Raw genomic sequence first — 288,358 nt, 5'->3', positions numbered from 1 at the left:
GTTTTCTATGTCATTTAAAGAATTTGCAATTATTCTTATTTTAAGTAGTCTTTAGCCAGTGTTTGCTTTTAATTCTGGACCATGTCTTATTGGAGAATGACTTTTTTAAATTTCCCACATAGATAGGTTTTAATTTGTAGGGAAAATGTATAAGCTTTTATTCATTTCAAATTGTAGCACATTTTCTGTTTTTTTTGATAGGAGCCATCCTAATGGATATGAGATGATTAAGTTCTAGGAATTCTTTAGGTATTAACTCCTTATCAGATATATAATTTGCAAATATTTCCTCCCATTATTATGCATTGCCTTATTAATCTGATAATATGCCCTTTCATACACAAAAGTTTTTAAGCAGATACAGCCCTGTTTGTCTCTTTTTGCTTTTGTTTTTCAGCATAGTGACAGCATCATGGAGTATGGGCCAAAGAAGCAAAGGCCAAATACCTGTCTCATCAAACACCTAGCCACTATCTAATGACAGGCTTTCTCATTTTAAGTATTTCAGAAACATATGAAAACATCAAAATAGTGTCGATTAATTACATCTTTATCATCTAGAAGCAGCGGATGTTAACATTTATATTTGCTTTACATCTTAAAAAAAATTTAAATTTAAAAAAGTATAGCTAGACCACCTAGTCAACAACAAGCCTTATAATCTTCAAATGACCAGAAGATTGTTTATGAAGTATGTTAGTAGAGATGCAAAGCGTCATTGTGGAGAATTGGTATCTCAACACTTTGTGTGAAGTTTCCAATATTTTTCTGTTCACAACACCCTTAGTATCTTGTGAAAAAACAGCACTCCCTAAGCCAATAGAAACAACTGTTTCAAAATAAATAGTTCTGTTTATTAAGCAATCTGATGTTAATAGGCTCTGGAACAAGTGTACTAGGAAGGTAGCATCTTATAGAATATAACAATCACAGGCACAACATCCCATTACCTTTGCCATATTCTATTAGCTAGAAGCAAGGCACAGATTCCGCCCACACTCAAGGGGCAGAGATTGTGAAAAGTATATGAACCCCAAGAGTTGGGGGTCATGGTGGCTAACTTAAAGTCTATTCACCATGATAGTTAATAGCAAAAGAAATATATACTTAATTAGTATTAATATTTGATATTCAATGATGTAAGCATGGTTTAAAAAAAATCTTGAAGAAAAACTAATGCTACCAGCTTATTGAGCATTAGTTATTATTGCATTTACTTAAATGTTAATTTTGACAAAAACATGACAGAAACTCACAGGTAATTTCAAAAAAGTGAAAATATTTTCAGCAATGATTTTGTTTTTCATCACCACTCAGCAGTCAGGAGAATGATTATCTTCATGGAGGCATTATTTTGTCTCTGTTAAGTATATCACATGCAGGAAGGTGTTAAACTGTAAATGGGCAAATACTATCAAGCAAAGGGGATGAGCCTATGCAGACTCTACAGATGGATAAATGTATGACAAGGTATAGTGGTGTGGTTCCTAAAACTTCCCTTATTTATTCAGTAAATATTTATTGTTCATTTACTATGTGCCAGATATTGTGCTAGTTATTAAACATAAACAGAGACTAAGTACTTATTTTCAGACCTGTTTTTGTATTTGTCTCTAAATATTTTCCTAGCATCTTAATCAATCTAGTGACTTATTTAAGGTCCAGATTTCCTACAAATTACATTTTCTACTTCTATTAATGGCTTGGCAAGATCTTCATTACTCTTTAATCAGCCACTTTTCTTTTTTTTTCTCCCCTACTGATGAGCAATGGACTCCTCATTGCTCCCATTTTAGAGTCATCCATTTTACACTCTTCATTTCTTGGAATAATAGAATCGAATGACAGAAAGGAACTTCAAATGCCGCTTTATGTAAAAATCCATCTGACTCCTCAATCTTTTAGACAGTCTTGGCCAAGCATACATCCAGTCCATATTAAGTACCTTCCATGATGGGCAATTCCATCCCTCAAAAGGCAACATTTTAAGTATATTGGTCCAGCAAATGCCTATTAAGCCACTTACCACAAGGTATTATACTCTATGCTGGGATACAACGGTGAGTAAAACACACAGGGTCCTTGTCCCTCAGGGAAAGGCAGACAATAAACAAGAGAGAAATAAAGGAATGCATAACTATGAATAGTTACGGATGTTCAAAAGGAAGGGGGTGTGATAGAGAAGAGCAGAGGATAGTCAGGAAAAGACTCTCTGAGGAAGTGAGACTTAAACTGAGATATGAGGGATAATGAAAGCCCAGCCATGCCAGTCGTGAAGCAGTAGGAAGGCTCTTGGTACCTGCGATAAACTCAAAGGAAGCTAGGGTGGTTCTGGCATGGAAGGCTAGGGGAAAGTGGCATCAGAGGAGGCACAGATCTAGTTTTGAATTGAAATCACTCTCCCCATCATTGCCACTCCACAAGTCCCAGTTTTTCTCGCTTTGAGCCATTCAGAACAGATGGACCTGCTCTGCCCTTCTGGTGTTTCCTTGAAGAGTCTCTCTTGTACATCTGCAGCTTCCCTTCACTTGGCTAAGCTTCCTCACCCCTTCACCCTTCCTTCCTATGACTGACAGGCCACATTCTCAGCGTCAAATTCCTTTATGTGTCACAATAGAAAGAGTGTAGGCTTGACTTGGTCTTCAAAGGATGTAGTTATCAGTAAAAACATAATTATTACAAATTACCTAATAAAGAAGCAAATACTTTACTACTTTCTGCTTCATTTCCTGGTGTTAAGATTTTAGTTTTCCTTCAAAGAACCTCTTTAGACCTAGTGATTTCCCAACTCTATCCTTGCCAAACCTATGCCTCTAGCACTAGCTTCTGTAAAAAGTGCCACCCTATCTCTGGAATCTGAAGCTCTCCCTCCTGACTTTGTATTATCTTACACCCAGTCTGCACCACAAATTGTCTCTGGTCTATGACTCTCTGCTGCCCTCTTTTGGCCGTAATCAATGTGAGCTGATGGCAAGCCACTCAACCCCTCTGTTCCACACATTCCCCTAGATGCTGAAGGCCGGAAAAACTCCACCATAATGTAAAATGCCTCCCCTGAGCACAAACAGATACTAGCTCCTCAGATGGAAGGACGTATTAGCCCCACTCACTATATCTTCATGTGTTGTGTATGCCTATGTGTGTGTCAGGGGGGTGTTTAGGGAATACTTCACACACTATGCCAGTTTCTGGAACCAGATCAGTAGATCAGAAATGTCTTCCTTTAAGGAGCATAGCTTAATAGGGGATATAGCTATATAAACTGGCAGCAATATGTTTTGGCCACTACTCTGATAGGGAAATTATATAACGTTATAGGAGCATTTAAAAGGGAGCTCCTAACTATGACTCAGAGCACAAAGAAGTCTTCAGATCTCATACTGTGATCGGAAAAAGAGAGTAGGGGTGTCCCACACAGTACCAATGTTGGCAGATAGAACTCAACATGCTTGGCCAACCTGCAGACAAGTGACTCATTCACATAGCACATGCCATTAATCCAGGCTTTGGTCACTTATTCTTTGGTCACTTACTCATCTACCAAAAATCAGGATTCTAATGGCCAAACATGACTCCTAAGATACCTAAGAACTCTACCACATATAGGTGATTAGCAATTTTATTGAGAGTTAAACCTGCCCCCCTCAAATCCCTGCAATCTTTAGCTTCATGTTGGCTATCATCTGCCATATCACCACCATAAAATGCTCTGTGCTGCTTTCCCCTTAACACACCATCTATTGCCCATCTCTACCCAAACCTTTTCACTGTACGTTCAAGAATCCTAAGTCCTGAATTACATACAAATCCCTCTATGTGCAGTCCTGTAAAATTGTTTCCTTTATCCTTTTCATGCCTTAAGTCAAGCTGGCCTCGGTCATTTTGAGCTGATATAACAGAATATCATAAACAAGGTAGTTAATTAACAACAGAAACTTATCTCTCCCAATTCCAGAAGCTATGAAGTCCAAGATCAAGATGTTGGTTCACAGACACACCTTTTCTCACTGAGTCTCACATAACACAAGAGCGGGGGGAACTGTCTTGTGCCTTTTATGAGTGCTAATGTCATTCAAGAGGGCTTCACCCTCACGACCCAATCACTTCCCAGTACCATCACATTGGGGATTAGGAGTCAACATGAATTGGGGGGACATAAACACTCAGTCTTTTAACACTCCTCTAAAAATCTTGTTTTTCCTGCAAACTTCGCTAAGGAAGATTTCTCATTCTCTCACATCCCCAACTATTTGCAATCCCTGGGAGGCCTGTGACATCTAGTCATCCAGTCACACTCTCTCACCTAGTCACCATCAGTCACCGTCACTAAGTACCATCTAATCATTCTCCTCCTGCATTAAAGACCCTGGCAATAACTCTCTTCCACTCCACTCTTTTCCTGTCCTTGGGAACTTCAAGATCCATTTAGATGATGAAAGCTATAATGGGTCCACTGCTTATGAGTATGATGTCCTTCTTTCTCTTTGACAACTCCATCTCAGTATTATTTACAGAATTCTCTTCTGTATATGTCCCTGTACTAGTAATCACAGTGCTGGTTTCTCTTCTTCTCCCTCCACACCCTTTTCCTGGTAAATCTCATCTACAACTACATCTTCAAGTAACATCTATGTACTAATAAATACCAAATATTGACATCCATCCAAGTATCTCTCTTGAGCTCCAGAGACACAAACCTAATGGCCTAAATAGATGATATTTTTGATTGCCGACAAATAGCTCAAGTCTGTAAGCTCATAGATGAATTGAGCATCTGTTACCCAAAAGAACTACTTGTCCTGAGAGTGAACCCTAAATATTAAAACCAGATATATAGGTTTCATCTTCTGTTCCCTCTCTGGTTCCTCTGCACACCCACCTCAAGGCAATCTCTATGCTTCTTCCTTTTCCATTGTCATTTTTCTAATTCAAGTCATCACCATCCCTCAAGTAGATTATCCTGCCTGTCATCCTGCCACCCTACCAATACACTCTTCACAGTGCAGCCATAGTGATCTTCCAAATACGTAATGCTGGTTATATTATTCCTCCGTCTTAAAAATAAAATATTTAAATAGAACACTTCTGCCTTCAGGATGATGTTTAAAATCCCCAGTGTAGAATAATATTCTCTTTTAAGCTGGCTCCTCCTAACTCTCCAGCCTCATCCTGCATTGCTCTCCTTCTGTAGTTTCATTTTTCTCACAATGCTGAACCTCTTGGGTGCCATGCTTCAGGATGAGGCAACATTAACAAGTTTTTTTGAACCATCAAAATTCTACTTGCCTCTAAGACTAGAAGACATCCTTATTATGTCTAATGAAACCCATGTCAGCAAACCCCAGATCTGTGAATAAAGATAAACAGTTACACATAGATTTGATTTCCACAGAGACTTCTGGTAAATCCTAAAGGGGTCACTAGAGAGGCACGGGGAGGGGGACGTATTAACAGAAAACGTTAGCTCCACCAGTCTCCTTAAATTATAACAATATTTAGACATGTTTGGCCCAGAATTTAGGCTACAGTGAACCATCTCTAATAGCTCAATTCCAAGGATAATAGAGCCAAGCAACTAACTCCTTGAAGATCCTGTGTCCTCTTATTTTTAAATTCCCACACACTGGAGTTCCCGTCGTGGCGCAGTGGTTAACGAATCCGACTAGAAACCATGAGGTTGCGGGTTCGGTCCCTGCCCTTGCTCAGTGGGTTAACGATCCGGCGTTGCCCTGAGCTGTGGTGTAGGTCGCAGACTCGGCTCGGATCCCGCGTTGCTGTGGCTCTGGCGTAGACCGGTGGCTACAGCTCCAATTAGACCCCTAGCCTGGGAACCTCCATATGCCGCGAGAGCGGCCCAAGAAATAGCAAAAAGACAAAAAATAAATAAATAAATAAATAAATAAATTCCCACACACTGGTACATCAATATTTAACTATATGCTGAGGATCTCTCACAGGAGTTGTGCCCATGCAATCTAACTTCTCCAGGACAAATATGATGTCAATGGTTCTCTGTAAACTGCAGAAAAATTCTACTAATAAGTTCCAATTTTTATTAAAACAGTCATGGAGAAGATCAATTAAGCACTGCAAGGAAATTACGCACATTAAAAGACTAAGAACCGAAAAAGATTTGAGAAGTCAGAGGCCAAGGAACTACTTCAATACATCATGAACACAATGCATACTAACCCATGTTGCACGTGTCTAGGTATATGATGTTAAATGTGTATAAATCAGATAATAATCAATTTCATTAAAGCAACATTGTACAGAGAAACCGCTTTCCTGATCAGCAGAAGCCAAGTATCAGAATTGAAATGGAGAGTAAGAGGGCTTGCTTGTTTTTTGTGGGTTTCTTTTTTAATAATTCTTAGGACTTAATGAACAAATCAGTTGAGAAACCTAAAAAACTTGAATTTTATGAAAACATACGTTTTACAATGGAGTTGTCAAGTATAGTAATTTATCACTGTTTTGACCACTGTTAAGATGTTTCGATAGATTCTCATAGCCCCATTTATTCCCTTATTTAACAAATACTGAGCACCTCTGATGTGTCAGGTACTGTTTCAGGTACCTGGGATATGAACACAATTATCAAGAAAAACCAGAAGTCCCTGCCTTTAAGAAACTTACATTCAAGCAGCACAGACGTAGTACCAAGAAACATGTCAAGTAGTAAATCCCATCATATGTTAAGAGATGATAAATTCTAGGGGGAGAAAGTCTAGGGCAAAGGGCCAATAAAGGGAGCTGGGTTGGATCCAATATTAATAGGATAATCAAGGTAGCCTTCATTGGGAAAACATTTAAGCAACGACCTGGAAAGAGCAAGGGAAATAGACAGCTCAGACAAACGTGTTCCCAGGCAGAGACGAGAGGACAGACAGCATGACAGAGAGCCCTAGGATGGGAGGACATTACACAGTTCTGATTTCACACTTACACTTTGGATGTTTTATTTATCTGCCCTCTTCATGAGACTGCCATCTCCAAAAACAGAAGAACCATATCTCCTTTGCTCTATTGTCTCTCCAGCAGTCAGTCCTGAGACTGGCACAGAATAGATGCTCAGAAAATATTTGTTGAATGATTAAATAAATGAAGAGGATTAACTTGTACATTTTACCTAATGAACTCAAAAAACTCTTCACCTGGTCTGGCTAAGACAATGTTTTCTATTCTGTCTACTCTAGATCATGTCTTTATTCACTTTCAGCTCATTCTGACCTTTGTGTCCTACCCCATTACTGACCCATCATCCTAGTCTGTAATGGGATAATTGCTTCCTTGCATCAAATACCTATTACTAATTGCAGAAAATCCTCAGCCTCATTCCCTATCTGATAACTTTAAGTATAAGAGTCCTTATAAACCTTCCAAAATTATCTAATAAATGCCTGAAACCAATTTCTTTTTCCACAGGAGTTATTTCTGCTTTTTCTCTTGTATGGCTGAATAGGTTCTTTTCAGTTTCTTTATTCTCTGGCTAGCTGCCCGTATTCTACAGAATCAGTATTCTGCATTGTGATATGATGCACAGGGGTTATCCCACTTCTTTTTGGCAGGAAGAGGGACTTCAAGTTTGGCGGTGAGTTGAAGAAGGGTAACATACTGAGAAGAAATGAGGTCACCACTATTCCTCCTGTATAACTCACTATTAAACATTTTCTTTGCATAAATTAGCTCAGGAATTTTTCTGTTTGGCTATTCGGGGCCAAATTCCTTAAAAGATAATGACATTATATTGATTAAGCTCCACAAATTCCAAAGCACATATGAAAACCTGATCAACTATGGGTGGGTGACAGAAAAACAAAATTACAGTCTTATAATTCATATTTCTATGAAATAAATTTGAAAATCTTTTAGTATTTACTTTATTCAAATAAATACAAAGAAAAAATCAAACAAAACAAAATAGAGTCCATCAACAGACAAATTAATAAAGAAATTGTGAGATGTATATATGTATACACGATGAAGTATTATTATCCTTAAAAAAGGTGAGTCTGTCATTTGCAACATGGATGAACCTAGAGGATATTGTACTAAGTGAAACTACCCAGACACAAAAAGTGAAAAACTGAATCATCTCACTTATATATCCTGTCTAAAAAAGTCAAATACATGAAAACAGAGAATGTAATGGTGGGTTACTGGTGGCATGGAGGTGAGGGAATTAGAGACATGTTGGGCAAAGTGTAGAAACTTAGTTTTGTAGGACAAATATGATCTAATATAGGATAAACAAAGATCCAATTTACAGAATGATGACTATAGTTAATCATAATTTCTTAAATACTGGAAATTTGGCTATGGAATAGTTTTCAGACGCTCTCATCACCAAAAAAAAAAAAAAAAAAAAAAAAAGGAAGCTTGCCCATAGTTTTCATTTAAATTTGTATGTATGTATACACACACACATATAATCACCATATTGTACACCTTAAATATGTGCAATTTTTACTGATAGAATAAATCTTTCAGTACAATGTCAAAAAATATTTTTCCTAAATAATATGACCATTTACTCATAAACATTTATTCTAATACATAATGTTATAATGGAAATAAAGTTTATAGAGCATCTACTATTTTCTAAGATTAAATAATATATGCAAAATGTGTCTGTTCATAACAGAGGCATAATGAGTGTACAATACTTTTATCATAATGAATTCACCATTATGCTGCACTTATCCATGGGCTAAACAAAGACTCATACTCAAGTAAACCTCAGAGTAGAATAATCTGAGCTCTTAACAAATTTAATCTAAGGTATACCAGTTAGCCCTCAAATGTGTAATATACAGACATTCAATGAAGGGGTCTACATATTATCTAAAAGAGGATTTTGGTCAAATAGAGTCTATATCGAAGGAGGAGATAATTCTATATAGCAACATGCAATATTTACATTTAGCAGTTTAATATATTAAGAGGATATTTTCCAGAGGCAGCCTCTGATTTTTTTTTTTTTTTTTTTTTTTTGCTTTTTATGGCCACACCTGTGGCATATGGAAATTCTTAGACTAGGGGTTGAATTGGAGTTGCAGCTGCCAGCCTAGACCATAGCCATGTGGGATCCAAGTCATGCCCACAACCTGCACCACAGCTCATGACAATGCCAGATCCTTAACCCACTGAAGAGAGGCCAGGAATTGAACCCACATCCTCACGGCTACCAGTTGGGTTCATTACCGTTGTGTGACAACAGGAACTCCAGCCTCCATGAATTTGAATCTCAGTTCTGCTATTTACTAGTCATGTGTCCATGAGCAAGTTATCTAATCATTCTAAGCCTTAGCTTATTTCATCTAAAAAATTAGGCTAAAATGTGACCTACCTCTGATAGTTAATTTCATGTGTAAACTTGACTAGGCTGTGGTAATCAGTTGTCTGGTTAAACATCAGTCTAGATATTGCTGTGAGGTATTTTTTTAGATATGACAGATTACCCTTTATTATGGGTGTGAACTTCATCTGTTCAGTTGAAAACCTTACGAGAAAAGACACATCCCCCTGAAAAGAAATTCTGCCTCCAGACTGCCTTCAGATTCAAGAGTACATCAACTCTTGGGTCTATAGCCTGCCAGCCTGCCCTGTACATTGTGTAATTGCCAACCCCCACTTCCTTAAAATCTCCCTCCATCTCTCCTGCTAGCGAAACTAATATATTACCCTCATAGGAGCATTGTCAGCCTCTTTGCTCTGAAATCTACTTTGACTAACATTAATACATCCACTTGAGCTTTCTTGTGATTATTGTTATCAGATTTTCCACCATTTTTAATCCATTTGTGTCTTTAAAGTACATTTTATGCAGGTAACATATAGTTGGATCCTGCCTTTTCATTTAGTTTGACAATTTCTGCTCTTGACTGGAGTGTTTAAAATATTCCTCTATATTTATATACGGTAAGATTTTTCTTATGCCTGAAGGACTTTCTTTAATATTCTTGTAATACAATAGTCCATTTTCCACCATCTTTATTCTTAAAAGATATTTGCACTGGGTATAGAATTCTAGGTAGGCAGACTTTTTTTTTTCTTTTTAGGGCCACACCTGTGGCAGATGGAAGTTCCCAGGCTACAGGGTTGAATCACAGCTGCAGCTGCCAGCCTACACCACAGCCAGAGCAACACAGGATCTGAGCCACATTTGTGACCTACACCACAGCTTGTGCCAATGCCGATCCTTAATCTACTGAACAAGGCCAGGGATTGAACCCACATCATCATGCATACTAATCAGGTTCTTAACTCACTGAGCTACAACAGGAAGATCTTTTCTTTCAGTATATTAAAGATATTACTCCACTATCTTCTCACTTTCATCATTTGCAGAGACAAATCTACTGTAACCCTTAACTGTTACTCTATATGTAATGTATCCTTATTTGGCAGCATTTAAGATTTTCTCATTTCTTCATATCGAGCTTCTTCCATTTGTGGTTTTACACAATTGGAAGATTTTCATTCTATCTTCAAATATTTTTCTGCCCCTCCTCTTTCAGGAACTCCAATTACGCATATTTAAAGCAGTCACACAGCTCACTAACACACTCCTAAATTATTATTATTTTAATTATTTTTTCCTTTTTCCCCTGTGTCTCATTTGGATATTTTCTACATCTGTCTGTGAATTTTATCTTGTCTGCTGCTAGATTTTTTTATGTAAATAAATATTCTTGTACTTTTTCCAGAATGCACTTGGAAACAGTGCATTTAGGAGCATGCTTTTAACATTTGTCAAAGAGAACCAAAGCAGCATTTAAACTAGGGTTAACAATTTCTCACTACTGGAGCAGGACCTTTCTGAGTGCTCTATCGAATGCCTCATGAATGAGGTCCAACTAGTGGAAATGGGTACACTTGATGCTTTGGGTAAGTGCCAACTACCATTCCCTCTAATTCTTTCAGGTTGTTCTTTGTCCCCATGTGTCAGTAGTTTCTTTCATGCGTGTGCTAATCAGTATTCTGTTAAGATCTTATTGGGGATTTGCTGCAGATCTCCAGCATTCCCCATACATCTTCCTCCTTTGTGATACTTTGCCCCGTGAACTCCAGCCACCTTGATTTCAACAGACTCTCATCTTTGTTTTCTCAGCTCAGGACATCTCTTAGGATACACCTGGACTTCCCTTTCCCTGAAGCATGGCATGGAGATGCTGCCAAGTTAGTAAGCTAGGCTCGGCTCAACTGTTTCCTATCTCTTATGGTTATCTCTCCTCCTCATGTACAATGCCTTCAAAACTGCTTTATACTACATCTGGGTTTATTTAGTTACTTCAGACATAAGTCTAAATCTCATCATTGTGATTCTATCTTGGCCAGAAGAAGTCCAATGCTGTGAAAAATCTAATTAATAAAGTGACAAAAAAGTGCATGGAAACAGAGTTCAATGAATGTTAGCTATTATTATTATTATTAGAGTTTTAATTATTTAGATTATATTTTTAGTCTAACTTCCTTATTATATGAATTGTTTCATAAATATGAGGAAAGTATGAAGCAAAAAAATTAATAGTAGTAATAATTAAGTGCTGAGTGCCTTAAATTAATTGTCCATTTAATTTCAGTTCAACACTATAAAATAAGGTAATATTATCTGCATTTTATAGATGAGGAATCTGAGGTTCACAAAGGTTAAATAGATTTTTCAAGGTTAAGAGGCTACCAAGTGGTAAACAGAACATCCAAGGTCAGTCAAACCTGAAAGCCCAATCTCTTAACCTTCATGTATCACTGCCAGATCACTTCTAAGCAACTATAAAAACATTCTTTATAGCCTCAAAGACTGTTGAAAAGAATTTAATAAAATCAGCTTAGGAGTTCCCATCATGGCTCAGAGGTTAACAAACCCAACTAGGGTCCAAGAGGATGTGGGTTCAATCCCTGGCCTCACTCAGTGGGTTAGGACTCCGGCGTTGCTGTGAGCTGTGGTGTAGTTCACAGATGAGGCTCGGATCTGGCATTGGGGCAGCTGTGGCATAGGTCAGCAGCTGTAGCTCCAACTGGACTCCTAGCCTGGGAACTTCCATATGCCATGGGTGTGGCCCTAACAAAGCAAAAAAAAAAGCTTAGTGTTATCATAGGTTTTTCTAACTATGAATATCAGAAAGTCATTTCCCTGTTATAATGGTATTTAACTTTAAAATGGTGTGTACTTTTTTTTTTTTTTTTGTCTGTGCCCACAAGCATACAGAAGGCAGAAGTTCCCAGGCCAGAGACTGAACCCACACCACAGCAGCAACCCAAGCCACTACCATGACAAGGCTGGATCCTTAACCCATTTCATCACAGGAGAACTCCTCAGAGTGATGTTCTTAAGCCTGAAGTTCTGACACATGGGCAAATAACAAATTTAATAATGATGTTTACTCTTCTCAGAGAAAAGCAGATTTGCTGATAAGACTGTTAACACTACAAAGGATGACTCCAGTTCAAGCTTCAGTAGAGCAAAACAAAGGTAACAAGAATGATTTAATGAAGTTGTCAGTTAACTGCAACAAAATAAGATTAGGACTAAGGGGCAAGGGCCATGTATTCAATTATTGTGCCAAATAACTGGATGTTTGGATGTTTCTACAGTTGATATAGTAGTTGCTGTAAAATATTCCATTGTTTCCACAGATACACTGTAAAAAAAAATTAAACTTAATATATTCTATGCATTTATATAAGTTCAGACAGATTTTGTCACATGCAAATATAAGATTTCTTTTTTTTTTGTCTTTTTGCCATTTCTTGGGCCACACCCTCAACATATGGAGGTTCCCAGAATAGGGGGTCTAATTGGAGCTATAGACGCCGGCCTATGCCAGAGCCACAGCAATGCAGGATCCGAGCCGCTTCTGCAACCTACACCACAGCTCAAGGCAACGCCAGATCCTTAACCTGCTGAGCAAGGGCAGGGATCGAACCCGCAACCTCATGGTTCTTAGGTGGATTCATTAGCCACTGCGGCACAACGGGAACTCCCAGCAAATGTAAGATTTCTAAAGCCTATGTTTAACCCTGAAAGAATATCAATATAATACTTAATATTTATTGGTAAAGAAAAGTTTAAAGAGGCCCCCAGATTTCTAATGCCCTTAACTTAAAAAAATTAACCCATAAATTTGGAAAAAAATATTTATCAATAAATGTTGAAAGAAATTTAAACATTTCCTCTATTTTTCTCATCCAAAAACATTTATCTACCCCTTCAGTATGTCCCCCTAACAGTAATTATAGTTTTTTGTCTTCACTTTCTAATATATTTTTCTTAAAATCTATTAAAATTACTTTCATTATTTTAAGACATTTTTGAAAAGATATCACCACATATGTTCTAATTCTACCACTAATTTAATCTATTTCAATTTTTTGCCATGATAATATTTCCAGGATGTGCAGGCAATGTGTATCAGCTCTGGAAGCCAAATACAAATATCTGAGCTTACACTAAAATTTAAACTGCTGGTAAAAGTATGATAATGGATGCTGCACATGGGTTCAGTGGTAATCACTACAGCTGGACCTAGTGAAGGAGGCATAGAGAAGCTCTGTGGTATTTACATGCACTGTTCAAATCATTTTTAAAAAGCACCATCTTACCAGTTTTCCTGATTATGTTACTAAAAGAGTAAAGAGATAATCTATGAAAATTTGGAATCTTATCTTTTTTTATTCTTATCAGCTTGTTTCTCTGTGGTTTCTGCCAAGTTTCTTTCATTTGGGGTTGGCTTGGGGATTTTTGTGAGACTATTACTGTCTTTCCTTTGTTTTGTGACATCCAATTAATGAACTATAATCATAATGAGATATAATTATCTACTTGGCAATCACCTTTTAGTCATCTTGACTTACTCTCAAGACTTAGATTAATTTGATTACAGATATTAAACTTATAAACCTACCTGAACTAATTCTAACATTTGCAAAAATTAGGAAAAAGTGGAACTTTGATTGGACATGGGTTTAATTGTCATAATTTCATAAATATTCTTTCCCTTTGAGAATAATATTTTGTGGAGAGAAAGGAAAAATGATGGAAGAGCTCTAACTTTCTTAAGAATAATATTGTAAGAAAGTGGATGTCAAAGATTTCTGCTGAATTATCTAAAAAATAAGTCAAGAAAAATTCTAGAAAAACTTGGTCCCAGTAATATTTGGAGTCTATAACTTATTAAGAATGTAATTTTGAAATGTCTTTGATTCCCATATTCATTTCCATTTTTTCCAGTATACTAGCCTACAGTGATCAGCAGTAGAAAATCCAAATAAACAGTATTCATGTAAAAATGTATTCCATGCAAATGTAAATCCAAAGAAAGCTGGAGTAGCAATATTCATGAGACAAAATAGATTTTAATGTAAAGACTATTACAAGAGACAAGGAAGGACATTCCATAATTATCAACACATCAATCCAAGGAGATATAACTATTGTAAATACATATGTATCCAATAAAAGAGTACCTCAATAGACAAGGCAAATGCTAACAGTCATAAAAGGAAAAACAATAATAACACAATGATAGTGGGAGACTTTAACACCCCACTTACATAAATTGACAGATCATCTAGATGGAAAATCACTACAAAAACACAGGCCTTAAAGGACACATTAGACCAGATCATTTTAATTGATATTTATAGAACATTCTATCAGAGCAGCAGACTACACATTCTTAAGGGCACATGTAACATCCTCTAGGATAGATCACATGTTGGGTAACAAAGCAAGCCTCTGTAAATTGAAGAAAACTGAAATCTCATCAAACACCTTTTCTGATCACAACACTCTTAAATTAGAACTCGATTATAAGAAAAACAACTCCAAATTACATGGAGGCTAGAAAATGATTTCTTCAGTGATGTAGTATTACAAAGAGTAAATCAAAAGATGCCTAGAGACAAATGAAACAAAAATACAACAATCCAAAACCTATTGGACACTACAAAAGCAATACTAAGAGGGAAGTTAATAGCCACACAATCTTAACTCAGGAAATAAAAAATCTCAATCTAATTTTATACCTAAGGCAATTAGAGAAAGAACAAAACCCAAAATTAGTAGAAGAAATGATCAACAGCAGAGCAGAAATAAATGAAATAGAGATGAAGAAAACAGAAAAGAAGAATGACACTAATAGCTGTTTTTTTGAAAAGATAAACCTTTAGACTCATCAAGAAAAAAAAGAGGGGGGAGGTTCAAATGAATAAAATTAGAAATTAAAAAGGCTAAGTTACAACTGACATTACAGAAATATAATGAGGATCTTAAGAGACTACTACAAACAACTATATGCCAATAAAATGGACAAGAAGAAGAAATGGACAAGTTCTTAGAAAGGTACAATCTTCTAAGATTGAACCAGCAAGAAATAGAAAATATGAACAAACTAAATTGCAGTTACTGAAATTGAAACTGTGATTAAAACACTTCCAACAAATAAAAGTTAAGGACCAGATGGCTTCACATGAAAATTCTATCAAACATTTAGATGTGATAAACACCTAATATTCTGAAACTTTTCCAAAAAATTAAAGAGGGAGGGACACTCCCAAACTCAATCTATGAGGCCACCATCATTCTGATACAAAAGTCAAAGATACCACGAAAGAAGAAAATTATAGACCAATGTCACTGATGACATTGTCACTGATGACACAGAACTCCTCAACAAAATACTAGCTACTGGAATCCAACAATACATTGGATTTAACCCAAAGATGCAAGGATTCTTCAGTATCTGCAAATCTATTAGTGTGACACATCACATTAACAAACAAAAATAAAAAACATATGATCTCAATAGATCACAAAAAACTTTTAAAAAATTCAATAACCATTTATGATATTAAAAAAAAAACTCTAAAAAGTGGGCATAGAGGCAATAAACTTCAACATAATAAAGACCATATATTACAAACCCATAGCTAACATGATTCTCAATGGTGAAAAGCTGAAAACATTTCTTCTAAGATCAAAGAATAAGACAAGGATGTCCACCCTCACCACTTCTTTTCAATACAGTTTGGAGGTCCTAGCCACTGCAATCAGAGAAAAGTAATGTAAGGAATCCAAAATAGAAATGAAGAAGTAAAACTGTCACTGTTCACAGATCACATGATATCACACATAGAAAATCCTAGAAGATGCTCTCAGAAAACTACTAGTGTTCATAAATGAATTTGGTAAAGTTGCAGGATAAAAAATTAATACCCAGAAATCTCCTGCATTTCTATGTAATAACAAGGAGAGATCACAAAGAGAAATTAAGGAAAAAAATCCCATTTGCCATCATATCAGAAAGAGTAAAATACCCAAGAATCAACTTATGTAAGGAGGCAAAAGACCTATACTCTGAAAACTGAAAGATGATGATGAAAGAAATCAAAGATGACACAAACAAATGGAAAGATGTATCATGCTCTTGGATTGCAAGAATTAATATTGTCAAAATGACTATACTGCTCAAGGCAATCTACAGATTCAGTGCAGTGCCTATTAAATTAAACGTCATTTTTCACAGAACTACAACAAAAACATTTTAAATTTGTAGCGGAACACAAAAGATCCTGAATAACCATAGCAATCTGAGAAAGAAAAATGGAGCTGGAGCATCAGGATCCCTGACTTCAAACTATTCTACAAAGCTACAGTCATCAAAACAATATGGTACTGGCATAAAAACAAACATATTAAGGGAACAGGATAGAAAGCCCCAGAAATAAAGCCATACACATATGGTCAAATAATCCATGACAAAGAAGACAAGATATACAATGGAGAAAAAAACAGCCTGTTCAATAACTGGTGTGGGAAAACAGGACACCTACATGTAAAAGCATGAAATTAGTATATTTTCTAACACCATACACAAAAATAAAATCAAAATGGATTAAAGACCTATATGTAAGACTAGATACAATAAAACTCATAGAGGGAAATATATGCAGAACTCTCTCTGACATAAACTGCAGCAGTATCTTTTTGGACCCACCTCCTAGAGTAATAAAATTAAAACCAAAAATAAACAAATGGGACCTAATCAAACTTAAAAGCTTTCACACAGAAAAGGAAACCATAAACAAAATGGAAAGACAACCTACAGAATGGGATAAAATGTTTGCAGATGAAGGCATCAACAAGGGATTAGTTTCCAACACATACAAACAACTCATGCAGCTCAATAGCAAAAAAAAAAAAAAAAAAAAAATCAAAAAAATCAGCACGTCTAAATAAACATTTCTCCTAAGAAGACAGATAGATGGCTAAAAAGCCATCAAAAGATGCTCAATATTGCTAATTACTGAGAAATATAAATCAAAACTACAGTAAAGTATCACCTCACACTGGTCAGAATGGCCATCATCAAAAAGTCTACAAATAATAAATGCCAGAGAGGGTGTGGAGAAAAGGGAATCCTACACTGTTCATGGGAATGTAAATTGGTGCAACCACTATGGAGAAGAGTATGGAGGTTTGTTACCAAACTAGTAACAGAGTTACCATATGATCCAGCAATCTCACTCCTGGGCATACAATCAGAGAGAACCATAATTGGAAAAGATACACAGCACCCCAACCGATAATATTTACAATAGCTAAGACACAGAACCAACCTAAATGTCCATCAACAGAAGAATGGATAAAGATGTCTTACATATATGCAATGGAATATTACTTAGCCATAAAAAATGAAATAATACCACTTTAGCAACATGGATGGACCTAGAGATTATCATACTAAATGAAGTAAGTCAGAGAAAGATAATTATATGATATCATTTATATGTGGAATCTTAAAAATATGATAAAAATGAATTTATTTACAAAACATAAACAAACTCATAGGCTTTGAAAACAAGCTTATGGTTACCAAATGGGAAGGGAGGGATGAGTAGGGAGTTTGGGATTGACATTTGCACATATTGTATAAGGAATGGATGGTCAATGAGGAACTGCTGTGTAGGACAGGAAACTCTACTCAGTATTCTGCTATAACCTATATGGGGAAAAAAAATCTGAAAAGAATAAGTGTACACTTAAAATTGAATCACTGCTATACAGTAGAAATTAACACAACATTGTAAACTATCTATACTTCAATAAAATCTTTTAAATGAAAAAAAAAAGTGTTCATGTGCCTTTTTACTGAAAACTTAAAGATATTACCTAGTATCTCAGTTTCTCACCCAAGTGGTTGCATAAGTTCAATATCTGACCTTGTGACTTAGTCCTTATCTTCAGACAAGTAACTTTCTTCCTCTAAGTTTTAGTTTCCTCAGGTGTAAAAATAAGGTAATAATACAAAACTCACACAACCATTGTGTGGATTAAAGGAGAAAAAAATGTAACCTAGAACAGTTAGTACTTCATAAAAAGGAAAAAGAGAAAGGGAAGAATCTGGTATTTATGTCAACTAGTGCCAGACATAAAAATAAAATATTTTTATGTTTCTTATATGTGTGATTTCTAACTATCACATATAATAGCCATGATGTTTTCATCTCAAATATTAGGAAACAGAAGCTCAAAATGAATACCTGACCAAGAACAAACATTTAACAATTGATGTAATTAGGATTCAAATCCAGGTCTAACTTAAAAGTTTTCTTTATACCGTATGTCTCCCAAACAGGGGAAAGTGGTTATAAATATAGACATAGTTCTTTTTTTTTTTTTTTTATCTTTTTTTCTATTTCTTTGGGCCACTCCCGCGGCATATGGAGGTTCCCAGGCTAGGGGTCAAATCGGAGCTGTAGCCACCGGCCTATGCCAGAGCCACAGCAACGCGGGATCTGAGCCGCGTCTGCAACCTACACCACAACTCACAGCAACGCCGGATCGTTAACCCACTGAGCAAGGGCAGGGACCAAACCCGCAACCTCATGGTTCCTAGTCGGATTCGTTAACCACTGCGCCATGAGGGGAACTCCTAGACATAGTTCTTATCAAGAGATGGTATTAATCTACATAGAACTGTTTGTGAATGTTTAAAAAAAAAAAATGAAGAGTTTAGGTCAGCACTCGACACATACTTTTCAACATTATTACCATGTCCCATTTTGCTTCCTAAAACCCTTGTGAAGTGTGGGATTCTATCTTCCATCCCCATTTATCAGTCATTCTCTGCTGAACTCTCTAATTAAGGTTATCAGTTGATCACTTGATTCATGGGTTAGATAACTAGGAATTCTTGTTCTGTATTAGTTATACATACACATATAACACTAAGGAAAATAGAATGCATGATGTAAATTTTAATATTAATTTTTCCTAAATACATACATACATATCCTAGGATACTCTGTTACTTCAAATGAGCCAAGCCTATTTGGATTATCTTCGAGTGAAAGAACCATATTTGTGGATTAATACAGATTAATATAAAAGTATGAGAAAAAATGTGCAGTCTATGTTATCCATACTATTCAATGTACCTGGATATGTTTCCAGCTTTATTGAGGTAGAATTGGCATGTAACATTGTGTAATCTAAGGTGTACAATGTAATGATTTGATGCACATAATACATTGTGAGATGATTATCCCTATGAGACTAGTTAACACATCTGTCACCTGATATAGTTTCCATTTGTATGTGTGTGGGTGTGTGTAGTGAGAATACGTAAAATCCATTATCTTAGAACTTTCAAATATGTAATATAGTATTGGCTTTTTTTTTTTTTTCGGGGGCAGGTTTGGAGTTTTATTTGAGGTGACTTGTCTCCACGATGAGCTCATACAGCTTTGTTGGGTTTGCCCTAAGGTCACTCAGACTCCTGAAGAAACTTTTAATTGCCACAATTTAAAGGGAAAGAGAGTGCTACTGGCACCTAGTGGGGAGGCCAGGGATGCTACTAAACATCCTATGATGCACGGGACAGTCCCACAACAAGAATGACCTACACAAAATGTAGCTAGAATGGAGTTGAACAAACACTTGTCTGGATCAACATTACTCAACATTGGCCACACATTAGAATTTCCCAGGGAGCTTTTAAAATTGGAAATGCTGCTTGAATCCCCCCTGCACCTAGTTCAGACCTAATTGGTCTGAGATAGACCTTGTTATGTATTATTTATATATATTATAGGTGACTCTTAAGTTCCTGCATGACTAGAATTGTGAACCACTGGTCTAGATGAAGATAAGTAAAGAAATGGATGAGATAGTTTTTAAATGAGAGGAGATCCTTCCTAGAATTTTGCCAGAGGGATTCCTGCCCTCTCTCTACCCTTTCAGTTGTGCCAAGAGAGTCCTAACTTTTACCAGAGATCTCATAAGAATTCACTTTTTGTTAGGGCATTTTCTTTTCTTTTCAGGGCCACACCTGTGGCATATGGAATTTCCTGGGCTAGGGGTTGAATCAGAGCTGCAGTTGCTGGCCTACGCCACAGCCATAAGCAATGCCAGATCCAAGCTGTGTCTGTGACCTATACCGTGGCTCACAGCAATGCCGGATCCTTAAACCACTGAGCAGGGCCAGGGATCACACCCATGTCCTTATGGATACTAGTCAGGTTCATTACCACTAAGCCACAATGGGAACTCCCTGTTACTAAGCATACTGTTTCAGAAAATTCCCTAATAGGAAGAAAACTTTTAAATTAGCCACTCAAAAAGCAAAAGCAGAACACTGACCTTGGCCCTACAAAAAATATTCACTATCAATAGCACCCGATATAGAGATTTTACCCACAATCCTTTCTGTGAACTGCCATTTTTTTTGGTCCCTGAAATGTCTTTGTTTATCTCTCTTAAGTTGGCTCTACAAGGTTGCTATTTTCCTTGAAAATTCATCCTGTCCTTGACTCTTCCTTCTGAGGCTCTCTTTGGCCCATTGTTTAATTACCTCCAACTCATCCCTGACACGAGCCTCTTCTAGCTAAATTTTCTCATGTGACCCTATGTATGGAAGAATGTTGGAGTCCTATTAAATATTCGTGGATCACAGTCTTTCCAGGGTCTCTTCTTTATATAAGAAATAGCTTATTAAACTACTACTATTATTGTTTAATAAAAACTCAAAATGTGGGGGGGGGATAAAAGAGGTTATTTAATTTCTCTAAGTTTCTCCACACCAAATGACTTAAAAATCTTCCTAGGCTAAGTAAAAGATATAAAAACATACTATGGAAGGTGATTTCAGGCACATTTATAACAGGACTGATGATCGTGAATGTTTTCCAATAAATGTACAGATCATTCCCTCCTCCAGATAACAGCTTTACCATCAGCTGTGGGAAGTCCAATTTCTGCCAAAGAAGTAAGCTTATTTTAAGTTATTTGACAAAATGCTTTTAGCTCCCAGAAATAAAGGAAGCTACTTTAATGTATATCAGCTGTAGATTTTATTTCCTCCTCCTGTAACATGCTTCTGCAGAGTAAATGGAGAACTCCTACACTATAGGGAACGTGAACATTTTCTGTTTTTAAAAACAGCAAATGTAAGTGGAAGAAGCAACATAGAAATTTCAGAGCTCTATTCGTTGCTGTATGGCAAAGGTAATCTCAGTAACACATATCGAGGAGAGCAGAGCATTAAAAATAATGTGTTTTATATCATGAAATTATTGATCATCAGTGCCAAAGTGTCAAAGAGAACCTGAGGAGTGTTTGAACAAGAAACAACTTGGAGTAAATAAACACCTACCCTCATGAATTACAAAGAACTATCCCCTTCATAGCAATTTTCTCTCTCAGCTCCCTGTATTGGGTAAACATGAAAGGTGTTGCTTTACAGCAGAGGTCTATCAAATTTTTTCTGTAAAAGGCCAAACAGTAAATATTTTAGGCTTTCAGGGCCATACTGTGTCTGCCACAAACCAGCTCTACCACTGTAGTGTTAAACGGGCTTAAATGTACTCCAGTAAAACTTTATGGAAACCGAAATCTGAATTTCATGTAAATTTCATGTCACAAAATACTATTCTTCCTTATTTTTCACCGTTTTAAAATGTTAAACTTAGTTCATAGGCTGTACAAAAAGAGTCAGTGGACTTAATTTGGCCCAAGGGCCATATCTTGCAGAACCTTAGTCTTACAGTATTAGTATTTCTTTTCTATTATTAAATTTGGGAGATTTTTGCGAAGAATTAATGGTTGTGAAGAATTTATGGGACTTCCATTGCTATCAATAGGGCAGAGTAGAATGATGAAACATTCAGACACTAACATATGAAAATGCTTGCCAAAATTTGAAAAAGGGTGGGGTGGGAGGGAAGAAGTGTTTCAAATAGTGAAATAAGCCTACAAGAAAGTGAGGGAATCTGATGAAGTTAGGAACAGTGTGAACACATATGATGGAAAAGCAAGCCACAAAGTCACAAGGATACCCTGGGGAAAAAAAATACAGACTCCTGGGCTGGAGGGCATTGTACTTTTCAAAAAGAAATAAAATTTTTAACAAATTGAAATGTAAAACTAAGTAAAGAATTAAGCAGCAGATTAGAAAACAGGCAAAGAATTTGTGAACCATAAGACAGATTTTGCCTAGAATGTTGTACATAGACAAAAAGAAAAGTGTTGAATTATCACTAAATGAGTGAAGGAAAAAAGGATAAATTGTAGTAATCACCCAAACAAAGTTCCATGCTGTCTGGATAATGGATATTTTCTATGGATCCAAGAGATAACAGAAGTATTTTCCCAGGATTTACTGAAAGATGTCATCTATAGACCCAATACAAGGAAAAGAAATCTGAAGATAAATTTTTTAATCCACAAATAGACAAAAAATGAAAACTCCTCTAAAAGAGAAACTATAAAACAATTAGAAATGGGCAATCAATGGAATGTGCAACTAGAAAGGCTGGACTTATTTTGAGGGGTTCGGAAAATTCAGTTTTTGTACCAGAGAAGAAAGCCAAGTATATGAGTATAAATGTTGACAAGTGAGCAGATGTGGTAAAGTAAGCTTGAAGAACTTATTCTCCATGAAATAGAACAGCAAGGTCATCAAGTGAAAGTAAGGTGGAAATTGGTGGGAAAATTTGGGAATTTGAGAAAGTATCAAATAATTTATAGAAGAGTAAATGAAGTAGGAAAAGACAGAATGACTGCTAGAAACATTCATTGTCTTCTTGAGGTTTGTGGTCATGAAATTTAAGTGAGACAATTCAGAATGACAGGAATATAATAGGCAGAGAAGTCTGGGTTTTAACCAAATGGGAAAAAAAATAATCAGATAAAAATAAGGAAGACAAAGTTGTATGGAAAGGGGTGACAGTGATTTGGCTCAGTAAAAAGTTAGAACATGAATTGGGTGAGAAATAAGACACGATAGACAGCACCTGAAATTAATACAACAGTGTACATCAACTATACTCCAATAAATTAAAAAAAAATATGATAGAAAATAACTTAGGACCCCATGGAATTACATAAATGCAATCAGCACAAGAGAGTAAATTGCCTGGGAAGATGGAAGGCAGTCGTCAGAGTGTAGCCGGCCCACAACAGTTTATAAGGACTTGTGGTGATGGGAGCAACAAAGACCTTTGAGGAGAGGACTGTGAAGTGATGAGCTAAACAACAAGCACACTCAAAGGAGGATTCAAAGATCCGAGAGGTCAAGACTGTTGCAAGAATTTCCTCCGTAGATGTTGAAATCGTAAAGAATTTAGATGGCACAAATGTACCTATCTACAGAAAAGAAACAGATTCATGGACATGGAGAACAGACTTGTGGTTGCCAAGGGGAGGGGGAGGGCCTGGGATGGACCAGGAGTTTGAGGTTGATAGATGCAAAGTATTTCATTTGGAGTGGTAAGTAATGAGATCCTGCTGTATAGCCTGGGAACTATACCTAGTCACTTGTGTTGGAATATGATGGAGGATAATGCGGAAAAAAAAAAACATATACATGTGTAACTGGCTCACTTTGCTGTACAGCAGAAATTGACAAAACTTTGTAAATCGACTATAATAAACATTTTTTAAAAAATTAAAATTACCTGGGCAATTAAAACACACAAAGAATTTAGATGGGAACTGTTCAGTAGAGCAAGAGTGAACAAAGTTAAAATTTTCTAAAATGAAAGGTAGTGACCTAGAGGATATTAGGTAACTACAGCAAAAAGAGAGTGGGTTTGAGAGCTGACAATAGTTTCAAAGCTATGTTCTAGTGAGGAACAATGTATGCATCAGTGAAGGATGCCCTATGCATTGTAAGATGTTTACCAGCATTCCTGTCCCCTGTCACCTAGTTGCCAGTAGCACTACTTGGCCCCAGTTGTGGGTTTTTTTTTTTTTTTCTTTCGTTGTTGTTGTTGTTTTGCTACACCACAGCCACAGCCATACAGGATCCGACCCGCGCCAGCCATCTACACAACAGCTCACAACAATCCTGGATCCTTAACCCACTCACTAAGACCAGGGATCAAACCCGCATCCTTCATAGATCCTGGTTGGTTCATTAACCGCTGAGCCATTAAGGGAAATCCCCCAGTTTTGATTATTTAAAACATCTCCAGATATGACCAAATGTCCTCTAAGAGTAACAGCCTCAATTGTTAACCATTGCTTTATTTCAAAATTTCATACCAAATTCCCCATTCCATTCAATTCCTCTTATCCTGTTTTCTCATGGCTTTCCTATCTGGCATTCACTCCCACCTCTCAACTAAATCTGATTTTATTGAAGTCACCGATGGCATCCCCATTGCTAACCCAGTGTTTGGTCTCCTTCGTGTTCCTCCCAGCATTCGACAGGATAGATAAACTCTCGAAACACTTGAAACACTTTCTTCACTGTATAACAGGACACCACTCTTCTGATTTATATCTTCCCTCGCCAGCTGCTCCTTTTTGTATTCTTTCTGATCTCTGATCTTGTTGAAGTGGCCTAAGATTCAGTCTTTGGGCCTCTTTTCTATATTCACTCCTTGGGTGAGTTCATCCAATCTCATAGATTTAAATACCATCTATATATTGATAACTCTCAGTTTTATGTCTTAGTTTTCTTCACAGCACTGAAACATAATAATCAATTGCCTAATTTCCTTATTTCTTTGGCATCTGAAATTACATCAAAAATGGATCATGCAGGATTTTCCCTAAACTTGTCCTGCCTCATAGCCTTCTCATCGTTGTTCAATGGAAGCTCCTTTCTTTCAGTGGCTGAGGTAAGAAATCTTGAGTAGTCTTTACTCCTCTGTCTCCAATCCATCAGAATATCCTGTTGGCTCTACTTTCAAAACATACAGAACATAACCACTTTCCATTCCCTTGATCTCATGCCATCCAAAACATGGTATTCTGGCATCTGAATTATTTTGGTAATAATGAGACTCAATAGCTTCCCAACTAGTCTCCCCTCTTCCAGCTCTGCCCACTATAGTCTATTTTAACTGCAGCAGCCAGAGTTATCCTTTTAAAACAGATCCTATCACTTCTGGGCTCAAAATTCTTTTCCCTTTCCCTTGGAGTAAAAGCCAAACATGCTACTATAGCTTACAGAGACCTAAATGATTTTGGCCCTTGTTATTTCTTCTAGTGGGTTTTGTAGTATACCCCTCCCAAATCATGTCCACCTAGAACCTCAGAATCTGACTTTGTTTGGAAATACAGTCTTTGCAAATGTGATTAGTTACGATGAGATCATACTGCATTAGGGTGGGCCTTAATTGAAGACTGATATCCTTTCAAAAATAGAAAAAGAAAACAGAGACACCAACACACAAGAGGTGGGGGTGGGGAAGAAGCAGACACACAAGAGAACACAGTGGAGGCAGAAAATGGGGTGACCCATCTCCAAACTAAGGAATGCCAAGAACTGTCAGCAACCACCAGAACCTAGGAGGGCAAAAAACAAATTTTCCCTCAGACCACCAGAAGCAAACAACCTGGCAACACCAGTATTTTAGACTTCTAACCTCAGAACTATGAGAGAGTAAATATATTTTAAGTCACCCTTAAAATAACTCTGCCATGGGGAGTAACCAAGATGGTGAAGTAGGAAGACTCTGAGCTCACTTCCTCCCATCAACATCACAAATATTTACAGAGAAACGACTGATGAGAAAAAACTTGAAGACAGCAGGAAAGATCTACAACTGAAGATATGAAGATGGAAACACAAGCAGGCAGGTAGGAGGGGTGGAGAAGCGGTATAGTCAAGACTCAGCTGTGGTGTAGGTCAAAGACGTGGCTCAGATCCTGCGTTGCTGTGGCTCTGGCATAGGCCGAGCGGCTACAGTCCGATTAGACCTCTAGCCTGGGAATCTCCACATGCCGTGGGAAGGGGCCCTAGAAAAAGCAAAAAGACAAAAAGACAAAAAAAAAAAAAAAAAAGGCTCAAACTCTGGATGGGTGACCCACAAAGGGAAGGATAATTATAACTACAACAGGCTCTCCCCAAGAAGCAAGTGGTCCAAGCCCCATATGGGCTTCCCAGCCTGGAGGTCATGCACTGGGAAGAGGATCCCCTAGAAGGTTTGGCTTTGAAAGCCAGCACGGTTTAAACTGGGGAGGCCTAGAGGGCTGTGAGAAATAGAGACCATGCTCTTAAATGGCACACACAAAACACTCTGGGGTCCAGACAGAAGCAATAATTTGAAAGGAGCCTAAGTCAAACCCACTGCTCACCATTTTTTTTTTTCTTTTTCCTTTTATAGCTGCACCTGTAGCATATGGAAATTCCTGGGCTAGGGGTGGAATCAGAGCTGCAACTGCAGTCCTAAACCATGGCAACATTGATCCAAGCCACAATGCAACTTGTGGATACATAAACCACTAAGTGAGGCCAGAGAGTGAATCTCAGTCCTTATGGACACTGTATCAGGTTTTTAACCCACTGAGCCACAAAGTAAACTCCCAGCTTCTCATCTAGAAGTGCCTCCCAGGGAGACAGAAGGCAACAGGGGCTGGCCCTGGGGATACATACACTAGTGAGAGCCACCTGGGGGAGGTCCTTCTACCATGTTGACACAGGTGCTGGCAAATACCATTTTGGAATCCTTGCTCTAGCTTATTAGCACAGGAATCTAGTTCTGCCCATTAGCCTATCAGCACTAGTACTGGGACACATCGAGCAAAGCAGACACCCAAGCCCACCCACCAGCAGGCCTGAGCCCACAGATGCCCCAGGACTGAGTTCTGCCCACCAGAGGGCCCAAGACCCAGCCCCAAGTATCAGTATACTGGCACTAACACTGAGACATCCAGGGCCCTGCAGCCAGAGACCATGGAACCCAGCTCCAATGTCCAGTGGGCTGATATAAGCCCAGGACCAGTTTCAACTAGCAGTAGTGGGTAGGTACCAGCACCAGGGTCCCCTGTGTCCTGGCCAACTTACCAGTAGCCCAAAATACCAACACAGGACCACCAGGGCCCTGCAGCCAGAGGTCCTGGGAGCCAGACACATCCTCCAGTAGGCTGGCACTAGTCCCAGGACCTGACCTCACCTACCAGTGTGTGGGTACCAGCCCCTTAGCATCAATCTGGGATTCAGCCCCACCTGTTAGCAGGTCAACACAAGATCCAGGATCCCAAGGAAACTTAGCTAAAGACCCAAGAACCTGGTTCACCTCACCAGTGAGCCAGCACTAGTCCCAGGACCTCCTAGGGCTGGCCCGATACACCAGCAGGGCAACACCAGCCCTGGAACACCCCAGATCCTATAGTCAGCTGTGTTAAGAACTTGCCACACCCACCAACAATGCAACATTAGATTTGGGATCGTCAGCCCTGGGACTCCCAGCCTAGCAATCTCCTACTGCAGAATTTGGCTCTGCCCACCAGCAGGCCAGTACTAGCCCTGAAAGCCCTGGGTGCCCAGATGACCTCTGCCAGAAGCCTCATGACCTGGCCCCACCCACTAGAAGCTGGTTGCCTTCACACAAGACAGGGCCTGGCAACCATCTAACAAAACAGGGGGGGGCAACCACACCTACCAGACAGTCCATTGTAGTCAGACTGTCACACAGAAGTACTCACACAGCCCAAATAGGGTGTATCCCTAGAGCATATAGCTCTAGGGACAAGAGGGGAGTGCACTGATGAGACACATAGGACACCTCCTGCATAAGACCACTTTTCCAAGGTTGGAAAATGTAAACAAATTATCAAATACATAGGGAAAAAAAATACATGAGATTTCCTACTGTGGCTCAGTGGAAATGACTCTGACTAGTTAGTAGCCATGAGGATGCAGGTTCAACCCCTGGCCTCCCTCAGTGGTTTAACAATCAGACAATGTGGTGAGCTGTGGTGCAGGTCGCAGACTCGGCTTGGATCTGGCATTGCTGTGGCTGTGGTGTAGGCCAGCAGCTGTAGCTCTGATTCAACCCCTAACCCGGGAACTTCCATATGCCACAGGTGCGGCCCTAAAAGAAAAAACGAGAAATAAAAAGATCAAATTGGGTAAAATAGGGCAACACAGGAGTATATTGTGGCTTGGGCAACAGAGGCAAAAGAGAAATAAAAAGAGCAAATTGGGTAAAATGGGGCAACAGAATAAGGTAAAACCCCAGGAGAACAAATGAGTAAAGTGGAAATAGACAATCTACCTGATAAAGAGTTCAAAGTAGTGATCAAAGAACATGGGAGAAGAATAGATGAACACAATGAGAAGTGATTAGAGTTAAAAAAACATAAAGAAGAACCAAACAGCTGAAAATACAATAATTGAAATAAAACTATATTAGATGGAATCAACAGTAGATTCAATGATACAGAGGAACAGATCAAAGAGCTGGAAAACAGAGTATTGGACATCACTGAAGCTGAGCAGAAAAGTAAAAGGAAGTGAGGACAGTTTAAAAGACCTCTAGGACAGTGTCAAGCATGCTAATGTTCACAATGTAAGGGCCCTAGGAGAAGAAGAGAGAAAGGGGCAGAGAATATATTTGAAGACATAATAGCTTAAAACTTCCCTAATCCAAGAAATAGACATTCAAGATATGGAAGCAACTAAGAGCCTATTGATAGATGAATAGATAAAGAAAATATATATATATACATACATGTGTATATATGTATTATATATATTCTATTATATATATGTATTATATACATAGATATTATATATATATATAGGTAAATATTTACCTGGATATATAATGGAATATTACTCAGGCATAAAGATATCTATTTATATATGTATTATATACATATAAAGAAAATATGATATCTTGCTATTTTTAGATGTATCGTATATATAAAGAAAATGATATATATACATATTTTTAGATGTATTATATGCTATTTTAGATGTATTATATATATAAAGAAAATGTGATATCTTGCTATTTTTAGATGTATTATATATAAGGAAAATATGATATATATATACACATGTGTATGTATGCATTATATATATTCTATTATATATATGTATTATATATATAGACATTATATATGTATATCTAGGTAAATATTTACCTAGACATATAATGGAATATTACTCAGGCATAAAAAATGGTATCTTGCTATTTTTAGATATATAAATATATATGCCTGTGTATATATATTATATATTCTATTTATATATATTAGATATATATACATGTGTATATGTGTATTATATATATTCTATTATACATGTATTATTATAATAATGGAGTATTACTAAGGCATAAAAAGAAATATCTTAATATTTGTGATAACATACATAGACCCACGTAATATTATGCTAAGTGAATTAAGACAGAAAAAGACAAATGCTGCATGATTTCATTTATATCTAGATTTTTTTTTAAATGAATAAACCTAACAAAACAAAGAGAACAAACAAGTGGTTGCCAAAGGAGGGGGGTGTTGGGGGGGGGAGAAATACATTATGGAGATTAAGAGGTATTTTCAGTTGCAAAATAAGTTATGAGTATGAAATGTACAGTGTGGAGAATAAAGTCAATAATTAAAATCTTTGTATGGTGTCGTATCACAAGACTTACTGATCATTTTTAAATGTATAGGAAAAAAAACTCACTGTATTGTATAACAGGAACTAACTTGGTGTTGTAGGTCAATTATACTTTAAAAGCAAATAAACTCATAGAAAAAAAGACAATCAGGTATGTGGTTACCAGAGACAAGAGAAGAGGCAAGAGGAAATTGGATGAAGGCAGTCAAAAGATACAAATTTTCAGTTATAAGATAAATAAGTACTAGGTATGTAATATACAACAACATGATCAACAGTTAACACTCCTATATGTTATATCTGAAAAGCATTAAAAGGTCTACAAGTTCTCATCACACAAAAAAAATTTTCTTATTTCTTTAATTTTGTATCCATATGAGATAATGAACACTAAATTTATTTTTATAATAATTTCATGCTGTAAGTGAACTCATTATGATGTACACCTTAAACTTAGTGCTATATGTCAATTATATCTCAATAAAAGCTGGATGAAAAAAACTTTGTGGTACTTTTATACAGCAGCCCTAGGAAATTAATATTCTTTAATCTTATCTCCTTCTACTATTTCCTTTGTTCATTCTACCCAAGCTACAACATACTTGCTAGTCTTTGAATAACTAGGCATGGTCCTGCTTCAAATCCTTTTGATTTTCTATTTTTTTTTCCCCCTGGAACACCCTTACCCTAGATGTTTGCATAACTCTTCCACTCCTTCCCTGTGTCTGCTAAAAAGTTACTTTTGCATGATGTCTGATGTATTTAAAACTGCAATAGTACTCCTTTCCCTCTTCCCAGTTTTACTTATAAACTTAGAATCTTTCACCTTGCAAAAGTCTATGAAATTTACTTATTTTTAAAACTGTGTTTTTCCTTGTACCAGGATAAAAACACAATGAAGGCAAGAATTTTTGCTGATTTTTTCTGACACATCCCCAATGCCCATGTGCTTAGCACACCATAAGATTGAAATAAGTAAGCAGTGTAGGAAAAACTGGTCACTTATTTGTATTAGTTCATGCTTTAACTTTTCTTTCACTGAATTTTTTTTTGCTAAAAATGTTCTGGTTTGGGCCCTTGGGATCTCTTTTGGGTGGATTCCTGTACCCCATTAACATACCTCCATCCTCCTGTTTGTTTTTTGGGTTTTTTTTTTTTTAAGAACTTCCTTACTCTCTGGCACTAAGATGTTCCATGTTTGTGCAGTATTTTCCTTGTCCCAGCCATGTATCTAAGCATGGTGGGAAACTTTATTATGTCTATCAACAATGGAAAAGAAATACAAAAATTAGTAAGAATACAGAAGATATGAATGGCAAAATAAAGGAGCTTGTTCTGAATGACATATATACAAGATTGCAACCAACAACTGTGGCCTTCACAACTACTGCTTTATCAACTACTACACCACATGTACAGCTTCAATAAAATTCAGATATTTGTATCAGACATATTTGCTGAACCCAATGCAATAAAGTATTTAAAATGTTTTATTATAGTTCATTTACAATGTTCTGTCAATTACTGCTGTACAGCAAAGTGACCCAATTATATATATACATTCTCTTCCTCACATTAATCCTCCATCATGTTTCATTGCACATGATTGGATATAGTTCCCTGTGCTGTACAGCAGGATCTCATTGTTTAGCCACTCCAAATGCAATAGTTTGCACCTACTAATCCCAAACTCCAGGCCCATCCCACTCCAATGCAATAAAATTTTTTAATTAATTAGAAAAATATGACTATGCAATCTTACACAGTCATAGAAATTTAAAAGCATTCCTCTAAATGACTAATAGGTTAAATAAAATCACAATGGAAATCTGAAAATATTTGTAATTGAATAATGAAAATATGACATATTACAGTTTGTAGAATGCAACTAAGTAGGACTTAGAAATATGAAGGCTTAACTACTTTCATTTGGAAAAAATCAAATTAATTATCTAACATGCAAAATAACACATTAGAAAAAAAATCATCAGAATAAAGCCAAAGCAAGCAGAGAAAAAGAAATAAAGTTTAGAGCAGAAAATAATGAAATGGCAACCAAACATGAATAAAGAGATCAACAGAAAAAAAAGTTTGTTTTTTAAAAGATAAAGAGAGAAGCAAGATTAATAAAGAGAAAATGAGAGCAAGTCAGAGAAAATGCAGTGAATATATTACTAGTAATGAAAAGGGAGATAAATCACATGTAGCAGAGACTAAATAGATTAGATATTATGAACAATTGTTTTCAAAATATGTAAAATGAACAAATTCCTAAAAAACATATCAAGACTGATCTCAGAAGAAGCAGAACATCCCAACAGACCTACATCCATTAAAGAAACTGAACCAGCTTAAATCTTATCAGGAAAACAGGAAGTTCAGATAGAAATTTAGATAAATTTTCCCAAACATTCAAAGACAGGAATTCCAATCTTCTAAAAATTAATCCAGAGAAAACAAAGAAAATCCTCAATTCACTTAATGAGGTAATTATAATCTAATGAAGACAGAACCAGAAGATTAAAAAACAGTGAATTTTATGCATGTACATAGGCAAATAATTTTCAACTTTAGTAAGCCAAACCCAATAATGTTTTAAAAGTGTTAAATTGTATTATATTCAAGACTGCAAGTTAGTTTTAAGTTAGAAATAAAAAACAATGCTTCATGAATTAATTAAAGCAGAAAATGATAATTTCAAAAGATGAGAAAATCATTTTATAACATGTATTATCCTTTCATTATATGAAAAAAAAAAAAAAACACCCCAGAAGACAAGGCTAGAAATAATATTCCTTAACCTGATCAAGGACAGTTGCCAAAAATCTACCATGAACAGCAAACATAATGGTGAAAGGTTGAAAGCATTCCTTAAATTATAAAATTAAAACAATATCTACTATTACTAATTCTATGCAGCACTGTATTAGAAATTCTGCGACGTAAGGCTTAAAGGGAATAAACAAAAGTATAAGGATAAGAAATTAATAAACCAAAATGCTAACATTTGGAATACTATAATTGGCTCTGTAGAAACCCTAAAAAGCAACTCAAGACAGATGTTTGGAAATTCTCAGAGCTTAACAATGTTGCTGCATGTGAAATCAATACACAAAAAATAACGGCATTTCAGGACATCAGTGACAATTTGAAAATGTAGCTTTAAAAATATAACCATTTATCATAGCAAAAAAAAAATGTAAGGTATCTAGGAAAAAATCTAACAAAAGATGTGCAGGACCTTTATACATAAAACTCTAAAGCTTTATTGAAAGCTATTAAATACAACCCAAATAGAGTGGTAAGCCATGTTCTTGGATAGAAAGATTCAAAATCATAAAGCTGTCAATTCTCCCAACTTGGCCTATAGATTCAATGCAATTCCAATCAGAATCCCAACAGGACCCTTTTTTTTTTTTTTTTTTTTTTTTTTGCTTTTTAGGGCCACACCTGTGGCATGTGGAGTTTTCTCAGGCTAGTGGTCCAATCGGAGCTACAGCAGCCAACATATACCACAGGCACAGCAACACAGGATCCGAGCTGCATCCATGATCTACACCACAGCTCACAGGAACGCCAGATCCTTAACTCACTGAGCAAGGCCAGGGATTGAACCCACAACCTCATGGTTACTAGTTGGATTTGTTTCCACTGTGCCCCAACAGGGAACTCCGATTTTGTTTTTAATCATGGTACTTGACAAGCTTATTCTAAAATTCATGTGAAAAGTCAAAGAGCCGATTACACAAAGTATTACTATATAAGAAAACAAGGTTGGAGGATTTGCCCTACTGACTACCAATACTTTATTTTAAAGGTAAAGGTATGACATCAGTTTGGACTAGTAAAATGAACCTATGGACTATGGAGCCCCAAAACAGACCCACGTGTACAATGGAAAGTGATTTATCGCAAAGATAGCATTAAAGAGCAGTGTGGAAAGGATAGAATATGTATCAAATAGTGCTAGTACAATTGCTTATTCATAAGAAAAAAAATAAAAATGGATCTCTACCACACTCCATATATAAAAATCAATTCATAGATAATTAAAAATAAAGGTGAAAAATAAATTCATAAAATATTTAGAAACAATCTAGGAGACTATATTTATAAATGTATAACAGGGAAACATTTCATTAAAAAAAAAACACGAAGGAGTTCCCATCATCACACAGTGGAAATGAATCCAACTAGGAACACCATGAGGTTGCGGGTTTGATCCCTAGCCTAACTCAGTGGGTTAAGGATCCAGCATTGCCATAAGCTGTGGTGTAGTTCACAGACGTGGCTCAGATCTGGCATTGCTATGGCTCTGGCGTAGGCTGGCAACAGCAGCTCTGATTAGACCCCTAGCCTGGGAACCTCCATATGCTGCAGGTGCAGCCCTAAAAAGACAAACAAACAAACAAAAAACTCGAAAAGCACACAACCATTAAGGAAAAGATGGGTAAATCTGACAACATTAACACTAAAATTAAAGAACTAAAATAAAGTCTCGTATACACTGGGACCCAGGGGAAAAGCAGTGACTTCATAGGAACCTGGCCTACCCCTTACTGCTGGTCTTGGAGGGTCTCCTAGGGAGGAGGGGGGCTGCTGTGGCTCACTGTGGGGACAAGGACACTGGTGGTAGATATACCAGGGAGTTTTCATTGGCATGAGCTCTCTTGAAGCCCACCATTTTGACACTAAAACCTGGCTCAACCCAACAGCCTATAGACTCCAGTGCTGGGATGCCTCAGGTCAAACAATCAACAAAATGGGACTACAGACCCATCCATCAATATACAGGCTGCCTAAAGTCTTTCTGAGCCCACAGCCACTTCTAAACACAACTATTGACACAGCCATGCCCACTAGGAAAACACAGGCACAATACTCTTAGATATAAATCACAACAGTATCTTTTTGGATCCACCTCCTAGAGTAATAAAATTAAAAACAACATTAAATTAACAGGACCTATTCAATACTAAAAGCTTTTTCACAGCAAAGAAAACTATAAACAAAATGAAAAGACAATATCCCAGAATGGGAGAAAATATTTGTAAACATTATGACTAATAAGGGATTAATAGCCAACATATACAAACAACTCGCACAGATAATTACCAAAAAAAAAAAAAATCAAAAAATGGGCAGAAGACCTAAATAGACACTTTTCCAAAGATGACAGATGGCCACAAGCACATGAAAATATGCTCAACATCGTTAATTATTAGAGCAATGCAAATCAGATCTACAATGAGATAGCCCTTCAGAATGGCCATCATCAAAAAGTCTATAAATAATAAATACTGGAGAGTGTATAGAGAAAAGGGAACCCTCTTAATCTGTTAGTGGGAATGTAAACTGGTACAGCAACTGTGGAAAATAGTATGGAGTTTCCTTGACAAACTAAAAAATATAGCTACCATATGATCCAGCATTCCCACACCTGGGCATGTATCTGGAAAAAAAAAAAAAACCTAATTCTAAAAAATACACACACCCCAATGTTCAATGCAGCAATATTTACAATAGCCAAGACATAGAAACAACCTAAATATCAACAGAGGAATGGATAAAGCAAATGTGGTAACCATATGATCATCTGAATAAATGCAGAAAAAGCATTTGACAAAGTCTAACATCCATTCATGATCAAAACTCTTGCCAAAGTGGGTACAAGAAGAACATACCTTAACATAATCAAAGCCATTTATGACAAACCCGCAGCAAATATAAGACTGAATGGAGAAAAACTGAAAGCCTCCTCACTCTATTCTGGAAGAAGACAGGGATGCCCACTGTCACCACTGCTATTCAACATAGTTTTGGAAGTCCTAGCCACAGCCATTAGACAAACAAAAGAAACTAAAGGCATCCAAACAGGAAAAGAAGAGATAAAACTGTCACTGTACGCAGATGACATGGTACTATACAGAGAAAACTCTAAGGACTCAACCCAAAAACTACTTGAACTGATTAATAAATTCAGCAAAGTAGCAGGCTATAAGATTAACATTCAGAAATCAGTCGCATTTCTGTATACCAACAATGAAATATTAGAAAAGGAATACAAAAATACAATCTTTTAAATTTGCACATCGAAAAATCAAATACTTCGGAATACACCTGACCAAGGAGGTAAAGGACTTATACGCCGGGAACTGTTAAACTTTAATCAAAGAAATTAAAGAAGATATAAAGAAAAGGAAAGATATTCCATGTTCACGGATTGGAAAAATCAATATTGTAAAAATAGCCATGCTCCCCAAAGCAATCCACAGATTCAAAGCAATCCCTATCGAATTACCCAGGACCTTTTTCAAAGAACAATCCAAAGATTTATATGGAACCACAAAAGACCCAGAACTGCCAAAGCAATCCTGAGGAACAAAAACCAAGCAGGGGGCGCAACTCTCCCAGACTTCAGGCAATATTACAAAGACACAGTCATCAAGAAAGTGTGGTACTGGTATCAAAACAGACAGACCAATGGAACAGAATAGAGAACCCAGAAATAAACCCTGACACCTATGGTCAGTTAATCTTTGACAAGGGAGGCAAGAACATAAAATGGGAAAAAGACAGTCTATTCAGCAAACATTGCTGGGAAACCTGGACAGCTGCATGCAAAGCAATGAAATTAGAACACACCCTCACACCATGCACAAAAATAAACTCAAAATGGCTGAAAGACTTAAATATACAAGACACCATCAAACTCCTAGAACATAGGCAAAACACTCTCTGACATCAATCTTATGAATATTTTCTCAGATCAGTCTCCCAAGGCAACAGAAATAAAAGCAAAAATAAACCAATAGGACCTAATCAAACTGAAAAGCTTTTGCATGGCAAAGGAAACCCAAAAGAAAACAAAAAGAGAACTTACAGAATGGGAGAAAATAGTTTCAAATGATACAATGGATAAGGGCTTAATCTCTAGAATATATAAACAACTTATATAACTCAACAACAAAAAAGCCAATCACCCAATGGAAAAATAGGCAAAAGACCTGAATAGACATTTCTCCAAAGAAGATATACAGATGGCCAGCAAACACATGAAAAAATGCTCAACATCCCTGATTATAAGAGAAATACAAATCAAAACTACCATGAGATAATCACCTCACACCAGTCAGAATGGCCATCATTAATAAGTCCACAAATAACAAGTGCTGGAGGGGTTGTGGAGAAAAGGGAACCCTCCTGCACTGCTGGTGGGAATGTAAACTGGTACAGCCACTATGGACAACAGTTTGGAGATACCTTAGAAATCTATACATAGAACTACCATATGACCCAGAAATCCCACTCTTGGGCATATATCCAGATAAGAGTTTCCTTGAAAAAAAACACATTCACCCACATGTTCATTGCAGCACTATTCAAAATCGCCAAGACATGGAAACAACCCAAATGTCCATCAACAGATGATTGGATTAGGAAGAGGTGGTATATATACACAAGGGAATACTACTCAGCCGTAAAAAGAATGACATAATGCCATTTGCAGCAACATGGATGGAACTAGAGACTCTCTTACTGAGTGAAATAAGTCAGACAAAGACAAATACCATATCACTTATAACTGGAATCTAATATAGAGCACAAATGAACATTTCCACAGAAAAGAAAATCATGGACTTGGAGAATAGACTTGTGGTTGCCTGGGCGGGAGAGGGAGGAAGTGGGAGGGATTGGGAGCTTTGGGTTATGGGATACAACTTGGAAAGGATTTACAATGAGATCCTGCTGAGTAGCATTGAGAACTATGTCTAGATACTTACATTGCAACAGAACAAAGGGTGGGGAAAAAATGCATACATGTAAGTGTAACTTGGCCCCCATGCTGTACAGCAGAGAAAAAAATTAAATACAAATAAATAAAAATTAAAAATAAATAAAATGGGTTTCCCACAAAAAAATACAAAATAAAATGCTTCCAGTTCCAACCAAAAAAAAAAAAAAAAAAAAAAAAAAAAAGATGTAGTACTTGTATACAATGGAATATTACTCTGCCATAAAAAAGAATGAACTAATGCCATTGCAGCAACATGGACGGACCTAGTGATTATCACACTAAGTGACGTTAGACCAAGACAAATATCATATTATATCATTATATGTGGAATCTAAAAATATGATATGAATGAACCTATTTACAAAATAGAAACAGACTCACAGACTTAGACATCAAATTTATGGTTACCAACGGGGAAAGGTGAAGTGAGGGATAAATTAGGAGATTGGGATTAACATATACACACTACTATTTATAAAACTGATAATCCACAAGGGCCTACTATATAACACAGGAAATTCTATTCAATATTCTCTCATAACCTATGTGGGAGAAGAATCTGAAAAAGAATAGATATATGTATATCTATAACTGAATCGCTTTGCTGTACACCTGAAACTAATGCAACATTATACATCAACTGCACTCCAATATAAAAGAAATATATAAAATGGAATAAATTAAGAACTTCTAATCAGAGGAAACACATGTATTTATTTATGTGCTTTGAGGGGAGAAGTTTACACACATGCATACAAGAATCAAAGGGTTAGTCAGTATAGACTATAAAAATATTCAGATCATTATGGAAAACACAACTAAACTGACCAAAAAAGAGGGGGGGAGACTTGAGCAAACATTTCATGGAAAAGAAAACACAAACAGCTTCTAATTATAAGAAAAGATGCTTTTCTTCATTGGTAATTTTAAAATTCAAATTAAATTTAAGCTTCATATTTTATATACACCATGATATGTATAATGAAGTTCACAAAAACTTATTTAAAAAAAAAATCACTCTAGTAACAAGGTGAAGAACTGATTGTAAAAAAGGTGGAAATCAATAGATTCAGAATGTTACAGCCATAAGCAAGAAATTCTTAAGGTAATACTAATGAGAGAAAATAGAATGTTCTAATGAGTGGGATTAAGGAAGACCTTGTGTATCTTTTCCACCATTTGTCCTTAGTTCCTAGAGTAGCATCTATCTCACAGTATATATTTAATGAATATTTTCTAAATTAGTTAATAAATTTCACAATTGACTACATACGAGAAATATGAGAAATGAAATAATCGAAGGACTCTATTATGATTGGCAAGATAGTTTTTCATTTTATTATTTTTCATTTTATTATTTTCATAGGTGTAAAATTGTAACTCCAAACATTTTTATTTTAACTTTATACCTGGATAAACAGATTGAACACCCTTGAATATGTTTCATCACTAATGAGGAAGAAATCTTCCATATGCTTACTTGTAGTGGCATTTTTTCCCCCACTTTTGTCATTTGCCAATTTATTTATTAAACTTTTCATATTTTATAGAAGAATGTTGATTTGAGTCATTTTGATTTGAGTCCTTTATCTCTCATTTTACTAATGTTTCTAAATGTGTCAATATTTTTAAAATGTAAACATTCTTAAATATTTAAATTTTCTATATATTTATCAATTTGTTGACTTTCATTTTTGCTTTGGTTTATTTTCATTTTACAAATAGTTGAAATATCTAATTGAATATATTTTTTCATGTAATATATAGCAAAGTATCAACTCTCCAAAACTTAGTAATTCTACTCAATGTTAAAACTAGGTGTATAATAGAGGTATTTTTGTTTGACTTTTATACTTATTTAATCTATTTACTTACACAAATACTTATGATGTTAGATATGAAATTAAATTATATTTTCCTAGATTCCTACAATTTTCCCAACTCCACTGTAATATCACACAAAAAAAAGAAAAATTGTACAAACCAAGGCCATTTCCTGAGTTTTCTATGTTATTGCATGGATCTACATTTCTCTTCTTGAATTTATTATAGCTTTCCAATCAATGATCTCTAATCTGTTCTATCCTTTGCTTACTCCTCCTCCACTGCACCCTAAAAATTACTCTTCTCTGCAGCTCTCTCCATTCTCCTGCTCTTCTTGTGCATTTTCATCCATTCCCATGGCTTGCACTCAGAATTTGATGACACCTACCTCACATTTTCTGATCTCCAGATCCAGGGATCAAATGACCAACAAGGTATTTATTCAAGATGTCTTAGAGGGGTCTCAAAAGTATGTCCAAACAAAACCCATTCTTCTTCCCTTTTTCTTCAAACAGAGCCTTCTCCTGTGTTCTTTTGTCTGTGGAAGGTAGCACCCTTGCCTTGGTTACTTAAGACTGGGTGATCAAAAACCTAGGACTACATACATCCTTCCTTCTGTTTTATTACAGACAGCCAGGCAATCACAAAATTCTATCTAATTCTCTCTAAAATTGCCTTTCAAATAATGAAAAAGAACAAAAGGGGATTAGGACTAAAGTGTGTCAATTCAGATCCCCAAGAAGTAGGCATCAAGACAGGATTAGCCACGATTTATTGGGGAAAACGGGGGTTGAAACCAGAGAAGGTTGGGGAAGGGCTCTGACCTAGATGCAGGTCTAATCTATGTGAGGGAGGAAGGGAAGGAAGAAAGGTTGAGCAGGAAATGCTTCGACTATAGTGCAGTCCTAAAAATCTTTTGAAAAGCAGAGAGCCCTCAACATATACGCACTGTTCAGAGGAGTCCCACATCTCCCAGGAATGGACCCGCCTTAGCATCCCCACCATGCTCAGTGTCCAGCCAGCAGCAAACCAGGGAAATGTGGCCTTGGTGGAAACACAGTGATAAGATTTCGGAGCACAGCAGCCGGTGCCATTACTGTCCCTACAGTGGAAGATCTGAAAGGCTCGTTTTCTTAAGTGCTTTAGACAATGTATGAGTAATTTGCCACAATTTCACAGAAGAAAAACAAACAAAAAAAGAAATCCATTATTCAAACCCCTGCAGGTGATGTCACAACTCACACACCTGATTACCATGCAATGCTTCCTTCCTCTAGCACCCCTACTTCGAAGGGTATCTAGAACATACATATACCTCGTCCTTACTTCTAACTTCATTCATCTATCCTTCCACAAGAAGCCAAATGCCATTTTTAAGTAGGAATTATGAATGCTACCCACCTTCTCAAAATTATTCAATGCCCTTTACACTCTTCCAGAATAAAGTTTAAAGTTCCTAACACAGCATACAGCCTTTATCATCTGGTGTCTATCTACCTTTCAAGATTAATTGTCTGTGACTTGATTTTTCAACTTTACAAAAATATTCATTCTTTCATTCTTCACCCATCTATTCAATAAGCATTTGTAGAGCACCTACCACGTGTGTGACAATTCTGTCCTAACAGCAAGAAATTTAGCAAAGCTAAATGATGATGTCCCTAATCTCATGGTGATTATGTCCTCTTCAGTGAGACAGTAGGTAGAAAAATTAATAAAGTCAGAGAGGGATGTTATGCATAAATCAGAAAAATGTTATTGGAGCGACAAGATTGGGAAGGTGTCCAGGACAGGCTTAAATAAGAAGAAGCTGACTTTTGAAAATCTGGAGGGACAACTTTCCTAACAAAGGGAACAAGGGTAAAAACTGAGGAGAAAGGAAGTTGGAAAGTTCAAGAAACAAAGAAAACCAGTGTGTCTGAAGAGTCATGAGCAGGAGGAGAATGGGCCAGGAGAAATAAGAGCTTTCTCATTGTGAACGGAAGGAGGGTACCAGGCAAGGGAGTGATGTCAGTGGATTTTTTATGTTTTAAAAGGAACACTTTGGCTATGTTTTTACTTTTTTGGTAAAAAGTGAATTACAAAGAACAAAGAAAGGAGCAAAATTTGTAGGTATCTGAGCATATTGCCTGCCTCTTTCTATTTTATACCTTCAGCAAACTTTTCTTCATCCTTTAGATCTCAGCCAAAATAGGAGTTCTGTGAAGATTTCCCTCATTCACCCAGGAAGATCTGAGTGCTCTTTCTCCAGCATCCCATTGCATCAGAGGAGATCAGAGCGAACTGTCACAGTCCACAATCCTTTGGAAGGATCAGAGAACAATTTACATTTCTTTGTCTGTGTTATTGTTCTTTCTGTATTGGAGAAAATACTGGTACTGTTACTTTGTCTCAATTTACTTCAGCTCCTCAAGCTGAAGCGGGGATGAAATTAGTTGCACTTTTAAAGAGGTCATAGTCATTTCTACATCAAGCCAGTAACCTAGAGCAAACTTCTCCTAACACTTAGCACATAGAAATCAAAAGGAGAGCTTTAAAATATCAAGTGCTACAAGAAATGGCTATGTAATAATACTTTGTTTATTTTTTGTTGTTGCTTTTAATGATGATCTCAGCATGTAACAGACACTGTCTAGGACAGTTGCAGATTTCTTATTAGACCCTCCCAATGGTCCTGAGAGAAATGCTTCCCCACTACTCTAATTACCAAACAGATTTCTTTCATCAGAATCTTGCCCATTTATAAAGTTTGCTTCCCAGCTTTCAATATTAGTCAGAAGTGAAGTATATATTTGATGGTTTCTTGCAGTAGAAATATTTTTTCTGCCTTTCCTAACAAGTTTATTTTTCTTTTTTGTTTCCAGAAAACTCTTGGTGATTTTCTCATCTCCTAGTCATTGTCAAACCTTAATCCTTCTTACAGTCATCACTATCTAGATGCCAAATCCACAGCTGAAAAGTAATTTCCTCCTGAAGTTTCCTGCTGGGAATTGCAGTGGACTTACAGGAACCCACACTGGGAAATATTATGGAAACTTACAGGGCATTACACCATTTTCTCCAAGTCTTTGGAATGTCTGAAAACAGATCAACACATGGTAAGTGCCTAAGTGCCCCTTCTGCCATCCAGTTTCTGTGGGGTTAAAGAGATTCTGCAACCCTCTCTTAAAACTCAAGTGAAAAGCTGCACTGAAACTCTAACTGTCTAATTTAGAAATGCATGACCCTGGAAACTCAGGTTCCTTGATTAATATGATGCTTCCCCTTCACTTCCCTCCTAATGAATGGGCCATCTATAGCCTTTTTGTCCAATCATTGTAACTTTGAGTTGCTAAAAACAAGAAGGCCTTTGCACGAATGCAGCTTCCTGCATGGGAAAAATGGCATTGACTCACTGAGTTGTTTGGGGCCAACTGTCAAATCAGAGATGAAAGTACTGATTTTTAGGAGTTCACAGAGCACATGAGGAAAACACTTTTAAAGTGCTGTCAAGGTGCAGCTGTCCTTGAAGAAATGGCTTCCTGACAGCTGCTGGTGCCTTCCTTCCTGCCAATGTTTAATTTCTCTCAGAGAGGCAGGGTTTTAATTAGGTTCCTAGGGCAGCCAGCTCTGTATCTTTGACCTTATCAAGGATGCAGGATTTCAAAGACTAGGCTTAGATAGGTCTCCCTTCATTACTGATCAAAAGGCCCCCCAGTAACACTCCTGGGCTCAGACTTCAGTTTCTTCGATACCAAAGCTGCCTTTTCGTCTTCCTTCTGGTAGTCTTACACCAGCGTCCTATCATTGCCAGGTCCTTCAAGGGAGACAGGTATGTTCAGTAGGCAGAAACTAGATACAATTCATGTAAGAAACTTCATATTGGAAGCTACCTGCATACATCACTGGGAAGTCCTTATAATATTGGAAGAGGTATTCGTCTGGTTTATTAACCTGATTTTCAAACATGTACCATTCTGAGTCACAAAATTCCTATAATTGAATACTAGAGCTTACTTTCAACCTGGTTGAGAGTGAGTCATTCCTCTAAGACGACAGATGTTGAATTTTAATAATAGAATTTTTTGGCATGTAAAATTAAGCATAAAGCATCTGCTTTTACAATGCCAACATCTGTTTCTTTGACATCTCTGCTTTCCCTTCTACTAGATCCAACTATGAATTTGCTTTAGAATCCGATATGAAAAACAGATAAAATTGTTTTCTACATGTGAAATTCTACAGGGCCATCATAAACTAGGCTATCAGGGTTAAACTCTCTCTAAAAGAAGAAAAATGTCATGATATTCAGACTTACAATTGAAATTTAAAAATGCAGAATTTTTCAAGGAAAGGGTGACATCACTTACAAATGACAATGTGTGTTCTGTGACTTTCTTTTGGAAAGATTTTTTAAAAATTCTTTAAAAGGCAACTATTTAAGGCTGTCATTAATAGTATTACTCAACATATGTCTGTCATATAACACTAAGAAATTCACCCAGGAAATTTCATTGATTAGATTATTTTTTAAAAAATGCATTCAGAGAGACTGAAGTCACTAAAACTGCAATACAGTTTTTTGCAGCAAGAACAACATTATCATTAGGTAACCAGAATGATCTTGTATTGAAGGAAAGTAAACACTTGGTTCAATAATGGATCTCCCAACTCCCCAACTCTACACTGCTTTAATTCTCATTGTATTTACTTATTCATTTATCAGATGTTATTAAATCTGTGTCATGTATTAGATATAAAGAAGCTACTAAGGCAAGCATAGGCCCTGCCCTTGTGAAATATAGATCTAATATAGGGAATATACATGTAACATATAAACCTGCAAGTCAATATGTAATTATAAATTTTATTGAGGGCCTTGGGAAAAAAGTACAAGTTGTTCTGAGATAAAGAAGAGGGATAATATACAATTACTTCAGAATATTTAGACTTATTAGTCAAGGAAGGCATTTCAGAGGAAGAGACATTTAACCCCAAACTAAAGGAATTGAGTAGACATTACTAATGAGGAGACAGTAAGGTCTTCAGGGGAAAAAATTGCAACACGTAAGAAAAACAAGGCCAATGTGGCTAGAAAGTTTAATGAGTAAGGACAGAGAAGGATGAGACTGAAGAGTCTGGATCTGTGTAGATCCCAGCAATTATCTCCATCCTGGCCTAGGGTTAGAAGCCATTGTTGTTCTTATCCTGGAGGCCTCAAAGCAGAGATTCACTGACTGGTGGTTTGACTTTTCCGCTATACTCCCTCTGCTCACATGCCTATGGTTGCAACTCCAAACTTACATCCCAGTCTGAACAATGGGCCACTGACATTTTACTCCCCACCTGAGTCTTACGCTGGACTCCCATCAAGGTACCCAGTTCTGCTGTCTGGGGTCAGCCTGGTACTGGCAATACCTATGACCTGATCAAACCCTGGCACCATAGTTTAACACTATTCTCCTATGCTCTAAGCTTATGAAAACAGTAATTCATTCAACTTCCTGCAAGCTATGGGAGTGACATATGAAAACCTCAACATTCAGGCTTCAGGAACAGCATAAACTGGAGACTTATTTTGGGTTCATTGCAGCTCTAGGTATCTCACTTCTCTTGCCTCAAAATCTCATCCATTTACGTGACTCAGCTATTGTTTTCCTACACATGTCCCTCCTTCTCTACCAGCTTTGTCACACATCTTTTATCTATTACCCTCTGACCAGTAATTCTATACCCTAACTCTGGCTTTACATTTTCTCTCAGTATTTTCCAGAGACAGACTCAGATAGGCTCAGTCTGTCTTTCTCAATCATACTGGCTTACAGATCGATTGACCTTGAATCACTGTCATCCCTTAATTCCATCAGCTACATCCAAAGGGCAGAGAGACTGATATCAAAAAACACTGCTGTCCCTCAACATTTCTAATTATACTACACAGCTATAGTAACTAAAACTGTATGGTATTAGCATTAAAATCCAGTAGTCCCCTCCTATCCATGAATTATACATTCCAAGACCTCCAGTGAATGCCTGAAACCATTACATCTATGTTTTTTCCTACATATATGTATTGTTTTTTCCTACATATACATGCCTATGATAAAGTTTAATTTATAAATTAGGCACAGTAAGAAATTATTTGAATTGCCCACTTGATTACTCTTGCACTTCTGGGCCATTATGAAGTAAGATAAGGTCACTTGAATATAAAAACTCTGATACTAGACAGTTGATCTATTAGCTGAGAGGACTACTAAGTGAGTAACTGGCAAGATACATTGGACAAAGGAATAATTCACATCCTGGACAGGATGGAGTGGGATGGCATGAGATTTAATCACATTACTCAGAAGGATGTGAAATTTAAAACTTATGAATTGTTTAGAATTTTCCATTTAATGTTTTCTGACTATAGGTAATTAAAAGCCTGAAAAACAAAGCTGTGGATAAGGGGAGTACCTTAAAGAATGAAATTGGACTCCTATCTTACACCATTCACATAAATTAACTTGAAATGGATTGAAATTACTAAAATAAGACCTGAAACCACAAACTCCTAGAAGAAACTATAAGGAAAAATTCCTTGACATTGGTCTTGGCAACAGTTTTCTGGATATGACACCAAAAACACAATCAATAAAGGGAAAAATTAGTAAGTGGAACTTCATCCAACTAAAAAGCTCTGCACAGAGTTCCTATTGTGGCTTGGTGGATTAAGAACCTAACTAGTATCCATGAGGATGAGGGTTCTATCTCTGGCCTCACTCAGTAGGTTAAGAATCCAGCATTGCTGCAAGCTGCAGCATAGGTAGCCGATGCAGCTCAGAGCTGGCATTGCTGTGGCTGTGGTGTAGGCTGGCAACTATGGCTCTGATTCAACCCCCAGCCTGGGAACTTCCATATGCTGTGGGTGTGGCCCTAAAAAGATCCCCCCCCCCCGCCAAAAAAAAAATCTCTGCATGGCAGAATAAACTATCAGCAAAATGAAAGATCTACAGAATCAGAGAAAATATTTGCAAATCATCTATCTAATAAGGGCTTAATATCTGAAATATATAAGAAATTCATACACTCAATAGTAAAAAAAAAAAAAAATGCATTTGAAAATGGGCAGAGCTGGAGTTCCCTGGTAGCCTAGTAGTTAAGGATCCAGTGTTCTCACTGCTGTGACTTGGATCACCACTGTGGCACACTTTCGATCATGCCACAGGCACAGCCAAAAATGGGGGGGGGAAGATGACCTAAACAGATATTTTTCATAAAAAGGCATGCAAATGTCCAACAGGTACAAGAAAGAAAATGTTAAACAACACTAGTCATCAGGAAAATGCAAATGAAAACCATAGTGCAATAAACTCACACCTGTTAGAATGATTATCATCAAGAAGGTTAAGAAATAGGTGTTAGTGAGGATGTAAAAAGAAAAAAGGGAATCCTTTTGGACTGTTGGTGTGAATGTACATTGATACAGCTACCACAAAAAAAAAAGTGTAGAAGTCTCTCAAAAACTTAAAAACAAAATTTACCATAAAACAGAAAACCAGCATTCCCATTTCTGGTTATTTATCTGAAGAAAATGAAATCACTATATCAAAAAGAGAATACTCTGCACCCCCATGTTCATTGCAGCATTATTTACAATAGCCAAGATATGGAAACACACAACTGTCCATCAGTGGATGAATGGATAAAGAAAATGTGATATATACATAATGAAATATTATGTAGCCATAAGAAAGAAGGAAACCCTGTCATCTGCAGCAATACAGACAATATAGATTGACCTTGAGGGCATTATGCTAAGTGAAATACATCGAATAAAAACAAATACTATATGATCTCACTTATATGTGGAATCTAAAAAAGCCAAACTCAGAGACAGACACTAGAATGTTGGTTTCTATAGGCTGAGAGATGGGGAAAATGGGCAGACGTTGGTCAAAGGGATACAAACTTCTAGATATTAGACGAGTAAGTTCTGGAATCTAAAGTATAACATGGTGATTATAGTTAACAATATTGTGTTATATATTTTAAAGTTTCTAGGTAGAAAATTTATGTCCTAAGCATAAAAAAGAAATAGTAACTATGAGATGATGGAGGTGTTAACAAAAGATACTAATCATTTCACAATGCACAGTATATCAGATCAACACGCTGTATGTACACTTTGAAGTTGCACAATGTTATATGTCAATTACATCTTAAAAAGCTGGAAAAATTAATAGTTTGAAATATGACTTCCATGGGGGTTGTCTATTCAGTATAGATTACACCTGTAGCAGAGCTGCTTAGAAAACAGAGCATTAGTTAAAACTTTTTACCTCAAAATCCTCATTCACAAAATGAGGGCAATAACACTTTTCACACCAAAAATATGTTCCAATTACATTGATTATGTGAGACTACATCAAACTAAAATACTTTCCATAGTAAAACAAACAATCAACAAAATGAAAAGGCAAACCTATAGAATGGGAGAAAATATGTTTTCTTGGGGTGTCACCTAAAAACATTTGAACTGTAGATATTCTTATAACTAAAACACTATTATTTTCATTATCAAATTAAAGATATAATAGAATTCCACCATATTGCTCTAATATGTTGAAGTATAATATTTGTTATCTTCAGTCTCTGCTTTCAACACTACCTCATTTCTTGTTTCTGTATCATTTATTGTAATATTTTTATCTACCTCTAACTCCTCCACTAGACCATTAACTCAGCAAACATTTTTTGAGCCAGGTACCATGCTAGGAATTGGATATGCAATACAAGACAACATAGATTGCTCTCTATCAAGGAGGTTATTGTTTAACCAGAAAGACATTCAACTAAAAAGCCATACCTCTAAGCAGTATTAAGCATATAACAAACAGCTTTTTATGTCCTCCTTAATGTTACAGAACCTATAAGTATTTGTGGAAGGTAGTGACCATGTGTCTTTAGTTTCTGGGACCCAATCCCATTTTGGGGGTGGTAGTTATACACATGAAAAAGCCATTTTCTGGACACAAGTTGTGTGTCCAGCAATTCGACTCAATTTTGACATCATCTACTAGAAGATAGCACCAGATTCCATAGTTAAGGGTTCAGCTCCAGAAGATGGACCCCCGCTCCCCTGCCAACTTCAGAGGCCAGTTTTAAGCCCAGTTTATCACCTGTGCTTCTGATGGACCAGCTGTAGATGGGTGGTTCCCATGACTTGCTCCTCAAACTTTCCAACATCAACCATAAGTCCAGGCTGTTATCTGTACTTCTGACCAACTGGCTGTAAACAAGAGATTGCCACAACCCCCTCTTTCATTGGGTTTGATTCATTTGCTACAATGACTCAGAACTCAGGGAACTATTTTACTTACTAGATCACTGGTTTATTATAAAAGGATATAACTCAGGAAAAGCTGGATGGAAGAGAAGCAAGGGCAAGATATGGGGAAAGGGCACCATTCTCCCAAGATCTCCAGCAATATGTAAGTACTGTGAACCCATCCTTTTGGGTTTGAATGGAGGCTTCATTACATGGACAAGACTGATTAAATCATTGGCCACTGAAGAGTGATTCAGCCTCCAGCCCTTCTCCCCTCCCTGGAGACCAGAGATGTACAATCGAAAGCTTTAGCCCTCCAGTCATAGAGTTAGTTCTCCTAGCAACTAGCCCCCATCCTTAAGTTATGAGGCAATTTTTGGAACTCATCTAACAAGACAACTTTTTACTCACATTGTATAGGAAATTACAAGGATTTTAGGAGCACTGTGCCAGCAAAAGGAGACGAAGACTAAATATATAATTCTATTATAAATCAGAATGTGTATTTGTTACTATCATGCTTCTCAATGAATATTGTAAGGCCTATCATCTACCAGAGGCTGACTACATATTTAATGAGTTCAACTTTACTGAACCCAGGAAGAAGATATGTTCCAATTTGGAAATAAGGGAAGCAATTCTCAGGAAGAAAACCTTTGCCAACTACTACAAAGCCTACCAAGAGAGGATACTACCAAAGCATCAGTTGCTGAAATATGTCTTTTTTATATATATAATGTATATGCTATAAATGGGATTAAAATCATATAGTAAGCACTCAATAAATGCTAGCTGCTATTATTATTGTTGTTGTTATTACTATTACTACTACTATTGTCTCTGGATGGAAAATATGCCATTATAGTGAAGAACCAAGCCAAGAATTTAGAGGCTTTATACACTGTATTAAAAATCTGCACATACATTACACACAAAGAGTAAATTATTTGACTCGTGTTACAATCAAATCAGTGCTAAAAGCAAGTGTCTCCTAGTGAGGCCTCCAAAATCATTTTTATTTCTTTGATTGTCTTTGAAAATGACCCTGTAAATGTATGATAGAAACAATAAGGACAAAGAGGGAATTTTAAAAGGAATTATATTTTGTGAGAACAATGAATGCTCATTGTGTTCAAATTTCTAGGAATGTGATATATTGCATAACTGTTGTTTCACTACCATTGCATTCATTAGGTTTAGAAGATTGTTGGTTGGTTATGCTGAGTATTTCTTTTCATTGTTCTTAGAGCGCAAACAATAAGCTGATTTTCAAACTGCAAATGCTTTCTTTTTAATCAAGCTTTTGCCAGAGTGGAGCTTAAGTTCAAGAGTTATTATTTAAAAATCTGTTTTAACGACATACATCACGATGGTTTCTAAGCACGCTATTGCTTCTAAATTGTGTTAACATGTGCACTCAGAGACTTAGGTGTTGGGCCAAACCTTAGAAATCTAAATGAGGAAAATTTTTTTAACAAAGTTCAAATGACTGTAGATAGAAAAACAAGTATTGTGAATGCCCTGGATTTAAATACTTCTGATTATTCTAAAGATCATATAGACAGAAAAAGTGAAAATATTTTCTACATTTGTTCTTACATTACTAATCTGGAAGTTACAAATAATGTCTTCATTGGATTTCTGCAAGTATGTTGATTAAAAAACTCCTATAAAAACAAGATCTTCACAATTAAGTAAATACCATCTGAATAAATGCTTGCCTCTACTGACTTTGTTTTTAGGGTATTGTTTAGCCAAATAAATGATTATCCTAAGACCCACTACAAAATTAGTCTACCTACTGCATTTCTTTTTCCAAATAAATGATTATCCTAAGACCCACTACAAAATTAGTCTACCTACTGCATTTCTTTTTCCACAAGTCCAATATAAACCATTTGATGACTCCATATGATGTTTGGCCAACACCAAGAATTCAGGAATTCTACATTCTAAGATTTCAAATGCCCTGTGGTATCTATCATCTAGGGTTTCTATGTTGCCTGCTTTCCTGATCTTCTTGATAGCCAAAAAATGACCCGATAGAAACACTATCTAGAGGAGCAGTCATCCTACCTATCTGAGCATCCCTAATGGCAAGGAAATTACTACTGCTAAAGATAATCAAAATCCTTTCCTGAACTAATAAGCCCAGAACCTTAAAATATACCTCCAAATAAGACCAGGAGATGACAACTATGTTCTCCTTCTTGAATTTCACCCATGGACTTTGTTGCATCCACCCTGACATCAGTCTTTACAAGCTGTACTATTCTCTCATTAAGGCTCTGGCTCAGGAATAGAGGATAACCCTTCTCTTCCATTTCTTTGTAATAGTTAAGGAGGCTGAGAGATTTCAAAATACCCCAAGTATAAAGAGAAAAGCATAGAGTCTATAGAGGCTGCAGTTTGGCTCCTGTTAGAGCCAGTACTCTTCCTGCTCATTTTACACCAAGCTCAACAAGATGTTTCCATCACTTGGCCTCAAAATGCTAGAGCCCTAGGAGCACATGGGCAGATTACAGTGTTGACAGAACTGAAGACCTGGATTATTGGTTTACAATTCCTCCAGCACAACAACCCTGCTCTCACCAAAGCCAAACATCACCCATCTTTGTGAAATAAGGCAGGGGGCAGGGGAGAGCATATAATGGAGAACTTAATGGAGCAGCAATGGAAGATTCTAGGCAATGTCTCTAAGTAATGCACCACAACCACACCTGGTTTGAGAAACATGCGTGTCATTTAGCAGAATTAGGGACTTTAAAAATAGGAATATGGGATACAGTTGCTAATCACCATACATGTTTCTTGTGTTTCCCTCATCCAGTCTTTGCCATCACCCTTACCAAAGTCCTAATTGCTTTTCCCCAGGAAACTTCTGGCCTGTGGCCTGGGAAGCACAACTCACATTCTAAGTTTGCCTCTAGGACAGGGGATCAAGTGCAATGGTTGCTTCTTACGTAATGACTTCCCAGGTCTCTTCATTTCAAGCAGCTAAAGTCCTTCATAACAGCCATTGGAAGTCCACAGAACTCAGAAGCCTGCCTAGGCCATTTTAGGATCATGGTTTGGCCTGAGGCAATATCACAGGCCCTCAGAAGGACTATAAGGGCTCATTAGAAAATGTATTGAGAGCCAAACATATCACAGAAACAGTTGAAACCCAAGGGTTAAGTCTATACGGCATCCAGGTGAGGTAGACACCTAAAGAGAAAAGAGTAGCCCCAACATTTAGAGGGCCAAGCTAAGCTGCAATGTTGGGCAACCGAGGAATATAGGCAGGAACAGTAGGGTCTAAGGCTTGGGAAATTCAAATGAATTGTGCTAAATGGTTGCTATCCCCCTGTCATTTAAGTGCACTTTGCCTTGAAGGTAATATACAAATACTAGGAAACCTTTGATGTTAACCTGCCTTTATTATAGAGTATCCTCCTATGAAGAGATAGAAAATGATCAAAGAATAGCCCTCTTCTGCAGTCCTCTTCAAGAAAGCAAAATAGGAAGGAACTGTATGGAAGACAAAAACTCTGTAAAAAAGACATACATTTTTTAAGTGAACACACAAAAAGAAAGCCATGAATGAATGTATGTGCATCTTTATATAAACTTCAAACAATAGTGCCTCCACTTTCCAAATGCTGTTCTGAAGATAGCCTTGACTCTATTTGGTTTATATGCATTTGGCATACATGTTCATATAGAGGTGTGTAATTTTTTCTTTTTTAGGTTAGTTGGTACCTTTATTTTTCTAAAAGCTGCTTTTTGTATAGTAACAGATCTTGGAGGTTTTCAAATGTCATTACATATATATTTACCTGACTTTTTGGAACTGCTACATATATGGTGCTGTATGAATGAAAGTACCACAAGTTATTTAACCAATTATTAGCTTATGGATTTTGCTTTTATTAATAATTCTGTGGTATATATCTTTCCTCTTATTATGTCCACATCTGAAGAGATTTCTAAGAGAGATACCTAGAAGTAGAATTGGTATCTTGAAGATCTCACATAGTTAAGTCTTCATCAGATGCTGCCAACTTGCCATCCAAAAAAAGGTATACCAATCTATACATCCATCAGCAAGGTATACCTGGGACTTCGCATGACTTTGTGATTATCATGGTTAAAATTTTGCCAATGCGTTAGGTAAAAATACTTTTTTATTAGCATTTTCCAAAGTATTAGTGTTTTTATTAGCATTTTCCAAAGTATTAGTAAGATTGAACCTCTTTTTCCTGTTTATTGAGGATGTACATTTCTTCTTCTTCTGAGTCACATTACTTTTTACTATACCTCCTCTATTATGGTTGCTTTTCTCCTAATAAGACAATTAAAAGAATGAGAGGCTTTGAGGGGAAGGATCATACTTTAAAAGGTAAATGAAAAACACCATAGAAAAATGTATCTTACACTGTTACTGAATAGTATAACCCAGAACCCCTTAGGGATAAAGAGTCAATACTGTCAGTAATCAAATAGATTTAACGTACAACATAAGATAGAATGTTTAAGTTTCATTGAGTAGTATTTCAGCTAGCCTTTGATGAATTACTTACCTTCTCCACAGCTCAGTTATCTCATCTGTAAAACAAATAATATTACCTACGCAACAGAGTTGTTTGAGAATTAAATGAGTTTAATGTATATAAAGTGCTTGGAATAGTACCTGGAACATAGTACGTGCTATGAAAGTGTTAATTATTATCATCATTTCCAGGAGGAAAAGTGTGAATGTAACTCACTATATATGTGCAGTTGAGCAGAGTTTATACAAAAAATGGTGATTTACAAAGCAATTTAAGAATTGTGTATGTGTATAAATAAATATATGCATGGATGAATTTATCATGCGAGTTGGGTGATGGGGTGGAACAAGTATCTGAAGAAGTCTGCATGATGCTGCCAACCAGCCTTTTGGGTTGTATTATCTTCCTAGAGTGTAGGTAGGTGAATGAATTGGGGACAAGAAAGCAAACTAGAGCAGAGTATCCTACCAGAGGACATTTAAAGCAGTAAAACATATAAGTCGAAATCTCCAAGGGCAGCAATGAGGTCCTACTGTATGGTGCAGGGAGCTATATCCAGTCTCTTAGAATATACCATGATGGAAAAGAAGAAAGGGTATGTATACATATGTATGACTAGGTCACTTTGCTGTACAGCAGAAATTGCTACAACATTGTGAATCAACTATACTTTATTTTTTTAAATCTGAGGGTGCCATGAAAGTTAAGAGCTCCTCAGACACCATGTAAAGAGTTGGAGAGACTCAGCCCAGTGCCAGGAATTGCACAGAAGTTGCATCAGAATGAGAACAGACAACAGTAAGACCAATAGAAGAAGAGGAATAAACAAGAAAATTGTATCAGTTTTGTTGAAACCATAGGCCTCACTGTAGTGAGTCAGCAGATGTTAGGCAGGCTTAAATGCAAAGGATAGAAGAATTCAACACCTAAGCCAAGTGGGGAACCACTGTGGTTCAGATTGACTAGGCCTTGAATTTGTACACCATTCCTTCATGCCACAGATATGATATGCAGCAGGAACTATGAATCCAGTGACCTAATGTCCCTGAATATGATGCTAAGGATCTGCTCATTATATTGGATTCCAGGATTCAAAGACATAGATCAGGTTTTTTTTGGTATTGAACCAATGGACATCCAACATCTACTTTCTTTCTGTTCATGCAAATGCTCCACTCTCACTTGATTAAAATCAAGACATAAAGTGTTGTATTTAAGATATAAATATTAAGAGCCTTCTGCAACAAAAAAAAACAGACTTTAATGAGGCAACAAGAGACTATATTTGTTTTTCTAAACCATGAAGTACCAACCATGAAGTGCAATTATCATGAATTCTTCCTAAACTAAAACAACCACAATGAAAAGTTTATTTCCTTGCTCTTCCCCTGCCACTTCCAGCTTATGCTTTTCATTCACAGAATGTTATCTTTAATTTTCTTTCTAAAATTCTATCTGATGATTAGGCTTGACAAAACCTCTCAATTATTTCTGGACATTCATCTGGTATTGCAGCCTTCTACAGTTCAACCTAGTCCTATGCTCTTGAAACCTTGCTGTGATTTTCTATCAGTTTTAGTTATAGGATTAATTTTGAGTATTGGTTTTATGCTATTATACAGTTACATCAGAAGCATAAAATACAATAGCATCTCCCCATATTTTTTGGGGGAAGGGTAGAGACAAGAGATGGGGTGAGGGGGAACAGGAATATGGGGAAGGAAAGGGAGTATGGACAACGGGAAACAGCTTGTGGAAAAAACTCTGAACTTGGTTGTCAAAAGATCCATGATTGGTGGACAAATGAATGGATTAAGATGTGGTACATATATACAATGGAATACTACTCAGCCATAAAATTAAGAAAATAAGCCATTTTGCAGCAACATGGAGGCAACTACAGATTCTCATACTAAGTGAAATCAGAGAGAGAAACACAAATACTATGTTATCACTTATACATGGAATCTAAAATTGCCTCAGAATGAGAACCTATCTACAGATAGGCACAGATGAACCTATCTACAGAAGAGAAACAGACTCACAGACATGGAGAAAAGTCTTGTAGTTGCCAAGGAAAGGGGAAGGGAGTGGGAAAGACTGGAAGTTTGGGGTTAGTAGAGTCAAACTATTACATTTAGAAGGAATAAGCAATGAGGTCCTACTGTATAGCACATGGAACTGTATCTAATCACTTGTGATAGAATACGATAGAATATGACAAAAACAATGTGTGTGTGTATATATATATGTATAACTGGGTCACATTTCTGTGCAGCAGAAATTGACAGAACATTGTAAATCAACTGTACTTAATAAAAAAATTTTTAAAGGATCCATAACTGAGACAAATATCACCACTCAACAGCTAGACATATCACTTCCTTTCTTGTATTTGTAAAATAAATAACTGGGAGTTAAAAAGCTAATGTGTATGAAAACTTTCCATAATAATAGCTAACACATTTGACTGCATACTATGTGCCAGGAACTCAGCTGTCTCATATGGATCATTTCATTTAATTCTCACAACAACACTGTCAGTTAGGAATTATTAGTTGCATCATTTTACAGATGAACAGCTTAGAGAAGTCATATAATTTGCCCAAAGTTACTAAAATTTTAAGTGTAGTAAGTGGGGTTTCAAGCTCAGCACTCACTCCAAAATTAATTACTGTTTTATACACTGCTTTCTTCCATGTTTTATTGGCTCCTAATACACATATTAGCACAAAGTAACTTTTCACTGTTGTGCCAACTCCAACTTTCTAGGGTTCTACGTTTCACAAGGATTTTTTAATATGCCTCTCACTGCTCAATACAATACTGTGATAAGGATTTCACACGTTCTCATTTAATCCTCAGAACAATCCAAAACCTAAGATGATTCCTATTTAAAGAGGAGGAAAATGAAGCTTAAGAAGTTAATTGAATTCCCCAACATCACAAATGTTATGTGGGAACTGTGATTTGAACCCAAGTTTACCTGGTTGGAGGATTCATTTACTTAAACACAATACTAGATGGAGTCACGTCAAATTCAGGGATTAAGTTCTAAAGTCAGTATATAAGGGGCAAGTTGCATATAATCAAAACTACCTCTGAAAATTCCTTTAATCACAGACCAACTACCATACATGGGCACATTTTATATTATGTTGGAGATCAGTTAGTTCAACACCAGAAATTTTTCCTGCAGGATTGGAACAGATTGCTATTTCTTCAATTCAGCACAGATGAAATAGTTTATGTTTAGAGGCCATGTTTTTGAAAAGTGTCTTTAACATAAGAATCATGCCCAGCTTGATAAAGTGTTCATATTATAGGATATAAATGGAAACAAACCAACTGACTGAATAGCAAAATAATGTTTCCCATTTCGTGCTCTCTCCAGGGCATATAGCTGTTGAATGAAATGACTCACCAGTACTACTAAAATTTCACTTTTTTATTTTCCTTTTGAGCACATGTAATGTGCTTCTACTGCCTGCTGTGAGGCCACATCAAGGGTCAGGGGAAAATAGGGTGATCACAAGTGATTCGTTTAAGTTATGGGTATGAGAGTGGCAGTTTTTGCCTAACTGTAGGAAATCCTTAAGTATTAACAAAACATGAAGGTCTCTCTTCCTTTCATATCCATGTAACTTATCTTTTATAAAATTTAGCACACTATTATTTGACAAAAATCCTCGAAGGGAGGAACAATGGCAGTCCTGCTAACCACTTTAATCCCAGAGTTCAGCACAATAGCTGGAACACAATGGCCCAACTCAAAACAACTTTTTTGAATAATGAATGAATAAACAAATAAATGACTATCTTATCTTGCTGCAAGGAAGACCCATGTCAGAAGGACCCATACTATTTTATGGAGTTCATCTTCATGCAGTTTGACCCTCTTATCCAAAAGGCATGCAAAACATAATCTATTAGACTTCCTGCACCTAAACATATCACCCTGGCTTAGTATTTTATTGCAAAAAATGTTCAATATAGAGGAAAATGGACTCAGTAGTCAAATTGCCTGAGTTCATGTGCCTTAGCATTTATCTAACCACACCAAGGCTCCGTTTCATCATCTGTAAAATGGGAAAAACAGTAATTATACCTAAAATTTCTAAAAAAAGAACAAAACAATGCCATTTGCAGCAACATGGATGGAACTAGAGATTATCATACTAAGTAAGACAGAAGGAGAAAGACAAATACCATGATATCACATATCTGGAATCTAATATATGGCACAAATGAACGTTTCCAAAAAAAAAGAAAAGAAAAGAAAATCATGGCCATGGAGAACAGATTTGTGGTTGCCAAGGGAGAAGGGGAGGGAGTGGGATGGACTGGGAATTTGTGGTTAATAGTTGCAAACTATTGCCTTTGGAGTGGATAACCAATGAGATACTGCTGTAAAGCACTGGGAACTATATCTAGTTACTTATGATGGAGCATGATAATGTGAGGAAAAACAATGTATAATGTATGTGTGACTGGGTCACCTTGCTGTACAGTAAATAATTGACAGAACACTGTAAACCAACTATAATGGAAAAGAATAAAAATCATTTTAAAAAATAACTAAAATTTCTTAATTATATAACAGCACTCTCTTAAATACATCATACAATTAAGCTCCTTTAATATTTCAAAGTGCTCTGAGATAGCATCTATAATTTTAAGGATCTTACTCTGGGTTGCACAGCTGAAAAAGCAGAAAACTAAGCTAGCATTTTACTCACACTTTGAACTGCAAAGCTTGAGCAACAAGTGCTTTATATAGCTTTACAACATGGTTACACTGAAAGTGACCAGCCTCACTAAGCACAGTGCCCAATGCAAAAAGAAGTCTCAATAAATGTTAGTTCTGATCAATAACAATAATAATGTAATTATTGCAGGCTTTACATTCAACAGGGCCTGGTAACCATAAAGAATGCTGTGCTCACCCTAATCGCCCTTCACAAGAGAGACATTATCCCAGCTACCAGGAGTATTGATAATTGATAACTCATTATCAAGACACTATTTGGGAAATGCCCAATAAAAAGAGAACCACCTCACCCAAGGTTCATTCCCTCTTAAGGCAGCCCTCTTCCAACACCTGGTTGATAAAGGAAAGTTGGAGGAGACAGAGCAAGAGCCCTGCCCTCTTGCCTCCATTTGGGACAGCTCAGAGGCCAGCCCTGCTCCAGGACTCCCTGTGGGTCTGTTGAGGACTCTGTTGCCAACTGCATCACCTTCTCCCTCTTCCCAATCCCTCACTCCCTACAGAGGCTGTTCCCAAGCACATTCTCCAATCAACACTCAACTCTTCATGTTGAAGAGGGCCTGGCCTAGAGATAATAAACAATGGACTCTACCATGATGGACCCACTCTTTCTGGCATCATCATTTGGACTGTTACATTCCTACGGAAACACTTTTCTTGATACATATCTTTCACTACCTTCCTATTTCCACACTGAGTCTGTCATTCTTTTTAAATTGAAAACCCAGTGATAAATTACTTAACAAGAATGGGGTCAATTCATCTGCTACAATGAAAATAAACAAAAACATTACAAGACGCCAAAATTAGAGTTGCCAAGGACATCTAAAATTGTATCCAATTTAAAACGTCCTAATTTGGGTGCCTAGACTGGAGTGTCATCCTCGACATAATCCTGATTTGACCTATTCACAAATGATTAGCTCTTATGTCTGTAACTTAAAAATTCAAGTTATTAACAGAAAGTTGATAGTAATCTTACAACTTCCCTAAATTTTATTGTAAAAACAAAATCTCCATCTCAGATTACTCCCTGATGGAATCCAAGTAAGGCTGCAATTTTATTTACACTGGGTTTCCTGGGTTGAGCTTCTCTGATCATCGTTTCTGTATGCAAAGAATTATATATAGGTTAATGGTGTGAACTGGAGTTTGTCACTTGCCATTTGCTTGTACATGAAATAAAACATGAGCCACTGCAGCTGCAGATCCTCAGCTCCCCCGGAGCTGAGCTAAGGGTGGAGACCAGGAGGGAGGCACTCTGTGCTCTGGGAAAACTGGAAGAACAGGTCTTCAGATAGTTAGATATTTTTAGGGGAAGATTTTATGAGCCCAATTCTTACATCTCCTCATATTTAGAAAAACACTAAAATGCTTCATGGTGAGGTCTGTTTCTCATGACTAGTAATTACTTCTGACAGTTGATCAAGTCTGACTGGAATATTAATATTTGAGTGGCCCTGCATTGACATTATTTTGAAAACAAAAAGCCTGTGTGTTTTTATCCATATCCAAACACTTCCACATATGACAATAATTTTACACTAATTGGCTAACCGAACATGTGATGTGCTAAAATGATACTAACAAAGCACAAACATCAGAGAAAGAAAAGAGCAAACACAAGCTGTCATCCCAAGACTGCAAACCTCAGAGGAGGAAACGCAGAATTTGCCCATGAAGAAATGTCCACAGTTTTCCATTTGCAAAGCCCTCAGCCTGGAAGTTCCCATTGTGGCTCAGTGGTAATGAATCCAACTAGTATCCAGGAAGATGTGGGTTCAGTTCCTGGTCTCATAACTAGCGTTGCTGTGGCTGTGGCGTAGGCTGGCAGCTATAGCTCTGATTCTGCCCCTAGCCTGGAAACTTCCACATGCCACAGGTATGGTCTTAAAAAGCAAAAACAAAAAAGAAAAGCCCTCAGCCTATTTTTAGTACTGGTATAAATTTAAATTGAAGGACACAGGGTCTTTTGCAGAAAGGTTTGCTATGGTCTGAATGTGTCCCCATCCATATGCATATGTTTAAATCCCAGGCCTCAAAGGTAATGCTATCAGTAGGAGGGGGCTTTGGGAGGTGATCAGGTCATGAAGGTAGAGCCCTCATAAATGAGATTAGTATTCTTGCAAAAGAGACCTCCACAGGGCTCCCGAGCCCCATTGCTTTGTGAGGATATAAGTCTGAACCCAGAATACCATGTTGGCACCCTGAAATTGGACTTTCAGTCTAGAAATGTGAGGAATGTTTCTGTTGTTTATAAGCTACTCAGCCTGTGGTATTTTATTATGGGAGCCTGTATGCACTAAGACAGCATTCTCACATCAAAAGAAATGTTGTCCAGTCACCCCCAGCTACTCTACCCCACAGAGGGTATACTTTAAGTTTACCCCAAGTAAAGAAGTGGAGCTTCTCTCCTTTTCGCTGTTAGGGAAAAGGGATGTCACAATGGTTTGCACACGACTCAAGTTTTCTTAGAAGGAAATATTTCCCCCAGACAGTGCCTCTGAAGAGGCTCATTGAATCAGGATAAGTGATGATTCTCAGGGCAGAACTCTACCATGGTAACTAATGGGAAACCCTTCTCTCAACACAGTCCAGCATCCGTAGCTGTGACTACCCATTCCCACACAGAACCAACCATGGATAGCAGTTTTATTTTCATTGGCTGCTCATTTATGATTCAGATGTCCCCAGTTCCTCAGTTAAATTTTCCAGGGTTCCTAAACAACCTTTCCATATATTCTGCAACATACAGAAGTTTGGTGGGGGTGGGATGAACAATACTGATTGAAACTTTGGTTATTCATTACAGCTTAAGGTATATAGGTCCCCATGTTTGGGATTAACTATTTACCAAGTTTCTACGTTTTTTAAACTTAGAACATTTTGAGCTCAGGCCCCAATTTAAATAACAAAATAAAAGTTTTTCAGAGCTTAGAAAAAATTACAAAAGCACAAATTAGATTTTATTTTTAGATGGAAGGTAAATCCTAACCTACCAGTATTTAGGTGAATGTATATAATAATTCAGAAATAAGTGGTTTGAATGAGCCTTAGGACATTTATAAATGTATAAATTATGATACAAATAAAACGGATGAAAATATTTTCACTTTTAGTTAAAATTATTTGATACGCTGTAATATACATTATTGAGCAGTCCTACTTTAAATGAGTGCATTTTTAACACGTTTACTTATCACACAATTAAAAAATGAAAGAAATGTACACCAATCTTTACAAAATCTTCAGAAAATGTCAATGAAAATGCAAAAGCTAAGAGATGAAAAGTGTAACAAGGTGACCCCAAAGTCCTTTCAGTCCTAAAGGTCTAACATCTAGAAGTTCTTCGTTTGCATTTTGAGTATTTCCCTCATTAAATTTAATAAATTTAGAAAAATTAATAATGTGCCATTTTTAAATGTGTGTGTCATTTGAACACTTCTGTCATTAATTCAAACAAAACACAATGGAATTGATTGAGTGCATGATTAATTCTGATCTATTTTCCATGAAGGATTTGAGACAACAGGAAAAAAAAAGCATGAAAATGTAGTAGTAGAATATACATGGTATATTAAAAAAGGGCCAAAAAATGTCAACGTACTTGCTTTACCTAAATTTATAAGATGGTACAACTAAGCTTCCTGGTAAAGACAGTGAAAAAGGTAATTAGAACACATTATATTTCTAAGACGTATCACAGTTCTTAAAGGGAAATAAAGCTTTTTCTGTAAATTATTTTTAAAGGAATTGCTCAGTGAGAATTTTATGTAAGCCTAACTAAATCAGGTAGTAAGAGAAAATCTTCAATCTTCTTTCAATCAAATGCTTTAGCAAATCTTGACATAGCAATTAAAAGTGCATAATATTAAATAATATGTATTATATGCAGTTCTTCAAAGGAATAAACTAGTGAAATCCCAGTGTACAGGTTTGTGAAGATTCAATCTAGTTGAAAGGGAGACTAAACTGACCTGCTGTTTACAGCACTGTACTGAAATGCAGCAAAGCTCTCAAAGACTAACACAGTTTGCCTATAAATTAAAGCCCTATGTTTTTCAGTTGTTCTTGTTGGGGTTTTCTAGAGTTTGTTTTCAGTCAATAAGAATAATAGTTAATACTGAGTTCACATTATGTGCCAATGTGACAATTCAGAAGTCCAGGAAGATTTCTCCATTCAAAATCTGACCCTTCATTCCTCCTCAGATGCTAGGTCCTCTTGCTGATATTCAACCCATTCCTTTCTTTCCACACACTTCAGTTAACTTTTTCCTGAATTTTCCAAAATCACCAGTAACACTCCCCAACCTTGTCAATGTGTATTAGAACATTTCAATCTAAGATCAGGTCCCAACTGTGTCTTAGTCTATCTGGGCATAGTTGTAAGCTCAAATTTATCCCAAAAAGGAAGACACAGATGGGCATTTTAGAGAGACTGTCTCCATCTGTAGCCCCTGATCTCAGTAGCTTCTACCAGATGCTTCTCTGTTTTAGTTGTTTGTGGGTGAGGATTTTTAGGGTTTTTTTTTACTGTTTTGTATTTCAAAAGCGTTTATGAATCAATCACCTTTAAATTCTTGCAGACTAAGGGTGGAGGGTGGGAAGGAGGGCCAGAGCTGAAACCTCCAGTGTCCTTACCACTTATTTATTCATCAGTCTAAGTATATGCTATATTTATTCTTCTGATTGCTAGGAGGCAAGTAAAGTATGGTTAATTCAGCTAGCATTCTGCTCAGCTGGAAGTAGGAAAGTCTGAATTTACCACTAGTTACTGCACATTTATTTGGTACCATAAGCAAATTTGGAAAAGTACCTAAGAGTTAGCACATATACATCACCCAAGGAAGAGTGAATTCCATTATCTTTTTACACACACAATTTGGACTGCTTCCCTGGGTTCAAAGGTTTACTTATTAAAACAAAGATATGACAGAAATGCAATACAGTGCATTTAAGACAGTCAATGCCAAGAATCTGTGGTGGGGGTGTGTGTATTGAAAAAATAACTAGCACCAAAACTATTTTCCTGTCAATCCTTTTAAGGATCCAAGACAATCTAGGAATCACCAATTAAGCTGGCCAGAGGACTTAAAAAAATATTAAGTATTGCATGAGACTGAAGGACAGCATGAGAAAGAGTAACATGATACCTCAAGCTCATTTCAAAGAAGTACCATTGACTCAGATTTCTATAGATCACAGAAGTCTTTGCTCACAATGGAAGCTTTTGATGTCCATTTTTTCAGGGCCTTGTCTTCTTTCTGAAAATCCACTATGTAAAGTAGCATCAAGTAGAATTCTACTGATCTCCAGTCATTAAGATGCTCTGGAATCAAAACTGTCACCTACATTTGAACAAGTGCAGCGTTCCTAAGTTTTTTTAATTTCATGATTAGAATGAAAAGCATGGAAGCAAGACAACTGTGAAGACTGCAAGTGACAAGGGTACTCTAAAAGAAACCAAACTTGGAGTTCCCGTCGTGGCTCAGTGGTTAACAAATCCAAATAGGAACCATGAGGTTGCGGGTTCGAACCCTGGCCTTACTCAGTGGGTTAAGGATCCAGCATTGCCTTGAGCTGTGATGTAGGTTGCAGACGTGGCTCAGATCCCATGTTGCTGTGGCTCTGGCGTAGGCAGGTGGCTACAGCTCTGATTAGACCCCTAGGCTGGGAACCTCCATGTGCCGCAGGAGCGGCCCTAGAAAAGGCAGAAAGACAAAAAATAAAAATAAAAATAAATAAAAAATAAAAGAAACCAACCTCTACACAAATGTGGCCACCGAAGCTATTTTGCCTGAAAATGTCAAATTCCAAAAAGAGTGGATAGTAGTCTATTCAATTTCTTCCACTTGTTTTAACTTGACATACACATTTACTGGAGTGATTTAAAACTTGCCGCATTACTAGGTAGACTCTACGCCAAGCACTTTACCTGCATTTTCTCATTTACTTGCATTTTTTCATTTACTTATAACAGCACTACAAATATTTTCTCTTTTATAAATCAAGAAACCGAGGCTAAGGATTGTCACAAAGCTGGTAAGCCAGGTGGCAAAAACAAGTCTGACTGATCCAAAACCCACATGCTAACAAGCTGGCAGACAGTCAGATGTCATGTTTCACAATTGCAAGACAGAGGATGCAGCGAGGATAAAGAGATTCTAAATTTAGAAAAGAATTTGAATTTAGAACACCTAAGTTTAAACAGCACCATCTTGGGCAAACACATTATTTAAGTCTCAATGTCCTCTTCTGTAACATGGACCCAATGAGAAAATAATATCACAAAGGTTTTGTATGAATCAAATGCAATATATGTGGATGCATTTTATAAGTAGTTCAGGATATTGGGTGGATTTTATTATCACTAATTTTCTGAAGTTTGTTCCCTATCTTCTGACTATCTCTTCAAATTGTTGTAATATGGGAATCAGGCTGGTTTAAATGCTCTGAGTAACAGCTGGAAGTATTTTTCTGTCAAAATTATGAAATTTAGAGCATCAGCACTCCAATTTTTTGGCTCCTTGGATATGTTTTTGCTTATTTTCTGGTTCCTAAATATGCTTTAAATATGAGAGGTAACTGGGTAATGACTTGCTAGGTTAATTATAACTCTATTTTGCATATTACTTTTTCACTTTAAAATGTGTAAACGAGGCACTACTAATGTAAAATAGCCACTATTTTATACAATATTTCTGATATTCTCCAATTTTTATCAATGTGTAAATGAAGGTTTTGTGTATAAACTTGTAGGCAGACCATATGCAACCCATACTCAATTCTCCTTTCATATTTGTGATTTATCAAAAGCTCTAATTTCCATGTTCAGTGTTTTTACTGACTGAAGTAACAGAATACACTATAAATAACTTAATCACTCCTCTATTGTTAAATATTTATTTTGTTTTCTAGTTTTCCACAATGTTTCAATCATACTGCAAAATACCTTTCTATATATACTTTTCAATTTTTCCTCCTTTCTCCCTTTTTTTGATTATATCTCCATTAATCAGATAATTTTATAAAAAAATGTGTGCAGCCCTCCATATATTTTGATAGCTTGATTTTATAATCAGACTACTCCTATTTCTTCAAAGCATTGACAATGTAGCCTAAAGTACTTTGACCTATATGTTTAATTTTCCAATGTGGTTATACTTAACTCTTTAATCCAACTGAATTACATTAGGTAAAAAGTGAGTTTTCTCAGCGTTGATATGCAAGCTTCCAAGCGATCATTTAATAATAGCATTCACCACTATTTTTATGCCTATGGACAAGAATTTTGTTTTGAAATATCACCTGATCCATCTCTGCTTGATAATTATTTTTAATTTTGGATCTATCCCATCATTTAAGCCAGATGGAGAAAATGGGTTTACTGCATAATTTAAGGGAGAACAGAAAATATAAGAATCTTATTTTGCCTTTTCAGATCCTGAGTAGATTTTGCAAAATTATAGCACAGATGATCATTTTTGAAGCTCCCATTTCAAGGCTTGAGAGATAAAATTGTTTTGGAATTCTAAAAACTTGAGAGACCTAAAGACCAATTGATAGGTCATAAATTGATTAGAAAACGGTACATGATGATGTAAGAGTTGAGGAAAACTAAAATGTTACCAGCTGACAGGAAAAAGTAGAAGGGATGTGACTAGAACTTCTCTGTACTGAGCCTCTGAAGGTGCCTAACTCTCCACATCATCATGGGGTCTGTGATGAGCAGATCTCAGGGTGGCCCTGGTAATCCCACCTCCTTGTGTCCACATCCTTAGTAAATTGCCATGTTGGAGAAGCCCACATTGAAAGGAACTGCAAGCAACTTCTAAGAATTTGTGGTGTTCTCTAGGATCTGAGGGCAGCCAACAACCAACAGGCAGTCTAATGCCATGGTTCTCAGTCCTACAACATCAAAGAACGGAATTCTGCCAGCAACCTGAACAAGGATGGAAATAGAGTCTTCCCCAGTTGCATCTTCAGATAACATAGCCTGGCCAGCACCTTGTTTGCCATCTGGTGAAACTTTGATAAGAGGACCCAGCTGACCCAGGCCTGGCCTCCTGACCCACAGAAACTTTGACATATGTGCTAATTTAAGTACTTAAATGTATGATCATTTGTTATTACCACCAACAAAAAACCAACACAGGGTTGAAATCCTCAAGGATTTGAAACCCGAATAGGTTAAGAAGATCCCAGAGAGGAAGGATCTATTCTCTAGCAACTTGGGAGGCTGGAAGCCTTGTAGAGAAGCCCCTCAGCATTGAAGTAGTAGCTAAGGGGAGTACCTAGATGGAGGCCTCAGAGTAGCCTCCCCACATTCCCCATTTTGCAGTGTAGTATAGACAAGTGTCAGAAAATTCTCACAGCTGCTCAAGAGAGGTTCCTAAGTGGCTGAAAAAGCAAATGGCTCACAGAATCCTGGAGTTAGAACAAGGAAGACACAAAAGGGCACGTCCCTTGAGGCTAAAACAGAAGATGCAGCCCTTATCAGGAGAGCCCAGTAGAAGTCTGAACAGAGAGAACAGGGCCCACAATGCTAATGCCCCTTGTCGAACACCAGGAACAGTTCATGAGCCCACTTCCACACCAGGAAAGCGAACAAATGGGAATGGGAGGGAAAAATCTCTAAGGGATTATGTTAAACGAGTTTTCACCAGTAGTAGAAATGGAAATGTAAAAGCTAAATTAAATTTTCATTATAGAATGGGTAAGTGACATTTTTACAACCTAAAATGACATTGATTTGGAGACCATCAATGGGAAACCCCTGTACTTACTATAACATATATATATGTGCATATGTGTGTACCTACATATATTAAAACTTCATTTTATCATATTAGCTCCACTTTCTGATTTCTGGCATATATTTTCTGTTGTATAACATTTTTATGTTGATTCCTTTATGTTTGATATCCTTATAAAGGACCCAGTTGTAATTCAGGAAATACCTTCCATTTCAAGCTTTACTCCATCTTTTAAATGTTTCGTTGGAATGACAAAATTCTCCAGTAGTAGTGAGATCTCGAAGCAGGGACATTTTATTTGCGTCTGCATTCTATACCAACATCTATCATGTTCCTAACACGGAGCTGATTTTATTTCCACAAGTGATGTGTCAACAGTTATTAAATTATGAGTGTTCCCAGCCTTTACCCAAACTCTGGGCATTAAAAAAGATTCTGGCTTGAAGTCCTCAATCTCCTGACAGCTGGATTGGGCTCAGTTCTCGCAGGGTTTGTTAGGCAGAACCAGGAAGAAAGCTAGAGGCAGAGAAAGAAAAAACAGGCTGTGGCTGAGAAAATTTTCAAATAGGAAAAGGTTTCAAGGTTTTAGGGACAATTTAGGATGAAGGAAATGTGGAAACAGTTGCCATGAAGCAGTTGAATGAATAAAGGAAATGAACAGGAAAGATAAGACATTTTTTAAAATATTACTACAGTGTATGTATCCCTTTCCATGCTATTTGAAAAGTGTAAATAAATTATTTTAAGATTATTTTGTGACTGGATATGTTGATTTTAACCTTCACACCACTCATTCTAGCCACTATATGAATTTATGTAGTTGTTTTCCCTAAGGACATGCTGAATATGTTCAATTTCATGATGGTTCAGTATCTTTATTGTGTTGGGTCATGCAAAGAGCGTGAATATTCACTGTGTGAGGTTGAAGAAGTAAATGTAAGAGCTTGGACTGAATATAAGCTAACTGCAAGGTAGACTATGGAGATGTTTGAAGGTTTTTTTTCTTAACCCATTAATCTCTGGCTTATCTTTGGCATGCTTATCCTAAAAGTGAAGGAGATGCATCCAATTAATTTTCCCCACAGATTTATACATGTGTATCAATCACTTTCCTGCATAAGAGTTAACAAAAAAGAAAAAATCTGCATAAAACACATTTATTTCTCACTCACCAGATTGTTTTTCACTGGAATTCAACTGATCTACATCACTTGGAGATGGCTCTAAGCTGCAGTTGGTTCCATATCTGTTTTTTCCATACCTCTCATGGTTTTTGGAACAGTAGATATTCCAAGAATGTTCTTTGGGTGAAAAGTGGAAGCTCAAGAAAATGAGTCCAACCGTGCAAGCACATGTCAAGAACTTGTTTGCATCATGTCCACTAAAATTCCATTTTTTCAAAGCAGTGGGTTAGCCAAGCACCAAGTCAAGGGCTAGGCATGCATACTCCACCTAAGATGAGGCCATTTTACTACTACAGGGGATGTAGAATTGATATTAATTCAAATTGCACCTATTGCTAAATTATATACTTTACATTACATATGAAGATATTACTAAAGCCTTTCCTAATATACATAGGATTCAGTGTGATTTATCATCTTTATTGTGATATTGTTAAAAATATAATCAAAGATTGCATTGGCTAGTTTCATTTCTTTAAACCATAGCCTCTGCCTATATAGCCAAATAAAACTTGCTGGCATTACAGGATCAGACCAAAAAATATACAGGCAACCTAAAGACACTGTAGTCACTTGGAAATTGTGTATCACTTTTTTGCTTTTGCATCCACCATCCCCCCTACCCATCCCACACGCAGACACACGCCTGCACCACTAACTATGGACACTGCCAGGCCACCCACTTTGGGAGTGAAGATGATATATTTTGGCATTGGAGACGATACCAGTAAAAAAATATATATCTCCATGATGGAGAGGTTGATAAACCAGGAAAATAACAGCCTGATTTAGAAAGCAACAAAGAGCTAGTATGAAGTCTTAAAGAGGAAGATTGAATAGCTTGTGCAACAGCAAAGGAAGATTGCTTTTGCTGAAGACCATTTTCAAAACTCCACAGAAACATGACTATGCTGCCAGCCAGATGGACTTCAGGAGAAAGCCATCCTAAGGCTAGAGGAAACTGCAAATCTCTCAGTTAAAAAATATAAATGAAGATTAAGGCAGATACAGCCATTATAAACAAATGGGCTGCAAGAGTTTTCATTACCAGAAAAGCTCAGCCCTCACCTTAGTGGCATCAAGTAACAGAACCAAATAGAAGTCTCTCCCTGGGAGCAGATCAGAGGAGAAACACCAGCCTACACAGCATGAGCTCCCCCATCTGTGGTCATAGTAGTAAATGCTGCCTCCCATTTTTACTGCTATAATAGAAATGAGATTTTAATTCGGCTGTGGAACCATGCATGGGCTATTCATTTGCTGACTTTCTGCTTCCAGTATTAGCCATTTATAATTGATTTAAAACTATATAAATATATTAATGTCTACCTTCTTTAGAATTTAAAATTCTGCAAAAATGCATTAAGCTCTTGAAAAAAGGAGGGGTCATTCCATTCCAGAATGCAGTATTTATTATTTTCATCCTGCATCATTCTAATTGGTCTCATTATTCCAGTATTTTTAATGGACAAAATTGTTCCCATTGAGCTCTTGGTGGAGTTTCATGTGATCATAATCTAATCACTGCTGTTACTGTCTCGGTCTTCCTCAGTCTGCTCTCCATAGTGTATACTGCACTGACAGAACTGTTGGAAGAGGGAAGCAACTGATTTTTTTTAACCCAGTGATGGCACCCCAAAAGAAAAAGTGTTTTGGGGGGGATTCTGAATTCAGGGAAATTATTATTTTATAGTAATTTCTAGATGACTACCTCTCATTTCAAAGAGAGATTCAGTTTCAAGTAGGTTCTGCTTCAGCACAATTAATTTTCTTGCTTTAATCAATTATAAGACTTGTAAATGGCACAGAGGATAACTCTGTTTAGCCAAAACTCATGTATCACAATAGGAAGTATATCCGAACTCATTTTTGAGTGAGCTAGCTTATACCACACAACCACTTCCATCACAACCACTTACATCTTTTTATCAAGATAGAAGTCTTGTGGAGTTCCCGTCGTGGCTCAGTGGTTAATGAATCCGACTAGGAACCAGGAGGTTGCGAGATCTATCCCTGGCCTTGCTCAGTGGGTTAAGGATCTGGTGTTGCCGTGAGCTGTGGTGTAGGTCGCAGACGTGGCTCAGATCCTGCGTTGCTGTGGCTTTGTTGTAGGCCGGCGGCTACAGCTCCGATTCAACCCCTAGCCTGGGAACCTCCATGTGCCAAGGGAGCGGCCCAAGAAAAAGGCAAAAAGAAAAAAAAAAAAAAGATAGGAGTCTTGTGAATTACAGTTAATGAAGAAAAGACTCTGGTCTGCCTTATGGAGAATAAAGGTTCCCCTTGAATTGAACTTATACCAGCAAGAACATTCCAAAATCTCCATCCCAAATCACCTAAATTTTCACATATTGAAATATTTCTTGATATCCTGAGTATGTGGTTGCTAAACAGTGATCCTAAGGGAGATAATGAGTTGTAATATTTCCAACAATACTTAAAACTGCAGCCAAGGTACAGTCATTTCAGAGCTGAAATAGACAAAAGATATCTACTAGACATTTTGTGGCCCCATAAGAGAGTGGAAACATTGCAATCTTCATTCCTATTTACATGTAGAAATAAGTAGTAAAAAAAACCATCCCCGAAGACTTCCTTAAATGTTGAACTTGTAGAGTTTTCATTTATATATTCTGACTAGTAATAGTCAACTAACTCTGCAATTACATTCATCCCTGTACATTAGTTATACAATGGTTCAGAGTCAGCCAGGCCTGAAGTGGAAATTAAAAGAGCATGGACTTTAGAATCAGAGAATCAAATCCAGGTTTGCCTCCCAGTCCTTAGCAAATGACTCAGCCTGACCAAGCACCACTTTCATCATCTATAAAATATTAAGAGATGTAGTGTCTGGCATGGAAAAGTCATTCAAGATAATAAACTCTAAAATAATGAAGATTTAATAATTCTTGTACATGTTCTGAAAACTTTTTCAGGCACTGTTTTGTTTAATTTTGGACAGAAATTCTATAACAGGCATCAGTAAATTTTTTCTTCATTTTTAAAAATTTTATTGTAGTAGATTTACCATGTGTTAATTTCTGCTCTATAGCAAACCAATTCAGTTATACATTTATCCACTGTTTTTCAGATTCTTTTCCCATTTAGGTTATTACAATCTCTCTAAGGAAACAAAAACTATTTTTCACCAAAATACTTTTTACAGATATAAGACTGTACTCTATCAAGGTAAATTGCCTTTAGAAAATTCCCAGTCTTTTGGCCACAATTATAAAATTCATGCTACAAACTGGGGGAAAAAAATCCTTAAAAATGTCTCAGTATGTGATGGGCCAAGTTTTATTCATTTGGATAAATATTAAATTGGAATGATTATATTGGCCTCTCCAAGACCTATTTGAGTTCCCTGTAGTGCATGGATTAGGACAAGAATTGGGAAATCCAGACACTCAGCTAATAATCCTGGTGCATGTTGAAAAAGCCATGCACTTGTCACATCTGATAACTTACTCCCCTGTCAACAATTAGTCTGAGGTACCACAGTGTTCTTTTTCATAGCTGAAAAACAAACGATTGGCAGTTCCTAATTTATAGATCAGTAATTGCCTTGCACCAAATTTGGTCTTTTGGTGGTAGGTGATCATGTGGTACAACAGAGAAGCCAGTTTCTTTGTATTCTTTGAAGCCAGTTTCTTTGTATTTCCAGCAGAAGGGGAAGGCTTAAGCACTATTTCAAATAGACGAGATGGACTAATATTTTCATTACCCCATTTTCTTGGTTCCTAATGCTCTTTTTCTCCATTTTCCAGTCCCTCAGATTGCCCAGAAGTTTTTAAGCGAGAGCCCACTGGTTCTTTTCCAAATCCCAATTATTTTATAATACAAAATGAATTCCTTCTCCCTCTGAAAAAAAAATCCCAATAGGATATTCATTTTATAACCATCAGGGTAAAATAATTTATATTAAAGTGTGAAGGATAGACCCATAATCATTGTTATTTGCATTTTTAAAGGAGGATGAAAACTATTGCCAACATTAATGCATAATTAGTAGAATATAGGACTCTGTTACAAGATATCAAGTCGATAAAGGCTTTTTTTTTTTTTTTTAAATGGCCTCACCTGTGGCATATGGAAGTTCCTGGGCCAGGGATTGAATCTGCTCCTTCTCAGCAACCCAAACAGCTGCAGTCAGGTTCTTAACCCACTGTGCCACAGTGAGAACTCAGGATTTTTTTTTTCCTTACTTTTTAGGCCACACCTGTGGCATATGGAAGTTCCCAGGCTAGAGGTCAAATCAGAATCTGAGCTGCAACTGCCAGTCTGCACCACAGCAACATGGGATCTGAGCTGCATCTGCTACCTACACTACAGCTCACCACAATGCTAGATCCTTAACCCAGTGAGGGAGGCCAGGAATTTTACCTGGATCCTCATGGATACTAGTTGGGTTCATAAAGCTCTAAGCCACAACAGGAACGCTTTTTTTTTTTTTAATTGGGGAAATGAGTAAAGAAAAATTAGGCTTCCAATGGATAACTCTCAGGGTCTGCTCCTCTAAACTAACTTCATCTTTCCTAGATTCACTCCCTCATCAAATTTGGCTACCATAACTTTAACAATGCCACATATTTTTTTGCTTTATTTTTACCCAGAAAGCTTCTTATGACAACAGGGTCTCTGGCAATAGAGACAAAAAATTAATGTGGAAGAGGGCACAATTGGGCTTGTGGGTATTATTGGTTACAGGTGAGAACATTTTTCATCTGAAGATTGATTTTAAAAACCACATTACTACTATTGCATAAAAGACTGACCCAGAGATAGAAACATGCTTTTTAAAATTGTTGCCATATATAAAAACAAAGCTAGATATGGGTAGAACTTGAGATATGTCAGGGTACAAGCAAAAAAATTAAAGATAGTTTTCTAAACCTTTATAAATAATGTGACTAAACTGATAGCCCTAAGAGTCTCCCCATCCTGTGGAATTTGAAAAGGTTCACCAGGGTCCATTTCATGTCATGCAGACTACTGCCAAGAACTGTCACCACAACCCTATTACAAAGGTGAAAGCTTCAGCTCCCAGAGGTTAAATGTGACACCCATAGGGAAATGGTATAGAATTGCACCCAAGCTCCTGAGTCACACAGAACCCTTTACTGCAGCCTTTCCTAGGCTACCTCCAGTATATCTCAACTTTCAGTCTACCCCCTTCCTGGTACCAGAAAGCACAGATGTGCACAAAAGCACATTTTAAATTGTGAGCATTTAGACTTGTTTTTCTTTATTTGACTCTCCAACATGGGTTCTTGGATTAGTAGTTCTCATTTCAAACCCCGTAATACAAAAGAGCTTCATCTTCTTTTGGTGAGCCAATTGTGAATTTGGCCGGTTCTTATTACCAACAATGTAGCTACAATGAACTTAAAATTTTGAATTCACACTGCCACTCACCATGTGATGACTTCATGCAGACAACTCAGCTTTACTCAGATATGATTGTCCCTTCTCTAAGAATGGGAATAATAAACACTAATGTGATAGAGTTGTTTCATGATTTGACAGCAATTTTATCTCTTGTGGATTACTGCAGAAGCCTCATACTTGGTCTCCCAACTTCCAGGCTTGCCTACCTTTCCTCTAATTATCAATAGAGCAGATAAAGTGGTCCTAGTAAAAAATAAGTTCGTTAAGTCATCCTTCCTGCTTAACTCTTTTCTGCCCAATGCCTTCTCATTCCTTTCAAAGTTATTGAGTGACTGACATTTTATCTGCCACCTCCTCCTTGCCTCTCTGACCTCACCAGCCACCACTCTCCCACTTGATCATGTTTCTCCAGCAACTCACTATTCTTCAAACATATTGGAAACACTTCTGAATCAGGGCCTTTGCATTTGCTGTTTCTTCTGCTTGGAAATTCTTGCTTTAAGTATTTTAAGAATAACTCCCTCTCCTCCCTTTAGGTCTTCATTCAAATGTAATCTGAGGGGTTTACCCTGGCTCCTCTACCTAAAATTACTACCCATTCACACCTGTAATACTCGCTTTATCCTGCTCTATTTTTCTCCTTAGCACCAACTAATACAGCCACACAACCTACACTTACTTGTGTGTTTTATTGTCTGTCTCTCCCACCAAAATATAAGATCAATGTTAGCATTTTGTTCTCTCATTAACTACATGACTCTTGTACAAAAAAAAAAAAAGTATATATATATATCTTCAACTTCTCTGAAGTAGAGCTTATTTCTCTCTTCCCAAGACAATCCTATAGCAATGCCTGCACATAGTAGGAATTTAATAAATGGTTGTTAAACTGATGGCTGAATATTTTAAACGCTTTCAAATTTATGACCACCAAAGCAAGGGAAAAGAAAAAGGAAGAGCTAAGGGAAAGACAGAAAAGAATCATTCAGAGATGCTCAGATTAGAGTGATATGGAAAAAGAGGACCAAGCAACAGGAGAAAACAGAAAGGAAATCAGTGTGGCATAACTGAAAAACCCAGGAAAGAAACAAAAGGAAGGACAGCAAGGAAGGGCTGGTCTTCACATTCAATCAGTGTTCACAAGATTTAGCTACAGTTTTCTCAAAAGCCAGGTCAGCAGTGTCCTCAGAACCGTGGGAAACATCATCATCTGTCCTATGAATAACCAGTTCAGCCATTCCCTCAAGTAGTCCTGGCCTGAGAGGCCTAAAGCACACATAGCTATTACTGGCAATTCCCATTAACAACTCCCAGGAAATAAAAATAGAATCTGGATAATAAAGTCTAACCTTTTTTTCCCTTCGAATTAGTTCAGTTTCACTTGCTCACAAAGTGTCCCGTGCAGAGGCCTCAAATCCAACACTTCAGAGCAGAGTTTCTGGTAAGAAATGGCTGTGCAGAAGCCGCGCAGGACATGCAATTCAAAATGGTGGGAGCGGGTCATGCGCAGACTCTGAGCCCTAGAAATGGAGCGGGAGCAGCACAGCTGCACCAGCTCTGCAAGGATTCCACTCCCTCCCCACTGATGAGCGCCTTATAAAGCAGCCCCACCTGTAGCCTGTTGGGAAAGTGAAAATGCTAGAGCGGCATGACCTTGCATTTCTCCATTTTCTCTTCAAAGAATAAAATTTACTTTGCTTCTAAGCTGAACTTGGTCTGTTCTATTGGCTTCAAGGACACAGGGCAATAGGACCCTTCCTGGGGCCTGAGTGGAAAGGGTCAGCAACACAGAGACTCTAGGGTGCCATTAGCAATTAGATTAAATCCAGCTGTTCTTCATCACCTACTCTTTCTTGGAAAACTGGTTTGAACATATCTGTGATGCCAAGTACTAAGATAATCACTCTAGGGCATAGTCATAATCTGGAATGTTATACCCCTCAGGGCATAAACACTCTTCCAAAGACAAACACACCTCCGTACTACACAGTTAATTGATTCCCGGTCTTCCTGTAAGGCAATGACCCCAAAATTATGTAACGTTTCTTATTCAGATCCCAATCAATGGAAACATCTGGAGCAAGAGGAAAGTTCCAACATCCCATGCAAGGAAGACTCTTTAGGGCCTCAGGAAGAATCCTTCCCTTCTGGTTCAGACTCTACTATAATTTCCACTTTTCCCTCATGGGAGAAAAGTCTCTGGCACCCCAGTTTTGCAAAAATTATTTTGAATGGCAGGTTAAAGTTAGCTCTGAGATGACTTTCAAGATCTATGCTGAGGGAAACAGCATTTGATTTGCAAACTTCTTGGGAATTTTCTTTAGCTAGAGACTCTTCTTCCCAAGGATTTAAAGCAAGATGGAAACTTTAGCTTCTGAATCAAAACAACTCCCCAGAGTTAAAAGCTAGCTGTATTTGCATAATGATTTAGCAGATCCAAACAGCATGGCAAGGTCAGATAAAATTGCCAAGGTCATGGTTCTCTGGAAGTGTTATTGAAATTCAGAACCCCTGATCTGGTGTGTGCTCTGCCCCATGGATATCTCTTCTATTATCCTTCTAATTGATACTATGCATAAAAGAAAATAAATCTACTGTATGCCTGGAAACCACAATCCTACTCTTCACCCCCTTCTTCCAACTTCAGATTGTTCAGATCATGGAGAAAAGGATCAAATCAGAACCCACTGACCTCACTGTATTACCATACAAATGAAAGAACTTGCTAGCAACTGTCATCTGGGCACTCCTGGTCTAAACTAAAAACCGCTGTTGACTGTGCTTGAAAGTATACTTTCAAAGCATTTTAAATCTCTTTCATTTCTTGATGAAATAATTGCTTCGAAATCACTGTTTTAATTTTGAGAATCCCAAAATAGGGATGCTTAAAAAACAAAACAAAAAACCCATGGCCCACGTGCCAGAGAGCAGGTAGCTAAGGAGATTAAACGTGTCAACGATTCTTGCTTTATTGCTCTCAACTAGAAAAACCTTTAAAGACATAGAAGGGAAGCTTCCTTAAAGTCACAGCCTCTTTGAACCTATCCCAGTGAGCCGCCGGATTTCAGATTCCTCAGGCGCAACTCCGAATTGAGAATTCTCCGCGGCTCAGAGTGATGGCCCTCTTAGGTCGCAAGAAATTTTGCCAACTACCACTCCTAGCCTTTGAGAGGAGAGGACTTGCCAGGGGCTCGAGAAGCGCCACCCGGGAATCTCTCCATCAGTGGGCGTTTAGCGCAGCCAAGCGACAGCCTGGCGCCAGGGCTCAGCAACAGGGAGGCGCCAGCTGAGGCGGGGGGAACTTTGCGCTCGGAGCAGAACCACCCTTTGCTGGCCAGTCGCGTCGCTCCTCTGAGGAAGCCAGCGGCGGCGACTGGGTGGAAAGAGGATGAAAGAAAGGAAGAGAGGAAGTAGCGAAGGAAGAAGAAAAATGAAGACAGCGCTGGGGGAGCCCGCGAGAAGGTGACCGACGGTGGAACAAGGATTTGGCTGCTTTTCCGCACCCCTGGCGTGAACGCTTTCTCCTGAGCGACCCCAAAGAAAGAAGTGGGTGAAAAAGAAAGAGACAAGAATCCAAGTGAGCGCCTTGCCTCCTCGGTCATTGTTGCCCCCTAGAAATCCCAGCTGCTTCTCTGCCCAACCTCCCAGAGGAGCCGGACGCAGTGCCCGAGCAGCCAGCCCTGCGTATGGGGCGGAAAGGGAACGGGCGCCCAAGCCGCGGGTGACCACCGCCGCCCGCCCGCCCTGCTCCGCAAGGGGACCGGGCGGGCAGGGGATGCGAGGCGGAGGGACGTGGGACTGGGTTCCGAGACTGCCGAGGGCGCGCTAGGCTCCAACTTGGATGGCCCTGAGTAAGCTCTAGCTCTTGGGACCGCTTCGCCGCGCGGAGTGAGCTGCACGCGGGACCTGGGGGCGGAGACCTTAGGCAGCTGCTGCAGGGGGGCGAGCCAGGCGCAGGAGGGGGCGCGCTTTCTCCCTGCGGGTCTCAGTAATGAGGAGACTGAGTTTGTGGTGGTTGCTGAGCAGGGTCTGTCTGCTGCTGCCGCCGCCCTGCGCACTGGTGCTGGCCGGGGTGCCCGGCTCCTCCTCGCACCCACAACCCTGCCAGATCCTCAAGCGCATCGGACACGCGGTAAGGGTGGGCGCCGTGCACTTGCAGCCCTGGACCACGGCCCCCCGCGCAGCCAGACGCATCCCCGACAGTAGCCGGACAGGCGCCCAGAGAGATGAACCCCAGCCAGGGACTTGGCGGCCCCCAGCGCCCTCGCCGGGCGCACGCTGGTTGGGGAGCGCCCTGCATGGTCGGGGGCCACCGGGCGCCCGAAAGCTCGGAGGGGGCGCCGGGGCCGAGACCCTGTGGCCTCGGGACGCCCTCCTCTTCGCTGTGGACAACCTGAACCGAGTGGAAGGGCTCCTGCCCTACAACCTGTCTTTGGAAGTAGTGATGGCCATCGAGGCGGGCCTGGGCGATTTGCCGCTCTTGCCCTTCTCTTCCCCTAGCTCGCCGTGGAGCAGTGACCCTTTCTCCTTTCTGCAGAGCGTGTGCCACACCGTGGTGGTGCAAGGGGTATCCGCGCTGCTCGCCTTCCCTCAGAGCCTGGGCGAGATGATGGAGCTCGACTTGGTCAGCTCCGTTCTACACATTCCAGTTATAAGCATCGTGCGCCAGGAGTTTCCGCGGGAGAGTCAGGTGAGAGGAGTCTGGCGCGCAGAGGGGAGCTGGGCGCCGCTGGGGGCGGGGAGGGTAGAGCGAGGGAGGGCGAGCATCGGTGAAGACTTGAAGGACGCTGGACATCACAACTTAGGTATTGTTTAAGGATCGGATCGGGCCACATCCGTTGGTGATAGGTAGAAGGATCTCAGTAGAAATGAAATAAAACAATTTAAAGAGCAGATGGAAATAAAATGAGAGGTAGAGGTATCAGATGGAAGGAAGGAAGTGGGGAGAATAAGCGAAAAAACTCTTCACGTTTTGACCAGCAGAGAGAAACCTATTGGTTACCCGACGGAAGTAGAAGTCTGCAGGAGGTTCTAATGACTAGCGCGGGGGATGGGCAAAGAAGGTCCCAGATTATTGGAGTCTTTGCAGTGAGGAGCTCTCAAAACACCTGTTGGAAAGAGCACCTGACCTCTCTGACTTATTTAGAAGGTGTCCCTGAGCTTTAGGCGATAGCATAAGAAAGAAAATAATTCTCTTTGAATTCCTTTGAGTAAACAGGCAATGTGCAGTTAGAACAGAAGTAATAGGTAGAGTGGTTAATTAGTCTTGGATATTGGAATGCCTTAGAAATTTTATCTGATACCTTATAAATGGATGGGAGGACTCGGGATTTTTCTTTGTCCCTACTTTCTCTATGTGATGTGGGTTCAGAGACTGGCTATATTTAGTTGAGTCAGCCCATTTCTGCTCCAACTGTACAGGAATAAAGAAAAAAGACTAATGATTTAGCTTCCTATGGGTTAAAAAAATGTATGTATTTTATGTATATGTATGTAATGATAAATATTTAAGAGGGCGGGATCCTTTTAGGAATATGGGTTTTCTGCATTTTGTACATTATTTTTTATCAAAATATCAAGCTTAATTAAGCTTTCTACAAAGTATTTATGAAACAAATAGGTAATTGGTATTGCTCTCATTTTAGAGCTGAGAAACTAAGGGAAGTTCTGGGGTTTGGTCAACATTGGTCTGTATACTTGTAGAAGAGTCCAAAGAATTTCTAACTCTATATTACTTTCACTATCACTTCAGCTGGAAAAAAATACTTCTAATCTCTTATTGCAATTTTAGTACAAATAGAGATAAAAATAAAATGAGTAAGAGCAAATACATGAGAAAAGTTTGATCAAATCTATGCATATGAAGAGAGTACTAAAGGCTTCTTTTTCTAGAAAAAAAAAAATCTTACATTTTTAATCTTAGGAAGGGCAGACTCAGGCCACTTCCACCAGTTTCCCAGAAGATTCCTATTTAATTCTGAACTGTAGAGATTTGATCTGCAGAGTGCAGGCTAATTAACTTTTATCTAAAATATTTCCGTCACCTGAATCTGAATGACTGCAGGCAGCAGATGGGAAGGCATGGAAAACACAGGTGCACAATACTGCCAGTGGCCAGGGTGTTATAAACATGAAATTGCATCCATAGGGTGCATCATTATTAATATATATGCAGAATTGGATCTAACAAATGCAAGAGTCAGCATCACTTGTTTCTCATCATTGCTTCCTTATTACCTAATACTTCATACCTGCCAATAGTGTTCACAGTCTCCAGACTCCTTTCCATTTGTAGATTGTTTGGCAAGAGAATTAGCAAGAATCCACCCCCCTCCCCCATTAGTGACCTTAGTTAGAAGTGAAATTGTCTATGTTCCATGATGAATTTTTGTTGTATACAGCACATTACAACAAGGGGACCAGAGAAGCCATGAAGTAGCATAAAGAATCAGTGGACCTCATAGTTTTAGGACCCCTGGAGGGAAAAGAGTTCTCTAGGGACAACCCGTGCAAGCTGACAATAAAATACTCTACCAAGCATAGTTACTTCTATATTTCATTCAGAAGTTATTTTACTTTATTTTTGTCCACGCCCACTGCACAAAGAAGTTCCCGAGTCATGGATCAAATCCAAGCCACAGCAGTGACCCCAGGCATAGCAATGACAATGCCAGAGCCTTAGCTGCTAGGCCACCAGGGAACTCTCAGAAGTGTATTTTAAATCATCGTTGTCAATACTACTTTCATGGCACACATCTTGAAAGGAAGAGATTATTAACTCAGGTCTGGTTTGGCCACCTGAGGACATTTTCTTTCATTTATCTTCATATTTTAAATTCAAACACATCTAACCTGTCTTTGCTTTAGTATATAATTTAAATGTCATTCTATAATGTTCTTTATTAAAAATGTCCAGCTCAATGCCAAGTCACTGTAATATGTAATTTTAGCATATAACCACCCTCTGCTTTCAGCAAAAATAATAACTGATCTTTCCCTGGCTTCCCCCTGAAAAGTGGACCTTTATCTAATACAATGATGTGATTTTTTTTTAACTTTCTAAATATAAAAGAATGACAAAGTCGTTTTACACATTAAGTAAAATTGACTTCATTTAGCCACTGTCCTCATTGGAGTCTACTGCCCAGTGACCTAATTTGTTGATTGCACCAGTGCCTGAATAAAGGATTCTAGAAGAGAGTGAACTTGTCCACACAATCAGACAAATCAAAATTAATTTTAGAGAAGGAGCAGCAATAATGTTTTCTCCCACTTTCTTTTGGGCGACTGATTTCTTTCATATGAAACCTTTAATATCTAAAGAATGGTTTTGATAGCACTCTGCTACAACTCCTGAATGGAAAGAAATACCAGTGAAATGGCCAAACCCCTGAGAATAGCATAGCTTTATTTCAGGATACTATTTATTCCTGAGAATAGCATAGCTTTATTTCAGGATACTATTCATTCCTGAGAATAGCATAGCTTTATTTCAGGATACTATTCATTCCTGAGAATAGCATAGCTTTATTTCAGGATACTATTTATTCTAAACATAAGCACATAGGTTCATCAGCTTGGAAGAAACCAGCTTCCTTAAAACAGGGAGATGCATTAAAAGTAAGAGTTAGCTACCTACTTTTGGAAACCATATGTGTATTATCACTACCTAATAAATGCTTAATGCCACATAACACATAGGAAAAGGTCAAAGCATGCTTCCACCCCCACAATTCTGACTTTATCACACCCAAACCCCCACACTTGAGGCCAACTCATTTTATCAAAATGATCCCTTCATAGTTCTAAATTCTTTTCCCATGATCTTCAAATAATGATGCTGCACATGGAATTAGTTACATTTAAGTTACAATAAGTTCTTACAGCTCTTTGTTTCTCTTCACATACTTTTTCAATTTTAGCACCTCAAAATTTACCTGCTGAGGTAATGACAGATATATATTTCTTTTTAAAATATATATCTCATGTTAATTCCATATCCATTTCATTAGGCAGAATTAATGGAGTAATATAATTGGCTTAGAATCAAACCTATGCAATTAAAAACTGCACTACTATTTTCATCTCTTGTTGAATGTACCATCCACAGTTTGCCTGTCTCGTGAGCCATATATGCTACCTAATTAATAGATGTTTATTTCCTTGGAATTGTGTTTTAGATGGTCCATTTTTATAATATAGGGCTAAGTACTGAATTCTGTTTATTAGAATTTGGCTAGCATGGTGCCACTTTTGCATGGTCCAGGGGGGCAAAACAATGTCATACATAACTTACGTGCCTCATGAGGGAACAAGTAAAGGACACTTGTTTCTAAAACATCTGCTCTCAACTGTGTTAGTTTTCCTTGACTTACTCCATGCAAGGCACCATTCTCTCTTCTCTAGGGGAAATGTATTCTTCTTCAGTTCATAATGAATGGCTGGTAGTAGCACCTAATTGTGGCTGACTTGAAGATAAATTATTTCAAATTAAATGTCAAGTGATGCAAAGCTTTCCTTAGCAGTGATCTTTTATAGGTTTCTCTGGAAGAACAGGGACCTGGGATTAAGTTGGAAGTTTTTATTTTTAATTCAGGGATTTTGTTGTAACAGCCCTTACTTTTCTAGATAAATAGAATAGAAGAGACTAAGAGACACCATTCATGGGGCAGTTAATCAGTTTCACCCCTCTTTCTATGTGTCTGCTGTAGAGCAGTCATAGAGAATCTTGGATCTTGATCATGGCTCTTACATCTTGGAGTTAACTTATGATGGAATCATTTGAAGATGAGTTTCACTGTCTAATTCCTTAGTGTTTTATCTTCTGGTGTGGCAGAAGGACTTTGGGTTTTGTACCATTAGTTTTTGGGTTTTTTTGTTTTTTGTTTTTTGGTTTTTTGGTTTTTGGTTTTTTTTACTATGTTGATCATTTTTAAAAACATTTTTTTGGAGTATAGCTGACTTATGTATTAGTTTTAGGTGTACAGGAAAGTGAATCAGTTGTACATATAAATATATCCATTCTTTTTTTCCATATTTTCCTGTGCTATACAGTAGTTTCTTGTTGATCATCTATTTTATACAGGAGGGTGTATATGTTATTCCTACCCTCCCAAAAGCTCCCTCCCCCAATGGTTTCACCTGGGAATACCATTCGATTTTATTTCCTGAATACCTCCTGTCAAATTCCAATCATGTCGGTTAAACAAGCAGAATATAATAGAAGGCATATTAAATTGTACTCAAAAGACAATATACCTCTACCTCTCACTGGCCATGGAATTTTAGGGAAGTTCCTCTATCTCTGAGCATCTATGCTTGTCGGTCAAAGGAAAGTTATTTTACCAATTTGACAGAGTTGTTGTGTGAATCAAATAAGAAAGTGAAGTTCTTTGGAAAAATTGATAGCCAAATAACTTGTAGAGAGGTGCTGGTTTTGATCAGATAAGAATCATCCAAGTCCTAATTCACCATTAACTCTTCATTGGTTGTTACTAATCAAAGTAGGATGTGATTCACAGTATAACTTGCCTTCATCTTCCACCTTACTCATTATCCAATCCTTCATTTTCTTTCTCTTAAAAAAAAAAAAGGAAAGTAGGTTTAACACCACCACCCCCAAAAGACTTATGTTCCTAAGTAGCTTGTACCCTTGCTTAGGATTAGAAGATATGCCACTGTTGCTATACCAATGGCAAAGTTTTTTTCCTTTTTTGTGACTGCACCTGTGGCATATGTTCCCAGGCTAGGGATTGCATCTGAGCTGCAGCTGCAGCCTACACCACAGCTGGGCAATGCTGGATCCTTTAACCCACAGTGTACAGCTCAAAAGTGACCCAGGCTGCTGCAGCTGGAATCTTAACCCACTGCACCACAGCAGGAATTTCCAATAGCAAATTTTTATCAATGCACATGATCAATACAGTTTCTAGAGCCTTCAGTATTGCCATAGAAGCTTCAATAAGATGTGTAAGGTTTTTCAGAAATGTTGGTTTCTCACATTGGTTTTAAGTTTCTCCTATAGGCAAACTTTAGATCCCTCATGAGACTCCCGTCACACAGTCTAACCCCTCTACCCCAGCTCCACCTACCACACCACTAAGCACACTGGCTTATCTGACGTTATTTTCACTGTCAAGTCTTTCTTGATGAAGAAAGCAGTGTGTCGATTCATACTGGCCCAAGATCCTTATCTTGGAAAGATAAGAGTTTGCAGACCAGCTACTTTGAGTATCAGTGCCTAGGCAACTATGCAGGGCTCTCATACCAAGACATTGTACACTTGAGTGGCCATACTAAGTGTAGAGATGAGAATCTCATTGTCTTTTCTCCTGCCTTCTCTAGCTTCCACCACTCACATACACAAAAGAGTAGAGAAGCAGTACAGCACTAGAAATGAGATGTGGAATCTATAAAAGTAGGCAAGAAGAAAGAGCATCTCAGAATCTGCCGCATAGCTTTTTGAGCGAATGCATGGATAACAAACTGATGGAAGTCTTTAGCCACTCATTTCTTTCTCTGATCTTTCTTATATGGGATGGTGGGAGAAGAGAGCAATGAGGGAAGGTAGGCAAGGAGTAAACCAGCTGTCTACTCCCATCCCCCATTCTAACACCTCAGCTAGACTTTCAGATCTCCTGAATCTGAAGATTCAGACACTTTCAGGGGAAATAGAGTTTGATCTCCTGCACTAAGGGAGCAGGATGGTTGTACTGAACTGAGTTGGTACTGTATCAGCTGGAATAAACCCTGACACTAGAAGGCTAGTATCTAGTCTGTGGAGATGAGCCTTCAGGGGTTCAAGTGGTAGAGAATTAAGCAAGCTGAATTATCCCTCATTGTTATTCATTCAAGACATAAATTTAAGAAAAAACTAAGTCATGCATATTTTTGTAGTATTTATGCTCTTCAGGGCTTCTTCACAAATGTGCTCGTAGTATCGCTTTAACAGTCCTGTGAGGTAAATAACAGTGTGTAGACAACACACAAAGTAGTAAAAGAGCTGTGCATTGTAGAAAGTGAGAAGTCACCAAGAGGGGAAAAAATTAACAACTCCTTCTGAATTTAGTGTATTTGTCAACCTACAATCCAACAACAGACTGGATCCATCACTGTTTTTGAATTATTGCAGGAAAAAAAGATAAAAGCGATATCTACTTACAGGTTTGATAAGTAAAATATTTCACACTAAATATCAAATAATAGAAATTTAATTAAATGAATCATGGTCTATCTTTACAATGGAATACCATGTACCCATTCAAAATGAAAATATATTTACTGACACAGAGATAAAAAATGTATACAGTGTATATAATGTGTGATCTTTTGTAAAATATAAAATCTAGAACTATGTTTATACCAGTGTTAAATGTGGGAGTTCCTGTTGTGGCTCAGTGGGTTAAGAACCTGATGTTGTCTCTGTGAGGAGGTGAGTTGTATCCCTGGCCTTACTCAGGGGATTAAGGATCCGGTGTTGCTGTGGCTCTAGCACAGGCCTCAGCTGCAGCTCTGATTCAGCCCCTAGCCCCCAGGAACTTCCATATGCTGCAGGTGTGGCTGTTAAGGAAAAAAAAGTTAAATGTGATTGTAAGTAAATTATAGAAGTCCATATTTTATCCTGTGTTTCCATTTTTCTCAAGTATGTATTACCTACAAAATTAAAAATAAGGGAGGAAAACACAAGTTGCCTTCACGTTTTCTCACCCGTGCTTTCAGTTCTTCATTATAAAGTATAGATTTCAGGAACAAACTGTAGAGTATGTTTAAATTTATCCTTTCACATCCATATTTTCAGTTTGATCCTCACAGTTACTTCGTGAAGTTAGGATAATTAGTATACTTGTATTCTGCAAATGAGACAATGGTAACATATAGATGGAAGAAATACAGGTAGGAGTGAAGAGAATAGGTTTTTGAGAAGCACACATCTGTGTTTGAATCTTAGCTCTACCACTGTCTAGACATTTTACCTTGAGAATGTCTCCATGCCTCAAATTTTGATCCACAAAATGTGACTACCTTATAAAGTTACGGTGAGGGTGATAGCATGTATGCGAAGTTCTAAGAACTGTCCCTGGAGCACTGTGTATCCTTATGCTAATGATCATTCTTTTAGTACATAGTGTTGACATGGCTTAATTAAAAACTGAAATAATAAGAACGAGAACTCAAATATTCTAGCTTGCTCTCCAGACTCTTTATACATGCATTTTCCATATGCATTTGATATTCAGACTTAAGAGATCTGATTCCAGTAGATCAACCCTAAGAAAAAATAAGATTCTGCTGTTTTGAAACTCCCCTTAGAGGTCTAATTCACTGAGTTGCACCCTCAAGTTAGGCATGTGTAAATTTGGTCAGCAATGAAATGAACTTTGAGGTCCAGTTTCAACCAGTTGCTTTTTTTAGTGGGTTCTGAATGCCTGGATCTTTGGAACAGTTAAATCAGAGGTAAAAAATAATGTTCTGTTTCTATTTGTCAGTATTAGTGAGGAGTTCACAAGTCTTGCCTTATCTACTACCCCAATTTCTCATAGGAGGCTCCCAGAAACTAAAATTAAGGAACAGTAGAAACATGACCCAGTTTTTGGTTTAGGCTTCTTGGGGGAGACTGGGAGAAGAGGGATTTTAGAAAGGGCAGAGTCTAACTTGATGTGGATTAAAGGTTCAGAAGTTTCCCTTTTCTCATGCAGGCTTTATCCATACCAATTGGACTGACTTGTGCATCTATTAGCTCAAAGTTTGGGAACAGTAGCACTGTTATATACTAAGAATTGTAAAAAAGGATATCCATATGGCAAATTTGGTGTTTGATTGAATCATCACTATATCAAAATTGATGCATACAACGTATAGGGACTTTTAAAATGTGTATTGCTTTTCTGATTATAAAAGTAATTCATATGCCCTGCTACCCCCGGGTGTCCTCCAATAACCTTAAATAACATTTTGATGTTATGCTATTCTGTCAAGGATACTGGTTTAAAATTTGTAGAAATACTTGGGTACAAGTGGAGAAAGCTTTATTGTCACTCCAAATGGGCATTGTCATCAAAGAATAGAAGAAAGGAATTCTTTTTTTAAAAAACTTTCTGAAAAGTCAGAGCTGGCATGATTTTCGAAGCATAGGCATTCTGAGTTGATGGTATTTCTGTATTAAAAGGTGGTATTTTCCTTTGTATTTGCAGTCTAGCTTTATATTTTCATCACTCTGCAGGTGCTGAGTCTATACAGTTCCAGACAATGGCTCCGTCTGGATCTTTCAGTAGCATTCTTAGGGATGACTTAGACATGGGTTGTCACTACTCTCTTCTCAGTTAGGGGTGATCATTAGCTGAACTTTCAGTATCAAGTGCTTTGATGGCTGCACAGCCTGCATACAAACTATTGGTGTTTTTTGGTACTGAAAGCCTCAACCCAAAGCCAAACAAAAATTGGGTGAGTACTCTTCAGCTTGAAAAGTAAAAACAGCTTATTTCCATAATCCAAGTTAGATGCTCAGCGTGTTTTTATCTAATAGAATTACATTCTGGCTCAGTTGTGGAACTGTACTTGTTCAGTCCCAACCAGAGGTACTTAAACAGGGATTCTGTTAAACAAAGAATTTGCTTCTGTATGTTGTAAATTTAATAGGTCCAAATACAGAGCTGCTATGCTTTTGATGATATCCAGGAAATTAATTTGAGTCACATCACACAATGTGTTATACACATAAGGAAACGCTTCAGTGTATAGCTGAAAATGAGTGATAAATCCAAGCCTGAGTTAATCCAGTATGCCGTCACCTGGTTGCAGGCACAAAGCGCCACCTACTGGTCTCTAAACAATAGCTTTAAGTTAAAACATCCTAAGAATCCAGCCTTTTAAGGCAAAAAAAAAAGGAATCCAAGCAGCTTTTAGTCCATTTCCTGGTCTTTTGACTATGGGAAATGTAGGTTAATCCATCTAAGAAAATATATTTTTCTGCCTTCTGAGAAAATCCAACAGTCTTGGCTGTTCTGCAACCATAATGGCAGTTATAAACCTGATAGTAAGATATCTCTTTAGAAATGTAAGATGGTTAATTATTTTAGTAGCTGTATTTATTATTGCTTTAGCCATTTTATTGTGTTACGCTTGTAATTTGTTTCTTTATGATTTTAAAAAATATATGTTCTTTGTGGATAATTGTGAAAGTTAATAAAAATGCCAAAAGAATAAAAATCACCCATTAGCCCACAACCCAGAGATCTAGACATATGTATGTGCTATAAAACTGGGATCATGCTATTTTATGAAATTGTTTAACTTATAAACATTTTTCCCATATCATCAATATTTTTCCATTTTTTTAATGGCCAGATAGTTTGCCTTTGAGTGGATTATTTCACCAACTCTTATAGTTTGGACCAGGTTTTTCCCATAAAATGATAAATAATACCACTAGTAATGGAACTTTACCAGACTCATCCTCTTTGATATTCTTACAGTTTTTTGATGTTGTGGAACAACCTCTACTTGAGTTCTATGAAATCATCATGGTGTTGTGGTTTTTTTGTTTTTTTTTCTTTTTGGCTCTTTCATTGTCTTTTACTGATGGTGAGTCTTGTATTTAACCCTTTGTAGTAATAACCATAATACTCTGCTGTCCAATATTGATAGCTGCTAGCCCTATTTGAATGCTTAAGTTTAAATTAAAACAACGTAAAATTTAGAAGTCAGTTTGTCAGGCACTCTAAACACATTTCAAGTGCTCAATAATGGCCACATGTGGGTAGGAGCTCCTGTATTTGACAGCACAGATATGCCATATTTTTCAGTCTTCACACAAGTTCTATTACTGTCTGAGGGCTTTGTAATTTCAAGGAACAGAAATATTACTCCCATGAGCCCAGAAACAAGGAGTTTGTGATGAAAAAGCACAGGAAAATGACAAGGAGTTGAATTGCTCAAGGTGCATCTGGGCTGCACTGCTGGGAAGTGCTTGAGCAGCTTTCTTCTTTCCTTCCTCTGGGGCCCAAAAGCTCTTCTCTTGGCTGTCACTTCCCATCTGTTCCATCCTTCTTTCTGGATACCAGCTTCTTCCTCAGCTCTGCTGTAACTTCTGCATGGCTGTGGTTCTGATTTACCAGGACAGGACTTAGCCTGGACTCCATAGACTTTATAACTCTAATCATTTGACTGGTTCCTTAAATCTCTTAGCCCACCTTCCCCAGATTTTTGATTGGCTCAACCCATATGGATTGGTTTCCCCTCCATTCCACATTATATAGTCCTCTCTTACTCCAAATAGCAGTGGCCAGACAGCAGGAAATAAAATAGCAAAGGCCCTGCTCTCAAAGAACTTACATTCTACTGGAGTAGGCAGACAATAAGACATACAAACATAAATATATGATATAGCATTATTAAGTAAAGTCAAGCACAATGGAGGAAAATAAATCAGGGTAAAGGATTAGAGAATGACTATGTTTAGTCACCAAGACCTGTCTGAAGAAGTGACGGTTTTGAGCAGAGATTGAAATAAGGAATGAACCATGCAAATTTCTGAGGGGGAAGCATTACAAGCAAAGAGAAGAAAAATGCAAAGGCCCTTAGGTAGTGAGAAGCATAGCAGTAAGTATTTGTCAAATAAATGGATTGTCCTTAGTACCATCCATAATCCTATTTGCTAACAAGTTCACACAATTTCAAAGAAAGAGGTATAAATAGTGAGACAATACCCAGGTCTGGTACACTGCTACACAACTGTGTATGGGCATTGCCCAAGGTTTAGATTGCTGAATTTATCTCTTTGCATGTGGCAATACCATGAATGTCTAACTGGAATCTCCAGTTATCTTTTTTTTTTTTTTTGCTTTTTAGGGCCATACCTGTGGCATATGGAAGTTCCCAGGCTAGGGCTCTAATCAGAGCTGCAGCTGCTGGCTACAGCCATGCCAGATCCGAGACACATCTGTGACCTACAACACAAATCACAGCAATGCTGAGTCCTTAACTTACTAAGCGAGTCCAGGGATCAAACCCACATCCTCATGGTTACTAGTCAGGTTCATTATTGCTGAACCACAACAGGAACTCCTCCAGTTATATCTTTCATTTTCACCTTAAACTCGATGATTAGAAACATCCTAAGATGGTGTCCTTTCCCACCTATAACAAGATTTCTCATAACTTCTTTGACTTCTCCCTTTTCTTGTTATCAGGTTCTGTTCCCTTCCTCAGTATGTTTTATTTATCCTTATTCTTCCTTATTTTCACAAGGCATTAGCTTCTCCCACCAATACTCTTGAATAGCTCCTGAAGTCTCTAGTTCCTTTCCTCCAAACCATTCTGCACATTGCTGCTAGATAAATCTCTCAAAGCAAAGCTGCTTCCATTTATTCGTTCATTCCTTCAACAAACACCAGGTGTAATGAACCGAGTCTAATGCCTCCCTACTGCTTAAAAGACACTTTATTATGACAATATTACCATTCTTTGTCCACTCCCCAACATTCCTGATGGATGAAACCCACACCTTAATGACAATTACTCTAAGAATGATTCATGAAGTGAGGGCAAGGTCCACCACGCTTGTGAGGATTATATTATATTCTCTAGATTTTGTGACTACAGGTCAAAAAAGCATTCCATCCCCAACTCCCAAGATTCTGACATGCTTCCCCTAGAGCCAGAGAAACACAGGTCACTTACCATCAGCAGTCTTACAGAACCTGGTTTTCAAGGCCTTCCACAAACATGTACAGATAATTCTTTCCAGTGTATGACAGTCCGTTAAGATGCAGGTGCCCAGAAAGCGTAAGCACTTTAGGAACTGAAATGTGTCTGTATAATTTTTTAAATCAATGAATGTAAATCATTATATTAAAAAGCCTTTCTCTGTTATATATCTATATAGAAAGACAGATATATCTCATGTTGCTGTGATTTGCAGATGAATTAATCTCCAATTGAGAATTGATTTTTCCATGGAAACAATCTTATCTGTGGCTGTTAAGACCTCAGGCCAGGCCACAAAAGCCTGTTTGATCCGTAATATAGCAGAACTCTGATTTTAATGCTCCGACACTAAACATTATCTGTAACAGGCTTTTGTTTGAGATCAAGGGGATGCTAAGTGAAGATGAGAACCAGAAAACCTGTCTTCAAGTTACAGCACTGGAATCACCTGTATGGCCTTGGAAACCTTTCTGAGCCTCAATTTTCATTCGTTATAAAGTATCCATAGTTGGTCATTAAACAGGTATCTAATGAGTGTCTTGCTTGCAATTTAAAAGAATCGATAGGGGTTTCAGTGAGCAATATACATAAAAAACACCTTGTACATTCAAATTTAAAAAACAGATGAGAAGCATTTTTATTGAAACATCTTTTTCTTTGGGAAAACACACCTAATTTCAGTTTGAGAAAGCCAGGACCCATCTTCCTGGGTACTCATTTGGCAGTAGGACCAGCCTACCCATGTTCTGTCACCTTGCATTGAAGTGGAGGGGTGGTGTTGTTACCCCTAAATGGTCAGCAGCAGCTGGAAAGGGAGGAAAGAAAGCAGGGTTTCCCTCTTCCTAAATAGAGAACTAAAAAAGTGCTTATTCAACTGCCCCCAGAGTCAGCTGCCTGTCCTCAAAGCAAAGACCTGGAGGTGGGGGAAGAGAAGGGAATTAAGATGCTGACAGAAAAAGAGACCCACAGCCAGGACACAGCTTAACATGAGAGGCACTTTGGAAATCAAATACTAAAGCTAAGGTTGCCCGCTTATATTCATAAAAACACATTAGTTAAGAGTTCTGAGATTACATCAGTTTCTAAATAATACTCCAGCAGGGGTTGGAATACTGGAAGATAATTCAATCTCATTCTGACCTTGGTTCCAAGTCTGCCTTTAACATTTGCTGGGCAGCAGCCACTTAAAGATCTTTGCATCTTCATCAAGAATTAACCGCAGCCCAGGCCAGGAGAATGCTTAGGGATTCCCTTCACGTGGAAAGATCAGGAATAAATAGACAGGCTTAATATTGGCTATACCACCTCTGCCCATCGTACTTCAATGACCTTCAAATTGACTTCTCACCTCTAGCCTTGGCTCCTCCATTACATTCCGCAAGCTGCTGTCAGAAGAGAAATAGTTCACTATTCTGTTTAAACCCCATCCCTACTTCCTAAAAACAGCAGCATTGTTTCCAAACTTGAGGCATTAATGTACTGCCCTCATCATTTTGCTATGTCTCTCCATAATCTATTGCTATTAATTTTTAAAGTTATTGTACAGTTTTACTTAAATTTATTTTAAAAATCTTTTCCTCATGACACTTAATGAAAAACCAGTACCCCTTGCCATAAATAGTTGTTAGCTATGAAAATAAATACACAGCAAAAACAAAACAATTCTAGCTAGGTGGAATTGCCTGAGCCCTTTTTTAAAAGGGAGCATTTCCAGGTGTTAGAGAAGTGTTACAGACATACTGACACCAAACCGAGGCTTTCTCCTTGATTTAACAGAAGGATAAAATGTTTAATTGAAAAGGGATTAACTTTCTCACTATGCAGTTCAGAGTTTTTTTAATGTCAAGCCCCTGAGCAACCTAAAATCCTCTCAGGAACCACTTGTACACTCTGCCAAGCTCTAACCTATAGGATGAATTCTAAGCAGCTTTCAGTGGCATTCAAGACATTTCATCATCTGTCTGGCCTAACTCTCCATATTTCTTCTAGATACTGACCCTTATCCCTTGCACTCTGCTCGGCCATGCCTATGTGCACAATGCTGCTCTCATTGCTTAGAATGCCCTTTCACCTCAAATCTGCCTGAAACTCCTATTCTTCCTTCAAAATGCTGCTCAGCTATTACCTGTGCACAGTCCGATGCCCACCTTCTCCTTACAGCAGTTAATCACTTTCACTTCTGGGTGACATTTCTACCTTGAACATTCTTTTCTAGAGCTGTTGCGTACCATGTGACTAATTATGACATACATGTCTCCCTCCTCCACTAAATTGAATCCTAAACTCCTAACACCGTGAGTGTCTCATAATAGATGCTCAGCACTATTGATCAATCAGTGGTCCACTTCTATCCTTTCCAGTGTAACAGAATTAAGTAACACCCGTGAGAAACCCACCGTATGTCAGGGTGGAGTGATATGAACTTAAAGTATCCCAGTTTATGAAAAAGAGTTCTCAGTCACTGAGTGGATAGAGTTCACTTTATGAAAAAGTGTTCTCATTCATTGAGTGGATAGAGTTCACGACCACCCAGAATTTACTGTGTTACATAGAACGAAACTGGAAGAGGAAGTCCTTGAGAAAATTGATTTTGTAAGAAATAGAATAAAGTGTTTCTAATACCCTATTAAACTTTTCATATGTCCCCAGATTGGTTTTCAGTTTCCTGGAGACCACAAGGGACAGAAAAGTGATGCTGTCCCCATGCCTTTGCGTCATTGCTTTCCCAAGTTCTCACCCCCATCCATTAGCCAATGTCTCTCTATTGTGTAGTCAGAGATTCTTGACATGTAAAAGTAGAAAGAAAGTCAGAGTTGATGAAAAGTAAAGTTCCTGGAAATAATCAGTGAAAAAGAGAAGCCTGGAATTGTATTTTATCCTGTCATTTCTTGTCAAACAAAATCTCAGGGAATCAGAGAAGAGTTCAGATCTGGCTAAGATTGGCCAGTTCTATTCTTAGCTTCCCATTGTACCCACTGCTTTTCTGTCAGTAAGTGTAATTCCTTAGGCTTTCAGCCCCCCCTCTCCCCCCGAGTGGTGCCCATCTGTGTTGTTAGCACATCCAGATAATTTTTCAAAATATAGATTCTCAGACTTATCAAATCAGAATCCCTAGGGTTGGAGCTTAGAAATCTATCTAAAAATCAAACAACTTTGCAGGTGATTCTGCGTATCATATTTTGGGAACCATATTATCTTAAGAGTCTGCCCTCATGTGATTTTCAAACTATGACTGGGTACCACTTGAAACAAAATCTTTGTAGGTGATTTTTTTTTTTTAAGTGTAGATTCTCAGACACCCTGAATTCCACAAGTTACATGCTGTGGTCTGATATCTACTTTTTTTTTTTTTTTTTTTTTGAAGAAACTCCCCCAGGTGATTTTTATCTAAGTACAGAGTACAGAACCATGTGAGAATCAGTCACCAGGGGCAGAGGTCTCAAACTCAGATGCCATGTAGGAGCCGGGAAGGTAATGGAAGTATGACAAACAATCCCAAATACTACAGTAGGGAGTAGTAAAAATTTTAGGTAACTGAAAAGTGCCTAATCTTTCTGAAGGAGGCAGCTAGCCACCACTTTACCTCCAACCAGCTGTTACTCATGGGGATGTGGCCAAATATTCTGAATTTTCAAAGGAAGCCAGATTGTTCGTATTTTTTTAATGTAAAATTGTGCTTAATTGTTGACAACTAACTCACTTATTTTTTTAGCTTTACTGAGGTATAGTTAACAAAATTGTTAAGATATTTAAAGCATGGAACATGATGACTTGGTATACATGTACATCAAGTGAACCAAGTAACTCATGTTTTAAAAGATAATCTGCAGGCTTGCTGAAGCTTGAGGGTTAGCCTTCTGGATTGGAAATGTCAACATATCTGAGTAGGTGGGTATTAACCAGAAATGCCTCCAGAACTGGCTAAGCAGGAGGAGGTGACATAGGCCTGTAACCATAATAAGTACAGTAGCTTTAAGGAGCAGTTAGAAAAACTAGAATATGTACCAACTGTAAAGGAGAAGTGGCCACCTCATTTGAAAGCAAGAGAACAAGATGGGAAAAAAGGTGCTAAAAGATAATGAATGTAATCCATTCCAGGTGTACCCATAAATGAATCTTAGAAACCTTACTCATAAAACAGAGATAATGAGATGATGGTAACTACTCACAGTGTTAGAGGTCTGATTAAATAAGTAGAATAATTTATCTCAAGTGGATTAGCAACATCCTCTGATCTATAGTAGGTACTCAATTTTTTTAAAAAAAGTGTGCTAGTTCCATTGTTTTCCTTTTCCCTAAGCCTGTTTCTTAACACTAAAATTCAGTGGGCATTACAGAAAAGCAAGCTTACGGCAAAAATCTGACAAACTCTCTTGATTTTGTGGGGTTTTTTTTTAAAAAGAAAACTGATAACTTTTCTATGATGAGGCAATTGACAAGATAGTGATGACAGAGTGATTCAAGTCCCTCATAAGAAATGTCATTTCAAAATACAAAAGCACACTTGCATCAAATCACTGGCGTTCTTTACTGTGGGTTCAATGATTCTAAATTCTTTACAAAGGAAGTTGCTAAGCAAATGGTCTGGAGAATTTGTCTGTATAATTCTGAAAAAGCTGATGGAACTCTGGGTCAGAGTGATCTAAGAAAGTTGCTTTTATTTTATTATGTGTACGTATTTACTTATATTTATGTAAGTATATAAATATATATATTTACATAATAGATGATATATGTGTCTAATATGTACATATTATGTATATTTCACAAGCATTTATATATATCTACTTATTTATATACACATATTTATTGCACTTTTATTCATTGACTCAAAAATAATCATTTTATATGAAAAACAATGCAATGACGGTGTTGAAAAATGTCTTTACAGTTTAAAAGAGTAATGACTTCACCATTTTAAGGTACTTTCCCTTCAGCATTTGTCCTCTTGATATGAGTTTTTATCTCTCTGAGGTCAGTGTTTTCTGCTTTACTTGACATTATATCCAAGGGCCTCTTATAGTGCTTTACACATAGTAGTCATTCAGATATTTGGTTAAAGTATGAATACATGAACTTCTGAAATTATAAATGTAGTCAACTTTGTGTTCTGCTTTGCTCACTTCCATCATGTTTATAAGTCACCACAGACTTTGAACAAATCATATTTCTGTTTTGTCTACCTTTTTCTAATTATAAAATCAGAAAAATACAGAAGCCTGGCAAAAAGTTCTTCACACTATCCAAAAACAATCACTCTTAACTTGCTGAGGTATTTCTCTTAATATTTGTTACATAAAATTTTTTCTTTAAAAGCATAGAGAATTTTTATTCAGATTCTTTCATTTGATGTGATGTTGCTGATGTTTTCCTGTCATGGGAAACCCATAGCCACCATTATTTTATTAACCGCATATGATCCCAAGCTTTCAGATATGCCTGGAATGTTGACATGTAAGTTTTTGCATTTTTTTGTCACAAAAATTGACAATTTTTGTGGCATAAAATGTTCCACAATAAAGATCTTTGTTCATAGACTCTGTCCACTTTGTAGATTTTTGCCTTAGCATAAATTCCTGGAAAGGGAAATTAAGTGCTAGTTAATTGGAATATTTCCAAGGATGTTTTTCACAGGGGGTATATGAATGGCCTATTTTCTATACCATATTTATCCCAGCACATGTTTTTCATTTTTTCTTACAAATAGAGGACAACTGACAAGGCATAAAATTCTTTCCCAAATTCAGTTTTGTATCACTTTATTGTCTTTGTGCTTTTAGTATATCAGTAATGAGAAACCCATGGTACTTATATTTATCCCTTTGAAGGTTACTTACTTCCTTTTCTTTCTTCCTAAACCCTTAACAGTTTTATTCAAACATTTTTGCCAGATAGGTCTAGGTACAGCTTGTTTTTATTGATTTTGTGAAGAATGAGATGGGTCCATTGAATTGAGAGTTAAAAAAAAAAAAAAAACAGAACAAAACAAAACATTTTCCTCCAGATATGTCTTTGCTTAGTCCTTTTATTGCTGTGTTTATGGTTTCTTTCTTAGGTACACCATAATTCTTAGGCTTATCATCTATAGTTAGGTGACCAAATAGTTTATATTCAAACCAGGACAATTATGAAAGTGAAAAGGAGGAGTGGTTAATAATTACATAGGACAATAGGCATAAAACAGGAAGTGAATGAGTACAAACTGAGATACATAATCACCTTCTTCATCCTTTTTCATTATTTACAGTTCTTGATCCTTTTGTTCTGTATCCTGAAAGGTTTCCTAAATTTTTTTCTTCCATGTCATTAATTCAGTGCTTTGCAATATCTGTCTTGCCCTTTATGCTTCCACAGCATATTTGAAATATGTTATCGGATTTTAATTTCCCCGTTTCTTTCCATTTAACAGTATTCTTTTTTCATTCCATGCTGTTACTGTTCATCTCACCCTTTCTCCTTTTGTGAACTACTCATGTTTCATAAAAGTCATGTTATCCTGTTTATTGTTTAAATGTCAGGGTTTTGTGAGTTTTTTTAAATTTCTAATTTTCCCTTGGCTTTTAAAATCATTTTCATAATATGTTTTTCCTTTCCTTTGTCTGTCCTACAGTATTTTTATAGGGCCCATATTGTTTTGCTTTTTTAATTGGGTGGGAGGAGGAGTTCTTACTCTAGAACAGTAAGAAATCTGTCTATACCCTCTGCCAACAAACAGGCTACATAGATTGCTAATTGCCTTACTTTAAATTCACTTATGTTCTGGCTGAATCCGCTTCCAATAAATAAAGCTAGACACGAAGTTGCTGTGCCCATTGCTTAAACCAGTCGTTAAGCAGGTGGTGTGACTCTGCTGAACCAGCCTGGAATCTACTTCTCCAAGCTGAGTCACTTTCTAATGCTCTTATCCGTTCCTTAACTAGGCAGCCTTTACAAAATACACACCTAGGCTCCATTCTAGACCTCTTGGCTCAAAATCTTGGGAAACAAAGGCTTGCCTATGTAAAAAATTTCCCAGATGCTTCTGATGTCCCCTCTTGGTTGAGAATCACTGATCTGAATCAAGAAGGATATGAAAACCAAAAAACCCACCAGAGCAGTTGGTTTTGCATCTTTTCTGGAGTAATTTCTGATCCTGCTACTTTGTATGGTGCTTTGCTTGTAGGAATGAAACCTTTCCCATACACACGCCTCTTGAAGATGCAATTTCTCTTTTATCTAGATTTAGGAATAAAAATACTAATCAGAGGAGAGAAGTGATTGAATGTCATTCTAACTCCCTCAAAAAGCACACCCCATGCAGTAGAGGGGCCTGGTGACTCTTCTAACTGAGCTAAGTGATAGAGCTGAAAATCATTTTAAGGAGTTAAAAGGCGGAGGACCCAGATTACCTGAGTTTTAATCCTATCTCTGTCATTGACTAGCTAAAGGCAACTAGGTAAGTACAACCTTTCTGTGCCTTTTATTTACTCATTTATAAAATAGAGATAGTAGAAACTATTTCATTGAATTTTAAGGAAGATTAAATGAAATAACTTATAAGAAGTATAAAGAAATGCCTGGTATTAAGTATCCAATATATTAGCTATTATTATTTTCAGAGGCAGTGTCTTATTTCATATTTTTTTCTTCTGGTTTCACTAGCTTTCTGTTTGTGCAACATCTTTCCATGCTAGCAATGAGTTGGTTGTTGTTAATAGAAGTCTTTAGACTTGTGAGTTCTCATATTTTTATGTCTTATTTGATATTTTAATAGGGAGTTGAGGAGTATTGCATCAAATCGGTTCCTGAATTTTATTGGAATTTTATGGATACATACTAGAATGATGATCCATCACTGTGATTTTGGTTTGAACAAGCAATCAGTCATTTCATTTCTACCCATGCCTTTATGCCATTTCCTGCTGGCTGCCTTGTCTACCTTGTAACTCTTACCCAGTTCTATGACTTTGAAGCAGTAGCCTTGTTTGAAACATGTCAATACTGGATAAACTGGTAAAAGTCAGAAAGCAAGTTGTTCTGTGTGGCTCAAAAGGCCCCTCTTCTCAAAATCAAGATCTTTCTAAGCTGTCCAAATGATTAAATAAACTGTCAGATAGTGAGTGTATCAGTGAGGGCTTCTCAGGAAATAGAAACCACACCGCTTATTTGAAGACAGGAAATTTAATGAGTCATTAGGTACAACGTTGTCAGTCTGGTAACTGGAAGAATCATAAGAGAACTCAGTGGTGTGGAGATAGCAAATCCTGAAAGCAGTTACCATCCCTGGAGCTGAAGAGACAATAGGAAGAGGCTGGAAATATTAACTCTTAGAAACTTAGAGGAAGAGCCCTGTGAAGCTGAAACTCAAACGTCTGAGAACAGGTAGTGCTGCTCATCTGGTGGTGGTGTCTCTGCTGGTGCTGGTCCATCTGGGCTGAGATCCAGGCCTCTGTCTGGTTGTGAATGTGCAGGATAAAGTGGTTCTGCAAATGTTGGAGAGGCTGCACTGGATTTAGCTGCTGACCTGGAAAGGAACTGTTGAAAGAGTGAAGAACCATTGCCGAAGCAGTGCTTAAGGGAACCAGGTGCAGGCAGAAAACCCACCCATAGAAAGAAACAACTCCCTCCTCTTCCTCCAGCCCTGTAGTCTCCCTCTAGAGTCTCCCAGGATCCTCAGGCAGAGCAGAAATGTGTTTTGTGGTGCACTAGCTCTAATATCCCAAAGCAGAGAAGAGAAAGGTGGTTTGGAGCTGTGAGTCACAGACACAGTGGTCACTCAAAGAAATAGTAGAAATGATTGCTAGCATGCAATGCACCATTATCATGTGCTATTGTCATATTTCATTCTCATGAAACTACTCACATAGCTAACATTTTTCTCCTTACATAATTGGCAAAGAGATGAGGGATTACTTACTTAAGGACCTTACTTGCTTAGGGTAACTCAACTAGTAAGAGGCATAGCCAGGAATCATGTTCATTCTTGTAGCTCCAAAGCCTCTGCACAGCTCTGCCTAGGCCTATGGTGGATGCCATGGATGCTCTGGTTTCTTCTAACTCTGAGATGCATTTGGGAGTAATTAATGTCTCTTTGCTCAATATTGTTTGATATTGTTTTATTCTCAATTAAATTTTTTTTCACAACATTTAACTTAGTATGTTAGGCATATGTGCCTAAGTGCTGAGAGCTATGGAGACTGGGCAATTTTCCAGTTCATCTGAACTAAACAGATAGTTGAATCAGATAATATGAAGTTTAGAAAAAAAATACATTAATGTGAATTATTTGCTTTGGCCATTTAGTTTGTCTTTCAGATTGCCCAGAACAGCGCCTCGTTGCCAGCTGACTCTGTGCCACATAATGTCACTGTAATTGTTTGGCAGATTTCCTCCCTTGGGTTCCTCATCACCAGAGGTTGACTGTCTTTAGTAGCCTCTCCATTGGGAAAGCAATCTGATTAAACTGACTATACAATTTTGACATAAGTAGAAGTATCTGAGTTATGATACAGACCTATGGGACAAGGTAGAAATTGGAAAGTATCCACCCACGACAGATCTCTAGACTAGTAGAAATCTCTTTTTAGATAATACATTCTTGCTGTTGAGATTAGACTTGGGACATCAGTCATCTGCAAGACTTAATATTCCCTGATATCTGCAAAAGATCACTAATATTTGCACATATTTTGACATTTTCAATGCAACAATAAATGAATTTTTGTCTTAATTTGTATTCTTGATGCTCAAAAAAAAAAAACAAGAATTCTCTGCCATAGAGAATTTGGTTAAACACAAAATCGCTATTATCTGTCATTTGAGACTTTTTGATAATCAAAACTTATATCCTTAATGATCTTAGCTCTGTTGTTTCCACTCACCCACTCCTGCTCTGCCCAGAGTCTCAATTATCATTTACCTACAGATAGCTCTTTAGTTTTTAAAAGACTGGATTGTACCACCAGTGTTTCAAATGTAATCTCTTTATAGTTCCTTCCAGCTTTCCAGATTACTGAGCTTCACTCAGGAGTACTGTAAAACAAAAGATTTCCATGAAAAAGAATGTCGATGACTAATAGCAAATAAAAAAAGACAGGTTGCATATAAAATAAGTTTCTTTGGCATATTCAAACACTTCCTCAAAGGCCTTTTACCCTGTCATAGTGATAGACCATAAAAATACCATTCCTACTTTCTCCAGTAGACTTTTTTTTTTTTGCTATTTATTGGGCCGCTCCCTGGGCATATGGAGGTTCCCAGGCTAGGGGTCGAATCGAAGCTGTAGCTGCCGGCCTACTCCAGAGCCACAGCAATACAGGATCCAAGCCACGTCTGCAACCTACACCACAGCTCACGGCACCGCTGGATCGTTAACTCACTGAGCAAGGGCAGGGACCGAACCCACAACCTCATGGTTCCTAGTCGGATTTGTTAACCACTACGCCATGATGGGAACTCCTCCAGTAGACTTTTTTAATGACTGAAGAAGGAATGAGTACAGTGTGAAGTTATGATAGAGTGTCTCAGTTGCTTTAGGTCTTGGGGATAGGATATGAGCCTTTTTTTGGTATCTGTATAATAAAAATAATCACTTTGATGGAGATTTTACAATTTACAAAATAATGTTAGTTCACATAGCATACTACAGCGCTGGGGGGAAAGTGTAAATCCATCAGATTACAAATGAAATTATAGAGAAACTGAGCCTCAGGTGGACAATTTTTCCAAGCAAGTATTAAAATTAATTTTTTGGGTTTTTTAGGTTCAGTCCTCTGTTTTCTAAATCGCTGCCAATTCAGAGATGCTCCTTCTGAGAGCTCGGATAGTGAGTGTATGAGCTGCTCTGGCACCAACATCCAAATCCAAGATCCCAACTCCTCTCTTGAGACTTTAATCCCCAGCTTCTGCTGCCTCAAAAAGACCAGAGATACTCTACCAAAGATCCCATAAACAGAAAGTTGTACTGTTTCAGTAAATGGTATTTTATTTAAAATTTCCTTTAGATGGTGCCTTTGTCATCTTAAAATGTTACTTATTATCATCTGAAGCTGTTGAGATGGACACATAATGACTCTTATTTCTTGCTAGCAAAGATTGTTTGAATTTTCTGAGATCTATTTGACCTTAAATACACATTGATGTATTTACCATTGACTTTCCTTACTCATGTCCAACCTGTAGATATATTAAGCATCTCATCTTCCTAGGAGAAATCATTTCAAAAGAGAAAAAAAAAACTTAAAGAATCGAGATAAAGGTTATGGCTGGGAAAATATAAGCATGCTGTTAAAAGAGTAAGTCCCTGCCAAGGGTCACTGGGGCATTTTGAAATTGCCTTTGTGTTGTGATCATTTCAAATCCTTTCCAGAGCTTTTTGAAAACATTCATAACAGTTAAAATTTTAACTCTGAGCTTTCTACTATTATGTGGGATTCATAAAATATTTCCTGTGACATATTCATATATTGGGGAATTTGCTGCAAATTTTTATGTGAGAGTCTGCAAAGTTACTTTGAGGACTTTTAATAAACATCTGAGAGACTAGTGTAGACTTTATAATTTTGGAGCTAAATGCTCACTCATCTGTTATAAAAATCTCAGGCTAGCCATAGAAATGCATAAGACAAATTATTATCTCATTATTTGATTTATGCCTTGAACAGATGATAAATTTAATTCTAGATCTCTAAACCAAAATGACTCATTCATGATTAATTACAATTATATAAATAGAACCTTGTCATGGTAAGTGTCATATGGATTACTCCCAGGCCACATTAATTCTTTTTTTTTTTTCTTTTTTTTTTTTTTCTTTTTTTGCTATTTCTTGGGCAGCTCTCACAGCATATGGAGGGTCCCAGGATAGGGGTCAAATCGGAGCTGTAGCCGCTGGCCTAGGCCAGAGCCACAGCAACGCGGGATCTGAGCTACGTCTGCAACCTACACCACAGTTCACGGCAACGCCGGATAGTTAACCCACTAGCAAGGGCAGGGATCGAACCCACAACCTCATGGTTCCTAGGGATTTGTTAACCACTGTGCCACGATGGGAACTCCCAGGCCACATTAATTCTATAACCTTGAGCTCATTGGGGACTGAGCCACAGTAACCCATCTCTCCTTTCCTACAGGGCATTCTACTTCCCCTTTAGTTTAGCAGTACTGTCACATAGTCCCCTTGTGCCACTGGGGCAAAATATGCTTTAATTGGCTCTATCTACAAAGCCATCACAAAAACCACATTATCTTGTTTGAAAAGATATTTAAAAGGCACATGATGCCGATCTTCCCACCACTGGACAACCCCATTGCCCATAGTAAATAATGTTAAATCCCTGAAAATCATAAAATCCAATTAGCTATTCAAGTCCTAAAATAGGATTGCATTATCACTTAGTGATCTTTCCACTACTATTAGCACTCAATCACTGACATGGCCTTGGGACCCTTTGGAATGACAAATATTTTACTCTCATCAGCTAACTGTTTTAGGCTCTTCATCCAAATGGTGGGACTGTTCTCATTCTCTATCTTTAACACATTTAGCACCTCTGACCACCACCCCCATCCTAACCTTTTACATTGAAGAACTCCATCTTTTTCTCACCAGATAATCAGCAGAATGCAGTTGGTTAACATTAAGGGGAAAGCCTTGCCAAAGAGCTATCAGAAGCATACTGAGCAACTTCTGACTTCATGCTCCCTTTCATTGTCCTCTTCAGCAGAAACATTAAGCATGAAAAAAGAGTAGGGAATTCCCATTGTGGCTCAGCAGTAATGAACCCAACTAGTATCCATGAGGATGCAGGTTCGATCCCTGGCCGTGCTCAGTGGGTTAAGGACCCAGCGTTGTTGTGAGCTGTGGTGTAGGTTGCAGAAGTAGCTCAGATCTGGTGTTGCTGTGGCTGTGGTGTAGGCTGGCAGCTATAGCTCTGATTCTACCCCTAGCCTGGGAATTTCCATATGCCATGGGTGTGGTCCTAAAAAAAAAAAAAAAAAAGAGAGAGTAGAACATTACACTAGCCTTCCAGGAAGGGAGTCAAAATTCTCTATCTACTTATCCTAAATTCTTAGGATGGGTTGTTTGCCACAGTTAAGAATTTTAAAAAATTACCTTGATATTAACCTGAAAACTCTAGGCATATCATATAGTGTTAGAGATGTCTCTTAATATTGAGAGTGATTGTGAAAAGCTAAATCAAAACAAAAACGGTGCTCACTTAAACTGGAGAGCTAGGTGTATCAATAATCAGTTTGCTTTTTAAGTAATATGACTCCCATCAATAGCCATTTCTTATTTCCAAGGAACTGCCTATCTGGGATATTTTAAAAGACATATGAAGAAGGCATCACCAGGGCAACCAAAAGGGAGGCCTTTCTTGCCTGTTCCAGAGATATGCAGGATCAGACAATAAACTAACCTTGAAGAACAACAGTCAAATGAGTGTAAATAGGATTTGGGTTTGAATTTCAGCTTTTAACCTTACTAGACTTAAACAGTTAGTGGTGATAATAAATTAAGCTAGCTAGTGTGTCCCCAGTTGAGTTCATTAGTGATTGCCATGGACAGAGAAGTAAAGAAATTTCTGCTGATGCAGCTACAACCCTGGGGCTACACAGGGAGTGTTGTGCATAATGCTACACTCCATAAGACAAAATATACTGCTGGGAAATTTTGCATTGCATTTTGAACATACTCTTTCCACAGTTGACATTTTAACATCATGATTGTTTACTCTCCTGTGAGATACTGGCATCTTTTGCAAATTTCAGTGGCTGTTGAATAATTGCTGTTGGGATGTTTCTTGCTTCTCATTTGCTGATTTAGTCTCTCTGCCTCATTACAAGTCTATGGTTTCTTTTCTAAAATCTGTAAGTTTCATCTGCAAGTGAATTAAAAAAAAGGAAGATCAATCCTCTTGGATTTGAGAGGCTATAAAACTTGGTCATTTGGCAATACATTCATTCTCCTTTCTCTTGGTCTCCCTTGTGTGCAGCGTTCTACATTTTTAGATAAGTACTGGGGTGAGGAATGAAATCTGTATCCAAGGAACAAATTGAAGCATCCTGGCTCATGTGGGAATTAAATGAGCTGTTGCTTAAAAAGAACTATGATGACCTCCTCTGGCAGCACATTCTAAGTGCTCTGTCACATAGACAGTGAGGAGTGTTTTCCTAATGACCTGCGTTAAAAGGAGAGGCACCATTTCCCTGAAATGATTTACTATATAGTGTGTCATAAATTAAATGCAGTGGTGTCAGTCCTTCCAGGGCCTTAATTACATAACCTGATTATAATCCTCTTAAATAATTCCTTTCCAAATTTTAGCTTTATCTACAGGTAGCTAGAATGGGTCACCAAAGAATCAGACTTAATATTGTTCACTTGTTAGGGATATTATTGAATGTGCTACATTCATCTCAGGACAGACCATGGCCACCCAGGGAGTTTTTATGAGCGTCCAACCCATATTCATTTGTTCTGACTTTGCACCATGTTAAGCAACAGCAGAGATTGATTACATTGCAGGAAGTGGAAAGGTCAGAGCATGAATTAACTACCAAATTGTCACTGAGGAGCTTCTGTATTGCTTTGAAAAGAAGGTTCTTGTAGTATTAATAGGGCAGTGTAGGGCTGGAGAGAATGAAATCTAAATTAATTAAAACCTTCCCATCTCTTCCCCAAGAAGATCTTCCTTGATTCCCCAGATTAGGTCACTCTGGAATATACTCTCTTTAAAAAAAAAAATTATTGAAATATAGTTGATTTATAATGTGCTCGTTTCATATGCACAGCGACATGATTCTCTTCCATTACAGGTTATTATAAGATACTGAGTTTAGTTCCTTGTGCTATACAGTAGGTCCTTGTTGGTTATCTATCTACTTATATATCTATCTGTATTTTAATCCCAAACTCCTAATTTATCCTCCCCCCTCATTCCCCTTTCTTAACTATAAGTTTGTTTTCTATGTCTGTGAGTCCATTTCTGTTTTATAAATAAGTTCATTTGTATCATTTTTTTAGATTCCACATATAAGCAATATTATGTATTTGTCTTTGCCTTCCTTCACTTGTATGATAATCTCTAGGCCCATCCAAATAGCATTTTTTCCTTCCTTTTTATGACTGAGCGATAATGGAATGTGCTCTCTTTATACTCTTCACTTTAGGTTCATAGAGCTCACTGTTATAATTATGAATGTACTTGGAATAATTCTTGCCTTTCACTTTTTTCAGCAAGCTTCACCAGATAGGAAAATGTAGTGATTAAAAGTATGGCTTAGGTTCCTGTCGTTGCACAGCAGAAACAAATCCAACTAGAAACCATGAATGAGGTTGCAGGTTAGATCCCTGGCCTTGCTCAGGGGTTAAGGATCCAGCATTGCTGTGAGCTGCAGTGTAGGTCGCAGACTTGGCTTGGGTCTGGTGTTGCTGTGGCTGTGGCGTAGACTGGAAGCTACAGCTCTGATTAGACCCCTGGCCTGGGAACCTCCATATGATGCGGGTGCGGCCCTAAAAAGACAAAAAAAAAAAAAAAAAGAAGGTATGGCTTCCAGAGAGTGATTTTGAACCTCATCTTAGTTTCTTACCAGTTATGTGAGCTTAGTTCCTTCCTCTTTATAATAATAGCCATGTTAGTAGTTCCTCCATGTTCTTGTAATGATGAAATGAATTCATAATTGTAAGGCACTTAAAACATTGACTGGCACACAGTGAGCATTCATTTAATCAGTGTTACTCATTTTTTATTTTATTATGTATTATTTTATTAATATCTGCCTCCCCCTAAGATTCAAAGCACCATAAAGGCAGAGGATATATCTGTTTTGTTCATTTCAATCACATTTCCAATATGTGTTAGTGTCTGATGTGTAGTAGTGATTCAACCAATATTTTCTGAATAAAAATATATCTAAAATAAATTGTCTAGAATCATGAGTTACTCTGAAGGTGAATATGGCCTGAAACACCAGAGTTAAAATGAGCCTCTCTGCAACATTACATTAAGATATTTAATGCACTCACTAGCCCTATTCTGTCGAGAAATCCTTTATGAGAATATTTTAGGAAACATGATTTGATCCAGAGATAACCGATTTTGCAGTAAAGAGCTGTGCCATAATGAAGTTTTTAAATAATAGCTAAAATGTCTCATCTTTTTAAGACAATAGCCAAAACAGCAAGCTGTTTAAATATGATGATAATGGTTTCTAATGCTTAGTAGATACAGTCACTTGCCATTATGATGTTCTTTTTAAAGGAAGCCCTTTGCCTTATGTTTAAACAAAAGAGAAAACTAGAAATAGGGCCACAAAGAAGGCAAATGCTTAGATAAACATTTAGAAATCAAGAAAGAGTTCAAGATCAAGACGCAAAGGGAGTACTGGGCACTCATGGATGGAGACAGAGGTAGTAAAGAAGACACATTTCTATTGGTCAACCACCCCAAAATAATTTTACTGGGGCAGTTTCTGGGATACGTCTCATAGGTCAAAAAATGAGCTTGTGAAGTTTGGGGTAGAAAGTTAAACTTTATATGTGAAAGGGACATCTTGGGTCCATCAGTCAACATGCACCATGCAGCATTATTCTAGGCCTGGGGGAGATAAGAAGGATCAAGTGTCTGGGCCCTTCTAGACACTTTCATCTTAGTAGTGAGAAAACATTCAACAAGTTCATCAATGAATGAGTAAGGTAACTTCTGTTATTGACCAGTGCTGTAAAGAAGATAAAGTCATGTTCTGTGAAGCATATGATGGATTTGATGGGTGATCCAGGGGGAAGCTGCTCACATGAGATAGAAAAGCCCAGAAATTTGAGCTGAGGCCTGAATGTTGAGAAAGAACCATCCACATGGGGGAAGAGTGTTGTCACTTTTCATGAAAAAGAAGGAACACCAAATACAAGGGTTGAACAGCAGAGCTTTGAGACCTGATGGGGTGGGGAGCTTAGAAGAACAGGCAGAGCCAGATCAGTTAGGGCATTGGGTGCAGAGGTCACATTTTGGTTTAATTGCAGTGGGAAATTATTAAAGTGTTCTAAGCAAAGGAATCATGTGAATTTAGGTTTCTTTAAAAGACCACTTCACCTGCTAGGTATGGAACTGATTGTCAGACCAACAGTGGTGGAGGCAGGGAGACTCAGTGAAGGGGCTGTCCCATTAGTCTAAGTGACAGATGGAAGCTTGCTTTAGAAGCGATGAGATGATGAAAGTGATTGAATTCAAAGTACATTTTGGAGCAAGTGAGACTTACTGATGTGAAGATTTCTTAGTTTTTGGCCTGAGCAGTTGGTGTAGATGACGGTGCAATCCTGGTGACCTGGGGAATGCTTTAAGGGGAATGGATTTGGCAGGGGTGGTGGTAGAGTCAGGGTAAGAGGAAAGAACACAGTGTATCTCTATGGACTTCTTAGGTTTCAGATGCCCAACAGGAATCCAAAAAGAGATATCAAGAAGACAGTTGAATAAACAAGGTCTAGGTTAGAGATCGAAGGGTATAAGTGGTACTTAAATTTAGTAGGAGCGTGGGTAAGAAAACAGGAGGCAAGGAGAGAGGCTGGAGGCGCATCAAATTTAGAAAAATGATAGACTGATAAACTGGTGGGATAAGAAGAAAACAAGGCCTATGGAATTCAAGAGGAAGTGAACAACTGTGTTGAATGGTATTTAGAGGTGAATCACCTGTAGAATGAAAATCACCCTTTCACTTCAGCAGTATTTGGTCATTGTCTGCTTGAATAAAGGTTGTTAGGGAGTTCCTGCTGTGGCACAGCAGGTTAAGAATCCGACTGTAGCAGCTCCCATCATGGCAGAGGTGCAGGTTCAGTCCCAGTCCGGTGCAGTGGGTTAATGAATCTGGCATTGCCACAGCTGCAGTGTAGGTTGTAGTTGTGGCTTGGATTCAGTCCCTGGCCTAGGAACTTCCATATGCTGCGGGTACAGCCATAAAATAAAAAAATTAAAGTTTGTTATGGTGAATGCAAAAGCTCGATTGGATGAGAAAAATAGAAAATGAGGAAGTAGAAATTTTAAGCATCAATGCATCTTTAGACTTGGGCTGCAGGAAAGGAGTGAAGTGGATGATGTCGAGGATATTTGTAAGCTCGAGGGAGAGAGAAAAACTGCTGGAGCGAATTCCAGAACAAGGCCTGGAGGTGAGAGAGAGGAAGGAAAAATCTCTCTGTCATTTCCCTAGTTGAAAATTGCAAGACATTTCAGGAACTAATTCTGGACCCCCTTACTCTAGCTCACTTTATTTCCTTGAGGAAGAAATAAGCATCTTCACTCTTCTGTCATACATACAACGTGGCAAACTAGACCAATTCAGGGCAAGGAGGGGGACAATTCAGACTAGTGTAGTTGTCTGTATTCCCTTCTCCCCATCCTCCAAGCCATGTGTAGTTGTGTGTCTGAATTCAAGTAAACAGAAGCCTAATTACTTTCTCTTTTATGAAAATGTCAAGATACTTTCTGTTACACACAGTAATGATAGGTTGTTATTTTAAAGTTTAAAATCCTGATAAGATCTCTGTCATCTTCCTTTGTCCTCTTCTTTCCCTTAACATCATCGTCTTTATTTATTATCATTTCTAGTTACCTTGTTATAATCCCATTCAAGATTTGTCACAGAGATTTCAAAGTCATTTTGCCACTTCTGTAGCAGTACCTCACTATAGATAGCAGAAGAGTCACTGAGAGGTTGCCTCACTAGTGATACGTTTGTGCATTGAAGTATGTTCTAAATGCATCACTGTTGAGCATTTAAACAAATTCAAATACAAATAAATTATAAAGCACAATAAATATTTCCTCCCAACCATCTTTTGTGTAAAGAAAAAGACTGACACAGTTTGAATCTGGCCATGTATTTCTAAACAGTGCCTGGGGTGTATATGCACTTGAGCAATTCTGTCAATCCTCTGGGTATTCAGGTGCCACTTTTCTGATTGACATCAGAGAAGATTTGTGTCATCTGGGAGGATAAGATTTTATGGGAAAGCAGCTAATAATCATTCCTGGCTCTCAAGAGGTACCGTATTAGTCCAATAGGAAGGAAAATGACTCATAAAAAATAGACGCGCATCTCAGGTAAAGGTCAGACTTCTCTGTCTAAATCCAAACTATACATCACCATTTATTCATTCCACCACCACTTCTTCTCTGTAAGTCTCTTATTTTCTAGGCAATGTTACTCAGGATTTCACTCTGCAAGGCAACATCTCTAGCCTCCAAATAGTCCAGGAAGGAGAGAGATGAGTAAACTAATGACTGTGCCATGTGATAAATGAATGGCAGATGTGCAGTGTATGGTGGGGCTTGCAGGTAAAAGAGAGGCAGGTTGTACAACTTGAGGGCAAGGCAAGTCAGGAATGTTTAAGTGGAGAAAATAGAGCCTGAGCACAACCTTGAAAGATGACTAGGACTTAGTGATGCAGAAAGAGAGATAAAGAGTGTTCTGGGCAGAAAAAATGATCTACCCTTGGATGAATAGACAAGAGAGCTGGAGCACTCAGGGAATCCCAAGATTTTTGAAATGGCTTCCAAGATAAAAGGAAACTAAGATATATTTAGATAACTTAATAAATAGGACAAGATGACACCACAGTTGCCCTTCAGAGGAAGTACGGATGAGAGCTAGAAAACAGAGATGTAACAGTGGGCTCTGATGGAGCTTGAATGATCTGGAAAGGGAGGAGAGGGACAGGATAACAGAACCCTCCAGGATCATCCAGGACACAGACAGAGAACAGTAAGTAATTCCAGAAAGAGATCATTCCAGGGCTTCTACAGTAAGTTGGATAGAAACCCAGAAAATCCATTTTATTGATTTGATTTGTTTTAGCACTAGATATGTTAGTAATTAATGTTTCTGTTTCAAGATAGGATGTGATTGTTTGTGTTTGTCACAGTGGAGAAGAAAAATTAGGGAATTAATAAATCAGTTCACTATACCTGTCTTCTAAAGAGTAATTATTTGTGGTTTAAGGACTGCAGAGAGAGTGTGAAGGTTGAATCTTTCCTTTAAAAATCAGGAAGTAAAATTAAACACAAGTAGCTATTCATAAATATTAAAATTTAGTCATATTTACAGAAGACTGTCATGAAGACAGACCACCTCAATTAAATTATTAACTTTCCCAATAGAAAGAGAAAGACCTATAACTCACTCTTACCCCTTAATTCATGGCATTCCATAAATTGTACAGGAGTTGGGGTAAAGGGAGCTTTTAAAGTCCCTTATAAACAAAATAACAAAATCGTAATTACACCAGCTGGCTTTTGGTAGATCATTCAAACTTAATATTTCTGCCTTCTCTGATTATTACTGGGCTTTAATAGATATGGGTAATGATGTGACCAGTGAGTTCACAACAGAGCCAGATGCAATTCAAACCTTAAATTTGAAAATTAACCAACTAGGTCATTTTTCATTTCAGAATTGGTGACAATGCTCACCTAGACCATTGTGAATGAACATAAGCCAGTTCACTCAGGATTCACCATTCTGGGCCTGAGATTGCCAAAACTGCTTAAAGAACCATTAAGAATTAAATTACTCATTCATGAGAAAGTATTGCCTCTGTGACCAGAGACTTTGAGAACTAAATTCAGTATTTCCAGTGTCTTCTTACTTTGAACCAGAATTTGAAAGGTACAAAGCATTGATTAAACTAATGCAGTCCTAATAATGCAGGTGAAATAAAATGTATTGCAGCAAAACTTAATCATAATTAGTAGACCACAAGTTTTAAAAAGTGCTAAAGTGAAAATTTACTTAGATGCTGCTTAATGGCATGCTGATATTATTTCTAGTGTTAAACTGGTCACGGCCAGGTAGTAAACAATGAATATGAGTCCATGTAATTTTTAAAAATCTCCAAATCAAATAAGCCATTATGCAATTAAATTGATTTTATAAATGTATGATACTATCAAATTAATCTGGAATGCTAAACCAGTATATACAAAAGTCACATTACATCACAGTTGAACCATGGTTTACGTATACAAAACATGTATTAATAAAAAAAAAACGGCAAATGGAATTGAGAAAAAAAGTTTATGTCTACTGTAGTGTCAGTTCTGGAGGGTATTTAAAAACAGAAATAATTTGCATTTAGCTGAGTTTTCATTCTTAGTATAATAAAGCAAATTAGCATCTGACATAAGTGATCTCTTTCTTATTAATAGTTTCAAGCTGCATTGACATAAAATAATAAAATTCCCATAGGAAATTTAGCTTGCATGCTAGACAGTGTAATTATCTGGTGCATTTTTCAATAGTTCCTATTATAAGAAAACATGCTGCAGTTTGCCACCAAGAGAGTATCTATAGCAATAGTTTGAATACTTTGATAAATTTTAATTATCTTGTGGATCATCTGCCTGCTGGTATGTATAAATGTGGAGGTTCATTCAAATGTGGGGTTCCTGTCATGGCTCAGTGGGAACAAATCTGACTAGTATCCATGAGGACCCAGGTTCGATCCCTAGCCTCACTCAGTGGGTTAAGGATCCGGCGTTGCCGTGAGCTGTTGGGTAGGTTGCAGACGTGTCTCAGGTCCCAAGGGGATGTGGCTATGGCTGTGACTGGCAACTGTAGCTGTGATTCAACCCCTACCCTGGGAACCTCCATATACTTTGAGTGCATACGGAGGCTCCCAGGCTAGGGGTCTAATCGGAGCTCTAGCCACCAGCCTATGCCGTAGCCACAGCAATGCCAGATCTGAGCCTCGTAAGAAATCTACACCACAGCGTACAGCAACGACAGATCTGTAACCTACTGAGTGAGGCCAGGAATCGAACCCAAAACCTCATGGTTTCTAGTCGGATTCGTTTCTGCTGCGCCATGACGGGAACTCCAAAATCAGCCTTAAACCAAAGTCTTTATTCCAAAAGTTCTTGAAATGTGACAAATAATCTTGTCCTTTGTAATATGAAGATGAAAAAGTTGGTATAGAATATGAAAATTTTATCTAACTTGAATATTCTACTCTACAAATGCCTCCTTTACCTCTCTCCAGCTTATGGTTCCCACCAGCCTCCTACTGTCTACAAAACAGATAGGCAAATGCATTATGTATTCTGTTTTATAGTGCTTTCTACTTCATAAGTCACTTCCCCATGCATGCCATCGTGTCCTCTCCACCTTGTCCTGAGGTAGTTCGATGACCATTATTCTCTTGCTACAGTTGAAGAAAGTGGAAGTCAGTTTCCCCAGAACAGTCCTGATCTCAAATCCAGCACACAGCCTCCTCAGTATTTGCTTGTAACATGGTCTTTCTGTATTTTATTCCTTATTTTTTATTTTTTTGTCTTTTTGTCTATTTTTCTAGGGCCACACCCAAGGCATATGGAGGTTCTCAGGCTAGGAGTCAAATAGGAGCTGTAGCCGCCGGCCTATGCCAGAGCCACAGCAATGCGAGATCCAAACTGCATCTGCAACCTACACCACAGTTCTCGGCAATGCCGGATCATTAACCCACTGAGCAAGGCCAGGGATTGAACCTGCAGCCTCATGGTTCCTTGTCAGATTCCTTTCCACTGAGCCACGATGGGAACTCCCTGTATTTTATTCTTACTTTAGACAAAATTGTGACATGAGAGTTATACTCTTTTTTAGCTCAAAGTATATTTAAAGAGGCTGCAAGGAGGCCAGAAATGTGGGCACACTAACACAACAAAAGGGAAAGTAGGTAACCCAACACCATTGCAGGAAAGAGAAAATCCACTTTCTAGAGAGATTCAAGAGCTCTGGTATTGCCATATGCTCATCCTTTCTTGGTGCAGTCAAATGGAAACCAGCTGGCTCCATGGCCCCTGAGTACATCATGGTGCTGCAGTCAGGCACAGTGACTGATGTTGACATCAGAATGCTCTGAGTCGTGAAGGAAGATCAGTTACACCAGCCCAAGGAGGTGGGCTGATTTTGTTAACAATACCAATGATGATAATAGTAATAAGGCTAATATTTATGAAACACTTATACATGTTGGGCATGTGATGAAGATTCTGCCTCTTCTAGCCTCTTCCTCCCTTCTCTTTCATCCATGACCTTTGTCTGTAGATTTGATCTTACCTCAGTGCCCAGGGTTTGTCTGAAATGCAGGAAAGAGGGTGTCAAGGTATTTGCCTCATAATCTAAAACCAAAAAACCAAATCATTATTCCTTTCAGTCTGGCTCAAACATTGGGCACTCTTTCTTGCTACTGGTCTGTTGGTATACTTCTAAACTATTCTTGAGTTTGTGTCTTGATGCTGATAACAGCACCCTCTAGACTTTAAAGTTCATCAAAGAAAAGACAGTATTGGCCTATTCGTTACTATAGTCCTAGTGTCAGTTCCCAATAGCAGATGCAAAATAGATGCTTAAAACAGATACTCAACTGTTTGTTAAATAAAATGAGCATACCACCAGTCTACCTCTTATACTTCAGTTCTCCTAGTATAATATTCCTAATCTCAGCAGCAGCAGCAGCAGCATTCTGAGCTATCTGCTGTGTCCTGATGCTTTATATATATATATTTTCTTTTTTTTAATCCTTACAAACCTTGCAAGGTAAGTGGTATCATTTTCATTGTACATAAAAGTAAAATTAAGCTCCATAGGCTAAATGATTTTCACGAAGTCTGTCATGCACAACTGGTAAATGACAGAGCCCCAATTCAAACAAAGTTATGAGTTACTCCAAGTAGAGCCAAAGGGCTCTCTCCTCCAGGCTCCCCTGGGAGCTGCAGTGACCTTCCGGACCCCAGACCAGGGTTTTGGACCTTATTGCCACCTACTAGCTTTCCTGACATTGAATGCCCACATTTCCAATGACTCCCTGTCCCTGGTTCACCTTTTCCTGCTTTGGGACATTTTGCCTGAGCCAGTTGCTCTCTTGAGCATCTTATGACTACATATTTTCTGTAGCCATATCCTTTTAACCAAAGTCCCCCCTCCCCCAAGTATACTGGTAACCGTTTTAAGCCCTAAAAATTGTACCTGGGCAAGGTCTATCTTGTATGAGAGAGTGAGTGGCAGCTAAAGGCTCTCAAGATTACCAGGAGTCGGGTGAGAGAAAGTATAACCACCCACAACAAAAGTGAAAGTGGGTGGACTCTAGATGAAAGAGTTGAGTATCAAGAGATGGCACTAGAGTTGAGTATCATCTAGATGGCACTAGAATGGGGAAAAACACATGATCAGAAGCCTACCACAGGCAGCTTGAGTGACTGCCACAAGCTGACCTACTATGCCTCTGACCCCTTTCTGCAAAGTGGCCTATGGTGAAAAAGGATTGAACTGGTTCAAAGAGTACCTGCTGTATGTATATGTCTGCTCTTCCCCCTGCCTGAAGGCATACATCACCGTATCCATGGCTTTCAACACTTGTTTTTGTTGGATCAATCAGCCAGTTGTTTGTGAAGACTGTGTATGTGTGCCAGCACTTCCTCATAAGACTGAGCCAGTCTACCAGCATCTGTTCTGTTTCCATGAGGGAAGACCAACTTTCCTCTAACTGCTGCAATGAAATGCATGACATCCAACGTGACTGACAACATTATGCCAACTGCACCATGTATCCATAACCCTGTCTTCTGAAGCGCTCATTGTTTTTTACTCCTCTTATATACTGCTTGTATATGGCTCAAAAATCCCAAAGGATATGTCCTAAGATCCTTGGTGAAACTCCCATACATACTAGTTGAACACCATTGTAGATTATAGTTTCATCCATGAGATTCAGCAGAGTCTAAGTGAAAAATTTAAGTGACATTTTCCAAACTTTTTTATTTTACCAAACGTAAAACTGACATCATTAATTATGCCACTGGCTTTCTTTGTTAAATTGCTATTTATGAAACAACACAAGTCTTCTCATTTCACAGGAGTTGCTACAAATAGGAGGGTGAGTGAAGAGAATGGCTGAGGCGTGTGCATGCTGGGCAGCAGGCTCAGCCCCCTCACTGACTCCCATGTGCCATCCACACAGGGCATGTCATTCTAACCCATACCATGACCTGTCTTAAAAGTGACTTGATTCCATGGGCCTTTAGGATTACTTGCAAATAATGGGAGCTATAAATATTGATCCTACAAATGTCAAGTCTCTACTGCACATTTGTTCTTATTAAGTGGAGGGAACAGTATAAAGTCCTGGCTAAAAGCATAAGACTTTCAAGTCTTCCAAACTTGGATTTTGGATCGAGGCTCTATTTCTTAGTAGCTGTGCAACTTTGGGAAAATTACTCACTCTTTCTGAGCCTGATTTTTGTCATCTTTTAAAGGAGGCTAATCATTGGAATCACTTCATGAGGCCATTTTGAAAATAAAATAATATGCGAAAAGCACTAGGAGCATTGTTAGGTATTAGCTTTTCATTTGTATAATTATTATTATTAGATTACACTTTCTGGGCAGGGACTATGCCTTATGTTTGCCTGAATCCCTAATGCAGCCGTAAAAATAGTTAATTTATTTTAATTTATTTAAAAGCCTGGGCTTCCAAGGGAATAAACTTTAATTTTCAGAAGGAAAAAGACTTCTGTATGATATGGGTCAAATGAGGTGTGAGGTAATGAGAAACAGCAAGTCTCCCGCAGCCTCTTTGGCTGAGGAGCAGCGATAGCAGCGTGAAGCAGTTCTGAGCCCTTGAACACCTTTAGCAATTAGCAGACTTAGGAATGGAACAGAATTTCATCTTTCTTAAAAGTGGGGGAAATATTATGCTTACTTGAGCTTTCTAAGCTTTGGCCTACAAGGCAGAACTAAATAGGTTTGCCCAAGAAAGAGCTAAAGGAATTTCATCTTTTCTCTACCCTTAAAGCAAACCTGGCTTTGTTACCTCTATTCTTCTGAGGGAGTATCTCAAAGCCCTTGGCAAGCTCTTTACTGCAGCCTATTGTGTTTTTGAAACTTTTACTGATCTCTAAAATAGGTGAATCTCTGCTCCTAGGAAGAACAAAGATTGACAGGGGATCTCCAGCAGCTGGCACCATAAGTTTCCTAACTTGTGAAGTGACTTTGGAGCTAGTTACCAAAGAAAGAAATTTTTTTGTTTGTTTGTTTTTGGAAGTAGGGTGGTTGGAGCAGGGAAGGGTGTGCTCTGCTGTGAATGTGATGTCTTCCAAATAAATAGCCTCTCCCATCCTGAGATAGAGTTGCTCTTTTCCTGCTAAGGAGTTGGTATAATTGGTATTTGTAAAAGATATCTCCTGTAGCAAACCGTTGTAGACACTGCAGAAAAGGAAAGTAAAGAATCAAATGGGAATATCAAAGCAGGTAGTGGCTCCACCTGTTTACCTGGGTGGGGCTAGGAAGATGGTACCTAGTCAGAAAATGGATGGTCAGAATGAGACCCCATTTTTAGTTAAATGTGTGTTTTTTAAAGTCATTATATATGTTTACCTATATGTAGTGATTAATCATTTTTCTGTACACCGTTTATTTTTTTCTGAAGTTCCAATTAGAGAATGCTTATACAGTGCAAATACTTGTATCCGCCTACCGTACTAATCATTATTATTAACAGTTTTCCTGGAACACTCTTTCCCTAGTCTTGCCACACCCTATTTCCATAATTTATAATTATATCAAGTGTTTATTTATCTGCTTATCTGTATATTGTCTCTCATCAGCAATATAGTCAACAGAAATTTTTTGCAGAGAGTATGGCTCATAGTACTCTGGCTCAAGAGCTTAAAATGAATTTTCTTGATTGAATGAATGCCCAGTCAATGTCTATTTCCTGATTTTGTTGTAAATATTCTCTTCTTTCTCATGTTCCTTTAAATTTTGTTTTTTTTTTTGTTTATGAGAGGTGTTTAATGCTAAAAATAAAGTATACTGTAGTATTTTTGCTTAATATCTTTGTCTTGCACATGGTGATCTCTGAGATGTATTTACCTATTTGGTCTTTTAATGATTTGACATTGTACTTTTAACTCTTAAATGGTCTGGAATTTATTTTTAATATGTGGTGGAATTAGGTCTTTAAATGGTATTTACTTTAAAAAAATCTATTTTATCAGCTCCTAACTTCATATGTGTTTCTTCTATATTCCTTTTTAATCTCAGTGTATACCATATTAATATAGTATATTAAATCAGTGTACTTCTTAACATATATTAACATCTGTTCAATTTATTTACCTGTTAATCTTTTTGTTAGTACTTACTGTTTTAATTCATTTTTTTTTCTCCCTCTACCTCCTTCTACTGAGCCTGTATATTTTAATTTATATAAACGGTGAGGCAATTTATGAGGCAGTCTTCACTATCTTTCAGCATGGTGGAGAACTTTCCTGATTCTTAGATTGTTTTGTTATTGGAGCTCTGATTTAGGAAATAAAGAATTTGGAATTTTTTTTCTAAATTATACCTTCTTTCAGGCCATGGGTTATTGTTTTGCCAACAGCAATCTATAGCTAAGCTATAGATTTTGACTCTCAATTTCATTGCTTAATTTTTGTCCCAGGTTTCAATGAAAGTTTTACAATTAGGCTTGAATTGTATTGTTACACGTTTTCATATGTCTGTGGGTGTGTGTGTGCATGCACGCCTTTCCCCTTATTATTGTATGGAAAGAAGTTAGGAGATGCTGCATCTGAGGCTGCTAGATAAATGCAGTATCACTACATGTTTCTAAACTATTATTTAATAAATATTTATATGAAGAATTGTGTCCTTTAAGTTTATATAACAATTAAGTGCCACATCTGGAATTTCTCGGTAGAATCGTTTGTAGGGCTGGGGAATTTCTGCATGCTGCGGGCACAGCTAAAAATAAACAACTAATTAATTGGGAAAAAAAGAATTGTTTGCAGGGATGAGTGTGATTATCATTATCCATGAAGAGAGGTCTTTGTTTTACTACTCTGTCACTCTTTCATGCCAATGCCTTCATTTCTAAGGTGCTGAATGCTCAATATGATTAGCTAACTTTACTTCCCTGTTCAGCAAGATGAAAACATTTTCATCCCTGCCTCCATTAGAGCCTGATCCTCATATCTGGGTTTAATGAATCCCTATGTGCCAAGGGCACAGAAGGGCCTTTGTTCCAACTAGGGGCAAAATATTGTTTCTTAAACCTCTGCAGGAAATGGTCTTCTGTTTTTCCTTGACAAGCTTATGATCATAGCCTGGATCATAGCCTGTTTGTTGAGGTAAACAAAAGTAAAATCCCAGTTGATAAATACTATCTCTGATATGGGGAAAAAAGAATGGATATATTTCTATGTATGACTGACTCACTTTGCTGTACATTTGAAACTAATGGCAACATTGCAAGTCAACTATGCTCCAATAAAATTAAATTTAAAAAGTAAACAAATGAGGAAAAAATACTACCTCTGGTTAACTAAGAACTGTGCTAGAAGAGATGGTTGAGATATGGTCCTTATCCTAAAGAAGATTCCAATCTAGTGTGAGAGATAAACACCTAACTAAATAGCTAACTTACAGTGTGCAGAGTGCTATAGGGATGAACAACATGACACCATGACACAGGCATGAGATGATTAATTCTACTCGGGCAACAGTCAGAGGAGCAGTCAAACAAACAAAAACCAGCTCACCACTGCAGGAAATCAATGGGGTAAAAATAATGTGAGAGAAAAAAAAAAAAACAGCAACAGAAAATATTAGTAAATAGAACATAAACAGAATTCTGGAAATCTGCATGGAAGATCTGAGTTCTGAAGGATGAATATGAATGCAGGCAAATACATTCCCAGGTGGAGAGATCAGCATATCAAATAGGTGTAGGTGGGAATAGCTTGCTCTGATAGAAGGAAGATAAATTGTCCACTGTGACTCGTCTTGGTGTGCATGTTTGGAGTGTTGGAGGTATAGTAAAAGACTAGGGATACTCTTAAGCCATACTCTTGATTTTTGAAATTTGTCCTACGAATGATTCAGAGGTTGTGGTGCAGAAGAATGATACGGTCATGTTTCTGTTTTAGAGAGAAAACTGGCAACAGAATAGGGAGCTGAGGCCAAGAAAACAGTTGGGAATAATGTGTTCCTGCCAGCAAAATGTAAAGTTTGCCTTCCATTGGTCTTTGCTTCTGGAAGAGGGTTAAGGCAGAGGTGGAAATAAAAAGGAAGAAGGAAAGGAAGAAAGGCAAAAGAGGGCAGAAAGAACTCTCTGAGCAAGTTATATTCATCAGTATAGTAGGAGTGAAAAAATGGAGATTCCATTCCTCCTATCTTGCATGGCATCTCAAGCCTGAGGAACAAGGACGGGATACCTGGCTCCTGGTTTTTTGACATCTTTATCTCTTTGCCTCTTACATCTGATCTTGTCACTAAATTTTAATTTTAATGAAAATCTTTTCATCGCTCTTCCCTATCATTACTAACACTGGTTCCAGTTTAAACCTTTAGCACCTAATCAAAATCCTGGAGGGCTTATTTTCCCTCTCCCTTTTGAATGCCACTTATAGATGATCCTCCTGAAGTTTTGCTTATATTATTGCAAGTTCTGCTCAAAAGCTTGCTTTGGAAGGACAGAAGTCACATTCTCAGAACAAATGTTAAGATTCCATCCTTCCTACCACCATGATTACTCTCACTCACTGCTTTTGGTCATAGTTTTTCTCCCATAAATCCCTTTTGAATCCTCATTCCTTATGCTACACGTATCAGAAGGCTTTTAACCCTTCAAAGAATTCAAAGTTCAGCTCAAACCCCACTTCTTGTTACACTTTTTTTTTGTTTGTTTGTTTGTTTTTTAGTTGGTAAGGAAAGGCCATACTTCTTTCCTTTTGTACAATAGCATGAAACTTTACTGAGAAAGCCTTCTTCATTTCTCTACTTGTGTTATTGAACTGAATGTTTGGCAAGTTCTCAAAAATTGTCTAGTAGTCGGACAGCTTCAAAACGGGAACATTTAGTTCACTTTGGCCCGTATCTATTGTATACCTAACATGTGAATCAGAGTGCTAACCGTCTTCCAAATATCAATATTAAAGGATAGATATGTCAAATACCTTCTCTCAGGAGAGCAGTTAAGAGTTTTATTTATTAGAGGCCTATTTCTACTTTATGATTAATAACTTGTGAGTTTTCAAACACGTTGTTCTTCTTTCACTGTGTTGGTGAGTTTCTATCCATAGATGCAATTTCGGTGGAAATTACATAGATGTGTTTAAATGGCGCAGATTTCACATTTCACAGCAGGAATCCTATCACAGTCAGTATAGAAATGCAATCAAACCTTCAGTATCAAACTATGTATTAAATTTTGATGAGTATATTGTTAATGATTCCATATGTCTTAGTGTATGTAGACTGCTATAACACAGATTAGGGAGCTTTAACAACGGAATTCCATTTCCCACAGTTCCGAGGCTGGAAGTTTGAGATTAGAGTCCCAGCATGGTTGGGGTCCTCTCTGAGGTTGCAGCCTGCCCGCTTCTCACTGGATTCTCACATAGTGGAAGAGACAGGGAATTCTCTTGAGCCTCTAGGGCATTAATCTCATTCATGAGGGTTCTGCCCTCATGACCTAATTACTTCCCAAAGACCCCCCTCCTCTGGGAATTAGGGTTTCACTATACGTGTTTTGACATAAACATTTAGACCTTAGCACCATATATATTATGAGAAGTGCCTTCCTTACAGGCTGGAGGCTTGGGAAACTATGATGCGTCCTTTTTCCACACTATCCTTATGCAAGCTCTTGCACTGTTATATGATTTTTCTGCTATTCATTTTAAAGGAAAGTGAAAGAAATTTCTTCCAATTATTTCACCTGACAGGAAAATTTAACAAATGAGTTAAGAACAGGGATAGTTAGAAATGGGATGCCTCGAGGGGGACTGTCTGTGAGGAAGTAGACAAGCCTAACAATTTAAGACTAAATGTATGGTTGTGTCACCCCTGACATTTATACCAAGAACCATCTGCCTTCTGGTACTTTGAGCAAAAATTATAAAGAAATCTGTTGTAAGGAATCAATTCCATTAGACAGGAAACATAGTTTTCCAAGTCATGGGAATTTTTTCCCAGAGGCATTTGAATATCACAGGGAACAATAAATGAGTAAACCTCATAAGAAAGAAAAGTACCCTATGTTATAATCTTTGGCCAATACATTCTAATTCTTCTTTTTCATATCTTTAAATACAGAATCCCCTTCACCTCCAACTGAGTTTAGAAAATTCATTAAGTTCTGATGCTGATGTCACTGTCTCAATCCTGACCATGAACAACTGGTACAATTTTAGCTTGTTGCTGTGCCACGAAGACTGGAACATCACCGACTTCCTCTTCCTTACCCAGAATAATTCCAAGTTCCACCTGGGCTCGATCATCAACATCACCACCAATCTCTCCTCTACTGAGGACCTCTTGAGCTTCCTGCAAGCCCAGCTTGAGAGCATTAAGAACAGCACGCCCACCATGGTGATGTTTGGCTGTGACATGGAAAGTATCCGGCAGATTTTCAAAATTACCACCCAGTTTGGAGTTACGCCCTCTGAGCTTCATTGGGTGCTAGGGGATTCCCAGAATGTCGAGGAACTGAGGACAGAAGGCCTGCCCTTAGGGCTCATTGCTCATGGAAAAACAACACAGTCTGTCTTTGAGTACTATGTACAAGATGCCATGGAACTGGTTGCAAGAGCTGTAGCCACAGCCACCATGATCCAGCCAGAACTTGCTCTCATTCCTAGCACGATGAACTGCATGGATGTGGAGACTGAAAATCTTACTTCGGGACAATATTTGTCAAGGTAGGATGCAAAGCCCGAGTTATATCCCCATACATTGGACTGGGACAGGAAGTAAAATTTCCCTGTCTATTCCCTTTTGCAGGAAGCACATGGTGTATAGTGGGGAACACTCAGTCCTGATTTTAAACCCATAGTCCCATACTAGCTGTGTGTTCTTGGCAAGTTATTTAAAAACTCTGAGCCTCAGTTTTCTAATTAGTAAACTAGGATGGTATCGAATATATATATATATTTGGTCTTTTTTGTCTTTTTTAGGGCCACACTCACAGCATATGGAGGTTCCCAGGCTAGGGGTCTAACCAGAGCTGTTGCTGCCAGCCTACACCAGAGCCACAGCAACTCGGGATCCAAGCCACATCTGCAACCTACACCATAGCTCATGGCAACGCCAGATTGTTAACCCACTGAGCAAGGCCAGGGATCAAACCTGCAACCTCATGGTTCCTAGTTGGATTCATTTCCACTGTGCCACGACCAGGAACTCCAGATAGCTTAATATATTATTAACAAAGTGACCACAAAATTTTATATGAAAAGTACCTAACACTGTGCTCAGCTTATAAAAAATACACAACAAAGGTTTCTGTTCCTGCCCACTCTTTCCCATATCAGCAGATTCGAACAAATCTCTCTAAATCTATGTGGAGAAAAAAAATTAGTCAAGCAGGAGATAGGCTTTCTCTCTCCTTCCAGACAATGATGCTTAAGGCACTATAGAGCAGTGGTTGAAGACATACACCCTGGAGCCAGACTCTCTGAACTTGAATTTTAGCTCTTGTAACCTGCTATTTGCATCACTTGGTCAAGTGATTTAACTTCTCTGAACCTTAGTTTCCTATGTCCTATACCCATTTATGTAGAAAGGATATAATAGTGGTTCCTACTATGCATGGAAGAGTTGTGACAGAAATATAGATCAATTGATAGATAGAAGATGATAGATATTTTATACATTATGCGTGTATATACATGTAATATATATTTTATACATTTTATATAAATAATGTAATATATATGTTTTTTTCATTTAGTTACCTTTCCACCTTCTCAATCTGGTTCAGAAGCTGGAATGAAAAAGCTTATTTAAGTTAAAGAATAATCCATCCTATAGATATCATTTTCATGATCCCTGGAGAAAGGAGAATATCCTTAAAGAATATTTTACTGGGACTAAGATTTTTTTTTCTAAAAAGGACCACCTATAGTTAGAGAGGCCAAACCAGAGAATTATTGCTGTTTCAGAAGTGAGGGCTACAGTCTGGCCCCATTTTCAGGATGTGCTCTTAGAACAAGGGGAACACAGGGCAACCTCATGGTGTCTTGCCTTTTAAAAAGACATGAACATTTGAGGAAAAGTCAGAAGGTCCAGAGCATTAATTTCACATATATGGATTGAGCACCTACAACGTACAAGGCAACATGCTAAATGCCATATGTATGGCAGAGTTGAAGCACAGGCTACACATTCCTTACAGAATGTTGTTAATAAAATAATTCAAAATTCATTTATTAATATATTAATGGTAAAATTAGATATTCTATCATCATCTAATTTTCCTATATTGTACTTTCAACATTTTTTCCTACATTGTATTTGAATTTCCTCAGGATTAAAGCCTATGCATGCTTTATGCTATAGCCACTATCTGTTTTTGAACTAGCACAAAATTGAAGCTCAGGATTTTAATCTGAGATAGAAAACATTCTCCTTCAAATCAAAAATATAAACAAAGCCTTAAGTTATCATTTTGAATAGTCATTATTTTAGAAGGGCAATCTTAAACAGCACACAGGAAAAAACCACTTGTGAAAACTATATTATTTGATGTCTTTCTGTCCATATAAAATGGAGAGCACACAAAAAATAATTCTGTTTGAATCCTAAAAATGTTTAGAAACTACAGGGAGAAATATTTGTTGACTTGGATTGTATATACTTTAGGGGTTCATTTTTTCAAGACCAAGCTGATTTTTCTGGCTCCTCAGAATTTAATATATGTTAAAGATATGTGCCTCCTTCTATAAAAATCCCATGGCCCTTTGTACATGAAATTATATGATGGTACTTAGCCTGTTCCATCATCATTATTTGTCTATGCATCTGACTTCTGAACTAAAACATAAATTCTGCTAAGTGGAGACACTATTATTCAGCCTAGTTTAATGCCTAGCAGATAGCTGCTACTTAATAGACATTTATTGAAATTAATATAGAAAGGAGACAAGGACATTTTATATTTATGTCCTATACCATCTATGACTCTAGAAGAATAATACATGGTTGGTAGAGAAATAAAATTTGGTCTAAATTAAAAACAAGTTTTTTTAACGTAACCTAGATACAATTTTTTTTTGGATGGAATGTTAGGTTAGTGGATAACCTTTGCCCTTGTGGCTCTTTCCACAAGTTTATTCCTTAGACTTTGATAGTTGTAAAAGAAGAGTATGTGGTTTGGAGCCTGGCAGCAACTCACAATGTGTAGAGGTCAGTAACAATATTTTCATCTCCATGGATGTGTTTGAGAATGAACTCAAAGAACTTTCAGGAAATATGCCTAGGACTTCTTAAACTCCCTGAGGAATACAGTCAAAGAGAAAGTTTCAAAGTGTTCAGGAAAAGGTCAAGGGAAGTAGGCAAAACCCTGGAAAGATTCTTTATAATAAATAACTGAAAAGCTGCCTTAAGCTATAAAACATCTGTGGGGTTTTCATCATCCTTATTTATTTTGTTGAATACAGTCTTTTAGCAAGGTCATTATTCTCAGTCCATAAGTCACATCTGCATATAGTAATTTTCTTAATTGTTCCTAAATTTTGTGGCCCTGACCCTACTTCCTCATTGCAGAATGAAAGTCATGAGGATAATGAGCCATGAATAGCGAGTGTCAGAGTTATGCAAGCTTTCATTTCTCACACAGTCATTTTCAGTTTAGGCTGACAGAATTGTTAACATTTTAAAATGTTAATGAAATCCCCCAAAACATGGCTCTTTCAGCATAAGCCTTTAGACTAGAAAATCATTTCTCATGGCAGACTATATAGACATACTTACAGGTAAACAGGATTTTATTCTTCCTGGGCTTCAACATGTTAGAGCAAACATCTATCATAACTAAATGTAGACAGAGCCACTTGGGGGCCAAGTTCAGACCATGACCATCAACAGTATATCTGTGAGATGTTTTATTAAATGTTAATTGCTTAAAGCAATGATATCTAATCTAGCATTTGGCGATAACTTCACAAATATACGTTCAAGGGTGTTTCTGTGCAGTCTGTGTCTATTTCTTGAACTTGGCTGAGGTAGAGCTGATGAAGAGTTGCATCCTGCCATTTTGGAGCTGGCAGCCTTAGTGCATGAGGTTGAAAAATAAGTCAATAGTTTTAAAACAAAGGGATATGTGATTCCTCAAACACAGGGGAGGAAATAACAAACTCTTCTTGGAGAGTTGATGATGAGGGAGAAACACTGGAATTGGATCTTGATCAATGAATAGGAGTTTTCAGGTTTGAAGCAGGAAATAGCATATGCACATTCGCCAAGATCTGAAAGAGAAATTTAGTACAGTTGGCACTCAGGTTGCCTATGAAGAGGATCTGACATGATTCTGAAAAAGTTATTAATTTGATAGCATGCCACACAGGGCTTTTATGCTAGGCTAAGGAGTTTGCAATTTATACGCATATTGCATGTCACTTGAATGGCAGAACATCAGCTATGACATATTTATAAAATCATAATCCTATAACAAATTAACTAAGTAAAGTAATATAGCTAAAATTCTTGCAAGTAATTTTTTAAACTATTAAGATATAAAAATTGTTATTTCTCAAAACTGGTCTGAGCTTTGCCCACATTTACTCCCTTATCTCATTCTAACCACCAGACTCTTGTGAAAATGAATGTGGGGTTTAAGGACTTGCTTGCTGTTCTTAGGATAAGCATTTGCCCATGCTTATCTAAGGCCCTGGGTGGTAATGACCCTATTTTCCCTGAGCTCCTGAGTTACCCATTGCCTGGTCAAAGGCAGTTATCCTTCTTTTAAGAACTCCAAGAGTAGGAGTTCCCATTTAATGCTAGTCGGTAACAAACCCAACTAGTATCCATGAGGATGCAGGTTTGATCCCTAGCCCCTCCTTGGTGGGTTAAGGATCTGGCATTGCCTTGAACTGTGATGCAGGTAGCATATGTGGCTCAGATCTGGTGTGGCTGAGGCCGTGGCTGACAGCTGCAGCTCCAATTCAACCCCTAGCCTGGAAACTTCCACATGCTGTAAGTGTGGCCCTTAAAAAAAAAAAGAAAAAAAAAAGAATTCCAAGAGTATAGACAATGATTGACACCTTGTTCCCTTTGGCCTAGGAAGTCCCTGATCCTTTAGCTGTTTAATCATAGTCCTGATAATAATTGTTACTCTAGCTTCTCAGCAGGCTATGGAATTTCTTCTCTGAATAGCTTCTGCAGTTCATTTCTGTATCAATTAGACAGTGATTAATTCACTTATTCATCCACAAACATATGTTGAAGCTTACTAATATTAGGCTAGGCCCTTGGCTCTTTCTGGAGACACAAAAAATAGAAAACAGGGGTCCTTTTTCCCAGGAATCTTACAATGCCCTTTCTTTTGTTCGTGTACTCCTCTGATTATTTTTTATCCATTTTCTCTAACCTAGCTATTTGTTTATCATTCATCATTGAGACAACATCCATTCTACTAGTGATTATCTTCTGGCATTAGCTGGCATTATTAAGCCCCCTCTACTGTTGTCTTTAAAGAATGGTACAGTGAGCTGGAGACTCTTTCCTCTCCTAAATAGGAGTTTTCAAGCTCCAGTCATCTTCACTCTTACATAGTCAAGCAATACCAAGATTCACTGGTTTTTCATTAATAGTAAATGTTGCTTTACTTATTGATGCTGCATGTACTGTTTAGAATCTGTTACATGCCAGGTATTATGAGGCACTGGGAAGCTTTAGAAAAAAAGACTAAAACAAGATGCAAACTATTATATTTAGAATGGATAAGCATTGAGGTCCTACTCTATAGCATAGGAAACTATATCCAGTCTCTTGGGATAGAACATGATGAAAGACAATATAAGAAAGGGAATATTGGAGTTCCTCTCGTGGTGCAACAGAAACAAATCTGACTAGGAACGATGAGGTTGCGGGTTCAATCCCTGACCTTACTCAGTGGGTTAAGGATCTAGCATTGCTGTGAGCTGTGGTTTAGGTCACAGACGCAGCTTGGATCTTGCATTGCTGTGGTGGTGGCATAGGCCAGTAACTGTAGTTCCAATTGGACCCCTAGCCTGGGAACCTCCATATGCCACGGGTGCGGCCCAAAAAAAAAAAGTAAAGGGAATGTGTGTGTGTGTGTGTGTGTGTGTGTGTGTGTGTGTGTATCATTTTGCTGTATAGCAGAAATTGGCACAATATTATAAATCAACATACTTTAATAAAATTTTTAAAAATAATTTTAGGTGAAAAGAAAAAAAAAAGACTAAAATACCCATTCACAAGTCCTATGGTATCAATTGATGATTGTTCCTAGTTCATGCATATTAAAAGAGTGCCAGAAGAACTTGAGGTGGCATGATATAATTCTAATTTCAGATATTCCCATTTGCCTTTACAACAATTTACTGGCATTGTGACCCTGGCAAAATTATTTAATCTCTGGAAGTTTTAATTTCCTTGATTATAAGGGATTCATTCCTGCCTTAAAAAGTTAAGTGGTATGCCTGAGGTCATTCAGTTAGTACTTTACAGGGGAAGATTTAAACTATCTAAATCCAAGTTCCATGCTCCTTCAGAATTAATATAAACATTCCTTAATTGGGATTCTGTGACTTTGTAATTCATATTCTTGCAGCCAAAAACTATTTAAATCAAGAGACATAATTACCCATGTATAAATGTTCTTATTCTAAAGACCTCTACCAAGCCAAATGAGCTAGCCTGTTATATTTCAAAATGTTCTCAAAAGAAATGCAGTTGCATTGAACATGGAAGCCAGGGGTTGGATCATGTCAACACTGGTTCCTGGGATACACAAGGAGAACCTTTTGCTGTGGGGTGACCTAGTGTGTCCACTTGCTCTTCCTCCATTAACTTTTTCTGCAAGGCTAACAAGGAGTCCATACTTCTGGACAACACATGCTTTGGAGTCATGAATCTAAGGGACCAACAGTTAACATCTCTGTTCCCAGTTTCCAATAGGAACCTCTGTCACTGGACTATTTTAGCTAAATTCTTTGAATTTGTCCCTCCCTCTGTGTCACTTAAGTCATGCCAAGGGCTGAGTCTAAAATTTTCTCTTAGTCATGGGGCTATCAAATAAGATGTATTCAAAAATGTATATTCCCTCAGGATCTGGTTTTGGTGAATACTATCTTCTAGCAGGTTTTAAACTGTGGAAAATTCATTCCACAGTTAGGGATTAAGAAAGGGATACATGTATGATTTGAGTGATGACGTGGGAAGGGAGGGTTTGTTCATTCCTCACAGCATCTCTGTAGAAAAGATTCTGTTGGACATTCTGTTGGAATGTCCATGCCTCTGAGGGTCTCATGGTCTAGAAAAGATGGGGTTAATCAGCTGTAAATAACTTATACTTTACGGTGCTAAGGAGGATTTGAGAGGACAGTTAAGGAAGCATTTTGTAGAGAGCTCAAGAAATCATCTACATTTAATGTCACATTTGGAGAGTCATCTCATCTGTGGAGAACAAAAGCAAAGAAATGTTCTCTCACTGAATTGGACCAAGGGTAAGCTCTGTGGGTAAGATGGCAAATTCATGTTATTATGTAGGGGAGGCAGATACCACAGGGGTCTGCTCTGGCGAAAGAGGTCGCAAAATGAAAGCTGTACTACAAACAGCTGACTATACAAATAGATGTTCTCCAGGGCTATAAAAAAGGGGAAGAGATGGTTAAAAAACAAATGGAAATAAATAGATGAATTTCAGAGGGTAGTTGATGTAAACCAAGATCTCTTCCTCACACAATGGAATATTGCTATTTCCTTTATATAAAGTCCACCAAAAGGAAGCGCGAGAGGGAGAGAAAAAGAAGGAAAGACAAAATTCAGAGAAAATAAAATAGAGACCATTAAAGGAATAATGAGAGAACCATAGACCAACCTACATGCCAGAAACTGTGTGAATACTGGAGGAAGGGGAAAAAATCTAGAGCTTGAGGAAGAGATGCAAATGAGAATAATTTAGAGAATAAGAAGGCTTAGGGGAAAGTCTTAAAAAATTAAGAAAAAGCATACACATGGATTAAAATACAAACATAGCATACATAAATAGTTAATAATGTAGAGAACTGCAGGTCTGTGGAAGTTCTGAAAAATCAGAATTGGGTGTAAGTTTTCTAAAAAACAGAAGACTAGCCAAAGAAAGAATAGTCTGGAGACTCTTTAGTGATAAAGAGCAGGGGGAAAACTATATAAGTGTGAGCTTGTGACAATGCAAAAGTGTAGAATTTAGGAGAATTTTTTGATTAGAAGACTTATTGCATGACTGTAGATACGGATCATATGAACAAAAGATGAAATTTCTTTATTTTTTAGGGCCATACCCACAGCATATGAAGGTTCCCAGGCCAGGGGTCAAATTGGAGCTGTAGCCTGTGCCACAGCCACAGCAACGCAGGATCTGAGCTGTGTCTGCAACTTACACCACAGCTCATGGCAACTTTGGATCCTTAACCCACTGATAAAGGCCAGGGAACAAACCAGCATCCTCATGGATACTAGTCAGATTAGTTTCTGCTGTGCCATAGAGGGAGCTCCCAAAGATGAGATAGCTGAATATCAATAGATCTCTTCCCAACTCTTCTTCCAGAAAAAGGAGGAAAATTAAAGACTATTCCTTTGTCTCATACTAAAAGAGCTTTATTGAGTTTTCTGCTTTGGTCAGTAGATCTAGAGCTAAATTAAAAGTTTGGGAGACTGTCACTAGCAGTAACATAACCAAGGATTTCTAATCAGGCAATGGCAAAATATCAAAATTAAGTTCTTGTAGGCTAAAACATTTTATAGAGCTTTATGGAGGACGAACAAATCTCACATTCCTCTAGGGGAAAGTATTAAACATGATGAGATAATCATGGGAAAAGAAATCCAGCTCATTTTTCAAGATAAAAGAGAATAAGGATACAGAGATTTTAATGATACAAAGTTCCCAAAGGGGAAAAATAAATTTTAAGGTTTAATAGAGCAAAATTGATATTCCCAGATACAGCTATGATTGATGGAAGGCAACTATAATAGGAGGGGGAAAAAAGCAAAGATAAGAGGGTAATTTTAAAAGAAATAAAAAACAAATGAGAGAAATAGCTATGTGAAGAGACAAGTTGAGTGAAAAAAATCAAAGCAGAAATAAATATATGACTTATAACCAACTAGGCATGGAAGAAGACACATGAAGATGCTAATGCATTTAAACAACACAAAGGTAGATTTCCATGTCTCCAAAATGAAGACTGGAAATAATGTGACTATGATAGAACAACTTCAAAACAAGAAAAGAGACAAATTTATAATACACATAAAAACATAATATTAGTAAAACTATATGCTGAATAAGATAGAAGAAAATCAGGGGGCAGTAAAATCTCTAAGAACTCTTAAAATCTCTAGGAATATGGGAACATTATTTATAGTTGGATATTTTTATTTAACTTTAGTATGTTTAGAGCAAGTTTTTAAAAAGTAAAAATAATACATGAATATGTAAATAATCAGAAAAATTAAAATAACTGCTATTAACATTCTATTATTAAAGAATACACAAAGACCGAAAAACTAGAGAAGGAAGAAGTGGGAGGAGGTCTAAAGGAATTAATAAAATAAAACAAAAGCCAAATTAATTGAGAAGTTCTAAAGCTAGTATAAGTGATATTATATGTAATTCTATAGCAACAAATTCTTAGGAAAATATAATTTGCCAAAATGGATCCAGAGAAATGTACAGCTTAATAGAAGAGATTGAAAGAATGATTGAAAAATTACAATTTTTTAGAAATCACCAGGCCCAGCTAGCTTTACAACCAACTCTCAAAAACTCAAGTGGGAAAACAAAACAATAAGCTTTTTAGTTGGAATTGATCTAATACATTTGTCATGAAAGTTCTTTGCTTTCTGTACTTTTAAGAGTACCTTTGGTTCCATTTTGAAAATAGTACAATGAAACTTCTCTCAAATGACTTATAAGAGGAGTGTATAATAAGCTCTGCAATTTACTTTCCAAATGCCTGAAATAAGTTAAAGTAGCCGAAAGGGAACTTCCACAAGCTCTCCTGTCCACATCCACCCACTCCTTACCTCTGGGCGCTGTATTCTCTCCATTTCTCTCATGTCAGTGATCTTTTGTCAGAGCAGAGAGCATCATCCCACTTGCGACTTAGAGCGCAATCCCTTTGCCTCTCAAGGGCATTGTCCCAGGAATTCTCTCTCTTCTTTCAAAACTATACCAACAGTTTTTCTGTGTTTACTCATTAGCATAAAAACCTGAGCTTATTTCAAATACGTATACACTTTTTTCTCTTGATTTTTCTAGTTCACCGCTATTCCATATTTCTTTTCTTTACCGCCTAGCCCTCTAAAGAGTTATCTCCAGTTTCTCTCTTTCTCTTGAAGCAATAAGCGCCAACACTTCACTGAACTTACTCTCATGAAGTCACCAGTGGCCTATGAGTTTCTAACGCCAATGGTCAATTTTCAGTCCTCATTGTATTTGATCTGTTAGAAGCATTTGACACTGTTTATCACTGTCCCCTTCTTCAAACATCTTTTTTTTTAAATTATTTGTTTTGTCTTTTCTCGGGCTGCACCTGCGGCATATGGAGGTTCCCAGGCTAGGGGTCCAATCAGAGCTGTAGCCTCCGGCCTACGCCAGAGCCACAGCAACTCAAGATCCAAGCCGCATCTGCGACCTACACCACAGCTCACTGCAACGCCGGATCCTTAACCCACTGAGCGAGGCCAGGGACTGAACCTGCAACCTCACAGTTCCTAGTCGGATTCGTTAACCACTGAGCCACAACGGGAACTCCCAAACGTCTTTTTTACTTGGCTTCTAGAACACAACATAGCCTTTTCTCCCATGACTCTGGTTACTTCTGTTTCCTTTCTAGTTCTTCCTTACCTGCATCATCTCCAAATGTTGAAGTGACCCCCCACTTACTCCTTGGACTTCTTCTCATCTACACTTGCTCATCATTGTGATTTTATTTGGTCTCCTTAAACACCATATATGGAGTTATGGTTCCCAAATTGTATCTCCAGTCCTCCTTCCTTCCTGAACTCTAGACCACCTCCTACTACCTACTTGGCAGCTTCGTTTGGATACCTATAAATTATCTCAAACTTAACATTAGCAAAATTGAACTCCTGGGGGGGTTCCCACCCACCTCACAACCTGATTCTTCTGTAGTTTTCTTTATCTTAACTAATGGCAACTCCATCCTTCTACCTGCTCAGGGCAAAAACTTTGGTGTCATCCTTACCTGTCCTTTTCCTAGCAAATATATTTGAGCCACCTGCAAATCTTGTCAGTTTCAGCTTCAGAATCTATCAAGATCTACTAATTCTTTCCACCTCCAGTGCTACCACCTAGGTCTTAATCCATTATCACCTTTTGTCTGGATGTTTGAAACAGCCTCCTGACTGATCTTTCTGCTTTTGCTCTTGTCTCTTCATAGTCCATTCTCAACTTGGCACTATGATGAAGGATTTTAAAGTTTAAGTCATATCATATCCCTTCTCTGCTCAAACCCACAAGTGGCCTCCTAGCTCACATAGAGAAGAAGCAAAGACTTTACAGTGACCCACAAAATCGTATTTTCCTCAACTCCCACTCTCTGTAAGTTTTCTCTTACGTCATCTTCAAGTCCCTGCCCCTCACTCCTTTTGCTGACCAGACACAGTCCCACTCTAGGACATCAGACTAGTTCCCTATTCAAGGAATGCTCTTCCCAGATATCCTTCTGATGGGCTCCTAACTTCTTCAGCCCTTTACTCAGATATTAACTTCTCCAAGAGCTGCAACTCCACCCTACCATTGCCAAACCTGACACATCCTATCTCCTTACTCTGCTCATTTTTTTTCTCCATTGCACTTAGCACTCTCTAATATCCCATACATAGGCCCTCTTTATCATGTTTACTCTGTCTTCTTCAATAGAATAGAAGCTATGGAGATTTTTGTCTCTTTTATTTACTACTGTATCTCCTAGAACCTAGAACAGTGCCTGGCCAAAGTATTTGTAAATGAACAAATGATTGGATGGGTAAAATGTGGTTTTAACATCTTTGTTTATTTGTTTTGATGAACAGGAAAATCTTCTAATCAGTATTTAAGTTTCATGTGCAAATGGGGCTTCTAAAACACATATTAAAAACAAACACTGATCTTGCTTCTGTTTGTGAACTGTCTCAAAAACATTTTTTACATAATTTGAAAAGTGCAGATTTTATCTCAGCTCCTATACAAATCAACACATATTCTTAGTGACATAATTGGAAGCTTTTACTAAAATAATAAGTTACCTCCATGCAGATTAACTAATGAGCTTCACTCTTTCAAGCAGAATGGTATCTTGGGAGGTTTGCTAATAAAAGTGATGTATACCTGAGCTGCTTTGTTAAACACTCTGCACAATGCTGAACCAGATTTTCACTCACGGAGTGAAATCCAAGCGTTTATCATGCCATGACAAAGCCATTGTAATAGTCTTCCAAGTGGTCTCCTGGTCACCATCTCCTCCTTCCCACGTACACATTTTACCTATCCCCAGTTCAGTATTGCCAATGTAATATTGGTTATAGCATTACTCTGCTCCGAAATCCTCATGGCTACCCTTTAACTATTAAATAAAATCCAGTCTCATAAAGTGGACATGCAAAGCCTCAGTAGTGCACTTGCAACCTACATATTTTTCTCTCTGCTCTCCAATCAAACTGTTATACTTACCACTCCCTGTTAAATTTTCAACCTCCTTACCTTTCCTCATCATACTCTTGAACTGAAAGATTTATTGAGAATTCATAGTTAGGCTGGAGCACTACTGCAATCAGAACAGAACATGGTGGTATTGTTGGTCCCTGTGACCCAGGCTCTAAATTACTGTTAAAAGAATTAGAAATTATTTTTCTGTTTCTTTTTTTTTTAATATCTACAGTGCTCTGTAGGCTTACATTTAGCTGATATTCAACTAAATATTCCAGATCTTATTTAGATGACCTTTCATCAAGCCGAGCTTTATACATTCTTAGTATCGTTTGTGAACTAAATGTAGCCTTGTGCATTTGACCATCTTAAAATTACTACTTTTCTTTTTGAAACTATGTATCTTTTGATTGTGCCTTCTTCTCCATTTCTGTTATTTCCTTGGCTCTTGTCATCTTGAGCTCCTTGTGAAACAGAGAGGAAGAGAGGAAGTAAGGGGATGAAAAGAGTGTTATTCATTATATCTGACATTGTACTCAGTTCCTTTCTCCTTCCAAAATTTCCTATATAGCTAGCAGAAAAACAAAATCTTTCTTGTTTTGCGGGGCCATGCCCACAGCATGCAAAGTTCCGGGCCAGGGATATAGAACCTGCACCACAGCAGCAATCCCAGCCACTGTAATGACACCACCAGATCCTTAACATGCTAAACCACATGGGAACTCCACAAAATCTTTCTAAAATCAAGATTAATAATCCCGTCCCTCCTCAGACACAGTTCTCTTGATAGATCTCCATTACCTTCATTGTGACCTCAGTCCTTTTGTAATTTATTTCCCACCTTCATCTCCAGCCTTATTTCTCACTGCTTATCATCATGCATCTTGCTTTCTGTGTCTCTGGCATTTGTACATGCATTTCCCTGTGTTGACAGCTTCAGTCCCCAGCTTCTCTTCCTCATTAACTGTAATTCCTTCTCCAAGATTCAGCTCTGGCACCTCCTCCTCTAAGAAGCTTTCTTTATCACCCCTTGAGTGGAATGCACAGGTGCTTTTGCTTTCTGTCTTAAAGGTACCCAGGTTTACCTCCATCATGTTGCTTATTATACTGTCTGTTGCCTTTCTTTCTCTGCATCACTAGACTTAGAGCTTCTTGGGAACAGTGAGTGTGTCTTTCATCTCTATAACTCATACTAAGAACAGTGCCTGGTATTTTTATCAATTTATCTTGCCAATAAAATTATTCCTGATTTTCCTTTTTCTTGTTCATCCAAGAAAAGTCCAAGGCAAGATAAAAAGGAACACGGTAGAAATCCATTTAATAAAAGCAAGATTTCAACATTTTAATCTTTAGCTAATATAGTGAGTATTCAAACTTTGCTATTCATTGTCATTCCATTACAAGGAATACATAGTGAAGGTGACGATAACTAAAGCTATCAGTAAAATAATTCAATTTTCCCTCTCTGTAAAACTGAAAATAAAATAGAAATAATCTGTCATAAATGGGGATTCTCTAAGACCCAATTTATTGGTACCAATTGCATAGTGCAACAAACACTGGATTTCCTACTCTGGGGAAATTGAAAACATCTAGATACTGATTGTTATGTCTTTCTGTGACAGACGAATGCCTCAAAGACAACTGAGCATTGTCCTTTAGTTATAGCCATGTTGAGTGTTGTTTAACATCAATAATGAGGAATTGGTTTTACTAGAATGAGGGACATATAATCTCTGAAAGATTCTTGAAGACATCATTTCTGAGATGATTCAAATACATATGTACCCAGTGGTGGTCTCTGTAGGTCCATCCAGTTAAAAGTCTGTAATCACCCAGCCCCACATATTGTTAAAATAAAGAAGAGTTTCTCTTTCTCCAGCTTTACTTTCCCGATCACTACACTGACCAAATAAAATTAACCTGTTTACTAGTTATTTTATTTTATTCCCTAGGTTATATCAGTGTGCGTGTGTATGTGTTAACAAATCTAATAGTAGATTGCTCATCAGAAACACAGTTATAGTCACCCTTTTATAGTACCTAGGTAGTTATCAATTAATTAATCTGTATATTTTAATGATTTTCTACTTCCCTAAAGAATCAGAAAACTGTTGTAAAGTCTAAGATAACTGATACTTCATTACTTGTTGCAAAATAGAATTCATTCTAAGTGGTAGAGTCCCACTGGGGAGTGCTAATATGAATGATTACCATTATATGCAATCTACCAAAATGAGCAATTTCATTGCATTTAGTGATAGTAGCATCGTCAAAAGTGATTTACGTTTATATCACTAATGAAAATTAGTACATTCTCCACACTTTCTGGCTTTTCTGTGTTCCTTCTGTGGCAGTATAGCTTCTTACTACTTGCATTTGCATTTATAAATTATGGAGTAATGTTTGTGACAAGCAGTGGATGAATGTGTTTTGCTAAGAATCTGGAATTTTATTATCCGACTCCTCAAAAAAATCTTCTGTGATACAGTTCACATTTCAATTTAACTTCTTTTAATTTCAAATGTGTCTTGAGTACCCTTTATGAGTTTATCATAACGCTATACTTTGTCTCTCCAGCTAAAAAATTTCTATGAAAAGACTAAGAAAAGTGATCTGGGGACAGTCTTGATTGAAAAAATTTGAATGACATCAAATATTATCATATCTGGAACATTTGTTCTGTGTCAAAAAGTGTGGTATATACTTGACATGAATTACTTCTAACCCTTGCATTGGAAGTAATTTAAAAATAAAAATGGAATTATTTCCCCAATTTTGCTCAAAAGTGGTTGGACCAATATTCAAACACAGTTGTGTCTGATATCAAAGTGTGGGCTTTTATTCTGACACAAAGCCAGAGTTAAGAGTACAGAGGTGCCATGGGGTTGTATGCTGCCTTGTATTGTCTTATCTTCCCAGACTCAAAAAAGACAGAGACTCTGACCAAGCATTTCTCTCCTTGGTTTATACCAGAACAGATACGGACAGGGCCCTGGTTCACAGGGTTAAGAATCAGTATATCATTCAGTTGGTAATTTTCCTTTCTTCGACTTCTGGCAGAAGCTCTCTCTAGAGCCAGAGCCAATTGTTTTTCTCTAATGACTTAGAGGGAGGTTAGCCTGAGGCTATCCTGAGAACTGCAAGTCTATTTATCATCTTTTTCTTTATTCCATGGATGGTATCCAACATGCAGCTTTGAATGGCCTCGTGGGGACAGACATGTGGATTGTTTCCTCTCTAAAAAGAGAAACACTTATAACAAGATTTGGCTATTTTCTAGAATTACGAATGCAGTTTGTAAGCAATTATAAAAGTATGTGCATACTTATTAAAATTCATTCCTTGCATCCAAAATAATATATTTATTAAGCTGATTTATTTGCAATTGAAGGTGGTGAACAGTAGAAATGAGACATACTAAAGATGCTGAGACTCTCCAAAGCTTGGAAGTTCGTGAGCGTGTATAAACTGTTTATGATAGAAGACAATTAACACATCCCTTAACTAGGAATAGAGAGATTAGGAGTAAGACTAAGAGTCTAGCACCCAGCCCAGGTGTTAGAACCTAAGAGTGAGATCTCTTTTGTTCAATGAAATAGGACTCTCCTCCTAGAAAGAGTCCAGCTTATTAACTCCTGTAGTAACTGTAGACAATGCCTTTTTAAAAAATAGACTTTATAGGAGCTCCTGTTGTGGCTCAGTGGCTAACGAACCTGACTAGCATCCATGGGGAGGCGGGTTCGATCCCTGGCCTTGCTCAGTGCGTTAAGGATCCGGCATTGTGGTGAGCTATGGTAGGTTGCAGACGCAGCTCATATCTCGCATTGCTGTGGCTGTGGTGTAGGCTGGTGGCTACAGCTCTGATTAGACCCCTAGCCTGGGAACCTCCATGTGCTGTGGGTGCAGCCTTAAAAAGACCACGAAAAAAAAAAGAGAGTTTATTTTTATTAAGACAGAGAAGCAAAGATGAGCACTGTCTCCAGACTTTGGCCTCACATCTCTTCCTTACTTTTTGCCTTTGTTCCTCTTTGCCAGGTTTCTAGCCAACACCACTTTCAGAGGCCTCAGTGGCTCCATCAGAGTAAAAGATTCCACTATCATCAGCTCAGAGAATAACTTTTTCATCTGGAATCTGCAACATGACCCTATGGGAAAGCCAATGTGGACACGCTTGGGCAGCTGGCAAGGGGGGAAGATTGTCATGGACTATGGAATATGGCCAGAGCAGGCCCAGAGGCACAAAACCCACTTTCAGCACCCAAGCAAGCTACACTTGCGAGTGGTTACACTGATCGAGCATCCATTTGTCTTCACACGGGAGGTAGACGATGAAGGCTTGTGCCCTGCTGGCCAGCTCTGTCTAGACCCCATGACTAATGATTCTTCCATGTTGGACAGCCTTTTTAACAGCCTCCATAGTGGTAATGATACAGTGCCCTTCAAATTCAAGAAGTGCTGCTATGGATATTGTATTGATCTGCTAGAAAAGCTATCAGAAGACATGAACTTTGACTTTGATCTCTATATTGTTGGGGATGGCAAATATGGAGCCTGGAAAAATGGGCACTGGACTGGACTGGTTGGTGATCTCCTGAGTGGGTCAGCCCACATGGCAGTCACTTCCTTCAGCATCAATACTGCACGAAGCCAGGTGATAGATTTCACCAGTCCTTTCTTCTCCACCAGCTTGGGCATCTTAGTGAGGACCCGAGACACAGCAGCTCCCATTGGAGCCTTCATGTGGCCACTCCACTGGACAATGTGGCTGGGGATTTTTGTGGCGCTGCACATCACTGCCATCTTCCTCACTCTGTATGAATGGAAGAGTCCCTTTGGTATGACTCCCAAGGGGCGGAATAGAAATAAAGTGTTTTCCTTCTCTTCAGCCTTGAATGTCTGTTATGCCCTCTTATTTGGTAGAACAGCAGCCATCAAACCCCCAAAATGCTGGACTGGAAGGTTTCTGATGAACCTTTGGGCCATTTTCTGTATGTTTTGCCTTTCTACGTACACAGCGAATTTGGCTGCTGTCATGGTAGGTGAGAAGATCTACGAAGAGCTTTCTGGAATACATGATCCTAAGGTAATACTTCTTTTTACTCTGAATTTCCTTATTATCTATTATGATTTCATATATTATTGTGTCTTATGCTGTAGTATGTCTATATTCTTTAACACATTTCATATTCTCTCAACCATCCATAGAAACTAGAACTAAATATTTGAACTTAATATTTCATTGTTTTATTAAATGAAACAAAAAGACTGAGGGGTTTTAGGAGATATGTGTTCCAAAGTAAGTCTTTCTGGTAGAAACATCTATTAGTGCCATTTTTGTGTTGTGTTAGTTAACCATCTGACAGAATGGCTCTCAGGAAGTAATCTTACAAAGTGTTTTCCCTCAAAGCAAACTTCACCTACTGATTAATTATTTCTCTTGGGAATTAATTGAAATAAACAGTATGGTTTATGTTTTAAATAGTAAAGAATCTTTTTTCTCACCATTAAAAAATAGAAAAATAGGAGCTCTCATCATGGCTTAGTGGTAACGAACCCAATTAGTACCCATGAAGATGCAGTTCAATCCCTGGCCTCACTCAGTGGGTTAAAGGTCTGGCATTGCCGTGAGCTGCAGTGTGTGTTGCACATGCAGCTCAGATCTGATACTGCTATGCCTGTGGCGTAGGCCAGCAGCTGCAGCTCCAATTAGACCCCTAGTCTGGGAACTTCATATGTTGCAGATGTAGCCCTAAAAAGCAAAAAAAAAAAAAAAAAAAAAAGAAAAAAAGTAAAATAGAATTTCTCTTGTGGTGCAGTGGGTGAAGGATCCAGTGTCATCATTGCAGCAGCTTTGTCCACTACTGTGACACAGGTTTGATCCTTGGCCTGAGAATTTCCACATGCTGTGGGCATGGCCAAAAATAAATAGCAAAATGAAAAGAACTAAAATTTTATCATAAGCATGCAAAGTCAGATGCTAGAAAACTCAATAGGTGTAGACAAGGAGTAGTAAACTAACTGGGGTGGCAAGATTAACTAGGAACAGGGTGTCCTTATAGAGTAAGGAAGGACGATCACCTTGGGTTTGGAAGAAGGTGCCAACAGTCACATTACAATATCCAAGAACATTCAAGAAGGTTACATCTATTCCAGGCTGCCTTCGATACCCTAGATGTCTGACCCTAAGGGTACAAGGGAGGAGGGGGGGTGGAGTTCAGGTAAGCAGGTAAAGCAGCGGTGATACTCAGGTAAGGACTGTCACATCCATGTTCTCTCTGGGCTGAAACAAGACCTCTTTGAGTGACTGGGAATATGGAGAACTTGGTCCAACTTGCTGGGTGTAGAAAGGAGGTGGTTGTCAAGCAATTGGAATAGAGCTCAAGGGGCTATTGTAGTCCCAGTGGGAAACCTAATGCAGGTCCAGAGCAGAAGTGTATTCTGATGCCTAGGACACATCTGGAAATGATTAGAGAAAGCTGCAATTCAGTGGGCATACACAGGACACACCATGTTTAAAGCAGCTTGTACTAAGCTGAGGGTTTCAAAACTCTTCATGCCTTTTCAAATATTCCTTTTCACACTTAATCTCATGGTACTGAGTCATTTGTTACCTATTTCTATCAAACATTTAGGATTAATTGCACAGAGCACCAACACATAGGACATTTATGGGAGTTGCCTTGTTTCTAATGGTTAGGACTTAGCCCTTTCACCATTGGAGTCTAGGTTCAGTCCTTGGTTTGAGAACTGAGGTCCCACATAAATCTGTTGCATGCTATGGCAAAAAAAAAACAAACAAAAAAAAAACAAAAAAAAACAAAAAAAACAGAGACATTTACTATTGTCTTTTGTTAAATGATGGAATGGCCCGGAGGGCTGGTGGCAGCTTTAAAGAAGGCTCATAAATGGTTTGGATTAGGATATATGATCTGTTCTGCAAATAAATGCATGTGAGAAACTTGACCCATGTACTGAAAACCTGCTGGTAAGAGATGTGAACCTCATGAAAAGATTTAACAGTGGGTCACTGACTAGGCAACAAATTATGTTGCCTGTTAATGTGCACTCAGCACTGTAATTTCTCGACTGGAATTTAGTGAATACAAGTAAGTTCTATGGTATAAATACACATGTCACCCTAAAGAGAGATTTTGGTGATACTTCAGCATTCATACTTTGCACTAATATTAGCAGCCTATTTATTCTCTGCCGTAAAAGGCCTGTAGATCTTGAAAGGTTCACCATCTTAATAGGGGCTTACTCAGATTTTCTTGCAATAGTCTTGCCAGTGTGACGCTTAAATTACCAACTCAATGTGGAAACCATTCATTCAAGTATAAGAAACAATCTAGATTAATAAGTTCCTGCTGTATAGCACAGGGCACTGTATTCAATATTCTGTAATTCATAATGGAAAAGAATATGAAAAAGTATATATATGTCTATTTGAATCACTTTGGTGTATAGTAGAAAATAACATAAATCAACTAACTTGAATAAAAACTTTTTAATAAATATAAGCAAAAAAAAAGAACAGAAACAATCTAATATAATATAGGCTTGTTGTTATAAAGATTCCGGACCATTATAATATGTAAAAAAAAGTGAACACATTGCAACTAGGGCTTCATTAATCAGAACCAAGGATTGCCAAAATTAAGTCATGGTTGTTACACATGAGAAACTGGAAGCAGTGATTATTTAGGGAATTCAAAAGAAAAGCATAAAGATTAAACCATACACAGCAGTAGAACATTTTTTAAACAATCATTTCATCCCCACCTCCACCAGAATAAAAAGGTAGCATTTTTTATAACTCTAACCCAGCCTAAAAGAAAAAAGGAAAATGAACCACATCAAGTAGTAATGTCTTAATGAAGTGGGACAATTTTAAATCTAAAACATTTTCTATTTTATTTTATTATTTTTTTGTCTTTTGTCTTTTTATGGTACACCTGCAGCATATGGGGGTTCCCAGGCTAGGGGTCTAACCAGAGCTGTTGCTGCCAGCCTACACCACAGCCACAGCAATTCAGGGTCCAAGCCACATCTGCGATCTACAGCACAGCTCACGGCAATGCCGGATCCTTAACCCACTGAGCGAGGCCAGGGACTGAACCTGCAACCTCACGGTTCCTAGTCAGATTCATTTCCACTGCACCACGACAGGAACTCCCAACATTTCAATTTTAGATAATAAATGAGTTTCCACTAAGGTTCCTAAAAGTGTATATTTCTTTTCTAATGTTGTTTTAACATTCAGGTCTCTCATTTGTGTTTCTCATTTAAAGATACCCAGATAATTTAACTAAGCAGTACTCAACATCTGGACTTTGGCAAATAATATTGGTTCCAGAATTGTTTGGTTTTTCATCCAGATATATGGTATTATGAAGATGACATAATGCCCTCACCTTCCCATAGAGAGGTATGATCAAAATAATATCCCTCCTCTTTCAGTCAGCATTCATTCTTAAGTATATTCTAATCACTCACATGAGTTCTTTTTTTCTCTTATCAGTGCATCCTTTTTTTTTTATACTAAATGAAGAGGAGAAATTCAAAAGTAAAGTAAGGGAGAAAACATAAAAAGATAAAAACACAAGGAGAAATAACTTAGAAAGTTATTAGCATGCCAAAGTTTAGAAATAAATGAAATAAATCAGAGTTCAAGGAAAAGGTGATCACCTTTAAGGGAAGGCTTAATTAGTGTTGGTGACATGGCTCAAATCGTCACTGTCAAAAAATGAGACGCATGAACACTGGGAGATCGTGACAAGGCTCTTTACTTCTGCGGAAGGACACAGGTGCTCAAAAAGCAGATGCAAAGAAGAAAAGACCCTCCCTATTTATCCCTAATGCAGGTGATGTACCTGTCCACTTCCCATTGGTCAAGTCAGGGTGCATATTCTTCTCACTGGCTAATTTGAAACAAATTGTTACTGGGAGAAGAGGGAAAGAGGAGGGGGGTCGCAGGAAGGCGTTTCAGCCGAAATCAGAGCAACATGGAGTAACCAAGATTTCCTTTGCTAGAAAAGACATTATGTTACTTTCCACATTAATAAGATAAAATATGTGCTTATTCTTGGAGAAGATTTGGAAATTGAACGTATGTGTTGAGGGAGTTAGAGTGACCATTCCAAGGTGAGGAACAGAATGAACTACTTGGAGGTGGAAAGTATAAGGCTCAGTCAGGCTATTCTTGAGGACTTCACTTTAGCCACAGCATGCCACGTGAGAGGAAGGAGAAAATCCAAGTCTGAAAAAGTAAGCTCCATTGAGATATCAGAGGATCTTTAACATCAGGCTAAGTGAACATTTGACAATAGAGAGCCACTGACATTTTTGAACAATGGAATAGCATAGAAGAGCAGAATCCACTTAGGATGGTTGTTTCAGCAGCAGCATATAAACTCAATGAGAAAGACAGTGGACAGACTTGAAGTTACAGCTGTTGTTACTGATAGAAAGAAGAAAGGAGCAAAAAACTTTGTGGTGACCAGGTCAGTAGGACTTGGCAATTAATTGAGTGTGAGAGGCAAGAGTCATACCTTCAAAGTTGTACACCCAAGTAAATGAGATGATGGTGCCATTCAAGGAAGCAGAAAAGGCAGTTTATGATCTAGAACATACGGTGATCTGTTCAGTTTCAAATTTGACATTTTAAAATCTGTGCTGGGGAATTCCTATCATGGCTCAGTGGAAATGAATCTGACTAGCATCCATGAGGACGCAGGTTCAATCCCTGGCCTCACTCACTGGGTTAAGGATCTCGTGATAGTGTGAGCTGTGGTGTAGGTCACAGACTTGGCTCAGATCTGGCATTGCTGTGGCTGTGGCATAAGCTGGCAGCTACAGCTCTGATTCGACCCCTAGCCTGGAAACCTCCATATGCGGAGGGTGCAGCCCTAAAAAGACAAAAAAAAAAGATATTAAATCTATGTTAGACATCTGGGTGAGATCCAGCAGGCATTTGGAAATAATGGAGCTAGAGTTCAGGAGTGAAATGGAAGCTGGTAGGAATCCTAAGCAAAGAGGTGATACTGGGTAGTAACGCCCCAGAGGAGTATGAAGTCCCCAAGGGAGAAGGTGGTAGGGAGAATAATTGCCATTTGATGAGAAGCAACAAGCATAAAGAAAGTCCCAAGGTGTTAGAGTATGGGATTTGTGGAAAGATGAGGTGGAAGATAAGGAGCTAAAAGTGCCATGTATCCAAGTCATGCAGACCCTTGAATGCCTCCCTGTAGACTGATATTAACTTTTTAGGATGAAGATTGATATTGTTCCACCTGCCCAGTCTAGTCTCTTACCAGTGGTTATCAGAGAGGACAGAGGATGAATAGCACCCAGTCCATACCATGAGAATTAGCGTGTGTGTGTGTGTGTGTGTGTGTGTGTGTGTGTGTGTGTGTGTGTGTGTGTGTTTTAATGTCTGATGAAGCTGGGTTTTTGTGGTTTGCTTTGTTCCAGCATTTTTTAGGATTATGTTACTGTTTTTCAAAATCAGTTGTTGATAGCATTTTAGTTCTAAGGAATGAAAAGGTATCATTTATATAAATGTCACAGATCTCCTGTGGTTCTATTGGGACATTTGCTTTTCTGCTGTAAGGTAAAAAATCTCCTAAATCTGAATTGAGAGGTGATCTATATGGGGTATTAGTTACACTCTGAAGATTTTTCTACCCCTGACTCATGGTCTGTCTTATTCCCTTTCATATCTTTTTTTTAAAAAAAATTTTATAGTTGATTTGCAATGTTCTGTTGATTTCTGCCCTACAGCAAAGTGACCCAGTTATACATATACATACATTTTTTTCACATAATCCTCCATCATGTACTGTCACAAGTGCTTAGCTATAATTGCTTACCCACTCCAAATGCAGTAGTACTAACCCCTAACTCCCAATCCATCCTGCTCCCTCCCCCTCTGCAACCACAAGTCTCTTCTCCATGTGCATGAGTTCATTTTTTTTCTGTAGATAGGTTATATTAGATTCCAGATATAAGTGATATCATATGGTATTTGTCTTTCTCTTTCTGACTCACTTCACTTAATATGAGAGTCTCTAGTTCCATCCATGTTGCTGCAAAGGGCATTATTTTGTTCTTTTTATGGCTGAGTAGTATTCCATTGTGTATATGCACATCTTCCTAATCCATTCATCTGTCAATGGACATTTAGGTTGTTTCCATGTCTTGGCTGTTGTGAATAGTGCTGCAATGAACATACAGATGCATTTATCTTTTTCACTGAAAGTTTTTTCTGGATATACGCCCAAGAGTGGGATTGCTGGGTCGTATGGTAGTTCTGTATTTAGTTTTCTGAGGTACCTCCGTACTGTTTTCCATTGTGGTTGTACCAATTTACAGTCCCACCAGCAGTGAATGAGGGTACCCTTTTCTCCACACCCTCTCCAGCACTTGTTATTTGTAGACCTACTAATGATGGCCATTCTAACAGGTGTGAGGTGATACCTCATTGTAGTTTTGATTTGCATTTCTCTGATAATTAGTGATGTTGAGCATTTTTTCATGGGCTGTTGGCCATTTATAGATCTTCTTTGGAGAAATGTCTATTCAGGTCTTCGGCCCATTTTTCAAGTGGGTTGTTGGTTTTGGTTTTTTGTTTGTTTGTTTTTTGTTGTTGAGTGTGTGAGTTGTTTGTATATTTTGGAAATTAAGCCCTTGTTTGTATCGTTTGCAACTATTTTCTCCCATTTCTGTAGGTTGTCTTTTTCTTTTTCTTTTTTTTTTTTATGGTTTCCTATGTTGTGCAAAAACTTGTAAGTTTGATTAGGTCCTATTGGTTTATTTTTTTGTTTCTATTTCTATTGCTTTGGGAGACTGACCTAAGAAAATATTTGTATGTTTGATGTCAGAAAATGTTTTGCCTATGTTCTCTTCTAGGAGTTTTATGGTGTTGGGTCTTATGTTTAAATCTTTAAGCCATTTTGAGTTTATTTTTGTGTATGGTGTAAGGGTGTGTTCTAGTGTCATTGATTTACATGCAGCTGTCCAGTTTTCCCTGCACCACTTGCTGAAGAGACTGTCTATGTTTTTCCCATTTTATACTTCTTGCCTTCTTTGTCAAAGATTAATTGACCATAGGTGTCTGGGTTTATTTCTGGGGTCTCTATTCTGTTCCATTGGTCTGTATGTCTGTTTTGTACCAGCACCACACTGTCTTGACTACTGTAGCTTTGTAGTATTGTCTGAAGTCTGGGCAAGTTAGGCCTTCTGCTTTTTGTTCCTCTGGATTGCTTTGGCAATTCCGGGTTTTTTATGGTTCCATATAAATTTTTGGATTGTTTGCTGTAGTTCTCTGAAAAATGTCATGGGTATTTGATAGGGATTGCCCCTTTAATATCTTTTCATCCCCCTCACCTACTGGATATCAGGACAGTTCCCATTGTACTGTGCTCAGTTTTGATCCCATTTTCCCTACTTCACAGCTCAGTTAATTCACTTTGGTGAAATTTCCCTCTGCCTCCACTTTAATGCTCTTGAGCCCTGCCTCCTTCCCTTCTCTATCTCTTCTTTAGTTATCTTGGAATGATCTCCACATTCTCCCTATTATAATTGTGAGCCTGATATCTTTGAGAATACCAACTCCCAGGCTTCCTAGAACCATTTTATTAAGAAATATACCCTAGGAATTGATGTCTTCAGCTCTTAGAGGCCATCTAAGCAACCCAATCTAAAACAGAGATTGCCAGTGGCTCCATCTACTCCTTCTTTAAAACTTCTTTTCTGGTACATAAAATATTTTTGAATAATAATAATAATAGTGTTTTCTTATTTTTGTGTAAATAGTTTCTATCTCTAACCCAAAATTTTGGCTGTAGTTTTTTTGGTATCAGTCTTGGAATCTAAAGAACACTTAGGAAATATTCCAGTGGGAAATGTGTTTGTATGAAAATCTGTGGACTTAAAAAGTAAGATTTGTGATCTGTTTCTATACCCAGTCCATCAGTAGATTGAGTCCTGGCTGCATAAGCATCTATAACCATGATATCAGATAACTTACAATGATTGTTATAACTCCATTTTTCTTCTTGATCATAATTGTTTAGCATGCTGGCTATCCATTTAACACAATTAATAAAACTGTAAAGAGTGTGAACATTTTATCACCATTTCAGAGTTGAGATTCAGTGGCTTTACCAACTAGTTTGAATCAGGAATAAAATTAAATGCAAAAGGCTGTGCAGGATAGACCAATTTATGATTCACAACATGTTACAGCAGCCAAGGCAAGTTGGAATGCCTTTTTTTTTTTTCTGATGGGGGTCGGAGGGAAGAAATAATCTTGTTGCTGGCTGCTCCTACAGATAACCCTAAGGGAGAGGTACTTCCCTGCTGTGAAAATGAAATTCAGGAGGATGGTTCTGTCTTCACTTAACCAAACTATTTTTGCCAGAATAATTTATTTTACACTAAAAGTAATATATGTAGCTTCTCACAGCCTCCCACTGACTCTTCTGGGAAGCAGGCTCCATGCGTCAGAGCAAGATGGCTCTTTAAGCACGAGACCATGAAGCAAGGATTTGTGAGCAATGTATTTATTAGAGCTTATATGGATGTTTTCTCTGACATAAAACTAGCACTATTCCTTATAGGCAGTGCAGAAAACAGAGTAATGTAGACAGATGGAAGCAAGCACCCATTGTCTCATCATCCAAAGTCATTCCTCTTAGCCTTTTGGGATGATTGACAGATGGATAAAAACCACAGTATTATTTTTATCCAGAGATGTCTTGATCTGGGTCTCTGGTCTAAGGAGTAGACTTGCTCATTCTTAAAACATTCCAGCCATTGACATCCAATCTGCTGAGGTATAAGAGAAGATGAGGAAATCACTTCATAAATCATAAAGTGCACTAAAACATTTTTTAAAAGCCCTATCTCCCCTCATAGAGTTGCATTGACCAGTTGAAAGGATACAGGAGCATTCAAAATGAGGTATTTGCTGATTTTAATGTACTTTTAAGTTCTTTTTCCAGCTTCTCGTATAAAATGCCCACTTTAGCCCTGTGTCTCTAATACCAAAAAAAGTCATCTTCTTAGGAGATTAGTGTCTTTTTTTTTTTTTTTTTTGTACTGGCAAATGATAGTGCTGCTTTAGAAAAACAATCCTGGTAAACATTCAAGTAAATATTAAAAATTAAATAGTCCTGCTGTGAAGGCAAGAGCAAACTTTAACCAGAAATGTTAAAGTAAAGGACACTCACATAGCCCTAGTAGGAAATGATAAGCATTTCCCCAAATAATAAAAACTACCTTCACTGATCTTCACATAACAGCATGTAGCTGCCCAATGAAGCATATGAATTCATATAATAAAAGCTGGCCTTGAAGGAGGAAGGGCGCCAGAACACCAAGGCAACCAAGACACTGAAAATGGTGTTTGAAGTGAGAGGAAAGAAAACTGAACTACACCAGACCTTTCATATATTCTTTCTTCAGTTCATCCAATAACAGCAACTTTTGTTTCAGTCTCCACAGTAGATGGCTGGGAATTTAATAGTCAGCAAAGCAAACACTATCCTTGCAATGTGGAGTTTAGTGGAGAAGAAAGACATTAATCAAGGGAACACATAAATCAAGTAATGATTTAAATCGTGGTTAGTTACTGTGAATGAAAACACAGCAGAATCTGAGAGCTGGGCCGGAGACCTGATCTGAATGGAAAACAGCGAAGCCCCACCCTGAGGAAAGAAAGTCTGGCTGAGATCTGAAGGAGGAGACCTCAGGGAGGCAGATGAGCAAAAGAAGAGTTAGGTGTGGTGTCAGAGCATCTTAGGAGAAGAGCATCCGTCTCAGGGTGACATGGCAGCATGTGCAGAAGCCCCAAAGACTGGAGGGAGAGAGGTACAGTCCTGACCCCCATCATGAGCTATAAGATTGGAAATCCAGGAAAAAGCGAAAAAGAATAGGACAAGTAATAAAGTAGAAGGGTTTTATTACCAGACAGTCTAGAGAGAAAATTTCTCAAAAGAAGACTCTAAGGAATGCTAGGGTTTGAGCAGAGCAGCACATCCCCTGGGCTCCATGTACTTTTAGGTAGGAAGTAGAATAGGAGAAACATCCCAGTCACTCTGGCAACAAAAATTCGTGATAAATGAGGGAAATGTCCTCTGTAAAAATTACATTAAAAGAAAATAAATTTTTTAATGTATAAAACATAAAAGATGGTTTAGATAAATAAAATGTACTGATTGTTGCATATATCTTGTGAATATACTAAAAACCATTGAATCACACACATTAAATGGGTGAATTGAATAGCATGTAAATTATATCTTAATAATAAGTTTTTTGTTTGGTTGGTTGGTTTTTTGGGGTTTTTATTGTTAGTTTGTTTGTTTGCTTTTTAGGGCCACACCTGCATTGTATGGAAGCTCCCAGGCTAGGAGTCAAATCAAAGCTACAGCTGCTGGCCTACGCCACAGCCACAGCAATATGGGATCCGAGCTGCATCTGAGACCTATACCACAGCTCACAGCGAAGCTGAATCCCTAACCCACTGAGTGGGGCCAGGGATCGAACCAGTATCCTCATGAATACCAGTTGGATTCATTTCTGCTGTGCCACAACGGGAACTCCAATAAAGCTTTTTTAACAAATGACAAGCAAGCAAACAGCCATAGTACCAAACTGGAAGACTAAGTATTTAAAGATGTGAAATTTTTCCTTGCTTAGTTTAGAGTGTAGAGCAATTTCAGTCAAAATCCCAAAGGATTTTTTGTTGGTTTTCTTGATTGTTACTGAATCTTCTTTAAAAAATTATATATATTCTTAAAAAAAATTCAAGGGATTTTTTTTTTGTTCTAAATATTGTAATAATATTAGTAATAATAATAGAAAAAGCTAATACTCATTGGCCATTCCCATATGCCGGGCACTGATGTAAATGACCTTAATATAGTACCTGCCCCCATTAAATAGTCCTAGAAATTAAAATAATCCAAATAAATCAACTTGCATAGTATCTGACAACTAGGGGCACAAAATCATAATAAATAGTTAAAAGTCTTATCAGATTTTAATACCAGTATTAATTATAATCATCTTGAACAGTTAGCTCTCTGATTATCTGCCTGTCTCTTTCTCTTTTTTATTGCCAGTGTGATTTGGGTAAAAGACAAGATTCTCTTTTTGAGCTATCTTTTAGAGAGCTTGGAGACAAAATTCTTGTGCACTAATAGCATATTTATTGTCATCGTGGTATGCATTTTAAACATCATTCCTAGTTTCATATCATTTCTTTTTCTACCTCACCCTATTTTAATTCATGCTATCTTATATTTTATGTGACCTTTAAACTGCATTAAATCTTTTCAGGAAGAGAGCAAGGTATACATTAAAGTAATATTAAAATCAAGTAATAATAAATTTTAACAATTCAGAAAATAAAATTCATCAGTAATTTTTAAATGTTAAATCTTACTTGTAATCAAAGAAAAGCTAATTGAAATAGTAATGAGATGATATTTTTACTATCAAAATAGGAATTTTTATTGATAGTTCTCAGTCTTGGTGGAAGCAAATTAGGACTTGCACCAGTATAGACTGCTGTTGGGAGGGAAGGTTGTTACAGTATGTTCATAAATCACTTTGGCTGTTAATATAAAGATCTTTAAAAGGGTTCATGCCCTTTCACCCTTGACTTTCACTTCTAGGAATCTGTCCAAAGGAAATAACTTAATATGTGGACAACAATATATTGCAAAGATGCACTGCAGTCCTACTCAAAATAGCAAAACTTGGAAACCACATAAATGTCCAATGATAGTACAATTAATACATTACAGTGTCTTGGTGTGCTGTAAAAATGCAACTAATAGAGATGGTTTTGAAGAGTTTTAAAATGTCAAAAATTCAAAATATGTTAAATGAAAAGCTGGGTTACAACACCGTATACTATATTTCCAATTTTGTAATATGCATATGTACAAGCAATAAAGAGAAGCGACTAGAAGGAAATATAATACAATATCAACAGCATGGTCTTTGAGCAGCGTTGTTACAGAAAATATTTATTTTATTATTTCTGCTTTATATTATCTACAATGTTAGTGCATTGTTTGTTATGAGAAAGCACATAATAAGCCAAGTAAGAATGAGAATAATGCAGACATAAGACAATAGTCATAGCAGCAGTATTTGCTCCACACACACTCCTGCTGTCTGCAGCCTTTCAAGTCCAGGTAGAGCGAGTTATTCAGTGAGTAGGACCTCCATAACAAAATCTTTACATCTTGAAGATGCTATGCTTTCCACAGAGACTTTGGGGAGCATATTTCATTCCAATCCAAATTATTTCCTTCTTGGAACTTAACACAATCCAAAATTGTCATGCTGTCTATTTAAGTTGTTAAACTGCTATGTCTTGCACATCCCTGGATCCTCAGTGTTGGGTGAACCATAAATATTTAACAAATGTTCTTCAATTAATAAATGAATGAGGAGTTCTCTTGTGATGCAGTAGATTGAGGATCCAGCATTGTCACTGTAGCAGGTTGGGTCACTTGTGTGGCATGGGTTCGATCCCTATCCTGGGAAATTCTACATGCTGCAGGTGCAGCCAAAAAATAAAATAAAATAAATAATGAAAAGTGGAAACATCCATAGAATAGGGCTATAGCATTATGCAGGGATTACTTTGAAGTTTATGCTTTTGATAAGACCATTCAAAGCCATTCTCCTACCAGATGCAGTGGAATGAATAGAAGGAAACCCCTCCAGTAAGAACAATATACTATGGCCCAAAGAGCAGAGTCCTGGTGTTCGATGTATATTTGTGTGACGTTTGGCAGGTTACTTGCTATGGCCTCTGTGTCCTAAGGAATACAGGACACAGAGGAAAGGAATACAGGAGATATTCTGAAATATATCTAGTTGAAGTTCTGATACCATCTAACAGTAGATTATAAATTCCATGAAAGTAGAGACCAGATCTAGCTTATGCACCTGTACCCCTAGAGCCTAAGCATTTGGCAACCACTCATTCAGATAAGTAAATAATGGGTAAATAATGTACTTAGCCCCAAGGTCAAGCAGAGGTGCCCAGCATATGTTCAGTAGGAAAGAAGCAGAGGGCAGGAGCACCTCTGACTTGCATTTGGAGAGTGTGCCAAGTGAGTTTCAAATTATTTCCAAGAGTGACCTGGAGTGTTTGAGCCATGGGATTGATATAAGCACATCACCAAAGCAAAAGAAAACTTAAGAGCATGATACCCATAGTGTAGACAAGGGTGAGAGATGTAGGATCCTTGAATGGGAACACAAGACAGATGATGCTGCCACAGCCAAGGTGGTTCTGAGTCTCTGAGAGCAGATTGTGGAGTTAGGTCAGGAACATTTAATGATCCAGTAAGGACTCATTTAAAAAATGATTATGTCTTTTCCCTTCCTGAACATTCCTCAAAGAACTTTAAGAAAACCGTCAAGACTTTGCTAATTCAAGTTGATAAATGGAAAACTAAACAAATGAGCATGCAATCTGTTTATTTCCTTACCTACTTCCAAAATAATTTTGAGATGGCATCTTTATAGAATTTTTTAAATAACTGCAGCTTTATTACTTTCAAATAGATACAGTAATTCATACTAACTGCAGCAGAATGTTTTCAATTAGGCACCCTGCTGGGTTTCCTTTAATGAATGTCTAAGATCATTTCCTTCATTTGAATACAAACAGAAAATATACTAAATTTTTGCAAACCCTTCCCTTAAATCAGGGGAAAATTGGCCTTTAACTTTTTTTACATTATTTACCTACTTAGCAAGCAGTACCTTTATATATAGGTACTTTCTATATCAATATATCACAGGATATTTATAAATATTCACATATATTACATAATTATAAACAATTATCTGTGTACATGTCTATGGACTGTATGTTCACACATGTGTATTTATATTATTTTAAAAGTTCATGCAGGAGTTCCTGTCATGACTCAGTGGTTAACGAATCCAACCAGGAACCATGAGGTTGCGGATTCAATCCATGGCCTTGCTCAGTGGGTCCAGCATTGGATCCAGCATTGCTGTGAGCTGTGGTGTAGGTCACAGATGTGGCTCGGATCCTGCATTGCTGTGGCTCTGGCATAGGCCGATGGCTACAGCTTCAACTAGACCCCTAGCCTGAGAACCTCTATATGCTGCAGGTGTAGCCCTAAAAAGACAAAAAATAAAAAATAAAAATGAAATAAATAAATAAATAAAAGTTCATGCAGGTTAAATGGACACATGCATTTATATTAGAGAGAATTATTACTCTAGGTCACTCTTAGAATGTGGAAATCACGTAAGAGGTACTCCCCATGCTCCTCTGTCCTACTGGGCTCATCTTGGCCACACCTCACCGCTTGGTCTCACATCATTCAAACCATTCAAAACCTTCGAAAGCATTCCATACTCAATGCTGTAGAATAGATAGAAGGAGAGCCTCAGGAGGGGGCGATGTGCTGAGATACAAAAGGCAAAGTCCTGAGGTTTGAGAGAGAGACGTTTGTTGCCAAGTTTGATGCTTTACCCTGTGAAGAATCTCATTTTCATGCTCATTAAATATCTATATGTCTGTGAAGATGTTGCAGGCAACCCCTGAAGGGACTCCTTTTATGTCTAAAATATATACATTTAATTGCCCTAACAGTGCACTAAGGTGGATGTTGGATTTTTATGATTTAGTCTCAACTTGACATTTTGGTTCTTCATCAGATCAGAAGCTAGAGTGATCTAACCACCAGTGTGTCTAGTGGAAGCCAAGAAGCTTAACTGTGAGTTCACTTTGATTATTAACTCCATCTGGGAAATTCAGCCACTTAGGGCTTAGTTTTCCCAATTGCAAACCTGCTTCGGCCAATTCAATATACAGTATACATATTGTACAACATATATATACACATATATATGTAGATATATATACACACCCATATATAAAATACAGATGATGCTACTCATAGCTTAGGTTCAAAATGAGGCTTTTTTCTCGTGCATGACCTGAAGATATAGAATTAATGGAGGTGACTCTTACCGCAAATAAGAATGTGATGGTATGTATATAAATATGTGCATCTTCTATGATTTATGTTTAAAATTATGACCAGTCAGCATACTGAGGGTCTTACATGAAGTATTTAGCTTCATAATAGGATCATAGATATAATTTCAGGAATAGGAACTGAAAATATCATCAGTAAATAATATAGTAATATGTACTGGACACCTGCTATGTTCTAGGGACTATGCTAATTGTTTTACATGAACTTTTCTCATTTACACTACTGCATCCATACAGAGGAGGAAATGGGGCTAAAAGAAATTAGGTAACTTATCTAAGGCCATATAGCTAATAAACGGTGAGGCAGGACTCATATCCAACAGTATCTGACTATAAATTATTCCTACTCAGTGTTTCATTTATACGTGTCGTAAGAATGTCATCCTCAACCTGATTTATTCCAACCAGCCCTCTCCCCACCCCGGGTCTTAGTCTGGGAAAGCTGCTCAAGTGCAAAGATGATTCAAGGGCACAGACAGTGGCTGAAGCTGTGCCATTTGACTTTGTGCACACACAGTCTATGATTCAGTGTGCAATGATGAAATGAGAAAGATACAGATCTAGAAAGGATCAACTCTCACCCCACCCTCACCACCAGCATCACTACTAACCTACCCAGGGAAGAGTTATATCACTACTAACCTATCCGGGCAAGACTCTGCCCTCCTGGGCACTTCGCAAACTAAGAAAAAGGAGCTCTTTACCTACACTGTACAACAGTCACCACATCTAACCAGCAGTGTATCTAGTGGCAAGCCAGGAAGCTTAACAGTCAGTTGCTGCCCTGCTCCCACTCCACCACTGCCTATGAACTGGCCACCCAACTTCTTCTGGCCTGTGGTTAGAAAGCTCCAGATGAAGCCATAACTGTCTGACTATGAGCTCTGGTGCTAATTAATCTTCCTCTACTAAATCCCTCAAAATGATATTCCACTCCACCTTCAGCACCGCTCAGCTCACATAAATTTTGTTCAATGAGGACAGAGACTAAATCAGTAGGTATTGTTTGTACTATTGAAAGCCTAGAAACGATCCATAGTCATTAAGAGGAGATTGGTTGAAGTAGTGTGCATTCCTTCACTGGTACATAATGTTGCTTTTAGGGGAAAAAAATGAGCTAGATATATATTTTCAAATTAAAAAGTTGATGTACAAAATATGTTTATAAAATAAAATACTAAGTAAAAACATTCTATGAATATTTTAAGTTTTACTGAGTTAACACTCATGTAGAAGGGTTGCTCACCCCTAGAAATAATATCAGAGGCTCCCCAATCTTTCTTCCAGCCACAGATCCTGAAATTCTCCCATCAGCCATTTCTTTGTATTAAAAAAATTTCCTTCAGGGAGTTCCTGTCATGGTTCAGCAGTAACAAATCTGACTAGTATCCATGATGATGCAGGTTCGATCCCTGGTCTCACTCAGTGGGTTAAGGTTCCAGCATTGCCCTGAGCTGTGGTGTAGGTCGCAGATGTGGCTCGGATCCCACTTTGCTGTGGCTGTGGTGTAAGCCAATCCCATTCTCATTCATGGAGAATTTAAAAAGCACTATCTAAATCATTTTTCCTCAGAAGGGAGGTCCAAGGACCAATGATTTTGGCATCTCCAGGAGCTTGTTAGAAACAGAATCTGGGAGTTCTCTTGTGGCACAGCGGGTAAAGGATCCGGCATTGTCACTACAGCAGCTTGGGTCGCTGCTATGGTATGGGTTTGATACCTGGCCTGGGAACTTCTACCTGCCATGGGGGCATGGCCAAAAAAAAAAAAAAAAAAAAAGAAAGAAAGAGAAATGCAGAATGTCAGGCTCTGCTGCATACCTACTAAGTCAAAATCTGCATTTGTAGCAAGATCCCTGTGTGTTTCATTTGTACCATAAAATTGGAGAAGGATTTAGTGTTGTGTCTACATGAAATGATGGATGTTCACTAAACTTACTGTGGTAATCCTTTCATGACACAGGTAAGTCAAATCATCATGCTGCACACCTTAAACTTATACCGTGCTCTGTGTTAGTTATATCTGAAAAACACAGGAAGGAAAAAATTGGGTAAATAAATTTTAAAAGATTGAAGAAGTATCTCTGGAGGTTAGTTTCCATGTGCACCAACATCAGGTCACTTTGCTGCTGGCCCTTTGCCTTTGAATCTATGGCATGTTCCAGGACTAAACTTGACCTTCATCTTATAAGTGGTGTCATGCCCTATTAACAAGTTTAAGGTTCCAGTGAAGAAAAGAACCCCTGGTCTCAGTTTCTGGTTGACCCTCACTGCAAAAAAGTTCTTCCTTGGGTTGCTTTGTGAGCCTTTTTACTCTTGTTCTTTCCTCTGTGGAGATAGCAATCAACTTATCAGCTGCTGCTTTGAACCATTGTTAACCCATTTCTCACCCTGCCCCTCACATCTTGTAAGTCACTTGGCAAATCATTGTTTCCAGCTCTTCCAGAGGAGTGAAGGGCGATGCCCCTTTACTCACAAAACGTTGCCATCGGCACAGGCTTGCATTGGTTCTTATCTGCAATTGACTGCTGAAAGAAGAGAAAGTATTACATATGGGAAATGCAAGCTTTTAGCCTGATGCAGCTATTTTCTTTTCATTTTTACATGCTTTTAGAAAATGACTTTTGCTTCACTACTATGACAAATAATAATGGCACAAATGGTTTGTAAAGCTCTCTGTGGCTTCCCAAGTGCTTTCACTCTAATACCTCAGTTTAGCCTCTTTGTCTTTGTGAGGCAGAAAAGACATTTAAGTAGGAGAGAAGACTGAGGCTTAGAAGAATTTAGTGATTTTTCAAAAGTTCAAGCTGCTACTTGAACCCAAGCTTCCTCATTTCAGATCCATCATTATTTTCAGTACAGTCTGCTGCCTCATATTAAACTATGTTCAAAACTTTTTAAACATGCAAGGGTAGGAATGCTCATAGTTTCCAAAGATTTGCTCTGAATTTCAGGAATGTAATTTAAGAAAGATAATTATCAGAAAAAATAAGAAAATCATACTATGTTCATTTAATTACTGCTCCTTGTACATCTGGTACTTGTGAATTACCTTAGGTTTTTGGCTGAATTAAACTTTCAGGGAGCTGAATAGTTTGCAGGTCAGATATAAAATCCAGCAGCCAATATACTAAGAGCCAAACTGAAGTCCAAGAATGCAGAATATATTTTGCTTTGTGTCATGTACCAAATGACTAATACGCAGCAAGGGCTTTCAGGGTTATAATTTTAGCCCAAGGTTCTGGTAACTACATGAAATCCTTGAGTGGTTTATGATATCATAAGGTGAAATTATAGCTCCCCATAGGCAAAAGTTGTTGAAATGCTTTCAGCCATTGAGTACCATAACTAGCCTGTCCTCTATAGCAATTATAGGAAAAACCATATTAAATTCCTAGTCATATTGACTAATGACTTTAAATATAGAAATTATTTTTCAAATGAGAATAGCAGGCAGGCAACTCGTTCATCTGTCCTTTCCATAAATATGTATAAGTCACCCTGCATCTGCTATGAAAAGGGCTGGCTGGGGTTACAACAATGGACAAGTCGGATCCTAAAACCTCTCCTTGGAGAACTTTCATTCTAGCAGGGGAATCAGACATTAAGTAATCATAAGTATGAGATAAGTATTATGATGATGCTAGTGTATTAACAGGAAACTCATCAACTTGGTGGGAGTGGGTGGACACGATCAGAGAAGGCCTCCTTGAGGCAGTAAACATAGAGCTGAATGAACTCTGAATGATGAATCAGAATTATGAAGGATAAGAGGAGAGGAAGGCTCATCTTAAGCAGATAATGAGACTGAAAAAAAGAGACCTTGAAAGGAGAACACAGAGATCTAACCTCTCTCCAAATGACGAGAACAGCTGTGTGGATATGCTACAGGAAAATGTGGAAAAGAATCAGAAAATAATGTAACCTAGACACTAACAAGAAATATGCATATATAACATATTTGTGTGTATATGTAATTCTTTTGTATATTTATACTTCATATGTATTCATATGATAAATAGGTCTCATACATTTATAACATACATATTTCATATGCTTGTATGTTATATGTATGTATAGCATAATATGCTGGGTATAATATATGCATATAATGTAAATGTATGTATAATGAGGAACTGTATATATAGTACAGTCTATAATATATGTATATTTTATATGTGTCTATATGGATGCGTGTATGTGTGTACACTAGAGCAGAATTTGCAGTGAGAAAACACTGTCGTTTTTTATCTCCAGTCAAAAAAGAATAAGATTTAAAGATTATAGAGATAATGTTCAAAAGGCACCTAATTAGAATAAGCTCATAAAATATTGTACTGAATAGAATAATAGGTACAAGATTCTAAAAGAGACCAGGAGGTTATTCAGTGTGAAACATTTAATGAATATATGGCTTTCACTTTGGAGAATGTAAAGATCGCCACCAAGTGGAAAAGCCCAGAGTTACTGACCACACATGACCATTCTCAACAATATTTCACTATCATTTCAAATAATTGTATTATTATGTTCAGTAATAATATAATTTTCATTTGTATCAAAATTTACAGTATACATATTATTTTCTCATCCTTTTTTTTTTGTCTTTTTCTATTTCTTGGGCCGCTCCAGCGGCATATGGAGGTTCCCAGGCTAGAGGTTGAATTGGAGCTGTAGCCACCTGCCTATGCCAGAGCCACAGCAACACGGGATCCGAGCCGCGTCTGAGACCTACACCACAGCTCACGACAACGCCGGATCGTTAACCCACTGAGCAAGGGCAGGGATCAAACCCGCAACCTCATGGCTCCTAGTCGGATTCGTTAACCACTGTGCTACGATGGGAACTCCTATTTTCTCATCTTAATGACAAGGTATATTGACAGTAGACTTTTAGCAAAAGTTAAATATAAATAAATTATCTAAAGTCAGACATAGAAAATAAATAGCCACAAGAAAGATGTTTCAGAGCATCAAACTATATCAATAATGGGTGGAAGGGAAAAGCAAATTAGAGACACAAATCAATAGAAACAAAACACTTATTACAGATGTGTCCCAAGTTCTAAACAAAGATCCTCAGATATAGGAAGAACTGGTTTCGGTTTTATGGTAATAATTAGTAATTCTGATCCCTGAAAGTTGGTTTCATTTTTTTAAATCTCAACAGTGTGTCTTTACAAGAGAATCACTTAAAACACACATAAGCTGAAGAATTAAAACTGTGATTAATATAGTTCAAAAAGTATAGAAGTTATTTTTAAATGTCTGGTATCACTTTAGAGTTCATCATAAATTCAAAAGTAGTAAAAGTAACCCAAATATTTATTTCTACTCTGAAAAGCTATGTGCTAACCAAGCATTACAATGAAATTCTTAAAATAATGAAATATTTTAACCATTTTTATACTAAATGCTGTAATATAGTTATATAAAAAAATATAGCCTTTAGGAATTATAATTCCTTTACAGTCTTACTCACATGTCATTTCTGAAACAAGTGGCATGTGATGACTGAAGCTTTAATAGACATTTATACTTGGAATAGTTTATGCATTAATACTTGGAGTAAAAATGAACAGCATTTTCCCAATACAATAACTCAAAAAATAAATGGAGACATTTGTGCAAATGTTTCATTTCATAAAATCACCTTGGGTGAGTCAAACCATGGAAATTTTTGGCTCAAAGAAAAATTCTACCTCCCCTTCATCCCCCCCTAAAAAAATTATAAGGATGTGAAAACAGGATTATAATGGAAGCTGTCTTGCAACATTAACTGCAATGTTCATTCCCCTAAAAGCCATAATTCATAGCTGTTCTACAGCCTTTTTCTTTCAGCAATTATGCATATTAGAGCAAAGTTTGAATACATAAAAACTAAATGCTGATAGAAAACCAAGCTTCATAAAAGACAAGTTTACTCTACCCCTTTGCTTTGGAGAAAAGTACGAAAGCCAACTAGTCCCAGGAGTCCTTGGTCCAAGGAGGTTAGGAAAAGTATGTAAACCATAGCTGCACAGGGCTTACTGCCCAGGACCTCTGATCAACCCATCAGCGGTCAATTCCATCCCAAAGGGATAGTGTCTTCAGTGGTAACAGAATGTTGAGAACACTGCTCTTGGGGGATTCAGTGTTAGAGTTATTCTACAGACTGCTACATTGTTTCCTTTTCTCTTTTCCCTCTTTTATCAGGAGGTTCCTGGGGTGCCATGAGAGCATCTCATGAGAACAGCCCTGGGCCATTTGATATCTTTTTATTGCCAGGACCCAGTACAGAGCCTGGTACTTGATAAACATTTGTTGACAAAAATGAAAGATCTCCAAATCCTGTTTCAAGTCCAAAAACTTGTATTTGAATCTTGTCTCTGCAGCATAACTGGGCTTGTGATCCTGGGGAAGTTATTCGAACAAGTCTGATTCCTCACCTTAGAAATAGGTTTAAAAAGAATACCTACTCATAACACTATCTTTACCCATATGCAAGATAATGTATACAAAATACCTAGGCACTGTGGCCAGCCAGTATCAATGCTCTGTAATTTGTTACATTTGTTATTTGTTAAATCTAAATTCTCCAGAGTTGTAGATGATCACAATCCCAGAACTCCAGATAAATGAAGGAGAAATTATATCTAATATAAGGGCTAAGAATCTACTCTAGTTTTTTCTCATACCTCTTAACTTTAGGCTAACACCAACTGCATCCTTGACTTCTCCAGGAAATATTACAGCCAACATTCATGGCATTCAGGATTTATGCTTTGACATACATCTTCAGAATAAAACCTATGACCATTTCCAAATGGGAAATCTCAAAAGAAGCCCAAAAGTATTAGCAAGGAATATGAAATTTATTTGTAGAATTTACAGACTATAATAACCCTCCCAGCAAGTAGCATAAATTTCAGAATCTGAAGGGAAGACACACACACCCAAACACACATAACTGAATTTACTAATTCAGCCAGCAAACTCTTCTTTGTGCCTAGAGTCTGTGTAAGATGTAAAGAACAGGACACCCAGTTTTTGTTCTCAGAAATGTATAATCAAATTAAGACTAAATCCTGCCGTAAAACTAGGAAAGGAATTGTGTTCATCATTAAGTATCAAGTGAGAATGTCAATATTCCTGTTGCCACACCTGACTTTCTGTCTCATGATAACATTTTTTTCTTCCTTTCTTTGATGTATCACCATCTGTAATTATCTGGTTTGCCTTCTGTTAATCATTTTTCTCCATTGGAATAGAGACCTTTTCTATGTTACTCATAATAATTAGCAGCTAGTACACAGTATATATGATATATATGTATTAAATTAATACATTAAGGGATTCTTTGTTCTTTAACCTTCACCTGACCTGAGGACCCTAACTTAGGTGGCTGGCAAAACCAAATCAGAAACATGCTTGAAATCATTCAGCAAGACATTATTCCTTTTTTCTTTCATGTTCTTCTTTCTATCAATTAATATAATTCCAAAAATCTTAATGAGGCACTGTGATGATTTCTAAAAGAGTTTAGAGAAACTCATATACCCTTCAGAAATATATTCAAATAAACAACTAATTACACCACAGTGCAATTAATGAATCATAAAAATATGAAATAATAAAAATAATGAAAATATTTTATTTAATGAAATATTAAATTTTTTTAAAAGGGAGAGGTGGCACCTGCAAGGATAGTTAACTCTTTCTTGAGAAGATCAGAGAAAGCTTCTAAAAGGAGATGATATCTAATCTGGCTTTTAAAGGAAGAATAGGAGGAATGAAAATGGGAATTCCAGGCAAATATAGTAGCATGTGAAAATGTAAAAAGGCAAAATTGGGCCAAATAAGCACTAGGCTTAGACAGGCTAAGTTAAATTTCTGGTTCCTCATTTATAATTGTTACCACTGTACCAGTGAACAGTTACTGCAATAATATTGCCTAACAAACAACCACAAAACGTCAGTAGCATACAACCAAAACATTTACAAAGCTCACAAGTGTGCCAGGTGTGGCTTACCTGTTAGGGTCTAACTTATGTATATGAGGGCAGCCAGCTATTGGCTAACCTGGAGTGGCTTTCATATTTGCTGGGGTGACCTGGCCCTGCTTCACATGTCTCATTCTCCAGCAGGCTAATCCAGGCATGTCTTTCTTATGGTGATAGCAGAGGTCTGTAGTAGAATGGTACAAGCACTTTCCTAGACTGTTCTCACATCATGTCTGCTAACATTTCACTGACCAAAGTAAGTCACCTGCCTGGGTCCAGAGCCAAAGAGGAAAGGTACTCATGGTGACATGGCAAGGAATGAAATCAAAGAGGAGAGAAAAATCAGAGACATTAATATAATCAATAGACTGCACCCTCTTAATCTCTCCAGAGTTCGATTTCCTACTCTATAAATGGAGAACACAATAATTCCTTCCTCCTGACACCCAGGTTTGTTGAGAGGAAATGTATGGAAGGTGTTTTTGCAGTTCTTTAGCTGAAAGTAGACAAGTATATTTTTTTAAAAAAAGGTACTATGAAAATCCAAGACATTGGTGTCACTCTGTAGCTTGCACACCAGCTAGCCCCAGATTTAAGCTTATATTCTTATTTCATGTTCATTAAACAAAACAGTAGTCTCAAACAAGATTAGTACATTTTCCAGGCTGTAATCAAAAAAGTACATCTAAATACCAAACTCAGCCCCTTAGAGAGAGAGGTAAGCTCAAGAATACTTATGATGATGACTAAATATCAGCAATGGTGACTTCTGGAGAAGGCAGTAGAATCAGAAAGAAAAAAAAAATACTATAATGCTTTATGCCATAAAGCTTCTGTTTGCATCTTAGAGTGGGAATAGGTCCATGTTTTACTTGTGGCATTAAGTAAATGAATGTTTTTGAAATTTTTTCATAAAATGAAACTTGTTAAGTTTTTCCATGATTTCCATTTCAACAGCTTAAACATTGATCTGGATATTCAGAATGTGTCTGTTCAATTTCATCCTTAAATATTACCTCTGTTGTCATACATATATGACTCATATAATCTCAAAAGTCGAAGGAACTAAGTTCTGGTCCTGACATTGCCATAATTAAGTCTTTGACCTTGAGCAAGTCGTTTAACCCTGGTCAACCCTTTTTCTTCATCTGGTAATTAAGGATTATGAATTAAATGGCTCTCAAGTCACCTTAGGTCTAACTTTCTATAGTTTTCAGAAGAAATGATCTATTTACAAATGAGCCCATTTATCTGAAAATTACCCTTCAGAATATGAGCCAAAAAAAGAATTAGAGTTTAATAAGTGACCAAATTTTTAAATATTTTAGTTTAAAATATTTTATTTTGTATTTTATTTTATTTTGCTTTTTAGGACTGCACCTGCGGCATATGGAAGTTCCCTGGCTAGGGGTCAAATCAGAGCTACAGCTGCCAGCTTACGCCACAGCCACAGCAACACAGGATCCAAGCTGTGTCTGCAAACTACACCACAGCTCATGGCAACGCTGGGTCCTGAGCAAGGCCAGGGATCAAACCCACATCCTCATGGATACTAGTTGGGCTCATTAGTCCTGAGCCACAACGAGAACTTGCAATATTTTATTATTTTTTAATGTATACCAGTATAACAGATGATGATCTTAAAACCATCAAATAACTTCCACTTAGAATTACTTTTCTAAACTGATGAGATACTTTTAACTTGTCTTTTTAAACTCAGTGTAGATTAATTAATATCATGAATATTTAGGTTTTGAGCCAGTTTTTGTTTTTCTTTACACTCCAGGTGTATTCCTTCATCTAACACTAAGCATTTACCGATGCTATGTAGTCAGTAGAGAAAGTTCCTGGATCTTCTTTTCCAGTTAGTATCAAGACAGTTTCTGCATGTGAATTTTAAACTCTTTATTTCATGCTCCTAGTTTGTTTGTGAGGATTACTCAAGACAGTGGAATGAGAACTTCCATTCAGGTTAAATTCCAGAGGCAGCACACAAATTTAGTCTGTTAAATGTGTATGTGACATAGTTCCAGTTAGCTGTGTAATCTTGGTCAAATTGCTGATTCTTACTTTTCTCAACTGCAAACTTTATGAATCATTGTGTCTTTTTTATTACCACATGAAAATTTTCTGATATTTCCAAAAGAGGAAGAAAGAAAATGCATCTTTAACTCAGCTGACTGCTACCCTCAGATGCTTGGCTCACAAAGCAAAAATGCTGCCTTAGTTGTGCTGCTCTCATGATTCATTTAACAGGAGCAAATGTGCTGAACAGAAGAGAAAGATAAGCAAACACCAGCTCCATCATAAACTGAGAGATGGTCTCAAATGGAAAAGCTGGCAACAGTGCTCCAGGCAGGCTGCCCTGGAGGAGGGGGAGAGGGGAGACATCTTCCTCGGGATGCATTAGTTTAGAATAGATGCTTAAATCTTTGAGGGCCTCTCCATCATAACAGCTCAATCACTGAGCTCTCTAGAGCAAAGACAGATTGACTCTTCAGCCATGGAAAATTAAATTATTAGACACAGCCCACATCACCACCAAGGGCTAGCCTAAGGGAAAATTAAAGCAAGAAGAAGAAATAATCTCTCTTCTTAATGTTATTCAGTACTTTATCTTTGTTTGATATTTTGCTTTAGCAGATCTCTAAGAGGTTGGTTTCCTGGGGTCTATACTATGGGATATTGACCTTAAGGCTAAACCTTCTGTGTCCTTTGGCAGTCAACCCACCCTGAATGAAGACCAAATTGGACATGCTTTAATATTTAATGCTTCTGTTATATAACTAAGTAAAAACTGGTAGTAAAACAAGTTCCTATGCCATAAAGATTTAAGTAGAGTTGTGCCAAAAAGCTTACATCACTAGACTGCAGGTAAATTTATAGCTGTTTTCATTCATTTGCATTTAATCAGCCCAGAATTGCTGAGTCTAGATTCACTAAGGACCTTACTTGCCTGCTCAGTCTTCAGTGTACTGTACTGACGGTGATGGGCAGGGACTCAATTGAGAAGTTTGAGTTCCCCATCTATAGACATTTTTCATCTTGAAGTTTGGCTGGAAAACAAGTCAATTATATTTTTTTTAAAAAAGGGGGGGTATTCTGATGCCATGAGCTTAAAGGAATCCTCCTATTTTTTCTAAGAGACACCAATTCTGGCCTCAGCTGACCTGATTCAAGCCCCAGTTTTGTCACTTACTGTGGAGTCACATCTTTAGAAGGATGGTGGTTCTAAAGTAATTGAATTGTAATCATAATTACCTTTGAAAGTTCCATTAAGACAATATTTTACCTGTAGTTTGGTTCTAGAGTCAGCTGAGGATAAGTATAACAACAGCATGGGCTAAAGAGCCTGGGGAAGGTTATTTCATGTCTCTGAGCTTCATTTTCCCCAACTATGAACTAGAGCTATTAATAGAACTTTCTAGAGAGGCTGAAATGAGATGCTGAGTGTGGAGGGCCAGGCCTATAATCCACACAATAGATAGTTTCTAGTTCTAAAAGACTGTAGCAACTGATTAAGCTCCCCCAGTTGGCCCTTGGGCTATGTGGACAATGACTGAATTCCTTCAATTAGCCATTTTGCATAGAAGGAAACTGAGTCTCACAGAGGTTAAAGGAAGAGCTGGTAAAGCCCAGAACTTTTGTACTGTGTATTATGGCAGTCAAGAGCATAAATAATGGAGCCACACAGACTGCCAGGTTCTGTCATTTATTGGCTCCACAAGCTTAGACAAGTTAGTTGCTCTGTGCCTCAGGTTGCTCATCTATAAAATGTGTATAATGATAGGATTAACCTCAAAGGATTGTTGCAAGAATTTAAGAAGTTATGCACCCAAAGAATTTAAACAATGCCTGGTACATGGTTGTGATTATTATTATTATTTTATTATATTATTATTATTATTATTCCATGCCTCTCTATTTGGAAATGCTGGTACTGTTGGTGGTACAAGTAGCAAATAAATAGTCTGGCATATAAGGGAGAAATGGACTTAGCTCCACAAGATCACACAGCATAAAATGGGATTTGAAGAGGATTTTGAAGAAGACAATTGGAATGGTTTCAGAGAACTGAAAAGGATAGGCTATTCCAAATGAATAGAATAATGCCTTGAGACCAAGGTCAGAGAAGAAGCAAAACAAAATAATTTGAATGAAAGAAAAGAACAATCAATAAAGGCATAGAGAGAGCATTTGTTAACAGATTAGCAATAATTCCCCTATAGAAATTCTACAATGTCCATCCATTATAAATGCAATAATAATAATAAGCCCTGTGCTTTTATAACTGTACATGAGACAGAGGGCTACCAAGGACTTCCAGAGGCCTAATAAATGGGTACCACAATGCCAGATGATACTCAAAAAATTTAATTCAGGAAATTATTTTTTAGAGAAGGACATAAAGACTGGAAACTTACAGTTTCACAAATAGTAGATGGGCAACTGTTGTTGAACAGAGCTTAATATAAAGAAGAAATAAAGAACAATTATTTTTATCAGTCATATTCATTTGGGGAGGATTATACATTCAACAAGGTTGTACTTGGGCCTCAGTTAGGGTTTTTCAAGTTCACCTTTGCATTATTTGTGTGACCTTAACCCAGTCTCTTCTTTATTTTTTTCATTGTGAGCTTAAGTCTCCTTACTATATAGATCAGGAAGTAGTATAGTAGAATGTTTATATAAAAAGACTCTGGAGTCTAACTAAGTTGAGAACGCTCCAGTTTATAGGCTGAATGATCTTAGGCAGATTATGTAAATGCAAACCTTATTTCTTGTGTGAAAGTTGGAGATAATAAAACATTCCTCGTGTGGTTGCTATGAGGCTTAAAATATATCCATTGGGAGCTCCCATTGTGGCTCAGCAGGTTAAGAATCTGATTAGTATCCATGAGGATGCGGGTTCGATCTCTGGCCTTGCTCAGTGGGTTAAGGATCCAGTGTTGCTACAAGCTACAGCATAGGTCACAGGCACAGCTCAGATCTGGTGTTGCTGTGACTGTACCATAGGCTGGCAGCTGTAGCTCCAATTCTACCCCTAGCCTGGGAACTTCCATCTACTGCAGGTGTGGCCCTAAAATACATACATACACACACACACACACACACACACACACACACACACACACACACACACACACACACATATATGTAGTCCATGGTAAGATTTTGGCAGAGTGCTTGACACATGGGAAGTTCATAATCAGTGGAAGTGGAAGCTACTTGTATTATTATCTATAAAAATAAATGAATGGACTGCATGATCTCTAACATGTCCTCCAGCTACTTATCTTTCCTATATCCTGGACTCATTTTTTACAGCCTCCCCAACTTTGCTATCTCTCTTCAAGTTAGCCCCCATCTGTTAACCTAAGAGAATGGAAAAAAGAAGCATTAAGATGGCCAGTGTGGCAGCAGAGATGAGAGTAGAGATGTGGTGATGCTGGCAAGAGGGGATGGAACAGGGAGAGTAAAGGTCTTTAGCTCCTACCAAGACTGCTAGATATGGAACATAAGCGTTTGACCACTAGGGGATTCAGAATGAATGTGCTTGTTTTAGGGAGCTTGGCTGAACCATCTAACTTGTTTTTTATGAATAGAACACAGAAACAAACAGAGTGCTTGTGCCTTGTGAATGGAATAATATGCATGAATGCATTTTGTAAACAGCGCAGTTCAAAAGTTGCTGGTTTTGCTATTGTTGCTGTAACTGTGATAAACACCTTGTTTTAAAAACCCTGAGGGAATGGGTTCTCTGTCTTCTTTCTTTAAACTGGCACTAGTTGCTTGGATTAAATTGACCATTAAACTTGAAGAATGCCTATCTTATCTATAGTTTAAAGAAGAAGAATCTTTCCCAAAGGCCGTATAAACTAGAGATTAATAGTACAAGTTCTCCAGTTTCTGGGTTCAGTTCCTTGATCTGCCATTTTCTGGTTGTACAGCCTTAGGGAAGCTGCTTCAAGATTCAGCTCCACCCTCCCTATTTCATCTTTGAAATGGGAATAATGATTATATATACCACAAAAAGACGCTGTGAAGATTAAATGAAGTGGTGAATTTAAGATCTTGGCACAGTGCCTGGAATAGAGGAGACATCCAATAAGGGTTAGCTATCACCATTATTAAAATAATGGAAGAAATAATATAGAAATAATTATTAATTCCAGCTTTGATAAGATGGCAGACACAGAGTCTGCATCAAAAACATGAGGAATGGAGGAAAATGGTAAAGAAGAGGATGAAATGAATAAATCAGAGCGAACAGGTGTGTCACTGGCCAGTTGTCATAACTTCAGGCCTGTGGAGGCTGTTCCAATTGCACCTGCCTCTGTGACTTTAAATTCAAAATTACAGGCCTTTTGTCTCTTTACGTAGGTTGAGTAATAAAAAATAATAATAATAGAAAATAAATTCAAAATTAGTCTAACGTCATACAAATGCTTCCCTCGGGAATTTTGTGACCAGAACCTTCCTATTACTGGTCCTAGAAAGAAGCAAAGGACTGCAGTAGTAAGGACCTCCTGCTGGGGGATTAATACTCCATGCAGCTAGGACTGAGATGTGCCGTCAAACTGAAGCCTAAATTTGGTCAGTGCCAAGAAACCTGCTGAGATTTATCAAATCTATACCTCTGTTTATACACCCCCAAAAGTGGTACCTCTTGAGTGACCGTGGGGATTTTAGAATATAAAGGAAAATTCGAAGGAGTCAAAGAGCTAATTAGATCAGTTACTGTCTACATCAAAGGCCAGCAGACATTTTCTGTTTGAGCAAAAGAGTAAATATTTTAGGCTTTGTAAAACCATTTAGTTTCTTTCACACCTATTCAATTCTTATCATTATAGAACAAAAGCAGCCATAGACGATGTATAAATAATTGCATGGCTATGTTCCAAGTAAAACTTGATTTACAAAAACAGGTAGCAAGTTGGCTTTGGCCCATGGGGCATAGTTTGCTAACCCCTAGTGTGTACAAAGGATTTGATGCGATGACTCAGGTTGTCAGATGGACCTGGGCTGCAGCTCATATAAATCAAACATAATGTTGAAGAAGGTTGTTGACTAGAGATTAGCTGACCCGATGTAGAGGACCTCAGACTGAAAATGAAGAAAAGCAGTAAGAACTTGTACACCTATAATTTATGTAATATGTCAACTATACTTTAAAAAAATTTTTAATTCAAAAATGGAGAACCTAGCTTCTGTAGAAGAAAATGGAATAACATGGGGAAAAAATATTATGACATAAAGTTTACTCAGTAATTCACATTAGAGAAATCTGGGTAGGGCTCAGGCACATTATTTCCAACCTCATTTTTCTGTTTCCTAATGTTCGAAGAAAGAGTAATAACTCTGTGAGCATGCATCCCTGTTTGCTGGGAGCTGCCCTAGTGCATCTGCTGTCTCTCCTGTAATAAGAGTGTTTCAAAGAAGTGTCCTAGTTTGCAATACAAATTATACATTCACATCTATAATAACCTACCTGATTTTGAAACTGTAGCACAGACAGGTAGATATTATTCAAAGTTATCACCACAACTTGGACAATAACCCAAATCTATAAAGGCAGAATGTAGTGCCAGAAAAGGGTAAGGGATTCAAGACAGAGTCCAATTCAGATATTATTTTATCTTTCTCTTTGTCTTAGACAACATGCTGAATCTCAGTTGTTCATATGTATTAATAAATAATAAAAGTAGCCATCTTGTTTGGTTTAAATGTGTTGTAGAAAATATTTGAAAATATTGGCTATTCTTATCATTATTATTACATGTTCAAATAGATAAATTGGTTGGGTGGTCCACTAAGTCTCCCTTCCTATACAGAAAATGTACTTCAAGGGGAGTGATTTCCTCGTCACCGGAGACATTCAAGCAGAGACTTAATAGGCACTTGATAGTGATATTATAAATAAAGCCTTTATACATAAAGTCTGGTCCACAAACCAAGGTATCAGCATCAACTGGGGGTTTGCTAGAAATGCAGACTCTCAGACCCCAAACCTGCATCTAATAAATCAATCTACATTTTGAAGAAACTCCGTTTAGCTTTGCTATAAAGGATTCAAGCATCAGTGGACAGTTAGGGTAGATGACTTTTAAAGCCCCTTCAAACTTTGAGACCACCCCATATTGTAGAGCCTGTAGGTTATAAGTAGATAAAATACTGTCATGGAGAGAAGCTATGGTCCCAATACCTAGTGTACCCCATTCCATTGGTAAAGTTAAGAATGGCCCTTTCCACCCAACTCCAAAGTAGACTGGTGACTACATTCTACTCATATTTAAGTAACAGTCTCAGTTAAATGCAAATGGAGACCTCATATGAAAATATTCAACACTGAGATTGTTTTTTAATCTAAATCATCACATCTACTGTGGACAAAGCAGCTTGATTATTTCTTGAGTTTGCTTCCATTTTATTTGAGCCATTCCTCTGCTTTCTGCAAAATGTCTGATTATTCTCCACGCAGGTGCTCTGGGTAGAGTTCAGTATTCCATTAATACTGAACAATTCACACACAAATAGGTAGTTTAATCTTAGGTATTTCCCCAAGGCCTGAAGAGGCTGACACAAATATAAACAGAATTGGAAGAGCTGGTGAAATATTCAGCTGGAACTTTAAAGAAATTTTTCTTTCTCTGGGGCTTCCTGGTGATGGTTGAAATGCAGCGCAACTGCTTCAGCTCTTTGTATACTTTTATCCTCCCTCCTGGATGCAGGCTTTCTGACGTCCCTGGATGTTTGAATTTCACAGCACATGGACACACAGGATGGCAGTCCACCCGGTTGCATCAATAGCTTCTTAGATCCCTTTCCTGATTCTATTAATCTGTGACTGCTGAGTAGCCTGCTTTTTTAAAATTAGAATCTAACACACAGAAATTTAAAAAATAATTTATTGCTTAGAAAGAATTAAGATAAGAATGATAGGAAAAAATTCAGTGTTTAAAAGGAAAGAAAGATAACATGCAGTGTAACAAAAGTATCAAATTTGTAATGTATCTAAACTAAGAATCTTGTGTTAATGATAATAACTTATTACACTAATACTTATTAAGCATCTGCTCTGAACCAAGCCCTGTGTTTGCTTCATGATGAAGATGATGGTAATAGTTATAGCAGCTAGCATGTGTTGAGGATTTATGACTATGCAAATGAGATGGGCATGGGCCCCACCCTTGTGGAAATTTACAATCTAGCTGGGGAAATAGGCATTGAACAGATAATCCCAAGTGTTATTCATACTATGTGAAATTACAGGGTACAATGGGAGGGTGTCACTGGTGACCTAATCTGTCTAGGGGTCAGTGAAGGCCTCTCTGAGGAAGTGACATTTAAGAGTTAGCTACACAAAGGGAAGGTGGAGTGGAGGAAATAGAGTACCCCAGGTAGAGTGGAGGCTATAGGCAAGAGGTCTTAGCAAGCAGAAGCTGTGCACTGGAGGAACGAAGAAAACTGGCTAAAGCAGAGGGCCCCAGGGGGAAAGTGAAGAGATGAGGCTGGAGAGAAGAAAGCAGGAGCAAGGTCACGTGGGACCTTAGAGGCCACATTAGAAGTTTCACCTTCATCCCAAGGGCCATGGGGAGCCGTTGATAGGTGTTAAGCAAGTGAGGGAAATGATCAGTCTGGGGCTCTAGGATTACTCTGACTGGATTGGAGGGAAGAGAAGGAAAGTGGGGAGGGTAGACATGATGGTGGCTCACACTGGTAAAGTGGCAGCATTTGTAACGCTTCTTCACGTTAGAGTGGGGTCCCCATCAGGCTGATACAGTGCTGCCTCTCATAGAATCTGGTTATTTATGCTAATGGTGAAGGAACTTTCCATTCTCAAAACCTCATCTGCTCCCTTCACAGGCATGAGAGCCATGCCTGGGAGATGTGAGAGCCTGTGAGCCGAACGCAGCAGGAAAGCCTGAAAAGGAGAAAGCAGAAAGGGCCTCCTCCACTGGAATTCCAAACCTTATCTGCTATTTCCCAGCTCCCTCCAGTGTCTCGGGAAGGAGTCCTGAATTGATGTACTCAGCAAAGGAAAGAGGTCCAGAGTTTGCCAAGAAGTAGTTCATAGGCCATAAACATATTGCCACAGCATTAATGTGAGAAAATGGACCTTTGAAAGAGATTCTTTTCATGTATCAGACAAAAGTATTTTAATTCCTGACCTAAGACCCTTTTACCTTAAAAGGAGAGTTCATTTCAAGAGCTTGAGTTGTAAGCTATTATGTTAACTCCTTTAGTGCTCTCATTTCCCTAGGGTTGAAAGAATCTGTCAGTCATTCATCAAGCATTTTATTGAGCAACTACATGATGAAAGGCATTGGAATACAAGAGTTAATTAAATGTTTGACAAAGAGCGTCCAGTCCAGTGAGGAAACTGAAAATCTAGACATTAGGCTATTACACAAATAAGTTTGAAAGTACAACTGTGGACCTACTGTATATTTCCCTATTGAGTGGTAGGGGAAATCTACTCCATATTCTGTAATAACCTATGTGGGAAAAAAGAATGGATATATGTATAACTGATTCTCTTTGCTATATACCTTGAACCAATACAACATCATAAGTCAACTATACTCCAATAAAATTTAAAACTTAAAAGGTGCAACTGTGAGAAGTTTGACAAAAGAAAGGTGTGTGTGCTAGGAGGGCTTAAGAAAGGAACTAACTTAGCAAATTAGGGAAATGATGATTAAACTGAGAGTAGATGGATGGATAGAAGTTAAATGGGTGAAGAGAGGATAGAAGAATGGTGGAAAAATAAATTGATTTAATAAACATGTATAGAGCCCACGTCAGGTGCCAAGTGTAATAACAGATTAACTGTGGTGCAAAAATGAATGAAAACCAATCTGCGTATTAGGGAAAAGAACACAGGCTGAATCTTGCTAATGGCTAGCCACGAGAATTTGATGATTATTTTACCCAAACCTCAGCATCTCAATCTGTAAAAGAAGAAAATAACATCTATCTTAACGAGATTATTGTGAGAATTTAAAATGTGCAAAGTACTTAGCATACTACCTGGCACATGAGTAACAAGTTTTGTAATGACCAGGCCCAGCGTCAGTAGAACATAGCATTAGAAGCCCTGTTCATGGTGTTCAAAGATCACTGTTTTCTTTTTTCTTTTCTTTTTTGTTTTTTTTTTTAATAGCCGCAGCTGCAGCATGTGGAAATTCCCAGACTAGGATTGAATCGGAGCTGCAACTGCAGGCCAATGCTACAGCCACAGCAATGTCGGATCTGAGCCACATCCACAACATTGGATCCTTAACCCACTGAGCAAGGCCAGGGATTGAACCTGCATCCTCGTGAAGACTAGTCAGGTTCTTAACCTACTGAGCCACAATGGGAACTTCACTATTTTCCATTAGACTATCTGGGATCAAATTCCAGATCCAACATTTACTAGCTCTATGACTTTAGGCAAATAACAAATTTTCTAATCTTTAGTTTCTTTATCTATAAAAGGAAGATAATAGAAATACCTCCTAAATTTCTTGGATCAAAGGAGATATGCGTAAAAAGTGTGAAAGATGGTTAAATAAGTACCTAGCCTACATATGGGTACAAGATGCTGTATCAGCATAGATAAGTAAGCAGCAAATTGTCTTTGTTTTTCTGGATAGGAGAGTGAAGCTAGATAAGGCCAAACACTTCATATGGAAGTCTTGATCTAGGCCTCAGAAAATGGATAGGTGTTGAACAAACAGAATGCTGATAACATTGCCTTGCTCAAGCCATAAGGCTGCAATTTGCTACTGTGAGAACAGCAAGGAGGCCTAAGACTTAAGGAGACTATTTTAAAAGACTAATGAGTTCATTCTTATAAACATCTTCTCTCCATTCATTTGCTGCCATGCGCTGGAAGGCAGAGTGATGTGGTGGGAAATTGCTTGGGCTTTGAAATCAGGCAGACTTTGGTTCTAATCCAGTCCCTACTACTCCTAGCTGTATGATTTTATTACTTTTATTACTTGCTATTACTTATTACCGACTACATTTCTCTGCACTTCAGTTGATTAATCTTTAAAAAGGAAGTATCAAAGTGCCCTCTTCACAAAGTTATTATGAGGATTAATCAAGATAATGCAGGTAAACATCATGTTTGGCACATAATATTCAATAAAGTGTTATCTGTTGGTATTATTTATGCCTCATTAATATTGTGCTGGCATAAAACATTAGAATTTGTTCAGTGTATAGAGCAATTAAACACATGGGTTGGCCATATCACCTCCTCAACAGTGGTGTAGCCAAAGAAATACCACAAACCAGGCAGTGAGTCCCTATGTGGCAAAGCTGGTATCTACTCATGGGGCCTCAGTACTTTAAAAACTGTACAGAGTAGGCCTCCAAAAATATTGAGTAAACTAATGAGTAATTTATTTCACCAGTTGTAAAATAAAGGGTGGGTTTCTATTTTGGCTTTTTTAGGGCCGCATCTGTGGCATATGGAAGTTCCCAGGCTAGGGGTCAAATTGGAGCTACAGCGCTGGCCTAGGCCACAGCCACAGCAACTCGGGACCCGAGCAGTGTCTGTGACCTACACCACAGCTCATGGTGACACCAGATCCTTAACCCACTGAGCGAGGCCAAGGATCAAACCCACATCCTCATGGATCCTAGTTGGTTCATTAACCACTGAGCCACGGAGGGAACTCCCTAAGGATTTTTTTTTTCCGCTTACAGATATGAGGCATGTTTCTGTAGATGATCTATAAACAAATAAATACACCTCGTTTCACCACAAATGGACAACCATTGTTAAAATATTGATATATTTTCTTCCAAGGTGTGTGTGTGTGTGTGTGTGTGTGTGTGTGTTGTGTATGTATGTATGAATGACATATGTCGGGAGGGAAGAATCATAGCACTTAAAATAACTATATACATATTTAATTTTGATCATATCATACATAAGCTTTTTCTCCATGTGTCATATGATTAAATGCTTTGTTTTATTAAATGTGCTTCACAAATATGATTTATCATTAGATAACATTCTCTAAGGATATGGTGTATAATTTGCTTAACTATTATTATACTGTTAGACCTTTAGTATGTGTCAAACTAATTAATTTTTCAAATGAAAGTTATTTGTTACCATATTTAGTGATTTCTTAACCTGTGGAAATTCCAGATCCAACCTATGGAGGTTGTAAACAATTTGAAAACCTAATTATTAAAAAATGCAATTCTATACTATCTACCTTATAGGATAAAATTACAAACACATCTTTACATAAAATATTCTTACAATTTTAGCAGCTTTATAAACTCCATGAATCCCATTCCTCAGGGCTTCAGGTAGGAACCAGTGATATCAAATATGTTAACATGAAGCAGAACAAAAAAATGCAAAAACTTTAAACAAATGTGGAGAAGTATAGTCTCCAAGATACCACTGACTACAGCATATTAGACTATTTTCATAATACAGCCCAATCCCAGTTCACTATTTTATTTTAAATAAGTCTAGATTCTATATTACCAGTTCTGTACAACTTCCGTGAATTATACCATTTGGTGTGCTGTATCTTTGTTATCCTTAGTGCAAAAAGCCTCTGCAGGACTCCCAGTGTCCTGCCTGTCCTTGCTGTGAGGTTTTGCATCCTGGAGAACTGTGGCATTACTGGGTCCCCTCCTGCTACCCTTCTCCTCTGTTGCTTAATTGTCTTACATGCCATTCTACTTGAGCAAATATACAACATGACTAGATAATACAGTTATTGAAAAGAAAGAGATCATTTCATAATTACACCAAAAATAAATTCAACACACTTTAAAAATGCTATGGCGTAAAGACCAATAAACATATAATAGATGTATTCACTGTTTGGAGCCATGTCTATTTCAATCTCAGGATGAAAGGTGTTAAACAGGCCTTCGTGTAGTTCTAACCAAAGAAGGGTGCAGTCTTTGTTATCTTAACTTTATGCTTTATATGATAAGCAATTTATAATACCAAGGTTGATTCTATATACCAATTTATAGTCTCTAAAGAATTCTGACATGTTCTCGATATAAAGAAGAAAGTTGTTTTGTATTTTTGGTTCATCGTTTCCACCTGTTTGCTTCTGAATGTAGAGCAATTACTCATGTGAAATGGATGAAAGAGCATGTATCTATGTCAAAACATGGAAATTTGTGTGTATGACTGTGCGTGTTTGAAAAATTCTATCATTACTAGATTTCAAAGAATAATGGAAAAAGAAAATTTTGAAAACAACCGTAAGAATAACTTGTATTAAAGACATTTCTTTTTCTACCTCAAAGCTACATCATCCCTCCCAAGGCTTCCGCTTTGGAACTGTCCGGGAAAGCAGTGCTGAAGATTATGTGAGGCAAAGCTTCCCAGAGATGCATGAGTATATGAGAAGGTACAATGTACCAGCCACCCTTGACGGAGTGGAGTATCTGAAGTGAGTGTCAACCTCCTGGGTCCACAAAGTTCTCAATGAAAAATAAGTCTTAGCTATTCGTAAAGTGTTTGCTGGCTTTTTTTTTTTTTTTTAATGATAACTAAATATACCTGTCGTGTGTTCGGTAATACCTCACACAGTGTGAGATTCAGGAGGCACTATAAAATAAGTGCCTGTTTAATTATATGACCTAGTTTACTAGTTACCTGCACAGTCCCAAGTTGGCAGTAGCTTTGATCCAAGTGCCAGTGGCATCATTAGTGTAGCAGATGGTGGGAAAGTAAATGTTGGCTTGACATCACTTGAGAAAACAATGGTGCTGAAATGATCAAACACACAGGGAATGTAGCCAGAGGATAAAATGTCCCAAAGCAATTCTTTCCTTCACAGTGAATCTCTAAGCCCGTGGACTGTCTCCTCTTGCCCCAAGGAAATGAAATTTATCTTAGAGATTTCCTGTGGAAAGGAATGAGATAAAAGGCAATGATTCCCATGTCTGTATCCTTCTCATCAGAATTTATGAGAAGCAATCAAGAGCAATCACATTGCACAGCAGATTATCAGAGCCTATAATTCAGTGAAGCTGAATGCAAAGGAGGATGGTGTGGTTCTGGATTTGCTCATCTCCTTTGCCTGGGAGAAGGGGATGAATGGCTCCTGATAAGCAGCACAGCATGTGGGTGAACAGCCCTCTCCCTCCTTCCTGATGGTCTCGGGACAATGACACACATTCAAACTCAGTCCCTGGAATCGTGCCGCACCAGGAAACTGGTTTCTGTATTGCCAAACACAACAATCTCCCCAGTGGACAGCAGGACTTGGTACCTCAAAATCTTTTTTGAGAAAGAAGGGAAATAAATAATTTTATGGGACACAAGGGCTCTTTGTTTTTCCAGAGCTTTTGTAATCAGCCCCTAAAACAATTTTATGGCTTTATCTAGAGTCTAGAGAGGAAGCCTTGTGCTCTCAGATTTGCTAAGTTATATATGGTGTGGAAGCACTATGAAATGGCACTTTCAATTGCGCAAGAACATTAAAACATTAGAGTCCCTCTCTGACACAGAGTTTAGTGCCTCCAAGCTCCTGTTCTTTAGTCTCTCCTTTAGGCAGATTCATAGCTGAGGGAAAGAATAAGATATCAGAGAGATAGCAAGGGCTAGAGAATCATGGCCGACAAACCAGGCCCTAATGGCAGTGTGAAAGGGTCAGATAAGCCACTGCTTAAATAAATAAAGGTATTCATTAAAGGTATTCTGGAGGCTTCAGAGTTGGCCTCACTTTAGCCTTGGAGAGCAGAAATTGTTAGGAAAATGGGCACAGATGAAGGAGCTGAGGCCCAAAAAAAGCAACTTGCCCATGGAAATACAACTTGCAAGTGGCAGTGTCAGAACTAGAACAGGGTCTCTAGATTCCAAGCATGGCTGCCGACTAGTCTAAAAACATAACTGGAAAGTAGGTCCTTGATGTTCAAAGGTCAGTACATGTTCCAGCAGCACCTAGGAGTGTGGTGAGACGTGCAGATCCTTGGGCTTATGCTGGAATTTTACCAAGCTGTCCAGGTGACTCATTGATTAAGGTCAAATTGGAATATAGGCAGAGCTTATCATTAATGCCCTTTCCCTTCCCATGTCTGGGCTTCTCTCTCCACTGTTGGCTCAGCCTATGTTTGGTCTTAGCCACCATTACAAACAACCACAGTCCTCAAGTTACCCTTGACATCCCAGAACCTGACCTTCAGGGCACAACCCTTGAAGTTGCTGTGTTAAACCAGTCCCTCCCCTCTCTCATCACAATTCTTCTGGGCTTAGGCCGACCCCCTTAGGGCCCTGCTCTCTGAGGTGACAGTATTCCAATAAATGAATTCCTATTAAAGCATTAATTCCTTTTCATGTGGTTGTATATGATTGGTTTTGTGGTATACATCTATTATTAAATGAATGCTCAAAAAGGCAGAGCATGATTCTATAATGGGAGAAACAACTGAAGGCCCTGACACCTATAAGGATGATTTAGCCACTCTAGAAACTCCTTATACCTGGATCACACCCCACCAGTTCCTCACTAGTGACTCAGGGTCCCAGGGGAGTCTGTGAGCTAATTGCTTCTTGTTTTCCTATGCAACAGAGACCTGTCATAGCTAACTTCACTTTGCAGTTCAAATCCTGAGTGGTTATTTAAGGATACCACCAAGATGAACCTCAGGAATTACTAGTTAGAAAAACTAAATCCCTTCTTTTTTCTATTGTTATTGCTACCACAAATATTTAGGGAGTATTGGTAAATGGTAACTTGTTGCCATTGGCTCCCAAGGTGCATTCTGGTACTGTGAGAGTAAACCTTTGCTTGGAGAAACATCTTTCAGCTTGATTTTTATTTTACTGCCAGGTTTCCATTCAGATTCCTCATCCACAGCTTCTAGAAGAAAATTTGCATCCACAACCCTTTCAGAAGCTCCCCCAGCTGTGGAGATGGGTAGTGTGTTTTTCATTTTGGTTGAAGTTAAACATAGGCCTCGTTGTAACTTAAATCAAATACCCCTGGAAAAGGGGATGCATTTTGAATTGGCTATTTCACTTCCTGGAAGAATAGAAAGAAAGGGGAAGCAATGGTCATTGGCACCCAGAGGGGAAGTTGACCTGCTTAATACACATCCATGTGTGACTCAGACAAAAGCATCAAAAAGGTGCTTCCTGTGCAGTGATGAATCTTAGACATGTCTAGGGTTGCTGTTCTCTTTCAGATTTTTGATAGGCCCTAACCATGTTCTCCTCTGAGTTTGAAAGCTACTCCTCTGTCTTGAATTACAGCAGCCTCATTTTTGGCTCTAAAAGAAGGATGACTGAACCCAGATGGCATAGAGAAGAGTTGTTCTCTTTGTCAAGCTATTTGGACAGTGCTGAGGTTTCAGAAAGCCTTTATTAAATGGATATATGTCTTACACCTTTCCAAAAAAGAATTTGAGGTGACTGAAAGCCAGAGTCATTGCATACGCCTTAAACAGTTCTCTTTAAAACTCCTCCACCCAAAAATGTAATTGTAATGTATACATGTAAGGATAACCTGACCCCCTTGCTGTACAGTGGGAAAATAAAAAATTATATAAATAAAAAAAAAAAAACTCCTCCACCCTGGCCTCCTTTGTAAGTGGGAGCTTAAGCCAGTGCTGATAGCCTTCCTCTGGATGGCCTCTGCACCTTTGTTTAAAAACTAGGGAGAACACGTGAAGGATGAAAAAGGCATCTGTTGGCATCTTGAGCCCAGCCCACAGACAACTCACTGAGACGATCCAGAAACACCTGCCTTAAGTGATTTTTGCTTGAACTGCCTTCTGGGATGGGAGTGAAATATGACTCTCTGGAGATATATTAATAAATCAGACCACTGGGAGTTCTCATTGTGACTCAGCAAGTTAAGGACCCAATGTCATTTCTCTGAGGATATGGGTTCAATCCCTGGCCTTGCTCAGTGGGTTAAGGATCTGGCATCGCTGCAAGCTACAGGGTAGGCCTCAGCTGCAGCTCTGATTTAACCCCAAGCCTGGGAACTTCCATAAGCCACAGGTGCAGCCCTAAAAATGAAAATAATAATAAATAAATAAATCCGACCACTAGGATTTATTACATGTTACCCTTTCCATTTTTTGAACGCCAGCCTACAGACCTTAAAGAGACCTTGACTTCCTTTTCCCCAGGAGTGGGTAGGTCTCTTATTTGCTCCTTAACATGTACTCCCAAGTATGAAATAATGCCTGATCTCTAAAGAATATGATAGTGATCATGAAAGAAAGAATTAAGAATTTTCACATAACTGATAAAAGAGACCCCTGAGGTCCAACTCTTACTAGCTATGTCACCTGGCTTAAGTTACTTCAACTCTCTGAGCCTCAGTTTCTTCATCTATTAACATTAGATAATACCACCCACCTCAGGGTCATTACGAGGGATAAAAATGTATGGAGGACGATAAATATAACACCTACACAAGAAGTCTGTTCTGTTAATTTAAGAGAAATGAACTTTTGCTACTTATCTTCCCATTCAATTCAGAGTGGCTCTGGTTTTGTTGTTGGATTTAGAAGTACTGAAAGAAACTGGTAGATTAATCCATTGGAAAGATGTCATGCTCCCTTGTAAGAGTGTCTCTTTCCCCTAGTCTCTTCTCTGAAGGTCACTGAAATGTCAAGTCAGCCAGCAGCTAGTCAGCTTGTGCTGCCCTTAACTGTTCAGGTTTCTGTGCCCTAAACAAAAGCCAGCTTTCAGCCTTAGTGTTTCCTCTCTATTAATGAATCATTTTTCATCTTTCTTCTCTTGGTCTTAAACATAGGAATGATCCAGAGAAACTAGATGCCTTCATCATGGACAAAGCCCTTCTGGATTATGAAGTGTCAGTAGATGCTGACTGCAAACTTCTAACCGTGGGGAAGCCATTTGCCATAGAAGGTATTAATCAGTCATTCTTGATTCACTTTTTCTTGGGATGTGCTCAGTTTGCCAGCCTAGCAAGTCACAGATGCCAGCATCAGAGGCAAAGAGCTATTTATCTTCCCCTGTTTTCATTTTCAGCTCATAAGCACTTAGCTGTTAAGTTGCTGAAGCTAGGTATTTATTTTTCACCTACTCCAAAAACATATTTTTATCCAATTGTTAGAAAAACAACCACCAAAACATCATTGTTGTCCAAACAATGTTGCTTTAGATATCTGGGAGTGGTGACACAATGTAATAAATAGGGAGTCTAGTTTTAATTTAATCTGTATTTTCTAATGGCCAAATTCTGTAATGAATGTGATGCTAAAAACCAGAATGATTGTGTTAAAGCTGGAAGGACCCCAGTGTGGAATTAGTCACTTTTATCCATAGGAAAACCTAGGGACATTGTATCACTTTCTCCTAATTACACAATTAGATGGTAATAGTGGAATTAGAATCTATATCTCATGGTCCTTAAGTAAATGTTTTTCCAATAGTTGAACAATAGGTAGAAAAAAATGAGCTTCCGCAGTTTGGTAACCTCTAAGAGTCCTAAACAGAACCTTCTTTGGGACCTCAGGTTTGTCTTTCTCCCCGCTGGCAGCAAATTTTCGCTTCTAACTTGGTCAACCAATCAATCAGACTTCAGGACCAAAGAAAAATTGCTTTGTCTGTAGCTCCTTTCATTCTGGACAACAGTTGATATATGGAGCTGATAGTTTGAACCAGCAAATTTCACATCTCCCAATTCCCAGTTTCCCTCTTCTGACAGTATATATGCTGGCTCTCAAGAGAGCCTTGCTTACTTGTCAGAAAACTCTTTGACTTGAAACAATCCCAAGGGTGCGCCTAAGTCCTGTTTCCAGAAAATTATACTTTCCTGTATGTTAACTAGTATATAAAGACTATTCAGATTTCAGTTCCCCAACCACAGTTGGTCTCTGTCTCTCCTAAAAACAGCAGCATTTTTTTCTCTTTTAGTCTTAATTTTTGCGATGAATGAGAGTATAACAGCTGATGCTGTTTCTTTGCACCTTCTCCTAAGAGACATCAGTCTCCTCTCCAAGTAAAGCAACCTCCACCTGAACCAGGACTAGAACTCAGGAAGAGATTTAGTGGTGGTGGTCTTCTTTAATAGAAGACAGTCTAATAGATGACAGTCTAAGATAGTCTAAGATAGTCTAAGATAGATGACAGTCTAAGATAGCAGGGCACAAAAAGAAAAGCCAGAGAAAAACTAGAATACCAAAGGAACGTTCATTATGTAACCTCATTTTGATATAACCATGGAAAAATCCCATTTTTGTGGCATCTGGGGATCTTACACTTTTTTCTGTCTGTCCTAGATGCACTGGGTAATTGAAGTCCCTTTTGCCATTAGCAGCTGTTAACAATGAAACATTTGTAGTGGGCAAAAGACTGAGGGACTCTATTTTCCACCTTGTCTTCAGGGGGGCAACCTTAGCTTGTCGAAAGGCAGTGGTGAGATGGCTTGTTTGCCACTGCTAGACCCCAGTGCCAGATGCCACACAATTAACTCCCCACTGACTTCCTGTTTATATTTCCATCTGTGCTCATGAGACTTGGTATCTTGCATTTCCCATCATCTCCAGATACCACTTTGTTTTCAAAGAAGATAAATGCAAGATGGTGCAGGCCAGCACTCTCCGAGAGAGAACAGACAGACCACAGATGTGAATACAGAGAACATTCTCATCTTTGTGGGCTTCTTCTACAAAAACTATTGCTGGTTTTTTCTGGGTGAGGTGCAAATCAGAAAATTTAATTCACTACTACCTCTGCAAACAAATGTGTAGCCTAAAAACAGAACTTGGTAAAAACACAAAGGGAGGATACTTACAAGTTATAAACAACAATGTGACAGAAATACTAGAAAAAGTTTTGATTACAGCTTTTGAAAAAAAAGTTAATCTCATAGATTTTTAGGGAATATTTCTCCATAAAAGTTTAAAAAATATGCGTTCCTCTACCAACATGTAGGTGTTTTTGAACTTATGAAAATACGGACTTTATTATTAATGAATAAGACTTTATGGGCATAAAAATATCAAATAAGCAATTTATGAACAATTTTTACCCATTTAGCTTACAGGGTTGTTTCATATGTCTAACTGTGTCCTTTCACAGGATAGTACAATGCAAGGCATGTAGTAGTCGTATACTAAGTGATGTATTGCCTATTCTATAACTCATTAGGTTGTATTTGAAATAAGTACCTAATTCACTTACTGATGTAATCAAAAGCACCCTGAAAGTTTGCTTACACTTTCCAAAGTGCTTAAATGACCTCTGGAACTTAGGAGGGAAAACAGGGGCCATTGATTCCTTCATACTAAGTGTACATTCAATCTATACAGTAATGACATTATACCAACTCAGTGTGACTGCTCAATACCCCTCCCACCTTCATTTATTCTGCATTTATTTAAGGTTTAAAAGGTAAAGGTGAGGTAAAAGAGACAGTAGTCCACCTTGAGTTTAAAACCTTTTTGTGAATCCTCAAAGCAGCAAACCAAAACTACTAAAAATTCAAGAGCATATAGAAAGTCCTATTAAATACCATACACCAGGGACACAAAGACGTGCTGTGTGCTTTGGAAAAAAAGAAAGTGTTGAGATAAATGAATGCATGTTCCAAATGTATGCATTGGAGTTGGTTGACAGTAAAGGTCAAAGAGAAGAAAGAGTAATGGAACTGCACAGTAATGATTTGCGACCTTTCTGCCAAAGACCTTTGTCCATTTTTGAGTTTGTTTTTTTACTTGCTCTCCACTAATTATTTAATACAGTACTTAGCGCACTAGCTCTGAGTGCTTGTGTTAGAATGGAGTCACTGTTACTAACTGTGCTACATTGGGCAAGCCACTTAATCTGTTCCTCAGGTTCCTCATCTGCATCACGCTCTTATGAAGAGTACATCTACAACAGAGTCGTGAAGATTAAGTAAAATAATACATTTAAAGCATACATAAGCACATAGTAAGGGCCCAATAAATTATTATTATTCAATATATTGAATTAATAGGTTGAGACCAATTCACTATAAAATTACCCCAGAATGGATAGCTTTCATATATCTCAGCTTCTCCCACATACTTCTCTTTCCACTTTGATGTGCTGCGGGTACAGGAAACCCATTTTTAAAGTCTTCTTTATGGTCTGGACTATTTCAATATGGTCTCAACCATTGCCCCAGAGTAGCGAATTAGGAGATTCCAATGACAGATCAAAAAACTGAATTAATCTTTCTTCTTGAAGCCACTCAAATCCCATCTAAGATCTTACTTTCAAACACCTATTTTCCAACCACATTTCGGGAAGATTCTTGTAGTCCGAATTTCTAACTATACATTTGCTAGCCAAAATATATGTTCACCACTCTTAGCTGAGTAAAGCTGATTTATCCATGGGGAAGAGATCAGAATTCTATTCTGAAAATTGTTCTCTTGGGCCATTAAGCTGTATCTAATTTCCAGGGTGCCTGAAGCCTTCTAGGGTTGAAGGATTCCATTTTGCTTCATCCATCAACCACAAAATAGTCAACCTCATCTCTATTGCAAAGCCACGTTTTTAATGATAATGAAAGCAAGTCAGGCTGCTGAGTTAGCAATTTAAAAATAAGAATTCTTTGACCAATGAACACAATCACATTTGAAAAGCATGATAAAGAGGACAGAAATGAAACCTTCAAGGTTTTACTTTTATGTTTCTGAGTAAAATTGATTTTTGTGTCTTTTAACAAATACCTCTTCTAATTGCCACATAACTTCTTTTCCTATTTCTCCCCTTGTTCCATATGTGTAGTTTGTTTTAACTTGCTCATTATTGTTATTAGTAATGCCATAATCATTAAAATATCAATACTTAATATATATATTAAAATAGAAAATTTTAAAGAACAGTTATATTTAGCGGCCAATCACAAATTAACCTTGACATGATGGAGTGGAGTGATTTAATATTTATTATTTCCTACGTAGCAATTTTTCATAAACGTCTCTGCAACTTCAACATAGTGTTTTCCCTAAGGCAATTTTTATGCTTTTGCTGCAGTGCCAAAGTTCTTTTCTTAGACTATGTAAATTTGTTGTAAATATTAATTTCAGATTTTTAAACTTTCTTATTGTGTATTTTGGTCTTTCCAAAATACCACTATCAAGAATCACTCTAAGATGCCTTCTCTCATCTGGTAGCAATCTCTCCTCCGAACTCCACAGAGTTTTATTCATCCTCCTTGTTGCATCCTAATCATTATACTTTATATTTGTTGAATTTATGACTCACCAGTCTTTTTTATCAAGCAAATCCCTGGAACATCCTACCATGCTGTGTAGTACTTATGTATGCCTCATCTCCCCTGTGCCACTAGGAGCTTTATATAGATAGAATCAGCATCTGATTTAACTTGGTAACCTCCCTAGCTCCTGGCAGAGTGTCTGGGACAGAATAGCATTCAATACAAATTGGTGGAACTAATGAATGGATGAATAGGTGTGCAGTGAAATGTTTATCAAATGAAAAACAAAAACCATTCTGCTGTGATTACGCTAACCTGGGCCGGACTTGTTGGCTTTAAGAGGATTTTTTTAGGGGAACCAATATAGTCAAAGAGGATTCTTGCTAGTTAATTTACTCATCTATGTATAATCATATACCAGTTAGGGCTATACTTACACTATAATTACACAACTCATTGAAAATTTTATAAACAAAATCTACCTATGAGTTATATATATATTTATGTTTGTTGAAATCAAACCACCAGTTTAGAGAATTGTGGGGGTTTTTTTTACTGCATTGCCTGGTGTGGGGAGATTGCATCAGTATGATTGTAGTGATAGGGCCTGTTTGAAGGGGAGGAATAGGTCAGATGTTCTTTTGCCTTGGTCACATGCTATAATGGATATAGTGGAAAGAGCATTGGTTTTAGACTCAAACAGACCTAATTTCAAATGCTAGCTTTGCCAACTATGAGCTGTGTGGCCTTGGGCTGTTTCCTTATTAAGTCTCTAAGTAATACATATTCTGCATGGGTTCTTATAGGAGTTAGACACACGTGGAATGGTATCTGTCACACAGTAGGGTTCGGTAAGTTCTAGTCATCATTACTAGAGTCCCAGAGTTATTTAACTGAACAGTATGCCACAATCCTGCATGTAGTCTTGACTAGTGCATGACCTATTAAATGGGGTAAGGCACATAAAAGTGATACTTGGTGTATAGTAAGCCCTCCATAAACATTAGAAATTGTTGGAGTTCCTGTCGTGGCTCAGTGGTAACAAATCCAACCAGTATCCATGAGAATACTGGTTTGATCCCTGGCTCCACTCAGAAGGTTAAGAATGCAGCTCTGTTGCCACTCAGATCCTGTGTTGCTGTGACTGTGGTGTAGGCCAGCAGCTGCAGCTCTGTTTCAACCCCTAGCCTGGGAACTTCCACATGCTGCAGGTGCAGCCTTAAAAAGACCAAGAAGAAAGAAAGAATGAAAGGAAGGAAGGAAGTGTTGTTTGTTGTTGAAAATTATTGGCCTAGGGGAGAAAAATATAATAATATTCAGCAAACCTGGCCTAATTATCCTGACCATAAATGCACACCCTCCAGAGAGTTCCAAGTCCTCCTACTTAATGTTTGTATCTGTCCCAGTTCATCTCCCTCAAGCACTTATCTCAGTTGTAATGAAACAATCATTATGCAGTACATTGTTTAATATCTGTCTCCCTAAGAGAGTGTAGGCTCCATGACAGCAAGAACCATATTTACCTTGCTCATTGCTAAATCCCAGCCAGGTAACACAGTGCCTCTTCACTCAGTAAATATTTGTTGAAAGGATGAATGAGTGAATGAATAAATGTGTGAGCTACTCAGTGAATATTATCATACACATGACTAGTATTGTGCCTGACATGCAAATAGATACTGAATGAATGTCTGTGCAACTGAATTGTCAATAACATTTGTTATAATGAAAGTTCCTAAAGAAAAGTGGTTACTTCCCTATAGTTACCCATTACTTTAAAAAATGGTATTTAATGATAACATCAGCAGAACAGGCTGCCTGTGTAAAGTCTTTTATTGTCAGTCGCACTTTTCAAACCAAAACTACTAGGCACAGAATAGGCACTCAAAATAGCTCTTTGAAAGGAAAATTCTAATCATGCTCATGACGTTGTCATCATTTCCTTGAGTCGCCATTGTTAAGGAACAAACAAAATTCTCAGGGGAGGAAAAACACGCCACTCTTGAAAACGCAAAAATTTTTTTCTGTGTTATTTATTTCTTCTCATTTATTAGTTACACACACATCTCAAGCCTCTATTTTTTTACAAAAGGATCTGAGTGTCTGTAATTTAAAAACAGAACAAAAACTAATGTCCTTGGAAATAAATTGTACGATGGAAATGTTATAGCAAATATTTGTTTGCATAAAATATCTTTGGATTCTTCACAACTAGTTACAGTTTGTCTTCCTCAATCGTCTTGAGAGCAATACATCTTTTTTTCAACTATGGTATCCAATAGCTAAAGACAAAATGTAGTTAAATAGCGCTTTTACATGGCTCATCAAAGAGATGAACGGTGAAGTAACAGTTGGAAAAGCAATAAAGCCCCACACCAAGTGAGGATACAGAGTCCAAGCTGATTAATAAAACCTTGACAACAAATTACATCTTCATGCTCCTCTTCCTCCTTTCTTCTGGCTCTTTTGCCTTGAATAACCATTGTCCCAGATATTTGGTTTATCATTTCCCTGATTTTTTTCTAAATATACTTTTATCACATACATATGAATTCCTAAAAATATGCCATTTTATTTTTAATGTTGTTACATTTACGCAGTGGATTCATGCTGTAAACTTTCAGGACTGATCTTTGTCTCTCAGTGTTGTTAAGAGTCATCCATGTTATTCCATTATATATATGTTTCACACTATATAATATTCAAATTGTGTAAATATTTCATAGTTTACCCCTTCTCTTGTCAATATTGGAGTTGTTTCCAGCTTTTGCTGTTATGAACAGTGCCTCTAAGAATTTTTTTTTTTTTTTCCTTTTTACAGCCACACATGCGGCATATGGAAGTTCCTAGGCCAGGGTCGAATCTGAGCTATAGAGCTGCAGGCCTGCACCACAGCCACGGCAACACCAGATCTGAGCCACATCTGGGACCTACACCACAGCTTGCAGCAATACCAGATCCTTAACCCACTGAGCAAGGCCAGGGATCAAACCCACATCCTCATAGAGACTTGGGTTCTTAACGCGCTAAGCCACAATGGGAACTCATAAGAGTATTTTTGTACATATCTCCTGGTGTGGTTGTGGACGAGTTCTTTAGGAATGTACTTAGAATTGCTTGTCTTAGAGCGCATAAATCTTCAACTATACAAAGTAATGGCAAACTGTTTTCTGAAGTGTGTACATCAATTTGCATTCCCACAAACAATGAATCAGTCATCTTACTGATCTGCATTTGCTCCAACACTTGGTTTTACCAAACTCCTTTTTTCTGACAAGTTTTTGTTGGGTTTTTAGTTCTTATGCTATATTATACATCTACATGGTCTCATTCTATTATTAAAAAAGAGGGTCATGCATGTCCAATGATGAGAGTATTTTGTAAACCAGGGATTGCAATTAATTTTGTATTTAAGGTCCAGGGGAGGGATTTAGGAGGAGTGTATAGGGTGTCTTTGCCCTGGTAAAGACCTCAAAAATAGCTTCTGAAAAGTATTTTTGCCACAAGGGCAGAAAGCCTTGGAATAAAATGTGCCCCTAGCACGCAATACACAGCTCATTCCTCTCCTTGCTGGACTCATTCCTTGACCCTGACTACTTGCTCAGTCTCATCTTAGCAGATCCACGGTAAGCATGCCTTGGGCATTTTTTGAGTCCTTTGAAGGAAAGATGGTGAGAGCTTACTAGGCTCACAACGGACACCCTTTTTACCAGTTCTGTTAGCAGTATCACGCAAGCATGGTGTCAACTTGCTCTTAGGTACCTCTCAGGTGGAAAACTCATCTGAGATTCTCTTTTCTCCTAGGATATGGCATTGGTCTCCCTCCCAACTCTCCTTTGACCTCCAATATATCTGAGCTAATTAGTCAATACAAGTCACATGGGTTTATGGATGTGCTACATGATAAGTGGTACAAGGTGGTTCCCTGTGGCAAGAGAAGTTTCGCTGTCACTGAGGTAAGGAAAAACTGCCGATAATGTTGACGCTTTGTATAGCTGCACCTTGAATGCTGGAAATGTGTCTTGTGGCCAATAATCCAGGCTATTACATGTCCCAGATTACTCTGAATTTCGCTTGGAGGATGCCTGTCCTATAGGAATTTTCAGTAACACCACAAGTTTGTCTTGAATTTAACTGTGATGCTGTTTTGATGAAGCAAAGGAAGCAAAGAGGAAAATCAGGAATCGGGGAACTTGGATGCTATTTCCTACCATATGACAAAAACTATATTAGGGGCATTAACTCACTGGTTTTTAATGAGTAAATGTCTGAATTTCTTCTTTTTCCATATATGCTAGATCCACTAGTGCAGGAGAAATGGCTGTTCTTAATTATAGCAGTCGTATCTGAGATTGACTCTAACAGTGTTTGGTTTAAGTATTAATTGCTGGTCATGATGTGGGCCTCAAAATATCCTCAAGATCTAATTGAAGTGAAGTTTCCAGTAGTTCAGAGATGAATCTTTTGTGGGTTTGGAGAAGTAGACATTAACTTAAAACTGATAACTCTTAGATGACACATTCTAGATTTTTTAAACTGAAAACAACCAATTCCCTTTTTTTACAGATGGGAAACTAATATCCAGGGATCCTAAGTGACTTGCACAAGGCACACATATTCTCAGAATCTACATCTCTTCCTTTGCAATGTTCTGCTTTTATGATGTAATTAGAAAAAAACCTGCAAAGTGAGCCAGAAATTGGATGATTAAGATAGGAGACTGAAAGGTGGAACAAGAGCCACGGGCTCCTGTATTTAAAAGAGAAGCCAAATAAAGAAATACAAGGTCAGCCTGACATTAAAAAAAAAAAAAAAAAAAGCAAAGACTAAAGCCAACAATAATGACTTCAAATAGCCTCTCTTCAACAACTTTCAAATTCATATTTCAACACCAACTCTTCTTCTGAGTTCCAAAACCATCTACCTTTGTACTTGACATCTCTGCTTGAATATCTTATAGGCATCTCACATTTAACTTGTCAAAATGGAACCCTTGATCTTCTCTCCTAAATCTGCTTTTCTTCCTGTGCTTCACATCTTGGGTAATGACACCTCTGTCCATCGCGTTTCTCATTCCAGAAACTGGCAGGACCCTTAATGCCTCCTACATCTCACCTCTGCATCCATCAACAAGCCATATTTTTTCCTTCTTTAAAATATGTCTCAAATGCCCATTCATTTCCATCTCCCCTGTCATCACTGTAGTCCAAACCATCATCCCTCACCTGGACCACTGCAGGTCTTCTAACTGGTCTCTCTGTTTCCATGTCTGCCTTTCTCCAATTTGTTTTCCACATGGCAGATCAGTCTCCTACTTAGAAGCCTGAAGTGGCTTCCCATGTTAATTAGGGAACAATCTAAATTGCTAAACATGGCCTGCATTGCCCTGCGGGACTTGACCCTGCCTACTTGCTCAGCCTTATCTCTTGCCACTTTTCCTCCTGGCTTGTTACAGCCTCACCACAATGCTCATTTCAGATGGAGATACCCGGTGGCTCTCCTGCCTTGAGGTCTTGGCACATACTGTTGCACCATCCCTCCCAGTTACTCTTGCCCCTGACATTTCCCCAGTTAATGATTTCTCATTATAAACTCCCAGCTGAAATTTCCCTTCTTCAGAGTCTGCCCATAGCCCCTGATACAATCTGTATTATATCTTCCTTTATTTATGTATTTATTTATTTATTTTTGTCTTTTTGCCTTTTCTAGGGTCACTCCCATGGCATATGGAGGTTTCAGGCTAGGGATCTAATCGGAGCTGAAGCTGCTGGCCTACACCAGAGCTACAGCAATGCGGGATCCAAGCTGCATCTGCTACCTACACCACAGCTCACAGCAATGCCGGATCCTTAACCCACTGAGCGAGGCCAGGGATCGAACCTGCAACCTCATGGTTCCTAGTTGGATTTGTTAACCACTGAGTCACGACAGAAATGCCTTTTATTTATTTATTTATTTATTTTATGGCTACACCTGCAGCATAAGGAAGTTCCCAGGCTAGAGGCTGAATCAGAGCCACAGCTGCAGGCCTGTGCCACAGCCACGGCAACACTGGATCCTTAACCCACTGAGCAAGACCAGGATCAAACCTGCATCCTCAGAGACACAGCGTTGGGTTCTTAACCCACTGAGCCACAATGGGAGTGCCATCCCTTTATAACCTCATATCTTCTTGAGAAGATAGTCATTGAGCAAAGATTTAAAGGAAGCAAAGAAGAAAATCAGGGATTGGGGAACTCTCACGCTGTTTCCTACCATATGGCAAAAACTATATTAGGGGCATTAACTCACTGGTTCTCACTACAACTCTTAAGGCAAGCATTTTTATTTTTATTTGGAGATATTTGTGTGACTTTTCCTAAAATAAAATTGGGCTTACCTGATTAGCTGGATTAATTCAGCTAAGAAAGTAAACAAATTGCTTAAAGTGTGCTAAGCAACAAGCATTTGGTGTTTCCTACCATTTGTTGTGACCATGGTTAACTCAAACCAAAATCTCCGAGTGATTCAAAGTTGACAGCAAGACATTAGACAAGATGAAAGGAGCCTCCCCATCATGTCCCCAAAGCCAGCAATGGGGAAGGATGTTCACCTCCCGATCACAGGCACACCTCCAGGCTGTGCCATTTCAGAGGACCATCAGACCAAGACACCAGCCGGAGTGACCATCTGGCTCCCAGGACAAGCCTCTGAGGGTGGAGTGCTGTTCAGCCTCAGAACCTAACTCTGCCTGGGCACATAGAGGAAAACATACTTTTGGAGATTAACAACCACTAACAAAAATCTGTTTATTCCAGTCTGAAAATATCCAACAGAAAATGTGAACAATTTGAAGACTTACATTTCTGGACTTGCATTCTGGCTCCCACTGGTTAACAACCAAATGACTTAACCACTCTTAAGTCTGAGTTTCTTCATCCATGAATGGATATGATAAAACCTGCCTTGTCATTTTGTTCTGAGAATAAGATCATTTACAGAAAGAACTTGTTAAAAAAAAAACTGGCATAGTAAATAATAGAAATATTAATAGAGGGAGTTCCAGTTGTGGCCCAGTGAGTTAAGAACCTGATTAGTATCCATGGGGATGCAGGTTCAATCCCTGGCCTCACTCAATGGGTTAAGGATCTGGCATTGCCATGAGCTACAGCATAGGTCCCAGTAACATGGATCTGGTGTTGCTGTGGCTATAGCATAGGCCAGAAGCTGCAGCTACAATTGGACCCCTCGTATGGGAACCTCCATATGCCACAGGTGCAACCCTAAAAAGAAAAAGAAAAAATGAATTATTAATACTTCCTCTCCCTCCTTCAGGAGAATTTCCTGCATTCATAGATATCCTCAGGTATCTTCCTATAGCTCTTTTTTAGAAGTGAGGAAACCCTCCTAGAAGCTCAGTAGAGTTCCTCATATTCAAGGGCCAAAATTGCATTATCTGCCCATGCCTAATCCAATCAGTGGTGAGGGGAATGAGATCACCATGACAGATTACGCCATTCATGACTCATTCCCCAGGACTGAGGATAGGGTGGCTTTCCTTGAAATACATGATCCCATAGAGAAAGACCTAAATGAAAGCCAGATTTCCTTAGGAAGGAGGAGACAGGAGAATGGATGCTTGAATAGTCAGCCAACCATTTCTTCTGTACCCACTTTCATCCTACCCACTTCCAGTTATCTGTACAATGAGGTATTTGCATCTAATCATCTACATGAGCCCCCCCACCCCCAGCTTTGAGGCTGTGATTATCATCTTTTTGTCATCCTGAGATAAGAATATTTAATATGTATACAGATTAGCATAATGGAGAGACAGTTCTAGGTTTGAACACCACTATCTGTATAATATGACATGTTAGCCATTCTGAGCCTCAGCTTCTGCAACTGGGGTGATAATATATACTTTATAGGATTATGGTGCAAATTAAGTCTGATAATGCTTGTAAAATGTTGAACTTATACCCACATATGATAACCACAGTCACTTATATCCTCACGGATGAAGAGGGTTCACCAATACTATTCCAGGGCTCTGTGGATTTATCAGTAATTTCAAACAAAACCAAGTTAGGTATGAACAAAAAAGAAGACAGATTTTGAAAAACAAACAGAACATCAGAAAAAGCCATGCACTATTCAGATAATCCGTGCAAAATACAACAACCCATGGTGTTTAATGGGACAAATTCAGAGAAAAAGCATTTGGGAAATTCTGAATGTCATGAGGCAGCTGAATAAGAGGCTGACATCAGGATCAAGTGATTGTTCTTAAGACAACGCTGGGCCCACTTTCCAGGTCACCTGAATTCAGAAGGGGGCAAAGGGTAGAAATAAGGAGAATGGAAGATAGGTGTACCCTTAATTAGGACTTCAGAAACAGAAATAAAGGAAAATTCTGATAACATCTGTATGTGTGTATAGACATAAGGGGGCACCCTAGCCTCATAAAGCTCTTCTTTCTCAGGGGTGGTGGTCTGCCCTACAGCATATTCTGGTCTGTGCAACAACAAACTGCTTTGTAGTGATGCTCACCTCTGTGCATTTAAACAGCAGCGCACTGACTGGCATGTTTGTCTTGAAAAACCTGAGAGACTTTCAGGATGTCACTCTCTCAACCTAAAGGCGTGATATAATTAAATGAAACCCATCTTTCATTCATTGGCTGAGTTTGGTCTCCTCTTTGAAGGCCCTCTGCCTGCTGGATTTCCTTTCCCCTCAATCCATGAGTCTTGACATGTATTTGGGTTTTTTTTTTTTTTAACTTTCTCCCAGAAAAGTTCAGAAGAAGAAAGAATGCTTGTGAGTGCTTTGCTGGCCATCCCTTTTGCCTTTGTCGTAAACTGCTGGGCTATGGGTACAGACAAACTGGAACTGGATTTGAAATCAGACAAGCCATGTTTGAAGCTTCTCTCTACCACCTGCTTGCCTTGGGAAAATCACTAACCACTTCAGTCTCAGCTTTTTCATATCTTCAGTTGCTTCTTGTGAGGAGTTAATAAAAGGGCAGTTTAATGAACACATCCTTCCTCCTTCCCCCCCCCCCCAGAGGGAGGGGTGCAGAGCACAGGACAGCAGAAGCAGATCCTCTTGAGGAAGATATTCCTCTGACCTGCCATTTCCCAGGTACAGTCCTAGTTTATGCATGTTGCCGCACAGTAATTAAACACTTTTTCAGGCCGAAAAACAAAACGAAACAAAATCCTTGTTTGGCTAATGACTGATATACCTAGTTCCCACCAGTTTCCCAAGTTGGTCATTAATGCTTGATCCCCTGTGAGAACCTTGATCTATTCACCTCCCCTCTCTTGGCAACCCCAGAGCTATGTAGCTGCAGTCTCTCTGGAAGATAAACTCATTTTTTGGAAATCTAGGGCTCTGTCTGCTTCCCAGAGTCACCTGGGAAATTGCAGGTCCAATTCTGCAGACCAGACTCCAACAGTTTTCAGAGAGGAATTTTAAATTGACCTCAGATATTTCTTCACAATCCTCCTAGCACAGCTGTGCCTCTGCTCACAGTAGACTCATTGTCGATCAGTTCCACAGGGGGAAACGTATAGCAAGCTTTAAATTTGCTTCATTTTCCTTTGACTCAGCAAAAAAAAAAAAAAAAAAAAAGTAATTATTTTTGAGTCACTGACTGAATTTAAAAGTTCCAGGGCAACAGTTTTATGAAATCTGTTAGTTACAAACCAGGAAAAGGTAATAGATCAGAGCTTAGCAAACTCCCAAAATTCTTCAAGGAATTATTAAGGTACATGATATGATACCTCTTTTTGAAAGTCTTTTTAAATAATGAGTTGAATAAGCTGCCTTTTAACCAACTAGAAATAGTCAAGAAGGAAGAGGGAACCATTTGGGCGGGGAATGGATACTGCACTCAGTCTGAGAAGAGTTTTCAAGAAACTCTCTGCAGAGGTATGGTTTTCAGAAATCAGCGGATACAGCGCAGTCTCCCAGGCAGGTAAAGTGAAGGAACCATTACTGCACCTTAGCTCAGGAGGAAAAATAGAGGGCTCCACTCCTGGAACCCAGAGAGGCACAGGGGAGGGCATTCTAATAGGAGCTGTAACCGTTGGCTAAGGACAGAGCCTTCCCACAGTGACCTGGTGAGAGCCAGGAAGTTAATACTTAACCTTAATCTCCTCTTGCCCTTCTGTCTTCCACCACTGCTTTAGGTCAACGAAGCCTGTCAATGCAGTCCATCGAGAATCTCCTCAGGGCACAAAGCGGGGTGGGGAGAGGTGGAGAGTGGATCTGGAAGGGTAAAAGAAGATCCAGAACAGCCCCTTGTGGCAAGGGAAGTGGGGATGGGGCCAGCTAAAGGAAAGTGCCTACAGCCTGACCATTTGGAAGGTGCGACTTCTGTACCTGCAGACAGAGGTCCAGGCAGCAGGGAGAGAGATCATGTCTTGCACTGGTCAGGAAGGAGAGAGAAGGACAGCCAAGCAACTGGAAGGACCTTGGTCTTGGGAATCAGAACACCCTTGCTCTTCCATTACTGTGACGAGGCAGTTTTATGTCCTTGGGAAAGTGTCTGAATCTCTGTGAACCACAGCTGAGTCTATATCTTGATGAGTTTTTACATGGTTTTCTGCCTCAGAATTCATGGGTTTCCTTGTGTTTTTATTGAGGGTTTAGGGAATTATAAACATTGCAGTGAAGAGAGCTCTATCTTAGGAACCCAGTGACCTCAGTTATGTAGGGTAGGGAAAAGGTAATTTTGAAACAGTCTAAAAATCAATAATGAATGCTTTTTGGTATTTTATTATGATTATTAAGGAAAGTACATGTTAGGAAACTGCCCAATTCCATCCATGACCTCACTTTCAACTTGACCCTCACCGCCACCCCTGAACTTATTCAACCCCTGACCTCACCCCATTCCTGGCCCCCAACCCCAACCTGACCTTTAATTCTCTCTTGATCTTACCCATACTTGGCACCCCCCCCCCATTCCTGAACTTCATCCAATAAGGGATGGGGCCATGGAGCAGGGATGGAGTGAAGACATTTGTGAAGCTCATTATTAGATCATTTTTTAAAGCCGAAGTTTAAATGGTGTGACTTTAGGAGCACTGTAGAGATGGAGATGGAAAAGTTACCGTGGTGTCAAATTATCCACCTGTAAAAGGTGCTTGAGAACATCATGAACACAAACTACTTAGCCTCACTGAATCTCCTCCTCTGCAAAATGGAGAGAATATTTGATTTTTCGGCTTGGCATAAGGAGTAGAGATAATGCACATAAAAGTGCCTGACATGTGGTAGATGCTGAATGGATGGTACTTAGCATATTCATCCTGACTCTGCCATGAACCAACCGAGTGACCTTCAGCAAATCTCTTAAATTCTGTTAATCCTGCTTCCTGCCCTTAAGATTGAGCCATGCAGCATGTCTGGCTTAGAGAATTCTGGGATCCTCAAGGAGGTGCATTTAGAGGAATCCTGGCCTAACTAGAAGAAGGTCTGGATCTTGGGACATAGGGGAGGACAATGAACTGACTGGCCTCCAGTATGGGCACTCCATCCCTGACCACTGCCCCAGACCACCAAAACATGCATCTGGTGTGAAACCTATTACGATTCATTCACTGTAAATGGAGCTTTCTCATGGTACATCCATTCTTCCCTCTATTAATTTTTTTGTGGGGAAGAGGAACAGGTTAGTCAACTATACATTGAAAGCCAAGGAGATCGCACAATTTACATCAAGAACCTTCAGTGTTTATCAATTTTCTTTGCCTTTTATCTTTAAAGACCCACATGGAATGGTATAGGATTGGGGAAGGGGTAAGTTTTAATGCAGTCTTTTCTTCTCTTGACAACTGGGTCACACCTGGACAGCCTTCTGCCCCTCTCTCACCTCCTTCCTTTTTCTGTTTAAAACGTCACTGTCTGCTTATTCAGCCTGATGAAAGTTACGGCGAGGCAAGGAGAGTTAATGACTATAGATCGCTTTAAATTGAAAACCTGTGTTAAGTCAGGAACAACCTTGACAGCTGAGTGCTTCCCATGGAATAGCCTAATTAATTAAGCGTAATATTTAAGCCAAGCGTAAGGTCAGATGGAACCCATCCAGGTAGCACTTTCTGGAAACCTGAAGAAACACACAGCTGCACATGTGTCCTTTCCTGATGTGGAATGGGATTGCACATGAAGAAAGGAAGACCAGTCTCAGAAGGGCCTCACCTTTTACTTTGCTGCCAGAACAGATTCACTCATGTATTCATTCTCTCATTCATTTATCTGTCAGCAAATGTGTTTGGAACCCCTGCGTGCCAGCCCCATGCCAGGTGCAGCCAGTGCAGACATGAATACCAAGATCGCAGGCAGGTAGCGACTGACTTGTGAGGAACCCCTAGACCACACCCCCACAGGGGCAGCACTAGAAGATGCAAGGTTAGAACAGTGGCACAGGCAAGCCTGTGATTCAGTCATGGAAGAGCAAGAAGAAATATGAGAAGGTTCTCTGGAGGAGGGAACCCCCTAGAGAGGGACCAACCCTCCCATCAGAGCATGAGCAAGACACCTGAAATTATATAAAAGCCATGCAGTTTGGCCCCACCCTCCAGAGCTACCACAACTCACCATGCTGGATGGAGAGACTCCATGTCATTTTAGTGGTGCCCACCTCCATCTGGAAAAGCAGAAAGCATTTCAGCTCTGAAGGTGAATGTTACAGTAGAGTCTGACTCCTGGCTTCATCACTGTGTCGAACTAAGCTGTGAAATTTCTAAAACGTTATATCCTCACCCTCCAAACTAAGGACAATAATAGTCTGCTTTTAAGTAATAAAATATATTTGATGAGAGAGTTTATGGACAACATCTAGTTTAATAAACATCCCGTCCTCCTTCCCTGAGTATAGAGCTATGCATATAGACAAAAAAAAAAAAAAATGGAGTTCCCGTTGTGGTTTAGCAGTTAATGAATCCCACTAGGAACCATGAGATTGTGGGTCCAATCCCTGGCCTTGCTCAGTGGGTTAAGGATCCAGCGCTGCTGTGAGCTGTGGTGTAGGTCGCAGATGCAGCTCAGATCCCGAGTTGCTGTGGCTCTGACGTAGGGCAGAGGCTGCAGCTCTGATTAGACCCCTAGCCTGGGAACCTCCATATGCCGTGGGAGCTGCCCTAGGGGGGGAAAAAACTGGTAAATAATAAGCACATGCAAGAAATTACAGGAATTGCTCCTGAACCCATCTCCAAAAAAGCAGAAGCTGAGTTCCCATTGTGGCTTAGTGGTAACGAACCCAACTAGTATCCATGAGGATGTGGGTTTGATCCCTGGCCTCGCTCAGTGGGTTAAGGATCCGGCGTTGCTGTGAGCTGTGGTGTAGTTCACAGATTCAGCTCAGATCTGGTATTGCTGTGGCTGTGGCATAAGCAGGCAGCTGCAGCTCTGATTCAGCCCCTAGCCTGAGAACTTCCATATGCGGTATGAGAGGCCCTCCCCTCAAAAAAGCAGAAGCATTTTGTAATTCCAACATAAATGCTCTTTTATTTATTACTTACATGTTATGGAACTGAAGATTTTTTTTGGGGGGGGGAGGACTGAACTTGAGAAATACATGATTCTGGAATTTTCTTTTTTGCAATTGTGCTGGATTAACTAGCTTTTCCAGAATCATGTTATTTGTTTTTTCCAACTCAGCTTCTAGGTTTGAGTAGGAAAACATGAAGATGGCTTATACAAATCATCAGCCTACACTTAAAATAGATCTTTAAAGAAACAACATTAACTATTTTGTTTAAATGTGGTCAATAGTATTCCAGAGTCCAGTTGCTGGGTGGACAGGCTGGAGACCTATAATTCTCTAGCATTGTTGTGTTTTCCTCACCCCATATCATCACAAAGCTAGGGCTGGCTGCTTTTCTTTCATTCTCTGGTTACTGTAAATGACAGAAGTTTGAATTCAGATAACAATGAAAACTAATTCCAGCCAATGCCGCCCTTCACCCTTTCTGATGATCAAGTTAACAGATCTCATGGAATAAGGGTTTCCTCTTTTATATACCAGAACTGCTTGGGCATCAGTTTTACCCATGACCCCATATTAGTAAATCATCCTTGCTTTTCCCCTGGTTAAATTCAATGAACTCATGAATATTTATGAATGTCATTTACTATGCAACTAAAAGGTGTGAACAGTGCTTAAACTGATTAGGACAACTGTGAGAGACAGTCTTCCTTCCACTTTTACAGATATGCATACTGCTGAAATCTAGGAAGGGAATCAGGAAAGAGGACTCCTCCCTAAACATTCCCAGTGCTAAGTAGCTATCTCCAGGCTCTGAAGATTCTGAGTGGAAAAAAAACAAAGCTCGGTAATGTGTGAAGATTGCCATCTAGTGGTGATGATGTAAAGTGTCACAAAACGTGAGAAAACCATCTTTTTTATTTCTCACAGACGGTATTAACCAAGTCTAAGAATGTGAGAAATTGCCCAGCCCTTTTCTCTGAAGACATTTCCTCCCAGGCAGCTCTGGAAGTTGGTGGAATTTCAAAACATGCTGGATGAGATGCCAGCATCATCAAGGAGGGGAGCAGGGAGAGAGTGAAGGATACCCATCTCCTCACACAATAGGGGTGCTTCCTACAACATCCAAGCACAGGGCTGGTCAGCCAGGGAAGCCAGTGCAATCACATTTGGAGTGTCACCTTTGCCTCCTCCCTCTATCCCGCTGTCTATGAGACCTAGTGTGATGGGTTGAATTGTGTCCCCACCCCTTCGAGGGGTAGAGAGTCCCCTCATGGCTCAGCGGGTTAAGGATCCAGCATTGTCACTGCTGTGGCTCAGGTCACTGCCAGAGAACTGGCCCTGGAACTTCCACATGCTGTGGATGTGGTAAAAAAATAAATAAATAAAAAATAAATTCCTAAAGAGCTACCCCCTGGTACCTCAAAATACCAGGGCCTGGTTTGAAAACAGGGTCATTGCACACGAGATTAGTTAAATTGAAATGTAGCCACACTATAGTAGTGAGGGTCCGTAATCCAACACTACTGGTGTCTCTATGAAGACAACTGGCATGCAAAGGCAGAGATACGGGAGAACACCATGCAACCACGAAGGTAAAGGGTGGATTTATGCAGCTACAGGCTCAGGAATACCAAAGATTGCCAGCAAACTCTCAGAAGTTAGGAATAAGCAAGGAAGGATTTCTTTATAGGATTCAGAGGGAACATGCCCTACTGACATCATGATTTCAAATTTCTTTCTTTCTTCCTTCCTTTCTCTCTTTCTCTTTCTTTTTTTGTCTTTTTGCTTTTTAGAGCCCCACCTGTGGCGTATGGAAGTTCCCAGGCTAGGGGTGGAATTGGAGCTGTAGCGCCAGCCTGCACCACAGCCACAGGAACACCAGATCCAAACCAGGTCTGTGATCACAACTCATGGCGACACCAGATCCTTAACCCAAATGAGTGAGGCCAGGGATTGAACCTGTGTCCTCATGTATGCTAGTTGGGTTTGTTACTGCTGAGCCACGACAGGAACCCCCTGATTTCAAATTTCTAGTCTCCAGAACCAGGAGACCATAAATTTCTGTTGAAAGCACCACCCAGCTTGTGGCGCTTGGTGATGGCAACCCCAGCACACTAATACCCCTTGCCTTTCACCTCTCGTGCCAATTTCATCTCAGCTCAGGCTCTCCTGACAAACCTGTGTCGTTGTCATTGTTTGCTGGCTGCTCTCCCATCTGCCAGTCTCTCCTCCATTTCAATTCACCCTTCGCAAGACCAGATTGATCTTTTTAGAATATAATTCTGATTAGGTAACTTTTCTGTGTTTCCCCTGCCATTTAAAACTAAATATCTTTAGCCAGACATTTCAAAACTCTCCTTGATCTGATTCCTTCCAGCTCACCTTCTGATATTTTGCTTAAGTGCTTCAGCCACATTAAACCAGCTGCTGATATCTGTGCCAACTCCTCTTCTCGCTTCTGTGATTATGGTATTTGTCCCCTTTGTCTTCATCAGGACCAAACAGTACTTTTGAGGAAAAACAAATCTTCCTCCATTTGTTCCCAGCAAGGATTCTAGGAAGTTCTCAACACTTTCTCAGTTCTCTGAATTCTTATAGCTCTTTGCCCTCTCTGATTGCATCTTTCCTTTTCCATCTTGTGCTGTGATTAATCACAAGCTCCAATGTCTCAATTCACTCAGCTGTGGATGAGATTTCTTTTTTTTTTTTTTTTTTTTTTTTTTTTTTTTGCCTTTTTGCCATTTCTTGGGGCAGCTCCAGCGGCATTTGAAGGTTCCCAGGTTAGGGGTCGAATCAGACCTATAGCTGCCAGCCTACGCCAGAGCCACAGCAATGCGGGATCTGAGCTGCGTCTGCCACCTACACCACAGCTCACAGCAACGCCGGATCATTAACCCACTGAGCAAGGGCAGGGATCGAACCCGCAACCTCATGGTTCCTAGTCGGATTCGTTAACCACTGTGCCACGAAGGGAACTCCTGATGAGATTTCTGAGTGGAGACCATCTCTGAATGCCCTCAGTGCTTTATATGTCAAAACATAACTGAATAAATGATGCCATGTAAAGGAATGATTGAATAAACATTGGCTTTTCTTCCATGTCTAGGGCATGGTCAGACCATCTCTTCACTTCATCTAATTCCTTGCTCTCCTTTGACTTCTCCTTCTGGCCACAGTGGCCTTTAAGTCTGTCCTACTTGATATGCTCCTTCTGCCCCAGTTCCTCTGCGTGTGAGGCTCCTTCTTCCTGAAACATGCATTCCCTGCCCAAACATCCAGTTAACTTCCCCTTGAGATTTCAGCTCAGTCATCACTTCCCAATAAAGGTTTTGCTAATCTTTCTGACTAGATCAAATTCCTTTTGTGTTACTTCTCGATAACACTCACCACGGGTGCACCTGTACATTGGAGCATGATAATTTGATTCACGTACATCTCCCCTACTAACGGTACACTCCATAAGACAAAGACAGCTGGCAGAGTCTTTGCCATAGGTCACTATTGTATGCCTACATATTGTAGATGCTCAGTAAATAATTGCATAGAAAACAAATGAGTAGTTAAGTTTATCTGCATGTGTAAATATAATATGCAAACAGTCTATTAGAACTAGAATTTCCTAGGCGAGTCTCCAGTAAGCAATAATTATAATATCTACCATATGTGTACCTACTACATGCCTAGCATGTATTCTGTCTCATTCAATCCTAAAATGATGCTATAAGGTAGCAATTGTATCCTTATTTTACATATGAGCAAATAATGACTCAGATAAGTAATTCTGACCAAGATCACAGAATTGTTAAATAGCAAAATTATGATTGAAAACCATGTACTTCAAAGCTCATATGAAATACCAACCCAGAATTACAAAAGAAAATCAAGCATATTACTCTTGATTCTTCTGCATATACCTGATATACAGTGTTTATGTGAAAGACTGAGAAAATAGTGCTACATCCTTAAAGCCATACCACTTACGAAAGTGTAGATTTCTAAAGGAACTGTGTCTTGTTCACTACAGAAGAGTCCTTTACCTGGCACAAGGCCCGGCACATAGTAGGTGCTTAGTATATATTTGTTAAATGAATTTTTTATATTAGATTTTTTATTGAAGTATATAGTTGACTTACAATATTGTAATGGGTTCAGATGTACAATGTAGTCATTATCATTATAGATTATGTACCATACCAAGTTATTATACTATTACAATATTAATCCTGTGTTGTACATTACATCCTGAGAACTGAAGATTTTTGTCATCTGCTGTGGCAGTTCTGTGAACCACTTTCTTCTTTCTGCGAGCCATTCCGTTCCCACCAGAACGCACTTGTGCTTGCAGTTTAGCGGGTTTCTCCTGGTTCATAATAGCGTCTTTGATCTTTTTGGAGCATAAATGTGGCCTTTTTGGGGACTAAGGTTGGAGTTTAAGGGATCTCATATGGTAGCTAGTGCTGGATATTTTTTTTACTATTGAAGTAGAGTTGACTTACAGCATTAGTTTCAGGTGTACAACATAGGAATTCAATATTTTTATAAATTATACTTCATTTAAAGTTATAAAATATCAGTGATATTGTATTTTTTATTTTTGCTTTTTTAGGGTTGCACATGAGGCATATGGAAGTTCCCAGGGGCTAGGGGTCAAATCAGAGCTACAGCTGCCAGCCACAGCCACAACCACAGCCACAGCCATAGCAATGTGGGATCTGAGCTGTGTCTGAGACCTACACCACAGCTCACCACAACACCAGATCCTTAACCCACTGAGTGGGGCCAGGCATCAAAACTGCATCCTCATGAATGCTAGTTGAGTTCATTTCTGCTGAGCCACCATGAGAACTCCTTATTTATTTTATACTTAATAGCCTATACCTCTTAATCCCCTTCCCCTCTCTTGCCCCTGCCCCAACCCTCTTAGTGGGAAACACTAGTTTGTTCTCTGTATCTGTGATCAGTTTCCATATTGTAATATTTGCTCATTTGTTTTATTTTTTAGATCCCACATATAAGTGAAAACATACAGTATTTGCCTTACTCTATCTGACTTATTTCCCTTAGCATAATACCCTCCAGGTCCATCCATGTTGTTGCAGTATTTGTTAAATGGATTTAAACTTCAAACAAGTTTTGTCACATCCAGAGAAGATAAAACACATAGCCAGAATTTCTCCAAATGTCCTCTTTGAAGAAAGCAAATAAAGGAGTAAGAAGTGGAAAAGTAAGGAAGCAGGGTAAAAACTGTCTTGAGCACTTACTGTGTGCTTGTGTGCTATTTTACATGCTTTTTAGGATTTTAGATGTTATCTCACCAAAACCTACAATGACATTATGACACTATTGTGTTATTATTGCATTGCAGGTGAGAATTCTGATATTCAGGGCTGCGTGGTCCCCCAGTCTACATGGTGGCTAACCTAAATACAAATAGAGGTTAAAGATGGTGAGCAGCAACATCACAGAAAGTTGAGGGCTTCCACTCTAAAGCTTCCAGAATGACTTTGTGAATTACTCAGAAACTCATTCTCCTGCCTCACTTGGAAGATGGCGCTTTATATAATGAGCCTCAATTCGCAACACTTCCATTTCTGTCTTTTTTTTTTTTTTCCAGTGTTAATTATATTGACATGTAACCCTTCATGGTCCTTTTTCCAAAAAGCCTTGAGGGGAAAAAAAAAAAAAAAACAGCTTAGGGAAATGGAAGTGATGCCAGGATCCCGATTTCTTCCAAACTAGTCAGCCAGTCCTTTTAATGTACTTCCTGCAGTGAATGTCTAACAACCCAAATCCCTCCACAGGGATAAGCGAATAATCCCTCCACAGTAACACATAGTGTCTTCCATGGAAATGACGAAGAGTAACGGCAGAGAAAACTGAAACAATGGCACTAAGTTCCATAATAATGCTGAACTACAAAGTTTATGAAATGTAGAACAATGGGGAACTCACCTTCACATTGACTGGGGAACTCGACTTCACATTGACTAAAATTTCAGATCTGGCATCACATTGCCTCCTCTACAAGGCAGGAGTAAAGCAATTCTGATTGCACACTGAATTATTTCAATGAAAGGGAACCATCTTCCCAGTATTGTCTGTTTGACCATTCAGTTAACTCTTGGGACAGTAAATTTTTTTGGCCATACCCACAGCATGTTCACAGGCCAGGGATCAAACCCATGCCATAGCTGTAACAAGAGCCACAGCAGTGCCAATGCCAAATCCTTAACCCACTAAGCCACGAAGTAACTCCGAAGCAATATTTTTTTTCTCACATAATATTTCTATATGCAATCCTTCATCTTACTCTCAGACCAAAAAAGCAGACGATTCTTATCACCACTTTACAGATAAAGACACTGAGGCTTCGACAGTAGCAGCTCCTCTAAGAGCTCACTGCTAATAGGGCAGAGCAGGGACTGAAATCTGGTCTATTTAATTCCTGCGCCCTCTCCACTACTATTCACTGCCTCCTAATAATATGTTGCAAATAGGGAGACGTTTAGGAGTTTCCACACTGATGACTCTTTTCAAAGGACAACCATTAAGGCATTATTCAGGAGAAAGGCAGAGAGGAGTCTATAAGACTATGAGTGAGGTCTGCCTCTGCAGTCCTCTAGCCTGCAATGGAAAGTCTTAGAGCAGTGCGTGGTATAGTGTACACGGTACATGTGGAGTGTTCATTAAATGTACGTCCGTACACTTCAGTGTCCAGGCTGCCAACCATTTTTTCTTTAAGACTTCATCTCCATCGGCAGGGTAAATAGTAATAAAATTAGTTATAATAAGTATAATAACAATGATTTATCATCTTGGCTAGCAATGGCACTAATCCTCATACAACTGTACAAAATATGTTATTAGCCCCATTTTCCAGATGGGGAGAACTGATGTTAAGTGACTTGTCCAAGTTGCTTACTGCTACTGAGTGGTCAGATAAGATTTGATTGTCCTATTCTAAATTCTTTCCACCAAATCCTGCTTCTTTCAGAGAAGATGAGTTCAGTCAGTCAGTCCTCAAATATTTTAGCCTCTAAACGTTTTCTTCTCTTTTAAACTGTGTAGATCTAATGGTAAGGTATTCCGTGGCTTTGTTGTGCCGGTTTCAGCATGTTTATCTTTAGACCAACATTTTGGCTGAACTAAATAAAGCACAGGTAAGGGGCCCACATTTTTTAAACCAGAGAGTGTTTGCCCCCTTCAGTTTGGTTTAGTGGCCTGGGGCTCCCCCAGGTCTCTTTGAACTGTATTGTTCTTGAACCAAAGGTACTTCTTATGCATTTGGAGTAACTGATGTGTTCCTAAAGGAAGAAGGACTATGGGAGCAAGGTGAGATTCATCTTCAACAAAAAAAGGACAAATCCAGCTGAAGCAAAGGAGGAAAAAGAGAAACAGGGTGGGGCCCATTTTTACTCTCAAAGTATGTAAAAGGCTTCTCAGGATATATTACAGTCATTCCCCGAAGTGGTCTGCAGGACAGCTGCCAGGCAGTAGCCCAACAAAGATATGGACTGGGCATGAGATGAGGGACTTGAAGTAACAGGGTGACAGAGGCTATAGTCTTGAGACCTGTGTCTGCTTGAACACTGACCTGAACTCAGCATTGTGTGTATTCCTCAGGCATGTGTTACTGCCTGTAGATGATCCATGTGAGAAATTTTGTATAATATCTGGGTGTCATTTACAAAGCCCCTGAGCCTCATGTTCTGAAAAAGACAGTGGCCACTGTACCAGAAGGATGTCATTCCTGGCTTCCCCTCCAAGAGAATTTAGGAAAAACAGTTGATCCTTGAACAATGCAAGGGAGCAGGAGGGGGAGGTGGTTAGGGGCACCAAGCCTCTGCTCAGTGGAAAATCCTTGCATAATTTATAGTCCTCAGTATCCACAGTTCTGCCTCAAAGGATTCAGCCACCCTCATATCTCGTAGTACTGTAGTATTTACTGTTGAAAAGTATCTACACCCTAATACCTCGTAGTACTGTAGTATTTACTGTTGAAAAGTGGAACTATACAGCACAAACACATAGTGTTCAAGGGTCAGCTGTTAATGTATATATGAGATCAATGCTTTGATGCAATATCTCATCTAGTCCTAACGCTGCCTGCAAATAAGCATCAGGAGCTCTGCTTGCAGTTCCACAGTCATTCGACATATATTAAGCATATACTGCATGTCAGATACTGTGCTGGGGGTACTCTGGTGATAATACAGATGCGGCCCAGCTCCCTTAGAGTTTACTTTCCCAGGGTAAAAGGAAAAATGAGGACGTGAGAAGATAAAATAAGGCAAGAGAGAAGGGTTAAGGTACTGAGAGAAGGAAGAAAGGGGGATATCCTGGCTCTTAGCCTCTCTGGGCATCCTCCCGCCCCCCAACTCCCCTCTTTCTCCCCCCTCCCCTTTCCCCTCTCTTCTGACCTTACCCATCCAGGCTCCTCCTTCCAAGCTCCCACTTGTCCCCCAGCCCTCCTCCCACCCACTCTCACGCCTGACCCCCAGAGCTGCCTATTTGCTTGTCTGGAGGCGCGAGGATCCCGCGAGCCTGTCCCACCCAGCTCCCCCCAGCGCCTGCGCCGCCACACCTCACCCCACCCCACCCTTCCAGGCAGCGCAACCGGCCCTCTCAAGCTTCACGCGCACGCGCACCCGCCACCCTTCTTCCTCTTCCCACCCTGCGAACTGCCTGTGAGACAGCTGGCTCCACCATGGGAAATGAGCCCAGTAACCCAATGGAGATGTGCTCCCAGTTTGACCAAAACGAAATTAAACAGCTGAGCAAGCGGTTTAAGAAGGTGGACTTGGACAGTTCGGGCACTCTGACTATGAAGGAGCTCATGTCCCTGCCGGGGCTGCAGGTGAACCCGTTGGTGCAGCGAGTGTTCGACATTTTCGACACAGACGGCAACGGAGAAGTGGACTTCAAGGAATTCCTCGTGGGGACCTCCCAGTTCAGTGTCAAGGGCGACAAGGAGCAGAAGCTGAGGTTTGCTTTCAGCATCTATGACATGGACAAAGACGGCTACATTTCCAACGGGGAGCTCTTCCAGGTGCTAAACATGATGGTGGGAGACAACCTGAAAGACTGGCAGTTACAGCAGCTGGTGGACAAAACCATCATCGCCCTGGACAAGGATGGAGATGGGAAAATATCCTTCCACGAATTCTGCGCTGTGGCCAGAAACCTGAAGGTCCACGAGAAATTGGGGGTAATTGTGTGACCGTCTATAAGAGCACCACCCAACAACAACTTTTTCTTTCTTCTCTGTATCTTTAAACATCAGCTCAAGAGGCCCTGCAGCAATCTCTCTGACCTACTGGAAAGTACTTCTCTTTGTGAAGCAACATTGTCTAACACCAGCCTCTTGACCACCTAAGTATTATTTATTACTTTGCTTTTAATGATTCAGGGTAATGCCCTGAGTTCAGGAGAACATGATGAAAGAGCAAGGGGAGAAAGAAATTAAATGGCTTTTATGAACATATTTTTTCTTTGTTTTGACTCAGAGACCAAACTGTAAGGAGTCAAGAAGAACTTTTAAAGTTCAAAAATAAGAAAATATGCATCTTTTCCTTTACATCTCATGATTTTATATATGGGGAAAGTTATATAATTCCAATCAGGTGTTAGGTGAACTATTTTCATTTACTAGTGGTTTTCAAGGGTCTTGATAGATTAACTACCTCTTGTAGCAACAGGGATGAATATATTTCTCTTGTCTGAGCATCTTTTAATCACTTTTCTTTGGGTAATGGAAACCCATCTTTCCCTTTCCAAAGTCACATCCCACTCCCATGGTACATCCAGAAATCTCCAAGCATGTCTTGAGGGTTAGGAATCCAGCCTGGCTCCTCCTGTCTCATTGCTTCTGCTCCTGAAGTTTCTGTTTCAGACAGAAACTCAGGACTCTTGAAAGAACAGCTAAGACTGGACTAAATCCCAGCTTAGCTCTCAGTCTCAGTGGAGATAGGTTCTCAGGGTTGGTTGCCCATTCAGTATTAAGTTCAGTTAATGGGGCTTCCACTCAGTCAGGGGTGAGAACTTCCTGGGATGCTCTCTCACCTCCGATTCTCAGCCCGACTGCACAATTGGACAGAATGGCACAGATTTAGAATCATCCCTCCCATGGGCGGAGGCAGTGATGATTCCAGCTGCAGTGGACTCTCTCCAGGATGCTGAAGTGGTGTTGCTCCTAGTACTCAAGAGATACAGAGATGGGCAGGTACACCTCTGCAGCAGAGATGGATGCTGTCTACACTAACAAAACTTAGTTTCAAAGTCAGACCTGACAGGGAAGCTGAGAGCGCTCTCATCCTGGGAAGTCTTTTTCCTAATGTAACAGCCCAGAATCCCTCATACGAAAATAAACCTGCAGCCAAGGAGTGTGCTGGAACCTATTCACACTGGAGGAGATCCAAAGTATGGATCCACTTCCCCAGCTCCATGTTCAGTGACCTCATGTCAGTAGCCTAAAATCAGTATGGTGGGAATAATACATTATGGAAAAGAGCAAAAAATTTTACTTCTTTGGTTCTGTTTGTTTTGGAGAGCCAGTATACCAATAAGTGCACAGTTGCCTGTACCCTAGATGTTACCAGCTTTCTGTGGTCCCACCTTCTACTCTCATTTCCCAGAGAACAAGCTGTCTGCTGGAGATCTGGGACAGGTCTAGTCTCAGTATCTTCCACTTCACATCAGGCATGGTTCTCACAATGGACCACTCCCTGTGGAAGGTGCTTAAGGCTTTCGAAATGCCAGGACAATGAGATGTACTCTCCCTACAAGTACTTAGCCAAGGGACAAAACCCAGGTGATTTTTCTCAGGGCAAGGAAGATCCGTTTCAAGATGTATTATCCTTATAGTTTGAAAAGGTAGCTAGTCTTGCCCACCCCACAGAAAAGTAGGACAAGTGAGTTACTATCAGAGCACCCATATACTAAGGCTCCTGCCATACCTTTATTTCATAAACTATTTATGAACTACAGAGAACAGGTATCCCTGCCCCTTTATTCCCTGTGCAGTACTTTAAAAAAGGTATTAATAATCAGTAAATGCTCCCAATCCTGTAGTTACATGAGTCTTACCCCTATTTCAGGGTAACATATAGTTCAAAGGTTCTGACACACCTGGGTTTGGATTCAGTTACAACAGGGTCTTTACCACAGTCACTTCTCATTAGCTGCATGAGCAAGTTACTTCACCTCTTTGCGTCATTTCTCCTAATTAAAATGAGGATTCATCCCTGGGTTGCTTTGAGGATTCAAAAAGGTAAAGCATGTAAAGTGTTAGAACACAACCCATTCATTCCACTAATGTCCTTCCTTCCCCCTCTCCTCTTCTTCTATGAGATCAGTGTATAAGGAAGACAGGAGACCTGCGGGTTCCTTTTGAACCCTTTCTTAATACTTAGCCACATCTGATCTAAGGATAGCTGAACATTTGTGTGATTCTAATCCAGAAAGGAGACAGTGGAAACAATGTCAAGGTCCTTCTCACCCCCTCATTTACAGAGGGGACAGCAGACTTCTTGACTGGAGGAAGTTTAAAAGAGAAAGACTTTTGAGAGTTCCTCTTGTGGCCCAGCGGGTTACAAACCCAACTAATACCCATGAGGATGCGGGTTCCATCCCTGGCTTCGCTCTGGGTTAAGGATTTGGCACTACAATCTGTGGTGTAGGTCACAGAGGCGGCTCAGATCCCATATTGCTGTGACTGTAGCTCCAGTTGAACCCCTAGGCTGGGAGCTTCCATATGCTGTGGTTATAGCCCTAAAAAGCAAAAAAAAAAAAAAAAAAAAAAAAAAAAAAAAAAAAACCTGGAAATTTGAAATTGTGACCAAGGGTTTGAAATGCTTGATTAAATTTAACAAGTTGAATGGCTAGAATTTACAAGCTAATAGCTTGATTAGTCTACCTGACATAGCTCCAAGGCAAGGCATTGTGACCATGACCTTGAATTGTGAGCCTGTTTCTTGCTTTAGAAAGATCTGACTGTATGTTTTTTTTTCCTTTTTTTTTTTTTGTTTGCTTTTCAGGGCTGCAGCACATGGACGTTCCCAGGCTAGGGGTCAGATCAGAACTACAACTGCTGACCTACACCACAGCTCACAGCAATGCCAGATCCTTAACTCACTGAGCAGGGCCAGGGATCCAACCCGCATCCTCATGGATACTAGTTGGGTTTGTTTCCACTGAGCCACAACAGGAACTCCTATATGGATATTTGAGGATAATAAAGATCACATTTACTTCCAATTTAAAATGCTTTTATTTTTCTCTTCGTTAATTGCCAATTGCCAACAAATCTAGTTCTGCATAGCTTCTTGGGGTGATAATAGTAGTTAACATGTACTGAACAGCTGTTCCAGGTCCTGTTACATTTGTTAAACATTTAATCTTCATAACAACACTGTGAGGTGGGCACCATTATCTCACTTTTGATCATCTCACAGGTGATGCTATAGACAGATCTAGAATCTTCTCCAAGGTATCCCAGTTGGTAAGTGGCAAAGCAAGGACTGCAAGTGCTGTGCTATTTTCATCTCACTGAATTGCCTCCTATTTTTATGATTTCTGTGTTTACCTGCCTCAAATTATCCCTGAGAGTCTTTTTAATGTAATCAAATCCTCTGTTTTTACAAAAGAGGTGAATTGCTTGTCAAGGAGCAAGCAGCTCCTACCTCTTTAGTTCTGTGCATTGCAAAAAATAAAAAAGACTAGGCAAGGCAGTCTTAGATCATCTTCCACCTTCATCTCATCTTGAAAAAATTAAGTGACAGTATTTAAATTAAACTGATAACAGCAACCAATATGCTTTTCAGCTCTAGACATCAGTAACAATATGTTGTTATGAATCCTGTATTTATGGATTGTGTCGCTTTGTACCATATGTTGCAATCCCCAAACCACTTCCTTTTTTAGCGTTGGAGAAAATATGGCCTTAGCACAGTTGGTTTATTTCCTAAGTCAATCATGCTTCAGATGAATTCCTAAGGAAAAGCCTTCAGGAATTTGTTTTATTACAAATTCCATTCTTCATTTATGCTGTTGAGTCTCTCTGTTGGGTTAAAGTGGGTTGTGAGTCTGGCTACTGTGTTTTATCTACTTTGTATGACTTGAAAAGGGAGAGGATTGGATGTTTTTTAAAACAAAGCGACATCATGATAAAGGAGTCAGGTTGCTAAGCTGAGAATCAGAACTGGACCCCTCTTCTTTCATATTGCCTGCCAAAGCCATACTACTGCCTGGTGACTATGTGAATAGCAACAAACCATGTGTCAGCTTTAAAGCATTAGCTGATTCATCATGAAAAACCCTAATACTGAAGGGACAGGAGCATCAATAAAAGCTATGTAGATAAAGGATACAGCCTGACAGCTGTTAGGCAAAATCTGACCCACTAATAGTTTTGTTGTTAGTTTTACATAATATTTGTTCTCTCAGTGTTTTGTGTATGTTCATGTGTGTGTGTGTGTGTGTGTGTGTGTGTGTGTGTGTGTATTGACAATATTTTTAAAAGGAAGATTCTCAGTAAAAATCAAAATTAACATAAAGGAATGCACACAACCCCAGGATGGGACTAGCTTTTTATTGGCTAAAGTACCTCTGCAAATGGGACTGAAATCAGAAGTCTCAATAAAGAGGAAGTGATGTTGCTACAGAAGGTAAGGTCTGGCTGCTTCCTGCTCTACAGGCAGTAAAGAGGCAAGATTGTGCAAATTATTACATTTAGAATGGATAAGCAGTGAGGTCCTACTGTATAGCACAGGGAACTATATACAGTCTCTGGTGATGGAACATAATGGAGGATAATATGAGCTAAAGAATGTTTTAAAAAAAGAGTCAATTTGATGGAAAATAAAATTTGCTTTATTTTGGAGGCCAGCAAGTGGGGGTAGGAGGGGCAGAAAGGGCAAACTTCTGTCCAAAGGCCAATGCTCTCCCCACAGACAACCAGGGGAGGGGCAAGACCTTTTAAATGGGAGTTTCAGGGATGTATAGGTGGAGGGAGGGAGCTACATGTAGCAACAGCACAGTCAGACCTGACAGTCATCCTGAAATTGGTCATGTAGTAGTCTGAACATCGTCATCTGGATTGTTTTTAAGTACATCTGGGTGGATTTGTTCCCATTTCTTTGAGGCCATTTCTCAAATTGTGGCAGCTTATGTCTTGGCTGCAAGTCTGGTCGTCCTGTAGTTAACTTCTTCCACCCAGTAGGGATTTCATTATCTACAAGGCAGCTCCCAGGATATGGTTCAGAATATTATCTATGGCCCTAAGGAGGAACTAAAGGTCCTTGCCTTTGCTTAATGACTAAACTAGTATTATTTGGTCTCATTCAACTGTTTTCTTTTGCTTCTGCATCTTCTCACTTCTCTGATTAACTTATTCTTTGGCCGAAGTTTCTCTACAGACAAAAGGCAGGCAGAAGACAGGTCGGGGAAGATCAGAGGGTCCTGCTCCATTTCACTGTGTTCCATTCTTTGGTAAAAAAAGCTCAAGGTGGACTGAAGTATTTGTTTTCTTTTTCTTTTCTTTTTTTTTTGAAAATAAAGCAACCAGTAAAACTACTTCTAAAAAATAAAGCAAATGATTATAAAACATCCCAACAACTGAAACAAGTTTCCAATAATCAAAGCAAATAGAGCCATGTAGAATTTTAAACATCTGTATAATAAATATAACTAGACAAAGCTAACAGGAAAACTTAAAGATGCAGAAACATATGTAATATGTTAGAAAAGAGGTTAATGGCTTTTTTCAGTAAAATTCCTTGCCTTTTCTAAAATGATTACCTGGGCAAAATATATAAATACGTAACTCACACATGTAGAAATAGGAGAAACAAATATTGAAAAGTAGCCACATTAATTGAATAAATGCAAATTGGAATAGTTTAAAAAGGAAGAAATGACTATTTGCAAAGCAAAGTTGGCATGGATGTGAGCATCCTATAAATTGGGGCATCTTGGGAATCATTGGGAATGGTTTTCACATGCCTGAGGACCAATCAAGAGGCACATATTGTCTGACCTGGTAATATCACCCATTGCAATATCTATCTCAAAGAAAGAATCAAAAATTATTTTTTAGGAGTTCCCAGTGGCTCAGTGGGTTATGAATCTAGCATTGTCACTGCTGTTCCTTGGGTTGCTGCTGTGGCATAGGTTTGATCCCTGGCCAGGGAACCTCAGCATGCCATGGGCACAGCCAAAAAAAAAAAGATTTTTTTAATGCTCTATGCAAAGGATTTTTTATTGTAGCAATGTTTATTATATATAATAAAGAAAGAAAATTTAAACACCTGACAGTTTGGAAGTAGTAGTCAAATCACAGTAAAATTATAGGTGAAAATATAAAGCCATTAATATTAATAAGTAAAATGACTGTGTAAACCCATTAATTTTAGAATATATTGTTTCTTAAGAAGCATAATTGTTGTATTAACATAGAGCTTACAACTCTAGAAACTATGTATGTATACGGTCATAGTTCAGAAGAAAAAAATGAAGAATTGAAAGTAATTGTTTACATAGTATAAGAATAATAGTTAATCACCCCAAAGTTAATTTTTAGAAATATTTTTGAGTTGTCCTATTAAATTAAGATTTTTCAAAAGACTGCGCAGCGGAGCTAGTGTAGCACCTTTAGCATCAGGTCTAAGCCTGAAACATGGTTACCCAAACCGAGAAGGGGAGGGGCTCTGGGAGCACCAGGAACAGAAAGGGGCACCTCCTCAGCACCATGGGCAGTGCCCTGGTGAGGAGCCATTAGACAGATTCCAGGTTGGAAGAGAGAGAGGTGCCACAGCTCCCAGGACCAGGGAAGCAGTGAGAAGTTCCTGCAGATCCTGATTTTAGTGTCCCATCTAGATTATATTCCTATCCAAATGTGTGAGCAATTTTAACTCCACTCATCACAGTGTCTCCCTGGATTTTGCAAATCATCTCTTTTGTTTCTTTTGTTAAACGTACTCTCTCAGATGGTCTTCATTGATGAGGAAGTTCCAGATTTTCTGAGTGAATATCTGCTCTCTCCCTTCTCATGACTCTTGTTATACTTTTTTATAAATCACAAATGATTACACTGCATGGTCTTACCCCACTGTCTCCAGCCAGGCAAACTCTCTCCTCTGGAGGCTGTTCTTGGTACCTCCGAAGCCCACTCCTCATGCAAGTGCAGGTCTCCATCTTCTGTCCCTGCCCCCAACCCGGACAGAGTTGTATGTACAGGCACAAGGAGTCTGCCAAGTTTTAATGAGCTCCTGCTCTTCTGGGCAACAAAAAGGAAATCTAGCTTTCAAGTCTGCTTCCTCCTCATCCTGCTTCCAAGTATCTAGGAGTTAATATTTCAAAAGCTTCACAACGTTTCTTGTCTTTACCTCTTACTAAAACCATTATTCCTCCCCCACCCAGGTCTCTTACTAAAGAAAAAGAAAATCATTTGGAACACCAGGATTTGGCTTTACACACTTGGAGGAGAAATCATCACACAAAGCTTAACACGTTAGATCAGTGAAAAATAAAAAGATTTCCCCTGGTTCTTATAGTCCTTTTGCTCTAGGGGAAAGTACCCAATAAGTTCGAGAAGTGTTGAGAGTAATTGTAACTAAGTTTTTTCAGGTATGTACTTCATGTGATAAATTCATTCAGTGTTCTCAGGAAAAATCATCTGTCTCAAATAGGTTATCGACATCTTGGAGCAGTTGATCAGTGCAGATTCTTTGGTTGCAAGCAACAGATTAATATAAGCAAGATAAAGGGGGTTATCGAAGGAATTGGGGGAGTTCCAGTTGTGGCTCAGCAGGTTAAGGACCCAACGTTGTCTCTGTGAGGATGTGGATTCATTCGATCCCTGGCCTTGCTCAGCATTGCCACAAGCCGTGGTGGCATAGGATACAGCCGCAGTTCCAATTCAGCCCCTAGCCTGGGAATGTCCATATGCCACAGGCGCGGCCCTAAAAAGAAAAAAAAAAAAAAAGAAAGAAAGAAAGAAAAAAAAAAGGAAGGATAAGCTCAATGTTTTGAGGTAAGAAGGAGAGTAACTGATGCCTCAGGAATCACAGGACTCTGGAACGTTAGTGGCTGGAAGTAGTGTCTGTGAGGCACTGACATTGGAAATGACTCTGTTCCAACCACTTTCAAAGTCAAATGTGTCTGCTTCAGATGCAAATTGGCTTACTTTGGGTCCCATGCTTGGCCTCCTGTGATAAGGATTGGGGAGCCTGTGAGTGGTAGACACCCCAAAACCACATGAAGTGGAGGAGGACAGTTCCCCAGGGGAAGGATCCCAAGCAAATAAAATCAATACAATATATTTCCAACACAAGCAAGCTGAAATTACTGCCTTCTACCTCCAACTTTTTACTTTATTAATTGTATTTTTCCTCCCAATTCACATTAGGTCCCCAGACTGAGGGATACTGGCATTAGGAAGTCAGGATGGCAAGTTTTCTCATCCATCCATTGAGAAGATCCATCTCTATCTTTCTCCTTCACGGAATTATTCTAAAACCTCCTGAAATACACAAAAGTGTTTGGCGGTTGGGGAGGATATATAAATTTACATCATCCCAAAAAAAGATTCTAGGAGTTCCTGCTGTGGTACAGTGGGTTAAGAATCTGACTGCAGTGGCTTAGGTCGCTGCAGAGGCATGGATTCAGTCCCTGGCCTGGCACAGTGGGTTAAAGGATTCAGTGTTGCCACAGCTATGGCATAGATCACAGCTATGGCTCAGATTCAGTACCTGGCCTGGGAACTTCTATTTGCCATGGATATGGCCATAAAATTCAAAAAATAAAAAAATAAAAAGATTCTAACTTTCATAAGGATTCATTCATTCATTCAAAAAATAGTTATTAAAAACCTAGTAAGTGCTAGTGCTCGCTTCAGCAGCACATATACTAAAACCTAGTCAGTGCTAGGCACTCCTCTAGGCAGTCAGGGTATGCTCTGGACAAAGTGGGCAAAATCCCTGGCTTCTTGGAGCTTACATTCTCCTCGAGGAGGAAAATAGGCAATAAACAAACGCATGTTATGTCAGGAGCAAACTAACACCAGGTAGGGGGTCCAGGAAAGAAAGGGGAAGGGTTTGCCCCCCTCCCTTTTTTTTTTTTGGCCTCATCCTTGGCATGTGGAAGTTCCGCAGCCAGGGATCCAACCTTAACTCTCTGAGACACCAGGGGATTCCAGGATTTGCCTTTTTAACCATAGTGTTTGGGGTAGACTTCACTGATAAATGACGTCTGAGCAGAGGCCTGAAGAAAATAAGGGAAAGAGCAATACTGATTCCTGGTGGAAGAATTTATAGACAGAGAGAACAGAAGATGAAAACCCTCAAGGAGGAACTGCTGGATGGTTTTTAAGGAAGTGTGAGGAAGCCCAAGCAGCAAAGCAGAGTAAAAGAGTGAGAGAAGAATATGAAGCTAGCAGTTGTGGGACTAAGTCATGTAAGGTCCTGTGGTCCTGTGTAAAGACTCTTTGTATGAGGCTGAAAACCATCACTGGATACTGAGCACAGGAGTGACATATTTTGAGAGTCATTGTCAGCCTTGCAGAAAACAGATTGAAGGGGTCAGGAGGCTGTTTCCGTGGTCTAGGTGAGAGATGATGGTGGCTTGGACCAGGGTGGTAGGTGGAGGTGGTGGGAAGTCATCAGATTCTGGACATACTTTGCAAATAATCTCCACAGCATTTGCAGACACAATAGTACTGGATGAAGAGAAAGAGAGGAATCAAAATTGCTCTAAGGTATTTGGCCTGAGAAATTGCAAGGATGGAGATTTGTTAAGATGGGAAAGACTGTGTGAAGAGGAGGTTTCAGGGAGGAAATTCAGAGGTAATTTTAATGTGTCAAGCTGGAGATGTCTATTAGATATGGATGAGTCAGGAGTTGGAAAAGATAAAAATTTGGAAGCCATTGGTAAGTACATTGTATTTAAAGCCATGAGTCTGGTTAAGAAAGTAAATGGAGCTAAAGAACTGAAGCTATGCCAGTGTTCACAGTCAGAAAGATGGGGCGGAAACAGCAAGAAGACTAAGGTAAAACAAAGAGAGAGGCTTCCCCAAAACATTGAAGAAAATACATCAAAGAGCATGAAATAATCAATGGTGTCCAAGTTAATGCATGAATAAGTCAAAAATCGACTATTGGATGTGGTGATGTGGAGGTCATTGTTGCCTTTGCCAGGATCCTAAGCTAGGTATTAAAAGCCTAATTGGAGTGCGTCCAAAAGCGAATGGAAGGAGAGGAATTGAAAGCAATGAGTACAGACTTTTTAGAGGACCAGAGAAATGGGCTAGTTGCTGTGTGGTGAGAGCTGTGGACTGGGGTCTAAGGAGGCTTAAATCATAGGATTTAACCAGTAACATCTGAGGCAAATATGACTGAAATACTTTAACTGCATTACTTGCTGGAGGTTTCAGAGTCTAGTCAGTTATCTCATCGGCTATGAGATGTTTTGAGGGTCCACAGCTGAGCAAGATGCCAAAGAGGGTTTAGCAGCAACAAAAGTGGTGGTCTTGGCTTCTACATGTCACTGGAAGCACCGACAATCGCGACAAAGACCACTCAGAACCTTTGGTAGTCAAAGCATCTCTCCATTTGAAGCTAGTCTGTTTCTGGAAATGTGTTGGCTAGTAAATTTACAGATAATAGGAGCCTTTTCTGTTATATGAGAAAAACAATAAAGAATTTCCACTTCAAAAAGCCCAACCAGTTTCCCTAAAAATCACTAAACCATTCTTAGACACTCACTAGTGTTTAAAATTGAATGCACAATGAATGGATTTCTATATATGATAGTCCAGCAATGATTCCTGCATAGTATGAAGCATTTAAAACACCAGTTCTTTAATGCTTAAGAAGTGGGTATTCATGTGTGCATAATGCAGAGTATGCTTTTCCTCCACAGTGCAATAAATGTGTACTAATGTAAATGAACAATAAAATAAAATGTTAAACATAACAAATATAAGTAACATTTAGCAAAATAAAATAAGCAAGCAAAGTGATTTTTGAATGTTACTTATTGGTTAACTGGGAATTTCCATTGTGGCTCAGTGGTAACGAACCCGACTGGCATCCTTGAGGACGCTGGTTCGATCCCTGGCCTCTCTTAGTGTGGGTTAAAGGATCTGGCTTTGCCGTTGAGCTGTGGTGTAGGTGGCAGATGCAGTTTGGATCCCACACTGCTGTGTCTGTGGCTGTGGCTGTAGCATAGTCTGGCAGCTGTAGCTCCAATTCGACCCCTAGCCTGATCTTGCATATGCCACAGGTGCAGTCCTAAAAAGCAAAAGAAACGAAGAGTTAAGTGAGTGAAATTGGGTGGGCTGGGGTGAGTCTGCAGGACTAAGTTAAGCCATAAATGCCTGAGATTTACCCATGGTTAAATCCTGGAACAGTCTTCTCTCCTTGGCTCTTGAGACTCCAGAAGTGTAGGGCTGTGAGCTATCAAATAAAGCTGCAGATGAAGCAATGGGATGAAGAAAACAAAAAACTTATTTCTCTTTGCATTTCTTTGCTGTCATTTATACAGCTCTTGACAACATGAGACCAGGCTGCGATTGCATTTCTGAGTGTGATGTTTCTACTCGTCACTTGCAACTGCAATCATTACTTTGTCTGCATCACTGGATTTAAAGCTTTGACACTGAATATTCATTGCTCCTCTTCTTCTTCCTCTGACCAAAGATAAATGCCAAGTTGAGCAAGTTCCACTCTATCAAATAAAAAGTTTTCACTTGATAATATGGGGCAGATGCACATATCTAATGCATGGCACACTGAAGCAGTGTGGCCCTCCAGGAAGAACAGCTGAATTACAGCTGCAGTCAGACATCTTATCATTCAGCATCAGACACAGCGTCAACATTGTCATTGGTGCCCACAGGCAGATTATAGCGGATTTTCAATTCAGATGCTGATTTTTGAATAAAATGTTTGCAAGTTATTACAGGGAATAGACAGTAAGAGTTCAGATAGCAAGGGATACCTGTAAATGGTGTTTGCTTGAAGGTGGTACAGGCTTTGGCAGTGCTGGATCCATAGCCAGGCTTCCCTATTTATTACCTTGTATGATCTTGGGTGCAGTAGTTAATGAGCCTCGGTTTCCTCAAGTGTGAAGTGGGGACAATAATACTTAACTTACAATGTTATTATAAGATTATAATATGCATATACGGTGTCTGGCACACAGATATTAAATCTAAGAAAAACAGCAACTATTTCTGCTAGTCTATAAGTATGTGATATAAACAACAGAAACTTGAAGAAAGAAATGGATAAAATAAACTGAATACAGCCTATTTGTTATTGGGGTCATAAGAGGAAATGAGACAATTATTTTTATGCAACAAGAGGGGAACACCATGCTTCTAAAGGCAGAATGATTCCAAATAAGTTACACTTTTCTTCTTCATCTTGGCAGCACCTTATAAGAAAGCAGCACCAGTCTGTTTAGTGTTTTGCTGAGTGTTTGATAGTGTTAGTGTTAAAATCCAAAATGAATTCCCCTGGTTGGTTCTTCATCCACAGCAGTAGTAACTGATTGTATCCTCTGTAATAGCCATATCCTGTGCACATTACAGCAGGTCCGTGCCAAGGTCTATTTTCAAACACCTCTGTATATATTTTCTGGTGGTCAGGTTGGTCATCACTTATACAGAGATGTCCCAGGAAAAGCCCTAGTTCCTGAGTAGCACTAGGGCCCCAAACACATCTCACTTTGTGTGTGTGTGTGTGTGTGTGTGTGTGTGTGTGTGTGTGTGTTTAGGGCTGCACCCTCGACACATGGAAATTCTAGCTAGGGCTCGAAGTGGAGCTATAGCCGCTGGCGTGTACCACAGCCACAGCAACTTGGGATCCGAGTTGTGTCTGTGACCTACACCACAACTCATGGCAATGCCAGATCCCTTAACCCACTGAGCGAGGTCAGGGATCAAACCTGCATCCTTACGGATACTAGTTGGGCTCGGCACTGCTGAGCCACGATGGGAACTCCTACCTCTCACCTTTCTTAAACGGCTTTCCTTGTTCACTAAGGCTGGGCTTCCTGCTTCATTCTCAGGTGGTCTGCTAGTTTTCCTGCCTGTGTCCCAGTCTCCTAGACCTGGTGCATGCTCTATCCCCCTACTCATCTCAGGTCTTTCCTTCTCCAGGGATTTTAGCACCTATTTTTGGTTCAAAGCCTCTGCTGTAGTAGCATCATGGAGGAAAAGAGGTTCCATGGCCCAGGCTTCCCCAAAGCCTTTAATCTCCAAGCTGTGCCTCTGAATCTTGGCCCCCAGATAGACTTCCTGGCACATCCCAGAGGTCTAGCCATTCCTGAACCATCCTGACGGGTGGCTGCTTCTTTAGGACTGGGGGTAGAGGTAGGGGTGGGGAGAATAAAAAGAAAACCCCTTCAAGAGGATAGGAGGATCACTCATGACTAGTCAAGTGAGGTGGTTAAGTGGATAGACTCTGGAGCCAGACTGCCTGGGTGTGAACACAGCTCTGACCTTTTCTAGTTATGAGACCTTGGACAAGTCACTTAACTCCTTTGTTCCTAAGTTTCCTCACCTGCAAAATAAAAGTAGTAATAGGACCTTCCTATGGGTCAATAGGAAGATTAAGCAAGTTGCTGTGTTGACATAGTGCTCAGAAGTATGTCTTGCACATATTAAGTGCTAAATAATTATCAATGATGATGATGACAATGACAACGACCACCAAAAGCCTCCGACAAAGAGATGACACCAGGCTGCTTAGCACTGGCTTGTTTGATCTTGGGGAATATGCTTTATCTAAGCTTGCCCAGTGCAGCCCTGTTTCTCCTTCAGGCCTTATGCTCCCTGCCCCTTTAGCACAGCCTTCTATTTCACAAGCCCCCAGATCACTGTGTCAGAAGCTTATGTCTTTCCTTCTTTGTTTCTGCTGCCCTCAGCTTAGAGTGCCTAACCCAAGCCTCAACATTCTACCTCTCTTCAAGTCTTATCTCATGAGCCAGCTTCTCCACAAAAGCCAGAAGGCATGGATCAATGTATCAGGGGGTATAAATATTTGCTTCCTTCCTAGACTCTATCTGATTGAAGGCAGGGGCATAACCCTCCTCCCTCTACCCCCTGATACTTGGAAGAGTGCCTGGCACATAGTAGGCACTAGCAAATGTTTTCTTTCTTCAGGATTGACTGGTCATTGATGTCAGTGACTGAATGATGCCTATTTCATAGAGACCTCATATAAATCACTTAGCAAAATGCCTGTCACAGATGTTAAAGTTATTTTATTTATGGTTGTTCCTATAATTGCCGCTGTTTTGTTGTACAGCAGAAAGAGCCCAAGCTTTGGAGCTAAACAAACATTGATTTATAGACCAGCTTTGTCACTTAAAAGCTGCAGGGACCTTAGTTTCCTCAAGTATGAATGGCAGTTATAATACCTATATCAGGGCACAAAAAGCAATCAACAAGTAGGTCCCTTCTCTTTATCCTCCATGGCTGTCCAATTTTATGACATGCCTCAATTTCCTTCACTTCTCTGGTCCCAAAAATGAGGACATTGAACTAGATGATCTCCATGTTTCCTGAAAGATCTGAATGTCAAAATTATTGAATTCATCATCTTTTCCCCTTAAATCTACTCTCAGTCCCTGAGAGACTTTCTTTCCTTGGTAACTATTCAGTGTTTTAATATATCAAGTTGTTTCAAATCTCAGTTTCTATCTCTATCTCTTAGTGTCTCTCTTGAGACCATAGAGTGGTCCAGACACAGGGCCTCTGCACGACTCTAGGGACCAGTCATACAATTGCACTGTATGTGAGGAGCACCCTGGGAATTGTGCCCTGCAGAAGCACCTAGTCCTAGCTGGATTCCCTTCACAGTGTAGAATAGTGAAGTCTACAGAGCACACAGAGGGACAGTGTCCAGCTTTCCTTGGGTCCAATAAAAAAGAATCTGCGTGTAAGAGTGGGAACAGGTGGTGCATCACATTCATGGCCTTTTCTTTCCTGTTCTGCCAGACTCTGCAAATGGGCATCAAACACTTCTCTGGACTCTTTGTGCTGTTGTGCATTGGATTTGGTCTGTCCATCTTGACCACCATTGGTGAGCACATAGTGTACTGGCTGCTGTTACCACGCATCAAGAATAAATCTAGGCTGCAATACTGGCTCCACACCAGTCAGGTGAGTGCCACCATTATCCTGCTGCAATATTCTTAAATGTTAGAGTTCCCAGAGAGGGAAGAATCCAGTGCCCCAAGTCAGACTGACAGATGCCAAGTTACCAAGAGAACCAGGGTGGTATAGACACTCTCACCATACTATCTTGTTTAATTCATTTGCCCCTTAAATTAAGCTATCCCATAATGCTCCTTCCTTTCACACAACCCTGCACTGTTGCTCACAGTGGAAGCAACAGCATTGTTTTGAACCTGGCTTCATTTACGATAATCTGAAGAGATGGTGTGAACGATGGATTCTTTTCTTGCCAAATTGAAACCCATTAAATGAGCTTGAAGTCCCTCTTTTCCTTTAGATGAACCCACAGGCCCCTGTTCTTTCTGCATTTTAAATGGTCCAGAGCTTTGAAGTCCACTGGTGCCAAGACTAAAGCTCATAGCATCGAAGTTCCTCTTGTGTATTCCAGACACCTGCACACTCACTTACAGGGAGAACTGAAACTGTCGGGCAGAACTCCATTCACACTCCTTGCATATCTCGACCCAAAGGCCACTGGCATTGAGAACCAAAATATACCCAGAAGGCTTCTTACTGATGAAGGGGGTCTCGCCAAGGCATCAGTCCTCCCTGAGCTCGGTGAGAGGTGAGGCGGGGGAAGCCAGCCTGACCTCCCAGATGGATTCCCTCTTGCCTCCCATCACTGCTTTCAGCAGTAAGGCTGCCATTGTGCCATCTTTGCCCCATTCATCTGTTTCGCCCTCTGCTATTAACACACCACTTTATCTTCTAGAGCGGTCACTATCATTGGTTGGGTTACAGTGGAACCCCGTTCTTCCTACTTTCATCCTAGGACCTCTTACAACTGATCCTTTCCATTGTATGTTCACACAGTTAGTTTCATTCTCAGTTCTTCCCTTGTTTTCACTGCTAAGAAGTGAAACTTAAGTTTTTGACACCTTTAGCAATTGTATAAGGCCCTTTGCCACACTTTATAACTTTTTTATATCACATAACGTTTTTACAACTCAGAGCATTTCTTAGGCTCCTATCGAATTACTTTTTTCCCCTCCAGGTAGGATAACTTATAATTAGAATTCTTATTCTCTTGAGAATTGGGACTGAATACTGATCTGTTTGGGGGCATCCCTGGAAATTTATTGAGAGGCCAAGGTTTGTAGTGATGAGATTAAATCTTAGGGGGTACTTTGTCCCATGGATGTGTGTTTCTAATAACCTCTATGTTTTGAATCTGCTCTTTTCACCAGAGATTACATAGAGCACTAAACACATCATTTGTAGAGGAAAAGCAGCAGCGTTTCAAGACTAAACGTGTGGAAAAGAGGTAAGAAGAGGCCAGTGCCAGGTGTCATTTATATCTGTTAAAAATCCAGAGATGTGACTGAGACTCCATGCTTAAGAGGGAAACTAGGATAATAAATTCAAATCAGGATCAAGTTGTTGATAAACACATTCAGTAAAAATATGTGGTTTCAAAGAGAAATAAAACAGACAAAATAGAAAATAACATCTATACATAGATGGGCACTGAAATTCAGTAGAGGCGATATATTTTGTGGTTGAAGTGCAGCTATGATCTCTAGAGTCAAGCATTTGGGTTCAAATTCTGACCAACACTTACAATATATGTGGCCTTGGGCAAGTCATTTATTTAACCTTTTTGAAACTGTTTCCTCATTAGTAAAAATGAGATAGAGTACCTACTTTCTAGAGATACTGTAAGGATTAAATGTAGTAATACATATAAAGCCCTGAAAACAACGCTATTTTAGGTATTATTACTGTGTACAAAATACAAGTCTTAATTCTTAAGTACTTCAGGCAATTAATTTCATGCAATATTGCCCTTATGGCATGTTTCCTCTCCCAGCTCCTTTCCAGCACTCAGGAATATTTGACATATGCAACAGACGTGTTCTGCTTAATCCATTTCCTGGCACTATTACTACAAACTCCCCAGAAAAGAGCATCTCATTAATAGGAAGTATCAAACATTAAATGCATAGATGACATTTGAAAATTGAAATTTCCCACCTTCCCCACATCCAGTCTGTGGATGACTGTGGCCTCATTCATGGTGGCAAAAGATGCCAGAAGTTATCTGGGTCTAGTACCTGGCTGGCCTCGGTTGCGTGCTGCCTAAAGTGACCTCCTGATTCTTTATGTTCAGAGGCCTCCGTTTATGGCCCCAGTAACTCCAAGCCACCCCTGTCATCTATGGCAGACCCTCAGGTCCAAGCTTGGCTTTCTGGGTAATCTTGAAATCCGACACTCAAATTTCTCCTTCACAATAAAGGAAAAGGAAAAGGGGTTGGAAAATGTGATTCCTTTTTACTGTCTGTACCTCCTTGGGGATTGCCACAGTTGCTGTCTCTGCAATTTGCATGGAGCTTGACAGACTCATTTCCGTTATCTCTTAACGCCTCTCTTTCTAGTCAGTGAGCACATCCGCCTCCCTCACAGTCTGTGGTATTCCTGTATCACACTGCAACCTCGTCAGCAGCAAGCTGCAGACTGATCAGGTCACAGCTGTTCTATGATGTGTTATGTATATTTTTTCTATAATTATTTTTGACATAAAGTTTTAACCAAAGAGGAACACAAGAAGACATAGTGGCAAAGACACCACCTCATAATAACAAAGCATTTGTTTTCTAGACATAATAGAAACAGGAAGCTGCCAGTGATCCCATTTCCAACTGTGATATGACTCCTGTTCACATCTCTCTCACCACAATTCAGAACCAAATGTGTCTTTCACTCATCTTACCCATTTTTCTTGATAGAGTCCCTTCTGAAATGCCTTATTTTGAGGAGGCCCTAAGGCAACATGCCCTCATGGCTCACTGGGCCCCTATTTCCTATGCTACCTCCCTACAACCCAGCACTCACCTATAACCTTTCAAACATCGTGTTTGAGGTCCCACAGCTGTCACACCTCATCTGAATAGTCTAATTGAGTAATGAACCTCGATGTTACAAAATTGCCCTGTGGAAGCTTTTTAGTGTTAAATAGAGTTAACTCACTTGTCACCTTACACTGTATGGCTGAGGAAAGCCTAATATAAAACACAGCTGAAACACTGTAGAGGCCAGCAATACAACATGTTCATTTCTTCCAGTTAGACACCAGATCTGATACGGAACGTCTGTCACCTTGCATTCATAGGTGGCTCAGAGCCACATGTCAGTCATCACAGTATTTGTGATGCTAGCACACGGAACTTGTCATGGAATCCGTATTTTGCTTATTCTTCTATAATATATTGCTAGATATATGTACAAAGCTATGGAGAAAACCAGATTGGCTATTTCTACTTGCCTGGAGATTTCAGAAAAATGTGTTAATGCCCACCTCTGAGGTTTTTCCCTTCTCTGAATTATTCCTTGATCTGAGAGTTAGGTCTACTGGCTTGAAAACTCTCTCCCTCTTTTATTTTGGAAGACTATCAATGGAAATGCCTGTATCTACTATGACTCGACGTCCTTTCTGTGTGCTTCAAATTTATTGAGTGAATAAAACGATTACTGAGTTATTGACATACGTGTTTGAGGAAAGGCCTGGAGAAATCTTGGGCCATAATACAAAAGTAGATACTGCTTCTTTTTTATTTAAAGCAGAAGAAAGAAGAAGATATTGTAAAAGGATATATATATATTCACTCCTTGGTTTATTCAACATGCGATTTCATGTAAATTTTGGTCTGTCCTTCACGCCACTGGGTTTCCAAGAAACCCCCCACCCTTCCCACTTTTTCTCTTTCCTCTCAAGATAAACAAAAATTGTAAACCATGTAACACACACCACAAATAAGATTGTTTTGAAATTATTCAAACTCAATAGGAAAAGATTTGAAGGAAAAATTAAAGGGAACTGAAAGGCTAGAAGGAGAATTAAAACCACACCTCTGACGCAGTGTAAAGCCAATGGAGCTGTAAGTGGGTTTATTACAGAACTTTTACCCAGCCCAGCACACATGAAAGCTGGGCTCTGGTGCCCTTGTTCATTCATATGAGACTTAAACCATGAGAGATGTTAAAGAACTGCCGGGTGGTCTGGAATGTGTTTGTTTTAAAGGCTGAGACACTTATCAGTCGGTTTTTTCTGTTTGAGAAATTCTTTCAAGTTGTAATGTTTTAAACACGGAGTTGCTTATGAACCTGTAGGTCAGCTGTGCAGTCTTCTAATCTGGACCGAACATGGCTGATCATGGCCACATTGGGGCATATGTCTGCAGCCAGCTTGTGGGAAAGGGGAGAGCAGCAGAGGGTTGGCTGGTCTAGGATGGCCTCAGCTGATCATCCAGGAAGACTGGGGACTCTCTCCAATGGTCTATTGTCAACCAGAAGACTAGTCTGGACTGGTTCCCACTGCAGCAGCAGGTTGCTGAGAGAAGCAGTGGAAGTATGCCAGGCTTGGAACTGCCACTTCTGCCACTCTCTGTTGGCCAGAACCAGTCATGAGACCAGACAAATTTCAAGTGGGAGGGAAAGCAGACTTTCCTCCTTGTATCCCCCTTGATAAGAATGAGCTGCAAAGTCACATTACAGAGCAATCTGGATGAAAAGAAGAACAAAGGATTATGACCATTTTTGCAGTCTACCATGGGGCAAAATGAAACAGAATCACCCTGTTAAGTTCTTGTGTTTTTGTTCTTATCCATGTAACTGAATCAACACTTTATTTTCCCTCCCTTTTCCCCTCCCCCTGCAGGTCCTCCCCTTCACCTCCTGCTAAGTAAGAGTCCAGGAATAAAGTCTTGATTCAGTAACATGGATGGGAACCAAGACACAAGAACTTAATAGAGTGTTTCTGTTTTGTTTTGTCCTGTGGTAGATTGCAAATGTGGTCATAGTCCTCCTGCCCCTACCTTCCCCTGCAACGAAGCTGGAAGAAATCAGCAACCGTGCTTAGGACTCTATCTGTTCTTGTAGCAAGAAACTCTTCTCATTGCATCTGACTGTCCAAATGTATTTCAGAAACCAGACCCCTTGACCTGTGCCAAAACAGCTCTTTTGCTCTGTACAGCCATCTCAGTGATGGTGGTAGGTGGCATGACACCAAGCCTGAAAGACGATTGCGAATCTGCTTCTATTTGACATCCATTGTTCCAGAAAGAACTTGAGGCTTTCTGGGTCTGTTTGTTTGTTTGTTTGTTTTTAAGCTTCAAACCTCAGCTGTCATTCTCAATTCACAAAATCATCCCTATAATGGGAAACTTTTTGTGAAACCTGCTGCTTAGATACTTTTATTCTCCTCCAACTCAACTGGTAAGAATTAGGGTTGTCCTACGGGACTCAGGATGAGTTGTATTGGCGTATCTATTAGCAGGCCCATGCTTAGAGTCCAGCAGCTGAGTCAACTGAACCTCACTTCTGCCAAAGCACAATCTTTAGAGCCATAGAGTGTTTCAAGGCAGTGCAGCTTTCTGAGCCTCAGTGACAAGAAGGTAACAGAAAAGCATCTAAGATTCTTCACAAAAGAATGTACCACACCCTGATCCATCAGCCCTCCAGGTGACACACCCATTCCAGTTTCAGGGCAACGTGAGACTTGTTGAGATTGTGAACTTGAGTTGAAAGGAACTGTATTGGCTCCTTTTGTCCCCTTGACACTTCAGCAGACCCGCTGACCACAGCTTTATGACCCCGTCTCTACCTGTGTTCACAGGAAGTGGCTCACAGATGGGAACAGCACTTTGAGAGCTGCAGAGTAGAAGGGTGACCTAAAGTGTCTCTTGGTTTCCTAGGTCCAACATGGGACCCCGTCAGCTCGCTGTGTGGAATACTTCCAATCTGAGTCATGACCAACGACGAAAATACATCTTCAGTGATGAGGGAGGACAAAACCAGCCGGGCCTGCGGACCCACCATGACATCCCTCTCCCACAAAGAGGAGAGCTCCCTGCCTCCCTGACCACCAATGGGAAAGCAGCCTCCCTAAACGGGGCTCGGAACTCAGTGATGCAGGAGCTCTCAGAGCTGGAGAAGCAGATTCAGGTGATCCGGCAGGAGCTGCAGCTGGCCATGAGCCGGAAAACGGAGCTGGAAGAATATCAAAGGACAAATCGGACTTGTGAGCCCTAAGTGGCCATGCTGCTCCCCTTTCTCAGTTCCTGACCTTCCTCTAAGCGCTTGAGACTTTGTAAGGCTCTTTTGTAACTACTCTCCAAGGTGTGGGGAAGCTAAGGTCTAGGTCTTCTTGGACTTCAAGTCTTCTTGGAGGTCAAGTCTGCTCCCTCTAGCCTGCAAAGCAGCAGCCAGTCTTCTCAAGCTCACTCCTAGGTGTCCAGGGTAGGAGTCTTTATCAGAGCAAAAATCTTAAATTAGACAGGAGTAAATGTTGTATGAGGAATCTGTGAATAACCAGACAGCCCCCACTCCTGCGAACCTTTTTACCAGGTGCCACAGTAATATTTCTGTTTTTTGGCCCTTTCTCTGCACTATCAACAACAGGAGATAAAACTGATACTCATACCTGTGTCTTACCGGGTTGTTGGTTTTGACCTCAGTATAGAGCAAGGTTATCCAGGATTGCTAGCTTTTGCTACAACTCCCCAGTCTAGGTTTGTTCCTGCATTCTTCTGGAGCCAGGGAAGAGCTAGAAAAACTTAGGACAGAGAGGTGAGTACTTAAAATAATTAAATGAACATGTTCATTTCCCAGCAGGCCAGGACTGATTGGATCAGGCAAGAGCCATGTTTTTGAAAGGGTCCTGGATCTCCAACACCATCCTATCATTTAGTAGGAAGCTGTTCATGTGCCACTATGAAAGGGGCCCAGGATGTGGTGAGTGGGAGAAGAGGACAGGCAGACAAGGCATTAAAAATGTGCACCAGGAGTTCCCTTGTGGTGCATCAGGTTAAGCACCTGATGTGTCACTGCAGTGGCTTGGGTTGCTGCTGTGGCTCAGGTTCAGTCCCTGACCCAGGAACAGCCACATCCCCTGTGTGCACCAAAAAATAAAATGTACACCATGCTTTTCAAACAAAAGCTCTGGGCCAGAAAAGCAGTTTGGTTAAGGAATGAATAGAACTATACTTCTAATCTAAGCATCTCCACTGTAGTGTGTGCCTTTCATAAAGGAAAAAAGAGAAAAGAAAAGCAAGGCTATGGCCTCAGGATGAAACTGGAACATCCCTGCTAATTGCCTGCAGAGGACATGTGAGCTGGCACTGTGGGTTAAGGGAAAATGTTCTGCAGACCATATACTATGCTCTTTCCAGATCGGCAGTCACATGAGTCTTAGCTATAGGAATCTCAGAAGTGATCCTCAAGCCTGTAAACATCACATGCTTCAACACTGAGGAATGTGCCCTGTGCTTTTCATGTTTGTGTGGATAACTACCAGGTCAGTGTCCCAGCTTCACAGCCACTCACCTGTGAGAAGCTCTGAGCAGGCTTTGGTCCCTTTGATTCTCCCCCAGGCCCCATCTAATGCCCTCAAGTGACTGATGGGAGTAAGCTCTTTGCCCTCTCTCGAGGCAGCCCTTTCCCAGTGTGCAATGGCTTGGATGTGCAGAAAGGGAAAGGAATGTGGGAACCACAGAACTTCAGTTGCCAGTATTAGTATAGATAGGAATCACCTAGGAACTCAGAATGCTGACTGCCAGGGCTCTTCCCCAGAAGATGGGGCCTGAAAGGAGGTGGATGTGGGCTTAGGAACCTCCTGTTACCAACACCCCCAGGAGAATGACATGTGGTTCAAAATTACTCTTCAAGGAACACTGTTCTAAAAGTTTGGCTGCTCCAGGCATGGGGAGAAATGAGAAGAAAGCCATTCTGAGAGTTTCTCAAACTTGAGGACACACCATCTGCTGATTCACTACCCACACAGCCGCCCCCACCCCAGGGCACCATTAGGACTAGACTTCCTTGTCTGTCAGTTACTGGTTTTATCTTCTAGTGTCATCTTTGCTCCATCCACCCCAGTCACCTTGAAGACCCAGTGAGGTCTTTCGCCTTGTGAAGCACTGTGCTCTGAGCTGCAGATCAGTGGCAAGGCTCCTCATCCACAAAGTTTCTTCCCCTACTTTTGGATGCAGTCCCTGCATTTCTAAGACCTCTCTGGTCCCCCAGGGAAAGATAACACTTTACGCTACAATTGGATAACACTTTAGCAATTAGTTAATTGTCTCAGAAAGTCCTGGGGTGAGTAGCCGCAGAGATACTGATGAGGGAAGCGGGAAGGCTCTAAAGCTATTCACCATCCTCTTAGATGAAACAGTTCAACAATAAGGGAACAGTGAGCCCTGGAGACGGAAAGGACAACTGGCTGTGAAATGCCCATCCTCCCATGTCTTCATCCTAGACCCAGAAGCAGGTTTGCAACTGCTTTTGGAAAACTGTGGCCCTTAGCCGTCCTTACCCATCTGCAGCAGCTAAGGATGCTCTAGAGCGTCTGCCATCATGCTCTGCACCGCTAACCTCTGCATAGTCTGAAAGGCCAATGTACAGGTGTACCTCAACTCAGAACAGCCACGCTCCTAATGTTGAACATGGACATTTTTATAACTCAGTGCACATTCTGATTGTACCTGAGAAGCTAGCTATTTAAAGGAACCCAGAGGTGAATTCTTTTGTAAAGAATCCTTTTGTATTGCAATCAATTAATCCCTTAATGTATCTGTTTTGTAAGTTTGGACTTTTGTACATTGGGTTTACCTTAAGCTTCTCTCCTGAGGCATTCTGAGCAGCGGTGGTTAACATGCCAGACCATTCTGCCTATCCACAATGTAGATGACCAGGGCATGGCTCCTTCAGTATCTTCTGCGGAACTACCTTGGCCAAAACTGTGGCCAGGATGCGGCAAGAAGCAGCAGGGGCTGAAAGCAGGCTTACTGCCAGCAGTATTGCTTGAAATGCCTCCATGTTCTGGATAAAGAAAAACAAAGCTTAATTGCTTGTGGTGAAATGAAGCAGTCTCCCTGTTAAGTAGCAGTGGTTATTTTTATTGGTAGTAATTGAACAGTGTTTTGCAATTTGTGAAACAGTGTGTTGTGTTCTGTAAAAAGATTTCATGAAATGGTGGGTCCTTTGAAACCCTCCTTCCTGTTCTGCTCCACCTCTGTTCTCTCAACCCCCCTCAGGCTCAAAAAATACAAAGATCACAAGTCTTCAGGTAGAGAGTGGTTTTCTAGTAAAGAAGAAAGAGATAAGGAAGGCTACCTTGCCTCCTCTTGTGGGCTCCTATTTCATGAGATCAGGTAGTCTTCCATTTTTTTCCAAGCCCTCTGATGCCTGGAAACTGGGAACACAATAAGCCAGCTGTGTCACACATCCCAACCCTGTTTTCCAAGGGGGAATTTCTGGCACAGGAAGCATCTAATAAAGTAGGAATGGGCCAGTTGGAACAGATGAGGCTACTAGTTCATGTAAATAATAACAGTAGGGCTCCAGAGTGTGGGTGCCCAAGGTGAAGGAGCAGGGGGATCCCTCTATTAAAGACAAGTTGGAAGAATGGCTGGGACAGACAACTGAGGCAGCCACAGGGACCCAATCAGCTGAGGTTTTTAACAACATGCCTGGAGATGACTCTCTGTTATTCATGGATCTTGCTGTCACACAAACCTTAGAGAGGAGCTGCTGCTTCCATGCCAACCCACTAAGTGGTAAGTGGAGCGGCTGCCAAGCAAGACAGAGCTATGTCATCTGGGCAACGGACTTCCCAGGGCTGGTGCTGGGTCTGTTAGAGCTCTGGAGCTGGTAAGCCCTTCCTCTGTGTGCATAAAGACTGAAGGGGAAAGAAACCACTTCATAGTCTCTCTTCCTCCCAACTCATATTTTGATAGGTAAACTGGAAAATCCACCCAGTCCCTAGAAGAAACTTTCTAGTCATTGAAACCACTTCACTCTGCAATGTTTATTCCTTTCTTCACTTACCCACACCCATCAAATCCAGGATTTCCTCATTCTTTTAAATTTAGTTCCTAATTGTTTTATGACAATAACATACCTATAAGTATTTTCTTAAGGTTTGTAAAGTGTTTGCATTGTGTCTTCATTTGAATGTGTTTGCAATCGCTCCGCTCCAGGAAGAACTGAAATGCTGTGTTGTGAGCATGAAGTGAACAGGCTGTTTTGCTCCAGCCACTTTTCTTGTACAATCACGTGGATGGACTAGATGCCCTCAGGTCTTTTCCATCTTCAGTTTCTATGACTGTGGAATAAATGTTCAGATAGAAACTTCACTTCCAGATGTACTGCTGGCACTCATTGTCTTTGGGGATCCTAACAGGACACCCAGCGATGCTGTGACTTAAGCTTGTTTCTTCGGTATAGTCCAAAGTAGCACAAAATACACTGAGCAAACTCAGGGCCTTGGCATCATGAAGTTAAACTGACATAGCTTCGTCTGAGAGACATTTTAGGCAAAGCCACAATATTAAGAGATCTCTGAAAAACTCTGCCTTGACCACACTCACTTAGTAATTCAACAAACATTTGCTAAACAACACAGGTGACAAGTGCTAGAGTCACATTTGTGAATAACATGGGCATGGTGTCAGACCTCAGGGACCTTCTCATAATATGTCCTTTTCACAACCTGTAAACCAAGAGCGCTATCATAGCTAACATCTACTGAGCACCCATATTAGCAACTGTGATCTCATTTAATCTTCATTGCAACTCCATGATAGGTACTCTAGACTTAGTCTAGAGTAGATCAACTAGACCTCTAGTTTATAGATGGAAAGACTAAGGGTCAGGGAATGATGTGAGTTGCCCACAATCACAGAGCTAATAAGAGTAGTGGCAGAGATTCATAAGCTAGCAGTTCAATTCCAAAACAATCATATTATAATGTCAGAATACTGCTTACTGGCTTATAACTTCCTCTTCTCCCTCCAGTCTTTCTGCCATATTGCCTCCCATCCATATTTCAGCCTGACCCCCAGCTCCAGAGAAAGCTGATATGGTAACTGCACCCATCTTGGACCATTGAACTCAACACTGTAGTCCTTGAGTCTCACAGAAACAGTGTTTCAGTCATTTCTTTTTGCTTTCTAATCCAACCAAGAACTGGTCCAAACACCATTGCAAACCACTCAGCAGGTCTGCAGTCTCAGGCATTTTGCAATTAGCTGCTGGCAAACTTTTCCACCACGAATCTGCTAGCTAGATGCTTTCTTTATACAATCTTTTGGCATGTACCCAAATCAAACTTTGTAAAAATATAAACCTACTATAGCCCGGTTCAATCACCAACTACCTAAGTCTATTTTGTACCACTTAGTCATTCTTTTTTGGCAGGAGTGAGAATACCCTTGGCATACAGAAGTTCCCAGGCCAGGAATCCAACCCAAGTCACGGCAGTGACAACACCAAATCCTTAACTGCTTGGCCGCTAGGAAACTCTGTGTCATTCATTTTTTGGATGCTTATTTTGAGCTAGCCATTGGGCTTGCTACAGAAAGATACAAAGCAAATTCTGATCCCGTGGAGTTCAGCCTGGGTGGGGGACACAAACTGGAAAAACAATGGGGCATGTACGCTGATAAACGCACATTGGGTACTACAGGAGCAAAGAAGACACTTGCCTGTGTGTGTGTGTCTGTGTGCGTGCATGTGCATGCACTGAAGACACTGAGTAGAGGGTAACAGGAATCCCAGGTAAAAGAAATAGCACGTGCAGTTCTGGAGCTGGAAACTACAGCAATCAAGGTACTTAGGAACATCAAAGAGTTCAACATAACAGAAACATAAAGCACAAGGTAAGTGGAAAGAAATAAGGACAAGAAAGAGAAAAGCAGAGACAGGATCACTGTGCTAAACTGGATTTGTATCCTCAAGACTATAGGGACCACTAAAGGATTTTAAGCTGAAAATGGATATGTGAAAAGATCAGCATCCTCAGCACTCAATGGAACTGACTGTCACATGCATTCAGTTGGTTTGTAGGGCAATGACCAAATGAAGTTAACTTTTTGATATTCCGGAATTACTTGGCCATGACATCACTAGGAGACATGGACTTAGAGACAGACATAGATAAACACACATGGCCTAGATGCCAAAAAAATTATCAATCTTGTTTTTCCTAGAAACAGGAAGAAAATGAAGAAGGAAACACTGACCTCTCAATTTATGTGCAAGATGCTATTTTGAGCATTTACTAGATTTTAGGCATTATACTAGATATTTTGTACATATTGACTCATTTCATCCTCAGTCCTATAATACAGTTATTATTTTATAGATGAAGAAACTGAAACATTGCTAAAGTTAACTTACTAAGTGGTAGGGCCATTCCCACTCAAGTCTAACTTTGTAGGAAACACGTTTAGCACAGCTCTTGAAATCACAAAAAGCACTCCACAAATGCATAAATGCGTTGGGTGAGCAAGGAACAATCTAAGATCCTTTTGGCTCAATTCTACTCTAGAACAAAGTGCTATGGGAACTCTCAATGAACAGGGAAATAAAATTTAGTCCTAATCTAGAGCTTGCAAAGAGGTCCTAACTCAAATTAGAACAACTGAGGATAAATATACTAGGTTTACAGAAGTCTTCAGAAAGACTTCAAAAAGACACAGAAAGTATTTTCATTTATTATCTCCTTGATGACAGGAACTCTTTGGTACAGGTGTCCACTTAAGGCAAAAGAAAAAACTGGAGGTCAGATTGTCACAATTTGATTCTGCTTTTAAACTGAATGACCTTGGAGCCTGTTTCCTCATCTCTAAAATAGGGACATGGTTTGAGTCCCTTTGCAATTCTTATATTCTAGGTTTCAAGCCATTACACTCCACAGATTTCAGTAATGTGAACTCCTCAGAGCATGTCACTATTGTATTAACATGAACATGCTATGGTTCCAATTTTGTCTACAATTTCCCTCCAAAAAAAAAAAGGCTAAATCTGTAATAAGAGAAGCCCTAGCTATCACAAGTTGCCTCCAACAGTGGTGTTAGTTTCAGAATTCATTTCAATTCCTTTTGTTATTGCCACAAATGAAATTTAAAATGCAGTCATGTATTTTAGGATAATCCAAATTTAAAGAGTGTATCTCAGTATGAGGAAAGGTTGTTTCCACTGAGAGGGTAGAAAAAAGGAATATCTGAATTCACTCATTGGTCCAATAAAACAGACTTCTGTAGATTTGTTAGCAGAAGCAGGAGCTGAATTAACTTAAGCATGCAAACCTTTGCTGAGGATCATGTGCCAGGCCCTCTGCTGGATACTGGGGATTTGATTGCTAAAACACTGTCCTTTGCATGTCCTGACTTTAGTCATTGTGAGGTATGCTATAAATATAGACCTTAATAACTAATGTTCAAAGGAGACCAAATTGGGCAGAAATCCCCAGAAGGTAAAGCCCAATGTTTCCTTATGGTGGAATAACTGCAGATCTAGGAAAATTTTGAGTTATTTCCATGCCTGGATTCCTACTGTGTAAACCAAATCCAACTTAGATGTAATCCACCAATGTTCTACCTACTCTCAGCATAGCTGTCTTATGTCAGGCAGGTTAGACTTTACGGTAAGAATTAGTTATAACTTACCCACTGGTATTTGGGTTTAATCAGTGAATTAACAGTTCTCAGGGAAAAACCTTAGGGACCAAAATTTAAAGCCATTCCATACCACTCAAGTGGCACATCCACAGGATTATGTGGACACAACTTCTACCCTTGAAGAACAAAGATGCCTGTGGATCTGGACAGAGAATAAGAAAAAAACAAGGAATCCCAGTAGAAATTCATGTAAGAATGCAACTGCCAACAGAAACAGCTGAACATATTTGAAAAAGATCTCTAGAGCAGCAATTAAGAAGGTAAGAGCCAAGCCATGCAGTTAAGGCATACACCTTAGGGTACAACAACCCTGATCTTGGTCCAGATTGCTGAGACAATTTCCAAAGTAACAACTAAAGAAAAAAGAGTAAGAAACCATTTCTACAACACCTGAAATGTTTTAAAAAACAGAAGGGGGGGGACTCTAGTAATTCCACAATCATCTTTAAAACTGGCATTGATAGGCATTACTTTCAAGAAAATCTCTTTTTGAAAATCTCTATGGATCAAGAGCAGTGATTAACTTTCTTAGTATTTGTTAAAATTCAAACTTCCTTTAAGAAATTTTGATCCTTTAAGGATCTTTTGCAGATCTAAAGAAAAGCTATGAATAATGTACTCACAACACAGCAAAATTTAGTATACTATTTGTGGGTATTCCTGAAGCCCATTCATTAGCCTCTTCTGTAATAGGAAGCCAGAATGCCCCAAATCACCACTGGTTTTGGTCGTTATCTAAAAATGACTTTAAGAGTTCCTCTTGTGTTGCCTGGGCCTCAAACTAATTGGAACTAGGGGATCTTTCTAGCTAAAGGAACTCCCCTCCCCCAAATCCAGCTTCCCATGGGACAGTGGTGTTTTTCAGGCTCCCTTATCCCTTAGTGCTGAGATGCTGGCTTTCTTAGTCAAGCATCATCAACAGTTAATAAACCTAAACCACCACTGCCCAAGCAGTCTATTTGTGCTCCAATCTACAAACTTAAGCCCATGCTTCTCCTATAAGAGAAGAGCAAGGAAAAGGTGCCTATTAATGAATGCAGATGCACTATATACCTAGGAGCAGGGCTGGACCCCCCTCATGGATGTGTATGTGTGTTGGGTAGAGGGGGTACGGGGATCAAGAGACCTGTGATTTCTTTGATGACACTGTAAGATTCCCTAATTTGACTCGTTTCTTAACCCATACCACATGACTCTGGAACTCATGGCAAGTCATGCTGATTAGAGACAGTGACCACCAAAGGACATGGAATTTGCCCTTACTTACCCATCTTCTAAGAAAGGCGGTGATCAAGAAGGGATCCATTTCATACAACTCTTTAGCACAGATATGGAAGTCGTCTGGCTTGCTAGTTACCATAAAATTTGTCATTCAAGTTGCCGTAAAACTTGTAATTCAATAACTCTCAAAACTAAAGTACCCAGCAGTCTGATACCCCTTGGAAAACAAATCACAATCTCTTATCCCCCTGGTGAACTATGAAAAAGAACTACATAGTCAAAAAAATTGTCATCTTTTAGGCAGGGTTTCTCCCCAGAACAAATTCAATAAAACTGGCATAAAAGCATTTCAATTAATCAGAGAAATAAATACTGCTAGCCTCTTAATCTAAGTTGATTTTTTTCTGTTCAAGAGAATTCAATTCAAAAACAGCAGGTATAAAATCAACTAATAATGACAAATACAAAAATCTCAAAGGATAACATGAACACAAAAGCAAACTGAATCCTGCTTTAATTGAAGCTTGTGGAGTATAAAGTCCAATAGAAACATTACAGAGAATCTTCTGGAAAACAAGAGCCACAACAACCCCTGTGGACAGGCAGATGAGAGTAATTCATAGCTCACCAAGGCCTCCCTGGAACAAGTTCCCCAAGCACCCAGAAGATCTCTTTACCATCTCAGTCCTGCATGCCATCCTCTCCAATTGTGAGTTCATTATAAGATAAAAGGGGATATAGTATTTGAAATTATTCTGGCCTCACAAAATTTAAAGATATCAGTGAGCAGAACATTTAAAACTTAAATAACAAGGAAGCCAGCTGACCTTAACAAATTACTTAGCTAGTCAATAAGAAATGGACTGAATCATCCTGGACATAAATTTCATTAAGGCTTCAAACCATCCAGGAAACAGCAGCACAATGATACCATTTTATAACCCAAGTGTACAAAAAGTTTACTGCCCAAACAAGTACTATTTATGCTCGTAGACAGCTTATTTCTAAAAGATCACCCACAAGTAGCCATGTGTCTCCATGTGTTCCTTTCTCTGTGTCACAAATACCAATTTGACTTCCTCAGGAGGAATGAACAATCCAAGATTATACAGTGGGCCTGAAGAAGATACTAAAAAGTCTAAAAGCAGGAAATACACAAAGCTGGTAGAGGAGACAAATAAAAGTTGTTTGTAATTCATTCTAAAACCCAAGACTTGCATTACCAGTCCTTTCCCCCAAAGTCATCTAGCTATTAGACAGGACAACCTGTCTACAAAGGAAAGGGAGTCGACAGACAAACTGCCTTGCAGGTGACAGTCAAGGAGAGAAGAGGTAGAGGTTTGGTGGTTAATGACTAAGTGCCTGTCTAGCCAGCTCGTCGTCTTCTCTGGCCTTGGATCAACCAATGTAGATGCGATGGAAATCATTGGCACCAAAAGCAGCATTGCACTTGGGACATTTGCGCTGGCGGGTGTCATAGCGGGTCTTTACACACTCAAAGCAGAAAACATGAAAACACTTGGTAAGTACAGCATCCTTTTTACGCATGTTGCAACAGGGACAGGTCAGACGTGCCTGGGGAAAAAAAAAAATCAGTCAGACCAACCATAATGATTTATGACCCAAAAGGCTCTTATATATAAGCAAAGAGCAAGAAAATCCACTAAGCACTAATAGCACCATCCCCACCCCACTCCCAGAATAAACCATTTCTCATGAAAGTTACCTTCATGTAAAAAAGTTCAGTACTTACTCTCCTAATCTGTTAGTGGGCCACTGTGGGCCTAAACAAAGAACAGAGACAAATTACTAAAGCAGTTTTTCTAACCTTGTAATCCTTTATCTCCTCCATCAGAATCTCATCACATTTGGGTACGTTGTCTGGCTTCTTTGTGGTCTCCAGCTTCCTTCGCAGTCTAGAGATGTCCTCCTGTGGTGGGACAGCATACCCATTACACACTTCCCCAGACCTGCCATTTTGGGGAAAAATTCATTGCTCCAACTTAAACTTTCTGTTGTAGAAAGAAAGCACTTTCAGTCCTTTCAAGTCTAATTATCTTACAGGAATGTAGAGTAATTGCAAATGACAAGCTATTTTCTTTTGTTTCAGACAAGCAGTTGTAATCAAACCATCAAACTCAGCTGCATCTAACTACTGTCAATCAGTTCTATGAAAATACAATCTAAGAGTTTAAAGGGACTAAATTTTTATTTATTTGCTTTTTAGGGCCACACCCACGACATAAGGAGGTTCCCAGGCTAGGGGTCAAATAGGAGCTGCAGCCGCCAGCTTATACCAGAGCCACAGCAACGCCAGATCTGAGCTGCATCACCTATACCACAGCTCATGGCAACACTAGATCCTTAACCCACTGATCGAGGCCAGGGATGTAACCTGCAACCTCATGGTTCCTAGTCAGATTTGTTTTGCTGAGCAACAACGGGAACTCCTAAAAGGATGAAATTTTTAAAAAAGAAGAGTTCCCACTGTGGCACAGTGGTTTAAGGACCTGGCATTGACTCAGTGGCGGCGAGGGTTCAATCCCCAGCCCAACACAGTGGGTTAAGAATATATCACCACAGCTGTGGCACAGGTCACAGCTGTGGCTGATTCAATCCCCGGCATGAGAAATTCCATATACCACAGGTGCAGAAAAAAAAAAAAAAGATGAAAACTTGACAGACTACTTTAGTTTAAGATAATTAGTTTTAAGCTGAGGATAGACTGGATTAAAATTCACAGATTTATAGACAAGGATAGAAAGGCATTGTGAGAAACAGGTAGCATGCAAAAAATAGAAAAATTCATGTCTTTATGCTGCTACTTCTTTACAATTTCACTAACCCATTCAAGTAAATATTTCTTTCCTGTCCATTAGGTAGCACGCACCATGACAGGATTTGGGGAATGTTTTCATCAAAGAGCCTCCTTATCTTCACTCAAGGAACTTATAATTAAGTAAGAAATGACATACAAAAGATCACTCTTTCATAACATAGGTCACTTCACAGTTCAGAAACCACCTAACAGGTAAAAAGTAAAGAAAAAACAATTGACCTGGGCTCGTTTGAAATTGAACATATCTTTTTCTTTGGTGACACTGTTTTCCACAATCTCATCCTGAAAATCATGTAGCTTCTTCTGAGCCAACTCCAACTGTGCTTTGAGGTCATCTGCAAGCTGGGCTGCCTCCATTGCCTATGAGGGATGTATGATTACATTCCTTATCACCACTTATTTCCAGTAAGACAACAGGTTAACCCAAGCCCAGGGAATAAAATGAACCTATAATTGCATCACTGCTATACTTATTTGTTTGTCCAAAGATGAACAGTCGCTTTAGACTACAGAGTAATCGATCATACCTTACGTTTATTCATCTCTAAGGCTTGGGTCCTAAGACCCAGCTCCTTCTCCCCTGTGCCAATGTTGCTTTGTAACAAGTGCTCCTTCTCTTCCAGTTTTCTTACCACCTGTAACTGGGCATCAACCTTAGAAAAAGAAAATCACATCTTAACAAAAACAGGAAGGAAAAAAAACCCAAAAAACAAAAACACTGACAGTTCTGTTAATCCACAGGCCTAAAAATCTGTTAGAAATCTCAAACTATTACTGATCTTACCCATGAATCCTTCAACTTACTTGCAAGACTGTGATAATTCTTTCATTCCAACATTCAAAAGTAATCAGGAAACCACCCTTACAGTTTCTCATGCAGCCATCTAGAAATTTTTAACACACTACAGCACATGCACACAAAGACACACACATTTTTAACATAGAAAAGCTAAACAAACAAATCCCTTAATGATATATTTTAAACATTTTCCATATTAGCAGATCCGTAATTATTTAAACAGATGTATTGTACTGCACAGTAGGGATATGTAATTTATTTATCAGTTCCCTAATCAGGTAAGTTTAGTTTTTAGGGCTTCAGGGTTTTTCCTTTTTACAAAAAATGCCATAATAATCATTCTTTTACATTTATCTTCACGTAGAAAGTGCCCTCTTCAACAGAATTTTGGAAAGCTTTATTCATTCTAGTCACCTGAGTCTTGAGAGTCAAAACCTGGTCTGCCAGCTCTTCCTTCTCTTCTTTTAGCAGTTTATGGATCTGATTGGATTTGATACGTTCTGACATGAGCTTGAAGTTTGCATCATCTTTCTCCCTCAACTGCTGCATCAAACGGATATTCTGCTCCTGCATGTCTTCAAAGGCCTGGCCTGTGACATCCATCTCAGAGAGGAGAGCTTCTTCCTCCTAAAATAAGAATCATGTTATTTTTTTTTCTTTTCCAATATGGTTTATTATAGTATACTGAATATAGTTCCTTGTGCTATACCATAGGACTTTGTTGTTTATCCAGTCTATATTTAATAGTTTGCATCTGCTAGTCCCAAATTCCTACTCTAATCCTCCCCCTTGCAACCACAAGTCTGTTCGCTACATCAGTGAGCCTGTTTCTGTTTCATAGATAAATTCATCAGTGTCATACTTATTTATTTTATTTTGCTTTTTAGGGTCAAACCCACAGCATATGGAGGTTCCCAGGCTAGGGGGTCGAATCGGACCTACAGCTGCCAGCCTACGCCACAGCTATAGCAACATAAGATCTGAGCAGCGTCTACAACCTACACCACAGCTCACAGCAACACTGGATCCTTAACCCACTGAGTGAAGCCAGGGGTCGAACCCACAACCACATGGTTCCTAGTCTGATTCGTTTCCGCTGTGACACGACAGGAACTCCAGTGTCACACTTTAGATTCTACAGATAAGTGGTATCATATGGTATTTGTTTTCCTCTTTCTGACTCACTTCACTTAGTATAATCCCTAGGTCCATCCACACAGCTGCAAACAGCATTACTTCATACTTTAGTATGGCTGAGTAAATTCCATTGTTATATATATGCACCCCATCTTTATCCATTCCTCTTTTGATGAACATTTAGGTTGCTTTCACGTCTTGGTTATTGTAAACAGTGCTGCTATGAACACAGGGGCACATGCATCTTTTCGAATTACACTTTTGTTCAGATACATGCAAGGAGTGGGACTGCTAGATCATATGGCAACTCAATTTTTAGTTTTTTGAGAACTTCCATACTATTCTCCATGATGGCTGCACCAATTACATTCCCACCAAGAATGGAACATTCATTTTAATAGAACCTTCTAATTCCAAAGAAATGTGCACAGGAAACTAAAGTTTCCCACTATTCATTAAGAAATAAATTAACATAGTGAGGAGAGACTTAGTTTTAAAAAGCCTAGTTTTATCACTAGGTTTGCCCTCAAATCAGAAGAAGCTCTATTATCTGAAGTCACTGGCTTTGATTTTTGGTCTGATGCTCATTAACTGATCTGTATTCAAAGCTCCACTTTTTACAAAAGAAATGTATATAGGTTCTAATAAAGTTCCTCTTTTCAAAATATTTAATGATCAATTTACCATTAAAACAGTAAACATACATGGTTTTTCCATACATTTTTTTGTATCTTTATTATCAGATGTTAAAAAATTCAGTGGGACTTAAAAATGAAGAAATACATGTTCCTTATGAGAAGGGGACAAGTCCGTATAGTTCTATGATCCAGAAACCACCACAGTTAACATACTGGTTATTTATTTGGGGGACACGTTTATCTTAGTTCCAAATATTTATAATCATAATGTATATAAAATTTTATTTATCTTTTTATAAACTTTTATATTCATTATATCCTCTGATTCCAGAAAGCTCTCTTAATAGACAGTATTTCAATCACTGGTTATCCATTTGAAAATAAAAATAAATTTCCTTCCTTACAAATATAAAACAAAATAACTGAAGGATGAGAGAATTCAATGCAAAAACAAATGAAAAGGAGAAAAAAATATTACCCCCAACTCTGAAAGAAAAAAAAAAAAGATTTGGATAATAGGGCAAATTTCACTGTCAATAACTTACCTGTCAAGGAACATCTACTGAAAAAGAAAGTATCCCCACCTGCTTGGCCATGGCCAGCTTCTTCTGCAGGTACTCTATCTGCTCCTCTACTGCTCGGATCTTCCTCAAGGCATCCTCATCGGCCATTTTCTTATTCTCTTTTTTCTCCTTATCCTCCAGGTCCTTAAGTCTTTGCCTCAAATCTTCCAACTATAGGAGCAAAGAAATCATACAAAAAGAAAACCAAAAAAGCTGTAATACAATTTCAAAAATTAATTAATACTGTGCACAGATGGAGGGCCCATAACACCAAAGAAACCTTTATGGAATTATGAAAGGAGATAAATGATATGCTAGCATATCACATCACAACCCTTGATCTTCTAACATCACTCCATTTCAACATTACACGCTTCTTCCATAGGCAGCATTTTTGAGGAGTGCACATGTACCTTTCCTTGGAATGGTAGATCTCACGCTTTTTTTCTAGGCCTCTAAGTTTTAAAAGAATACAACGTTCTTCCCAAACATAGTCAGAAAAAGAAAATCATCATGATAATGATTTATATGGCAAATGGGGGAACAAAAAGTTTGAAAAGACTACTCCTTTACCCCGTAATTCGGATATACCTTACCACCTAGTGGAAAACCTGGAAATCTCTATTTTAGATGGTCTTTGAAAGGGAAGAAAAGGTTGAATTTTAAACACTAACTTTAAAAATAAAGAAACTACAGCCTTCGGAAGTGTGAAGGAAAATCCCACAAATGAAGATTTTGACCAGAATGATAGGTAGTGGCAGACTAGATTACCTCTGCCTTAGACTTCTTCTCAGCTGCCATTAGCTGAACTTTGTCTCTCTGTTCCTTTGGGGCAGAGCGGTACATATCTAGCAATAGTTTCATCTCCTTTTGGCTCTCCTGTGCCTTCCTATGATGAGGGTGGTAGAGGGGAATGGTGTAATGAGAAAACAAAGGGCATCAGAGCAAGGGAATTTTGAATTGTGCAAAATATTTTACCACAGTTCTACTTTACACTTTATATCACACATCTAAAAGACAAAACTTGCACAGATTATCAAGAGACTTCTGGATATACTCAAAAAGTATAGGAAAATAAGTTGTATAAAGGAATCATTTCTCCCTTCAGATCAAGTTCTCCAATATAAAGTTATAAAATACTTGTGGTACTTCTTAGATAAGCAAGGTTCTGGGGCCCCACTCCTAGAAACTGAGGCTCTAGGTCTGGGATCGGGTTCAGGAATGTATTTTAAGTAAATCACTTAGATGACTGCTACTACACTTTGGGGGGCAATTTTACCTTAAAGAGATGAAGAGGAAGAGATTTAAAAAGGGAAAAAAATCAGTTTAAAATGAACTTGGAGTTCCCACTGTGGTACAGCAGGTTAAGGATCCAACATCATCTTTACAGAAACATGGGGTCATTCCCCTGCCCAGCACAGTGGGGTCTGGCATTGCCACAGCTGTGGCAGAGGCCAGCAGCTGCAGTTTGGATTAAGACCTGGTCTGGGAACTTCCAGATGCCGTAGGTGCAGCCAAAAAAATAAAAATAAACTGCTAATCCTTGATTTGATAGTTGAGTGATTGATTAACCATTAGATACAGACTAAAACTTACTAAATTTGCAAACCTCATAACTATTCTTTTATATGCTAAAGAAGTTCAAATGTTTTTAGCACAGTGGCCCCTCAAATCCATACAAAATCCCAATAAAGGCTCAACCATGACCAGTGGGGAGCAAAAAGTAACCTGTTCTATCAGAAAAGTTACTGGTTGTGCAGGAAGAGAAGGGGAAAGATGTCAAATTATGGCAGTGTTTCATTGACTTAAAGGCCTGTCTTACTGTTTGAGTGCCTATGGGAGTAAACCTCCTAGAAATCTCTTAAAATGATCTGATATATACACAAACTACTTAGCAGGCAATGAAATCAACACTGTTCAAGTTATAGTGATACAATTCCATCTACTATAATTTAAATTACAATTAATGCCAACAATCTGCCCAAATCTAGTAAACAGCAGTAGTTAATTTCCAAAAATGCTCATGAGTGTTACTTTAATCATGACACCCCTCCCTTTCATCTGGATTCATAAAGAATAAGGCTACAGCAAGAGGGTTTACTGAGACCTGATCAGTGAACCAGACCACATGATAGCCATGCAGGCCATTGTAGCTGTACATTTGATGAAGAATCAAGACCACATTAATTGTACATTTAGTTACACTTTAAATAAGCTATGTCATCATTCAATCAGTTGATGCATGAAATCCTAACCTTAGCTTTTGAGTCAGAAACAGTTACTCTAAACATTGCTCTTACTTGAGTTCAATCTTCAATTGTTTGATAATTTCTGCTTCCTTTTTCCTTCCATCATCATGTTTCCCTTTCTCTTTATCCTTAGCAGAATCTCTTTCTTTTTCTGACTCTTTTAGTTTCTGCTTCTCACGTTCTCTCTCCTTTTCCTTCTCCCGCTCTCTTTCCCGTTCTCTCTCTTTCTCCCTCCTTTCTCGTTCTCGCTCTTCCTCATCCCTTTTGGACTTAATTTCATTGACTTCCTCCTGAGATGTCTTCGAGGTAGCGGACTGGGCGGGTAAGTCCTCAGGATCTTGTTTTAGCTCTGCAGGCTCTTCTTTGGGGTCCTCAGTACTGGACTGAGACTGCAAGAGGGCACTGCCACTGCGCAATCGAGTCTAGGAGGGCAGGAAGGAAAGCATTACACACACTTATGACAACCACACTGCTTTTCTCACTCTAAAACAGCTTTGCAATCTTAACAACAGATAATACTTATTCCACTCCTCCTGGTTACCTTGTTCAGGTCAGACTGGGCTTCTCTCAGTTTCCGCTTATACCTCAGAACCTCCCCTTTCAGCTGGTGATTGTGATTCTGGAGGCTACTGATGAGGTGACGCATCTCCCGGTTTATGGGGCCTTAAATACAGCAATGGTAAAGTTATGAAGAGTTGTGACAAGGGCAAAGGCACAAGGAAACAAAGTGTAAAGCATATGAGAGACCTCTGAGAAACAGGGACAATTACCAAAAAGAAGATTCCTTCCCAGAAGATGAAAACAAAACTGGCCAATCTGAGGTGAAAAACAAACACCCAGGCTGTAAACCAAAATGAATAAGATTTGATTTAAGGTTTTTTAGGATTTTCTCCACTCCAGTTACTACTAACGGTGACCACACTGTGTCTTTCAAGGAAGGCATGTGCAGCAGACAAACTGTAGAGCTACACTACTTGTACCTGCTTGTTCATTGGCAGCAAGGGTCTGCTCAAATTCTATCCTCAGCATTTCATACTCCTTGCGGACCTGGGCCAGTGTATCTTCGAGCTGGATCACTTCAGTCCTCAGCTTCTTATGAAGACTAACCTCATCCCGCTGCATACAGAGAAGGAGCCAATCAACAATTCTTAATGTGGAAATGTCATCATACTCTATTCTGCTCAACATATTCTATTCATGTATCATATTCTATGATGACATTTCCTAAATTTTATCTATAAGGATCTAAAAAAAAAAAAAAAGAATGAAAGAAAACTTCAAGAAAAGAGCAATTACTCTTATAAGTCTCATTTCAATCAAAACTTAACAGCACCAGACAGCTACAAAACACTGGTTTGAATGCTGGCAGGAGACTGAAGAAATATAGGAAATGGTCCCTAATACCAGGAATATTACAATTTAGTTGGAAAACTAAAGAATAAAACAGTATATAAATAATAAAGTAAGATATATTAAATTCAATTCATTTGGCAGACACAGTAAAAGACCAGCTACTATAAACATAACCTTAGAGGCTATGGAAAATATAGAAGTGAACACATGATTGAAAGTTTCTGCCTTAAAAAAACTATTTACATATACTATCTAATGGACTGTAAGCAGTGCTGCAGCTTCTATACACTATTCTCCTCCATGCACCTAAGATTCCAGCCATACTAAACTATTCTATATCTGCTATTGTCACTGCTGGAACACCTTCTCCCATTTTTATCTACCAGTAAACTTATATTTATCCTTAAGATTTATACTTCACTTTTCGCAGGTGGAATTCATAGTCATATCAGATACTCTGTCTCCTTTATCACTGCACCTTCTGGATGCACTCCATTATACCACACTGCATTCTACAGGATACTATTCTCCCCACCAGACTGTATTATCCTTGACGGCAGGATGCCCACCATGTAGCAGAGTAAAGAACTACAGCCACTCTATAAATGTTTGCTGAATGAATAAAAGATTAACTGAGCATGAGGGTATAAAATTCTAAAATTTATGAGGGAGAAAGCTTATATACAGAAACCAAAGTTCGGCCATTACCTCAATGAGCTCAACTTGGCGCTGGTGGGTCCCCCTGGTGCCATGAAGCAGGGTCCGAGCCTCATCCAAGTGTGCTTTCAACTGCAGGCTCTCATTGTATAGGACAGAGAACTGTGATTGCATGCAGCGATATTCCGGTGTCTCCTTGACCACTTCCTCCACTGCGCTTCGCAATTCCACCTTAGGAGAGCCCAAAGAAAAGAAAAATCAGAAGCAGAATCTAGTATCTGTGCCCTGGATGCTAGCCAGGAAATAACATCTTAAGCTCATGGACATCTTCTGCAATTGAGACAAGCTTTACAAAATATATCTACCTATGCCTTTAGTTTTGTAAAATCTATCTCAAACTAAATTAGACCTCCAAGAGGTGGTACCTAGTACCTGTATTCTTCCCTTCAAGAATTGTTTTAAATGATATGTGTTTAATATCATGCATTAACCTAAATCCAAGGACACTAGATGAGCCCTATAAAATCTGTGAGATCTAGGGACAAGGAAGAGCAGTATGAAATTCCTCAGTATACAGTTTAAGAACATAGTTGAGGACCCCAGTCACTAACTTGTTATCTTTATTGATAGTCACAAAGAAAAATATTTTTGATATGGCATCAAAAATACTTAAGTTTCTCCTAAGCAACTGTTTACCCAAACACTTTAACTGATTCAACTCAGGTTATTTTGGTTTTGTTTTTTGTTTTTTCGGTTCAAACATCTTTTATACACACCCACACATACACACACACCCCAAAACAAATTAAAGTATATAAGACAGGTGGTTTTGACTGAAAGAGGGATGGGAAGACTTCAGAATCCATTTTCTCCCCACCCCCCTAATCAAGAATCAAGAACCAAGGAAAGAAAATTCTAATAGGCAGGTTTGAAAACCAACAAGATCACTGATCATGTTTCTTTCTCTATTTTGGCAGAAACTGCAAAGCCAATTTCTGTGGCCTACATTTGGCAATTACTGACATGGGAGTGGCCTACCTACTGTATGAATGTGCTTCTTGTATTTATGGTATACAAGCCCTGTTTCTAAAATACATTTTTATTGGAGACCACTGAACTGCTGAACTCTGCAGAAAGCAAACTTGGTAGTGCAAAAGCATGATAAGCCAAGGAATGCTTGTGATGGCGAAAGCCAGATAAGCATGTTTGCCGACATGGAGTTCTAAAGTGCAGGGTCTCCTGTCAAAATAAAATAAGGGGCTTATACATTAACTATGTTGGTCTTTAAGCAACTGCACTATATCCTAGATGTATACACCTTTGACTTTTATTGGTAGTAGTCTCCCTAAATCTCACTAAGAGATAGCTTCGACACTCCCTATGCCTGCTTTTGCTCACTAACCTCAACAGGTCACTTTCCCTAATAAAAGCCCTATGGGCTAAAGCCTAGGGGCCTTTGTTCAAAGAAACAGAGTGCCTCCTGGTCCCCCACTTTTCATGTTTTATATGCTGCGCCATCCCTCTTTCAGGATCTCCCGTTGACCTGCAGCACAGGATGCAGCACATTTTGGATCCTCAGCCTAGTTTACCCAACTCCTCACTTTTCTCAATAACTCCTAAGTTAGAGCACTTTGATTCAGTCAGTGTATCTCTGCAGGTAGCTTTAAATCCTTTTCACGGCAGGGTACAAATATTAAGTAAATACACAACTAAATAAATAGATAAAGCAACAAAATCTTACATTTTTTTCCCCTCATAAGTTATAATGGTTCACAACATGTGTGTGAGCTAATCAGCAAAAAGTTTCGTTTTACTGCCCCTCAGAGCTTTGCCTCCTACCTTCAGCTTTTCATTTTGTGCAGTGACTTCTTCAAAGTCTTGCCGAAGTTTCTCCAGTTCACAGTGACGGTTCTGAGCCAACTCTTTGTTCTCCTCAAGCTCCGCATTCATCTCCTCAAACTGGAGAAAAGGAGGAAATAGTAAAATAGGAATAAAGAAAATGAATGAATAAATCATCCCCTCTCCCAAGCCTCCATCTCTACTGATCCATTCTTCTAGCAAAACCCCACCTAGCCTCTTGCGAACACAATCCTAAGTACCTAGAAGAACCCTGACACCAGGCCAAAGAACACATCCTGAGGGAGTCAAGATTTTACCTTCCGGGCATTGATAGTGATTGTGCCACCATAGAGACTGCTGCCTGCACCATATACTTTATAACCTTTCGAATTCACCTACGGAGAAGACATAGATTGTTTAGTGAGAGACCCTAAAATTTTAGTCCAACAACCAAAGTAATTTCAAAGAAGTCTGTTTTGTCCCCAAATACTACTACTTGGGGGATATCCTCCAGTCCATCCCCTCTGAGCAGAGGCCTGAAAATAATTCTAGTTTCCAAACTGTGAATAAAACAGCACTTGCCCGCTCTAGGACTTCTGCTAAGTGTCGGTTGAGTCTCTGTTCCCTCTTACGAATTTTGTCAATATCCCATTGCAGGTCATCAATCATGGACTCTAGGACAGACACTCTTGACTCCGCTGTCTCCACCTTACTCTGCAACTTGGAGAACTACATCCCAAAGAGAGGTGTTCAAAAAAATATAGGAAAAAAAAGACTAAGTCAGAAAAGGAATACCTTATATCCTAAATGCCACAAGATTAACTTTTGTTCATGCATCATTATAGATAAAATTTAGGTAAAAGAAACTTTATCCTCTTCCTAACATGAGTGTAAACTTGAAATCACAGGTTCTTTTAACGGTATTGGATCAGTCACAATCATGAAAACTGCAGAAGTCTATATGATAAGTCTTCTTTTCTTTGTTTGAGTTAAGATTCAATAATTTTTCACCCTCTAAGAAGCGCCATTTCCCTAGACAGACCACAAACCCATCAGAAAATGTTATTTTTTAAGAGACAAAAGATAATATCTTTGATTTTACCAAATATTTTAGAAGATAAAAATTCAAATACATATAAATATATATGCACACATACATATGTGTATGTATCTCTCCCTCTCACACATGGCAACTATCTTTACCCCCAACCTCCCCTTCCCACATTCCCACACATATTAATCCAAAGAGAATGAAAGGGAAACTTCCATTCTTTTTCAAGCTGAGCCAGGGGCAATCTAGAATCAGATGTTATAAAGACACAAAAACCTATGTTGTTCTCTGCTTATTTAGGAGCCATATACAGCTAATGATATTTAATACTTTAATTACAAAACTGTTACATATTCACACTAATCTATACATATCCCTTGTGTTAGTTTTAAAATATGGTCCCCAAATTCTTTGACAGCCCTCTCATCAAAATGGTGTCACTGTCCCCACCTCTTGCATCTGGGTCAACTTTAGTGATCAGTAGAAACGAAGCTACATAACTTCTAGTCTATGTCTGAAAGGCCGTTCAGTGTTCTTAAAACACTCATTCCCTGGAAGAAACCAGCAGCCATGTAAAAAGTCCAATTACTGTGAAACTGCCATGTTGGAAACACGATGTGTAGGCACTTCAGTGGACAACTAAGGTAAGCTCGTAGCTGACAGGTGGCATCAACAGGCAGCCGTAACAGTCATCTTGGACATCAACTCAGCTGAGCAAAGCAATGTGTCTCTCCATCTTAGTGATGCTAACCAAGAGAGATCTAGGAAAAGGCTGGTATAGGAAGACTTTTTCATCTTGGTGGCACCCAGTTTATTTCTTAAAACATGACAGAAATTTATCCTATTTTTTTTTTTTTACTACACTCCAATTTATTTATAAGCACCACTATACTCTAACCCCTTTGAAGGCTGATGAGAATTTACTTGTATTAATAAATTTCCCAGGGAGTTCCCGTCGTGGCCCAGTGGTTAAGGAATCCGACTAGGAACCATGAGGTTGCGGGTTCCGTCCCTGCCCTTGCTCAGTGGGTTAACGATCCAGCGTTGCCGTGAGCTGTGGTGTAGGTTGCAGACACGGCTCGGATCCCGCGTTGCTGTGGCTCTGGCATAGGCCAGTGGCTACAGCTCTGATTCAACCCCTATCCTGGGAACCTCCATATGCCGAGGGAGCGGCCCAAAGAAATAGCAAAAAGACAAAAAAATAAAAAATAAAAATAAATAAATTTCCCAGATGATTCCCATGCAACCAGCCCAGCATGTACCTTGGCACTGAAGTTTAGGAAACAGGGCATAATAAAGAACGTGGGCTTTGAAGTTAAATGAACCTACATTCAAAGCACAGTTCAATCTCTTTCTTGGCTGTGTCCTGACCAGTTACCAATTTCTTTGAATCTGTTTCCTTGGCAGTAAGATGAGCATTATTTGACCATTAGAGATAAAATTCATAAAGTGCTTAAGTGCTAGGCACTAAGTAGATGTAACTATTAACTTAATAACAAGCACAAAGAGTTGGGGGGCACAAAATGGGTCAAATTTCAGCAGAGTCCTATAAGGCTTAACATCACTTTGTCTCAATCATTTTACATAAATAAGTAACAACCCAAATCTTGACAAGGTTTCATCATGGTGCTATTTGTGTCCAGGTCTGGACTGAAAACCCACATTCCTCATGTTCATAGGTCATTATAAATGCAGTAGTTCCTACTGCTCTATTCTCAGGTGAGTTTCTACCAATGCACTGTTCAGTAACACCGTACATGGTTTTTTATATCTGGAGTACTTTATTATTTGGGGATTTGCTGTGTTGTTTTATGAAACTCCATGATCGTATTTCTCCCTAAAGACTGAGACCCTAAAATGTCTGTTTAAACAGAGACAGAGTCAAGGAAAAGTATTCAGTTATTTCCTTCCTTTAACCTTTCCTTGGCTTTTGATTTCTCAGAGCTGGCTGCTTTAACCTGCCCTATATGTTCTTAATATAAAAACTGGATTTCTACAGTAAGACGAGCTTCAAAGCATTCAGTATTCAAATCAATGTCCCCACAGACCAGTGGAAACCGCCATCCTCCTATCTAGTCAAGTACCTCCTGAGACATGGTGCGATGCTTCTCCTGAAGGAGGTCTGTCAATTCCTGAAGCCTCATGTTCTCTTGTGCGAGGAAGGAATTCAGCTCTTGTACTGCTTCCTCCACTATCAGATTATCTGAAGAAGAAGGACTATACTTTAGCTTAGCATCTATAATGTCAAATTTTACCACTATGTTACCCAACGAAGCAATGACATGCTACCTCACTTTATTATCCCGAAAATTGCAAGAGGGAGGCTGACTTTTATTATCTTCACTTGACATATTAGGTACCTTAGAGGACTTGGTTCTTAATTAGAGGACCTGCTTAAGGAAATGAGCCAAGCTTGCGCTTCTGCAGAGGTAGACACTGAGGCAAGGTCACCTAACATCCATACCTTTCTATAAAATCAAAATGCCTTGAGAAAAGAAATGGAGAGGTTTTATAACTTGATTCAGATAAGGCACAATCACCCAAAAACTGCATTTTAGAATTGTGGACAAGACAGAGGTATCTCTAATCAGTGTCAGCTTAACAGAAATAAAATTCCATTTTCTAAGGCTATCACAAATTCCTATTATTCACTAACACTAACATGAATATCTCTCTACTGAGAGAGAAGGATGGGGCAGGGGCTGCAATTTCCTTGTTCAAATAAGCACCTATAAAATCATCAAGAATAATTCTCAACAAAATCTTAGCCAACCGAATCCAACAACATACCAAAAAAATTATACACCATGACCAGGTTGGGTTCATCCCAGGTTCACAAGGATGGTTCAACATACGCAAATCAATCAGCATCATACACCACATTAACAAAAAAAAGGTCAAAAATCATATGATCATCTCAATAGACGCAGAAAAAGCATTTGACAAAGTTCAATATCCATTCATGATCAAGACCCTCGCCAAACTGGGTATAGAGGGAACATTCCTGAATATAATCAAAGCCATTTATGATAAACCCACAGCAAATATAATACTCAATGGGGAAAAACTGAAAGCCTTCTCACTCAAATCTGGAACAAGACAGGGATGCCCACTCTCACCACTGCTCTTCAACATCGTTTTGGAAGTCTTAGCCACAGCAATTAGACAAACAAAAGAAATCAAAGGCATCCATATAGGAAGAGAAGAGATCAAACTGTCACTGTATGCAGATGATATGATACTATACCTAGAAAACCCTAAGGACTCAACCCAAAAACTCCTTGAACTGATTAATAAATTCAGCAAAGTGGCAGGATATAAGATTAACATTCAGAAATCAGTTGCATTTCTGTATACCAGCAATGAAACATTAGAAAAGGAATACAAAAATACGATACCTTTTAAAATTGTACCACACAAAATCAAATACCTCGGAATACACCTGACCAAAGAGGTAAAGGACCTATATGCCGAGAACTATAAAACCTTAATCAAAGAAATCAAAGAAGATGTAAAGAAATGGAAAGATATTCCATGTTCATGGATTGGAAAAATCAATATTGTGAAAATGGCCATCCTACCCAAAGCAATCTACAGATTCAATGCAATCCCTATCAAATTACCCATGACATTTTTCACAGAACTAGAACAAACCATCCAAACATTTATATGGAACCACAAAAGACCCAGAATCGCCAAAGCAATCCTGAGAAACAAAAACCAAGCAGGAGGCATCACTCTCCCAGACTTCAAGAAATACTACAAAGCCACAGCCATCAAAACAGTGTGGTACTGGTATCAAAACAGACAGACAGACCAATGGAACAGAAGAGAGAATCCGGAAATAAACCCTGACACCTATGGTCAATTAATCTTTGACAAGGGAGGCAAGAACATAAAATGGGAAAAGGAAAGTCTATTCAGCAAGCATTGCTGGGAAACCTGGACAGCTGCATGCAAAGCAATGAAACTAGAACACACCCTCACACCATGCACAAAAATAAACTCCAAATGGCTGAAAGACTTAAATATACGACAGGACACCATCAAACTCCTAGAAGAAAACATAGGCAAAACACTCTCTGACATCAACATCATGAATATGTTCTCAGGTCAGTCTCCCAAAGCAACAGAAACTAGAGCAAAAATAAACCCATGGGACCTCATCAAACTGAAAAGCTTTTGCACAGCAAAGGAAACCAAAAAGAAAACAAAAAGACAACTTACAGAATGGGAGAAAATAGTTTCAAATGATGCAACTGACAAGGGCTTAATCTCTAGAATATATAAGCAACTTATACAACTCAACAGCAAAAAAACCAATCAATCAATGGAAAAATGGGCAAAAGACCTGAATAGACATTTCTCCAAAAAGATACACAGATGGCCAGCAAACACATGAAAAAATGCTCAACATCGCTGATTATAAGAGAAATGCAAATCAAAACTACCATGAGATACCACCTCACACCAGTCAGAATGGCCATCATTAATAAATCCACAAATAACAAGTGCTGGAGGGGCTGTGGAGAAAAGGGAACCCTCCTGCATTGCTGGTGGGAATGTAAACTGGTACAGCCACTATGGAGAACAGTTTGGAAATACCTTAGAAATCTATACATAGAACTTCCACATGACCCTGCAATCCCACTCTTGGGCATCTATCCAGACAAAGCTCTACTTAAAAGAGACACTTGCACCCGCATGTTCATTGCAGCACTATTCACAATAGCCAGGACATGGAAACAATCCATATGTCCATCGACAGAGGATTGGATTCGGAAGATGTGGTATATATACACAATGGAATACTACTCAGCCATAAAAAAGGATGACATAATGCCATTTGCAGCAACATGGATGGAACTAGAGAATCTCATACTGAGTGAAATGAGCCAGAAAGACAAAGACAAATACCATATGATATCACTTATAACTGGAATCTAATATCCAGCACAAATGAACATCTCCTCAGAAAAGAAAATCATGGACTTGGAGAAGAGACTTGTGGTTGCCTGATGGGAGGGGGAGGGAGTGGGAGGGATCGGGAGCTTGGGCTTATCAGACACAACCTAGAATAGATTTACAAGGAGATCCCGCTGAATAGCATTGAGAACTATGTCTAGATACTCATGTTGCAACAGAAGAAAGGGTGGGGGAAAAACTGTAATTGCAATGTATACATGTAAGGATAACCTGACCCCCTTGCTGTACAGTGGGAAAATAAAATAAAAAAATAAATAAATAAATAAAAATAAATAAATAAAAAAAAATAAAATCATGAAGAATAAAGACAAGAGCGTAGAAATACTTACCATAATCTAGAATACTATGCCAGAGGCACTCCCAAGGCTCTAAAACCAAAACGCACACTACCATTCACAAAGTAGTAAATCTATAGAATTTACCATACCAAATTAGTATATTTAAAGTCACGAATACTATAGCTGAAATCCAAATGTTGGTAAATGAAAACAGGTTCTCTCAGGATATATGCTTGCTGCCCGTTAGAGGCAGTTATCAAGAAGTAAATTTGTCATCACTCTTTAGAAACACAATACAGGTTGGTCATGTGGTAGTTTTCATGGTTTTCAACCAAGACTGCTCATCAGAATCACTTGTGGAAACTTTAAAATTAGTTACTCCCTTAGGACCTTTCCTATCCTACTAAATAAGAACACATATAGGCAGGGCCAAAAAAGAGTATCCCCTGAAAACTCTCAAAGTGATTTTAATTCATGAATTCATAACCCAAGGTAAGAACTAGGGTTAATTTTAGTCCTCTTAATGGCTTAAGCTATTGAGAAAAAGACCTAGAATACAATAAAAGCTCAACAAATTCTTAGTGAATTAATAAACTAGCTATTAAATGCAATTCTTTTGAATCAAGAACCAAATAAACACAAGGAAAAAAATAAACCACTAAGTTATAGTTGATACTACAATGCATACCATAGACATCTTTATCTTTTAGAAAGTTGAGCTTATCAATGGTAACTGCCTTTTATGTTGTAAATAATAGATCAGCTGTTTGTAATTTTTTTTTTTTTTTTTTTTTAGAGCCATACCCACAGCAATATGAAGTTCCTGGGTTAGAGGTGGAATCAGAACTATAGCTGCCAGCCACAGCCACAGCAACATGAGATCCAAGCCACATCTGCAACCTACACCACAGCTCAAGGCAACACTGGATCCTTAATCCACTGAGCAAGGCCAGGGATCGAATCCACATGCTCATGGATCCTAGTCAGGTTCATTAACCATTGAGCCATGAAGGGAACTCCTGTAGCTAATGTATTTGTTAATTTAAACCCTACGTTAAAACGCATACCATCAAAAAGAATAATTTTAAAGCACTGTTAGTTCCTTTTTAAACACAACAATTCTTAAACCTGATATTCATTTATAAAATCAAATTTAACAATGACAGAGCCTCTGCATATGGCATATTATCTGGTATAATATCCATATGATATATCTGTTTGGCATGTTACTAGTGTTTAAAAGTACCTTTTAACTATTCAAGTAGAACCAAGGGAAGAAGGAAGTTACAGATCACTTTACATTAGGTGACAGAGAAGATTTATAACCATTCATTCTCCATTATGTAAGTGCCCATACCAGAAACAGTGCAAGACAAAAGAAAAACAATGAGAGAGGCAAGGCACGGCACCAAGAGACAGAGCTTAGCTGGGAACGCACAAGTAGATACAATATATGTTCACAAAAGCCTGGGAGGATACAAACAATATTGTTTACAGTCGCTGTCTTTGGAAAGTGAGATGGGAGGACTTTTGTAAGTCTACTTTATGTGATTTCTGACTTATCTACCTTAAAATAAGTCTGTTATACAAATAATAAAACACAGAAATACACACACACAAATTGAAAAGCAAAAGAAACCTTTGCCCACAAGGTTTTCATAAGTCCTTAACATGCCTCCTCTTTTGATTCTATTGATAATTTAGCCCAAGTACCTTTAAAAACAAAATTACAGAGTAAGAAAAATTTTATTTGCCCATCCAATGGTTCAAGCTCCATTACAGTCAACATAGTTCTTTCGGAAAATAAAGGTTAAACATCTTAATGATAATCAGAGAAATTAAGATGTTACAACTAGACCATTATTATTATTTAAAAGGGCATTTAAGAAGATGCAACTTAGCTACACAAATACCTGACTATGCTATACAAATATAAGTTTCTGCATCAATACTAAATAGAAACATAATTATATCAAATAAGAGTTTCATTTCAAATAAAAACTTTTCCAACACTGAGATTTTTAAACACTGAGATCTGACAATACTAAAATTTAAGCCAACTCTTTTTGAAAATATTAAATGGAAAAAAAACCAAAACCATATTAAAACTGACTCTTTGAAGTCAACATTCAGTTTCTAATAAGCAAAGAAAAGGTGTTCCCTTGTGGCGCAGAAGGTTAAGGATCTGGCATTGTCACTGCAAGGGCTTGAGTTGCTGTTGTGGCAAAGGAACTTCCATGTGCCGTGAGCATGACCCCAAAATACATCTATATATGGAAAAAATTTTAAAAATATAATTACAGTAGTTAAAACATTTATTACCACTAATAAATCAATGGCCAATACTACATATTTCTTAAATAATAAAATTAATTCCATTGCTTACGGAAGTGTCAAATGTATCGTGCATCAGAAAGAATCTGATAGTCTTTTCCCAGCTTATAGGACTATCCGCTGGTTTAAAATGTGAAGCACTTGTAAAATACTAACGTGCCACAGTAATGACATTACTGGCAATGTTGGAGATCAGGATTCCACGAAATTTAATTTAAAAATGATTATGTAGGAGTTCCCGTCGTGGCGCAGTGGTTAACGAATCCGACTAGGAACCATGAGGTTGCGGGTTCGGTCCCTGCCCTTGCTCAGTGGGTTAACGATCCGGCGTTGCCGTAAGCTGTGGTGTAGGTTGCAGACGCGGCTCGGATCCCGCGTTGCTGTGGCTCTGGCGGAGGCTGGCAGCTATAGTTCCGATCAGACCCCTAGCCTGGGAACCTCCATATGCCGCGGGAGCGGCCCAAGAAATGGCAAAAAAAAAGACCAAAAAAAAAAAAAAAAAAGATTATGTAAGCTTGAAAACCACAAGATAGCAAAGGTGATTTTTCATTCCTGTCCCTCTGCCCCCAGGCTCCTGGGTTCTACCTCACCTCCACTGTTGAGCTTCCGTGATAAGAGCTCCACTTTTTCCTGAAGTTTATCATAGACAGTCACAATCTGGGATACAGCTCGGCGGGAGGATTCCACACGCTCCTGCAGCTGAGACTCCATCTCTTCACTGGAACTGCTGGCCAAAGTAGCAAGGAAAGAGAAAGCTGGCTCTTGCCCTTCCCCTGAGGACACAGGGGGAAAAAAGAAGCCCCTAAAATTATAAAACTGGAAATACCAAAATCTTTTTTTCCCCTCAAATGGAGAGCCTCAAAGCAAAGCTCTATTTCAAACACCCACAAAGTAGGCAGTGGTGAATCCGCCACAAACACTTACCTCTCTCTCGCTCATCCTTCCGTTCCTGATTGCTATCGGAGTCTGGTTCTGGCTCGGGCACGACAAGAGCTTTTCTTTCTGTGAGTAGGTCTCCCAAACCTTGCTCCAGATCATAACGTTTCAGGATGATACGGATATTCTCATCAAACTGGAGGAGAGGAGGTATAGTTATCAAAATAAAGAAAGACATAACTTTGGAAATAAGACAGTGCTAAGGGGAACTAAAGTCGCTTGGATAAAAACCTGAGTAAATAAACAAGCCACCTACCTGACTCCAATACCGGTTGACAATCAACAGTGAGGCATCATCGGTGGCCTGTCTTCGCTCCAGTTTTTCAATGTGCTCACGGAGTTCATCTTCAATGGCCTGCCGTTGATCCAGCATTTCTGCCAGTTTGCGATTTTTGGTTTGCAGTGTTCGAATGTCTAACTCCTCCTGCCCCAGGAAACCAATCTTATTAATTTCCATAAAGAAATTACACGAATCAGCTATTTAACTAAACAAGGATTAATGTGTGCATTAGTTATTTCCTATGAATAAACCTATTTATTAAAAAAAAAAAAAACAGCAAATAATTGGATAAGAAGTAAGAGCAGAAGTGATAAAGGTCCATGAAGCTGGGAGGAATCTTGACCTCACCCGGCTCACTCTTCGAGTCACATGTACACCCACAAAACACTGCTACTGTGAGGCTCCATCATCCAGCTAGATCACCATCTACCCCAATCAACAGTCATCTATCACCTAAGTGCTGCCCCTTCATTCACTCAGGACTTTGATAACCAGGTCCTTCTCTATCCCAGTCCCTGTCAATACATCTGGTGACTTCAACATACACGTGGACATGTACACATGTAGACAAACCACCTAAATCTCTAGCATCTACACTGTCAGTATTTTGAATTCATCAACTCCAATGATTATTTCCTTTGCTGTGCTTTTGCTAGGTATTTCATAAGCCACATCTTAGCCTTTTGTCCTATTTGTCAATATCTGGAACTATGCCATACACATCTAAAATCTTAAATTCCAACTTCCCATGTCCTGAATAAAACCATCTTTCCAGACATCTCATGCCCTTGTCCCAATATACCAGTCTTCATCTATATCCCAATTTTGCACTTTCTTTCTTCTCTATCTCTACTGTCTTCTGTACCTGACTATACTATACAGTACATTTCTTCAAACTACTGCCTACCCAGCTCCTCAAATTCCCTGCCTTTAATCTTTTTATTCTACCACTGTGAACAAACCCCAATCTGAATTAACCCACATATTTTACTATTCCATTCCTATACCCAATATGCTGAGACTTGTAGATAAGATCATTAAACCAGGAAGACTGGGGCCTCTATAAAATGAATTTTAACCTGAACAGAATTTGTCCAGAAATGTTTCTCTCTTTAACAAGAGGGCTATCTCCTATTTTATATCAAGGCAAAATCAAACTACTGAACCCTGTCTCTTTTCACCTTGCGCTAAGCAGATGACTCTGCTTCCTATTTTAAAGAGAAAATAAAATTCATCATATGGAAGTTCTTCATTGCTCATCTCCTAGACCCAGTCACAACTTATCAACCTATGCCTACATTCTTAGATCCTCAACTTGTATTCAGGATCCTATTCTCTGCTGTTTCTGCAAAAACATCACTCCAGATGTAATTATGTATCCCTCTCCTTATCTTTAACCTCTCTTAGGAGAAGCTGGTGGAGGAATGAGAGGGAGGTGGGGGAGGTGGTTAGGGAGGGAGTAACTTAGACAAAGAAACAGCAGGTCCAAGGGATTATGTTTTTACTTTACCTAGAAATTATGAATATTTTAAAGGAAGAACTGTTCATTAGAGCACCAATTTCTTATTTCATTTTTATTTTCTCTATTCCATTTGGTTAAGCATTCTTGATACACCAAAGCAGACAACGGTTTCCCAACTGTAACAGTTGATGAATACTACCAATAAACTGTATCTTTAACCTCTTTTCTGAACATCACCTTCCCCTTCTTGAAGTGCCTCCTGAAACCTGGAGGAAAACACTGTCCCTGCAGGCTCCTCCAGTGGTGTCTATGTCTCTCCCATACCCTTGGAAGCCCTGGGCATAAGAGGCAGGTGAGAGCTCCTCCTGTTATCCATTGCCATTTCTAAGTCATTATCTACTTTGCTCCCTAAAACCTCCTAGCTTTGCAGCTCATGCCACTGGTCTGTACCACCTGTGACCCTGCCTTGCTGCACTCACCTATTATTGTCCAGGGCAGTTCCCCACAGTTACTGAAGATTCAGCACTTAGCTTATTATCACTTTCTCCAATACTACTAATGTCGAACTTCTTACTGATTTCAGTTCTCATACGGACAATCTTTCCTGTATCTCAGATCATCCTGGACCTCAACCTTCTCTCCTCCAACAATCTTGTCCTCTACTTCCCTCAGTCACCAAATACCCACAGTTATTCTTAGTCCTAACTGTACCCAGATGTTCTATAAACTCAATTTCAAACACCTCATTCTCCAAAATTACCGTTTCCCTAGCTCTCTCCAGCTTCCTGACGCCAACAAATCTTTAACTCCTCCAGGATCTACAATCCACTGGGTCCTACACCTTCATCCAACACCTCTGTCCTTCACTCCTCTCATTTCCTTACTCCCTTCTTTATCAGACTTAAATTCCATGACCAGTCTTATAATCATGCTGTTTTATAACCTTCTCCTTCCTTCCTTCATGATATTTGCCTGGTAAAAACCCCAATCCTAGTAACATCCAAATCTCCACCTACATCCACCCAGCTGAATGTGACTAGAAAAAATAAAGCACCATGCTGACTGGCCTCACTTTAAACTCAGGACCACAGATTCAAGTAGATTCTCAGTGCTGCCAGCAACCCTACTCCATCTCTCTGGTCCATTCTCTCCTCAAGATGACTGCTGCATACCTTCTCGTGTCTCTTCACACCTCCAAAACTTTCTCCCCATCCTCACTCAGATGAGTCTTACTTCTGATTTCACTGAAAAAAACAGAAGCAACCAGAAGAGCATGTCCACAACTATCTCCCACAACTCCAACTACGGACCTACTTAGATCTGAATCCACATCCCCTGCCTTCCTTTCTGTTGATAAACTGTCCCTCTCCCAGTTAAGACCCATCCCCTCACTTGTGCATTATAGTGTGTTCTCCCTCTTATTCAAGGACATTACACCAGTAACTGTCTTCTTTTTCTGCTACATCATCAAGTATATCCTTTCTAACAAATCACTTCATCAATACTTAAAAATGCTGGAGTTCCCGTCGTGGCACAGTGGTTAACGAATCCGACTAGGAACCATGAGGTTGCGGGTTCGATCCCTGCCCTTGCTCAGTGGGTAAACGATCCGGCGTTGCCGTGACCTGTGGTGTAGGTTGCAGACGCGGCTCGAATCCCGCGTTGCTGTGGCTCTGGCGTAGGCCGGTGCTACAGCTCCGATTCGGCCCCTAGCCTGGGAACCTCCATATGCCGCGGGAGCGGCCCAAGAAATAGCAGAAAGACAAAAAAAAAAAAAAAAAAAAAAAAAAAAAAAAAACTTAAAAATGCTGTAATACCTCTACTTTAAAAAACAAATTAAAAAAAAATCTTCCCTCTACCCACACTGCCCTTGGGCTAAGGCCCACATTACACCAATACTTCTCCAAAGCAAGATCTCTACCCTCTTTTCCCTAATTCCCCTCCTCTCATATTCTCTTTTGCTCACTACAATTAGGCTGCCATCACCACCAACATAGTTTGTGTCAAGTCTCCAGTGAACTTTCAATTGTTAAATCTAAAGTCTCAGTCATTCCCTTACTCAACCCATCAACAGCACCTGATCAACTTCTTCTTGAAACACGTTCTTCTTTTGGCTTCTGGGGTTCCACTCTGTCCTATTCTCCTTCTACCTTAAATGGCCCCTCCTTGGTCAGTCTCTTCTCATCTCCTGACATGAAGCATTGCAGTGATCCAGGGCCCTGTTCTCATACTTCTTTACCTATACTCATTTCTTATGGGAGAGCCTCTAGTCTCATGGATTTAAATATCATCTTAAAAAAAAAAAAAAAAAAAGATTCCCAAAGTTCACACCGTGGTGCAACAGGATCGCTGGCGTATCTGCAACGCCAGAATGCAGGTTCAATTCCCCACCCAGCACAGTGAGTTAAAGGATCTGGCATTGCTATAGTTGCCACATAGGTCTGCAGCTGCCACTCAGGGATCTGATCCCTGGCCGGGAATGTCATTTGCCATGGCACAGCCAAAAAAGAAAAAAAAAAAAATTCCTCAACGTCCAACTTTAGCCCAGGCCTCTCTCTGGACTGCAGATCACTACATCCAAATACCTACCCACTCACAGGTCTAATATCTCAAACTTACATGTCCAATAGCAAGCTCATGACTCATCATCCACAGCTCCTCAAAATCTGTTCCTCTCATACTCCTCCCTAGCTCAGTTAGTGGAAATCGCCATAATGCTCTCATACCCCTCCCTAGCTCAGTTAGTGAAAATGCCATTATTTCAAAATCCTGGGGTTATCTTGTCTCCTTTCTCTCATATACTTCACCCAGTCCACGAGCAAATCTTGTCGACACTACCTCTACCTCCACAGTGGTCCAAGCCACCATGATCTCTCATTAACATCACTGCAACAACCTCTGGTAGCAGACACTTTTGCACCCTATGCCACGATCTGTCAACCTTCCAGACTTCAGCACACCTCTGGTGGACAGCTCCAGTCACATTAACAGTATTTCTACTTCAAGCACACTTTGCAGTCTAAAATTTTTTTGCTCCACAATCTTAGGTGGCTCACTACAGCAACCTCAAAGTGCAAAGGAAGAGTTATTGCTTTCAACAACCTTCAACCAAGTGGGGCAGAAATCAGTGGATACATGTCCCAGCACCACATCCTTAGAGAGGGAGAACAGGAGGGAATAGAGGGAGAAGGAATGAGTGAATAATTTTGCTAACTGAACTCCTGCTTCTAACCCTTGCTCTCCTACAATCTGCTCTCCAAACCTAAGTCAGAGCACACTACTCCCCTGCTTAAAACCTTCCAATGGTTCCTCACTGCCTTCTGGATAAAGTACAAACTGGGATGTGTGTTCTGTGCTTCCCTTAGAACATGTGGTTACATCTATGAAGCACACATTTCCCAATCCATCGTGACAGTCTGTTCCCTTGTCAATGTCTACCTATAAGCTGAAGTCGAGGGGCTGTCCTTAGTGAAAAGCACAATGTCCGGCAAATAACAGATGCTACGCAAATATTTATATTTACTGAATGGATATATGTCCTTGTGATGTATGATAGGAGATAGTACCAAGACGAAATCACCTCCTGGCAACAGGAGACCACTGAACTCCAGACAACCTCAGAAATGACACTTCATCAACAATTTACTGTGAATGTTCCTATTATTCTCACTGATCCTCACCCCCAATTTTAAAAAGTAGATGCGGCTTTGTAAGCTATAAAAATGTAAAGCATTTTTACACTATATTCCCGTGGTTGAGTTCCAAAATACAGACTACTGATCTAGATATAGATCACTGTTAGAGTGAGCTTCTGATGTCCAATGGACATAAAACATTACTATAAGCATTTGGTGTACAACAGTCTAATAAAATCGTCAACTCCAGAAGAGAACAGACAAAATCTATTTTATTCACCATTACAGTCACACTATCAGGCCAATAAAAATTACTAAGAGCTCACATATATTGAGTACTTATCATGTTAAAGGTATTGTTTTAACCTTTAATAGGAATTCTTTCATTTCATCCTCTCAAAAACCCAATGAGTTAGGTACTGTAATTACATTTCACAAAGAAACAAGAGGCACACATTTGGTGATTTTGCTACACTGCCTCTTAGTGCCTGACATCTAAGTTTTCAGTGAATGAAAAATCAATGCATAGCTTTCAATTGCTAAATACCTATAAACAATGCTATTTCAGGTACCAGACTCTTCAAAGAATATAAACATACTTTTAAGAGTAAAGATCAAAAGTCCATTTATTTCTCTCTCAGAACAGAGCAACACAACATTTTATCTACTTTTGGCTTTTATACTTTTATTACCCTTTCCTTTTCAAACCAATTCCTGTTACTCCAGAAGGCTTCCATAAATCAATTCAGGTTGCAACTGACAGAAGAAAAGCACACCCTCATAGAAATATTTCCACTTACCGTTGAAGAGACACCCCCGAGCTTAATTGTTTCCACTGTAGTCCCTGAATCTTCAACAGCTGTCTTCTTCTCCGGAGGCACAGATGTGCCAGGCTCTCCAGCTGCCCTTTTATTTCCAATTCCTGACATCTTGGCACAAGATGATAGCTGTTTTCCTGAAGACAGAAATTTAAGTAAGATACACAAGGTGAACAACTAAAGACAGTCCACATATAATGTAAAAACTACCAATTTTTCCAGCCAATCATTTAACCTAGATCCATTAATTCCACACTCAGCAACATGATCCTCAAGTTCCTCTTGGAAAGAGAAAGTTGTGGAGTAAAAGTCACAGCTGTAGTTTACATAACTACAAATTTCTAAATAAGATGCTGCTGGAAATGAAACAATGGGCAAAGGGTGCAGAGACCAAGAAAAATTCCAGGACTCTCATTTCCCAAACCAAAATCCAAAAAGTACAGTTTTATTAGAAAAGAAGTTAATTATATAGTGTTGGGAGAAGCAGAGCACTGAAAGATACCTGGGAGATGTGTAATTAATTATTAATACTGGACAAGTCATTTATCACTTTTGAGCCTCAATTTCCTAAATCAGAAATAACAACAGGTATATGCTTTCCATACTCCTTATAAGGAATGAGTAAGTATAGAAAGAACTTAGCATAACGCCTAACATGAAGTATGCACTCAGAAAGGATAGCTCTGTTATATCTGCAGTTTCTTCTCTATTTCCAAACGTTCTCCCCATGAATTTGTGCAACCCTAGAGAAACCGGGCCTGGGGGCGAATCCCAGTTCTAACTCTTACGGAGCCGTGCAGCCCTGAAAGTATGAGTTCCCCATATGCACACGAACAATTTATTCTGTCTGCTCTACCTGCTTCCCAAGATTTGCAGCTCAAAGGAGGCAGAATGGATGCTAAAGCACTTTGCTACTTTAAGAGGCAGCCCCACCCGCACCGTGACTACACACAACTCTGTTTCCAATTCAAGCTCCAGGAGAAGGCAGCCACCTGGATGGGACCTCGCCTGGAGAGAGAGGGGCAGGACAAGGGCCTCAATCCGACTCGAGAGGGGCCTAGGATCCCAGCCTCCGACGAGGCCAACGGCAGGCCCCAGAGAGAGACTCTGGAGCGGGAGGAGGTGGAGATTCCTGGTGCCCGCACAGTCTGGTCCCTTCCTTGGCCGAGATCTAACCTGAGTTCTTCCAACCTGCGCCGCCAGGGAACAGAACTCTGGGCAGTTACTCACCGAGGTCCGCGTAGCACCCCCGCAACCTCTCACCCCTGACCCACAAGCTAAGGTCCAGCGAAGTTTCCGGGAGGAGGAGTCAGGGAGAGGAAAAAGGGAAAGAAAAAAGGAAGTCGCTTCAACCCGGCCAGGTGGACCTTAATACACAGCCGGGCGGAAGTGACGCGCCGCGAGGGCGCCGTGCTCCCGGAAGTAAGCGCGTCTCTCTAGCAATACTTGGGGACCCGGCGGCGGCAGCGGCAGAAACTCTGGCTGTGTCCAGGCCTGGCTGACGCTGGAGGCAGCGCCCAGGATTTTTTTCCCACTTGTTGGCTCTTGCTATTGAGACCTAATCTTTTTCTACTGAGATGAAGTCCCTGTTTATTTTAAGTCCCCGTTGCTCGCTTGCCTATTTCTCGGTCAGACTGTACATTGGCTGAAGGTCCCGTCAATCTCCGGGGGGAAAACCAGCCTTTGGACACCTCGGAAAAATATTGCTCTGAACCCCATCGTGCTGAAATGAGGGGTTCTGAAGAAAACCAAGAGATTCGGTGGGTTTCGGAGCCTGTGGACTTTTCTTACAGGGAGATGTATATAACATATAACAGCTTGGTCTAAACAACCACTGAAGGAGTTTTGGTCCTTTTAGGGTAGGGCTTGGGCATTGATGCTTTTTAAAAAAGCATTTTCCCGACCCTCCCCCCACCCCAGCGAGATTCTAACATGCAAACAGGATTGGCAAGTACTGCTTTTGTGCTTCTTTGGAGCAAGAAATTGACCAGGTTAAAGATAAACATAAATCAATAAGTAGTTTCTGGTCTCAATACTAGTCTATTTTAAGCTAATTAAGGATTGATTTTTTTTTTAATTTATTCATTTATTTGTTTTAGTTAATAAGAACCGGCTATTTCCCATTCAATTAAGCTAAAGGTTTGTGTTTTAATAATAGGAAGGTAATCAATCTAGTTTATCGATTTGTTTTTTAAAAAAGTTTTGGCTCCACTTGTGCCATGCAGAAGCTCCCAAGCCAGGGATCCAACTTTCAGCACAGCGGCGACCCAAGCAGTGACAAGGCTGGATCCCCCAACCCTTTACACCACGGAGCGAACTTTTTAACATATTTTTAATTTAAAAAGTTTTTTTTTAATTTATCAGTTAAAAGGCTGAATGCCTTGCAGATAACATCACAAGGTAAACAATAGGAAAAAACAAGCTTTCATCGTTCCTGGTACTGGAACATTTTGCCAAGCCTGGAAAAAAGTCCTCCAAATGGACTTCACTTTTTGTTAGGTGAAGCAGAAGCCTGAAAACCTGTTTGGGAACCCATCCGGAAAAGCACTGTGTTAGATAACGATACTCTCTTAGCTCCTTTGTTTGGCTGCTCTACTCTGGGCAAACCTTAATCTACAGAATCTCTGAATGGCAAACAATGATTCTAAGCCAAAGTTTGTGAACTTGAGTTTCACAAGCCTTTGTTTGACCAATAGATAGGCTTTATTTTGGATAGCATTAGCTGACTTTTTCGGTTAAAAACAACAATTGAGTTATTTGCCAACATTTAAAATAAGATATTTTACATAAAAATCCAGATTTCCAACTTCTCTTGAAAATATTGATGATCTAGCAACACTGGGTTTATATTCTTACATGGCCACATTACCTAGAGCTGAGTAGTTCTTTATTACTCTCTGTCAGGATCCCTTCTATTCATTATTGATTTTCTGACACTAATTGAATTTTGTTTGAGTATTATCACCTGTAGTATTGTGCTAAGTCAATCCCTGGTGCTAAGTGAACTTTGTTGGTTGCCTACTCAGCATCCATTTCCCCTTTCTTGTGTTTTTAATAAAACAAGATTTTATTCATATGATTATTTCTATCTATTAGACCCCTTTATTCCATATGTCTTGAAGGAAGCTGACTTCACTTCTGTCTCCAAGGATTGTCTTAATTTAAATAATAAATCCTATTCTCCAAGCTAAAGTCATAGTCTTAACAATGGACAGTTTAATCAGGGTGAATTGCTTGGAACACTAGAACTGAAGCAGTTTATTTATCTTCTCAATTTTTTTTGTGATGCCTGAAACTATTGGAGACTTCTTGCTACCTGGCTTGATCATGAAGATGGGCAGAACCAAGAGAATCTCAAAGATGTCAAATAACAAACTCCAACAAGCTAAATGTTAAAGATCTAATTGGCTTTCCTGAACAATTTGTGAATTGGGCAGCATCCCATTTAGCAAGTAGAGGGAAGCTCTGAAGGGCTATAGAAAGGGAGAGGTTTTTAAAGGTAAGACAAGTCATAAGAAAAAAAAAATATTTCAGACTTATGTAACCTACCTATAGGGGATGAAGAGGATCTGTATGCCAGATTACCTCATCTTCCTTTAGGGGTCATTACCTCATTGGTGCTGACCAGAGAATTCCACATCGACCGGTTAGGATTACATTCTTGGGGAAGGTTGTAACTTCAATAAGATCAGGTATTAAGTCTTGATTTTAGCACAAGTGACTCCATTTAGGGTCTCTGGGTCTCCTTTTTAACAGGAAAATGGCTCCAGATCAACTCAAGTCGGACACCCCTACTTCTACCCATGCTTCAGAGTGCTGGACAAGATGTTGAAAAGAAAGCAGACCTTTATAGAACCTTTCAGTTCTTACCATATAGATAACCAGATTCTCCAGCTACTGGTGAGATCTATATTTTCCAAAAATGCCAATCATCTGACACCATCTCAGTAGCCAATTCTGATCCAAAGAGTTAGTTTCACCCTACAGAATTGGGGAAATGGAAGAGATGAAAGGGTGGATGGAAGAGACCTCTTTCATTGACCCTGTTTCCAATTTCTGATCAGTTACCACATGGTCACCATTTGAATCAGGAGAAGAAAAGAATAACCCTGGAAAAATTAGTTTGGCCCTCACCACTAAATGGCAGAACAACGTTTGCTACACTATGAGAATATTTAGGAGTTCCCATCATGGCTTGGTGGTTAATGAATCTGACTAGGAACCATGAGGTTGCAGGTTCGATCCCTGGCCTTGCTCAGTGGGTTGGGGATCTGGCATTGCCGTGAGCTGTGGTGCAATTTGCAGACGCGGTTTGGATTCTGCGCTGCTGTGGCTCTGGCATAGGCCGGTGGCTACAGCTCCAATTAGACCCCTAGCCTGGGAACCTCCACATGCCGTGGGAGCAGCCCGCAAAAGGACAAAAAGAAAGAAAGAAAGAAAGAAAGAAAGAAAGAAAGAAAGAAAGAAAGAAAGAAAGAAAGAAAGAAAGAAAGAAAGAATATTTATTATTTTATAGCATGTCTTTGAAAAGTTCTAATTGCTTGTATAAACAATGTTGTAATTTAAGTAATATAGTAAATATTACTTTTTTTAAAGTAACAAACGGAGTCATAAAGATTTCAAGTGATTTTTTCCAGGTTAACTTAATGAGTAATTTCTCTAAGGAGCCAGGTCTTCAAACTTGCTGCCTGTCTTTGTTAATTATAAAATTCTGCCACAAGGTGGCAGCAGGTGACATCCTTTCACCCCCAGTTCCTCTAAAGCTTTGGTTGCAGAGAAATGTACTTACTTTTGGTCATATCTTAATTCTTAGAAACCTGAACACCTACTTAGGGTAAGCTTAATGCTTTTTTAGAGGACAAAATTATTTTGGACTTTTGTTTACCATCTTGTCTATGCTCCCTGCAAATGTTCTGCTGTAATATTATTATATTTCCATTCATTCCAATATTCCCTGAACTCTTGATTGGGTTATTTATGCACTTATTTATCCTTATTTTTAGACAAGTTGTATTTTATATAGCATGATATCACTTGTTAAACAGAAGTACACAGATACCATGGCCCCTGCTCTAGACTGAGTGAATCAGAATCACCAGCAGAAAGCTTTGTAAAAATGCAAGTTCCTACTTTTGTAAGTATGCCCCCCTCTCTGGGCAGGTTTGAAGCCACGCCTCTAAATTATGATATCCAGCTCTGCCTGAGGGTGTCCTATGGAAACCAGCCCTCTCTTGTCCTCAGCCTCCCCTATCTTATAGCCATTCACCATTGCCACATCTGTCTCCTTGTCCACAACCGGCCTCCTTCTCTCTAAATCATCTAGCTCATTATGCTATGCCATGCCCAGCCCTCTTATTTTGTGATTTCTGGGAACCATGATCCCTGGCTTAGTCCAGGAAGCCAAAGCCAGGCCTCTCATCCTCAGAGGGTGAGGACAGGGAGTCCCAACAGGGTCCATGGAAACAGAAGAGCTGATATTTAGTCACGACTTATCAGAAAAGCCCCACTTCTCCTAAAAAGTCATGTTGTGTCTATGTTATAGTCAGAGAAATGGTCTTTTATGTTTTTATAACCTGTGAATTCTATTTTCATTATGTGTTTATTCTTGCTATGACTCTCTCATTAGAGGATACGAATTTGAAAAGTAGAATCCCTGCTGGGTAGAGCTTCACCTCCCATTGGGTAGATTCACTATTTTGTGTTGCTACTACTGAGTAACTTGCAACTCACCTGGCCTTGGAGGAGAAAGATCAGCATGACTGAAGTGCTTGCATTAGGCATTAGGGTGGGGGTACGGAGCATAATTACAAATGTAAGATATGGAATTTTCATTTTCAGCAGTACAGTATTTGCCAAACTGGGCAGATAGGCTTTCATGGCCTTGAAGGGCAAGGGGAACAAGAGACAAAGCCTAGGAACAATCAAGGTTGGGTGCCTATTATAGATCCCTCCTCATAAGAGTAAACTAGATCTAACTGTTCAAACATCCAGAGGACTGACAAAAAACTGTCTGTCTCAGACCTTCATATGAAGATTTTTACCGATTTATCTGGAATTCAGGAAGGCACTTGACAGAGTTTCAAAGAATGCAGAGGGGTGGAAGAAGGATACATAAAGGCCAAAGGCAAAGCCAAATAGGAGTAAGAGACTGTTCCTTATTGGAGTCTTCAGGAAATATTCTCTGAGATAGAGATTTGTGTGCAAGAGATTTAATACCTAAGAGAAGTAAAAGAAGCAGGAAAGGGCATAAAGAAAAGTTGGACTATGTTGCTGTCACAGTGAAGGCCTCTACTGATATCATGGGTAGCTCTAGAAATGAGAAAGCCTTTCGCAATTGCCCTGAATTGAGGCAAGGAGGCCAGCTTTGATACCCCTGCATTAATCAGTCATTGGATGTAGATACTGGTTCACCTGGGGAAGCAGGCAGGAGCTTGAACCAGGTGGCTTTTCATCACCCAAGGGCAAGCTTTGGAGGGAAACTCAGCTCAGCGCTGTTAACAATGTCAAACTTTCTCCACAACTGGGGAAAGTAAGTTCTTCAGTCCTACAAGGGGGTGGGTAAGATGTTCCCAGCACACCACAGCATTCACTGGATGAGCAGAGGGAAAGGGAGAGCCGGTGCTATGAGAGTTGAATGAATGTCACCTTATTTATTTATTTATTTGCTTTTTTAGAGTTGTGGGCTGCACCCGCAGCATATGGAAGTTCCCGGGCTAGAGGTCAGATCAGAGCTACAGCTGCCAGCCTACTCCACAGCCGTAGCAATGGGGGATCCGAGCCACCTCTGTGACCTACACCACAGCTCATGGCAACGCTGGATCCTTAACCCACTGAGCAAGGCCAGAGATCGAACCCACATTCTCATGGATACTAGTCGGATTCGTTTCCTCTGTGCCATGACGGGAACTCCCACAAATGTCACTTTAGAGTCTTGCTAAGGACACAGAGGTCTGGAACTCTCACTTCTGCAAAAGAAAGTGTGAGTCTTGCTGAAAAGTGGTTCTACCCCTAGCACACAGGCACTCCCTTGATCCTTTCAGATGATAGTTTGTATGGAGATGATTGCATTTTGCTCTAAAATTATGGCTCTGTTTTTATTCCTATAGAGAGAAGAGTGGGAGAAGAGACCATTCCCAACACTTCCAATAACCCAGTGCTATGGACTGAATTGTGCCCCCATCAAACTCATGTGTGACCCCTGGTGTAATGGTATTTGGAGACGGGGCCTTTGGTAGGAGTGAGGAATCAAAACCACCTGTAAACTTTGCAAACAAAATTCCATTAAGAGTTTGATAATAGTGTGTTACAGAATAATTTAGGGAGAAATGGTCTCCTCAACCAGGTATTTATCTTATCTCTTCATTTTTTCAAGACTTCCTTTATGTTTCAGTAAAACTTCATGCTTTTCTTTTTATAACTCTTTGATGTTACTAAGTATATATCTAGAAAATCCGTAGGTTTTATTGCTATGGAGATTTTTTTTTTTTTTTTTGTCTTTTTGCCATTTCTTGGGCCGCTCCCACGGCATATGGAGGTTCCCAGGCTAGGGGTCCAATCGGAGCTGTAGCCGCCGGCCTACTCCAGAGCCACAGCGATGCGGGATCCGAGCCAAGTCTGCAACCCACACCACAGCTCATGGCAACACTGGATCCTCAACCCACTGAGCAAGGCCAGGGATTGAACCTGCAACCTCATTGTTCCTAGTCGGATTCATTAATCACTGCGCCACGACGGGAACTCAGAGAATAAGACTTTTTAAATTACATTTTTCAGTTGGTTAAACATGCTATATAGGACAGCGCTATATATATGTATATATTGCTTATGACTTATTATCTTACAAAACTGTCTTATTGATTCCTTTGGATTCTTTTTTTTTTGGATGGAAAACAATCATACAACTGCAAATAACAATAGTTTTCTTACTTCTTTTTCAATATGTGTACCCCTTTTATGCCTCTTCTTATCCCATTGCATTTTGAAGAGAATGATGACACTAAAGATTCCCTATCTCATATATTTTTCCCACCACACATATTTTCCCACCCCATATATTGTCAGTCCATGCCAATCACCTTACATACCATCTTTCAGAAGTTAACAGCTGAATTTGCTTGTGTTATATGACCCTTACTTATTAATCACCATGCCCCATCTGGATCACTCACCTATATCATATTTATCTTTTTTGGTTTTTTTTGGCTACCCTGCAGCATATGGAGTTCTCCTGGGCCAGGGAACAGATCTGAGCCATAGTTGTGACCCAAGCTGCATCTGTGGCAATGCCAGATCCTTAAACCACTGTGCTGGGCCAGGGATGGGACCTGTATCCCAGTGCTCCCAAGTTGCCCCTGATCCAATTGTGCCACAGCAGAAACTCCTTGTATCTATCTTTTAAGGCCCAATTCTATCCCTTGATTAAGACTTTCCATGTCATGTCCCAAGTTTTTGCCACTGAAATGCACCAATTCTGAGAATCAAAGTAGTGTTAAAACCTGAAATGCAATGCAAGAAGTATCCCTTAAGGAAGGCTGACTGGTTAGCATAAAGATGCCTCCCTAGGTGGTATTCTGTAGGTGAAGTCACCTTATTTCCTATTCTGGGACAAACGCAAAACTGATTAGCATTTTAGGACACCCCCCCAAACCTGAGAGGTGAGAGGTAAAGAAAACGCTCATTATCCAAACTTTATAATTTTCTAACCAAAATGTTCTTTTGCTAATTATTTCAACAAGATGAAAATTTTCATTCTCTGATTATCAGTTTTTCTTCTTGCTGGTCTGGGCATGAAGCCACATTTATAGATAACCAGAAGGATATTTTGTGGAATCAAAACAAGTAAGATTTGATGTTATTTTATACTTTATCAAGAAGGGCTGGCTAAATAATGGTACAGCTTCACAATGGAAAATATATCTAAATTTATAGTGCTAACATGAGACACCATGACAATATGAATAGTAACTATCATTTTCATGAACAAATTAAACCATATTTATCCTTGAAATTTTCAGTGAGTAGAACTTAAATGCACTTACCAAAAAATAGGTATATAATTTTGTCCAAGGTAGGGTAATTCAGTTCAACCCCTCTGAGCACAAATTTGGGGCAGTTAGATTTCCAGGCACAGTCCCTCCCCTTGGAGTTTATAGGAGTCCTGAGAGAATCCACATGGATAGAGGTCAGGCATCTTCCCTAAGGGGCAGTCAAGAGTTGTGAAATGGATCATTAAACTCCAAAGAATCTATTTCATGCTGCAGTCATATTCCAGGTAGGGTCTCAGCAAAACAACATCGTGTCACATCAAATATTGTTCATGGGACTTATTTTTACTTTTTTTTTTTCTTTTTAGGGCCACACCCATGGCATATGGAAGTTCCCAGGATAGAAGTCAAATTGCCACAGCCACAGCAACACAGGACCCGAGCCGTGTCTGTGACCTACACCACAGCTCACGGCAATAGCTGATCCTTAACCCACTGAGCAAGGCCAGGGATCAAGCCCATGTTCTCAGGGATAGTGGTCGGATTTGTTAACCGCTGAGCCATGACGGAAACTCCCTTTACTTTGTTTATATTGAATTTGTAAATACATTTTGGTTTTATAGCTATGTAAGCCTAAGACATTCTTGGTTTTCTCTAGAAATTAGGGGTTTTAAAGGTTGAGAATCCTGATTAATATATGTAATTGGAACTACTAAAATTAATAAGGGAAACGTCTTTGTTAAGGGAAAAGAAAGTAATTTTGTTCTAAGAGAGGTTAAAAAAATAGAGAAAAAGGGAAAGAATGGGACAAAATGTGAAAGTAGAAAAGGAATTACAGAAGGTTCATGGAAAAGAAATGCTGAGAAAAGAATTTTGTATGTAATCAGTACTGGCTAACACTGGAATAAATTAAATTGAATGAATAAATTTTAATATTAAAGGTAAGCGCTTTCAAAACTAGAATTTGGTTTTCTCTCTGTTACGAGGACAGAGTTTTCTTGGAGTATTAATCTGCTTTTGATAATAGATTGTAAAGTTTCTTTACCTTTTAATGCCCTATAATAACTTTCTGTAGTTTGCTTTTGAAATTTTTATTGTCACTTTGGTTAAATGATTAACTGAGTATGGTTCCACAGTGGCTACGATCAAGTGTTTCCTTTTGAAACCTTTTGATATCTTTGACAAACCTCCCCAAATAAAATTGTAAATGAAGTTATTTTGAACTCTAGCTAACTTTGGGTTTTCAGAGACCCCTGAAACATCTCAAAGAGAGATATTAAGCTAATTAGTCTTACTTGATATGTAAATTACATGGGAAGCATTGTCAAATGAGTGATGATAAACCTTCTTAGATTATATTGTATGGGCAAAGTTATTAATGTAAATGTTCTGGAAGTTATATGAAATTCCTAAAATTCAGATATGTCCTGGTATGATATCAGTCATAATTCTAATTATTACCTTAAAATTTTGTATGCCAAAATAGCAAATTTTCCTTTTCAATTGCATCATCAGATCTGTAACCATGCCATTTAAAGTCTTTTGTCATTTATAGACAGTTACTGTTTTACTCTGATGCTTTTACAAAGATGAAAATCTTCAAGATTAATAGAAAGGACTTTGTGACAAGTAGGAGTTTCTGATAACTTTCTGACAATATCACTGAACTGGGTAAGAAATTCCAGAACTCTAATTCCAGAACTCTAAATCAAAAACTTTGTGACTTCGTAAACTGCGGATGGAAGATTAAAATTAACAAGAATTATTTATGTAGAGCTGAATGATAATTTTTATGACTTTTTGTCTGAAATATTACTGTCTTTTAATCTTAAGTTTCAAGATACAAGGAAACTTTCCTCTTAAGCTATAACTTGTAGCAGTTTGGTAAATTATACCTTTGTAAGCAGATCAAAACGTTTGTCTTTTTCTCTCTACTTTATTCTTCCAGAATTTGGAACTCTTAGTGAGTTGAACTCTTAGTGAGTATGCTCATTTTAGTGGCAGTATAGTTATTTGCATAAGTTAAATAAAAATCTTTTCTCCTCATAACAACATAAATGGAAACATTGGTTGTATTTCCAAGGCTTTGACTGGAATGCCATGTTTGAGAATGTACATAAAATCAGATACAACTAGATAAATTTAAATAACTGAGATGAACTTTACGGAGCCATAAATCCCCTTAGAAAAACAGCTTGAGGAGTACCATGGTCTGGGTCACTGCAGTTAGTCTCTGGTCCTAGAACATCCACGTGCCACAAAAGTGGCAAAAAGAAAAACAAAGAACAGCCAGAGTCAAGTTACAGTGTTCCCAGCAACTTTAACAGGTGACTAGCAAAGGTCACTTTTGAAGTGCCTGGTGATATGCCAACTAACTGTATTCTTTTGTGTTGCTGGGCAGCAGGAGCCACCTGCAGTATCCAATCAGCCACATGATCACAAGGGTAAACACCCAATACATTTACAACCCTTCTGTACCCAAATATTGTTTCTTACTTTCAGTATAGCATTCAATAAATTACATAAGTTATTCAACACTTTGTTATAAAACAAGCTTTGTGTTAGATAATTTTTCCAACTGGAGACTAATGTTAGTGTTCTGAGCATATTTAAGGTAGGTGAGGCCAAGCTATGATGTTAGTAGGTTACAGTATATGATGCATTTTCAGCTTCTGTTATTTTTTTTTATTTATTTTTAAAATTACTTAATGGATTTTATTACATTTATAGTTGTACAACGATCATCACAACCCAATTTCAACTTCTGATATTTTCTTACAATGTGTTTATGAAGATCTAACCCTGTTTTATTTATTTATTTATTTGGATTTTTAGGGCTTCCCCTGCAGCATATGGAGGTTCCCAGGCTAGGGGTCAAATCAAAGCTACCGCTGCCAGCCTACACCACAGCCTCAGCAATGCAGGATCCTAACCGTGTTTGCAACCTACACCACAGCTCATGGCAACACCAGATCCTTAACCCACTGAGTGAGACTAGGCAGGGATTGACCCCACAACCTCATGGTTCCTAGTTGCATTTGTTGCCACTGCAGTGCGACAGGAACTCCTGTAACCCCATTTTAAGTTGAGGAAGATCTGTATTCTAAATAAAATAACAAAATAAAATAATTGTTTAAATATGACTATACAAAAATGTTTATCACCACAGGGAATTATATCCAGTCTCTTGGGATAGACCATGATGGAAGATAATATAAGAAAACGTCCATATATATAAATTATTCATATATATATATATGAATGACTGGATCACTTTGCTGTACAGCAGAAATTGGCACAACATTGTAAATCAACTATACTTTTAAAAAGTTAAAAAATATTTATCATAATATTATTTATAATTTTAGAATTAATCTAAATACTATGGTATATCCATAATACAGAATTCTATATAGGCATTAAAATTGTAATACAAACTGCAATGTATACATCTAAGGATAACCTGACCCCCTTGCTGTACAGTGGGAAAATAAAAAAATAAATAAATAAAAATTAAAAAAAAAAATTGTAATACAGGGCTGTATTTCTTAAGATGAAATAAATTTAGACTATATTGATGAATGGAATAAGCAGGTTACAGGAATAAACTGTAACACTCCTTTTTATAAGAAATAGGACTTAATACTAGTTGTCTCCACTTTCAGTCTCCACTTCCTCATCTCCTTTTTCTAAATCAAATGTTTTAATTTACCAGCTATTTACATATGAATAAATATGAAAAGTGTTTAAAACATAGATTGAGAAGCAAGCGGAAACCTAGCTATTTAAAGAGAGGGCATTATTGCCCTTGTTAAAAGGCGTTCCCTCCTCTTACAAAAGAGAAGCCGAATAGAGTTTGGCTTATACTTTTTGAAAAGAAATTGAGGTATATTAAAATTTTTTTGAGTTTATTTGAGCAAAAATCGACTGGAATTGGGCAGTGCCTAATCAGAACATTAGGAGCACTCCACCAAAAGGGGCTCATGAATAAACTTTTATAGACAAAAGATGGATGCAAAGTAAGGAAATTATTTGTTGGCTGTAGCTTAAAACCTCTTGGCTATTTGGTTGTTCTTAGTGTTTTGATTTTGTGGCCTTGAGGCATTTACAGTCTTAGATTTTGGTTTGCTAATACAGGCACCATAGCATTAGAGCCTCCTCTGTTTAATGGCCTCCCTGTTTATTAATTTGAGAGCTTCAAAAGAAGTCCAAGTCTGCCACATTGAGAAACATATGTGGCAGCCACTGGGCTGGATACCAAACTTCTCAAGACAAAACTAGGACCTCAGCAATAATTTACACTAGCCATAAAGTATTTGCTATCCCACTCATTGCCTCTGTCAAAAGGAAATTCAGAGAGCCTAACTTGATATGAATATTTTATTGAGCAAAAAAATCAACTGTTCTAGAACAGGGAGTCTTCCAAACCAAAGGTGTTAAGGAAACTCAGCTCTCAGTATTTAATAGCACAGTTTATAAAACCTGAATAAGTACATTGTTTTCTCTTGTGTTGGTTACTAGAAAACTTCAGTATTCTTTTTCCTTGCTTAAGTTTACATGTCTGTAACTTACTGGCTAGGAACTGTAAGGTCATGATGTCAGAACATGAAGAATCTTCCGTTTTGTTTAAGCTCAGAGTTAGTATTTGAGGGAAATCAGTTGTAATGCTCATCAAATATTGTGTGTTGATGAGACAAACCTTTCCAAATGCAACAACATCAAGAATTTATGTAAAGAAAGACAGACTCTCAAAGTGGGCAATAAAGAGTTGAACATAGATTAACTCTTATTAAAAGGCAATCTATACATCGTAATTTATATGAAAAAAGGTAAGTGCTATTCAGAATACTCTTAGAGCCTTTTTACTAAGAAATAACATGTTATTCTTAATGTTTCTAAGATTTAAATCATAATATACTAAAATATTAGCTTAACTATTTTTTTCATTTCCTCATATATTTAGAACCAACAGTAAGAGAGTTTTAAAGTGTTGACAAAAAATTTTTAAGGTCATGGAAGAACCATGAGGGTTCTGATTAATCATTAAAATGACTTTTTGTGGTTTCAGCTTGTACAGTCATTTTTAGTCCTTCACTGCTGTGCAAAGGGAGGACTTCCTGTACTTGAGAACATTTTGTCATGCCCACACAGCAATAGCAGTTGGCTAGATATAAAATTCTGGTTCTTCTAAGTTTTCTTCCTGTAGTTATTTAGAAGCCCTATTCCATTGTCTTATGGGATCCATGATTACTATTGAAAAATCTATTGACAATCTGATATTTGTTCCTTTGTATTTCATCTGTTCTCTGTAAGCTATAAAATTTTTCTTTATGTCTAATTGTCTAATTATGGGTTTTTAAACCTCTCCTTTTTGACATTTCTTTTCACCTTTTTTAAGTATCAAAAATTAATCTTTTACTTTTAAAATATTTTTTCCTCAGTTTTTTTCCTCTCTCTCTCTCTGGAACTCCTATTTCTTTCGTCCATATCTCTCAGATTTTCTTTTGTATTGTCCTTTCCCACTTCCTTCTGGGAAAATTCCTCAATTTGGTCCTTCTCATTACTAATTTTTCCTTAACTTTTCCTGCTATTTTACCTATTCTTCATACCTGATATTTTCCCTTAATTCTTGTTTTACATTTTTCTATCCTTGTTTTAAATTATTAACACCTTCTCATCTCTTTTAGTGTGTTTAGTATATATAAATCATCCAGTCTATGACATTTTGTTACAGCAACCTAGATGGACCAAGACTCAAAAATTATCCTGGATTATTCAGGTAAGCCCTAAATGTAATTACAAGGGTCCTTAATATGAGGGAGGAAGAAACACTGCAGGAGGAAGAAAGTGATGGGATGACGGAGGAAGGGGAAGAAAAGTTGATGAGGGGGCATGAGCCAAGAATACAAGCAGCCTTTAAAATCTGTGTGGAAAAGGTAAACAAATGGATTCGTCCCTAAAGCCTCCAGAAGGAACCAACTCCGCTGATACTTTGACTTTGGTCCGTAAGACTTAGCTCAGACTTCTGGCCTTCAGAATTCTAAGACAATGAATTTGTGTTATTTTAAGGTTGTGGAAATTTGTTACAACAGCAATAGGAAACTAATATAACACAAAAAACATGGGTTGGAGAATTGAATGAATTTAAAGTCTATATATATATATATCCAAATATAATACATCTGAGCCACCTCTCCACAAAGCAGAACCTTGGTCCCAGTCAAAATGTCTTCTAGTTATTTTTAGAAGTAAGGTCCCAACAAGAGATGTTATATATACCCACAGTAGTGAAGTGATCATGAAGCCGATGGTGCAGACCTGACCTAACTACAGTTTGTTCTACTTCTTTCTTTTTCTTTTTTTCTTTTGGCCATGCTCACAACATGTGGAAGTTTCCCGGCCAGAGATTGAATCCATTCCACAGCAGTGAAAATGCTAGATCTTTAACCTGCTGTGCCATCAGGGAATTCCTGGTTTGTTCTATTTCTGACTCTAATCAAAGTGTCCCAAACCCAGCCATGTGGGTAGGATGAGACACACATCATCCTATTCCCTTTAGTTTTCCCCTTTCGCTTTTTTCACCCTGCCCCCAAAAGCAAACTGAACTCTGTTCTCCTCTACTTAGAGAATAAAAGCCCCAGCATTTCAGTAGATGCAAGCATACATTGGTGAGAAATTGTATGAGGTGACTGCTAGCATCAGAGAACCAAAAGTTTCCCATTTTATACATACACATTCATATACACATAAAATGAAAGAGACAGAGAGATGGGAATACATAAAATATTAAGTGTTTAATCTGATTTAAATTTTGATTTTTACTTTCAGGAAAATTTTATTTTTACTTAATTGTACTTGTAAATTAAAAAAAAAAACAAGTTTGAATTATTTGTAAAATAAATAAACTTTAAAACAGAAAATATAGCAATCGGGTATAACCTGTTTTTAGAATGACTATGAGGTTGTTGACAAGAGCTTGACAAAAAAAAAAAAAAAAAATTTGAGAGGAATATAGATTCCAGTCATTGAAGTATAGAATCTTAATATAATCATGGTGATAGAAGTTGGTTACCAATGCAGATTAGGCAACCACAATTGTTGCTAAGAGGCATGGACATGGCAGTCCCCAATTAAAAAAAAAATTAAAAAGTCAGCACTGTGACTATACCATGTACCAGTCCTCAAATACTGATATGCTTCTGATTCCTATTTCTGAATTTTTGACTGAGTACCTTCAGCTTTCCTGAGAGAGTAAAACAACTCTCCTTAGTTAGATAAGTGACTTTTCAACCCTAGGAAGATTTATTATTTTTTTCAAGGTGAATCTCTATTTTATTTTATTTTTATTTTATTTTTTGCTTTCACTATGTGTTTGTTTCTATTTTTCCATTATAGTTGATTTATAATGTTCTGTCAATGTCTACTGTTCAGCAAAGTGACTCAGTCATATATATATATATATATACATATATATATATATATATATATATTCATATTCCTTTTCTCACATTGTCCTCCATCATTTTCCATCACAAGTGACTGGATATAGTTCCGTGCGCTATACAGCAGGATCTCATTGCTTATCCACTCCAAATAGTTTACATCTATTAACCCCAGACTCCCAGTCCATCCCACTCCCTTCCCCTCCCTGCTCCTCCCCCTTGGCAACCACAGGTCTCTTCTCCAAGTCCATGAGTTACTTTTCTGTGGAAAGGTTCATTTCTGCTATATATTAGATTCCAGATATAAGTGATGTCATATGGTATTTGTCTTTCTCTTCTGACTTACTTCATTTAGTATGAGAGTCACTAGTTCTATCCATGTGGCTTCAAATGGCATTATTTTGTTCTTTTTTATGGCTGAGTAGCATTCCATTGTGTATATATACCACAGCTTCTTAATTCCATTCATCTGAGATGGACATTTAGGTTGTTTCCATGTCTTGGCTATTGTGAATTCTGCTGCAGTGAACATATGGGTTCATATGTCTTTTTCAGGGAAAGTTTTGTCCGGATATGTGCCCAAGAGTGGGATTGCTGCATCATATGGTAGTTCTAAATTTGGTTTTCTGAGATACCTCTGAACTGTTTTCTATAGTGATTGTACCAATTTACATTCCCATCAACAGTGCAGGAGGGTTTCCTTTTCTCCACAACCTCTCCAGCATTTGTTATCTGTTGGCTTGTTAGTGGATGGCCATTCTGGCAGGTGTTGGCTGGTACCTCATAGTAGTTTTGATTTGCATTTCTCTAATAATCAATGATATTTACCATTTATCACTTGAGAACTCTAGGTATAAAATGAGTTAGATTTAACCTACAAGAACATCAGATTGTAAAAATAAGTACAATTTTAAATTGGACTTGCAGCAAAAACACCGTATTGTACTCCTTTAAGGAACAATTGCTGGCTTTCCCATTGTAGCTCAGAAGAAACAAATCTGACTAGCATCCATGAGGTAGCAGGTTTGATCCCTGGCCTCGCCCAGTGGGTGAAGGTGTTGCCATGAGCTGTTGTGTAGGTTGCAGGTGCAGCTTGGATCTGGTGTTGCTGTGGCTGTAAGCCAGCAGCTACAGCTCTGATTTGACCCCTAGCCTGGGAACTTCCCTATGCCTCTAGTGTGGCCCTAAAAGCAAAAAATTAAAAATTAAAATTAAAAAAAGGAACGATTGTTTTCAGATATCAAAAATCTACTGTAGACCAAAAAAAAAAAAAAAAAGGAGTTCCCGTCGTGGCGCAGTGGTTAACGAACCTGACTAGGAACCATGAGGTTGCGGGTTCGATCCCTGCCTTTGCTCAGTGGGTTAAGGATCTGGCGTTGCCGTGAGCTGTGGTGTAGGTTGCAGACGTGGCTTGGATCCCGCATTGCTGTGGCTCTGGCATAGGCCGGTGGCTACAGCTCCGATTCGACCCCTAGCCTGGGAACCTCCATATGCCACAGGAACAGCCCAAGAAATAGCAAAAAGACCAAAAAAAAAAAAAAAAAATCAACTGTAGTCTCCATCCCATCAAGGATATCTCAAAGGGTTATCCAAAGTGTCCAAAACTACTTATAAAGAGTTCCTTCATTTGCTTATTCACTTACTAATTTCAAAACCATCCATTTTAATAACTGGTGTATGAGAAGACAGCACCATACACACAAGGAGCTCATTTTCCAAAGAGGTAGTCTTGCCTGGGTAAGGCTATTGGCAGAGACCAGGTTATGAATAGCCTTAAAATACCATGCAAATGACACTTTGGTCAGGTGGAGTGTTTTAAGCCAGAGAAAAACATGATTTGGTTTATATTTTTAGAAAACTCACTGGAGTAGCCCCTAGGAGGTTTGTTTAGAGGGCAAAGATTAAAGAGCCTGAGAATGAATATGAGACTATGAGTATCTGTCTTTGCTTTGCTGTTGAAAGGTCAGGTGAGTGGGTAAGTGGTCTGATTAGTCATAGATTCAAAATGTTAGTTCTGGCTCATCTTCCTTTAATAAAAATAGATTAAAATGTCTACTTTTGGACTTATGCAGGATGATATCTGCTTTTTGGTTTTTTTCTCTTTTGTAAAATGGGAAGAATCATAAAATTAGATGATGGTTAGAGGTTACCATTCCCACATTGAGAGTGATGAGCAATTGGAGATATTTCTCACTGTGGGCAAAGAAGGAAACCAAGCATGTTTAGGTAAGTTGTAAGCACTTCTTGGGACACAGTCTGCAATATGTCTTTGATGAAAAGTTTATAGTGTTTTCATACAATCACAGTTAAAGTAAGGGTTTAAATTTTCTTATACTTATGAAAATATTTCTATGACTAGTGACAAATGCAACAAGACTCATTTGTACAATGAGACTGCCAATTTCATTACCTCTTCTTATACAGTAAGAAAAATTAAAATTCAGGGGTTTCTATGAAAGTATGAAAGTCTCTCTTCTTTGACATAGCCCCCTTATAAGGATTACTTCAATTTCTCCTTGGACCTTCTTTCCCAGCACAGTTAATAGAGTGAGATCTTTCAGAAAAATTCAAGGCCAGTATCTCCTTTTCCCTTAAGGATCTGATTAATCTTGAGATACGGAACATTTCTGATAATTCATCTACGTAATGAGTGGAATTTAGAATTCCAGTATTGTAACAGCCAATCAAACCAATAGTAAGTTGTTAGAATCTGTGTCTCCTAATGTGGTCACAATTTTTTAATGATATTCATTCAACTCCATCCATTAAAATTCAGGTGGCTGCTTCCAAACCGCTACCTAATACTAAGCAATATCCTCTAAGAATAGAGGCCCTTGAAGGAATTCATCCTGTAACAGAGGCACACATTGCCAAGGGCCTAATTATTCCTTATACTAATCCCTATAACACTCCAATCCTTCCACCTGTAAACCGAATGGGCAGGAATGGAAGTTCATTGAAGACCTTAGAGCTATCAACAATATTGTCATTCCATTGTGCCTAATCCATAAACAATCCTTAATTCCATTCCTATAGATAGAGCCTTCTTTACTGTTAGAGATTTATGTAATGCGTTTTTTAAGGATGCCTATTGACTCAAAGTCAATATCCTTTTGCTTTCACTTGGTAAGACTGACAACACACCTGTACTATTATGCCCAAGGCTATACTGAAAATCCATCCTACTTCTCCCAAATACTTAAGCAGTATTTGGCTAATGTAGTTTTCTCTCAGGGATCTACTTGTTCAATATGCTGATAATCTCCTCTGCTCCTCTGAGAACCATAAACTCAAGAAAGTCTTGGGAGCTCCCTTGTGTCTCAACTGTTTAAAAATCCTCTGTTTTCACTGCTGTGGCTCAGGTTGCAGTTGTGGCATAGGTTCAGTCCCTGGCCTGGGAACTTCCACATGTTCTGGGCACTGACAAAAAAAAAAGAAAAGAAAAAGAAAAAGACAGTTTTTCTCTTGACTCAATTAATTAGTCCTAAGAGGACATAAAGTCTCTAAGGAAAACCTCCAATCTGTTAACACCCAGGTTAAATATTTAGGACATTTAATAATACCTCAGGGATCAATGCTGGACTCTAATAAGATCCTGGGAATTATTCATTTCCCTTCCCTGAAACCAGAGGGCAACTATGAGGGTCTCAGGGGTTGGCAGAATGCTACAGAAACTGGATTCCAAATTTTTCCTTGTATGCTCAATATCTCTATGCCCGGTTAAAGGAAAATAAATTGAATCTGATCATTTGGCTAGGAATATCTGAATCCGCCTTCCAGGCTCAAAACATGAATTAATAATAGCTCCACCTTAGGATATTTCAAACATTCTCCCTTCCCTTTTTGTCTGTGAACAAGAAGGACATGCCAAGGGCATCCTAGCGCATTAACATGGGAACCATCAAAGACCAATTGGATTCTATAGCCCACAACTAGATCCTGTTGCTAGGGAACTCCCTCTTTGTTTTATGAGCAGTCTCAGCTACTGCCCTCCTACTCAAAGCAACCAAAGAAATTGTCATGGATTCCCTTTTAAGAGTCTATGTGCCACATTCAATAGAAGCACTTTTTTTTTTTCAATTGAAGTTGATTGGTTTATAATACTGTGTTAAAGATTACAGCAAAGCGATTCAGTTATAATAAAATATTTTTTTTCTCAAAATTTTTCCATTACAGATCATTACAAGATATTGGATATAGTTCCCTGTGCTATATAATAAATTCTTGCCACTTACCTATTTTATTTTTCTATTTTTACTCTTTTGCTTTTTTTAGGGCCACACCTTGGCATTTGGAAGTTCCCAGGCTAGAGATCTAATCAGAGCTACAGCTGCTGGCCTACTCCACAGCCACAGCAACGTGGGATCTGAGCTGCCTCTGCAACCTACACCACAGCTCATGGCAATACTAGATCCTTAACCCACTGAGCAAGGCCAGGGATCAAACCATGGTTTACTGATCGGATTCATTTCCACTGAGCCACAACGGGAACTCCCTACTTATCTATTTTATGTATAGAAGTCAGTAGAAGCACTTTTAAGCTTTCGTATACTCAACATCTTTCTCCTAGTAGATTCATATCTTATGAGATTTTATTGCTGACCCTTTCCAGTCAGGCCCTAACAAGTGTCCTGCTGCCTGGCAATGCTTGAATGAGACCTACTTTGGTTCAGCAGCAAAGGAAAGCTTGATTCTTTGATCAAAGAATGGAGAGGTGCGGAGTTCCCATTGTGGCTCAGTAGGTTAAGAACCCAACTAGTATTTATGAGGATTCAGATTCCGTCCCTGGCCTCGCTCAGTGGGTTAAGGATCCAGCATTGCCAGAAGCTGCAATGTAGGTCACAGATGCGACTTGGAGCCTGTGTTGCTGTGGCTATGGCATAGGTGGGCAGCTGCATCTATGTTCAACCTCTAGCCCAGGGAACTTCCATATTGTGCAGCCCTAAAAAGAAAAAAAAAGAGAGAAGAATGGAGAGGTGCAAAGGCATTCTGGCGATTTCTGGAGCACACACTCTCCTGACAGGCTCTGGGTGGTCTCCTCCTTTGAGTTCTCAGTCGGTGAGAGGGGGCCGAGTTTTGGCGGATTGGGTGCAGCTGTACTGTTCCCACTCTGAAACACAGTGCCAGGTGCAATGTCTGCTCACGGCTGCTGCCGCCGCCACCATCTTGCATTGAGTATCATGCACAGCTTCTGCTCGCAGCCTGAGGTGAGGTGTCTGCGTATCCTCTTTGCGCCAGGAACTCTCGCCTGAAGTGCCAAGTGAGAGGCCTCTCCATGTGTACCTTATGAGCAAGTGAAAGTAGACTAAGCACAAAGGACAAGAAAAAATAAGGTTAGACTTTAATTCTATTTTTACCTCCTGGGTATTGTTAATGGGCTTTGCTAGGGATAAATCCCTCCTCTGTCTTTTGTCCTGCTCCTCATTCTTTTTTTTTATAGGGCTGCACCCACGGCACGTGGAAGTTCCTAGGCTAGGGGTCAAATGGGAGCTGCAGCCATTGGCCTACACCACGAGATCCGAACCGTGTCTATGACCTACACCACAGCTCAAGGCAAGGCTGGATCCTTAACCCACTGAGTGATGTCACGGATTGAACCCGCATCCTCATGGATGCTAGTCAGATTTGCTAACCGTTGAGCCATGACGGAACTCCGCTGCTCCTCATTCTTGAGGGATGCCAAGGGTCACTGAGAGGTGAAGGTCTGTCTTTCTGTCATTACTTCCCTTCTGAGTTTTGGCATCATCATAATGCTGGGTAAAGGAACACTACTTCTCCTTGGCCGCCTTTTGATGTGTTTGTCAGTACACCTTAGCCCTAAGTGAACCCCATTTGTCTAACCTTTTGGAGATAAAGGACACAAGACAATTTAAGACAAATGGCCCAAGTATTAAAAGAAATAATGGCCACATGTCAAATTTTTCTTTAAAATAAAGGCATCTTGGTTTTTGCCTGTAGACAAAAGGTATGCCCTAATGTGGAAACTCGCTGCCACGGCCTGAATATCCCTGGTCACACTTTTGTGGTTTTCTGAAAGAGAAGCTTTGGGTCAGAGAGATATTACCAAGAGTAGTCAAGGGGGTCTGTTGTCCCAAGTTGTCTCCCTGGAGGCAGGGGCTTGGGGACCTCTTCACTTGAGGATGATGTACCCATGGAGTGATCCCCTGCAACTCAGGGAAGAGTAAGTATGTAAGATCACCAGGTGGGGTCCATTCCTCTTAGGAGTGAGCTGATCTTGCAAGCTGCCAGTTTTCCACTGAGTCTCCTGAATGCAAGGGGTGGAAAGCTAGGTCAGTGGGTACAGTTGGTACCCAGTGGATGCAGTTGGTACCCAGTTACCATACTGCATGAGAGCTTTCTCCTCATTACATGGTTTTTCCTACCTGTAGGGCAATCTTGAGTTGTTCCATTTCAAGAAAGTTAAGGTGATCTTTCTTCCAGTCTTGGGAAATGGGTTTACCATACGTAAGTTCAAATGCACTTAACTTTAAATTACCCCTCGGAGCTAACTGCTTATGGAGCAGGGCAATCAGAAGCAGCTTAATCCAATATTATTGAATTTCCTAACATGGCTTGACTAAAGCCTTTTTCAAGGTCTGTTTGGATCTCTGTACTTTCCCTGAAGATTGGAGTATCCAGGCTGAGTGCAAGGTCCATTTTATGCCCAGGGCAC

At 38.9% G+C, this 288,358-nt stretch overlaps 2 protein-coding genes and 1 long non-coding RNA gene across 11 annotated transcripts; 2 read left to right on the top strand and 1 right to left on the bottom strand.

Moving 5' to 3' along the window:
• Positions 1 to 76,754: 76,754 nt before the first annotated feature.
• GRIN3A (glutamate ionotropic receptor NMDA type subunit 3A) lies at positions 76,755 to 232,857 on the top strand. Of its 8 annotated transcripts, XM_021066903.2 has the most exons (10): positions 77,406 to 77,550; positions 77,956 to 78,108; positions 121,227 to 121,831; positions 137,827 to 138,874; positions 176,134 to 176,279; positions 180,603 to 180,718; positions 188,811 to 188,962; positions 222,488 to 222,652; positions 223,915 to 223,991; positions 228,418 to 232,857. In XM_021066903.2, the coding sequence occupies exons 1-10, from the start codon at positions 77,410 to 77,412 to the stop codon at positions 228,752 to 228,754; spliced, it is 2,940 nt and encodes a 979-aa protein (XP_020922562.2). In that variant the 5' UTR covers positions 77,406 to 77,409; the 3' UTR covers positions 228,755 to 232,857. The 8 variants fall into 8 exon arrangements, 7 of the variants coding, with proteins under 7 accessions (XP_020922555.2, XP_084847676.1, XP_084847685.1 ...); XM_021066896.2 differs by having other exon boundaries at positions 76,755 to 78,108; XR_014824944.1 differs by lacking the exons at positions 222,488 to 222,652; positions 223,915 to 223,991; positions 228,418 to 232,857 and adding exons at positions 193,779 to 194,129; positions 195,182 to 197,817 and having other exon boundaries at positions 76,755 to 78,108.
• A 5,044-nt stretch (positions 232,858 to 237,901) lies between these two features.
• On the bottom strand, positions 237,902 to 266,538 carry RNF20 (ring finger protein 20). 2 transcript variants are annotated; one of them, XM_084991594.1, is made up of 20 exons: positions 266,436 to 266,538; positions 265,242 to 265,396; positions 259,321 to 259,488; positions 259,053 to 259,200; positions 258,719 to 258,901; positions 252,615 to 252,733; positions 250,062 to 250,208; positions 249,797 to 249,874; positions 249,480 to 249,599; positions 247,692 to 247,871; positions 246,611 to 246,746; positions 246,172 to 246,293; positions 245,682 to 246,052; positions 244,153 to 244,270; positions 243,403 to 243,552; positions 241,458 to 241,670; positions 240,772 to 240,897; positions 240,464 to 240,604; positions 239,234 to 239,335; positions 237,902 to 238,980 (listed from the first exon to the last, which is right to left on the bottom strand). In XM_084991594.1, the coding sequence occupies exons 2-20, from the start codon at positions 265,368 to 265,370 to the stop codon at positions 238,804 to 238,806; spliced, it is 2,928 nt and encodes a 975-aa protein (XP_084847720.1). In that variant the 5' UTR covers positions 265,371 to 265,396; positions 266,436 to 266,538; the 3' UTR covers positions 237,902 to 238,803. The 2 variants fall into 2 exon arrangements, with proteins under 2 accessions (XP_084847720.1, XP_001926629.2); XM_001926594.7 differs by having other exon boundaries at positions 266,490 to 266,538.
• A 162-nt stretch (positions 266,539 to 266,700) lies between these two features.
• On the top strand, positions 266,701 to 276,295 carry LOC102167599 (uncharacterized). The gene is made up of 3 exons (XR_301384.4): positions 266,701 to 267,019; positions 269,016 to 269,159; positions 272,366 to 276,295. It is a non-coding gene; the product is annotated as an uncharacterized LOC102167599 (long non-coding RNA).
• Positions 276,296 to 288,358: the final 12,063 nt, after the last annotated feature.

The sequence above is a fragment of the Sus scrofa genome, chromosome 1 (assembly GCF_054392235.1).
Source record: "Sus scrofa isolate SSC_HxYL_T2T_F1_AM1 chromosome 1, Sscrofa_HxYL_maternal_Yorkshire_Landrace_v2.0, whole genome shotgun sequence".
NCBI classification, from domain to species: Eukaryota; Metazoa; Chordata; class Mammalia; order Artiodactyla; family Suidae; genus Sus; species Sus scrofa.
The sequence above is the reverse complement of the archived record's forward strand: the minus strand, read 5'-3'. Positions and strand labels throughout refer to the sequence as shown.

Excerpts from the sequence above, each read along its gene's own strand:
- GRIN3A (XM_021066896.2), top strand. The coding sequence starts at position 77,410 with ATGAGGAGACTGAGTTTGTGGTGGTTGCTGAGCAGGGTCTGTCTGCTG. Across the intron at positions 121,832-137,826 it reads TCGGGACAATATTTGTCAAG|GTTTCTAGCCAACACCACTT; the intron begins GTAGGATGCAAA and ends CCTCTTTGCCAG. Across the intron at positions 222,653-223,914 it reads ACTGGCTCCACACCAGTCAG|AGATTACATAGAGCACTAAA; the intron begins GTGAGTGCCACC and ends TCTTTTCACCAG.
- RNF20 (XM_084991594.1), bottom strand. The coding sequence starts at position 265,370 with ATGTCAGGAATTGGAAATAAAAGGGCAGCTGGAGAGCCTGGCACATCT. Across the intron at positions 246,053-246,171 it reads CCCAGTCTGACCTGAACAAG|ACTCGATTGCGCAGTGGCAG; the intron begins GTAACCAGGAGG and ends CTGCCCTCCTAG. Across the intron at positions 244,271-245,681 it reads CAATTGAAGATTGAACTCAA|GAAGGCACAGGAGAGCCAAA; the intron begins GTAAGAGCAATG and ends CCCTCATCATAG.